At 43.0% G+C, this 288,358-nt stretch overlaps 8 protein-coding genes and 2 pseudogenes across 37 annotated transcripts; 5 read left to right on the top strand and 5 right to left on the bottom strand.

Annotated features, from left to right (window-relative positions):
- The first annotated feature begins 20,082 nt into the window (after positions 1 to 20,082).
- Positions 20,083 to 21,021, top strand: LOC138916900 (olfactory receptor 5AN1-like). The gene has a single exon (XM_070230504.1). It carries the CDS (start codon positions 20,083 to 20,085, stop codon positions 21,019 to 21,021), a length of 939 nt encoding a protein of 312 aa, XP_070086605.1.
- A 31,568-nt stretch (positions 21,022 to 52,589) lies between these two features.
- LOC138916704 (olfactory receptor 5A1-like) lies at positions 52,590 to 53,782 on the top strand (annotated as a pseudogene).
- Positions 53,783 to 58,921: 5,139 nt separating this feature from the next.
- On the top strand, positions 58,922 to 63,696 carry LOC138916705 (src substrate cortactin-like). Its single transcript, XM_070229929.1, has 4 exons — positions 58,922 to 59,195; positions 61,027 to 61,137; positions 62,661 to 62,771; positions 63,305 to 63,696. Exons 1-4 carry the CDS (start codon positions 59,060 to 59,062, stop codon positions 63,559 to 63,561), a joined length of 615 nt encoding a protein of 204 aa, XP_070086030.1. The 5' UTR covers positions 58,922 to 59,059; the 3' UTR covers positions 63,562 to 63,696.
- On the top strand, positions 63,339 to 171,636 carry LOC138916700 (liprin-alpha-1-like). 30 transcript variants are annotated; one of them, XR_011424028.1, is made up of 31 exons: positions 69,319 to 69,597; positions 69,931 to 70,000; positions 110,497 to 110,598; positions 110,940 to 111,104; positions 111,749 to 111,823; positions 112,184 to 112,285; positions 112,511 to 112,735; positions 114,408 to 114,554; positions 115,946 to 116,080; positions 117,250 to 117,324; positions 117,704 to 117,787; positions 119,742 to 119,873; positions 121,181 to 121,243; positions 122,300 to 122,379; positions 126,380 to 126,515; positions 129,646 to 129,869; positions 132,538 to 132,769; positions 137,957 to 138,108; positions 139,096 to 139,268; positions 139,662 to 139,755; positions 145,801 to 145,882; positions 145,990 to 146,190; positions 147,819 to 147,881; positions 148,921 to 149,075; positions 153,288 to 153,463; positions 153,548 to 153,645; positions 164,546 to 164,721; positions 165,688 to 165,756; positions 166,647 to 166,812; positions 169,272 to 169,339; positions 170,255 to 171,636. XR_011424028.1 is itself a non-coding variant. In XM_070229900.1 (29 exons), exons 1-28 carry the CDS (start codon positions 69,431 to 69,433, stop codon positions 169,328 to 169,330), a joined length of 3,660 nt encoding a protein of 1,219 aa, XP_070086001.1. In that variant the 5' UTR covers positions 69,326 to 69,430; the 3' UTR covers positions 169,331 to 169,339; positions 170,255 to 171,636. The 30 variants fall into 30 exon arrangements, 21 of the variants coding, with proteins under 21 accessions (XP_070086007.1, XP_070086008.1, XP_070086018.1 ...); XR_011424027.1 differs by having other exon boundaries at positions 148,382 to 149,075; XR_011424030.1 differs by lacking the exon at positions 147,819 to 147,881 and adding an exon at positions 163,664 to 163,765 and having other exon boundaries at positions 69,320 to 69,597; positions 163,939 to 164,721.
- A 6,018-nt stretch (positions 171,637 to 177,654) lies between these two features.
- Positions 177,655 to 178,590, bottom strand: LOC138916703 (olfactory receptor 4D11-like). The gene has a single exon (XM_070229928.1). The coding sequence runs from the start codon at positions 178,588 to 178,590 to the stop codon at positions 177,655 to 177,657; it is 936 nt and encodes a 311-aa protein (XP_070086029.1).
- Positions 178,591 to 186,387: 7,797 nt separating this feature from the next.
- On the bottom strand, positions 186,388 to 187,785 carry LOC138916533 (olfactory receptor 4D10-like). The gene has a single exon (XM_070229161.1). It carries the CDS (start codon positions 187,321 to 187,323, stop codon positions 186,388 to 186,390), a length of 936 nt encoding a protein of 311 aa, XP_070085262.1. The 5' UTR covers positions 187,324 to 187,785.
- Positions 187,786 to 207,315: 19,530 nt separating this feature from the next.
- Positions 207,316 to 208,251, bottom strand: LOC138916899 (olfactory receptor 4D11-like). Its single transcript, XM_070230503.1, has one exon. The coding sequence runs from the start codon at positions 208,249 to 208,251 to the stop codon at positions 207,316 to 207,318; it is 936 nt and encodes a 311-aa protein (XP_070086604.1).
- A 5,909-nt stretch (positions 208,252 to 214,160) lies between these two features.
- Positions 214,161 to 215,103, bottom strand: LOC138916898 (olfactory receptor 4D6-like; annotated as a pseudogene).
- A 31,779-nt stretch (positions 215,104 to 246,882) lies between these two features.
- Positions 246,883 to 247,839, bottom strand: LOC138916532 (olfactory receptor 5A1-like). Its single transcript, XM_070229160.1, has one exon. It carries the CDS (start codon positions 247,837 to 247,839, stop codon positions 246,883 to 246,885), a length of 957 nt encoding a protein of 318 aa, XP_070085261.1.
- A 20,458-nt stretch (positions 247,840 to 268,297) lies between these two features.
- On the top strand, positions 268,298 to 269,257 carry LOC138916531 (olfactory receptor 5A2-like). Its single transcript, XM_070229159.1, has one exon. The coding sequence runs from the start codon at positions 268,298 to 268,300 to the stop codon at positions 269,255 to 269,257; it is 960 nt and encodes a 319-aa protein (XP_070085260.1).
- The last annotated feature ends 19,101 nt before the right edge of the window (positions 269,258 to 288,358 follow it).

The raw sequence follows: 288,358 nt of genomic DNA, 5'->3' as shown, positions 1-288,358 counted from the left end.
TCAAACAACAAAAGAGGAAGATTGGCAACAGATGTTAGTTCAGGGTGAATCTTCCTTATAAAAAAAACTGTACTGTTTTACTCTCATCTTTTATATTTTTATGTAATTTTTTACCTTTATATTGTATATTCTTGAACAAATTATAGTAGCTATAATTATTTTTAATACTCTTCACTTTTCACTTTTATACTATAGTGAAGTGATTAACACACCATGCTATTACAGAATTAGGGGTTGTTATATGTAACTGTATATTTACCTTTATCACTCTTTTCTATACTTTCGTATGTTTTCATGTCCCTGATTAGTGTCTTTTTCTTTCAGCTTAAATAACTCCTTTTAGTATTTCCTGCCAGGCAGGTCTTGTGGTGATGAACAACCTCAGCTTTTGTGTTTCTAGGAAAGTCTTTATTTCTCTTTCATATTTGAAGTACAACTTTGTGAGAGAGAGTATTCTTGGCTGGCCATTTTATCCTTGAACAATGAACATGTCATTCACTCTCTCCTGGCTTGTAGAATGTCTGCTGAGAAAATTGCTGAAAGCTTAAAGGGGATTCATTTGTAGGATATAATCTTTTGACCTTGATTATTTCTAGTATTCTCATTTTCTTTGTTTTTGACATTTTTAATATAAAGTGTATGGAGAAGGTGGTTTGGCATGATATAATAGGATGATCTGTTAGCTTTATGAAGTTGGATGTTTAAATATCTCCTCAGGTTTTGGAAGTTCTCAGGATTATTCATTAAATACATTTTGCAGGGCTGGACCAGTAGCGCAGCAGTTAAGTGCCCACATTCCACTTCGGCAGCCCGGGGTTGGCCAGTTTGGATCCCAGGTGCGGACATGGCACCACTTGGCAAGCCATGCTGTGGTAGGCGTCCCACATATAAAGTAGAGGAAGATGGGTGTGGATGTTAGCTCAGGGCCAGGCTTCCTCAGCAAAAAGAGGAGGATTGACAGCAGTTAGCTCAGGGCTAATCTTCCTCAAAACAAATACATTTTGTTCCCCCTTCTCCATCTGTTTTCCTTCTGAGCTTCAATTATCCCATAGATAATGTAGGTTATCTTTGTTCTTTTTCATTCTTTTTTCTTTGGTTGGCTCTCACTGGGTTATTTCAAACTTCCTGTCCTCTAGCTCACTCATCTGTCTTCCATTGGCTCTACTCTACTGAGGATGCTCTCTATTGCATTGTTCATTTCATTCATTGAATTGTTTAGCTCTGGAATTTCTATTTGGTTCTTTTCTATAATTTCTATCTCTTTGGTAAATATCTCGTTGTGTTCTTTTTTCCCTGATCTCATTGAATTTTTTTTCTGACTTTTCTTGTAGTTCATTAAGTGTTTTTGAAATGGCTGTTTTAAACTCTTTATCGGCTAGATCTCATAATTCTTTGCCTTTCAACTTGGTTCTTGGAGAATTCTTGTTATTTTTAGGTGGGGAAAGTTTTCTTAATATTTGATGTTTCTTACAGGTTTGTATTGCTGCTTCAGCATTTGAAGAGACAGACATCTCCTTAAACCTTTACTAGTTCCCTTTAGATGGAGTATACTATTGTTAGTAGGGTTATAGCTGGGAATGTCTCTGCCTTTATGTGGGTACACATACTCAACTCTTCTTGCTCTCTCTTCTGGCAGTATTCATAAGCTATTGCATTTTCTCTGGTTCTTACCAGAAACCAGATCTGCTAGCTAAAATGTCTTTTCCTTTTTCCAGAATGTGGCACTACAGCTCATGTTTGTGATTTCTCCCTTGCCCACAGATCCTGGTCTGTTTTGCTCAGAGCACTCAGTTTACCAGATTTACTCTCACTGTGCCCTCAGACAAGTACCAAGGATCCAGCTTCAGAGTGTGGAGAGGTGTGGTTTTAGTACTCCTAGAGGCATATGAGTAAACTTTCTGCTGAAATCCTGAGTGCAGACAGCAGGAACTATGACCCTTCAATACCCCTTGCTGTTCAGCATGTATTACCTGGCTGAGTAGTCTAGATATGATTTTGGGAATTGAACCCTTCTACCTACTTCTCTGGCTATAGCTTTATGCTTCTAAAGGGATTCTCCATTTTTATTCTTTCTTTTGGACCTAGGAGGCTAGAAATGGTTGAGGAAAAGGAAGACACTCTGGAGGGCTAATGCTGACAAATATTTGTAGTTCATAGACACAGTTTATTTCAGTAATGTCACAGCCTTTCTCTGGGAAATCTCCAAGACTTCACTTTTATTCATATAGACAGCTCCTAGACTACATTTGGCATCTAGTTTCTACCTTTCATAGCATTTCATGATTTACTTTCTTATTTGAGTTCATCTGAACAAAATGTTTTTGTGTTGGGAGATCATCTAAAGACCACCTGAAGAGGTGACAGCTTTAGTATCTTACAGATGTCATACAGTGCCAGATGCAAAATATTATTTTGGTTATTTATGATTTGTCCTGAATACTTAGTGTTTTCCTTCCCTAGACTAGCTCCAGTGATAAAAAGAGAAAGAACTTCCAGAAATCTTGCCTCAGCTTTCTAATCTGCATGTGCATTGCCTAAACATCCTACCCCTTACTTGATTTCAAGTCACTCCACTTTATAGGAGAATTCTTTAGCCTAGGAACTATGAATAGAATTGACAGTGATTGAGAATCCAATAAAACCATATAGAAAGGCGGTAAGTGGTTCCAGTTTCCTTGGTAGAAGGTCCAGAGTTTCCAAAAGATTTCTAAAGTATCATTGACACGAATAAGATCAAGGATCATTGTCCTAGAAAATTTAACTCGTAAGAATATCTGATTTGAGGAAATAAGAATCTGCACCTGGGGCCAGCCTGGTTGTGCAGTGGTTAAGTTCACACGTTCTGCTTCTCGGTGGCCTGGGGTTCGCCAGCTCAATCCCGGGTGTGGACATGGCACCACTTGGAAAAAGCCATGCTGTGGTAGGCGTCCCATGTATAGAGGAAGATGGGCATGGGTGTTAGCTCAGGGCCAGTTTTCTTCAGCAAAAAGAGGAGGATTGGCAGTAGTTAGCTCAGGGCTAATCTTCCCCCCCAAAAAAAGAATCTGCACTTTTAACGAAGAGAGCATAATGGTTATTACAACCCTGTCTTTTCTAACTTCTCAGGAGCCTTCCTAGTGTCGTTAACTTGGGTAAGTCATATCCATTTCCAAGCTGCTCTGGGTGTGTAACTCTTCCCATGATCCCATTACATTGCTCCTATATTTATCCAGGGTTTATGAAAGTAGAAAGAGAGTTACAGAATTGTCCACCTTCCCTCATTAGAGATTAATGGAATATTAGTTCCCAAGGAGATTTCAAAGAGTACCTACTTCACCAATCTCATCTTGCATATGAGGTCCAGCATGATTTGGGGACTTCCTCAAGCACTGAATTTATATCAGAGCCAAACCTTAGAAGAATCATTCTTTTTCACCATATTGAGAAATGGCACTATTTTCCTAATGTAGTCTATTTCCAATTCTCATATATGTGTAAACTCTGGAATGGGAAAACAGGAAATTAAGATATTTTAGGGGATAATGTACTAATGATGCCTATTGCTCATTCTGTTCCCACAGAGAATGGCAATATTAATCATAGAGGATTTTTTCAGTTAAGGTTGCTGATTGTACATGAGAAACATTGATTACCCTCTTTCCAGTCTTCTTGGGGATCTACCTTGTGACCCTCGTCTGGAACCTGGGTCTCATCATCCTAATCAGGGTGGACTCCCACCTGCGCACATCTATATACTTTATTCTCAGTTTCCTGTCATTTATAGACATCTGCTATTCTTCTTCCACCAAACCAAGGGTGCTTTGAGACGTCTTAAAGGGTGAAAAAATGATTTCCTTCATTGTTTGTGCCACCCAGTATTTTACTGGGTGCTGGATATGTCTCACTGAGTCCTTCTCCTTAACCATGATGAGCTATGACAGATATGTTGCTATCAGTAGGCCTCTGCAGTACTCAGCTATCATAGATTCTGGCCTTTGTCAGAAGATGGTTCCTGGGGCCTATGGCAGTGCTTTCCCTAGTAGCTTAGTTCAAACAGTCCCTAGCTTTCATATCTACTACTGTGGACTCAATAAAATTCCACATTTCTTCTGTGATATAGCTCAAATTATTTCCTTGCCTCACTCCAATCCTTTCATCATCCAAAAGACTGATATTCTGCTAGTTGTTTTACTGCCCTTGGTTCTTTTCTCTTTATCCTCTTAATCCATGGTTTCCACCCATTGCAGCTTCCATCCTGAAAATATCCTCCATAAAATCTATTGCCAAGGCCTTCAATACCTTTGCCTCCCACCTGGAAGGTGTAACAGTCTTCTATGGCACAGGCTTCTCTGTGTACCTGCATCCTAGCCCTAGACACTCTGAAAAGCAGGACAAGGTACTGTGAGTATTCTATCCTACCCTTATCCCCATGTCAAATCCTCTTATCTATAGTCTGAGTAGCAAGGAGATCAAAGCGGCTGTCAAGAGGATGGTAAAGAGGACAAACAATTTACTTCACTAGGAACAATATTTGTGCAGGTATTATTTCCCCTATAATGAAGACAGGGTTTAGAATATTTAAGTGACCTCTTGTATGTCACAAGAATATCTATGTAAAAAGCAGAAATTAAAATCTGGTTTTCTTGATTCCTGGTGCCATTATGTTTAGCTACTATGACCATGTGATCTGTTTGAGGCAACATCATAAACACTGAATTCAGTTTACAAAGCCTTTTTCCATGATTAGACTCACTTAGATAAAACTCTCTGTTTTGTGAGTACAGGTTTTGATAGATAGTATATGTAGAGAAATGCCAAGAGCATACAAAGACACATAGATGCTTCTTTTCTCTAGGATTTTTAAAATGTCTTTTATTTATTTTCAAATATTAAGCATTCATATATATTTGAATAAAAATAAAATGGTGTGCAAAATTAAATATGTTAAATTGAAAATAATTTACTAATGTATACTTTATCGTCTTATTCATGAATAGAGAAAGTGAGAGAAAGAGAAAGAGTGTGTGACAGGGAGAGACACAAAAAGAGAGAGATAGAAACAAAAGTACAAAGACAGAAAGAGATAATGAGAATGAGAAAGGAAGTAGAGGAAAGGAGATGGGAGGGGAGGAGACAAGAGGCAAGGGGAGGGGAAAGACTGGTGTGGCATATTTAAAAATAACATTGTTATTTCCTCCAGCTTACTCCTCGAGACTCCTTGTGTAGTGAATTGTGAAAAAGAGATGGGAAAACATAATGGTAGAAAGAAGGCACACTTTTGAGGTTAAGATTTGGGGAGATTCTCAGAGGCTGGAAAGAAATCAAAGTCATCAATTTCTGGGCATAGGTGGCCTGGGACATGCTCCATGGTAGCTTCCAAGAGACCTCAGAAATTAAGGCTGGTGTGATGTGTCTTGGGAGGCAGCGTCGGAAGTCCATAGATCTGAAAGTCCCAGGGATTACAAGGCCTTAAGTTTTACCAGGGTGCAGCAGAGCCAGCTAATGTCGGGAGGTACCATGGAAAGCCAGAGCACAACCAGGAGAATTTCAGGAAAATTTGAAAAGAGACATTTTTCAGGCAAGAGTTTATGGACTAATTTACTTACATATTACATTAGTGTTTATACAGCATTTTATACTTCATATAGTTACATTGCATAGGTGTGATTTGGCTCAATTACCATGAAAAGCTAGCAGATGAGAAATTGTCCCCATTTTACAGGTAGAACCTTTAGGCATATTGACGTCTGCTATATTCTTCCCAGCATAGCAACAATCCATCTTGAGTTTCACAAAGCATGATTTGTGGAACACAGATGGGTTATTACTGACCAGAGACATGACTACCATTGCTTGCCAGTGGTATGCAGATTCTATACAGTTTTTAATCAGGGGTAACATATGACTCCAAACCAAATGGAAAGTGTTAAATCAAATTAACTCATTGCCGCATCCATGCCTTTCTCTCTAAAATTAAAATTGCCTGAAGTAGATCAAACTGTGATTGGGACTTTCCTAAAGCATTGCTGTATCCCTAGTAATGGCAGGGTAGATGTTTCCATCTTAAAAAAAATACAAAAAACAAGAAAAAAAGTTTTCAGGAATCAACTTAAGTAGATATTTTTAATAAAGGATTAGTAATGCAGCATAATATGTTGGAAAGAACTCCAATTCAGAACACATAAATTAAATCTACTGTTAATAGAAGGCATTCTCTGTACTTCACACTCTTATAAGAACTTTGTAATCATTATATAATTTGATTCACAGTATGAAAATCTATCTGTGAAACAACTACTACTGTCGACACCACTTTAAAGGTGATAACAAAGAGATTTAAAGAGTTTAATTTGCTCAAGTTCACACAAACAGCATTTGGAAACCTGGAATTCTACCCATACTGGCTAATACCAATGCCCATGGTATTAACTACAATGATACGTGGCTGTGCCATAAATTAGTTTTATTGTGTTCTTATTGCTTCAATTTCCTCACTTATGCACATGGAATCATGCCATGTTGACCTCGTAGGATTGCTGTGATAATTGATTCAGGTCAGGTGGTTGAGGACATGTATGTATCTAAAATAGAAGTGGTTTGTAAACAGGGAAGGGTCCACATATCTAATTTATTGCTATCATGCCATATTAGCACCCAGGTGTGTCATATTGGGCAAATCTCTTAGCTTCACTGGCTTTGGGTAGTCACATGGAAGTTGATGTTATTGGACTAGATGATCTCTAGGTCCATTGCTGTTCAAATGACTCCAAGTTTTATAAAAGAAAAGCTGTAATTACGAGATCATGATTTTTTGAGGAATCTACATACTTTTTTCCATAGTGGCTGCACCAGTTTGCACTCTCACCAGCAATGTTTGAGAGTTTCCTTTTCTCCAAATCCTCTCCAACACTTGCTATTTCCTGTCTTGTTAAATATAGCCATTCTGACAGGTATGAGGTGATATCTTGTTGTAGTTTTGATTTGTATTTCCCTGATAATTAGTGATGTTGAATATCTTTTCATGTGCCTGTTGGCTATCTGTATAACTTATTTGCAGAAATGTCAGATTTTTTGCCCATTTTTTAATTGGGTTGTTGGATTTTTTGTTGTTGAGATGCACGAGTTCTTTATATATTTTGGATATTAACCCCTTATCAGATATATGGTTTGCAAACATACTCTCCCAATTATTAGGTTGTCTTTTCATCTTGTTGATGATTTCTTCTGCTGTGCAGAAGCTTTTTAGTTTGATGTAGTCCCATCTGTTTATTGTTTCCCTTGCCTGGTAAGACACGGTACTTGAAAATATGCTGCTAAGACCAATGTCAAAGAGTGTATTGCCTATCTTTTATTCTAGAAGTTTAATGGTTCCAGATCTTACATTCAAATCTTTAATCCATTTAGAGTTAATTTTTGTGTATGGTGTAAGATAGTGGGCTATTTTCATTCTTTTGCATGTGGCTGTCCAGTTTTCCAAACACCACTTATTGAAGAGACTTTCCTTTCTCCATTGTATGTTTTTGGTCCCCTTGTGAAAAATTAGCTGCTCATAGGGGCCAGCCCGTAGACGTGTGGGTTTATTTCTGAGTTCTCGATTCTGTTGCATTGATGTGTGTGTCTGTTTTTGTGCCAGTACCGTGCTGTTTTGGTTACTATAGCTTTGTAGCATATTTTGAAAACAGAGAGTGTGATACTTCCAGGTTTTTTCCTTTTTCTCAGGATTCCTCTGGCTGTTTGGAGTCTTTTTTGTTCCATATAAATTTCAGGATTCTTTGTTCTTTTTCTGTTTAAAATGTCTTTGGAACTTTGATAGGAATTGCATTGATCTGTATACTGCTTTAGGAAGTATAGACATTTTAACTACATTAATTCTTCCAATCCAAGAGCATGGAATATCTTTCCATTTCTTTGTGTCCTATTTCTTTCAACAATATTTTATAGTTTTCAGTCTACAAGTCTTTCACCTCTTTGGTTAAGTTTATTCCTAGGTATTTTATTCTTTTTGTTGCACTTGTAAATGGGATTGCATTCTTAATTTCTCTTTATGCTACTTGGTTGTTAATGTATAGAAACCCAACTGATTTTTGTATGTTGATTTTGTATTCTGCAACTTTAGTGTATTCATTTATTGTTTCTAAAGTTTTTTGTGCAATTATTTAGGGTTTTCTATATATAAAATAATGTCATGTGAAAATAGTGACAGTTTCACTTCTTTCTTTCCAATTTGCATCCATTTTATTTCTGTTTCTTGCCTGATTGCACTGGCTAGAACTTCCACTGCTATGTTAAATGAAAGTGGCAAAAGTGGGCATCCTTCTCTGGTTCCTGTTCTTAGAGGAATAGTTTTCAGTTTTTCTGCATTGAGAATTATATTAGCTGAGAGATTTTCATATATGGCCTTTATGATGTTGAGATACTTTCCTTCTATACCCATTTTATTTAGAATTTTTATCATAAATAGATACTGTATCTTGTCAAATCCTTTCTCTGTATCTATTGAGATAGTCATATGGTTTTTATTCTTCCTTTTGTCTATATGGTGTATCACATTGATTGATTTGTGGAGGTTGAACCATCCCTGCATCCCTGGAATAAATCCCACTTGGTCTTTTTGATGAATTGTATTCAATTTGCTGGCATTTTATTGAATATTTTTGCATCAATATTCATCAGTGATACTGGCCTGTAATTTTGCTTTTCCGTGTTGTCCTTGTCTTGTTTTGTTATCAGGATAATATTGGCTTCCAGAATGAGTTAGGAAGCTTTCATTCCTCTTGACTTTTTTGGAAGAGTTTGAGAAGACTAGGTATTAAATCTTCATTGAGTGTTTAGTCAAATTCACTAGGGAAGCCATATAGTCTTGGACTTTTGTTTTTGGGGAGGTTTTTGACTACTGTTTTGATCTCCTTACTGGTGATTAGTCTATTCAAATTTCTATTTTTTCTTGATTACATTTTGGAAGGTTGTATGATTCTGAGAATTTGTCCATTTCTTCTAGATTATCCAATTTATTGGCATATAGCTTTTCATAGTATTCTCTTATAATCTTTTGTATTTCTGAGGTGTCCATTGCAATTTCTCCTCTTTCGCTTCTGATTTTTTTTTATTTGAGCCTTCTGTCTTTTTTATCTTGTTGAGTCTTTCTAAAGTTTTGTCCATTTTATTTATCTTTTCAAAGAAACAGCTCTTGGTTACATCAGTTTTTTCTATTGTTTTTGTTGTCTCTATTTGATTTGTTTCTGCTCTGATTTTTATTCTTTCCTTTCTTCTGCTGATTTTGGGCTTGGTTCATTCTTCTTTTTGCAGTTCCTTTAAGTATACTGTTAGATTGTTTATTTGAGATTCTTCTTGTTTGTTGAGGTAGGCCTGTATTGTTGTAAACTTCCCTGTTAGAACCACTTTTGCTGTATCCCATGAATTTTGGCATGTCCTATTTTCATTTTCATTTCTCTCCAGGTATTTTTTGATCTCTCCTTTGATTTCTTCATTGACCTAATCATTGTTCAGTAACCTTTTGTTTAATCTCCACATATTTGTGGCTCTTCCGATTTGCATTCTGTAGTTGATTTCTAGTTTCATACAGTTGTGGCCAGAGAAGATGCTTTGTGTAATTTCCGTCTTCTTAAATTTATTGAGACTTGTTTTGTGGCTTAATATGTGATCTACCCAGGAGAATGTTTCATGTGCATTTGAGAAGAATGTGTATTCTGCAGCTTTTGTTTGGAATGTTCTATATATATCTACTAAGTCCATCTGGTCTAACATGTCATTTAAGGCTAATGTTTCCTTATTGATCTTCTGTTTGGATGATATACCCATTGGTGGAGTGTTAAGTGGAGTGTTACAGTCCCTTGCTATTATTATGTTATTGCCTATTTCTCCTTTTATGTCTGTTAATAATGGCTTTATATATTTAGGTGTTTCGATGTTGGGTGAATAGATAATTAGAAGTGTTATATCATCTTATTGGATTGTTCCTTTTGTGATTATGCAGTGCCCTTCTTTGCCTCTTGTTAACAGTTTTGTTTTACAGTGCATTTTTTTCTGATACAAATATTTCTACGACAGCCTTCTTTTCATTGTCATTGCATGGAGATTCTTTTTCCATCCTTTCACTTTCAGCTTGTGAGTGTCTTTAGGTCTGAAGTGTGTCTCTTGTGTGTAGCATATATATAGATCTTCTTTTTTTTGTTCAGTTGGCCACCTTATGCCTTTTTATTAGAACATTTAGCTTATGAATATTTAATGTATCTATTGATAAGAGTGTACTTATTGCCATTTTCTAACTTTTTTTCTGAATGTTTTAATTGTTTTTCTCTGTTCCTTTCTTCTTCTCTTGAATCTTCCCCTGTGGTTCAATGTCTTTCTTGAGCATTATGTTTCAGTTCCTTTCTCTCTTTTTTGTGTATTTATTATAGGTTTCTGATTTGTGATTATGATGAGGTTCACATACAGTCACCTATGTATATAGCAATCTATATTAAGTTGATGAACCCTTTAGTTTGACCTCTTGCTGAAAATGCTACTCTTTTCTTCCTCTCTTCCCATATTTTATGTTTTTGACATCCTAATCTCTTTTCTTTTTGCATGTGTATCTGTTACCCTCATCATGGAAATAGATAGCTGTAGTACTTTTGTCTTATGTCCTTTTGATTGATCTGCTATCTCTATTGTATATTTGCCATTACAAGTGATTTGACTCCTGTAAAATTTCTGCTGAGAAGAAAGCCAATAGTCTTATGTGGTTTCCTTTGTATGTAACTTGTTGTCTTTCTCTTGCAGCTTTTAGGACTGTCTCTTTATCTTTAATTCTTAACATTTTAATTATAATGTGTCTTGGTGTGGAACTCTTTCAGTTTACCTTGTTTGGTGTTCTCTGTGCTTCCTGTACCTGGATGTCTATTTCTTTCCTTAGGTTAGGAAAGTTTTCAGCTATAATTTTTTCAAATAGATTCTCTCCCACTTTTTCTTTCTCTTCTCCTTCTGGGACAAATATAATATGGATATTAGTGTGCTTGCTGTTGTCCCAGATGTCCCTTAGACTGTCCTAGTTCTTTTTAATTCTTTTTTTCTTTTATGTTCAGCTCGAGTGATTTTCTCTACTCTTTCACCCAGCTCATTGATCTATTCTTATGTATCACCTACTCTGCTATTGAGTCCCTCTAATGAATTTTTCATTTCCAGTATTGTATTCTTCACATCTGATTGATTATTTTTTATATTTTCCAATTCTTTGTTGAAGTTCTCACTGAGTTCATCCCTTCTTCTCCCAAGATCAGTGAGCACCCTTATGACTATTAGTTTGTACTCTTTGTCAGGTAGATTGTTTATGTCTGTTTCATTTAGCTCTTTTTCTGGGTTTTGTCCTTTTCCCTTATTTGGAACATATTCCTTTGTCTCCTCATTTTGCTTCTTTCTCTGTGCTTATATCTATGTATTAGGTAGGTCACCTACATCTCCCAATCTTAGACAGGTGGCTTTATTTAAGAGATGCCTTGAGGTCCATCAGTCTTTTTCCCTCTTGTGACTAGTTCCAAATGTTTCAGGAGTGTCCCCTGTGGGGGCTACATGTGTTCTGTTGTGGCAGGGTTGCTCTTGCTGCAGGTGCCTGGGGAGGCTAGGCTGTCCCCCTGGCTGGCTGGTTGTAAGGTTCAGTTTCATGTTGCTGCTATGGTCACCTTAGTCAGTTTATCAAGTGTGGGGAGCCCCAGAACAGTTGATTGAAAGGTCTCATATCATGTCCCTATTGCACTTTTTCTGTTAAGTGAGTAGTTCCCCTTGTGTGGCTGGTTGCTAGACTGAGGGACTGACAACAGCTATAGGCCTATGACTTGCAAGGCTATTGCCAGCTCTCTCAGGATTGCAGCTGAGTTGGGCCAGCCCCAGGCATGGGAGCATCCAACTTATTCAGGCTTTGGAAGATGGGGCGGATCCCCTATGTGGTTGTTTGATAAGCACAAGTCTGCTGCAGCTGACAAAATCCACCACCCACAGGGCCACATACATCATCAACACAGTCTTGCCATGTGCGCATGCCCCCACCCACTTAAGTGGACACAGTTGCATCACTGCAGAGGCTCCACACACTCTGCCAATGCAGACCTGCTCCACATGCATGCCCTGCCCCACAGAGATAGACCCACTCACCTGGCAGCAGAGGTTCCAAGCACCCCACATCTGTGGAACCACAAGTTGTCCAAGGGTTTGCTGTTAGATGGTGCGAGTCCCAAGGGCACGCTGTCTGTCCTGGCTGAACTGGATTAAATCAGTGCTCTAGTGGGGGGGGGGATGGCGCAGACCCCTGTGCTAACAGGCCAGAGGAAGAATTCCAATGGCATTTGGCAGCTTCTGTGTCAGCTTGCCTGTACTAGATCATAATAATGCCCACTGCCAATGTCTCAGTCCCTGTGGATGTCTCACTTCTCAGCAAGATCCACCCAGAGCCTATCAAGTGATTCTCTTTTCACCAAAGGACTGTACACTTTTCTTTCTGGTGATTTTAGGTTGCTTTCCAAAATGGGTGAATTTGCACATGGGCTCTTTAAGAGTAGGCTTTTGTTCCCCTTATGTCTGATAGCTTTTGGGGGGTATTCCTTATTGTAGTTAATAGCCAGCAAAGCCAAAAATTATGACACCTATCTCATTTGTGTTGAATCTAAAAGTTGCATATGGCAGTAACCTTCCCCTACTCAGACAGCCCAATCCTCCAGAAATGGCTTCGTACCTTAGGATCATTCCCTCCCAGCTGAGAAGTGTCATAGCTTGAAGGTGGCTTTTTTTCTCTCCAGTAAGGAATTTCTACCTCTTCTAGCTCTGCCAGCACTGTCCCTTGTTGCCAGTGTTCTTTTTATTCACTTTTCGGTGATCTCCAAGAGGTAATTGTTCCAAGAGTAGTTGTAAATTTGTTGTGTCCATGGGAGGGGGGGAGTTTAGAGTCCACCTACACCTCAATCTTGATGCCTTCTTTCCAGTAATGCAGCATAATATGTGGAAAAGAACTCCAATTTAGAACACAAAATTAAACCTATTAATAGAAGGCATACTGTGTACTACACAGTCTCAGTGCTTTATAAGCATTTAACTAATTTGATTCTCTGTATGACAAACTACTCTATCAAGGAGCTACTACTATCAGCCTTATTTTATAGGTGAAAATTCTGAGGCTTGAAGAGCTTAATTTGCTGAAGTTCACACAATCAGCTAGTGGAAAACTGGCATTCAAACCAGATTGGCTGATATCAATGCCCATGGTTGTAACCATGATAAGTTATGATTTTGTAATAAATAAGTTCTACTGTATTCCTTATTGACTTGTTTTCCTCACTTGTGCATAGGAAATCAGCCCTATCTGCCTCACATTGCTGCTGTGATGATTGATTTAGGTCAGCTATTTGAGAAAGTGTACTTAAAATGAAAGTACTCTGTAAACAAGTAAGTGTCTACATATCTAATTTATTGTTATCAGGCTGTATCATCAACCAGATGTGTCATCTTGGGGAAATCTCTTAGCTCCACTGGCTTCAGATCCTCACTAGGAAATTCACGGTATTGGAATAGATGATCTCTAGGTGCTTTCCAACTTCAGTGACTCCAACTGTATTAAAAGAAAAGCTATAATCATGAGATCATAATAGGACCATGGGGAAGTGGGGGATTGAATCAGAAGGGACATGAGAAAGTGGGACATGAAATTATCAGGAAAAGAACTCTATGTCTCAAGAGAGCAAGTGCATGGAGAGTTTTCTCCCTGTAATTGTCTTTTCTCCTTTCACCTCTGTCCTAATAACATATTTAAGAGGACTCCAGATATGCGCATCTCTTTGGCTGTGAGTGGACAGCCAATTTCATGGCCAAAATCACACATCTTGGAGTGTAATAGGGTCCAGTTGTAAAATTCCTTTGGAAAAGAAATAAGCAATTTCAACCTTTGGCAAGAAGCTTGTCTTCCTGGAGGATCTGGGTCAAGGTCAGATTTATAGAAAACAGTGAATTCTATGCTATCTCAATTGCTGTGTGATTCTTCTAGTAGGAAGAGGAAGTACATGAGGCATGGGTTATGGTCCTCAATCTCATTCATTCTTCAACTCTCCCCTCTTTCTCACTTCCACACCCTGCACTTATATCTCTTCTTCAGGTTTTCTTTCACCTTACCCAAATTCTATGGTATACAGTGAAAAGAATAATTTCTAAACTAAACTGTCAGGCATGGATGTTGAGTACTGGTTCTCAATTTCCTAAGTGTATGATCTCAAACGCTGTTAATTTCTGTTTTTCACCTGTAAATTGGGGATAATAGAATCACCTATAATATAATGAGACAATATGTATAAAGGCTAACACATTGTAGATATTAATAATTGAGCACTGAATCAAAATAATAACTTGCTGAATTTCAGGATTAACTAAGATAAAATATGCTTGTCTGTGTTTCCCAACTTTATACAGTCCATTGCCTTTTTTAAAATTTTTATTTTATTTTTTTTGAGGAAGATTAGCCCTGAGCTAACATCTGCTGCCAATCCACCTCTTTTTTGCTGAGAAAGACTGGCCCTGAGCTAACATCCGTCCCCATCTTCCTGTACTTTATATGTGGGGCAGCTGCCACAGCATGGCTTGATGAGCGGTCCCATGTCTGCACCTGGGAACCAAACCAGCAAACCCCAGGCCACCAAAGCGGAATGTGCAAAATTAACTGCTTAATATCTACAATGTGTTAACCTTTATAGATATTGTCTCATTATATTATAGATGATTCTATTCTCCCCAATTTACAGTTTATCAATTGTATTTATATAAGTAGGTTTTTCACCCATAGCCAAGTTTAAATTGTTATATCATATTTTTTCTCATAGTTTCTGGCTTCATGTTATAATTTAGAAATTTCTTTCCCATCCTAAGATTATATAAATGCATGTCTATTAATCCCTCTAATGCTTTTTACTGATAGTGAGCTAGGTTTAAGCGATCACTTCGGGCAGAGATTATCCTTTTTCTATCAGTTTAAAATACTACCTATATCATATGTTAAATTCTTACCAATGTTAAAATTTACTTGTTAAATTCTATTTCTTCTTTTGACATGTCTATTTTTACAAGAATAAGGAATTGTTAATGTTTATATTATTTTTTAAAGTCTGAATCTCCAAGTCTTTTTAATTATTAATCTTTTTTCAAAATTTTCTTGGTCATTAATATTGATTTACTCTTTCAACTCAAGGAAGATCACTTTGGATATGGAACATAGCCAGTTGTTGTTATCTGCTATGAATCTATTAGTGAGCTATAATACACTGAATGTATCAACAAACATATGAAATATACTTTTGTTGTATTTGGGAATTGAAACAGTTGCTTTGACTCTTTCTCGACATCAATGCTCATCATAGCTTGATGATGGTTATCTGTTGACTCAAGTGTACATGAACTGAAGCAAACTAAACAGAAGATCACTTCTGTGATTTGTGTCTTTATGACTTCAGGTGGTTTGATTTGTCTGGATGCTAGGTCTGAATCTACACCTGCCCAGAAGTAATGATGCCTAGCTGTCTACAGAGCTGATGATGTCTCAGGAATTTCCCCAAGTTAACCCATAAATTCTAGCACCCCTGGCATTCCTTTTTACAGGTACAGCTGTCATTCATAGTTATCTGTAAGTAATCAATGATAGTAATAGCCAACATCTATTGAACAATTAATGTGTCCTGGATTGTGTGCTGAGCAGTGTCATGAATTCCCTCATAAAACCCTCCCATTAACCTTACAGTTAAGGGGCTCTTGTCCTCACTTTGCTATGAGTAAATCATTTCTAGTGTGTTAAAACCACCAGGGTAAGTTCAGAGCATGAGAGAGTATCAAAACTAAAATTATTTTTTTCCATTTGTATTGATATATGGTTGATATACAACATTGTATAAGTTCAAGGTGTACAACATAATTTACTATATATATATATATATAATAAAATGATTACCACAGTAAGATTAATCTTCATCACCTCACATAATTACAGTATTCTTCCTTGTGATGAGAACTTTGAGATCTAGTCTCTTAGCAACTTTTAAATATATGATACAGTATTGTTAACTATACTCATCATGCTGTACATTATATTCACAGATCTTATTTACCTTATAACTGGAAATGTTTTACTTTCTGACCACCTTCACCCAATTCCCCTACCTTCCACTCCTTGCCTCTGGCAACCGCAAATCTGATCTTTGTTTCTATGAGTTTGTTTCGTTTTAGATTCCACATACAGTGAGACCATAATGTGCTTGCCTTTCTCTGTCTGATTGATCTTACTTAGCATAATATCCTGATGGTCTATCCATATTGTCACAAATTCCAGGATATCCTTCTTTTTTATGCCTGAACAATATTCCTTTATGATACATCCTATTATTTATGTTATTTATACATGTGTTATTTATAAATATATAATTTGACTTTTTATCCACTTATCTGTTGGTGGTTGCTTAGATTGTTTCAATACTCTGGCTATAATAAATAATCCTGCAATGAACATTGGGATACAGGTTTGTTTTAGGGGCAGTGATACCATTTCCTTTGTGTATATATATATATATATCCAAGATATGGAATTGCTGGATCATATGATAGGTCTATTTTTAATTTTTTGAAAAAACTCTATACTGGGGGCTGGCCCCGTGGCCGAGTGGTTAAGTTCGCGCGCTCCGCTACAGGCGGCCCAGTATTTCGTTGGTTCGAATCCTGGGCGCAGACATGGCACTGCTCATCAGACCATGCTGAGGCAGCGTCCCACATGCCACAACTAGAAGAACCCACAACGAAGAATACACACCTATGTACGGGGGGCTTTGGGGAGAAAAAGGAAAAAATAAAATCTTTAAAAAAAAAAAAAGAAAAAACTCTATACTGTTTTCCATAGTCACTATACCAATTTAAATTCTCATAGCAATGCGCGTTTCCCTTTTCTCCACATTCTGGCCAGACGTTGTTGTCTCCTTTTTGATTATAGCCATTCTAACAGTTGTGAGTTGGTATCTTACTGCGATTTTGATTTGCAATTCCCTGATGATTATGATGTTGAGCACATATTTATGTACCTGTTGGCATTTTATATGTCTTCTTTGGAAAAATATCTATTCAGGTCCTATGAAAAATTTGAATTGGATTATTTTCTTGCTACGGAGTTGTATGTGTTCCTATATATTTTAGATATTAACTCCTTATCAGAGATGTGATGTGCTAATATTTTCTGCTATTCTGTTGGTTACCTTTTCATTTTGCTTATCATTTTCTTTGCTGTGCAGAAGCCTGTTAGTTTGATATAATCCATCTTATGTATTTATTTATTTAATTATTTAATTTCGCTTGTGCTTTAGGTGTGATATCCAAAACATCATTTCCAATCCATGTTCAGAAGTTTTTTCCCTACGTTTTCCTCAAGGAGTCTTATGATTACAGGTCTTACACTTAAGTCTTCATTCGTTTTGGGTTTATTTTTGTGAGTGATGTAAGATCAGGGTCTAGTTTCATTCTTTTGCATGTGAATATCCAATTTTCCCATCATCATTTATTGAAGAAACTGTTTTTTTCCATTGAGTATTTTAGGCTCTCTTGTCAAATGTTAGTTGACCATATATACACAGTTTTATTTCTGGGGTCTTGATCCTGTTCCATTGGTCTTTGTGTCTGTTTCTATGCCAGTGGCATACTGTTTTTATTTCTATGGCTTTGTAACATAGTTTGAAACATTTGCCAGCTTTATTCTTCTTTCTCAGGATTGCTTTGTCTATACGAAGTCTTTTGTGGTTCTACAGGGATTTTAGGATTGTTTGTTCTATTTCTGTGAAAAATGCCATTGGAATTTTGATAGAGATTGCATTGAGTCTATTGGCAGATTTGTGTAGCATAGACTTTTTAATAATATTAATTCTTCCAATCCATGTACATGGGATACCTTTCAATTTACTTGTAGCTTTTTCAATTTCTTTGGTCAGTGACTTATAGTATTCAGTGAAGAGATCTTTCACCTTCCTGTTTAATTTTTTTCTACACATCTTATTGTTTTTGATGCTATTGTAAATGGGATTGGTTCTTTATGTCTTTTTCAGACAATTTGTGTTAGTATATAGAATGCTTATTTTGTATCCCAGGACTTTAGTGAATTATTTGATTAGATCTAACAGTTTTTAGTGAAGATTTTAGGATTTTCTATACGTAAAATCATGTCATCTGCAAATAGACACAATTTCAATCTTTTATTTCCATTTATGAGGTTTTAATATTATTATTATTTTGACTTTATTGTGTTGGCTAGGACTTATTGTCGTGTTTTAGGAATGAAGAGAATGGCCATCTTTGTCTTCTTCCTGGTATTAGAAAAAAAATCTTACAACCATTTACCATTGAGTATGATGTTAGATGTCACTTTGTTAAATATGGCCTTTATTAAGTTCAATTTAGTTCCTTTTATACCTAATTTATTGAGAATTTTTATCAGGAATGTATGTTGAATTTTGTCAAATGCTTTTTGCGCATCTATGGAGAATTATATGATTTTTATATTTCATTTTATTAACGTGACTATCACTTTTGTTAATTTTTGTATACTAAACCATCTGTGCATCCTCAGAATGAATCCTACTTGATAGTGGAGTATGATCCTTTTAGTATGCTGCTGAATTCTGTTTGTTAGGATTTTTTTTTTTGAAAATTTAGAATCTGTATTCAACAGGTCAGGGACATTGACCTGCAGTTTTCTTTTCTTCTAATGTCCTTATCTGGCTTTGGTATCAGTGCTGGCAGGGGGAGGGACCATGGAGTCAGAGTGTAGCTGTTCCTCTAACTTTCTAACAGGATTCTTCTCATTCTCTGTGGCCCATGGGGATATTTCAGCCTCATCCCCGTGTTCTAGGATTTTCAAAATGATGTGTTGTTACGAGTAGTTGCTAGTTTTTTCTGGCAAGAGTGACCAAGTGAATGACCTATTTTGCCATCTTGATGACGTCATTCAGAATAAAAACTCTAAAGTCTGAACCCTTAACCACAGTACTATGCTGTTTCCTAAGATGCAAAATATCCTACAATTGATACAGTAGTTGGGGCTAATATTTGTACCAGCCTCCCTTAGGAATAGTTCATATGAAGACTTCCCTAAGAAGACTTACTTCATAACTTTATTGGGCATACATGCTATCCCCCAAGAAAATATCAGGATTATAAATTATGATATAATTTTCCAGGCCATGTTGAAGGTGTTGTATTAAATATATTTGTAAAAAGTTTGAGAAGTTATTATAAACAGGGTAATTTTTCTTATGTGTAAAAGAAGAAAATTTTAAAAATCTACCTGGATGAGATCTTGGAGAGAAGAGCTATTTCAAGTTTATTCTGGAATGATGCCAGTTTTACCTCACTATTATTAAGCAGCAGTTATGTATTGAATTTTCAAAATTCCTATAAAATCTTACAGTTTTACAATGATCTCTCTCATATAATTATAGAGTTTCTATTGCTTTTTAGAAAATTTTAAAAATATTTAATATTTCATCTCCACATACCCATGTACTTCTTCCTCCATAATGTGTCGTTCATTGATATCTGCTACGTGACCTCCACAGCCCCCAAGATACTCTCCAACTTCTTCCAGGAGTAGCAAACTATCACCCTTGTGGGTTGTGCTGTTCAGTACTTCACCCTTCCAAACGTGGGACTGAGTGAGTCTTGTCTCATGACAGCCATGGTTTATGATTGATATGCTGCCATTTGTAACCCACTTCTCTATTCATCCATCATGTCACCCACTCTGTGTGTTCAGATGGTTCTGGGGTCCTATATTAAATATTTAATTTAATAAATATTTAATATTTTTAAAATATGTCTTTTAATTTTTCTGAGACCTCATCAGGTAATTGGGAACCTGAAACACTGAGAAGGTCCTATTTGGCACTTAGATGGAAACTGTAGTCTTTCTTCTAGGACGGTAAAGCGTTTTCCATTTTTCAGTGCTCAGTGAAGGGAAGAAAATGGCAGATGTGAGAATTATAATGTCGTCATTTCACGTGAGTCAGTAATGCATTCTTTTGACTCTTTTCTCATTTTAGGAGCACCAAGCCAATGACTCAAGGAGGAAATATTACAGCTATCACCCATTTCCTCCTCTTGGGATTCTCAGATTTCCCCGGAATCAGAGCAGTGCTCTTCGTTGTATTCCTGTTGGTGTACATTATGACTCTGATTTGGAACCTGTGTCTCATCATCTTAATAAGGATGGATTTCCATCTCCACACACCCATGTACTTCTTCCTCCATAATCTGTCCTTCATTGATATCTGCTACGTGACCTCCACAGTCCCCAAGATGCTCTCCAACTTTTTCCAGGAGCAGCAAACCATCACCCTTGTGGGTTGTGCTGTTCAATACTTCATCTTTTCAACCATGGGACTGAGTGAGTCTTGTCTCATGACAGCCATGGCTTATGATCGATATGCTGCCATTTGTAACCCACTTCTCTATTCATCCATCATGTCACCCACTCTGTGTGTTCAAATGGTGCTTGGGTCCTATATGGCAGGATTCTCTGGTTCTATATCCCAATTGTGTGCCATGCTTCAGCTCCAATTCTGTGGGCCTAATATCATCAACCACTTCTTCTGTGACATGCCCCAACTGTTAGTCCTGTCCTGCACTGACACTTTCTTTGTACAACTCATGACTGCGGTATTAATAGTGATCTTTGGGATAATAAATGTCTCAATTATCATGATATCTTATGGCTGTATTGTCATCTCCATTATGAAGATCACTTCAGCTAAAGGCAGGTCCAAGGCTTTCAGCACCTGTGCTTCTCACCTGACAGCAGTGACCCTCTTCTATTCCTCAAGTATCTTTGTCTACTTGAGTTCCAGCTCTGGCGGTTCCTCCAGCTTTGACAGATTTGCATCAGTCTTCTACACTGTGGTGATTCCCATGTTGAATCCCTTGATTTATAGTCTGAGGAACAAAGAAATCAAAGACGCCTTGAAGAGGTTGCAAAAGAAGGGAAAGTATTGCTGAGGTCACAGATTATGAGATTTTTGACATATTTATCCTATCAGAATCACCTTAACCCACAATAACATGCACAAGAATGCACTATAACAAAATTCATACTGCCTTTGGAAAAAGAAGACTTAATTTGACACAAATAATATGCCAAAATGGACCAATAGGTGACTCAATGCCATGCAAACACAATATCTTTAAGTCCTAGTGGTTCATGAACATCAGCTTACATGAGGAGTAGATTGATCATTTATTTATATATCAATCTTTCCATCATTTATGAAACATCAGGTTTAAAAACTTGTTGCTTCCTTTAGTTTCTGAGATTGAACCCTGCCCAATTGCAGGACTCTGACATGAAAGGAAAGGTAACAGACAGAGGTCCTCTTGGATATAGAAACTTTGTCACTCAAATATTTTGATGCAGCAGCATGACTAAGACACAGAAGTGACCAATGTTTGTTTTGTGTTTCTGAACAGAATAGGAAGGAACAAAGAGAAAGGATGTGACTTTGGACAGAAACAATCCTGTGCAATTGGTCTGGTTGTGCCTACTGCAAAGACCAATCTTACCTAGCTAGTGTTTGTCTAAGGCCTCTTTCAATGCTAATCATCTAATAAATTTTTGATTACATCCTAGTCTATACCACCTATAGTCTAAGGAAGGAGGAGGTGATTTGAATCATAAAAGGAATGGAAGGAAGTATCTTGTCCCTTCAATGCCGTTTATTTATGAATCTGATGAGTTAATTTTTTGCACATAGTGTCCAGTGGGGATTTCTGATGGGAGATGATATTCAAAATCCATGTCACAGCCAATAGCAATTTCTGATATTGTGGGACTCAACTCTCCCTTTTTCTCCCCCATCCAATCTGGAAAATTTACCCTTGGTTCACATAGCCAATGGGATCACACTACCAAATCATTTTTCATATCTCAAACATCTGAAACTATTTGGTGTGAGAATACATGTGACAGCTCATCATAATAACAGAATTACTGAATATTCAGTATTGCAAAGACAAAGAGCAAATATGGAAAATTGATATACTTTCTTTCCTATCATTTTGTTCAACATTTTATGTCTTAGAGATTTATGGTTTTTTGGGGTGATATTATAGATGAAGTAGAATGGTTTGTGTTACTCTAATGCTGATATTTCCAGCAGACTTCAAGGGCCAGGAAAGGAGATAGATGGTGGTACAAGCAAGGTTCTCAACTCTGAACAGTTTTTGCTGTGTGAAGTAGGAGAGAAAGTTGTGGTCAGGTTAAAAAAAAGATGTGTAGCAACACTGAATGTTGACTTTCGAGATTGCTCTGACTTGAACAAACTGGTACAAAACATGTCATTACATTTACATATTATTCTTAGAGTTTCATTGAATTCTTATTTTTGGCTTGTTATTATTTTTTTTTTTTGAGGTAATGCTGATTTAGAACATTATATCAATTTCAGGTATACATCATTACATTTCAAATTATATGTAGACTACATCATGTTCACCCCCCAAAGAATAGTTACCATTTGTCATTGTACTCATGTGCCCTTTTACTCTTTTCACCCCTTGCCCCACAACCCATCCCCTTTGGTAACAGCTGATCTAATCTGTATTTCCCTGTGTTTGTTTATTGTTGTTACTGCTTGTATCTTCCACTTATGAGTGAAATCTTACGATATTTGACTTTCTCTGTCTGACTTTTTGCTTACATAATATAGTCAAGGTCCATCCATCTTGTCGCAAATGGTAAAATTTCATCTTCTTTAATAGCTGAGTAGTGTTCCATTGTGTATATATGCTGCATCTTCTTTATCCATTCATCCACTGATGGGCACTTAGGTTGCTTCTGTCTTGGCTTTTGTGTATAATGCTGCAATGAACATATGGGTGCATATATCTTTTTGAATTAGTGTTCTTATGTTCTTTGGATACATACCCGGGATTGGACTAGTTGGATCATATGGTATTTCTATTTTTAATTATTTGAGAAGTCTCTATACTGTTTTCCATAATGGCTGTACCAGTTTGCATTTCCACTCGCAATGTATGAGGTTCCCTTTTCTCCACATCCTCTCCAACATTTGTTATTTTTGTCTTGGTAATTATAGATAGTGTGACAGGAGTAAGGTGATATCTTACTGTAGTTTTGATTTGCATTTCCCTTATGATTAGTGATATTGAACATCATTTCATATACCTGTTGGTCATCCATATATCCTCTTTGAAAAAAATGTCCGTTCATATCCTCTGCACATTATTTGATTAGCTTGTTTGTATTTTTGTTGTTGAGTTGTATGCATTCTTTTATATATTTTGCATATTACCCTCTTGTCTCATACATGATTTGCAAATATTGTATCCAAGTTGGTGAGTTGTATGTGTTCTTTTGCATATTTTGCAGATTACCCCCTTGTCTCATACATGATTTGCAAATATTTTCTCCCAGTTGGTGAGTTATATTTTCCTTTTGTTGGTAATTTCTTTGCAATGCAGTTTTTCAGTCTGATCAGTCCCATTTGTTTATTCTTGCTTTTGTCTCCTTTGCCCGAGTAGACATGGTATTCAAAAAGGCACTGCTAATACCGATTTCAAAGAGCTTACTGCCTATATTTTCCTCTAGGACTTTTATGGTTTTAGGTCTTGTATTGAAGCCTTTAATCCATTTTGAGTTAATGTTTGGATATGGTGTAATATGATGGCCTGCTTACATTCCTTTGCATTTTGTTGTCCAGCTTTTCCAATGCAATTCATTGAAGAGACTTTATGTTCTCCATTGCGCATTCTTTACTCCTTTGTTGAAGATTAGCTGTCCATAGTTGTGTGGTTTTATTTCTGGGCCCTCAATTCTCTTCCATTGATCTGTGTATCTGTTTTTGTGCCAAAACCATTCTCTTTTGATTACTAGCTTTGCAATACATTTTGAATTCAGTGAGTGTGATACCTCTGACTTTGTTCTTTTTTCTTAGGATTGCATTGGCTATTTAGGGTCCTTTCTTGTTCAATATAGATTTTAGGATTATTTACTCTATTCCCATGAGGAGTGTCATTGGGTTTCTGATTGGAATTGTGATGAATTTGTAGATTGCTTTAGGTAATATGGATATTTTTACTATGTTTACTCTTCCACTCAAAGTACATGGAATATCTTTCCATTTCTTTATATCTTCTTTGATTTCTTTCAATAATGTCTTATAGTTTTCAGCGTATTGGTCTTTTACTTCCTGGGTTAAATTTATTCCTAGATATTTTATTGCTATTGTAGTCTTGATTTTTCTTTCTGACAGTTCACTGTTAGCATATTGAAATGTGACTGATTTTTCTATGTTGATGTTTTGCCCTGCAACTTTATTGTATTTGTTGATTGTTTTTTACAGATTCTTGGTGGATTTGCTAGGATTTTCTATATATTGATTTATGTCATCAGCAAATAATGACAGTTTTGCACCTTGCTCTCCAATTTGCATGTTTTTTATTATTTTTTCTTACCTAATTGCTCTGGCCAAAACTTCCATTAATATGTTGAATGAGTGGCAAGAGTGCGCATCCTTTTCCTGTTACTGTCCTCTGAGAAATAGCTTTGAGTTTTTCACCATTAACTATGGTGATAGCTATGGGTATGTCATATATGGCCTTTAGTATGTTGAGTTATTTTCCTTCTATACCCATTTTATTCATAGTTTTTTTTATTATAAATGTATTTTGAATCTTGTCAAATGCTATCTCTGCATCTACTGAGATGATCATGTGATTCTTGTTCTTCTTTGTTTATATGGTGTATCACATTAATTGATTTTCAGATGTTGACCCATCCCTGTGTCCCTGGAATAAATCTCACTTGACAGTGGTGTATGATCCTTCCAATGTATCGTTGTATTTGATTTGTTAACATTTGTTCAGGAGATTTGCATCTATGTTCATCAGCAATATTGGCCTGTAATGTTCCCTTTTTTGTTTTCCTTGTCTGATTTTGGAATCAGAATAATTTTGGCCTCATAAAATGAGCTAGGATACATCCTGTCTTCTTCAAGCTTTTGGAAGAGTTTGAGGATAGGTATTAAATCTTGTTTCAGTGTTTGGTAGAATTCACCAGTAGAACTTCCCTGTCTTGGACTTTTGTTCCTTGGGAGATTTTTTATTACTGTTTCAATCTCTTTATTTGTGATTGCTCTATTCAGATTCTCTATTTCTTCTTTATTCAGTTTTAGGAGGCTACATGTTTCTAAGAATGTATTCCTTTCTTCTAGATTACCCTGTTTTGTGGGCATACAGCTTTTCATAGTATTCTCTTATAATCTGTATTTCTGTGGTGTCCATTGGAATTTCTCCACTTTTATTTCTGATTTTATTTATTTGAGCCTTCTGTCTATTTTCCTTACTGAGTCTGGATAAGGGTTTATTAATTCTGTTTAACTTTTCAAAGAACCAGATCTTAGTTTCATTGATCCTTTCTATTGATTTTTTAGTCTCTATTTCATTTATTTCTGCTCTGATTTTTATTATTTCCTTCCTTCTACTGACTTTGGGCTTCATTTGTTCTTTTCCTAGTTCTTTTAGGTATAGTTTGAAATTATTTATTTTATATTTTTCATGTTTCTTGAAATAAGCTTGTAGTTATGTAAACTTTCCTCTTAGTATTGCTTTCACAGCATCCCATAAGGTTTGGTACACTGTGTTTTACTGTCATTTCTCCTGAGGTATTTTTTGATTTCTTCATTGATTCAACAGTTATTCAGTAGCATGTTGCTTGTTTCCACATATTTGTGACTTCTGGCCTTTTTTGTAGTTTATTTCTAATTTCATAGCATTGTGGTCAGAAAAGGCTTTTGATACAATTTAATTCTTCTTAAAGTCACTGAGGCTTGCTTTGTTTTCCAACATATGGTCTATCTTTGAGAATATTCCATATGCACTTGAGAAAAATGTGTATTCTGCTGTTTTTGAATGGGATGTTCTATATAAATCTATTAAGTCCATACGACCTAGAGTTTCATTTGAGGCCATTGTTTCCTTGTTGACTTTCTGTCTGGATGACCTATCCAATGAAATAAGTGGAGTGTTAAGATCCTCTACCATTCCTGTGTTGCTGTCAAGTTCTCCCTTTCAGACTGTTAACAGTTGCTTTATGTACTTTGGTGCTCCTTCGTTAAGTGCATTTATGTTAAAAAGGGTTATGTATTCTTGGTGGAATGTCCCTTTTATCATTATATTATCCCAATCTTTGTCTTTTGTTATATTTTTTGTCTTGATGTTTGTTTTGTCTGATATAAGAATGACTCTGTCCACTTTATTTTGCTTGCCATTTGTTTGGCGTATCATCTTCCATCCCTTCACACTGAGTCTATGTTTGTCTTTAGAGCTGAGATGTGTTTCCTGGAGACACCATATTGTTGGGTCTTCTTTTGTAATCCATCCAGCCACTCTGCATTTTTTGATTGGTGAATCAATTCATTTTCATTTAGAGGGGTTATTGCCTTATGAGGGCTTACTGCTGTCATTTTATCTTTTGTTTTTGTTTTCTGGTTGTTTTATGTTTAAGTTGTTTCTTTTTACTTGTATTTCTCTCTGCCGTTTCAGTTTGGTGCTTTTCTGTGATGTTTTTCTCAGTTTCCTCTTTATTTCTGAATTGTGACTCTGATTTTTTGTTTTGTGGTTACCATGAGATTTGTATAAAAGATCTCATAATTGAGATAGTACTTTTTCTGATAGCCTCTTATCTCTATTAGCCTATGCAGGTTCAGCCCTTTTCCTCTTACCTTCCTATGTTTTTTTTTTTGTCATGAGTTATTCTTTTCTGTGTTGTGAGTTTGTGACCAAATTGAAGTATCGATAGTTGTTTTTCGATGCTTTCTTTCCCTTTATTTTTTGTGTTATAATTGTTTATACAAACCTATTCTGATATAGAACTGCAATATTTTGATTCTTTCTCTCTATTTATCTCTTTGCACAAAGCTTTGTATAATTTTTCCTTTTCGTTTCAGGTAGGAGGGTCCCTTTCATCATGTCTTCTACAATAGGCCTAGTGATGATGAACTCCCTCAGATCTTGTTTGGGAAATTTTTATTTTCCTATCATATCTGAAGGATAATTTTGCTGGACAGAGTATTCTTGGCAGATAGTTTTTGTCTTTCAGTATTTTGAATATATCATTCCACTCTTTCCTAGCCTGTAGGATTTCTACTTGTAAATTTGCTGAAAGCCTGATAAATATTCCTTTGTAGGTTATTTTCTTCTGTCTTGTGGCCCTTAATATTTTTTCTTTGTCATTGAATTTTGAAAGCTTTGGTATTATATGCCTTGGGTAAGATCTTTTTGCCTTGATGTAATTAGGAGTTCTATTGGTTTCAAGTAATTGTAAGTCCAGTTACTTCCTCAGGTTTGTGAAGATCTCAGCTACTGTTCTTTTGAATAAGCTCTCTTCTCCTTTTCCCCTCTCTTCTCCTCCTGGGATATCTATTATCCTTATGTTACTTTTCCTAATTGAGTCAGATATTTCTTGAAGAATTTCTTCACTTTTTAAAATCTTCATTCTCTCTCTTCCTCCACCTGAATCAATTCTAAGTTTCTATCTTTGAGGTCACTAATTCTCCCCTCCATATGTTCTGCTCTATCTTTAATGCTTTCTTACTTATTTTTAATCTCATAATTGTGTTCTTCATCTCCAACATTTGTTTGTTTTTTGTTTATTTTTTTAATCCTGAGCTCATTGAACGATATTTCTGAGTTTTCTTGTAACTCATTGATTTACTGTGGAAGAGCTATTGTGAATTCTCTTTCAGTTAGATTATATTCTTCTGTGACTTCAAGTTTGGTTTCTGGAGAGTTTTCCTTCTCATTCTCTTGTACCATGTTACTGTAGTTATTCACGGTATTTGGTGAGTTAAGTCTCTGCTGGGGCACTTGTGATAGTACTACCATTCTTAATTGGGTATAGCTTTGATTACTTTGGTTTTGATCTGCTTCTTATTGTATTTGAGATCCTACACTTTCCATCCTGGGGTCTGTTCCCTGGATTACTGATACCAAGGGAGGAGGAGGGTGTTGCTACTCTGGTTCCATTGCCTCCTGTGGGTCCAGGCCACCTGCCTTCAGTTGTATATAGGTATGGATCTGTTATTTTTCCTGCGATGCTGTGTAGGGGATCTTCTGTTGGTCAATGGTATTCCAATGGTTTGTAACTTAGAAAGGAAAGACAAAGAGAATAGCTTACTCTGCCATGATGATGATGTCATTGCATTTCATTTACTTTTATTTTACAATTACAATTGGGGGCAACTCACCATTAATTTCTTATCCTTTTGTTTTTTGATATTCAGCTTGTGTCTGTTTTCAAAATAAAAACAAAATTTCAATCAAAATATATTTGATATACAAGTGTTAAATTAAATTCTACAACATGTTGATTTGATATGTTTATATATTGTGATATTATTGCATTTGTAGTGATAATTAGCACCTCTATCACGTCACATAATTATCATGTCTAATATGTGTTTGGAATAATTAAGATCTAATCTCTTAAGTTTGAATATTATAAGGCAATATTGTTGTCTATAGTCACTGTACTTTTCATTAGATCTCTAGGACGTATTTACTACTAGTTGCAAATTTGTACCCTTAAACAACTTTTCTCATATTCCCCCACAACCAAGGCCCTGGTATCCACTATTTTCCTCTTTGTTTTTACAAGTTTAGCTTTTTTAGATTCCACATATAAGTGATATCATATAGGGTTTATCTTTCTCTGTGTGTGTTCTCTCTCTTAGTATAATGTACTCAGTCTTTCAATGTTGTCTCAAATGGAAGGATTTCCTTCTTTTTCATAGCAGAATAATAATGCATTGTATGTGTGTGTGTGTGTGTGTGTGTATCACTTCTTCTTTATCCATTCATCCATTGATGGGCGCTTACAGTGATTCCATATTTCAGCTATTGCAAATAATGGTGCAATAAACATGGGAGTGCAAATATATTTATGATATCCTATTTTCCTCTCCTTTGGGTATATATTCAGAAGTAGGATTGATGGATAATCTTTTAGTTCTATTTCTTAATTTTTTGAGGAACCTCTTTATTGTTTTCCTTAGTGAATGAACCAATTGACATTCCTATCAACAGTGTACAAGGGTTCCCTTTTCTCCATATCTTCACCAACAGTTGTTATCTCTTCTCTTCTTGATGATAGCCATTCTAACAGGTGTGGTGATATCTCATTGTGGTTTTGATTTGCATTTCCCTGATGATTAGTGATGACAAACATCTTTTCATGCACCTGTTGACCATTTGAATGTCCTGAGCATGTTTCTTTAAAGTTGTGTTTGACGATATCTTTTCTCCACCCTCAAAGGGTAGCCTGCCTCTTCTAGGAGTTGTTATGAGTTCAGAGTAGGATATGGAGGAGACTTGCTTCAATAAAACTTTCTGTGACATTATCTACCTGTCTGTTTTGGGTTCTTAAGAAAGAGGGGAAGATTAGTTCACAGCACACTCTTAGTTATCTTGGCTTCTATCACTTACACTTACCAGAACCCTCAATATTCCAGTATCTGAATAATTCCTGGTAGATTGTATGCCCCTAATCAATATTTGTCAAATGAATTAACCTTGTGTCTTAGCACAAATCTTAACATTTTGGTTCTTACTAAGTCAGTAAGTACGGTACAATAATTCAAGAACCAACCTTCAACAAAGTTTCTGAAAGTGTTTAACAAAAATAAAATGAATAATTCACATTACAGATAAGTTCTCAGTAGACTTCTTCTGAGAGAAACATGGAGATCATGATTATTTAAATATTAGACTATATTATACTGTGACAATATGCTTTACTTTTTTGTTTTAAAAATAACTGACCTATGAGGTCATCCCGGTGGCACAGCAGTTAAGTGCCCACATTCCACTTTGGTGCCCTGGGGTTCGCTGGTTCAGATCCTGGGTGCTGACGTGGCACCACATGGCTTGCCCTACTGTGGTAGGCATCCCACATATGAAGTAGAGGAAGAGGGGCATGGATGTTAGATCAGGGCCAGTCTTCCTCAGCAAAAAGAGGAGGATTGGCAGCAGTTAGCTCAGGGCTATCTTCCTCAAAAAAAAATAAAAAATAAAAATAACTGACCTTTTATAGTAAAATTAATCAAAATTGTGATTCAACAAAACTGTTTTTCAGATCTATTAAAATATATAAGCAAAATTATTTATTTTTGACTTTATTCATGGGATACAGAATTTCTCAGTTTTTCAGTCAACCCTGACATACTGCAAGTTAAGTTTTAAAACTATGGCCTAATTATAGTTTCTGAATGACAGCAAAATGTGCTTTTATCATATATTAAATAACATACACTTTTATATGTATATATATTTATTACTCAGATATAAGGCCTCAGGAACATTAGAAAATATGATAGTGAATAATCAGTAGGTTATAGACAGTAGTAAGATAATAGCATAAGCTAATTACATTTTTATGAGTAGATAAGATAAATAGAAATTAGGATGAAAATAAATATGATTAAAAATATGTAAACATAAATACAAAAAGTTTCATATCAAAGGTAATAAAGGGAAGTTAAATCAATTTTTCTACCTAATGAAATATCAGTAAAAAATAAATGTTGAAATAATTTAAATATTACAGTATATGAATGCCGGGGACAATACAATGAGCAATAATATGTTGTAACTTATTTCTGGTGGAAATATTAAATGGTTTAAGAAATTTGAAAATGTGGTTGTGATATTTGGTTAAACCTTGTGGGCTGAATCCAAATGTTTGTCTTGCTCATTCTTGGAGGCCACCTAAAATGATAATAAAAGTTTTTTAGAAAAAACCTATAAAGTCATGAAGATATGGATAACAGGAAATGTGACAACAAAGGTTGGAAACTGCGAGGCAGATTTATGAAGAATAACCAACTCAGATTCTAGAAATCAAGAAGCCATGGGTCCTGGGTAGAGTGGAGAGCAAAAAACAACAAGCAGCAAGTTGTTTCCCCTTGTAAGACCTCAATAAGGATCCGTAATTGAAGGCATTATGGACCTGCACAGTGAGTGGGGCTTAAAACTGGATATTTGGTTGAAAAAAATCTGCTAAGAACAATTAGACTACTAGACAAGGCCTTCCCCCGCTTTTGCATCCAAGAAACTCCTGTCCCTCCCTCCTAATCCTTCCCTTGCTCTAACAGAAGACTGAAGGTTTATTCTCTGGAGAATTGAACCAAGAAGTATGGGCTTAGAGTCATCACACATATCTAAGGGGGGATGCTAAAAACAGAGGAATTAAGATAATAAACGCACAGTGAAAAAGGAGATTCTCCCTGCTTGAGCCTCTCCTTCCACCACACACCTACTGCATTCACTCATTCAACTCTCAGAACACTCCCAGCTGGGATGATTTCTCTTTGGCAGGAGACTGGAGAATTCCTTTCTGGAGAAAGACCCGCCCAAGATAAAATATATATCTCCTGATGCTTAAAGCTGGGGCCCATCAAAGCAATTGTGAAGTCCTCCCCAGATTGCCCAGCAGAAACCCCACCAGAGGACAATATCTGGCCAGAAAAACCATGCTTGAAATGTTGCTTTTTAGTGCCTCACTTTGCAATGGGAAAGGACAGCAAAGAACAACCACACAGAGGCTCTGAAATAAACAAAGAGTAATAAAAGGAAAAGAATTCAGAGGACACAAACGTGATGCAGGGAGCATTAGGGTATTTAAAAAACTAAAACTCCAAAATTAAAACACTCAGTTAAAGAAGATATTGTGGAAGAAATTAGACATTTATTTATAATATTGTTTGAGCCACAGGATCAAATTTTCTCTGACGACTTCAATTTTATGAGCTAATAGATTCACTTGATTGTTTTAACCAGTTTCAGTTCTTTTCTTTTGTCATTAAACATGAAAGATTCCTAATTCTGAAAAAAATGTTATAATTTATACCAAGAATCACAAAAATGTGACTCTCCTTGAGTAACTGGTCTCTTCCTGTAGTATATTAGTTATCTATTGATGCACAGCAAATTACTACCAAACTTTGTGGTTTCAAACAAAAATATTCATTTATTACCTCATATATTTTCTGTGGGTCAGAAATTCAGGGGCAACCTGGCTGTGTAATTCTGGCTTAGGGAGCCTCATGTGGTTCCATTCAAGTAGTTGGTCAAAGCTGAAGTCCTTTGAAGCTAGATCAAGGCTGAAAGATCCACTTCCAAAGTAGATCTCTCACATAGCTGTCAAGTTGGAGCTGGCTTATGACAGGAGGCCAATATTCTTGGTTACATGGGATAGCCCTATTAAATATTGTAGGGTTAGACACAAGCCTATGAATACCAGGAAGCTAGGGTCATTGGGAACCATTTTGGAGGGACTCAGATGGTAGAAATGCTTCAGAGTAGATATATTCAAAAATATTCATTGACAACTTGGAAATAACCCATATGCTACATGAAGAAAAAGGTTAAATACATTAGGATATAATGAATTGATCTATTATAATACACATGAAGGAAAATAATACTTATGATGCATGTGACAGGTTTTGAAAATCAATCTACAAAATCAGGAATTCAAGAAATACAATTTTCATTATGTTTCCATCACACTATTCCTACTTTGCACTCCTTCTTATTTCTCCTCTGTGAAAAAAGCTTAGTCAATTAAAGGATCGTTTCTTCTTTTCTCTACATTTGTGTCTAAGTTCTAGAGGGCTGAATGATACCACAGCAACAGGGGAATCGGGTCCTTGACTTCCCTCCATAGCAGCATCTTGTGAAATATGTTACCTCAACAGATCCTCAGCTGTCAAATCACAAATGAATTGCTACTGAATTCCATTTATCCTCATCCTAAAGACTTGTAAGATCTGATGATTCTGCTGCTCACAGCGAGTCTTGGTTAAATGGGAATTGTTCTGTTGCTCCCATCTTTGACTACGGCACAGAAAATTCTGTAGAGTGTAAGCCCTCAGTGCCCAGTTGCTATCTCCCTGGACTCCCATGACCACATTTTCTTAAGTTTTGGCCTGCCAACTCAGGCCCTAAGAATCTTTTGGTTAGGGTCCCTCTGTTTTTGGTGTCTCTAAACTTATTTGATAGTTGTGCTGTCTCTAAGCCATTCTGAGACTTACTTATGTTTTTGGCCACATCATCTCTGCTTCGATTTCTTTTCGCTGCCACATCCCTTCTCTGAAGGTTGAGAACCTAATAACTTACGTACTTGAGAAAAAGGAATGATCAGAGATGTGGGGAAGGAAATGTTAGGTGAAATATTATACATACTTTACCCCATTATCCCTCTTTTCCTCCCTGTCTCTGCCATTCTCCATAAAATAATTTTCTTCTTCTCTCATTCTCACTCTTCTACTCACTTCTTACTTTAAAACAAGCAGTCAAAGCCATGGGAGAGAAGAAGAGAATCATTTATGTTTCTACTTCCATACTCCAAATCTCTGGAAGGTCTTTCTGAATATAACCCTCCCAAGAAGTCCCATCTAAAAGTAAAAACAAAAAATAAGGTCCAAAACAAGAAAGTAGAGAGCTGAGATTCCCTATACCACAGAGAGTCTGACTCAGCATTGCTGGAGGTTCACTACTTCCTGGCATGTTTCCCAGACAGAGGTCTCTGATGATTGTTCCTATGCTTTGGGCGTAGGATGGAAGTGATCTCTAAATGAACTCCATGATTCTTCCAGGGTGAATGGAGGGTTCCTTGACATAAACATGTCTCAAAATTTGAACACCCTGAAGCAAGATCTCGGAGCCTAAAAAAGGAACCCATTAACAGAGTTGGTCTCCCCTCTATCACCCAGGAGGGAGGTTATTTACAGCTTGCATGATTTTAATTGCTCCTTTTTTATTGCAAGCTGTGTTCCCAAGTCCTCTCTTAGATGTGAGAGAAACCTCATAAGCTTTTAAGGTCCTCTTCTCCCACAGCTGGATCATTCTTGAGGGAGGCTGAGTGAGTCAAACCTTACTAACAAAAGACCATGCGCACATCTCAGAGTAGTGATGGAGTAGGATACTCACAGAACCTGGAAGTTGAAATATGTGTTGGCTCTTTCTGAATACCTGGGTACACCACACACAATAAAAAGAAGAGTAAATCTTTACAGCACTCTTACGTAAGTAATTAGGGACTCTGCTCTAAGGAATATGAAGGCCTAGGACCCAGGAAGAATCTCAAAGGTTTGCAAACAACTCAATATCATTGTACTTCAAGTCTTATTTTTATAAGGAGTCTTCTTCTATGGTGGCTCATTTAGCCTGAAAAGACAAATCTGTAGAGGGATGATCTAAATTTATAGGCTGTGTCAATACACTTTGGCATAAAATGGGGAGCTGGAACCCCTCTGAGACTATTGTTCATATTTAAAAGGAGAAAACAAAGAGCCAGAAGAAAAGGTGTGGGTAATTATTGAGAGGCCTATACTTCCTGATTTGTTCCACTAACAAGTCAAATTTGAGCATTCTACAGAAGTCTCCCTAACTGAGTGGACTCAGTTCAACTTTGATGAACAGGTCAGTTCTTGAGGAAGTGAGGGACCACCAGTTGAAAATAAATGCAATGCTTGGTTTTCTGACAGTGATCCTGCCCATATTGTTCCTGATAAACAAAGCTCTTCAGATTTTGTTTCCTGCTCTACAAATATGGTGAACTTTTCCAAAGTCAGCTAACTAAATATTAGGAAGGATTATTGATGAAATATCTTAAAGAAGCAGAGCTTGTCAAATGGGCCACTTTTTAATAGTCTCCTTCCATTTCCTTTGTTTTTTTTTTAATTTACTAAGCAGAGTAAAATGGAGGTCAGTATGTGGAGGGGGACTATCTGATGTCAGAAATGACTTGAGAAAAATTGAAGGAAGAGAATCCACATAAGCTTTATCCCAAGATAAACTTTATCCAAAACAAAAGGTAGAAAGCTTAGGAGTCCTTAATAAAGAAGAGGAAACTAAAAATAAGGTTTAATTAGAAATGGTAGAATCTGGGCTGGTTGAGAAAAGCAATGTGGCAATTAAAAGGTGCTCTGGGATAAAGAATAGCATCACTAGTCTGACATAGTTCTCTGTGTGTGGTACAATTGGCCTCGGTAATTTTATCTTAGACATCTGTGGGTACAAGCTTTGCAGTGTTCACCATCTAAACCTGAGATTTCCCTTTCTGGCAGTTATACCAGCACGTATTGCAAAACATTTTAATATCCCCTTATTTCTTCTTCCTGAAAGAAGATAAATTCTCCTTCAGTTTATCTCACTGACTTGGCAAGCAGTCACCATTACAGCCTTTCTGTTCATTTCCTGAAAGTGCATCTATGTGAAAAGATGTGGTGATCATGTTATTGAAAGCATGCTCAATTACGTTTTCATTGCCCTGTCCATTTTTATAATAATGCATCTGAAATGGTGTCTGTCATTCTAGAGATCTTTTGTGAGAAATTCTTGCAATGACTATGCGGGGGCATTCCCCCATCTCTAATCTCTTGCCCACATCCTGTCAGTGATCACCTACAAGAATTTATCTCTGTCTTTCCCATGCCACACATCATCTCTCGTTTTGTGCGATGTCTCTATGGGTACATTTCTCATCTCTCTTCCTGGGCTATAAGCTCCGTATTGGCTCGTTTACATCATCCAACGCACCAAGTATAGTCCTTTACACTCTCCAGTGTTTAGAAACAAGATTAATGCAGCAATTAACATATTTTAGTGTGCAGTTTTAGTGCAGATATTTAAAACGTGGCTCTGGAGTTAGACTGCCTGGATTTGAATCCCAGTTTGGCCTTTCATGGGTTGTGTGTCCTTTAAGTTCTTTGCTGCTCTGACCCAAGGTCTTCTCATTTGTAAAATGGCAATAACAAGTGCACATATCTCATAAATTTTAGTTGAAAACTAAAATAAGATAAAACATAGAAGTATTCAGAATAGCACCTGGAACATAGTACATACCCAATAAATATTAGCTACCTAAAAATATACTTGATCTTCTGGCAAATTCAATCCTATTAGAAGCAGAAAAAAATGAAGCAAATCAAGTAGCTTTGCGTTTTAGAAAAAAAATGGCCAGGAGTAAGCTGCAGTATTCAACTCTTTCACAGAAATATTATTTGTAAAGGTGTTACTCTTAGTACTGTGGACTATATATTCAAGGAAACTAGTAATGCCAGATAAAATTTAAAAGAATTTTTTAAAGGCTGAGTCAGTGAGAAAGCAAATAAACTTATAAAGATTCAGAAATGAGGAGAAAAAGCACAAACCTCAGAGGCAGTGAGCTGGGGCCAGTATTTTCCCCAGAGGATCTGCTAATCTCTGGTCGCCTCGTTATGGGTTTCAATGAGCAAATATCTAAGAGTTAGGAGAAAAAGACAATGTGTGAGATGGACTTAGAGACAACACCCTTTCCCCTCAATGCCACTGAAAACAGGGACTCTCCAGGAGTGACATTCTCAGACGGCAAACTATTAGAAAAAAGAAAAAACTATGCACAAAATGAGACAGTGATAAGCACACCTCCCTCAGCTTTAGTTTGAAAGAGAAAAAGCAAAAGAGTCTTCCTTGATAATTCTGTTTTTAAAATTTATTTTTATTGAGATAATATTGACATATGACATTGTGTAAGTTTAAGGTGTTTGATGTGTCGATACATTTACATATTGCAATGCACTTACCACTCTAGCATTAGCTAACACCTCTATCATATCACATAATTATATTTATTATTTTGTGGTGGGGACAATTAAGATCTAGCCTATACAGATTTTGAAATATACTGATGTACCTCTGAAATTTATATAATGTTATAAACCAATGTCACCTCAATAAATAAATAAAATATCTAGTGTCTTAGGAACTTTGAAGTTTAAGATAGAATATTGCTGTCTGTAATCACTATACTGTGCATTAGATCTCTAGGATTTATCTGAAAGTTAAAAGTTTGTACCATTAAACAACATATCTCCAATTCCCTTAGCCCCCAGTCTCTAGTAACTTCCATTCCATTTGTTTTTACAAGTTCGGCATTTTTAGAATCCACATGTTACTATCATATAGTTCTGTCTTACTCTGTCTGACTTATCTCACTTAGTGTAATGCCCTCACTGTCCATCCATGTTGCTGCAAATGGCAGAATTTCCTTCTTTCTCTTGTCTGAGTAATATTCCACTGTGTGTGTGTGTGTGTGTGTAACATCTTCTTTATCTATTAATGCATTGACAGACACTTAGGTTGTTTCCATATCATGGCTATTGTGAATAATGTTGCAATAAACATGAGAATGAAGAGATCTTTTTGATATCCTTTTTTCATTTCCTTTGGATATATACCCAGAAGTAGAATTACTGGATCATATGATAGTTATATTCTTAATTTTTTGAGGAATCTCCATACTTTTTTCCTTAGTGGCTGGACCAGTTTACATTCCCAAGGCAACACATGCGAGTTCCCTTATCTCCACATTCTCGCCAACACTTGTTCTCTCTTGTCTTCTTGATGACGACCATTCTAACAGGTGTGACGTCATATCTCATGGTTTTCATTTTCATTTCTCTGATGATTAGTGATATCAACCATCTTTTATGTTCCTTTTGGCAGTTGAATGTCTTCTATAGAAAGAATGTCTATTTATTTTCAATGTCATTTTTAATCAGATTATTTGTTATTAAGTTGTATGAGTTCTTTAAATATAGAATATAATAAGCCCTTATCTGATATATGGATTGCAAATATTTTCTTCCATTCTGTTGGCTGCATTTAATTTTTTTGATTGTTTCTTTTGCTCTGTAGAAGCTTTTTAGTTTGATCTAGTCCCACTTGTTGATTTTTGCATGTGTTTCTTGTGCTTTTGGTGTCATACAGAAAAAAATCATTGCAAGATCAACGTCAAGGAGTTTTCCTCTATTTTTTCTTCTATTTTATGGTTTTAGGTCTTATGTTTAAATCTTTAGTTCATTGCAAGTTAAGTTTTGTGAGTTTTGTGAGTAAGGGATCTAGAGTTTGCTCTGCCGTTCTTTGGGTACTCCTGGTTCACTCTTCTTGTTCCCTCTTGTGGCTGAATTCTTAAGTTATTGTGTCTTTGGTTGTTACCACTCACTAGGCTGGCTACTGGAAACCTCTTTTCTGTTCCAGAAGGTGGTGCTCTAGCTCATGTTTGCAGTTTCTCCCTTGTACAAAGGCCAGTTCTGTTTTTCTGAGAGCAGTCTGTTTGCCAGATTCAGGAATGTGCACAAGGAGCCAGTTGCAGAGTGGAGAGAAGTGTGGGTTTGGCACTGGAGTTTTGGGCATTCCTGTGGATGTGGTGGGGTAATCCTCTGGTGAGGTACTCCTGGGGCCTCATGGGAGGACTTCCTGCTGAAATCATGAGCCCTTGCATTCCTCTAATTCTCTCTGATATTCCTATCTGCCTTTTAACCTGATCTCCCTTCTCCCTCTGCTCATGGTCTATCTGCCTCAGTAGTCTAAGTATCTCTAGAGAGCAAGGAATTCCTAGCTGCATCCATATTTGGGGAAAGGAACCCTTTTACCTTATTTATCAGGCTATACCTTATGCTTCTATAAGGATTTTCTCTTTTCATTCATCTTTGGAACAAGGAGAATGGGAAATGTTGAGGAAGTAGGAAGAAGTTCGGGATGCCTAATGCTGACCAATGATTGCAGCTCATAGACAAAGTTTATTCCATTAAAGACACAGCCCTTTTCCAGGGAAATCTCCATGACTTCTACTATTACCCATATACATGACTGCCAGGCTACATTTGACATCTGTTTTCTACTTTTCATGGCTTCCCATGGTTTGCTTTCTATTTTGAGATTATCTGAATAAAAATGTGTTTTTGATGGGAGATGTTCTGTGACCATCTGGAAAGATGACAGCTATAACATCTTGAAGAAGGCTTACCGTGCCTGATGAAAAATATTCTTTGGTTATTTAGCATTTGGCCTGAAGGCCTAGTGCTTTCCTTCCCTGGACTGGCTCCAAAGAACAAAAAGAGAAAGAACTTCCAGAAACCCTGCCTAAGTTTCCCATCCCTGTGTCCATTGCCTAAGCATCGTAACCTTTTCATGATTCAAGTCACTCTACTTTGTAGGAGAAACCTTGAACATAAGAACAATGAATAGAACCAAGGGTGATTGAGAATCCAATAAAACCATATGCAAAAGTGATAAGAGGTTGCAGTTTGCTGGGTAGAGGGTCCAGAGTTTCCAATAGACTTTTGAAAGTATCATTGACCAAAGAAGATCAAGAATCACTGTCTTAGACAGTTTAATTCATAAGTATCTCTGATTAGAGGAAATAAAAATCTGTACCTGCAAGGATGGGTGGATAACGGCTCTTACAACTTGATCTTTTCTAGCTCTTCAGGAGCCTTCTTGGAGTCATTAAGTTGGGTAAGTCACATCCATTTCTAAGCTGTGTCTTGGCATGTGACTCTTTCTACCATTTCATTATATTTTTCTTATATCTCTCTTGGCTTTGTGAAAGCAGAAAGACAGTTACAGAACTTTCCACCCTCCCTGATTACAAATTAATTGAGTATTAGTTCCCAAGGGGATTTTAAAGAGCACCTACTTCACCATCCTCATTTAATGGTCCAGCATAATTCAGGGGCTTTTTCAAGCACTTAATTAATTTCAGAGCCATGACTGATCAGATTCTTTCTCTTTTACCATATAAAGAGATGAGAGTATTTTCCTTAATTACTTTGTTTCCAATCCTCATACGTTCGTAAACTATGGATTGGGAAAATATGAAATTAAGGCATTTTAGAAGATAATGTACTAATGATGTCCGTTTATTGTCTTTGTCCCCAAAGAGAATTACAGTATTTACGCAAGAGAATTTTTTAAGTTGAGTTTGGTAATTATAAATGGAAGACACTGATTAACTCAAAGTTGATGATTAAGATATATATGTAGCCAGCTGCAGAGTGGAAAGAAATTAAGAGTATTTCTTTTTGTCTTTTGAAAATGAAATAATTTCCTTCTCCCATCTTTTTCCCTCCAGATGGTACCAACCAGGTCCATGGAAGGAGATAGAAATCAACCTCTGCAGTCGTGTTTGTTCTCCTGGGACTCTTAGATGAAGAAAGGTAAAGCTTATCCTCTCTCCACTCTTCCTAGGGATCTACCTTGCGATCCTAATTTGGAAACTGGGTCTCATCATCCTAATCAGGATGGACTCCCATCTGCACACACCCACGTACATTTTTCTCAGTTTCCTGTCCTTTACAGACATCTGTTCTTCTTCTTCCACCAGCCCAAGGATGCTTTCGGACTTCTTAAAAGATACAAAAAATGATTTTGCTCGTTTCCTGTGCCACCCAGTATTTTGCTGAGTCCTAGATTTGTCTGACTGAATGCTGCCTCTTGGCTGCCATGGCCTATGACAGATATGTTGCTATTGGTAGGCCTCTGCAGTACTCAGCCATCATGGCTCCCAGCCTCTGTCAGAAGATGGCTGCTGGGGCCTATGGGAGTGGTTTCCTTGCTGTCATCGCTATTACTATGCCACTTGGTTTCATCTCTGTTACCATGGGCCCAACATCAGTTCAAATTTCTTCCTTGACATAATCCAAATTATTTTCTTGTCTTGTTCTAATCCCTTCATCAGCCATACCATTCTTTTTCTCGTATGTATTTTTGTTGGGTTCAGTTCTTTCTTAGTTATCAGCTTATCCTATGTTTTTGTTTCACCTTCCATTCTGAAAATATCTTCTGTCAAAGGTAGTGCCAAAGCTTGCAATACCTGTGCCTCTCACCTGGTAGTTGTGACAATCTTCTATGGCACAAGCCTCTCTGTGTGCTTACTTCCCAGCTCTAGCCACTCCAACAAGCAGGACAACGTGCTGTTAGTGTTCTATGTTATCTTTATACCCATGTTAAATCCTCTTATCTATAGTTTGAGGAAAAGGGCTTTCAAAGAGGCCCTGAAGAGGGTGGTAAAGAGGCTAATACATTTACCTCAGTGAGAACAATATTTTTGCAGCTGTTATTTCCCCTATGAGGAACACAAGAGTAAGAATACGTGTGACCCTTTGTAGGTCACAAGAATAGCTAGGTAGAGAGATGGAATGAAAACCTGGCTCCTTGATTCCTGGTGCCATTGTGTTTAGCTGTCACCATCAAGTGATCTATTTGAGGCAGTGTCACCACCATTGAATTCAGTTTATAAAGCGTGTATCCATGATTAGACCCAGGTCGATAAAACCCTACACTTTGAGAATAGAAGTTCTGTAATATATTTAATGTAGAGAAATGATGAGAATCTAGGAAGCCACACAGACAGTTCTTTCCTCATTGATTTTTTCTTTTATATATTTTCAATTGTTGAGAATTTATTTGTACTTCAAGAAAATTTTTAAAAAGAATGTATAAAATTGCATATGTGAATGTTAAAAATAATTTAAAAGTGAATACTTTATCTTATTAATTCCAAAGAGAGTGAGAGAAATCTAGTGTGAGAGAGATGGCACAGAATCAGAAAATTGGAAAGAGGGAGAAAAACAGAGAGAGAGAGAGCGCAGAAAAAATGGGTACAGAGGGAAGGGGAGGGGAAGGAGGAGAAAGCAGGAGAGGAAACTAAAGGAAAAGAGAAAAAAATAGTGTTCTGGCTTTATTCCCAAATAACATTGTTCCTTCTATCTTATTCCTTGAAACTCCTTGTGAATTGAATTGTGAAAAACAGATGGGAGAAAGGAATGGTAGAAAGAAGGGGCAATTTTAAGGTCAAGAGTTGGGGAGATTCTCACAGGCTAGAAAGAAGTCAAAGTCATCAATTTCCGGGCATACGTGGCCTGAAGCATGTTCTGTGGTAGCCTCCCAGAGACCATGCCAGACTCAGAAATGAAGGCTGTCATGGTATGTCTAGGAAGGCAGAGTCTGAATCTCAGAGATCTAAGCGCATGGAATTTCAAGGCCTTAAGTTGACCAGAGAGCAGCAGAGCAACCAGATGTGGGGTACCATGGAGACTCAGGGTCCAACTGGTATAATTTAAAGAAAATTTTGAAAAGAGATGTTTTCTCATGCATGAGTTGTGGACTAAGCTTTACATATATTATGTTACTATTTACACAGTATTTTACACTTTACATAGTTACATTGCATAGGTTTGATTTTTTTCTCTTACCATGTTCAGTTGGCAGGGGATAAATTAGACCCATTTACAGATAAAACCTTTGGTCATATTGAGGTCTGCCACATTCTTCCCAGGGTAGCAACAATTCTTCTTGAAGCTCACAAAGTGTCATGTATGGAACAAAATGGTTCTTACTAACCAGAAACATTTCTACTGCTACTTGTCCATGGTGCCAAATTTCTGTACATTTGATGTTATAGCTTTAAAACTATCTTAAGAATCTGTTCCTTTTAAAATATTAATTTTTTACAGTTCTTATCAGAGTGACTATATAACTACTGACCAATTAGCAAGTGTTAAACTGAGTAATTAACTCCTTATCCCATCCATCCTTTTCTCTCTAGAAGTAGGATTAGCAGAAGCAGATCAAATCATGAATGAGAACTTCCTAAATCAGGTGTTTCCCTAGTAATGGCAGGGTAGATGAGCTCCATCTTAAAAAAAAGGAAAAACAAAACCCAAAAAACAAAACCAAAATTTTGTGGGAATCATCTTAAGCAGATATTTTTAATGAAGGATTAGCAATGCAGCATAATATGTTGTAAAGAACTCCAATTCAGAACACATGAATTAAACCTACTTTTAATAGAAGGCATGCCACGTACTTCACACTCTCAGTGCTTTATAAGGATTATCTAATTGATTCTACGAAGAACTACTCTATAAAGTAGCTGATACTATAAGCCCATTTTATGGGTGATATTAATGGAGCTTGAAGAGGTTAACTTGCTCAAGGTCACACAACCAGGAAATGGAAAGCTGGAATTCAAACCAGATTAGCTGATACTAATGTCCATGGTATTAACCATGATGATCTGTGGCTCTGTCAAGAATTAGTTTTACTGTATTCCTTATTACTTCAATATCCTTACTTATGCCTAGGAAACCATGCAATATCTGTCTCATAGGGCTGCTGTGATAATTAGCTCAGGTCACGGAGTGAGAAAAAATATATATCTAAAATGGAAGGCTTTGTAAACAGGGAAGTGTCCACATATCTAATTTATTGTTATCAAGCAGTATTCTCAGTTAGCTGTGTCATCTTTGGCAAATCTCTTAGCTCCTCTGGCTTCTAGCTCCTCGCCTTGAAAATGATGATGGTATTAGACTAGAAGATGTCCAGGTCCTTTCCATGTCAAATGCCTCCAAGGTTGTTAAAAGAAATGTTATAATCACAAGACCATAATAGGACCATGAGGAAGTGGGGAATTGAATCAGAAGGGACATGGCAAAGTGGGGCATGAAATTAGATGGAGTAAAATTCCATGACAACCATGACCCAAGAGAATAAGCACCTGGAGTGTTTTCTCCCTCATTGTCTTTTCTCTTTTCACCTCTGCCCTAATAACACATTTAAGAAATACCCATCCAGTTGTGGGTGTTTCTTTGGCTGTGAATGGACAGCCAATTTCATGGCCTAAAGCACCAATCTTGGAGTGCAGTAGGGCCCACCTGAATAGATCTTTTGAAAGCAAATGAGCAATTTCAAGTTTGGCAAGAGCTCTGTTATCCTGGGGGATGTAGGTCAAGGTGAGAGGGCAAGATTTATAGAAAAGAGTGGATTCCGTGTTATCTCAATATCCAAGTGATTCTTCCAGTAAAACCTATGTGGAGTAAGATTTGTGGTCCTCATACATTTTATGAGGTTTATGCTCTCTTCTCTTCTTTATCTCTTTCCTCTCCCTCACTTCCACACCCTCCACTTAGGGCTTTTCCTGGGGTTCTCTTTCTCCCTACCCAAATTCTCTCACCTTCAGTGAAAAGAATAATCTCTAATCTAAAATGTCAATATTACTATGGAGTGAGGGGTGGATGATGTTGAGTTCTAGTTCTGCAATTTCTTAATGATGTGGTCTTTAACTCAGTTAACTTGTGTTTTTCACTTGTAAAATGAGAGAAATAGAAACATTTAGAATCTAATGAGACAATTTCTATAAAGCCTAGCACACTCTAGAAATTAATAATAAAGCATTGAATGAAAAATAATAATTTGCTGAATTCCAGGGGATTTAACTAATATCAAAACATCTTTGTCTAAGTATGGCCCTCTCATCACTCTTATTCAACACAGTACTGGAAGTTCTAAGCAGAGAGATTAAGCAATAAAAAGAAATAAAAAGTAACAAAATTGGAAGAGAAGGAGTAAAACTGTCACTATCTGCAGTTGACATGATTTTATACTTAGAAAGCCATAAAGAATCCATCAAAAAACTATCAGAAATAATAAGCGAATACAATAAAGTTTCAGGGTACAAAGTCAATATACAAAAATCAGTTGTTTTTTTTTTAAAGGCAAAGATCATACCCATTTCATTTATTTATTTTTTTAAAGATTGACACCTGAGCTAACATCTGTTGCCAATCTTCTTTTCTTCTTCTTGTCCCTAAAGCCCACAGTGTATAGTTGTATATTCTAAGTGTAGGTCGTTTTGGTTGTGCTATGTGGGACACCACCTCAGCATGGTCTGACGAGTGTTGCCACGTATGCATCCAGGATCCAAACCGGAGAAACCCTGGGCCGCTGAAGCAGAGCACGTAAACTTAACCACACAGCCACGGGGCCAGCTCCAGTTGTTTTTCTATATACTAACAATGAACCAGCAGAAAGAGCAATCAAAAATAAAATCCCATTTATAATCACAATAAAAACAACAAAATGCCTAGAAATAAATTTCGCCAAGGAGATGAAAGACCTGCACACTGAAAACAGTTAGGGATTGTTGAAAGAAACTGAAGACAGAAAGAAATGAAATGATATTTCATGCTCATGGATCACAACTGATTTCTGAATGTTGACTTTTTGTTCTGGAACTTTATCAAATTCATTTATTACTTTCAACACAGTTTTGGTTGAATCTTTAGGATTTTCTGTCTACAAGCTCATAACATCTGCAAGTAATACTAATTTTATTTCTTATTTCCCCATTTGTATGTCTTATATCTCTTTATCTAGCCTTTTTGCTCTAGCTAAGATTTTCAGTTGCTATATTGAATAAGAGTGGTGAGAGTGAGAACCCTTGTCTTGTTCCTAATGTTAGAGGGAAAGCTTTGTTTTTCACCGTTGACTATAATATTACCTCTGGGTTTGTTTTATATGTTCTTTGTTATGTTGAGGAACATTCCCTCTAGATCCAATTTTGCAGGGTTTTAATCATGAAAGGATATTGTACTTTGTCAAATGCTTTTTCTGCATCTATTGAGATGATCATGTTTTTCACCTTTCATTCTACTAATGTGGTGTATCACATTTATTGATTTGTTCATTGAACTTTCTTCCTTTCCTAGGATAAATCCCACTTGTTCGTGGTGTATAATCCTTTTACTGTGTTGTTGAATTTGGTTTCCTAATATTTTGTTGAGAATTTTTGCATCTCTTTCAAGATGGATATTGGTCTGTAGTTTTCTTTTCCTGTGTGCTGTTCTTGTTTTCTTTTCTTGTGTGTTTATCTGGCTTTGGTGTCAGAGTAATACTTTCAATTCCAAAATGCAATAGGAAGTATTCCTTCCTGTTCAATTTTTTGAAAATGTTTGAGAAGGATTGTCATTAATACTTTTTTTAACTTTTGGTAGAATTTGCCAAAGAAGCCATCTGGTTCTGGGGATTTCTGTGTTAGGAGGTTTTCAATTACTGATTCAATTTCCTTACTTGATTTTTTTCTATTTAGATTTTCTGATTCTTCCTGATTCAATCTTGACCGTTTGTATATTTCTCGGAAGTTATTCATTTCTTCTAGATTATCCAATTTGCTGGGCTGTAATTGTTCATAGCAGTCTCTTATAATCTTATGTATTTTTTACTATCACTTGTAATGTCTCCCCTTCCATTTCTGATTTTATTTATTGGAGTCTCCTGTCTTTTATTGTTAGTGTAGCTAAAGATTTGTCAATATAGTTTATCTTTTAGAAAACTAGCCCTTAATGTCATTTATTATTTCTATTGTTTTTCTGGTCTCTATTTAGTTTATTTCTAGCCTGGTCTTTGTTATTTCCTTCCTTCTATTCACTTTGGTCTTTGTTCTTCTTTTCTCATTCCTTGAAGTGTAAGGTTAGGTTGTTATTTGAGATCCTTCTGTATTCTTAATGTATGCATTTATTGCTGTAAACTTCCTTCTCAGAACTGCTTTTGTACCATAGTATTGGTTTTGGTGTATTCTATTTCCATTGTTATATGTTTCAAGATGTTTTTTGATTTCTCAGCTGCGCATTGATTTTTCAGTAGTGTGCTGTTTAGTTTTCACATATTTGTTCATTTCTCAGCTTTCTGCTAATGGATTTCTAGTTTCATGCCAATGTGGTCAGAAATGATACTTGGTATGATTTAAATCTTAAATTTTCTAAAACACATTTTGTGTCCTCTCATGTGATCTATCCTGGAAATGTTTTCTGTGCACTTTAGGAGAATGTGTGCTCTGCTGCTATTGGATGGAATGTTCTATAAATGTCTGTTATATCCATTTGGTCTAACGTGATTCAAGTTGAACATTTTTGTGGGAATTTCCTCTCTGGATCATCTATCCATTTCTGAAAAAGGAGTATTAAAGTCCCCTACTATTGTTGTATTGTTGTCTATTTCACCCTTTGTATCTGTTAATATTTGGTTAATATATTTAGGTGCTCTGATTTTGGGTGCATATATATTTACATTTATTATGTCTTCCTGATGAATTGACCCCTTTATTATTATGTAATGACCTTCTTTGTCTCTTGTTTCAATATTTGGCTTAAAGTCTATTTTATCTGATATAAATATAGCTATTCCTGCCTTCTTTTGTTTTCCACTTGCATGAAATATCTTTTTCCATTCTTCCACTTTGAGCCTATGGGTCTCATGAAAGCTTAGTGAGCCTCTTGTAGGCAGCATATAGTTGGGTCTTGATTTTTCATCTATCTAGGACTCTGCCCTTTTTTTTGGTGAATTCAATTCATTTACATCTATTGTAATTATTGATATGTAAGCACTTACTAATGCCATCTTATTCATTGCTATCCAGTTGTTTGTATTTCCATTGTTTCCTTTTTTCTTGTGTGCACCTACCTTTGCACATGTGTTTTTTTCCATGGTGGTAGGCTCTGTTTCCCCTTTCTTATCTTTCGTGAACCTAGTCTAGATTTTCACTAGGTGATTACAATGAGGGTTGTATAGAAATCTCATAAGGAAAACAGTCCATTTTAAGCTCATAGCAGCTTGACTTCCATTTTCTACAAAAACTGGACCCTTCTACTCTTCTGTTTTACATTGTTATGTTATTTTTGCCTCTTTTTATATTCTGTATTCTTTAACAAATTATAGTAGCTATAATTATATAATACTCCTCACTTTTAGTCTTTATACTACAATTTAGTGGTTAGCACACCATCCTATTACAGAATTAGTCTTTTCAGTCTGCCTTTATATTTACCTTTATCACTGTGCTGTATTCTTTTGTATGTTTTCATGTTGCTGATTAGTGTCTTTTCATTTCAGCTCAAAAAACTCCTTTCAGCAGTTTTTAGAAGGAAGATGTAGTGGTGATGAACAATCTCAGCTTTTGTTTTTCTGGGAAACTCTTTACTTTCCCTTCATATATGAAGTATAACTTTGCCTGATAGAGTATTCTTGACTGGCAGTTTATTCTTTCAACACTAAGTATGTCATTTCACTTTGTCCTGGTCTGTGGGATGTGGCTGAGAAAACTCCTGGTAACTTAATGGGGGTTCCTCTGTAGGTTACCATCATTTTTCCGTAGTTGCCTTTGGGATTTTGTGTTTATCTTTGATTTTTAAAAGTTTAATTATAATATGTCTTGGAGAAAGTCTTTTGGCATGAAATAATTGGGTGGTCTATAAGCTTTGTGAGCTTGGCTGTCCAAGTGTCTCCGGGTTTGAGAAGTCTGTAGTATTATTCCCTAAATAAATTTTCATCTGCCTTCTTCCTCTTTTTTCCTTTCAAACTTCAATTCTTTTAATTTTGTTTTGATGAAATCCCATAGATTGTATAGGCTTTCTTTGCTCTATTGTCTTTCTTTTTTTCTTTGCCTCGCTCTGACTGGGTTATTTCAAACTTCTTGTCTTCTAGCTCACTTATTTGCCTTCAGTTTTCTTTACTGCAAATGCTCTTTATTGCATTTTTCATTTCATTCATTGAATTCTTCAGTGCCAGAAATTGTTTCTTTTTTATGGTTTTGGTTTATTTAGTACATATATATATATATGTGTGTGTGTGTGTGTGTATATATCATTTTGTTCATTTTTTTCTCCTAACCTCATTATTGTCTTTTTAGTTACCTTGTAGTTCATTGAGATTCTTCAAAAAGCTATTTTGAATTCTTTATTAGCTTGGTCACAAAATTATGTACCTTTAAACTTCTGAAATTGGAGATTATGGTCATCTTTAGGTGACAACATATTTCCTTGATATTTCATATTTCTTGTAGGTTTTGGTTGCTGCTTTTACATTTGAATTAAAAAAGACCTGCTAAAATCTTTACTAATTGCCTTCCTATGGGGTTTACTGTCACTGGTGGTGTTATATCTGAGATTTTCTCTGACTTTATATGGGTGAATGTGCTCCACTCTGCTTGCTACCATGGTTGGCAGAATTTTTAGGCTATTGTGTCTTCCTCGTTACAATTCACGAGGATGGCTACTGGAAACCTCTTATTTGTTTTCTCAAAGCTAGTGCTATAGCTCATGTTTGTGTGTTCTCTCTTGCCATAGACCCAGGTTTATTTTTCTGAGACCACCCAGTTTACCAGCTTTGTTGTCACTGCTTCCCTTAGAAATATTCACAAGAAGCCAGTTGCAGAGTGGGGAGAGATGTGGGTTTGGCACTGGGGCCTTGTGGTTCCCACTGATCTGGGGGGGAGATTCTTGGGTGAGGTACTCCTGGAGGCTCACGGAGGATTTCAGCTGAAATCCTGAGTGCAGTAGGCAGGAACTATGCTCATTTAATGTCTTTTGATATTGTCATTTGTTTATTTCCTGATCTTCCCCCTCCCTCCATCACCAACTACCTGTCTCAGTGCACTAGGTTCTTTTTAGAGACACAGATTTCTCCAGCTGTGTCCAACACTACTGAAGTGGCTGGGCACTCACTCACTGTTCTTTTCCCCTGTGGCATAGTTCACCACCGTTGAATATTTCAGACTGTGCATTGTTGCCTTGAATGAGTGGTCCTTGGAATGCTCCTCTCACCTTCCCCACTGTGACCAACTCATGCTTCTTTTCTGTTCCAATAGTTCACTGTACTCCACTCTCAAGAAGGCTGGGGTTCCACAAAGTCTCTCTCATTCATGGGTGTCTGCCAAAGACAGCACTCTCCAGACTTTACCTGATCATAACCCAGATGGACTTAGGTAGGTTCACTGACTCCTGCTGGCTCTGCAGCCCATTCTGAGGTCTGTTTGATTATGGGATACACAGGTAGGCAAGATTTTTCCTGGGTCCCTTGGTCTATGGCCCTGGATACCACAACTCCCACAGGGTGTTTTTGCTCAAGAATGGATGTCTAATTCATTCTTACAAAAGTGGGACAAAAAGAAGGACTGTCTTTTACTGCTAAGATGCTAACATTCCTCCTTCCTCTGATAATTTTTAATCTCATACACTTACTCATGTAGATATGCAGCTTATATCTTTGACTATTGTGACACCAAAAGACACCAAGTCAAAATTTTTGTTTAAAGGGATTCTGTGTTGGTGTTGCCCCTAAGGTATCTGACAGAAATAATATAAAGCATGTCTGAAGGAAGACATTTTAAACTCAAGCCTCAGTGATTCCCACAGATAAATTTTTTTTAAATGCTAAATTAAGATTAAAAAAAAATCACTAAGCAGACAAAAATACAAGATACCTTGCTAAGAGTCAGCTATAACATCAAACTATAAAATCAGATTTGCAAAACTATGTAGTTAAATTATTAGATATTAATAAGAAATAAATATGTTTAATATGTTTAAATAATGGATGCTATGGAAAGTATGATGAAAGAATAAGAGACTATCAAAGATGACCACTCAGGAAAAGAACAAAATGAAACCTTTAGAGAGAAAACAAAATATTATCACTGAAATGTGAAATTAAACAGATGCATTAAACAACCAGTTAGCAAAACTTATGATAGAATAAATTATCTGGAAGAGAGATCTGTAAAAATTAAACAGAACACAGGAGAGAAATACAAATAATGGATGTTTGAGTGAAGTGGAGGGTAGAGCAAGAAGATTCAATGACAGACATTTAATTGTGGTTCCAGAGGCATATACTAGAAATATAAAGACAATTTCAGAATATTACCTGTGTTTGATAGATAGCACATCAGGCTTAAGTTTACCTTATTGAATGAATGGACATTAGAGGAAGCTGTGAATACCTCCGTGAGTAGAAGATGAACAGAATATATCGTAGATGTAAAATCAGTCTTTTTGTTGTCATGATTGTTGGTTAAGATGATGACTGCGATGATGATGAAGAATGCAGTTTTCTGCTCTGTTCTCACAAAATTCTCTTTCTATTCAGTCTCACTGTGGACAGAACCACACCTAAGTCTGGCACGATCAATACACTCATGCATCACTTAATTGTGGGGAAACATTGAGCAATGAATCATTAGTCAATTTCGTTTTTGTCTGAACATCATAGACTGTACCTCCACAAACCTACTTGGTATACCTACTACACACCTATGCTATATGGGACTAGTCTTACAGGATCACCATCATTTATGCGGTCTGTTGGTGACTGAAATGTTGTTACGTGGCACATGACTGTACATATTCTGTCTGCTCCCATTTTTCCTTCCACATTGATCTCAAATCTTGCATTTATTTTCTAATTAGTAACTTCCTTCCTTCAGAATACTTTTCAAAAGAGTTCACCATGAAGCAAAGACAGATCTAATTTTGGGAAATGAACCCGTCTGCCTCACTTCTCAGACTACAGCCTTATGCTTCAATGGGGATTTTCTCATATTGTTCATTTTTGGTCCTAGAAGGCTGGGAAATGATTGGCGAAAAGAAAGTCATTCTGGATGGCTAATACTGACAAGTATTTGTAGCTCATAGACATAGTTTATTCCACTAATGTTGCAGTCTTTCTCCAGGGAAATCTCCAAGACTTCTACTTTACGCAAACACAAAACTCTCAGCTACATGTGACATATATTTTCTAGGTTTCATGGCTTCCCATGATTTTCTTTCTAGTTTGAGTTCATCTGAATAAAAATATACTTGTGCTGGAGATGTTCTAATGACCACCTGAAGAGATGACAGCTATTGCATCTTGAAGAGGGCATGCAGTGTCTTATGCAAAAATATTATTTTGGTTATTTACTGTTTGGCCTGAAGACTTAGTGCTTAACTTCTCTGGACTGGCTCCAAGGAGAAAAAGAGAAAGGACTTCCAGAAATCCTGCCTCAGTTTTCTAATCCCCATATCCCTTGCCTAAGCATCCTCATCCTTACATGAGTTCAAATCACTCTACTTCTACAGAAGTCTTGAATCTAGGAACCATGAATAGACTTGAGGGTGACAGAGAATCCAATAAAACCATATGCAGAGGTGATAAGTGGCTGCAGTTTCCTGGGTACAGGGTTCAGACTTTGTAACAGATTTTCAAATGTATCACTGACTCAAAGAAGATCAAGAGTCGCTGTCTTAGATAATTTAACTTATAAGTATCTCTGATTTGAAGAAAGAAAAAGCTGCACCTGCAAAGAAAGGAGCATAATGGCTCTTTCAAACTTATCTTATCTAACTTCTCAGGTGCTTTCCTAGAATCATTAAGTTGTTCAACTCACATCCATTTCCAAACTATATCTTGTCTCTGACTCTTCCCACTATTCTATGGCATTATTTTTAGATCTCAGATGGTTTTATGAAAACAGAAAGGCAGTTACAAGATAGTCCACCCTCCCTGATTACAGTTTAGTGGAATCTTGGTTCCAAAGATTCTATTTATTTATTTATTTATTTTCTGAGGAAGATTTGCCTTGAGCTAACATCCATTTCCAATATTTCCCCTTTTTTTCTTTTTATGTGGGCTGTACCACAGCATGGCCTCTAACAGAAGAATGGTGTAGGTCAGTGTCTAGGATTCAAACCCAGGTACCCTAAGTGAAGGGCACTGAACGTAACCGCTAGGCCTCTAGGGCTTGCCCCCGAAGGAGATTTTAAAAGACATGTACCCCAGCATCCTCATTTGGTGTATGAAGCCTCATGATTCAGGGACTTCTTCAAGCACTGATTAACATCAGAGCCATGTGTGAGGAGAATTTTTGTTTCACCATATCGAGAGATAGCAGTTTTCACCAGTTTTGTCTATTTCTGATTCTCAGATATTTGTGAATTCTAGGAAGTTAAAACATGAAATTAAGACATTTCAGAGGATAATGTACTCATAATGCCAATTTACTGTCTTTTGTCCCCAAAGAGAATGAGAATGTTTATTGAAGGGAATTGTTCATTTAAGTTTAGTAATCATGCGTGGAAGACAGATTAACTCAACATGATGATTTAAGTTGTATATTTAGTCAGCTGCATGACTGGAAAAAGACGAAGAATACTTGTTTTTGTTTTTTGAGAATGAAATAATTTCCATCTGTCATCTTTTTGTCAGTAGATGACACTAACCATGTCCATGGAAAGGAATAGAAATGAGACTTCTGTGTCCACGTTTGTTCTCCTGGGACTTTCAGATGAAAAAGAGGTGCAGCGTGTACTATTCCCAGTCTTTCTAGGGATCTACCTTATGACTCTAATCTGGAACCTGGGTCTTATCATCGTAATCAGGATGAACTCCCACCTGCACACGCCTATGTACTTTTTTCTCAGTTTCCTATCATTTTTAGACATCTGTTATTCTTCTTCAAATAGCCCAAGAATGCTTTCAGACTTCTTAAAAGATGAAAAAAACATTTCCTTCATTGCCTGTGCCACCCAGTATTTTATTGGGTGCTGGATGGGTCAGGCTGAATGCTGCATCTTGGCCACCATGGCCTATGACAGATTTGTTGGTATCGGTAGGCCTCTGCAGTACTCGAGCATCATGGCTCCTGGCCTCTGTCATAAGTTGATTGCTGGGGCCTATGGGAGTGGTTTCCTTGGTAGCTTAGTTCAAACAGTTTCTTGCTTTCGTCTCTACTACTGTGGGCCCAATATCATTCCAAATTTCTACTGTGATGTAACCCAGATTATTTCTTTGTCTTGTTCTGATTCCTACATCAGCCAAATGATTCTGTCTCTCGAATCTATTCTTGTTGGGTTTGGTTCCTTCTTGGTAATCATCTTATCTCATGCAATCACTGTAGCTTCCATCCTGAAACTATCTTCCATCAAAGGTAGTGCCAACGTCTTCAATACCTGTGCCTCCCACCTAGTAGTTGTGACAATCTTCTATAGCACAAGCCTCTTTATGTACCTGCATCCTAACTCTAGCCACTCCAAGAAGCAAAACAAGGTGCTGTCAGTGTTCTATGTTATCCTAATCCCCATGTTAAACCCCGTTATCTATAGTTTCAGGAACAAGGAGATCAAAGAGGCCCTCAAGAGGATGACAAAGAGAGTAACACATTTATCTCCATAAAAACAATATTTGGGCAGGTGTTATTTCCCCTATAAGGAAAATAGAGATAAGAACATGTAAGAACTTTTTGTAGGTCATACAACAGCTAGATAGAGAGAAGTGAAAAACTCACTTCTTGATTCCTGGTGCCATCATATTTAGCTCACACTACCAAGCGATCAGTTTGAGGCAGTGTTATGAACATTGAATCTAGTTTAAAAGGTTTGTTCCCAGGATTATACCCACGTAGGTAAACCCCATATTTTGAGAACAGAGGTTCTGATAGACATTATATGCAGAGATAGACAAGAACCTAGGAATCCACACAGTCTTTCTCCTATGATTTTTAAAATGTCTTTTATTCATTTTCAACTGTTAAGCTTTTATATGTATTTCAATAAAATAAAATAATGTATAAAATCAAGTTGTGAAACTTAAAAATTATTTTAAAATGAGTACTTTTAATCTCCACCTCAAAGAGGGAGAGAGAGTGAGCATGAGAGGGAGGGACACAGAAAGAGAGAGATAGAAAGACTGAAGGAAAGACAGAGAAAGATAAAATATGACAGGAGAGGAGAAGAAGAAAGATTGATCTGGCTTTATTCCCAAATAAGCTTGTTCCTTCCATCTTACTCATTGAGCCTCCTTGTGAAGCGAATTTTGAAAAAGGTATGGGTGAAAGGAATGGTAGAAAGAAGGGGCACAATAAGGTCAAGAGTTAGAGAGATTCTCAGAGGCTAGAAAGAAGTCAAAGTCATCAACTTCTGGTCATAGTTGGCCTGTAGCCTGCTCTATGGTAGCTTACCAGAGACCATGCAAGACCTCAGAAATGCAGGCTGTCATGGTGTGTCTAGGGAGACAGGATCTGAGTCCCAGAGATCTGAGTCTCCCAAATATTCCTGGACCTTAAGTTTGACCAGGGAGCAGCAAAGCCAGTTTACTTGGGGGTACGATGTAGACTCTAGTCCAACTAAGAGAATTTAAAGAACATTTAAATGGACATATACTTATAGAGGAGAATTTTTTTACTTTTTACTTTTTTAAAGATTGGAACCTAAGCTAACAACTGTTGCCAATCTATATTTTATTCTTTCTGCTTTTTTCCCCAAATCCCCCCAGTACATAGTTGTATATTTCAGTTGTGGGTCCTTCCAGTTGTGGCACGTGGGACGCCACCTCAACGTGGCCTGATGAGTGGTGCCACGTCCATGCCCAGGATCCAAACCAGCAAAAGCCTGGGCTGCCACATCGGAGTGCACAAACTTAACCACTCGGCCAGAGGGCTGGCCCCTAGAGGAGAATTTAAATAGTAAGCTTCACATATATTACATTAGTATTTATACAATACTCTACACTTCATATAGTTAAATTGCATGGATGTGATTTTTTTCTATTACCATATGAAGTTGGCAGTTGAGAAATTATCCACATTTTACAGATAGAAGCTTTGAGCATATTGAGGTCTTCCATGTTCTTCCCAGAGTAGCCACAATTCATCTTAAGTCTCACAAAATTTAATTTGTGGAGCATAGATGCTTCTTATTGACCAGAAACATGCTCTCCATGGTTTGAATGGGTGCCCTAATTCTATACTTTTGGTGTTATATTTTTAAAAACATCTTAAGAATCTGTTCAATTTAAAAGATTAATCTATTACAGTTCTTACTTGTGGGAATATCTGACTACTAACCTATTAGGAAGAGTTAAATTAAATAATTAACTCATTGCCCCACCCACCACTCTCTCTCTAGAATTAATATTAACTGAAATAGAGCAAACCAAGAATGAGACCTTCCTAAAACATCTCTGTTTCCCTAGTAATGGCAGGGTAGATGATCTCCACCAAAAAAAAAAAAAAAAGACAAGAAACGTTTGTGAGAATGATCTTAAACAGATATTTTTTAATGAAGGATTAGTAATGCAGCATAATATGTTGTAAAGAACTCCAATTCAGAACACACAAATTAAACCTGCTATTAATGGGAGGCATGCTGTGTACCTCACAGGCTAAGTGCTTTATGAGCATTATCTGATTTGATTCTATGAAAAACTGCTGTATGAAGTAGCTACTATTATTAGCCCCATTTAATAGGTGATATATACTTAGGCTTGGAGAGGTTAATTTGCTCAAGGTCACACAACCAATAAATGGAAAGCTGGAATTCCACCCAGATTGGCTGACACCAATGCCCATGGTATTAACCACAATAAGTCATGGCTCTATCATGAATTAGTTTTATTGTATTCCTTTTTGCTGTGATTTCCTCACTTATGCATAGTAAATCACACCATGTATGCCTCATAGGACTGCTGAGATGATTGATTCAGGTTAGGTATTTGAGAAAGTGCATGTATGTATTTGTCTAAAATGAAAGTGCTTTGTAAAAGTGTCCACATATCTAATTTACTGTTGTCAGGTTATATTACCAGCCAGCTGTGTCATCTTGGGCAAATCTCTTAGATCCACTGGCTTCTAGTCCCCACCTGGAAATTAATGGTATTGAAACAGATGATCACTAGGTCCTTTCCACCACAAATGATTCCAAGTTCATTAAAAGAAAAGCTATAATCATGAGATCATAGTAGGACCATGAGGAAGTGTGGAATTGAATTAGAAGGGACATGGCAAAGTGGGGCATGAAAAATTAGCAGGGGAATAATTCCATGGTAAACATGACTCCAGAGAGCAAGAGCCTGGGGAGTTTTCTCCCTCTAACTCTTTTCCCTTTTAAGTGGGAAGTGTTTCTTAAAATGTTTTTTACTTTATTTTTTTAAAAAAGAATTTTTTTTCCTTTTTCTCCCCAAAGACCGCCCCCAGTGCATATTTGTATATTTTTCATTGTGGGTCCTTCTAGTTGTGGCATGTGGGACACTGCCTCAGCGTGGTTTGATGAGCAGTGCCATGTCCGCACCCAGGATTCGAACCAACGAAACGCTGGGCCGCCTGCAGCGGAGCGTGAGAACTTAACCACTCGGCCACGGGGCCAGCCCCTACTTTATTTTTTTTAATTGCGGCAACATTGGTTTATAACAAGTGGGAAGTGTTTTGTTTTGCTTTTTCTCTTCCTCCCTCGGTGTGGGGCCCTGCCCGTCTTCCTGTTCTGCACTCGCCTCCAAGCTCTCTGTATTGGGGTGGGCCAGACACCTGTAACAAATTGACTGCGCAGATCATGTCTTAAACACAGGATTTCATTTCCATCTCATGCAACAGGCCAGGGTGTATGTTCCCGGTCAGACAGAGGAGGAGGAGGGGATGGTAAGGAAGATCTGTTCCGTTCAGTCTCGCAGGGACCCAGGCTAGTGGGGGCTCTGCCGTCTCCAGCACATGGCTTCCAAGGTCTACCTGTCACCTTAATGTGGCTGGCTGAATAACGGCCCCCGAGAATGTCCATTCGGCAATCGTCAGAACACGTGAATATTACCTTATATGGAAAAAGGGACTCTGGAGATTCTCCTGGATTATCCGGTTGGGTCCTGAGTGTGATCACAAGGTCCCCACAACAGGGAGGCAGTGAGAGATTCCACCACAGAGAGGAAGTAGATGTGACAACACAAGCCTGAGTCTCAGTGACTCGAGCAAGAGGCCCCGAGGCACGGAATGCAGGTACAGGTGGCCTTCAGAAGCTGGAAGGGGCAGCGGGCTCTTCCTTGGGGTCTCTCTTTGGCCTTGACTTTGGCCCAACGAAACTGATTTCAGACTTCCGGCCTCCAGAACTGTAAGTATCTGCATTTTTTCAGCCACAACCTTGGTTGTAATTTGTCTCAGCAGCAACGGGCACGGATCCATCTTTGCCGTCATCCCAACCTATGGTAAGGGGGAAGCCGTGCGGGCGTTTTTACGGGCCAGAAAGCGGTGCATATCCTCCTCTCTGATGTTCCATTGTGAGATCCTGGCTATGTGGCCGCACCCGTCACCTAGAGAAGCTGGGAGATGTGGAGCTGGGCAGCCAGAGGCCCAGTGAGTCCAGAAGGAGGGCAGGGGATCCACTCTCTGCCACACCGAGTTATCCCGCCCTGCGTGGTGGTGTGGATGCCACAGCGGCTGGCCCGCTGGGGTCCTGTGTGGGCTGGGCAGGTTGTCCTCACTGCATTTGCCTTTTCGGCTCCTTGGACCAGGGTGGGCGCCCCGGGCCCAGCAGGCCTACAGCCTCAGCCCCCCGCGTCACATTTCTATTCACTTCCGGTCCACAGAGACATTCAACTTGTTTTTGAGCACGGCTAAACCTTTTCGCTTTCCAAATTTGACGTTGTATCTGTCATGCTACTTGGCCAGCCAGTCTCTGCCACACACTCTCCTGACACGGTGTGTCAAAGGGGAGACGGGCGCCGCCTTTTGCCTTTTCGCCGGATGTGACTCTGAAGCAGTCTGTTCTCCATAGAGAGGCTGGATGGATCTGGGTGTCACAAACGGCTCACGCCACCCTCCCGCTGAAAGCCCCAGTGAGCTCTGGCTGTCCTCATCTGGGAAACGGAAGCAACAATACCCACCTCACAGAGAGAAAGTAATGAGTGGCTGCTTGCGGGGGCGGGGGGGGGGAGCGGGGCACAGGGGTTGACTGCTAACAAGGTGGGCTTCTTTGGGGGGGATGAAAATGTTCTAAAATTAGGTCGTGGTGATGGTTACACCACCCTGTGACTATATTAAAAACCACAGAATTGTACACGAGTGTATTATATTTTATGTAAATTACATCTCAATAAGATGCTCTTAAAAATAATTTTCAACTCATAAAGCTGTTTCCAGGGAAAAATGAACCATCCTGTATTAAAAGGATTACCTTGTATCCACAATCGCTATGTGGCCAGCTGGTCTGGGCCACACACTCTCCTGAGGGGCAGAAGCCACGTGGCCCGCAGGCTGCCTCCCCAGTGTTAGTTCCCCTCCTTCCAGTTCTGACTTCCTCATTAAGCCTACAAACCCCTCATTCTTCCCAGTCACTCAGTCAAGAAACCGCCTTCTGGGGGCCGGCCTGGTGGCGCAGCAAAGTTCGCACGTTCTGCTTCGGAGGCCTGGGGTTTGCTGGTTCGGATCCCGGGTGCGGACATGGCACCGCTTGGCATGCCATGCTGTGGCAAGCATCCCACATATAAAGTAGAGGAAGACGGGCACGGATGTGAGCTCAGGGCCAGTCTTCCTCAGCAAAAAGAGGAGGATTGGTGGCAGATGTTAGCTCAGGGCTAATCTTTCTCAAAAAAGAGAAAAGAAACCTCCTTCTGGAGCCTTCGCTCCGTACATTGACTCTGCGCGTAGGAACAGACTGTTTCCACGCGTGCTTTGCAGGCTCGCACCCCGGCGGAGCTCGGCCCGCGCTGCCCGCGCACGCGCGCGAGGGAGGCGGCCGGGCGAGGGGCGCGACGTGCCGGGGAGGGGCGGGGCCTCGTCGGGACCCGGATGAGGCCCCGCCCCCGCCCGAGGAACCGGAAGTGGAGCAGGGCGCCTGGGAGCGGCGGGCGCGCAGCTGCAGGGGCCGGGGCCGGGGCCGGAGCCGGAGTCGGAGTCGAGTGGGTCCGGACGGAGCCAGGCGGCGGTGAGCGAGCGCGGCTTCCGCCGGGCGGGGGGGGCCGGCCCCTCCGCGGCGCTCCTGGGGCGCCCCCGGGCCCCGAAAAGGGAAGGAAGCGGCGGCCGCAGCGGTCTAGCCGCTCTTCCGCTCGCGGTTTCGGGTCGGCCGCGGGGGGAGCGCGGGCGAGGCTTCCCCAGGCGGGGGAGCCGGGGCCGGGGGCCGAGGGGTGGGGGCCGGGGGGCCGCGGGGTGAGGGGCGGGGCGCCGAGCGGTGGGGAGGGCCTGGTGTCGGGGAGGAAGGGGCAGTTCTGAGGTTTAGGGGTCCGAAGGAGAGGGGCCGGGGCTGCAGGGAGGAAGGGGAGGAGAGGGCCAGACGGGGAGGGGGTCTGGGGTCTGAGAGGGTGCCCGGGACCCGGGGGCTAGGAGAAGAGAGAGTGGAGGGGCCGAGGGTCGGAGGGGGGCGAGGTGCGAGAGAGGCCATGCTGGGAGGGGGTGTGATCCGGGGGGAGGGGCTCAGGGCCCAGGGGTTTAGGGGAGGGGCGTGGAGGGCCGAGGGGAAGGGGCTGGGGTCCAAGCGGGGCGAGGTAGGAGAGGGGCCCTGCGGGGAGGGGTCCGGGATCGGGGGCGACGGGATCAGGGCCCTGGGGTTTAGGGGAAGGGGATGGAGGGCCGACAGGGAGGGGTTTGGGTCCAAGCGGGGCGAGGTAGGAGTGGGGCCCTGCGGGGAAGGACCGAGAGGGGCCGGGGTCTCCCTGGCGCCCGGGCGGGGCCGTCGCAGCCGCGGCTCCTGCGGCCCGGCCCGCACCTACAGGGAGGTTTAGCAATCAGGTCACTGGAAATGCAGCGACACGCGCAGCTGCAGACGGCCGAGAGGCTCTAAATTTGGAGCCATCCCTCTTCTGGCTGTGTTGGAAATCAGCAGAAAGGTGCTTCTGGGTTTTTGGTTCCTCTGTTGGAATCGCCTGAGTGTGGCACCAGGAACTCGATCTCCGCGGGCGGCCTCCCTGGAGCGGGTGCGGGGCTTCCTCCGCCCGCGGTCTGTGGACGTGTCGGGCCTGGGGGCGGGGGTGGGATGGGGGGGGGGTTCCGTTTCCCTCTGATCGCAGCGCTGGCGGCATCCCCACTGAGTGCGCCCTCCCCGGGCGCTCCGCTTGGCGCGGGGCTGCCTGGGCCCGCGGCGCTCTGCCTGGCTAATCCCCCAGGCCCTGACCGCGGGATTCAGCCGGGCGCCGGCTGGCGGCTGGCGAGGGCTGAGATCCCAGGGCTGTGGGTCGGTGGGCCCCCCTGCCCCTGGCTGAGCGCGGCTGAGCCCCTGGCGCAGTCCTGACTCTCCTCTGGTTGGAAAAGTGCTCCCAGATGCTCAGGGAGCCGGGCAGAGTCCTAGAGGCAACTTTCAGACCCGCTGGAAGAAGGAGCCAAAGGGATGCAGAGTTGGTTTTGATCCTCTGCCCCCCAGGAACTGGAAGTTACCCCCACCCCGTTCCCGCCCCACAGCTGACTTGTAGTGGAAGCATCTTGTTAGACTTATTCTTGAAACACTTTTGAGTGTATGTAAGTGGTGATTCAGACCTTTGCTCGCTGCCGTGCAGTCGGTGCTCAGAAAGTGTCTGAACGGTGAACTTCCGAGGTGGGAACGCAGTTCACGTCTGCCATCAGGAACGAAGTGCCCCTAACAGGTGAAAGGGACGCTGTAGACTGAGTCGAGCGTCACGCGTGGGTGATAGTGGGTGGCTCGTGTGTTTTAGAATGTGTGCTTGATCTCTTGCTGAGTCACACCGCGAGTCGTTTCTGTTCTGGTTCAACCAAGCGCCGGGTTAGCTCCTATCTGCTCCCATGCCCACTGCTGCGTGTCTCCACAGACTACTCCAGCGGCTTCGGCGGCAAGTATGGCGTGCAGGCCGACCGGGTGGACAAGAGCGCCGTGGGCTTCGACTACCAGGGCAAGACGGAGAAGCACGAGTCGCAGAAAGGTCCGCCCGGGCGGCGCCCCGCAGCCCGTCCACCGCGCGGCCTGCCCCCTCGCCGCTGCTTCCCACACGCTTACAGACATGCGCACTGGGGCGTTTCCCCTGTGTACGGCGGGTCACGTTATAGTTACACGGTTTTTTAACTCAAACGTTTGGCCGTTGTTGTTCCGTTCAGGTCAGCGTAGGGGTCTGTCGCGTTTTTGGTGACTGCTCAGTCCTTGTGGTGGGAAGATCCCGTAGTCTACGTAACCATTCCTCTGTGGAATGTACAAGTTAGGTTGTTTTCAATTTTCGATGTTAAAAGTCGACTGCATGAGTATTCTTCTCCCTGTGTCTTATGTACCTAAGTGGTTATTCAAGAGTAAATTCCTAGAAATAGAATTGGGTCAGAGAACACTGAATTAAAATTTCGATAGATTGCCAGATTGTCCTCAGAAGCCGTGCTGGCTTCCTTTGCTGTGGCGGCCTCGTGGGTCACTTACTGCCGTCACCCAGCGAGGGCTGTAGGTGGAGGGTGTTAGATTCAGTCCCTCCTGCAGAGGCCACGAACGGTTGGTTCTCCTCATTGTTTTGTTTGGCCTGTACATTTAGATTTTTTAAAACGATTGCCAACATATAAAAACTGAGAGCTCACGTATTTAAAAAAAATCCCAGGTTTCTTTAAAGAACAAAACCAAAACCCAGCACTGGAAACCCCACTGGCTTGGCGTTTCTGCGAGGAGCTGGCCGTGGGCCAGCCCAGTGTCCCTTTGCCGCAGGCGTCACTTCCGTTACAGCAGGTGGCCTGCGGCACGGGGTCGCTGTCACTGCCTTCTCTCCCTCCCTCCTTGGAGCAGACCTGTGCTCCTCTGCCCCACGCGCACCCAGTTCCTCAGGACCTGCTGCTGGATGCCTTGCAGTCTGCACTGACTTTCTCCCCAAGAGGCCTCTGGGGCAGAGGAAATGCCACTCTGGGAGGTCGGGGGCACAGCCCCAAGTGCCTGGGCAGGCAGGCTCCTCGGCAGCCCCAGGCCTTTGCGGAAGGGGTTTGCTCCGCGCGCTCGTGCGTTGACGTGCCCACGATGGAGTCCTCCTTTAGTGCAGAGGGAACCATTCCACTGGCGTTTCTGGAGGGCGTGTGTTTCTGGAGGGCGTTCCAGGTTTATCCTGTCTTTGCAGGCACCCCTGCATGCCTCTCCTTGTGCTGGTCCATGAAGCAGAGGGACCCATTAAAAGCCGGCTGCTCGGCTCGTGCTGATCCAGAAGCTTTGTAATAAACTGTTACTCCATGCTGTCTTTTGGAATGAAGGAAAGATGCTACAGTTATAAATCTGCTGTCTTTATAGGACTCTTCCTAGTCCTGTTATTACATATGAGCAAGACTTTTAGGTATTTTCTGTATCAGTGATCTTATAGTGAGCTTAAAAGATTTTTGGTTTATATTTTTTTTAATTGAGTGTTAAAAGTACTTTCTTGAAGCCTGCTGGAATCCACAGCTTGCTCGCTGGTTGTGTTGCTGGCCTGTAAACTGCTTTCCTTGTTTTTAGATTACTCCGAAGGCTTCGGTAGCAAGTACGGTATCGACAAGGACAAGGTGGATAAAAGTGCCGTCGGCTTTGAGTATCAAGGCAAAACGGAGAAGCACGAGTCCCAGACAGGTGCCTGCATCTTACCAGCTCTCCAGCCGGTGACCGTTAACGGGACGGGTGGTAACCAGAGCAGCAGGCAGAGACGGAGCGTAACCAGCAGCCCTTAATACGGACATCTCTCAGTTAAGCAGCCAGCTTTAAAACAGCAAAGCAGAAACACAGCTGTTACATGAGAGATCGACTCTTGCCAGTTGTTTTGGCTCTGACACCCCAGCAGTGCCGCTTGTGCTAATAGTGTCGCGTGTGTAAGTGGTGGGACTGTGGGGCTCCGGTTGCTGCTTAAGCTGCATCGCTTGGCGCTGCTTCTGTGGGGTCCCGTCTGCGTTTATTCGGAACGCTGGGATTACAGATGGGGTCAGTTTCCAGACGCTGTATGAGGAGGGCCTCTTGATGAGTGTTACCTAAAGTTTTACCGAAGATCTGAGAGAGAAGGGATGAATTGAGCGAATTGTGTGTATTGACGTGCATTGAAAAACATGTTTTCTCTCTGTTGCCCGGGCTATCCGTTAATACCAGTTTGTGTCCTTTTTCTAATCCATTAGACTACGTGAAAGGGTTTGACGGAAAATTTGGTGTGCAGACAGACAGACAAGACAAATGTGCTCTTGGCCGGGATCACCAGGAGAAATTGCAGCTGCACGAATCCCAAAAAGGTACCTTCATTTTGAATCTCCTACTTGGGATCGTTTCCCGAGTTTATTTCCCTTCCCAGGTCCGTCACTGTGCCGTGTTTTTGCCGTGTCTCTGTAGCAGTGGTGTTGTGTCTTCAGTGTGGGAGGTTGTCGTAGCCCTCCCGTGATTTGAGACAGCCCTTCAGCTAGAGGAGTGAGGAACCCCCGTCCCCTCCCACGGGAGGGCTCCCGCGAGAAGGCCCCATGTCACTGGGCTTCTGGAGCGCCGGTCACTGCCTGCAGCAGCTCTGGGAACGCTGTTTTCTGCCCTCAGCGGGCGGCCAGAGGGCCGACAGCGATCCAGTCCATGAATTGGTGCTGATAAAGCGTGCTGTAGGCTGTGGAAGGGGATGCCTCCTCTCTGCCCGGGAGTGTGTGCTTTCCACGACAGAACCATGTCCCTGGGAAAGTAGCACGTGGGGACGGGAGACCTCTGAGTGAGCCCCAGACTCACCCCGTCCTTTCAGCCAGCACAGATGGAGGTGGGGCTGGTACGCGTTGCCGTGCAGTAACCTCGTGTATAACGTGTCTCTTTCTTCACATGCGCAGAGATGCGTTCTCTTGTCTGCAGCGTGGGTAGGACCTAGAAAGAAACCTCAAAGCATGGAGTGGCTTTCCCGAATTACTTGAAATACAGTTCCTAACCCGGTCTCTGATCTTGGCTGGAGTGTTAAGAGTTTGAGTTTGCCCTCTAACCTTTGAGCCCAGTTTTGACTGTTGCTGAGCCTGCGAGCTGGCTCTGCAGCCCCTGAGCCTGGCAGAGCTTTTCCTTTCTCTAAACGATGTACTTGATTCTTGCCCATGCTCCCACGATTCTAACCGAACTGTGTTTCCTCTCTCGGTTTTCTTCACTGTTGCTTGTGGATTTCCAGGTTATAAGACTGGTTTCGGAGGCAGATTTGGTGTTCAGCCCGAGAGGCAGGACTCCTGTGCTGTGGGGTTTGATTACAAGGAGAGGCTGGCCAAGCACGAGTCCCAGCAAGGCACCGTTGCTCACCACCCCCCGCCCCCGCCTCCCCTCCAGTGCGGCCACTTCTAGCACAGACTTCCAGCCTCAGCCTTGCCAGCACCCTCTGTGCCCTCGAGGGGCACTCGGGCGTTGAAACCCAGGTGTATGCTGGAGCCATGGTCGCCTGCACTCCTCCCACCCCCATTCACTTGTTCCCTGGCACCATGGGGTTTGTGCTTGGCAAGACATGGCCGTAGTTTGCAGGGTGTGTTGCCCTAAACCCATAACGTGGCTCCATCCTGGAGCGGGGTGTCCCTGGTCTCCCAGCAGCCTTCTGCTGGAGCTCTTGCTGTTGACCGTGACTTACCTACTGAGTAAGCCACCTGACTGCCTCTGAGACGGGGAGAACCATGTTTAGTTCAGCCAGAGGCGCGGGTCACCGGGGGGCAGGGGCAGGGGCAGCCGTGTTCTGTGTGGTCTCTGTTTCATCGTGGTGGTGTTTTTTTGACCAGGGGTGGGAGGTGTTTTTCGTTTGTTTTGGTTTTTTTGACGACACCACCTACGTATAACTTCCCCACACAGAGCTAAACGGTATGTACAGGAAGCTAAGAAGACACAGGAAATTTCTAGGTGTATCTGTTGGGAGTCCACACGGTGAAAACATTTCTCCTTAGAGCAGTTATTTAATTGCTGTCCAAATTCGGACTTGGCCGTTAGAACCTGGACACACGAGCGGAAGACAAGGACGGTCCTCCTTGCCAGGGCAGAGCGTAGGCTCCGTCCCCTGGTTGGGAACACACGGCCGTGTTCAGGCGAGGGACGGCGGACGCAGCTGATCCGGTGCTGATCCGGCAGCCTGCGCGGAGACGGCCTTGGCTCTGCGTGGCCTTAAGGCCGTGTGACGGTGTGACTGTCACGGAGATCTGTGTTGCTACGTCCTAAGAGTTGGCTGGTAGAATTTCCCCATGGAATTTTTTTTTTTCTTTTAAAAAGCAAGAAAACAGCTGCCTCGAGCCTCTGCCTAGTCCTAGTAGGGAGGGAGCGGTGCCAGGTGGAGGACTGTGCTGTTGGAGTGGCACGCTGCCCCGCGCCTGTGCTGGGCCCTCGGCTCACTGCCTGCCAGCCCACACGGCACCCTCTGTCCCTCAGGAGAGCACGGGACGCATGCGCACACCCCTTTTCTGCTTCTCCCCCGCCTGTGTGCTGAACACCACGGGTAGAAACCAACTCAACTTGCAAGTGAGGACCGCGCGGGGTGCGGTTCTGGTCTCTTTCTGCTCGGGGTGCGTCTTCTTGGGCTGTTTCTGGATCTGTTTGCATGCCTCTGCCCCGGGCACCTCGCTGGTCCTCAGCCTAAGTGTGAGTGTTGTGTTGTGCCACTTTGCAGACTATTCCAAAGGATTCGGCGGAAAGTACGGGGTCCAGAAGGACCGGATGGACAAGGTAAGGATTCCAGATCCAGGCCTGAGTGTCTTCTGCTGCCGTGTTCGGGAATTTAGGAGGTCCGGGAATTCGTGGAGCTCTTGGTGTGTCAGCGCACGGCTCCGTGGATGGTCTGGGGTGGGGTGTGGCTCAGGTTTTCAGAAGCACGAACGTTTAAGTCGGGCACGTGTCATCACTGATGGTGCCGATTGCTGACCTGTATGCCAGGCCTCGTCTACCGGTCACGGACATCCTCTCCGGTACCCCACATGGTCGTGCTGTGGGGGAGAGACTGTCCCTGTCCCCTTTTGCATTTGGGGGTCCCTGGCCAGGCAGGCTCAGTGCTTGGCCACAGCATAGCAGCAAGTGGCGGGGCCACCTTTGGAAGCCAGGCATTAGACTCTGGGGCCAACACGAGACCCTTGAGGACGTGTGGCTGTTTGAATCCAAAGTAGTTAGCGGTAAACCGGCTGGAAATTGAGCTCCTTGGTCACACTGCCCATGTCAGGAGCTCAGTAGGCACGCGTGGCGGCGGCGGCTCTGGGAGCGCGCGGGTCTAGAACATCTGTATCATGGTTCATGGTGGAAGGTCCACGGGACAGGGACCGTGTAGAGGCAGGTCCTGCCCACAGCACCGCCTCCCACGGGTGTCCCGGGGAACACGCTTGTTTCTCACTGGGGACTTTGTCACACGGTGTCGGATCTCTGAGAGTCAGTCTTAAGTGTATCAGACGGCCGTTTTTCTAGCGTACGGTCCAGCCATAGCAGAGTCTACACTTAGAGCAGGTGTGGAGTTGTCCACACGAGGACACGTGTGGCTTGTATCTCCTGAGCAAAGACGGAGGCCGTCCTGCCTGGTCCTGTGCCCGGCCTGTGGTCAAGGAGAGCAGGGCCAGTCCTCACGGAGTTCTGCTGCTGTCAGGCTCACAGCTGACCACACAGAGGCCGTCACCCAGGGGCTCCACCACGTGACCACGCATGGGCCCTGGGAGCATGTGGCAGGCCCAGGGCTCAGGCTGAGGGGCCAGAAGGGTCCTGGGGAAGTGAGAGGCTGGGCTCAGCTTTGACGGGTGGAGCATGCCGGGAAGATGGGCCAGGAGCCTGGAGAGCAGGGGCATAGCGTGTGTGCGGGGGTGGGGGTGACGCCGCAAAGACTGTTAGGGTCTCACTGCAGAGGAGGGCCGAGGGGTGAGGAGCTGGGAGGGACCATCTCGGGGAGCCCTGCAGACTACGTACGTCAGGTTTCGTTCTTCATCAGATGAGTCCTGAGTGGCCCTCGAAGGGTTTGGCAGGCAAGTGACACAAACGGGATCTGTGTTGAGAAGACCCTGGTCACAGTGTGGAAGTGGATTGCGGAGAAGCAGCGAGGCTGTGGCCCTAGTTAGGAGGTGGCTTCAGCGGTGTGAGCAGGGTGCGGTGCTGGCTCGGGCAGGGGCTCTTGGCAGAGGGAGAGCGGCACTGACCTCAGCGAGGCGGGAGGTAAAGCCCCCGGCTTTAAGGGCTGGCAGGGGCAGGCAGGACTGCCCCAGGTGGGCGGTGGGCCTCTGCTGAGCTGGGGCGCCTGGGAGGAGCAGGGGTGGGTAGCTGAGTCGGCTGTGGGTGTGTCCGGGGTGGGCTACCCAGCAGGGCAGGTGGACGAGAGTGCGGCTGGACCAGAGGCAGACGGCCACTGCACAGATGTGGACGGAGCCGGGGTCAAGTCGGAGGCGAGGAGAGCCTGCAGAGTGGTGAGCGGGCCCAGGGACACACCTGGGGATGGCAGCAGTCAGGCTGGTAGAGGAGACTGGGAAGTGCACCCAGCAAGGTGGGGGGAGCCCACAGGGTCTGGTGGTGCTGGTCTGAGGGTAAACAGCTTTGGGGCAGGGGGGTCACCTGTGCCCAGCAGTGCTGCTGGTGGGGGCGACGTCTGGGCGAGCAACGTGGTAGCCCCGGGAGTCCTGGTGAGGGCATTGTTGTGGGTGTTGGGGGGCAGGTTGGGGGAAGCTGGCCTGCAGGGACCCGCACCGTGTGGGGAGGGTCAGTCGTAGAGTCGGCAAGCTTGGGCCCGCTCCGCCCACTGTGGTCCTGTGAGCTGGGCAGCGGTCAGCCGAGGGGATGGTTCTGTTTAAGATGGAAGAGACCAGAACGTGTAGGGGAGCCCAGGCCGTAGACAGGCATGTGGAGGGAGACCGTGAGGTGGTGCTGGTGGAGAATGTGGGGTCACTGAGACGCAGCCGTGGACGGTAGAGGCTGACGAGGGGGCCTGCGACCGAGGCAGCGTGGTGGCTTGGCGCAGAGGTTGGGTGAGCCTGTGTCTGACGGTGACTGTGGTTCCTGTTGGTGGTGTGACGGCGTCCGTGTTGTGCGGTTGGCGGCCTGAGGCTTAGGAAGGTGAGGGAGCTGCGCGGGGTCCCAGTGAGCTGCGTGTGGAGGGATTCGGGTGTGAAGTCCCTATAGGGGATGGAAACGGGTTGAGGGGTGTCCAGCAGGTGGGACCTGGGAGAGGTCGTGACCTTGAGTTGCCAGGCTGGACCGAGGGGAGGGAGGAGCAGGCGCCGCGTAGAGGAGGGCGGTGAGAGGGAGAAGCTTCTAGTCGGCAAGCGGGTCTTGGTGATGGGGGCGTGCTGTGGAGGAGGTCGGGCGCGGTGTGGTGGGGACGCTGCAAAATGAGAGGTTGGGGGCCGTGTTTGCTGGAAGCCCCCAGGTGACGGCAGAGAACTGGCTCTGGGCAGCGTGCTGGAGAACTGGCTGGGCTGGGCAGATGGGGGCGACAGGAGGGTCCCATGGGGAGGGTGCTGACGCCCCTACCCCTGAAGCCACAGGGCAGGCAGGAGCCTGATGGGACATCCGGAGGTGGGGGGCAGGGCAGGGAGTGAGTGTGAGAAGAGATTGTTCTGGAGAGAGGTGGCAGAGGCCCGTTCTGGTGGGCGGGTGGTCTGGGAAGGGAGAGCGCTTGGTCAGGGCAGCTGAGCGGTCGCACTCGGAGAGGGGGGCAGGGGGGCCAGGGTGGCCGGGGTGCCGGGCTCTCAGGCTGGCTGTGGCTGGGCATGGCAGACGGGTGGGCGGACAGCCGTGCTCTGGCCGAGCGGGGTGGCTGTGGAGGGAGAACGGGGCTCTGGGGGAGGGTGGGGGCCTGGCCCGTGAGTGCGGCACTCCGCGCAGGGCTCAGCCTGTGCCTGGACGGGAGGGAGCTGCCACTCACAGTCACCCTCAGACAGTGCCCGCTAACTTCAGGTCCACGTCCTCGGGGCCCTGCTCCCCTGATTTGTGTCAGGAAGGCAGTGACTGTCGCACGCCCCAGGTGTGTCACTGGGAAGTGGTTGCTCACGAAGAAACTGAGGATGGCCCGTGGTTCCCAGAGCCTGTCTGCATCAGTGTCTGCGTCAGCATCAGCCTTGAAGGAGCAGCTGTCGCTCAAAGTGTCGTCTGACAGAAATGGGCCCCCGTACTCACGCTTGTGGGGGATGTGGACGGTCAGGCCAGGCGAGGCTTGTGGCACTGTGTCCCCTCCCGGGGCGAGGGCTAGTGCAGAACCCGCACCTGGTTTCTGATTGCGCAGGTGTAGATATGCTTTTGGGTTTTTTCCTACTCTTTTTTTTTTGGAGCAGTTTTAGCAAATTTGAGAGGATGGTACAGAGATTTCCCATATGCCCCCCACCCCCACCACGCACAACCTCCGCCACCATCAGCATCCTCCGCCAGCTGGGACGTTGGGTACAGTCCGCGAGCCTGCGCTGACAGGTCGTCGTCACCAGAGTCCACGGTTGACTTTAGCGTCCACTCTTGGTGCTGGACGTTCTGTGGCTTTGCACACGTGCGTAAGGACATGTGTCCCTCTTGCACTGCCCTACAGAGTATTTTCACTGCCCTAGAAATCCTCTGTGCTCCGCCTGTCCATCCCTCCTCACGCGTGTACTTTTTCTTCTCACGCTGACCCACGTCGTCACCAGCAAGTGTGTGTCGTAACCCTTTTCATGCCTCAGTTAACTTGCAGAACAGAGAAGGAGATAGGAAAGCTTTGGGCTCCCCGGTGGGCTCTTTGGGAAGGTCGAGGGCAGGCTTTGCCGTCTGGGTGAGGTGGCAGCCGTCACGGGGTGTGAGGAGCAGAGAACAGTGCCTTCCTGATGTTCCTTTCCTGTCTCAGTAGAATGCTTCAACCCTTGAGGATGTCGCCAAGGTGGCCTCCACGTATCAGAAGACTGTCCCTGTCGAAGCAGGTGAGTCCTGGCGGACCCCCTACCGGCACTGTGGTTTTTCCAGGAGGAAATTCCACGCTCTTTGGTTGTCCCAGGAAAATGCTCAGGGCAAAGGGTAGTTGGGGGGCTGGCCCAGTAGCACAGCAGTTGAGTTCGCACGTTCTGCTTCGGCAGCCCGGGGTTTGCTGGTTCAGATCCCGGGTGCAGACATGGCACCACTTGGCAAGCCATGCTGTGGCAGGCGTCCCACATATAAAGTGGAGGAAGATGGGCACGGATGTGCGCTCAGGGCCAGTCTTCCTCAGCAAAACGAGGAGGATTGGTGGCCGATGTTAGCTCAGGGCTAATCTTCCTCAAAAAAAAGGGTAGTTGGCAGAATGTGCACCAGGAGCAGATGGAGCATGAGTGGAGAGATGGAGCTGAATGGGGAGCAGAGTCGTTCCTGTGTATTTTCAGGAAAGAAATTGACTTGCCTTTTGAGGGAAGATCCTCTTTATTCCTGCAGAGGGTCAGAGGCAGCTTTCCCACACTGCGTGTTGTGCTCTCCGGCCGTGGGGATCTGCTTTGGTGGGTGCCTCCCAAAGTAGAGCTGGGTTAACTGCACGTGTGCGAGGGCCCTTCTCGCTGCTGGAACCGCGTTCTGGGAGGGTCCTGTGGCACCTGCTGCTCAGACACGCTCGCTGGTGCCCCTGGACGCGGTCGGCCCTGGCTGTGACCCGAGGGATGTGTTGTAGCGCCTGTGAGTGAGCTGGAGTAGGCACTCTCTCCTTCGCTCCTTCTCCTCCTTGGGCCTGGTCCAGGCTGCCGCAGCCTGTCCTTTCAGGTGATTGCTCGTGTGAGGGCCTCTTCTAGTCCAGGGGTCTGCAGCCTGGGTCTGCTGCCTTTTCCTGTGAGTGTTTGTAGTGTTTCCCACCAGAGAAGGTAGGAGCGGGAGCCTGGGAGGTGAGCCGGAGGGGTGGGCTCCTCCTTCCTCAACCTGTCCTAGGGGGGCTGGTGTCTGAAGGCTCAGGTCCCTACGTTCTCGCCTACCAACTGGGCGACCCGTGACAGATGAGCTCGCTGTTCTGTGCCTCATGTTCTGGTCCATGAAATGGGGGTGGAGACACTCATCATGACTCTTTTTGGGGTAGTGACGAGGTAGAGTCTGAAGTCATGCATGCAACATTGATAAACCGTAAAGGTGTGTTTAACTCTGTGGACGTTCTGCCCGAAATCATGGGGGGGGGAATGTTGAGAACGTGGATAGTCGAGGAAATTAACATGCAATAGACAGAAAATGCCGACACGGAGGACGTGAGTTAAATAAGCCCTGCTGTCTTACCACATGCGGCGAAGTCGGAATAAGAGCAAGTTTTACGGTTACCATTTACTATTCCTTAATTGCTGGAAAACTTTTAGACATGTCTCCTTCAAGTTTTTAGTAAGCTGCTTGTAAGTTAGCTTTCTTTCATTGCAGAACACACGCTCACAGACTACAAGGCATTTTTTCCTGCTATCTTGGTCTTCTTTTCAAATAGTGCCCTCCTCATTTTTTGCCTTAGAAGTTTGACCCCTGCCATCTAAGTCGCCTCAGCATCCACAAGATGCAGAAGGGATGGGCTGCTTGAGAAGAAGAAAACTTTTGATCATCGTCACCTAACCTCTCTCCTTTGGAGGTTCTCCTGCTGTCCCTTCGGGTGTGTTGTCCTTCTCTGTCCCCAGCCCCTGCCACCCGTCTGCTCTCTTCCTCCTCCCCAGTGAGAGCGAGTCTCCGTCGGCACAGTACTGCTCCCAGCAGAACCCCCTGGGCTGTGGAAGGGCGCTGGAGCACTCGGCTCCCCGACAGCACATGTCTTCTGAGTGCTCCCTCCTGGCAGGCGAGGAGAGTTTGACTTGGGTCACGTACGCCTGACTCTCAGATCCTGGAAGCCCGCCTCTGGGAAGGAGTCTGCCTATACCCTGCCACCTTTGAGAGGGGCTGTCCTAGAGCCCGTGGCCTGGAGACATGTTTCTAGAAGTGATTCATAGACGAATCCGTGGCCCTGTGCCTCTGCAGTTCCCGGTCTCTCTGCAAGCCCACCTTCAGCCCGGCCGCGCAGCCCAGGCACAGCCCCTTCGAGGAGGTGCTCTGCTGCCTCAAGTACTTGTGGGTGCGTCCAAGTGACTTGTGGTGCTGGGACTCTCCTGGGGGGTGGGGAGGAGAGGGCTCAGATTCCGCTTCTGCCCGTCGCCGGCATGCGTCCCTGGGTGTGTGACTTACCCTCTCCGGGAGCTCAGTCTCCTCGTCTGAAACCTGGAGAAAAATCCAGCCTTCCAGCTGGCAGAACTCGTTCCTGTAGCTGCTGGATCAAATGACCACAAGTTTAGTGGCTTAAAACAACACTCATTTCCTGTCTATAGTGCTGGAGGGCAGAAGTCCTAACAGGTCAGCAGGGCCGCGTCCGTTCTGGAGGCTGGAGAGGACGACGTTCCCTGGCCTTCTCCAGTTTCTGGGGCCGTCCGCGTTGCACCCTCTGCTTTGCTCTCTCTCTCACATGGCTGTCCCCCTCTTGTAAGACCCCGTGATGACATGGGCCAACCCAGATAATCCCGGATTGTCTCCCATCTCAGATGCCTAACTTCGTCGCATCTGCGGTCCCTTCTGCCCTGTGAGGTCACGTGTTCACAGCATCTGGGGCCTGGGATGTCAGCTTGTTTAGGGGCCGTATTCTGTCCATGACAGTCCTCGCTCTGAGCCCCAAAGATTCATGTCCGTACTACGTGCAGAATACATTCTGTCCATTTTAAAAGTCTGAGTTGGGTTTGGGTGGGCCGGGGGTTGTAGCTCGGTAGTGGTACTGTTGCCTTGCCGACTGCACAGTGAGTAAATCCTGTGCCTTATGTGGTAGCAGCAGGAGTATTACGGGCCACCGAGGTCCTAGTTCTTGAGAATACTTGACTGACTGCGTGACCTTCACTTCAGAGCAAACTTCCCTTAAGACCTGCTGGTGTTCGGTCTCCGTGCTTGGTCCTCTCTGCTCTTTCTGCCGGAGCCGTGTTGCCGCGGAGGCGGCCTGGTGACCCAGAGTGTCCTAGGCGTGTTCTGAGTGCTGCGTGTCTGTCGATCACAGGAGCAGGCCAGAGCCGGGAAGCAGACCCCGCCCGCGTCCCCTGCTCCTCAGCCGGCACAGGAGAGGCCGCCTTCGAGCCCCGTCTATGAGGTGGGTCTTCCGTTGTTTGTGAGTGAGTCTCTGGCTTCTTGAAGCCATCCCTCCTGGGGCAGTGCCGCCACCGCGGACGGCGTGGGCTCCCTCCTCAGCTCTGCCAGGTGCCCATCCACAGAGGGCGGCTTGGCGAGCAGCCTCCTGGTGCTGGGGGACGCTCCCGGGCACACGGCCTGCTTCTCACCGAGAATGGCCGTCCTCACTGGGCTCCTGGACGAGGCCCCCTTGCTCAGCCAGCCCGCAGCCCCCCAGTGGGGTCTCCGAACACCGAGTGGATGGCTTCTGGTCCGGAGCTCACGTGGTCATGCTGCATTTGCGCTGACCCCGCTCTTCTAGAATCCGCATCCTGCGGCACCCAGCTGCCTCTCCCGCGTGGCCTCGCTTCACTGGAGCCCTCTGCAGCTCTCCCCTCCCTCAGCCCCTCTTGAACGTGTCTGCTCCAGAGCCTCTGTCCTTGGCCCTTTCTCCTCAGTTGTGTCGTCAGTGCCTAGTGCCTGCCTGTGTCCCCAGGGCCTGCTAACACGGATCCCCATGCTCTCTCCTGATCTGAGTTACTGAGCTGCCTGCCTCAGCTCTCCTTCGCTCCGTCACGGGGTCTCCGCATCTCCCTCTCTCGGGAGCACCCCTGCCACCACCGTCCATGGCCATACCCGGCTGAGCCCCGAATTCCATCCCTTCTCTGGCCCTGCGGCCACTGTCCTGGTTCCCACACCCGTCTTCTCTCCCTGGACATTAGCCCTCAAAGATCATTGAGTCGCAGGGGATGAGAACTAACTCATATCAGCTGAGGCATAAAGGGACGAGGATGCGGGGAGAGCTGTGGGCCGGGGCAGCAGGCCTGGCCTCAGGTCCACAGTCTCATCACCACCAGGGTCATCTCCTTGTGTTGCTGTTCCCTCTGTGTGGCGGCCGTGTCCTTCTGGACTTCTGGGCGGGTGTGTTGGATGTGGCCTTATAATTCGTAATCCAATGGAAAACGGGGACCTTGAGCCACCCCCCCCATCATGTTCCACTACTGGCCCGTCACTGAGCAGTTGGTTCTTGAGAAGGCCAAGATGGCATGCTGTCCCTGGCAGGGATGGGAGGTGGGTCCTAGATCAGCAGCCCTGCTGGAACCCTGTGCTGGGTGGGGCAGAGGTGGCGTTGCTGGAAGATAGGAGAATAGGGTGCTGCCAGTGTGGGATGCCCGCCGTAGCGCCCACCTGCTCACGGTGCCCCCACATGACTAAGCTGAGGGTGCGGGCAGCCAGCTCGTGCCCCCACACCATGGCCTGGCCTTTAATCCTCCAGTCCGTTCCCTTTGAATCCAGGGGGACCTTGCCAAAAGGAGCCTCTGGCTCTGTCCCTCCCTCTTTAACCCTTGAGTGACTCCTGGTACCTGGCCTGGAGGTGGAGTGCCCTCTCTGTGGCCTTCATAGTACCTCTCCCAGGCAGCATGCACTGTGCTGCTCACCCTCCATCGAGAGCTGGTGCCTGAGCACCGGCCCTTCCTGGAGCTTCTCCCCATGCCCCGCCGCCTCTGGCTCCCGAGGGCGCCTTCAGGAGGACCCTCGTTGGAAACACTGGTGAAAGCCACCGTTGATGATCAGGAGTTCAGGACTTGGGTTCGAGCTTGGAAGTCCCGGTGCTTGTGACCAGGGAGTTGGTGATTTCCTCCTGCACGTGACCTGGTGCTCCCTCCCTCCCGCCCCTCCGCCAGAGGACTTGGTTAGGACAGAACCCGGCCGTCCGCGGCCTTGCCAGCTCTGGCCGTGTGATGGGGTGACATTGTGAAGCTGCTGGGTGGCCGTCGGAGGGCTGGGACCTGAAAAAGAAACAGGCCAGACCTGCCTCAGGCGACAGCCTGAGAAGCGCTCAGCTCGTGACAGCCGTGCGGGTTCCAGTTCCTGCAGGATTTGCGGGCGCTGGGGGGCGGTGAGGATGGGGGTTATTCAGGAAGAAGTGCCACGTGGTCCCTCTGAACACACTTAGCACGGTTAGAATCGAAGCCGTCTGCACACGTCGGCAGGTGTTGCCTCCTCTTCTCCGTGTCCATTTGCTCGGTCTCAGCTGGACCGAGAAGTGGTCCGTGTGTTTCCCTTGGCCGTGGCAGCGACCCGCCTGGCCCATGTGAACTGTCTCCCTGGCTCTTCCCCAGGATGCGGCTTCGTTCAAGGCCGAGCCGAGCTACAGAGGCCCCGTGAGCGAGCCGGAACCCGTGTACAGCACCGAGGCCGCCGACTACCAGGACGCCGATAGCCAGCAGGGTCTGGCCTTCGCCCCAGAGGCCGTCTGTGAAAGCACGGAGGCCCAGGGCCACTATCCTGCAGGTACGGGGGGGGCCCCTGTGGTGTTCCCCGGGCAGAGGGTGCCCCTGTTAAGTTGCCCTGTGAAAGTTGCCTTCTCCGATGACTGATCTGCCCCCCGCTGTGTGGTGCCTTCTGACCTGTCGTCTTAAGCCATTTCTCGCTAAATGTGTATTTCCCATGGGTTTCATCATATATTTCCAATATCCTAATGAAATTTAGTGGACAAATAGGATGGATTTCACAGAGAAAATATTTTTACACACCACCTTTATTAGAACACCTGTGTTTTGTAAATCCAATCTGTTTTAGGGGGTGGAAGACTGGAGGTTGACCCCTTTGGAACTTTGTCCTTGGCGGATGAGAGTTACAAAGCTTAGAGTCACACTGAACTTGTTAGTCCCGGTGTGTTGGCGTTGGGACCAGGGTGTCAGAGCCTTTCCTTCGGGAGCTGAGTGAGGTGTCATGGCAGGTGAAGGAGGAAAGCGGCACCTAGGAAAGTGGAGGGTACGTGGGTTCCGGGGGCCTCTGTGCTGTCTTGGTGCCATTTTACTTGCTCATAACAGGTGCCTCTGTGGTGCTTTCAGGTGGACCGAGTGGGTGCACACTTACACTCTCGTGATGGGTCTGCAGCACTGACTTAGGAGATGAGTAATGACAAGCTTAATGCGCTTCTTGGCTTAGTCAGTCCTTCTGAAAGATTGATTAGCCAAACATTTGGGTTTCCTTTTTTTTTTTTTTTTTTTTAAATATTTTATTTTTTTCTTTTTCTCCCCAAAGCTCCCCGGTACATAGTTGTGTATTCTTTGTTGTGGGTTCTTCTAGTTGTGGCATGTGGGACGCTGCCTCAGCGTGGTCTGATGAGCAGTGCCATGTCCACGCCCAGGATTCGAACTAACGAAACACTGGGCCACCTGCAGCGGAGCCTGCGAACTTAACCACTCGGACACGGGGCCAGGCCCTGGGTTTCCTTTTTAACATCTAATTCGCGCTATGCAGGGCTATAATGCTCCTTCTCTGTTGGGTTAGAGAATCATTAAGTTTTTTGTCCTCTGAATCTTATAAATTACGAAGTTCGTTTAGGTCAAATTTTATTACCACAGCTTAGAAGGATTGGTCAAATTATGTTTTACTGGGATTTTCATGTATTTATCTTTTCAGTAGTTTTGTTTGTTTGGTTTTGTAGCTGTGTTTGTTTTCATGTAATTTGGGGCACTTACACTGAAGTGTGTGTCAGATACCGCGTATTTGATAAGGTGGTTTTTGAGAGAATGGTCTCAGGGGCCCTCGCAGGGAAGGGACAGGAGTGTGTGCAGTCCAGTGTGGAGCGGCGGAGGCCATCGCACCGGCGGAGGAGCCGGTCGCTCAGTGGTTTGTTTCCAGCCACTGCTCAGTGTTGTAGCCTGGAAATGCCTCGCCGGGTGGAGAAGGCGGTGACGTCAGTGGTCCCTGAGCCCAGCGTTTCAGAAACGCAGGAACCACTGAGTGAACACTTTCAGGACCCTTCCGATTCCTGGCGTTTGTCTCATGTTTCGTGGCTAATAGTGTGACCAGAGAGGCATGTGCTTAACTAAATGCATTTGTCTTCCTGGCACTTTATGTTGGCACGTAATGCTGTACTTATAAAAGATTTAGCTGTAGCATACATCAGAGAATTTCCCCAAGCGTAAGTGTGCACCTCAGTGACTTTTTCACTAAGTGAACACACTCTCGTAATATACCGCCTACATTAAGGAGTGAAACATGGCCAAGCTTCCCAGAAGCCCCCTCGTCCCCACTCCCAGGAACTGTCCCCCAAAGCCGGCAGTGGTCTTGGCTTTCCACCATTGATGACTTTCCCGTGTGCTTGACTGTCTAAGTGAAATAAAGTTATACGTACATTTGGTTTCTTGGTTCTTTCATTCAGTAGTACCTTTGTGGGATCCACTCGCGTTGTCTCGTAGCTTTGTTCTTTCTTGTCTGCTGCCCAGGAACCCAGTCTCTGAATTTACCATCATTTATTCTTTCTGCCATTCTTGGGTATTCTGGATGTTCCTAGTTCAGACGAACGCCGCCCTGCATATTCGTGCTTGTTTCTTTGGTGCAGGTATGTATGCGTTTCTGTTGGTGTTCACAGGAGTGGCACTGCAGAGGGCCAGGGTCTGCGTCTGTCCAACCTGAGTAGACACTGCCCAAAGTGGCGGTGCTGCCGCCAGCCGTGTGTGAGCCGTCCGCCGTTCCCCAGCGCTTGGTGTCGTCAGCTCGTTCGTTGCGGCTGTCCGGTGGGCACCGAGTGGAGGAGGCTCAGTGTGCTGTGGGCTGGCCGCTGCCCGGTGGCCGGGGACGCGCAGAAGCAGACTCTTTGTGTGTGTCTGTTGGCGGTTTCGAGATCCTCTCTTGTGAGTGCTTGTCCTTTGCCCGTTTTTCGATTGGGTTTTCTGTGTTGTTTCTTACTGAGTTGAAGGAGTTCTTTTCATATGTTCTGAGTACAAGTTATATATTCTGAGTACATGTGTGTGTGGCAGGTTATTTTACATTCTTGTGTATGTTTGCCCTTTGGCTCTCAGTGGTGTGTTGATAAGCAGAAGTTTTAATTGTAATCTAGCCCGATGGATCAGTCTTTTCAGTAATATTGAATGCTCTTTGTGTTCATTGGAAGATAGTATCACAAAGATCATGAAGATACTATCCTGTAAAAGCTTTATGATTTTATCTTTCACATTTAGACCTGTAATCCATCTGAAAGTGATTTTTGTTTGTGGTGTGAGATAACGGCCAAGGTTCCTTTTTTTTCCTTAAGTGTATGCTATACAGTTGACCGAGAATAATTTATTAAACAGACCCTCCTCTCCCCAGTGCACGACAGTGTCGTCTGTGTCATCAGGCAAGTGACCGTAAATATACGGGCCTGGATCTAGACTCCGCTCTGCCCCGTTGGTCTTTCTGTCGTCTTTGCACAAGCAGCACGCTGTGTAAATTGCTGTAGATTTAGCCTGTCCTGGCATCTGGTAATTTGAGTCCCCCAGCCTCGTTCTTGTGCAAGGCTAGCTGGGCTAATCTTCACCCTTTACATCCTCGGTTAAAATGTAGAGTCTGCGTGGCCGCCTCTCCCCGGAAAACGTGCTCTGATTTTCACTGAGATTGCGTTTCATCTGTAGACTAGCGTGGGGAGAAATGACAGCTTCTTAATATTGGTCTTACAGGGGCCCACGCGGTGTGCGGCGGTTAAGTTTGCGCTCTGCTTTGGCGGCCCAGGGTTTGCAGGTTTGGATCCCGGCTGTGGACCTGCGCACCACTTATCAAGCCGTGCTGTGGCAGGCGTCCCACGTATAAAGTGGAGGAAGATGGGCATGGACGTTAGCTCAGGGCCAGTCTTCCTCAGCCAAAAGAGGAGGATTGGCAGCAGATGTTAGCTCAGGGCTAGTCTTCCTCGGAGGGAAAAAACATGGGTTTTAAAATCCATGAACACAATATAGCCTTCTATTTATTTAGCTCTTCTTTAATTTGTCTTAATACTATACAGTTTTCTGTATATATATCGTCTACATGTTTAATTGCATTTATTCATAGATATTTCACATTTCTTATTTTATTATAAATATATTATGTAATTGTTTATTACTGTTATATAGTGATAGAATTGATTTTTGCGTATTCACTTGCTAAATCCATTTATTTCTAATAGTAATTCTTCTTGTATTTTGTAGGTGTTCACAAGTATGTCTGCAAGAGACAGTTTCTTTTCTTTTTTGTTTCCAAGTGCTGTACTCGTTTTTCTTTTTCTTGCCTCGCTGGCCTGGCTGGGACCTCCAGCACAGTGCTGAGTAGAAGTGGTGAGGGTAGGGATCCTCGTCTCCCTCCCAGTGTCAGAGGGAAGGCTTTCGGTATCTCACTGTTATATCTGATGTTGGCTGTAGCTTTTCCATAAATATTTTTATCGAAATATCCAAATTCTCCTCTATTAGTTTGCTGAATGTTTTTTTAAATCATGAATTAAATTATTAAATTTTCTTAAGTGCATTTTCTGCATCTTTTGAGACAGTCCAGTTTTTTTCCTTTTATGTGGTGATTTACCTTTTAGTTTGCAATTCTAGAAGAATCCCAACCTGACCTTGATGTATTCTGCTTTCCCCGGATTCTGTTTGTTAATATTTTAAGATTGTTGCGTCTGTGTTTGTGAGAGCTTGGTCTGTAACTTTGCTGTCTTGTGTTGTCCTTGTTAGGTTTGGCTCATGCTCGTCTCCTAACACAAGGTGGAAAGCGTTCCTTGTTGATTCCCAGAAGAGCCCCTGTGAGACTGGTGTTTTCTTCCTTGCAGTTTTGGAAGAATTGACCAGCAAAACCAGCTGGTGTAAGGTTTTCTTTGTGAGAAGGCTTTTAGTTTCAGATTCAGTTATTCACGTGGAAATAGGATTTTTCTGATTTTATATTTCTTCTTGTGTCTGTTTGGGTAAGATGCTCTTTTTTCCTAGGAATTTGTTCAGGCCACCCAAACTTTCCGATTATTAAGTGTAATATGGTTCATAATATCCTTATTTTGTGCAAGATCTCTTGTAATATCCCCTTTTAAAAATTTTTGATATTGGTAATTTGTCCTTTTCTCTTTTTCTTCATCGGTCTTGCTAGTCTTATGAATTGTAGTAGCCCTTTCAAAGGACAGCTTTTGGCTTTATTGATTTTTTTCTGTTTAGTATTTGTTCTCTATTTTGTTAATTTATGCTTTTTTCCTTCCATTTGCTTTGTGTTCTGTTTGCTGTTCTTTTTTCTAGTTTCTTGAGATAGATGCTTAACTGATTTTGGCTCTTTCGTCTTTTCCAGTCTATGTATGTGAGGCTCCAGCTGGCCCTGTAAGTGCACCTTTAGCTGCATCCCGCAAGTTTTGAAAGCCAGATTTTCGTTCTCTCTTGTGTGAAAACATGTTCTGATGTTCATCGTGGTATCTTTTTTTACTCATAAAGTTTTTAAAGAATTATGTCACTTGACTTCCCAACGTTTGTGGGGATTCTCTGGTTAGCTTTTTGTTGGTTTCTACCTTCCTTGCATGAAGATCCCTGTCTTGGTCTTTTGGGGCTGCTATAATCAGATGCATAGACTAACTGGTTTATGAACAACAGAAGTTTATTTCGCATCGTTCTGGAGGCTGTGAAGTCCCGGATCAAGGCACCGGCAGATTCCGTGGCTGGTGAGGGGCCGCTTCCTGGTTCGTAGACGGCCAGCCTCTCACTGTCCTCACATGGCGGAGGGGGCGAGCGAGCTCTCTCAACTCCAGACTAATCACCTCCCAGAGTCCCCGCCTCCTGATACCATCACCTTGGGGCTGACGAATTTTAGGGGGACGTAAACTGTCAGTCTGTTGTAATCTCTACGTACACCCTGCATTATTTCAACGTTTTGAGATGAGTCGAGCTTTCCTAATGGCCCAGCGTACATTCATTTTTGTTAAACGTTCCTTGGGCCCTTGAAAATGTTATTTATCGGTGAGAATGCAGTGTTGTATGTATACCAGGTAGATCAAGTTTGTTAATCATATAATTTAGATTCTAGTAGCCACATTACATAAAGTAAAAAGAAATAGGTGAAATTAATTTTGATAATGTATTTTATTTAACCTAAATATCCAAAATATTATAATTTCAATGTGTAATCAACATGAAAAGACTACTGAAATATTTTGCCTTCTTTTTGTTGTGATAAGTCTTTAAAATCGGGTGTGCATTCTTGCAACACGTCTCAATTTGAAGTAGGCACATTTCAGGTACTTAATAGCTGCATGTGACTGTTTAGTGGGCAGCCCAGTTCTACACTCTTACTTTGTTTTTTTTGAGGAAGATTAGCCCTGAGCTAACATCTACCGTCAGTCCTCCTCTTTTTGCTGAAGAAGGCTGGCCCTGAGCTAACACCTGTGCCCGTCTCCCTCTACTTTATACGTGGGGCGCCTGCCACAGCATGGCTTGATGAGCAGTGTGTAGGTCTGCAGCCAGGATCTGAACCGCCGAACCCCGGGCCGCCGAAGTGGGACGTGGGAACTTGACTGCTGCGCCACTGGGCCGACCCCTACACCCGTACTTTTTTTGGGTCTGTTTTTTCTATCAGTTACTGAGAGATGTGTCTTAAAGCCTCCCACTGTGATGTTGGCTTTGGTTGTTTCTCCTTTTCTATTTCTATCAATTTTTCTGTCTTTTGAGATCGTGTTGTGAGGTGCATTCAGATTTAGCGTTTTTATCTTCTTGGTGGATTGCACTTTTATCATTGTGAAATGCTCCTCGTTAGTCAGGCTTCTTGCTGTCGAGGCTGCTTTATTTGATAGTGATCTTTGCCACATCCGTGTTCTCTTAGGTAGCGTTGGCCTGGGGATGTTTTGCTTTCACCTGTCTGTGATCTTGTATTTTTAAGCGTGCCTCTGTGGAGAGTATACAGCTAGTTTGATTTTAATCAATTTGACGATTTTTATCTTTTAATTAGAGCGTTTGCTCCATTTAAATATAATTGCTGGTATTTTGGTTTGTAGGTACCATGTTACTATCTGTTCTCTGTTTGTTCCACCTATGCTGTGCTGTGTTTCTCTCTGGCCTTCTGTTAGACGTATCGTGGTGTTTAGTTCGGTACTTCTCTCTTAGGTTGTTGGCTGTGTACATTCCTAGATACAGGGTGCATTTTACATTTGAGCCTTATTTACTGCTTTTACTACCTCCTGACACTGCTGTTTCCTTTGACACTTGAACTGCACTGAACTCCCTCCCGCCTCCTGTGTCATTATCATACTTTTGAATTTTAGATACATTTTTGGCATTATCCTCGTTTTGCACAGTTAGTGCTTATGAAGGTTTATTCTCGTAGTGACCCTTTCTGTTGCTCTTCACTCTTGTTTTTTCGTATTTCTGTCAGAGACTACTTTTCCCTGAAGAACTGCTTTCATAATCCTTTTAGTTCACGCCTGTGGGCAATGAGTTGTCTCATTCTTGTTTCCTGAAAAGTCTATATTTTGTCTTCACTTTTGAAGTGAAAAGTCTATATTTTGTCTTGACTTTCTATTGGGTATAGGATTCCAGGTTGGTGGTTATTTTCTTTCGGCATTTTATAGATGCCAATCCATTGTCGTCTGGCTTCCTTCCCTGTCCTTAAAAAGTCAGCTCTCAGTGTTCCTGTTGTCCCACTGAAGGTGGTGCCTTTTTTCGTCTGGCTCCTTTTGACACTTTGTTCTTGCCTTAGGCACACTCCGAAGGACTGCTGAAAACCAATGTGTGGTTTTCTTTGTTGAGTCAATGGCTTGATTCCTTCATCACTTTCAGACAAGTTTTGACCATTGTCTGTAGATGTTTCTTACTCCCTGTTCTGTCTTTCCTCACTTTGGGAGTCCCCATTTATATGGACATTAGACCTTTTACCGTGTCCTACATGTCTTTTGGGCTCCTTCTGTATTTTCCAGACTTTTTTCTTGTGACTTCTATCTGGCTGTTTTTTACTGACCTGTCTTCTGGTTCACTGATCCTCTCTTCAGTTGTGTTCAACCTGAGCTTAAACCCATAGATTGGGTTCTTAATTTCACTTACCCTATTTTTCAGTTCTAGAATCTGTTTTGATTCTTTGGTGAAAATTTTCATTTTGTCAAGTCTATTTTTGACCAGTTGAAGTCTGCATCTGATAACTACACTGTATGGGTCACCTCAGGGTCTGTTTCTATTTCTGTTTTCCTTTTTTCTCTTGGTCCTGTTTGTTGTTATTTTTCTAAGTGAACCTTGGGCGTTATGGATGAAAACCTGTGGAGACTCTAGGTGATGCTGTCTTCCCTCAGCGCTTCCTCTGACACACACCCAGAGGACAGACACTCTCCGTTCAGCCAGCTTCTGAGCGACTCTAGGCTGGATTCGGTCTTTGTAAGCCTCAGTCCTTATAAGCTGCCTTCATCTGCCCTCTCACCCAGGGTGTAGCCCCCGGGTCTCCATCTGAAAGCCTGAAGTGTTTCCCGGGGCCCCTCCTCCTTGGCAGGTCCTGAAGCCCAATTTTTGTCACCTGAAGACAGTGAGATTCCTGAAGGCTCAGCCTCTCAGGCAGTTTTTGCACAGTGCTGGGCTCATTTTCTCTGCCTCCCTTTTCTCAGAGATCTTGGCGCCTTAAGTCCCGTCTGATTTGTCAGGCCTGTATTTGAATTTCTGTCTTCCCAGCCCCATGGAACTCTCCAGAGCTCTGTTAGCCAGTACTTTCTGCTTGGCTTTCTGCTGTTTTCTTCCCAGCTTATTGGTGCATTTCCCCAAATCCCTGAGGAACACCTGATCGTCCCATGCCCTGAGGGAGAGAGTGGCTCTCGGAATGTTAGACTGGCCTCAGTGGGCTGCCCTCTTGTTTGGAATCTTTGCCCCTCCAGTTGGCTGCCTCAGTATCTCCTTGATGCCTTCAAACAGTCTTAAAAGTGTATCCAGCTTTTCTAGTTGTTGGTGAGTGGATCTCCTGCAGGCTGTTCGTGTATGTAGCTGGACGTGGGCAAACAAATCGGTGTTCCCTCTCCATCTGAAGCAAGATGTCAGAGTCCTAGTAAGTATAGTGATCGTTATTGTTATGAGAGCAACCTAAACCCACTAGTCCTTGCTTAGTACCCCCTGTTCTTTTTCTATTCAGCATCCCGTTTGCCCTGGCCCAGCCACATACACAGGGAAAGACGGAGCAGGTGGCCCACCCCACCAGGACACACAGGCAGCACCTCCACTCCTGGCTCCTCTCTCAGCTGCTGCGTGGACGCTCCATCCTGGCACTGCTCCCTCCTCTTCCCCTTGCCCTGAGCCAGCCCAGGGCAGGCTCTGTGATGACAGGCTGGCAGTGGCAGAGGAGAAGGCTTAAGAGTTGGAAGGGGTTAAGTGACATTCTGTGAATTGATCACATGTGAGTCTTCACTTTGAGTGTTTAAACAAATTACTGCTTTTAAGCTTCCCTCCGGTTTCATTTTAAAGTTGAAAATGCAGATTTTGTTCTTGAAATCTAGTGCAGTGATTTTACGGTGTTTTTGAAAGCACCGAATGAGATTTTAATAAGACGTCTCACTCAGAGAGCTCCAGTATGTAAGACTGAGAAAAGAGAATCTATTTGGGTTGAATTGTGGGTGGGACCCCAGTTGTGGGTCCCCCAGAGTCCACCAATGCCTGAGACGGGGCGTGTCTGTAGGACTCAGAACGCCCTCGGGAGTAAGGTCTTAAAGCCACGACCTCGTGACGCCTGAGTCGACCTGTGTCGGGTGTGTTGGTTGTCAGAGCACAGGTCGAGGCTAAACTGGTAGCGGTATGAGGTGTGCTGGGGGCTGGAAAGGAAGAAGGTGCAGGTGCAGCCCGGTCGGCAGGAGGAGAAAGGACGAAAGATGATGCGGGGGACAGCTCGGGTGGTTGGGGTGACAGAGGAAGGTGCAGACACTGGGCAGTGTCTGGGGTGTTCTGGTTGTCACAGCTAGGGGCAGGGGTGCTCCTACACATTCTGCAGTGCGGCCCCCACAACGAGGAGTTACTACTATTCAGGAAGCAGGTGCCAAGTGGAGAGGCTCTGGTGGAGGAACCCAGGCTTCTCCCGGGGACTGCTCTAATCTCCAGTGGGGTGCGGCGCGCCCCTGTCGTTTCATCCTGAGTGCTCTTAGCAAGGCTTCCTCAAGCCCTTGCTGGGCTTAAGCTGGTGAGTAAATGAGGGAGAATTGACCTCGTAGTCCGCATGAGGTGAGACTAGCTCAGTGACTGCTGACTGAGGGTCCATTCTAGACGTCCCCTTCAGTTTAGATAGTGCCCCTCTGGTGGCCGTTACTGACTGCTGCTCTTGGAGGAGGAGGTGGCAGACCCCCCAGAAAATCAGGCTTATTTCTGTTGTGTTTGGTTTATGAAACAGTTAAATATATCCCTTCAAAGTAGTATTGGACTATTTGCATCTTCTCTCTTTTCTACACACTCAACTTGCCATCTCTTTGAAAGCAGCCCTGCCTTCTTTTCTTTTTTGAGGAAGATTAGCCCTGAGCTAACTACTGCCAGTCCTCCTGTTTTTGCTGAGGAAGACTGGCCCTGAGCTAACATCCATGCCCATCTTCCTCTACTTTATATGTGGGATGCCTACCACAGCATGGCATGCCAAGCGGTGCCATGTCCGCACCCGGGTTCCGAACTGGCGAACCCTGGGCCGCAGAGAAGCGGAACGTGCAAACCTAAGTGCCGTGCCACGGGGCTGGCCCCGCCTTCTTTTTTTCTTTTTGTGAATCCTCTTCTTTTTGCTGAGGAAGACTGGCCCTGAGCTAACATCCGTGCCCATAATTCCTCTGCTTTATGTGTGGGATGCCTGCCGCAGCCTGGCCTGACAAGTGGTGTGCAGGTCCGCCCTCGGGGTCCGAACCAGCAAACCCCACGCCGCCCAAGTGAAGAGTGTGAACTTAACCACTGTGCCACCGGGCCGGCCCCCAGCTCTGCCTTCTTGTCTTCCTGTTTCTGTCCCTTTAATCGTCTGCAGGAGCCAGCGCCACCCCCAGCCCCTCTGTGACTATATCTGGTTCCGGGTTCCAGGTTCCGTGCTCCTGGGAGACAGTGGTGGAGGCACACAGGATCGCAGTCCTCAGAGAGCTGACAGAGCGGATCCTTTCTCACGATCAGTACAGGTTGTGAGCGCACCCTGACAGGAGGAAGTAGTTAAGAGGAAAGACACGACCCGGTGTGTGGGCAGGCCGCCTGTGTGCACACCGTGGTCCAGCAAAGGCCTTTCGGAGGGCTCACGTTTGAGCCAAGATCTGAAGCTGAGCGGAGCCAGCCTGAGCGCTTTCCCGGTGCTGGGCCTGCTGGGGCCAAGGCCAGGGGCAAGGAACAACTTGGCCGCGTCAGGCCATGAAGCTGTTGCGGAGGTTCCTGGACCGGAGGCGGAGGGAAAAGACGAACAAGGTGAGGGGGACCAGGGAGTTGGGAGTCAGGTGGAGCCTTCCCCAGCAGAGCTGGGATTTTTGTTTTGTTTTTAAGGACTTCTGAGGGCCCCAGGGTATTGTGGCTTCTCAGGAAGGGGTTGAGGTGATTTGGGTGGGTTTTTATGACGCTGGTGCTGTGTGGAGAATGGGTTGAGCTGGAGGCAAGAACGGATGGGGAGTAGGAACCGTTGGTCCAAGAAGGCACTCCTGATGCCTGGGTTGAGCTGTGAAGTTAGTGCTTTGGGCCAGCACTAAAGTCCCCTTCACATCGCCCACCCCACAGAGCGCAGAGCAGTGTGCATGTGTATGATGTTGCAGAGCTAGAGAATGTTTCAGTGGCGGGTGTGTAACGGCTGTGTGTGTACGCCTGTCACGTGCACAGCACTGTGTTCAGATACTTCCCGAGTGCCTGTTACGGGGCAGGCACTGTTCTAGGTGCCGAAGAGTCAGGATGTAGTAAGGGGCGCATAACCCAGGTATGTTTCAGTTGTGCAAGGAGAGCTGGAGGACGGAAGGGCTGTGTGGGTTCAGCTGGAGCAGGTGAAATGTGTGGACGGTGCGGTGGCTGCAGCCGTGGCTGTTTTGTCCTGGGTGTCTGTGCAGGCGGACTTGGGGAGGCCGTGATCCCTGTACTTTCAGCCACGCCCTCTGCTCTGTCTCGCAGAGACCTGCCTCAGCGCCACGCTCTCTACCTCCGTTTGGGCGGTCTTTGGGTTCCTTCAGTTCAACATCGGCCACAACCATCCTTTGCCCTCGTCTGTCCCTCCTCCTGTGAGCAGTGTGGCCTCCCCCCAGCCAGGGGCTCAGAAACCGGGGAGCCCGCTTCGCCTCTTCCTCAGCCTGCAGTCTGCAGGTCCTGAGGCGTGTGCCTGTCCTGTCGGAGCCCGCCTCTGAGGTGCACTGGCGAGAGCTGGACCGTTTTTTCCATCAGGGTGATTCGAGGAGCGGTTGGCTCCCGTGGCCTCTCCCGCCCCGGCCCCCTGTGGTCTGGCACCCGCCGCGCTGAGCTGTGGGCAGTTCCTCACATGCAGATGTGTTGTTTTCTGGAAACTTCTTTGTAAATATGCTGTTCTCAGAGAAGGCGGTCTTTTTTACTCACCCTGTGTTCTGCTTGCTGATTCTTCGTGCTAACGACTGCTAAGTAATTTGATAACTAACTCTTTTGGAGAACCAGTTTCGCCCTGTGAATAAAGATCTTCAAAAGTGCTCGTATTCTGCCCGAGCAGTTTTACTTCTGCTCCAGAAATGGTTGCTTTCTGGAGGGGACTTTCGGCATAAGGATGTTCACCGTAACATCTTAGCGTGTTTACATCCTTTATTCCTGAGCAAGTTAGAAAAGTAATAGATGCCAGCATCTATTTATTTTTAGAAACCATTTAAAGCATAAATAATGTGTAATTCCCACTTCATGGGTTTAACATCTCTCGCTTTTGCCTCCCAGCCTCACCTCCTTCCCCCTGGTTTTGGCATCACCTCGGGAGGGACATGAGTTCCTGTGGGCCCGTTCTTGTGGTTGGAGGTGGGGCAGCGGGCCCTGGCTGTGACTGCAGACCACGCTGGACTCTCCCGGAGCTTCCTCGGGCGTCTGCGGAGGGCCACAGACAGGGAGCCCATTCCCAGCGACCTTCCTGGTCAGCTGGGGCCTTCTAGTAGTCGGAGTGCCCATTGGTGTTCCTGCCCGAACCGGGTCCTGTACTGGAGGTTGCGCAGTGGTGATTTTTCTGACTCAATCCTCCTTCATTTGTTAGCTGCTCCTCTTCAGTAAGGAGCATCCCTTTCTGTTCTCTTTCTCTCTCTCAGTTGCTGTGGCCCCTTGCATTTGTATTTATTCAGTGTATCGCAGTCAGTTATCATCATTATTCCTTTGGATACTCAGATTGTCCCCTCAGCTGGGCTCCTGTGTCCTTTCGCCAGGGCCCTATTAGTCTTTGAATGCTCCGTTGTTTCCTGACACAGAATTTGTCGCAGACCCACTTTGTGTTTCTCCTGCCTCAGATCTGCAGTCGTTCCTCTGAGGAGCCCTGGTTCCTTTTGGTGGGGAAATGCTGTTTAGAAATCAGTATCTGGGGGCTCGGTGTGCTCACTGTCACAGAGGTTCACATCTAGGTTCTTTTCGGGACAGAGCTGGAGAAAAATCTTGACAAAAAGAAAAACCTGGATTTCATATTGGTATTTCCTTTACAAATTAAACCTAGTTTTTTCCCCTTAATTTCTTTCTTTCTTTTTTTCTTTTTTCTTTTTTCTGCTTGATCTCCCCCAACCCCCCGATACATAGTTGTATATCTCAGTTGCAGGTCCTTCTAGTTGTGGCACGTGGGATGCCGCCTCAGCGTGGCCTGACGAGCAGTGCCATGTCTGCTCCCAGGATCCGAACCCGTGAAACCCTGGGCCCCCGAAGCGGAGCGCATGAACTTAACCACTCGACCCCGGGGCCGGCCCTTATTTTGTACTTCTTGTCTTAGACTGACAGTTTTGATTTCTAATGATATTAGCCTTAATTTTTTTATCCTATGATACACATAAAATAGTTTAAACCTTTTAATATCGTATTGTTATAATCATCCTGTTGAGTGAAGTTTTAGAGTTTCTTTGTAGTTCTTTTGGATCTTAGAATAAACCTATCTTAAGAATACATAGCTAGAATAATGGGTTTCAAAGCAATGTGAAGTAACATAACCGCACAACATTTGATAAACAGTTGGAGTGCCCGTTGGTGTTCCTGCCCAAATCGGGCCTTCTGTTGGAAGTTGCAAAGTTCATTTGTTTCTGCTGCTTCTTAAGTTTAGGGTTTACATTGTTCTTCTGGAGTTAATTTTTCTTCAAATACATAAAGCTTTTACGTGATTCAAAAACGAGAAGTATAGAAAAAGGCATAGTCGGAAGTCTTGCTCCTCCCGTCCCTGTCCCACTCACGCCTTCTAGGTGGGGGACCACGGTCCGGTTTGCCTGAGGGTAGGCCTGGGTTTTGCCTCTTATCCTCAGGCAATTAGCAGCCGTGCCCCTTTCACTCTCAGAAATGAAGCATAGGGAAAGCCTTGTCGGCGCTTGCTAATGCTCATGAGAGAGCGGACAAAATGTTTCCACTTGGTAGGTTTTTCCCTGTGGCTGGAAGGAAGCTCTTGGCCGAGCTCTGCTGACTTGGATCGCGGTTCGCTGGGCAGGGAAGGTCCACCGAGGGAGTTCTTTGTGGCTTCCAGAGGCTCGTTCTTATTCTGAGGAGGAAATTTCCTCTTTCTCTGAAAATAATCTGGGAGCTTGAAGCATATCTTGCATTTCCAAGTTTTTCTGCTTTGCAAATGGGTAATTATCCCTCCTGCCTATGTATTTTTAAACCTTTGCCAGTAGTAATATGGAAATTGATTTCGTGTAGCGCCATGCTGAAGAAGACTAATCAATGTCGCTGAGCCCTTAACATCTCTGGAAATCCCGGGGTGCTGCTAAGAAGCTAGGACACACTCTTGCTCCCGCCTTAAAAATAGTTCATGGGGAAAACGTGAGTGACAGGTGAGGTCGCGATAGCCTGCGCGCCCTGCAATAGAAACAGCTGTGGCAGGGCAAGGGTATTTTGAAGAGTCTTGAGTATGAATTCTAGGATAGTCTGATGTGTTATTTTCATGCAAATGAAAATATGAAAGACTTCATTTTTGACTGAGTGTGAAATGCAGTTGATGCACAGAGTTAAAGAAGTCCCGTATAGAATTTTACTTGGCTGTTTTGTGGCTCAGCTCCTGTAGCTCCCGCAGAGATACACACGGAAGGGAGACCGTCAGCCAGCTGGCGTCTCCTTCTTCGTGCTGTTTGAAGGCGCTTTACGCAACGTGCTGAGTGCCTGTCCCTCCTCCGGCGGACAGACTGACTGCAGAGGACAGTGGCAGCAGGTGTGTGGGTGTGTGCCGCCCTGTCTCCTGTGCTGCCGTCCGTCTCTGTAGGTAGACCCCCGGTCTCCCTCGGTCCCGGTGGGCAAGGCTCGGAGGAAGCAGCCTGGTGGGCAGTCGGCGGACTCGCGCCCCATCCTCGCCGAGTTCCCTGCGTCAGTTACCTCGTCTCTGAGCCTTCGGAGTTCTCATCCGTCAGTTAGGGACGGTAACTGTCGGTTTTGCTTCAGCAAATATTGATTGTCTGCCGTGTGTTAGGCACTGTCTGTCCAAGGGCTGGGTAGACAGATGTTTGGGGGATTAAATGAGATAATAGCCAGCATTTATTGCTTCTAAGCCTCTTTCTGTGAGTTATCTCCCTGAGTCTCATAACAGTACTGTAGAGCATTCTTTCTACTATAAATAGTGCTGGAAGGCAGGGGACTGTTCCGCAGCCTGTCTGACAGTGAAGGAATTGAGGCACGGAGAGGTTTGGGAGCCCCTTCAGAGGCCGGTAGCGAATGAGTGTGGAGATTGGTTATGGTGAAGAGTGCTTCCCTCTGACTCCCACAGTTAACCGTGACCAATAGGGAAAAAAGGAGAATGACGAAGAAAAAGTGCAAACGGTATGCAAATGTGTGGTGGACGGAGTGACAGTCTCTCTCTCCACCCTGTATGTCCACAGTGTGGGGTATTTTATCTGAAAGGCGGTGGTGTTTTTACTGTGCGTTCATACTTTTCGTAGAGAAAGATGGGTGAAGTTCTACATTGTGAGAATACAAGTAATGAGTAAAATAAACTTGCTGAGTCAGGGGGCTTAGCGACAAGCTGCCTGGTGATCCGTGCAGAGAAATAAATTGTTCTAAGGCCTTTGGTTCCCTGCGTCGATGGGAGGGTGGGAGAAGAGCTCTGCAGGGCCCCCCGGGTGTGTTGCGGTCCAGTGCTGCCCCCCTCCCGCATCCTCACCAGGCATGCCTTGGTCCAGTGCTGCCCCCCTGCCGCATCCTGAGCTGGCGTACCTCGGTCCAGTGCTGCCCCCCGCCGCATCCTCACCAGGCTTGCCTCGGTCCAGTGCTGCCCCCCCTGCCGCATCCTCACCAGGCGTGCCTCGGTCCAGTGCTGCCCCCCTGCCGCATCCTTGCCCGGCGGGGCCCGCGATTAAAGGATGCCTCTGCACACTGCTCGCTTCTTGTCTCAAGTCTGAGATTGGCAGGCCTGGGGCCGTCCTGTGCTGCCCCAAATGCAGGAGAGGCCGGGAGAGTAAGTGCCTGGGGCTCTCAGCTCCTCTGGCCCGGTGCTGTTCCCAGGCCTGGGGAGGGGCTCAGAGGCCGGGCAGCCAAAACAGGTGACAAATTGTGACAGCGTGCCTGAAATCACTGCAGCTGTGCCTCTGCAGCTGGAGAAGGCAGTTTAGTGTTACTTACATGGCAGCTGGAACGCTCCTCCTGGCTGGGATTATCAGGGCCAACTGCCGCCTCCCCCTCCCCTGCCCTGACTTCCCCGAGAAGGGAAGAGAACACGTGTTAAATAAACCCGGGGATTAGGGATTTGGAGTTATATACCGCCCCCCCCCACCCCCCGTTTGTTACTTTTATTCTCCTTCCTGATGATCTTGACTCCATTTCTGTGAGACAGTTTCACAAACTGGACAGCGTGTCTTTTTGATGTGTGTATGGTGGGTGCCTGACAGTCACCAGAGTGGGAGAAAGTCCCATGCAGGACAAAGTAGTAGGTGGTTAGAATAAAGGGTTTAAGTTGGAGAGAATGTGCATTCCGAGGTTGTTTTCTTGTGCAAACCATAGAAATAGTTGTTCCTAACGAAGTTTGACGATGAACTAAGAGATTGTGTGGAAGCAGATTCCTGATTATAGGTTCTGCGTAGTTTGTACAAACCCTTAACGTCCAGTTCGTTCCCCTTCATGTTCCCCAACTGTGTCCACAGGGCTGGGCGCTGCGGGAAGGGAGCTGTTTCCAGCAGACCTGGAAGCGTTAATACAGTAGCCGCTCTTTCCGCGGCTTCCAGGCTGCGAGCCCGTGCCCCCGCCTGGCCTGGAAACCCACGAGCTGTGGAGGGCAGGGCGTCGCTGCCCACCGTGTCTGGGACTCGGGATGCGGGTTTCTCTGTGCTTTGAAACGCTGCCGGTGTTCCTTCAGTTGTAAATTCGTCTGAAGAGCCTCTGGTGGGAAGTTTTATAGTAATGCCGTGTAAAGAGATAGTGACACACGTAGTGCTAATTTGCAGTAACTTTAAGCATTGCCAGTAATTTAATTTCCAGGGAGCTCCTGAACCGCCTGTGCTCGGGTCTCCGTGGTTCTGTTTGCTGCGCTCGCTGGCGGGCATTAGGTTCGTTCCAGTTGGAAAACCTCTGCGGGAAGGACGGAGGGAAAGGAAGCACTTGCTATCCACACATTCTTGGGTAATTATTTTCATTTGAACGAAAGTTTTGTGCCACTGACTAGGAAATACGTTAAATCCTAGCCCTCTGCTCCCTCTGCTCTAGTCGTCATCTTGGAGATTCCTTCGTCTCTGTGGGGTCACCCGTCCCCTTTTTGAAGATGATCGCCACGTTTCTGTCTGGAGCTCCACATTTGGGATGCTCCTGCATGCCCAGCCCCGAGTTTTGCCATATCCCTTAGACGGCCCGTAGACGTCCTGCTGTGTCTCAGTCCAGGGTCCTGCTCCGCCTTCCTCCTTGGTCAGCCTCGAGTCTCCCCGCCTCCCTCCCCACTTCACGCGCCTCCTCTGCCCTTCCTCGCTCATCCTGCTGGGCCAGTCCGCAGCTCTGTCCCGTGTTTTCTGCTCTCACGTCGTTTCTGTTTTCCTTTGTGCTCTGGTGCGCTAGCTTGGGCCGTTCGTGGGGCCTTGGTGTCTACATGAGGTGGCTTTGCTTGTGCTTTCTTCCTTTCCAGGCCACCTAGCTCCCAGGGTAACCCAGACCTCTGGCATGAGAAGGTTTTGGCAGGGCCTATCCATGGCAGCAGGTGTTTGGCAGTTTGGCATTCATGGCTCCGTGTTCTGGCTTTATTCACCTTTCCCACATCTTTCCCTCTGTAAATGCCCCTTCACTCTGCCCAACCAGTCTGCTCACTCTGCTCCCCTTCCCTGACGCCTCGTCCTGCGCGATTCCCTGCTCGGGTACTGCCTCTCCCTCTCCTCGCTTTCATCAGACCCCAGCTGCCTCTCCAGGCCGAGGTCACCCCTGTGAGGTCTGCTCGGACCAACTCCGATTCCTACTGGGATTCAGAGTCGCTCCCATCTCTAGGAGACGACAGATTTGGTGCTTGGGGCTGGTTTTACTGTGATTCCTTTTATCTTTTCTCCAGTTTTTCAAAATGCCACCAGCTTTAAGAAAAACGCAGATGAAAGAGTAGGATCAAGGTCATTCTTGAGGGGGCAAAAGAAATCACAAAAAGATCTCCTGTGGGGCGTGTGGCCAGCCTCTTTCTCCCCATGGGATGATGGCGGTGGGCTTGCTGGGTGAGCGTGGAACAGTCTGCTTTTTCACTGACTGCTGAGTGGCTTCCTCTTCTTTCCCACCCTCCCCTCCTCCTCTACCTCCCCCTCCACACCCGTGTCAAATCTTGGATCCTCTGCTTACTAACTTTCTGATCTTGGCCAAGATATTTCACTTCTGAGACCGTTTTGTCGTCTGTAAAGTAGAGATACTATTTATTTCCCAATATTATAGGCAGATTTAGTGAGAACTAAAATAAAGCATCCACCGCTGTACCCTGCAGAAGATGGGCCTTCATTAGATGCGAGGTGTCTGTCTGCAGACCCCGTAACCCCGACTCGGGTGACTGGGAGGGCGTACAGCCTGCGGGGGCTTGGTTTGGGTGCTCACCGTGGGATCTCCCCCTGAAGATGACATCGTCTTGAGCTCTGAGTCCCGAGCTGCTTATCAGCCAAGTGACCTTTGTAGGTCACTAACCTGCCCGGGCCTGTCTTCCAGTCTGTGAAGTGAGCTAATTATGTATGCCTTCCTGTCGTATGTGACATCTACTTTTATGTGATAAATACTGGAAAATATTTTGAAAACCAGTCAAGCATTAAGCACGTATAAAGTTATTACAATGAATATTTGTGTCTTAGGAGTACTTAGCATCGTGCCTCCCAACTTTTTTGTTCAGTAAATTGTCCAGATTAATAGGGCTGCTCCTTCTCCAGCTGGTATTGCTGTCTCCTGAGCTTGCTGGAGCCTCGAGAGGAAATCCCTAATAAAGTAGCTTCCGTTCCAGTTTTGTACTTAGACCTTTGGTTCTTTCTGAGACGCCCTTCTTGTTAAGTTAGAGGGTAGGTAAAACTGGTTATAATATAAGGCTCGTGTGAGACTGGTTTGCAAGACGTGAATACACGGAGCCATGACAGTTTAAGAAGGTTACAACGCGGTAATATTCACAGTCAGACGTAGTCGTTGCTGGTTCAGATCCACGGGGACCTGTTGTTTGAACACTACATTGTTCGCCCGGGCTGGGGATTTTGAAACAGTGAGGGGAGCAGTTCTTTCCCTCGAGCAGACTCGTGTGAGTGTGGTGCTGCACGGAAGGGACAGGTGCTGTCTTTCTCAGGGGCCGGCGGAGCCTGTACAGAGCGGCAGGGTTGAGCTCCGGCTGCGACGTCGTGTTGGGCATGCGGGAGGCGCGGGGCTGGGGCGGCATTGGGAAGGAGGAGCTGCCACGGGCCCGCGAGCACGAGCAGAGGGCGCAGTTGTGGGCCGGCTGGGCGGGCCTGCTGCGTGTCGGGTGGTTTGCTGCGGAGGGGTGTGGTGTGCCAGGCACGCCGGGTGGGAGGAGAAGGGTCGACAGAGGAACAGAAAGGCACCGAGGGTGTGAGCTCACGGCAGGGCGGTCCCCGAGGGCTGGAGTCAGTTCTCCGAGAGCGCTCTGGTGGGGCAGCGTGATGGGGGCCCTGCAGGTGCCGAGAGGCCGCCTTTGTTGACGCTGCACCCTTACCTGAGATCCGCCAGCCAGCTGTGTGTGCTCCGGGGGCCGTTGTCACTCCTGCTGTGGACACTGCAGGAGAGGGGGTCGACAGCGTCTTCGGGCTCACCTGTCCTCACTACTGTCAGCCGAGGCTGCGTGGCCTTGCACGCCGCAGCTCCTGTGTTTCTTTGACTTGTTAGCAGGCGGGGAGGAGCTGCTGTCAGTGTAGCCTCAGGTAGCCGTAGGTGCTCCTTCTGAACTTGTGTTTCTGCTGACCCGGCGTGATGGAGCCGCGGGAGGAATCCCGCATGGAGAACTTTCAGGCACGGCTGATGTCGAGACCCCTGCCTCAGCCCGAGATGCCCTTCTGTCCCGTGTGTCCAAAACACTCGTCAGAGACGGAAAGGAGAGCAGGCTGCTCGCTTGTCCTCGGTGTCCTGTGCGCTCAGCTGGAGCTTCGAGGTGTGGTCTCCCCGTATGTGTTGCAGTGCTGGCCCAGCTTCTCCGTGCTCGTTCCCTGCCTGCCTTGGGAATTGCGGGTGGCTCTAGGGCAGTGAGGTGCAGTGTGCGGGGACCCAGTTGCCGTCAGAGTGGGGCTGTTGAATAGTACCCGCGGGGGTCTTGTTTGACATTTCTGTTCCCGTCAGTAGTGGAGTCTCAAAGTGTGACAGAGCAGGTCCTGTCTTAGATCCCTTTCTGTGCCGTTGTGCTCGGTGGTACCTATGAAGGCCTAGGGGGTGGTGTCCAAACGCTCTTCCACATCTCGGACGTCCTCATGTAATAAAGGTCATGAAATAACTTCACAGAGTGCTTCATCACACGCAAAAGAGTGGATTGTGGCTTTCTTTGCAGAATTGAAGTGCTAGTGTGAACTACTGACAAGCCTGAAAAATGCTAAAATAGTAACTGAATCGGGGAAACCTTGCTCACACCCTAGGACTTTTCAGGAGAATTGCTAACCTGTGAACTCTAAAGCTGTTCCTGAGAGGGGCTGGGGAGACCAGTATGACGTCATTTTACTAGAGGAGCGGGGGCCTTAATCAGGTTACTGTCCTCCCCTCTCAGGTTCAGGATGCCTGGAACACTGGCACCCTCCATCACTTCCATGCCTTTATTGGCTCCGTGTTTTGGTGGAGCCATCATTGCCGGGAGGGATACCACCACATGCTAAGGTGGGACCACCAGTGGTTCTGGAACGTGGCGGAGTGTGAGTGACAGAGCAGTGACTCGCAGGTGGAGCGTCCTAACGGAGGGACTCCCTCGTGGTAGATGCTGTCAGATGAGTCTCCAAGGGCTCACTAAAAGATGAGCTGCTGTTGTCAAGCAAGGAAGACTAGGAAACATAGTTTAAGGGTCTCGCGGAGATGTTTTAAAGCCTGGTGATGTAAGTGCAGAGTAAGCATGTTCGATGTGGTAACTTAGCGTGCAGCTGGCACGAACACTTTTGTCTGCCTGTTTACTGTAATAAATTTGTGGGGCTGAGTCGGAGTCAGAGTCGGCTGGTGCTCTACTTTCCTGGAAGGGTGTGTTAACGTGGCCAAGCTTTCGGGCAGCGTCTTCGTAGGGAAATGGGGGGCTGGCCCCTTGAAGTCGCCTTGTGTTTAGGCACACAGACTATGTATGTGATGTTTACATAAGCTTCATAACTGGGGTGTCAAGCTGAATAATCACAGGTTTGTGATTATTTCTACTGTTATGTAATAGCGTAATATTTTAATCTGTCCTTTATTGCCATGGGAGGTTAAAAAAGGCAAAGATTTGGGGCCAGCCCCCTGGTGTGGTTAAGTTCGGTGCACTGCACTTCAGTGGCCTGGGTTTCGGGTTTGGCTCCTGGGCACAGACCTACTCCACTCGTCAGCCATGCTGTGCCAGCAACCCACATGCCAAGTAGAGGAAAATTGGCAACAGATGTTAGCTCGGGGGCAGTCTTCCTGGCCAAAAAGAAAGGGCAAAGATTCTACATAGAGAAATTGCAGTGAAATAAAACATTATTTTTGCAAATAATGTTTTATCTTCTAAAAAGTAGTAAGACAGTCCTCACTTTGCATGGGACTATAAAAATGACCATGCAGCTGGCCCGCTACAAAGCAATCTTAATCATTGATGGAGACGATTGTGTTTGTGATTGTTACGTTTTTTTCAAGACATTGCAAACTCTCTTAAATTATAAATGTATGAGGAAATGACAAAAACAGTAAAACTAATCTTTATTTAGTACACTGCAATTTATAACATTAGAAACGTTGAGAATTCAATTCCATAGGTCTTGGAGCCAGCAGGTCCATTTCTGGGTCTGTCCCTCAGAGCAATCCAGTACCTCCTTTTTGTACATAATTTTAAAAAATCAGTACAATATCCTAATTATAAAATAAAGTAAATTTAAAAAGTTAGTTTACGGTGAAACATTTCATTCTGTAAATGTTTGGGCACGACTGCACCGAAGACGCAAGTCAGATGTTTGTACCTTCTGCTGATGAATGAGTTTAAGAGAAGATGATCAGAAGCCATTCCATAGAAAAATAGAGAAATGTGAAAGAAGAGGTGGCCACTCCATAAAAGTGTGTTAGGATAAGTAAACACAGACCAATCTCAATTGTATTTGATCCGAGAAAAATGAATAACCGTGACTGAAATAAGGACAACGTGCCTTTCGTATCACAGATTGTCAAGTAGAGACCTGGGCAAGTACAACAGTCTCGCATACGAGCTGAGCCTTCTTTGCAGGTGAAATGTCAGAAGAGTTCCCTTGGTCATGAGAGGGCCAGGGGAGTGACGGAGGGTCACGAAGAACATATTGCCTCTGGAACTCTCACCAAATGCCCAGGCATGCGTTCAGTCCCTGTCATATGAGAAGATTTTGGAGACCCCCTATTTGATGGGCGACAGGGAATGGAAGATGGATCCAAAAAAGAAAGTGGGCCCTAAAGTTTAATAACACACCAGGGTGGCAGAGCTACAGGAAACAGGTGTTTCATAAGCTGCTGGCCCAGGAGGAATAATTTAGCAGTAGCTATTAAAATTGCAACTGACCTTTGACTCAGAAGTTCTAAGGTTTTATCCTGCAGATGCACTTGGCACACGTGCAGAATGATACATGTACAAGGTTATTTGTTGCCATGCTGTTTGTCAGAGCTAAAGATCGGAAGCACAGTCGTAAGTGTCCATCGGTAGGAGAAGAATAAATACGTTACGGCTTTTGTGTCAGTGCGGCTGTGAGAGGAGGAGGACGCTGCGAGCCGGCCGGCCCTCCTCAGGCCGTGTCCCTGCTGGAGAGGCACTAGAGGGAATGCGTGTCTCACTGGATTCTCCGCGCGTCGAACCTCGGGATAAACGGGGAGCGTCTGCCTTCAGCTGCCTGCCGAGTTGAAGAGCCACCAGGGCTGGAAGGGAGGCCTCCATGGATACCTTTATTACCATTTGTAAAAAACAAAGTTTTAAAAGTTGGTGTGACAAAGAGCTCTGTCCTGAGCATCCTTCCATTGCTGCTGCTATCCCTGTTTTGTAAAAGTTTGTGATGGCCAAAACATCTCCGTGGAAATGTGGATTTTACGCTGCTCCTAATGATGGCTTTAGGCTGTCAAGGTCAGGCAGGCAGTTTCTGGTCTCATACTTTAAAGACAGTTTCTTTATGATTCAGTGGTTTTTTGGCACGTGCATAGATCTATGAAAGGAAGTATTCGAAAATGAAAACTATTTTATACTCCAGTAAGCACGAGCAGCGCCAAAAATCACATACTTGCTTTACTGGAAAGTTTGAAACATGGTGTGAATATAAACTGGACATTAATATGCTTCATATTGTGTTTTCATTTTATTATTATCTAGTGTTGTTAATTTATCTGAAACTCTTTAAGGTAGTCGTCTTTTGTAAAAAAGTAATGTTTAAAAAAAAAAACCTACCTAGAAGATTCCAGAAGGCACTCATTCCTATTTGAATAAATATTTCTGCCCTTGATTTTTTATTTCATTGGTTTGATTCTCCCCTGCCGCTCAGGCTCCGTTTGAAAAATTTAATCAGAATGTTTTTGCCTGTGAGTATTTCGCTGTTATTATGCACTGAAATGTTATGCTTCTGAAATATACTTTCACACTAATATTTCAGATTGTTTTGAAATATACGTGTGCATTCATATTTCACATTGTCTTGACTAATTGTGAGACATTATTTGTGTTTAAATACAACATGCTTGTAACAACCGAAAACATTTTGGTTTACTATTTAGCAGAAAGGTAAAAATACGTGAAGCAAATCTTATACTCACTGCCCATGAGTAAATCCCCATTTTTGCTTAAAAGCAGATGCCTTCCAAAGAAGAAAGGAGTGATGGCTAACATAGCTAGAAATTTAAATTGGAAATGAGGAACAAAAATGGAACAATTCGGGGCTGGCCCCGTGGCCGAGTGGTTAAGTCTGTGCGCTCTGCTGCAGGCGGCCCAGTGTTTCGTCAGTTCGAATCCTGGGCACGGACATAGCTCTGCTCATCAAACCACGCTGAGGCAGCGTCCCACGTGCTACAACTAGAAGGACCCACAACGAAGAATATACAACTATGTACTGGGGGGCTTTGGGGAGAAAAAGGAAAAAATAAAATCTTTAAAAAAAAAAAAGAAAGGAATAATTCACTCATTGCCATTGTAAAGAAATGTGTCTACCCATGTGTACACCCGAGAGAAAACATAGCATAAATCCACATGAAAACTTGTGCAGGAACGTTCATAGCAGCATTATTCGTGATCGCTAGGAAGTGGAAGCAACCCACATGTTCATCAGCGAATGAAGGGATAAACAAAACATGGTCCATCCATGCGGTCGAATGTTATTCAGCCATAAAAGTGAACAAGGCCCTGACACACGCTACGATGTGGATGAACCTTAAATATGTGATGCTGACTGAAAGACACCAGACACGGAAGGACAGATATTGTGTGATTTCATTTATACGAAACGTCCAGAACAGGCGAGTCCGTGGACTCAGCGGATTTGTGGCTGCCAGGGGCTGGGGGGGAGGTAATGGGGAGTGACTGCTAATGGATCAGCTTTTGGGGCGTGACCAAAATGTTCTGGAATTACTGGTGATGGTAACACAACATTGTGAATATGCTGAAAATCACTGAATTGTACTCTTGAAAATGGTTAAGATGGTGAATTTTATGTTGGTGACTTTTGTCGTAGTAAAAAATCTCAAAAAGAAAAGAAAAGCAGTGTGGTCACATTTTTTATGAATTTGAGTGATGTGGATTGAAAATAGTGTTATAAAATAGTCACATCAGGGGCCGGCCCACGGCCAAGTGGTTAAGTTCCCTGGTTCTGCTGCGGCAGCCTGGGGCTTCACTGGTTCGGATCCTGGGCATGGACATGGCACCACTTGTCAGGCCACACCGAGGCAGTGTCCCACATGCCACAACTAGAAGGACCCACAACTAGGAGATACAACTATGTACTGGGGGGATTTGGGGAGAAAAAGCAGAAAGGAAAAAGGGAAGAAGAAGATTGGCAGCAGTTGTTAGCTCAGGTGCCAGTCTTGGGGGGAAAAGAAATTCACATCAGTGTTTCAATTACTGTGAGGTAATGCAGTTCTCTCAAGAGTAAAAAAAGTTAAGATGTCAAAAATGATCAAATGTCAGAGTGGGCAGACCAAGTTGTGAGTTGTGTTTGTGTTATTGCCGCCTGGCAGTGCCCCTGCAGCCGGTGGACAGACCGCATCCTACAGAGATGCTCAGGTTTGGCTCTAAAGGATGCTCGTTTGGAATTAGACTCCCACACAATGCATCCTCCCTAGTTGCCAAGCCAACAGTTAGGAAAGAGGCACAGGATGGTTTCTTTCAATAAACTTTATTTTTTAGAGCCATTTTGGGCGTACAGCAGAATTGAGGGGGAGATACAGAGGTTTCCCGTATACCTTCTGCCCCCCACTCCCCCAGCCACCCCTACTGTCCACACCCCCCACCAGCGTGGCACATTGGTTACAGTCCTTGAACCTACTGCATCGTCACCACCCAGAGTCCACGGTTGACGTCAGGGTTCGCTCTTGGTGCTGGACCTGCTGTGGGCTGAACACGTGTGTAAGGACCTGTGTCCACCATTATAGGTCATCCGGAGTAGTTTCACTGCCCTGAAATCCCGTGCTCCCCCTGTGCATCCTTCCCTTCCCCCAGCCCTGGCCATCACTGATCTTTCGAGCATCTCCATAGTTTTCCCTTTTCCAGAATGTCATATAGTTGGAATCATACAGTATGTGATTCTTTCACCAAGATTAGCTTCTTTCACCAAGGAATGTGCATTTAAGATTCCTTGGTATCTTTTCACGGCTTAATAGCTCCTTTTTATTAGTGCTGAATAGTACTCCATTGTCTGGGTGGACCATAGTTCATCCACTCACCCACTGAGGGACTTCTTGGTTGCTTCCAGGTTTTGGCCATTATGGGTAAATCTGTAACCATCTGGCACAGTGTATTTTTGACCTGGTCCATACATACATTAAAAAAAAAAACACTAAGGTAGTTTTTTTCTCCTCCAAATGGAAGTCACATTCGGTTTTTGGCAGAACAGGTTTGAGCTGCTGTTGGGAGCAGTGGCTGCTCAGCACTTAGCAGAGACGAGTTTTGGAAGACGAGAGCAGACCCCGGGGCCGACAGCTGGCGAAGGGTCCAGCGCAGGGAGAGCGGAGGGCTGGGTGGCGCTCAGGTTTGCTGATCTTGGAGAGCAGTAGGTCGGTGAGTGGCAGGGAGAGGGGGCGGACAGCGAGAACCTGGGCGGGCATGAGCACGGGTACGCGGGGCAGCGTGCAGACCGCCTCTGAAGTGTGGTGGCGAAGGTAATGGGAGGTGACAGGGCGGGCTGGAAAGCCAGCCAGTGGTCCCTGTTGGAAGAAGGTGAGTGTACGTGTGATCGTTTTCCCCATCATGGGTGGGAATGCTTCTGTTAAGAGCTGAGCTAACGTTTGAAGGTACTTAAGTGACATCCGTTTTAGCAATATTGCAAAAATCAGCCCGTCAGAACCCTGTTAGCCACCTGCTCCTGGTGGAAACGCCCGGAGATGCTGTGGAAGGAGCTCGGCGGGGCCAGGTGGCGGCCGTCGCCTGTGTTTGAGGGCTGACGGTGAGGCCTTTCAGCGGAGTGGCTCATTTCCAGCGTCCTCATTTGATGTCACACTTGTGGCCGTGGTAGAACGTAGATATTGCTCCCCATATTTTTAGATGAGTGGTCAAGATGGAGAACTAAGTGACCAGTCCAAGGTCATAAAGGTCAGTTGTTTCCCAGCATGGCTACTGAATTCCCCTGGGAAGCCTTTAAAAATACATATTCCAGGTTCCACCCCAGAAATGTTGATTCAGTAGGCTGAGGCCTAGGAGTCTGTATTTTCATCAGCTGCACAGGTGGTTTTTAGGCAGCTGGTCTGGACAGCACGGTTCCCTGTGCCGCCTGCAAACCTCTGAGGTGGACGGGTGTTTTGTTCTGCAGCACACGGCCCTTAGGCCGTGAACTGAGCAGGGCGAGTGGTGGCCAGGGGAAGACCGGCTGATTCACAGACCTGAGGCAGAGGGCACAGCCGAGGCACAGACGTGTTCTAGGAACTGTAGATGAGTTGGGACTGACATGCCGTGTAGGAGACACAGAGTGATGAGGGAGGAGGCTGGAGAGAGAGGCAGGGTCAGAGCTGCGGGAGCTGACTTCTGGAACCACCCTCCAGACCAAGGAGACCTGGTGGCCTAGGCAGAGCAGGAGGCAGCGAGGACCCTCCAGAAGATCCAGGTAGGAGGCAGAATTAGTACCCAGCAGCTGGTTAATGTGGGGGGAGAGGAAGTGGGTGATGTGACGTCCGGGAGTCTGGCTTGGACAACTGCATGGGTGGGTCCTCTGCTGAGTTGAGTGAGGGCCTGGGAGGAGTTGGGGGCTGGGTCAGGGAGGAGGGTGATGAACTCCGTTTGGGGAAGGTGGTTTAAGCGTCCAAGTAGAGATGTCTGACGGGCAGTTGGACAGTTGCCGGGGTGGGGGCTTAAAGCCTTGGACACAGGACACAGGTGTGGAGAGTGAACAGGGCACCCAGGAACCTTTTGTTCAGCAGTTACGAGATGAGCAGGGAAAAGGACGAGGGGAAGAGAAGGGGAAGGTGGGATCGCATGCTCCCTGACGGTGGTTGGCGAGGTCAGCGAGCACGAAGCCTGCCTGGGGTTAGCGCAGGCGAGCGGATTGCTGTGTCTGAGCCAGAGCGCTTTCAGGGCAGCAGCGGGGCCTGAGGCCAGGTTGCAGAGAGCAAGAACAGGATTCAGGATTGGGGTGTGGTGGCTGAGGGGCCAGGTATTTCTGAACAAGTTCTGTGTCCACGTGGACAGTCCATATTCTGGTCGCGTCCTGTGCTCTAGCATGGTTTTGGGAGACAAAAAGAGAAGGGAGGATTGGTCTTTTTTTTTGTTTTAAATACAAGGCAAGGACATAGTTAAAAATTTAAAAATGAATATAAATTAAAAACGAAGTCTCGCTTCAGCCCCCTTTCCCAGTCCCAGTGGGTAACCTGCATTAGCTGTTTGCTGGGTGTCCGTCTCTGTGTTACCTTAAAGACGTAAAAAATACGCATGGTGTGTGTTTGCTGTGAACCAGGTTGAGATGACGCTGAAATACTGTGCTGTACTGTCTTTTTTGGTTCGGATTATACAGTCTCTGCTATGAATCCCTAAATGCTGAGCAGCAGCATAGATTGTGTCAGTATCCGTTTCTTAAAGAGAAACCGACAAAAGAAATTAGATGTATTGGGACTTTGTAACTGCTTATGCATTTTACTCTGTTGCTTGCAAATGACGTTCAGTGACTGAAAATCCCGTGCTGTTGCCTTAAAAGTGGCTTTCCACAAGTCCAGTGAGCTGATGGTCAGCTTTTCCAAGGGCGTAAAGTTTGCTGTCTTCTGAGTGTCCCTCTCCTCCCGTCGTTAGATGCGACATCAGCAGACAGTTAGACATAGTCTGTTAACAGGAATAGATAGTTATAATAACCTTTCTAAGCACACTTTTAATCAAGATGCTGGAGTTTTGAAACATATGATTTGCTGACTCGTAAATAAACTTCCAATTTCCCTTATTTCACAATTTGACATGCTTTAAAACCTAAGGCTGAAGCGGGTAGCTTCTGCTGGCACAAGATAATCTGTCAGTTCTGCAAGTCAGCTTTTCAGGGGTTCGTTTGGTGTGCTAACAGTTAGACCCTGTTTCTATTTGTTTATTACCCTCCCTGTCCCCACACCAAGAGGACGGGTACTTTTTGCCGCCACTGAAGCTTCGCTCCTGTTTCAGCAGGTTAGCGAAAATAATGAAGAGTAGCTAAAACATAAAACGAAAGTACTGATGGAGATGCTAGAGAGTGAAAGATGCTGAAGCGCAGCATGGGATGGCCGAGTGAAGAATTTGGGGGAGGGCGGGGGGGGGTCAGGACTCACGTGGGGCTGGGGGAGTGGGCAGGGCGGCTGCTTCCAGCCCAGAGTCCTGCAGTTGCTGGGAGCTACTGGAATGACTGGGAAGAAAGAATGTTCTTTGCTTTCAGAGCTAAATGTTGCATCTGATCCATAGGACGTAACTTAAAATTGGTCTCATGGCGGATTTTGATAAATAATGTCTGGTTTGCATAATCTGGACCTGTTATCCAGATCTGAACCTTTTGTCCAGAAATGCTAAATGTCAGCATTTTTGAGCGTTATGTGAAACCAAGTTCTTGAGCTGGTGTTAATGGCTGTTACCTTCCCTGTTCTCAATCCTAGAAAGTGTCAAACGGAAATGCAAATCTGTATTGCTCAGACTTATACTTTAAATGAAAGTATCCCAGTGATTATTGGATCTGTTCAGTTTCAGAGATACTTTAATTATAGTAAATAGAATGACACTTTAGACTAGTAGTATATGTGGCTTACAGTATTTTTTAGAGCAACGTTTTTTTTCTAAAGAGGAAAAAGGTAGATGCTGACAATTAGATTCCTGTGATGGTAACAGAGGAGGTCATTTACTGCACATATTTGGGGTTTGTTCAGCCTGTGCTAGTTTTTTCTGCAATAATGATACACAGTGCACATATGAACGTGCTTCTGGAATCTTAAACTTTGGAATTTCCTGTCTAATGTTTATCTAAACTCCTAAGTTTAAATTTGCTTTGATGCTTTTTCAGTTGTCGAATTCTTTTGAGCCAAGGGAAAAGGTTTTCCTTTAAGGAGTAAAAATAATTGTCAAGTTCTGTAAATGTGTTTTCTACCATGGCCAAAGCAGTGTGTCACAGATTTCTTTTGAGATATAACCCAGCGATAGGAATGAAGCATATTCTCTTTACAGGTGAACGAAGACAGTCTGGGCTGTTAGGAAGAACTTAGGGGAACTGCATGAAAGAGACAGAGGCTTGCCCGGGGATGGGGGCGGGAGGAGGTCACGGGAAAGCGAGGTGACAGGCATCCAGCATAGGGGCTCGATGGGAGCGCAAGTGGGCTCCGGGGCGGAGCTCCCTCTTTCCAGGCGGTGTGAGTCCGTGTAGGAGCCAGCTCCTCGTCCCGGTGCGCAGGGGAGCTTCGACGCACCCCATGAAGCGTCCAGTGTCCACCTTGTTGTGCTTCGACTAGGCGTTTCATTTAAAGGTGGCGAAATTTGTCCATGACAGCTAGTAAGACTTAAAAATAAAACGCTGATACTCAACCCTCCTGGGACTGCAGGTCCCCTGCCACTTGTCATGGTCCCTCGCCCTTCTCCCCTCTCCCTTCTTCCTCACCCCCCTGAAATCCCATGGTCCGTTATCATCACAGCCTTGCACGCCCTGCCCCTCCCTCGCCTCTTTCACTTCACTGTACTCACCGGCAGAAGCCTGCACCCAGTAAGTGCGTTCTCCGTCCGCTGTCGTGACCAGTGACCGGAAGTGGACCTGCATGCCGCCACAGTCACGTGACTGTCAAACAGCGACTCTTCTCTTCTAGGTGGCTGTTTTCTTCCTTCCCCTTTCCCCTCCCCAGCGCTCCTCACCCACCCTGAAACTTAACGCCAAGTCCTCTGTTTTCTCAGTGAAATTGGAAGAAATCAGAAGAGGTCTTGCGTAAACTCTCACCACATGTCTACCTATTTACCTGGATCTGTGCCCGTGTATTCGGCTGCCCTTCCTCTTACTGTGGGCGAACTGTGTGCACCCAGGAAAGGCCACCTCTGCACTTGGCCGCTTGGCCCGATCTGCTCGCGCTTACTCAGGGGAGTTACTCTGTCAGTCCCACCGCTCCCCTGGCTTCCTGCCAGTCAGCACGCACACTGTCTCGTCCTCCAGAAGGTCTTTCTAAACCCATGTCTTCTGCAGCCCCTGCCCTGTTTCTCTTCCCCCTCTACCGCCCAGTTCCTCAAAGGAGTTTTCGCTTCTCCTCCTGCTCTCTAGTGACCTCAGCCCAGTCAGGCTTTCGGCCCTGCCGCTGCGCCAGAACTGCTGTTCTCACGGTCACCGCTGACCTGCCTTTCAGCAGATCCACCTATCAGTGATCGGTCAGCCAGCATCAGAGATAGGGCTGATTCCTGCTGGGAGCGCTGGATTCCGGCATGTCCTCCTGCCCACTGCCCGCTCCCAGTCTGCTTTGTTGATGCCCCTCATCTCCCAGCCGTCCAATGTTAGGTTGTCACAGGGCTGGAACCTCATCTCTTCTTGTCTGCGCTCAGTGCCTTGTCCATTTGCGTGGAATGCAATTGCTATCCCGTCTTGGCCAACGTTCCCGAGAACTCCAGACAGGGAATTGCAGCTCTGCACTGGGTATCTCACTCCGTGTGAGTGTCTGATGCTATCTCAAATGGAGCAGTCCACACTGGACTTCCGCCCCTCTCTTCAGAACGTGCTCTTCCCATGCTCGTTCCCTTCTCGGAACGTAGTGACTCCGTCCCTCCCTTGCTCCTGCCGGAATCCTTGGCATGGTCTTGGGCCTTTCTTCCTCTCAGATCTGTTGGGTCTGTCAGCACATCCTGTTGGCTCTCCTCCAGGGCATCTTCGGAGCCCTCCGACTTCTCTTACAGTGCGCTCGCTCACCTGGTCTTGCCTGCGTCATTGCAATACCTGCCTGGTCCCTCCACTTCTGGCCTCACCCTCTTACCAGCTCTTCTGAACACAGCATCTCCCTTGAGGGAGTGTGTGTCAGGCTTCAAGGCACATTGAATGACTTCTTTTAGTGTTCCCGGAGTTTCTTTCTGTTTGCAGGCCTGCGGTGGAATACTGAAGTACAGAGTCGTCCGTGTTCTTTAGCCAGTCTTGTGCTCTCAGGAGCAGCCTTTTCTCCAAGGGCACCGTGTGTGTGTAAATTGTGATAAAATATACAGACCATATGGAGTAAAGCGATTCGTTTCAGCAGGGGAAAGGATGACTTGAGTAACTATTGGTGTTGAAACTGTTGTCTATCCATTTGAACTAAAATAAAGTTAAACCTTAATTTTGTACAGTGAAAACGTATATACCTACCATTTTAACCAGTTTATTGAGTAGCTGGATGATTTCAGTGAAGCCTGTGTCTGTGGCCCCCGGCTGTGCTCCTGGGGGGGGCGGGGAGGTGCGGCTCTGGACAGGCCCCCAGTCGCCCTGGGCGGTAGTGGCAGTGGTAGGGGCCCTCTTCCCCTCTGTCCCTGACCCACCCAGCTGTTAACTCCACTAATTGCCAGCCAATTGCTCTAGTTCCAGCAGTGCCCTGGGGCATAAATTCCCCTACACACGAACCCAGTCAAATCCTGCCTCCTTTCTAGGAGTTGTCTCCAGGTCAGAGTTTGGTATTTGCCCTGACCCCAGGAGGGTTCCTCCCAGCTCCCCGAAGCTCCAGTTCCCTCCTGCACACCAGCGGGGTACCATCTGGGCTGTGTCTTGGGAAAGCCGGTCATCTCCTCCCAGCTGCCCAGCTGCCTGTCACCTGACCCCCACTGTTCTTGAGAGCGCCCTTAGGCTTAAACTTCACCCGTGGAGTCAGCTCCTTTTGGACGAGATTAGGAGCTCTCTTACTGCCTCCCCCCGCCCCCCCACCGGAAAATCTCTGAACTAGGGCTCTGGAGCCTGGTGCGGACAATGGCAGGCTCCTCTGAGTGACACCTGTGCTCTAGGAGCTGAGCACTGGCAGGGGTGGGCAGCAGCCTGGGGTCTCTGCAGCCTTGGAACCACTGCCTCAGAGAGCGAGGGCGGGGATGATCAGGGCCAGGATTCTCAGCACGCGCCACCCAAGGTGTGGCGTGAGCCTCTATTCCTTGAGTGGAAGTTGGGCAGAACCTGGGAGCCCGCACATCTCCACCATGCTTCCCTCTGTGCCAGGTAGCTGGGGGCCCAGGTGGGAAATGCTGCTGTCCTGCCCCTCCCAGGAAGAAGTCCTTCTGATGGGGGCGAGGGGACGGGAAGCCTGTGTTCTTGGCTGCAGCCTCTAGATTGGAGTCTCTACCTCCTGGAGCTGGGGTGGGGGAGGGAGCAGTCTTGGTGCAGAAGCCGCAGACTCTTCCCTTTCCACGGAATCTTCATAGATTTTCTTGAATAGATGTTTCTTCATTTGTTATTTGCCCTTAGGACCAGGTCAGAGGCTTTGAATAGTTGTTTTTTTGGTTTTGGGGGAAGATTAGCCCTAGGCTAACTACTGCCAGTCCTCCTCTTTTTCGCTGAGGAAGCCTGGCCCTGAGCTAACATCCATGCCCATCTTCCTCTGCTTTATATGTGGGACACCTACCACAGCATGGCATGCCAGGCGGTGCCATGGCCGCACCCGGGATCTGAACCGGCGAACCCCGGGCTGCTGAAGCGGAACGTGTGAACTTAACTGCTGTGCCACCGGGCCGGCCCCACGAATAGTTGTTTTTATCTATTAATCTCACGAGTTTCACTGGGGAGCAGGTCAGCACAGCTCCTCATGCTGTCAGGCTGGAAGTTGATCACCCACAGTCATAGACTCTTGAAGAAGAAATTAGATAAAATGGGCGTTAGCTGACTATATCCACAAAAATGTTCACGTGTCCTTCAAGATCTCTGTAAACTGTCTCCATCCCCATCCCCTTCTATTTGTTACCCTTGAGATAACAGCATTCGAGAAAAAAATAAATGTTTTCACTTTACTCTTTTCCATTGTGGAATGTAACAATATGGCTTGCTTCCTTTCATCCCCCAGGGGTAAGTATTTCAGTTCTGCATCATGGCTCAAATAGGCTTTTGTGGGCTAGCCTTATAAAGTCAAATTCTAATTGACCACAGATGGTAATGCTGACTTTGAGTTGCAAATGATTAATTTAGGAGTGAGCTTTACACCACCTGTTTGTCAATTGATTTTCTAGAATTACCTCAATCAGCCTCTTTTCGTATTTTGACTGGCAGCTGGATTATTTGTTAGGTGAACCTTTATCCGTTCCTTTGTCCAGTAAAGAGAAAACTCTTAAAATGTTGAGAAACGTTGGCAGTTGGCAGATAATTTTAATTATTTCAGAGGAGTTTTGCTCCATTGAAAAACTGACAGGAGAATGTGAGTGCTTTCCTTTCTCCCCAGCTTAATGACATCGTGTTTGTGTGAGGGTGCTCAGTGTTGCAGTTAGAAGTGACCCACGGTTGACAAGGGGAGCGCCTGGCACCTCTCCTCTCAGTGATGTCGTCAAGGAACTTTTTCCCCTTAGCTAACGAAATGTCTTCTTTTTTTTTTTCTTTCTGCTTTATCTCCCCAAATCCCCCCCGACCCCGTACATAGTTGTATGTCTTAGTTGCAGGTCCTTCTAGTGGTGGCACGTGGGCCGCCGCCTCAGCGTGGCCTGATGAGCGGTACCATGTCCGCGCCCAGGATCCGAACCAGTGAAACCCTGGGCCGCCACAGCGGAGTGCGCGAACTTAACCGCTTGGCCGCGGGGCCGGCCCCAGAAATAAGTCTTCTTAAACTTCCCCTTCCTACCAAAGGCTTACCGGCATTTGTGAAAAGTCCACATTAGGGAGTTGGCTTTGAGTAATTACTTGGCCAATCCGTTAGCGTTGGAGTGCCATCAGCCTTTTCCTGGGGATGCTCTTCCCCAGGGGAGAATCCGCGTAGAGCAGGAGGCTGGGCACAGGGCGGCGGCCTTCGGGGCCTCTTTACTCTCCGGTGGCTCCAGGTCACCGGGGTGCGAGTCGTTTAAAGATGTCTGTGTCCACTTGGTGTCAGGATTCCTGCTCAGGAACGTGTCGAGGGCTTCTCTGGGTCTGAGGAGGTGGGCTTGGAGTCCCTTCTTCCTCCGCTGTGCGTGTGCCCAGGTGCAGGGGTGGAGGGAGGGTGGCGTCTGAGTTACGGCGTCTGCGCGGTCTTGGGCTGGTGGCTCGACCCCCCACGGAGGTCCCTTAGAGCCTCCGGCTGGGGTTGCCTGTGTGAGGACTGGGGTGGCTTGCTGGGAGTCTGTCCTTAAAAGATCTCTTTCCCCCCTTATTTTCTAGGAGTATGCAGCACTCATTAAAGACCTCAGTGCGTGCAGGGAACAGCTCCTTGAGAGGGAGGAAGAAGTTGCCGAAATGAAGGCCGAAAGAAACAACACCAGGGTCAGTAGGTGCCGGAACTTGAGCCTCTGGGCCACTATCAGTCACTCTGGCTGGCTTTAAACTCGAAAGACGTCCACTCTACCTGGTTTCAAACACATTTTCGACATTTTCCCACGACTTAACTGTGATCGATCAGTTCAGCGTTCTCATACTTTTCTTGAAATTCATAGTTAAGAATTAGTATTTTGATCCATTTGAGGAGGAATTTCTCTAACTTTCTACTGGATTGAAGGCATTCACACTGGTTCAGCATGAGATGGAAAGGATTGATTTGCCCCGAATCCCAATGTGCAATTGAAGGTGTTGTTTAAACTTGCGTCTGTGTTGGCCTTTTCTCCCAGCTGCTGTTGGAGCACTTAGAGTACCTCGTCTCCAGGCACGAGCCGTCCCTGAGGATGACGGTGGTGAAGAGGCAGGCGCAGTCCCCCGCCGGCGTGTCCAGTGAGGTGGAAGTGCTGAAGGCGCTGAAATTTTTGTTCGAGCACCACAAAGCTCTGGATGAGAAGGTACCGGCGGCCCCGGGGCCAGCCTTGGGCTGCGCGCTGTGCGCCCGGCGGGCGTTGTGCGTGTGCAGCTTCAGTTTACTCTTAGTAGCTTCTGGAATTCTTCTCAACAAAGTTCTTCTATAAGAAGACAGTTCTATATGGTTAAAAAGTATTAGTTGGCAGAAATGTTTTAGATTTTTGTTTGTTGTTTTTTCCTTTTTCTCCCCAAAGCCCCCGGTACACAGTTGTGTATTCTTCGTTGTGGGTCCTTCTAGTTGTGGCATGTGGGACGCTGCCTCAGCGTGGTCTGATGAGCAGTGCCATGTCCGTGCCCAGGATTCGAACCGACGAAACACTGGGCCGCCTGCAGCGGAGCGCGCGAACTTAACCACTCGGCCACGGGGCCAGCCCCTGACATAAATGTTTTAAAATTTATTATATCCTGTTTATAGATTTGCTGTTAAGAATTGGGTAATGTAATTTATTTAGGGAGAAGATTTTTCTCAAACTTAAAATTTAAAGCTGTTAAAAGCAAGTTTCCATGACGGTAACATCAATGAGAGACGTTCCAGGTGTTCTGTGTTATATTCTGCTAGTGATAGGGTCACTGTCCGCGAAGGCTTGGAGAAGTGTGCACCCACACACTCCACCCCTGCTGTTTTCAGGTGAGAGAGCGGTTACGAGTAGCACTTGAAAGATGTAGTTTGTTGGAAGAAGAATTAGGAGCCACACACGAGGAGGTAAGCTTGCTAAATCATTGTGTGCTTGGAATTGAGGGCTGTTAATTTTTACTTCTTAATTTTGAAAAAAGTATGATGCCTTAGTGGTGGATATCGGATGTTCTTTATCTTTCTGAATCTGGGTCATTTGAATGACTCGTAAACTAGACTTTTATTTCCAAGTTGCAAAAGTCTCTTAAGTACCCGGTTGGCCGGGAGATAATAAACTCTGTTTTGATAACCTGGTTCCCCTCAGGGTGGGTGACACCACCATGTGTTTTCTTTTTGTGTTATGGTTACAGTTTATAGTTCTGTTTTTCCAAAAGAAGTTTGCTATCTTTCCTTATTTCTTTGCTCTTATCCAATTTTTTTTGGTTTTAGCTAATGATTCTTAAGGAACAGAATAATCAGAAAAAAACTCTCAAAGATGGGGTGCTTGACGTAAACCGCAAACAAGAAAATACACGGAGCACTAATGGAAAGGCAAGTCCGTGGGCTTTCTCTTTGTCGTCTCCTAGTTCCATCTGCCCGCAGTGTGCGTGCAGCACTGTTTCACAACTGTTGTCGAGCCCCGCTTCGAGCTTGAGTGTCGTGAGCGCTGTGCCATCCAGCAGGTCTCGTAAATCAGCTTTGGTTTTACCTTCCTCCTGGAAGTCCTTTACTTCCTAGCTCACCAAACAAGCCTATTTAAGGATTTTTTTCCCCCAGCAGCGATCTTCCAATGGTTCCTTAAGCCAGGAGGAGGACCTTGCTAAAGTCATCGAGCTCCAGGAAGTCATAGATAAGCAGTCGAGAGAGCAGAGGCAGATGAAGGAGCGTCTGGCCGCCCTTTCCAGTCACGTCACGGAGCTGGAGGAAGACCTGGACACCGCTAGGAAAGCTCTCATCAAATCTGAGGAAATGAACACCAAGTTGCAGCGGGACGTCCGCGAAGTGAGTGGTGGTGGAGACGGCGCTGCCCTGGAGTCCCAGGGCTGGGCGGTTTGGGTTTGATCCTCGCTCATCTTGTCCCTCACGCTCCCAGCTCCCTCCAGCCTTTGGGTTACTGTATAAGTGACGGCCAAACAGAACAGCACTGTGAGGCTGTGGTAGGCGCCTCCCCATCTCGGTGGTGAGGCCTCCTTTCCCTGAGGTCTTCGGAGCTGGAGGACCCCCGGTCCAGCTGGTCTGTTAGCCTGGTGGCCGCGGCTCCCCGCCGTGCTGCGGTGTGGCTGTAGTGCCCTGGTCTGTGGGTCCCTCACGTCCACGGCTTCCAGGCTGTCTGAATTTATTCTTCGTTATGCTCAGGTTTCCTTCTTGCTTAAGGGGAATGTTGGTTTCGGTTGTCTGCTTGTTCCCTGAAAGTGATGTGAGCGTGATCTGCTGAGCGTTAAGGGCGCGTTCCTGGCAGTCTTCCGGCGCTCTGACCTTCTGCTCTGCGAAGGGATGGGTGACGGTATTGAATGTCAGAGGTCGGACCACAGCGAGAGTGGAATTGGCTCACACTGTGCCGTGAGGAGCGTGCTGGAACAATATGCAGAAATAGACTCGTTTCCGGCACATGTTTCTGCACGTAGAATTATTTACGAGAATCTGTCTAACCATCATTATAAGAGCAAATGAGGGCTGGATACTTTCTCTGGTGCTTCCTCCTGTCACTGCAGCCCGTCCTTTGTAAACAAACAGAACACACGCACGCGCACCCCTGCGAGACCATCTCAGAGAGCCTGTCGGGAAGACCCTTCAGACCTTTTCACGTGGGTGCGGAGCAGCCGCACTGCCCCTTCAGCAACTCGGTGCGAGCAGTTTTCTGTAGGAATTCAAAACAAAGAAAAAGACTACGTTTATTACAGAACTTGTTTAGTTATATTGTTCTTTGGCAGCAGGAGATTATTTATGTGGCGGAGTTTAATATGCAGAGGATTTCGAACTTCTTTAAGACCCGTCACTTTGAATATTAAGACGTGGCTAACGTGAGTTCCTTAGTAAACAAAGAGGGACCTGAAATGGACTTTTAGGTTGGGGGACAGGAATGGCGCTATCAGAAAGTTCTGGTCCTGGTTTCAGTGTTCGATACTGTGTAATAGAATTTTGCTGCTGAATGAGGCATCAGAAGGTTGCATCCAATTAAATTGAACTTTGACTTCTGTTCCCATTTGTTAATGTTATTGCTTTAATTTTGTGGTAATTGCATGAGATTTCATCCAACTTCTAGCCAAGAAAATGAGCCTAGTGTCTCAGCATCGTGTCCTTGAGGGGCTTCGCCCCGTCCTGCAGGAGCGCACTTGCATCGTGAGGCACACAGAGGTCGTGTCTTCATTGTCAAGACCTTCACCTCCTGGGATTCTTGCAAGATTGGGCTATTTTATTGTCCATTTTTCTGGGTAATCTTATGTAGAAAAGGATGAGCTTCGTAAACTGAGTGGCCAAACATAGTAGGTGAATATTTATGAATATTTATGATATTTGAGATAGGTACATTGCCATTCACCTTGAAGGAAACTGGCATCTCTGTCAACTGAATTCTGAGGACACTAATTTTATATTTGATTTCAAAATTAGAGTTTAGTCCAGTTTTTTCTCTCTTTAGCATTCACCTTTTTTCCGTCTGAAACACCTAATGTAGGCCATGGCCCAAAAGGAAGACATGGAAGAGAGAATCACTGCTCTGGAGAAGCGCTATCTCGCGGCGCAGTGGGAGGCCACCTCTGTGCACGACCTCAACGACAAACTCGAAAACGAAATCGCGCACAAAGACTCCGTGCATTGCCAGGTAGGGGATCTTACAGAGCTCTGTCTGGCTTTCGCTGAATAATTACTAAGGCAGTTAAAGGCCTTTTTCCTGTGACTTCCATGTTGGAAACCAAGGCCCAATGTAAAGTTTTTGTAATCTTAGACTACTGTGTTCAAAAGGGTGAATGACTTCAACTGGCCAGTTTTAATTACTTAGGATTTGATTTAACCATTTTATGGAACTGCACTCCTTGCTTCTTTCTCCTGTTTTGTTTTGTTTTAAGTGAATGTTAATCTGTTGCTTGTTAGCGTTTTTACCAAAGGAGCAGAGTGGCAGAGAGCTGCAAGGCAGTGGCTGCTTGTTAACAGCTGGGTCAGTGTAATACATGGCGCGTTTAGAAATGCAGCCAGCAGGGAGAGTCTGCCCCTCCTGCGGTTTGCTGAGCCACGCTTGCTCCTGTTTCTCTGTAGCCCCAGAGAATCGAGTTAACCAGAAAACCCCAATCCAGCTTCTTGAAAATAAAGTGAGTTCATCTGGTGTATCATAAAGTATATCATTAAACCCAAAATAAAAATAAAACATAAAATACTAGGAAGCCATTAACAATTTTATTGTGGAATACTGTTTGAGAGCTTGGGAGTTGTTCACAGGGATGACTTTAAAGGGCAGACCACAAAATACTGTGGACAGTGTGACGCGTTTTCCAAAGGTTTTCAAGCGTAATATATTGTCTGTATGTCTACGGAGATACGTGCACACAGGAAGAGGAGAAAGCTGCTTAGGAGCAAATGTCCGCCTCTCAGGAACCTGAACTTACAGATGATTTTTAAAATTTTCTTTTTTTAAGAAGTTCTTGTCTAAATTTCCCACATTGAAGTTTTTTTTTAGAGTAGGAGGACTTTTTAAAAGAACAATGATACATTTACAAAAATAGCTTGACTAGCTTTTCCTTAGGCCGACTCTTCGAAGGTCTCTGTTTCAAAGGAGAAGGCCATCTTTTGGCTTACCTGCCCCTGGCAGTTGGCTGGAAGTAGTGTTACCTTCAAATCATGGGTCTGGTTATTTTTTAAAAAGGGTTAATGATGACTCTTCTTCCTTAACTTGTCACTAAGAATGAGCAAGCTTCCACAGAAAATGGGTTTTCTTTCATGTATAGGAACTTTGTTTTTTGTTTTTTGTTTTTTTTTTAAGAAAAAAGACTTCTTCAAAGATATTTAGGTAAAGCAAATACTTTGGCAGAGGCGCTTTGCACATTGAAATCAAGCCCAAACAGTGGAAGACGAGGTTCACTCTGAAGTGCCTGCCAGCACAGTGCTGCTTCTGTCAGAGCTGGTTTAGGAGATGTCTGCGTTTAGAGTTTTCCTCAGTTTGTCAATATGGAGAGGGCCAGAAGATTTGGTCCATTTTGATGCTCTGCTCTCGTTTCGTAGACTGAGGATAAGAACCGCCGGTTACAAGAGCGCCTGGAGTTGGCGGAGCAGAAGCTGCAGCAGACCTTGCGGAAAGCGGAGACGCTCCCCGAGGTGGAAGCGGAGCTGGCCCAGAGGGTGGCCGCGCTCTCCAAGGTGCCGCCTTGGGTTCCCTTCTGGGGCCAATGTCGGGATTTTGATCTTGAGATGATTTCCCTGTGTGCCTTGTTTACCTTTTGTTCTTATGTCGGTGCACCTCCGCCCACGAAAGAGCTCAGATTGGTTCTTAGTCTTGCGTTGTCTGAGATTGGACCGCTTTTTAAATGTCCAGTGTGAGCCTCCTCTTTTGTTATCCCTGAACTAATTTCTCTCCAGTTTTGTCAGGTGTGTGCTGTTCATCCCCAGGCTGCTTGATCTAAGAGTCACTGCTGCTTAGAGTTAGTCAGCAACTCAAAGTGTAGGATGGAAGCTTTGTGTAGAAGGATAGACTTGGTCCCAGAAATCGGAAAACACCATTCTCATTTGTTTTACTTTTTCTTTTTTTTTTGCTAAGCAAGAGTCACCCTGAGCTAACGTCTGTTGCCAGTCTTCCCCTTTTTTGTATGTGAGCTGCTGTCACAGCATGGCCACTGGCAGATGAGTGGTATAGGTTTGCTCCTTGGAATTGAACTCGGGCTGCCAAAGCGGAGCACAGCGAACTTAACCACCAGGCCACCAGGGCTAGCCCTGCCATTTTCTTTTAAAGACAATGAAAATAAATTTGTAATAAACAAATTTTTAAGCAATTTATTCATTCATCTGTTCAACAAATGTTGACTAGGCGTATGCAAGACACGCGCCCTGCCCTCTCTATCCACAGGTGACTAGGCACCTTCAGAATGATGTTGTAGGTGCTAGAAGCAGGTGGCCCGTACGGGAGGAGGAAGCACGTGATGACAGAGAGCCCAGCCTCCCTGGGCCTAGGGAAGGCTTAGCCTCCAGTGCCCGTGGGAGTCAGCCAGGCAGAGAAGCGGCCCCGGGCCAGGGGGCCTCCTGGCAGAGGCCTGTGTGGGCGCCTCCGTCAGTGGTTTCATGTCGCCTGGTTCGAGCTTAGTGAGCTGCTGGGGAGGGCACCCGTGGGAAAAGGGCAGGACAGGCACAGGCTGCTGCTGGTGAAAACTCGCCTTGGGTGGGTCAGATGCTGTCGAGTGCGCACAGGCCTCCCTCAGAGCAAGTTCATTGCTAACAGCTGTCGCAGAACCGCTTCTCTTCCTTCGTGATCTGTGTTTAAAGTGTCGGTTTCTTCTCTCCCCTGTCGTCTCTCCTGTCCCTGGTTGACCTTATAGTCTGACCCTTGGTCTTCTGGAATGTCTACTGCTAAGGAAGCTAAACTGTTCGAACTTACTTCCCAGCTCAGGAAGGTAGAACGTGTGCATTGCTCTCACTCGCGCTTGCTGCTTCCTGCTTTCCCTGCTGACTAACCAAACGCGGTGTGAGGGTGGGGAGCATACGATCCACTGAAATTGGGCACGGGGTTGGGGAAGCACATTTCTCTCACCACATTTGTCACCAACACCAGTCCTGCCTCAGCGTCACCAACGTGAGAGGATTAACCGCTTCCCAGATGAGCACGTGAAGCCACGTAGGCTGTGTCGGGAGATGTAAGGAGACGCTTTCCGTCTCACGTGGTTGACAGTGGTGCACGCAGAGCATGTTCCGCTGGCTGCCGCCGCAGTGGCGTACAGCATGCTGCCAGGGAAGCGGAGACCCTGGTTGAACTTACACTGTGTTTGCTGACAGGCCGAGGAGAGACACGGCAACATTGAGGAGAGGCTGCGCCAGATGGAGGCACAGTTGGAGGAGAAGAATCAAGAGCTGCAGCGGGTACGTGTCCAGGCACAAGGCCGAGCGCCGAGCCCGGTGCGGGGGGGACGCGCTCAGGCAGGGGAAAGCGACACCTCGTGATTCCACTTGTCCCGACGCGGACACCGGTCCCTTCTCCATCCTGTCATGTGTGTTTCGTTTGTGGCCTCATGTACGAGTCGTCTGCTGACAGGTGCATCCACCCCGGGGACAGTCATGCCAGCACTGCAGCAGGGGAAGAGCTTGGTGCCCGTAGGCCCTGCAGGGAGGTGGGTCCCCAGCCCGAGGAGGCCGCTTGCTTCTCTGACCAGCCCGTCAGGGGACCTTCTCCAGGCGCCCCTGAAACCTGAGGTGCTGGCCTGGGGTCCCCGTGAAACTTAGAGTGAGGCGTGTTGTCCTAGATGACAGGTCCACTTGCTTAGGATATGGCACTGAAAGCCCAAATTCAGGTCACGGGCCTGACTGTCTCCCAAAGTACCAAAGTATGACTGCAGACACACAGGTGTGTGCAGAGGTGGGTATTGGCGAGGAAGAGGAGACTGTGACTGAGCTGTGAGCTGTGAAGAGAGTGTGCAGTGGAGGCTCGTGTCAGTTGAATCCTGAGAGAGTTTTCCCTGAGGAGTTGGTCAGATGTCAGTGTGGAGCATCCAGGCAATGGAGCGAGTGGCCGTCCTGCGTCCGGCTGGCACCCAACCTTACGACACCAATTCAAGGCCGTCAGATTTTATTTTCACCAGAAGCCCGTATTCTTGGGCGTGGACCGCAGACTTTCAAACATTCTGACTCCCTTCAGAAGATTGTATCTTAGTCCTCTGCCTGCCCCCCATACGCACACGCGTAGCTCTTAGGCAGAGATTTTTATCCGTTTGGGGATGCACTTCCTTACTTTCAGAACTGTTGATAGAATTTGGAAGGACCAGTGTTGAGATAGGGGTGCCATTAATAAGTAAGGCAATTCCAAGTAAACGTTTAAGTTGCTTTGCTTTAAAAATATTTGAACACCGGTGCCTTATTGTGTGGTGTGCTGGGTCTCTCCAGATGGTGGTAGCTGCTGTGTGTTGGGCATGATTCTGAGAGCCTTCTGTTTGATTTGACCGTGACCCATGAGAAAAGGGAGATGCTGGCACCCGTGGTGGTCAGCTGAGGACGCTGAAGCACGGAGGGCTTGACTGTGTTGGCGATTCCCTGTGGGCTGCTCCTCCAGGCAGCGTGGCTTGAGCGCAGGTCTCAGCCCCCGAGCCATGCTGCCCTCTGCCCGGGAGCTGCCCACCGGCCCGGGGGACTCACCCTGACAGGTGCCGCCTGTTAGCCCTTCCTGTCCCCTCCACGTGCCCTTTGTCTTTGTTCAGAATAAGGGGTGAAAGCAAGCTTTTTAAGCCATGAAATTGATGATAGTTTTATAAAACACAGACTTAGCGACTTTATTTTTAAGTTTTAAAATTACTCGTGATTATTTGTAATTTTTCAACATAAACGTTCATTACGAAAAATTCAAGTGATGTAGGAGTATAAAGAACAGGTGAAAGTCTCTGTCTCCACTGTTTTTGCCCCAGATGAATTTCTTTACGTTTTGCTTTGTGAGTTGAGTTCATTTTTTCTCCTGAATCCACACGCAAGCTTCTGTTTACATGGGCAGATTCCTCCACTGGTGTGTGGATAAGCTGATCCCCTTGAAACTCTGCTGTGTCTGGGTGTAAATCTGCTCCTGGAGCCCACCCGACAGTCAGGGATGGGTGACATTGCTGAGGCCCCGTGAGGGCCTCGTTTAAGGAGCAGTGGACGTTCTCATTAACGCTCTCGCCGACTTGGCCCTGCCTTTCTCTGCGCCTGTGAGGCAGTCCTGGTCATCGTGTAGACGTCCACTGATGGCGGAGGGCCGGAACAGCCCAGGGATGGCGGCACGGGTGACTCCACGGTGGGGGAAACGATCCTGCCTTTGCTCGCAGTGGCCAGGTTTTTGTTTCTCCTGTTCCAGGCAAGGCAGAGAGAGAAGATGAACGAGGAGCATAACAAACGCCTGTCCGACACCGTCGACAAGCTTCTGTCAGAGTCTGATGAGAGGCTCCAGCTTCATCCCAAAGAGAGGATGGCTGCCCTGGAAGACAAGGTGGGATGTCACACACCTCGCCGAAGGTTTCCCATCCTTTACAGAGAGATCGCCCATGTTCTGCTCCCCAGGAATGCTGCATAATGGTGGTTAACAGCCATTACAGGAAGTAGAAATGACTCCGTAAGGAGGAAAAAGTGCCAACTGTTAACCGCTCGCTGAATTAACTTCTCGTTTGTTATGTTCTTGCCCAATTTGTGTGTATGGAAGCTTGTTTACCATTCTTATTCTCTAGAGCAGGAGTTGGCAAACTGTTTCTATAAAGGGCCAGATAGTAAAAATTTTAGGCTTTTACGAATTATGAGTGATTGAGCAAAATAATTTCATGCCTACTAATAATGAGCATGAAAGCAGCCGTTGGTGACATGTGAGTGAGTGACTGTGTTCCAGTAGAACTTTGTTGACAGGGACAGGCCCTCGCTTGCCAGCCCCTGCACTGGAATCTTTTGCTGGGCCCAGCCCTCACCCCTTCGTTGCTCCTGCGTCGGAAGTTAATTTCTGTCTCATTTATAAACATAACGGTGTAGGAGAATGGTGTAAAATAAAGGCTTGGATCAACTGAAAGTGTTCCAGCTCCTCCCTCTCTCCCTCCATTCGGTTTGGAAAACGTCTGAGCAGGACTCATGCTCCTCTCATCATGGGGACACTTCAGCCATCCCCAGGGTGAAGGAGAGCCCTAGAATTTGTCAGAGAAGCTCTCATGGGCGACAGTTGCATTGGGCCTTGGCACGACCTGTCCCGACTGCACGGGTGTCCCTAAAGATAATGGCCAGAGCCTGCCCTGAGGTGGGCACCGTGGTCACGCTCATTCGAGAGAGACCAGTGGTCATTACTAATGACGTGATGTTCCTGTTGCACAGAGCCCGTCAGGAAAGGCGTTATCAGAGACCACACAGGGCGCTTCCCCCTTTCCTCCTTGATCAGTGGGCCAACCTTAAGGGCAGAATACTTTTACCTTAGATTTAAACTGTACATTTGAAACTTATGTCAGGTTTCCCAAGTGACCGATGAATTGTAAAATCTAAAAGCTACTATAAACCAGTTTAACGGATGCAGATAGGCCTACACTATGGGCTTGACATGCTTACTTAGAAAAATCCATCACGGAGGTAGTAGGTTCTGTATTTAAAAATTATCATGAGAAGTTGCGATGGTCTCACTGTTGCATTTCACTCTAATACTGCTCATGAGTACGTTCACGTGGCCCCTTTTCCGTGGTACTTTATTGTCTTAGACAGAAATGTAGCCATACTATTATGTGGAACGTTTTCAAGAATCAACACTAAAGGACTCTTCATCTTTTGCAGAATTCTCTATTACGAGAAGTTGAAAATGCAAAAAAGCAGTTAGAAGAAACGCAACATGATAAGGTACTTAAATCTCTAAATCATTGAGAAATCCGTGAATTGAGCGAGTTCACTGTTGCTATAACTACTACAGACGTTGGGTGAAGTGGGGTCAAACTTCCCTGCTGTAAGATTTATGGCACTCCTAGAGTTGTGCGTGAATGCGTTTGTGTTGGCGGTGGATGTTAAGTCTGGCAGCGGGTAGGGATCAGAGTTCTGAGTCCTTTCTGGGTTCATTTGGAAGCTAAAACCTTAGCACAAACCTGTCGTCTAGAACTGTGCTGTGCAACAGAAATGTAATGGGAGCCACATGTATAATCTAAAGTTTTCTAGTAGCCACATTTAAAAGTGTAATATGAAACAGGTGAAATTAGTTTTACTTAACCTGATAGAGTCAAATGTTATTTTATCATGTCATTAATATAAAATCTAATGAGCTGCTTTACATTCATTTTTTCATAGTGGGTCTTTGAAACCCGCTGTGTGCTTTATAGTTACAGGACATCTCAGTTTGGACCAGCCCCATTCAGGTGCTCAATGGCCACGTGTGGCGAGTGGCTGCTGTATGGGACAGCATAGATCTAGAAGGTTATAGGTGACTTAAAAAGTTTTTTGTCAGTTTTCCTTACTGTTTTGACGTGTACAAAAATGAGATTGGACGTACAAATGAACAAATGATTCATGAATGAATGAATGTGTGCTCGATGTGAGACAAAGACAATACAGAAAGGAAAAAGACAACACAGGGAAGTCTGTGCAGTAGAAGGTGAGTATTGTTCGCCTCTCCCACCCCAAATCTCTCTACAGAATTAATAATTGTTAATGACTCGGTGTTTCGCCTCTAAAACCTTCTCTTTGACTAAGACATGACTTTTTATGCATCAGGGTTTATAAAGCTAATTTGGTGGTCTGAGTGTTTATGTTTACTATAGGACTCTCGGAGAAAACGTTCTCAGAACTAAAATACTTGATATTTATAACTGCTAATTTAACCTATTATGGTTATGTTCAACATTTGATGCAAATAATTTTAAATCCTGAAGGAGACAGCTGCAGTATGTGTCATTTGCTGTTTTGTAGGATCAGCTCGTACTGGACATCGAAGCCTTGAGGGCTGAGCTGGACCAAGCGAGGCTGAGAGGGGTGTCCCTTCACCACGGGTACGGCACTCACGCGTTCACAGACACTCTCCAGCACCTGCTGTGTGTGTACGGGGCGCTCACAGACGTGCTCCGGCATCTGCCGTGTGTGTACAGGCCACTCACGTGCTCACAGACGTGCTCTGGCACCTGCCGTGTGTGTACGGGCCACGCATGTGCTCACAGACACTCTCCAGCACCTGCCGTGTGTGTACAGGGTGCTCGCACACTCACAGACGCACTCCAGCACCTGCTGTGTGTGTACAGGGCGCTCACACCCTCACAGACAATCTCCAGCACCTGCTGTGTGTGTCCGGGGCGCTCACAGACATGCTCCGGCATCTGCCATGTGTGTCCAGGGGATTCACGTGCTCACAGACATGCTCCGGCACCTGCCATGTGTGTACAGGGCACTCATGCGCTCACAGACACGCTCCAGCACCTGCCCTGTGTGTACAGGGTGCTCGCACACTCACAGACACATTCCAGCACCTGCTGTGTGTGTACAGGGTGCTCACAGACATGCTCCAGCACCTGCCGTGTGTGTACAGGGCACTCACGTGCTCACAGACATGCTCCGGCACCTGCCATGTATGTACAGGGCGCTCACATGCTCACAGACGCACTCCAGCACCTGCCGTGTGTGTACAGGGCGCTCACATGCTCACAGGCGCACTCTGGCACGTGCCATGTGTGTACAGGGTGCTCACGCGCTCACAGACACACTCCAGCACCTGCCATGTGTGTGCAGGGTGCTCACGTGCTCACAGACGTGCTCTGGCACCTGCTGTCTGTGTACGGGGTGCTCAGACATGTTCAAGCGCCTGTCGTATGTGTATAGGGCGCTCACACCCTCACAGACGCACTCCAGCACCTGCCGTGTGTGTACAGGGCGCTCACATGCTCACAGGCGCACTCTGGCACGTGCCATATGTGTACAGGGTGCTCACGTGCTCACAGACACGCTCCAGCACCTGCTGTGTGTGTACGGGGAGCTCATGCACTCACAGACACGCTCCAGCCCCTGCCGTGTGTGTACAGGAACACATGCAGGCCACAGGGGCAGCCAACTGAACACACTGCCTGGCCTGAGCTCAGGGAGCCTGGAGCTTCGGAGCAGGCCGGAGGGCAGAGGACAGCATCATCTTGAAGGTTAGGTTCTGGTACCTTGGAGGTTCCCGTCACGTCCTTGACTCAACTCAGAACCGCAGGAGGAGGTGGGGCTGGGGACGATTGATTAGTGTCGGGCATATGAGTCTGAGGCACCCGACAGAGTGTGGGCGTGATGGTGTCGGGATCGGAGGACAGAGCCCAGGGTGCCAGAGGAAGCCCCGTCCACCTGGGAGTGACGGTCGCATCCTCGAGGTGAAAGAGAAGGCCGCGGAGAGCCTGCGCTGCTGGAGCGGGAGGATGCCCTGACGTTCGCGTGTCTGGTGCGGCGCTTGGAGTCTGTATGTTTTGAAGAGGCTGAGAGTTAACGGCGTGGCGCTCGCAGATCTTTCGAGGCGTGACCGGGCCGGCTGCTGCGGGAGTGAGCCCCCTGGCTCGGCGTGAATCTACCAAGTTGCCCGGCATCCTGAGTTTTTCTTCCTCATCGTGGTAGAGGCGGTAATTCTCATTTAGGTGATTTACTTCTTTGTAGAAAATGGTCATCAAGTGAGAGTTACGCTTTAGCAAAAGTTATCGAAGCGCTTACCTGGTGGCAGTGACTGAAACACAGGAGATGGGCCCCTGCCTCCAACACGACTCAGGAGGAAGCTCTGAACCTCTGCAGGTGTTCCGGCATTTGCCAAGTTAGGACATCCTGAAGGTTTAGGGTATCTTGCGGCTGTCCCTGCCTAACCCACTCCTAGAAACTAGAGGAGAAATCAGTGAGGACAGAGGGGCAGAGCCAGAAGCTTCCCCTGACGCCGAACCCACTGGAAGGTGGAGTTTCGAGGAGGAGAGTGTGCGCTTCAGAGAGCGAGGTGCAGAGGAGGACCAGTGCAGGGAACAGGCACTTGCTTTCTGCTTCAGGTCCTTGCTGGTGGAAGGCTCGTGTCGTTAGAGCGCTGCAGGCGGACCCGCTGCTCGGGATTGCAGGCGTGTGTGCGAGGAGGCTCTCACAGGCACGTGGGTGAAGAGGAAGTGGACACGCGTGTGTGACTCTTGTGGAAGTCGAGTCCTGAAGGGAAGGGAGCCGGTGTAGGAGCTTGAGGGGGTGGCAGAGCTGGGGGCAGCTTTTCCGATGGAGACGTCTTGACATGTTTGCCGGTCCCAGGTGTGATGTTAGAGGTGAAAGACAAGGAGAGAAAGGAGCTCTTTGCTCTGGTAGTGCAGAGGTGGCAGGAGGGGATGGCCAAGGTCACCTGGGGCGGAGTGGTCTGAAGACAGTGGGCAGGAGAGGCTGCATGCGGAGGGAAGGGCTTTGTTTCAGGGAGGCAAGGCTAGAGGCTGCATGTCAAGTGGCCTAGAAGAGAGGTGGTTGGGAGCTGTAGAAACGGGGGAAGACCAATCACAGTAGGCGTGGAAGGGCCTTGGGTGGACTGAGGAGAAGGGGTCTGGCAGGCAGGGCAGGCTCAGCTCATTTGGTGTGACTCCACGGTGAGATCGGTCATCTTGTTTTTGTGATCTTCTCCATGAGAAAAGGTAGTCTAGCTTGAGGAGTGGAAAAGCACGGTGATGGGTGGCCTTCCATAAACAGATTGGCCATATAGAAGAGAGGCTTCAGCAAGTGATCAGCTGCAGGGTGGTGGCGGGTCGGGAGGCAGGTAAGCCTGGGAAGGGGTGTCAGAATCGGGAAGCATTTGTGCTTCCCGAACCATCCAGAGGTACACGCAGGATTTCAGGTGCATCGCTTTCATCTGCCGTTGAACCGTCTCACGGCCCCAGAGCAGTTGGGCTGGAAGTCACCCTGAGGGAGAGTGAGAGTGTCGTGAGGAGTAAGGGGTAGAGGAAGTAGGGCTGGGTGTGCTCCAAGGGGAATTCCAGACTTGGAGATCTTCGAACAGGCAGTAAATCTCGTGTAACGCTACAAGAAGGTATTTCTTTAAAAAGATGTCGAGAGGTGTGTACCAAAAGTAGATGAGTTGGCATGTCAGCCTGGCCCTGTCCACGATCGGGTGGGGAGGCTCGAGGGGTCCCCTGTCTAACTGGCTTTAATCAGATGAATGGACTCTGTCTTCTCAGATCGTAAGGCCTCCTGAAAATGAAGGCAGCCAGCCTTCTTTCCGGAGAACAGGGAGGCCCTCGGTGGCGGGCCAGGACTGAGGTGTGGCTGGGGTGCCCACGGTCAGGGCTGAGCGCTGGGCTGGGCTGCGCCCTCCTCGCCTCTGCTCACCAGTTCCTCCCCAGGGCCTCTCCTAGTGACTCTCTTGAGCGTCTCCCTCGCGGGTGCTCAGGGCCCCAGTCACTGGTTCAGGGGACTGTTTTAGCCGGGAGTGTTGATTGTCTGTCAGTCTGATTGCACGCAGTCTCTGCTTTTGGTTCGGAATCCTCAAAGCGTCCTGCCCAGCCCGGTTCATACCAGCCCGAGCTGTGGTCAGAAGGGCTTCTGCAGCCGCTCCCTCCGAGGGGCCTGTGGGAGCGCTTCAGACAGTGCCACGCAGAGAGAGGAGTGTCGGTGTCCACCAGCCTCACACTGCGGAGCCTGGTACAAATGGGAGAGTGACCGTAGAAGGCCGCAGGTCGGGGTGCGGGTGCTTCCTGGTGGGTCGAGGAGAAGGTCGAGCAGAGGCAGGGCTGAACACCCCTCTGCGGGCCCTGACATGGGTGACGGATGCCTCTTCCACGGCCCAGACAGCTGGACCCCATCCTCTCATCTCCAGGTCTGCAGTGGCAGCATTGGCTTTCCTAGGTATGGAGTGTCCCCACTGGCGGGGCTGAAAGGCTCAGTGCTGGCGGGAGCGAGGACAGAGGTGCCCTCCTTGGAGTCCTTTTTCTGTGAAATTACGTGTTTTCCAAATTGACAGCTTCTGGCTTGACTAACAAACTTAGTTCGCTTTTCTTATCTAATAATGACCTTTTGTTTTCCATATTTCAGCCGACCCCACTTGGGCAGTGTCTCGGATTTCAGGTTCCCTGTGGCAGACGGTCCCGCAGACGCCTCCAGCAGCAGCGCGGTGTTGCGGCGCCCCCAGAAAGGCCGCGTGGCAGCCCTGCGGGATGAGCCGTCCAAGGCAAGGGCCTCCGTCCTCGCCGCCCGCGAGCTGCCGGCCCTCGGGCGTGTCTCCTGCTCGTCCCGTGACTTTGAGACTTTGGGGATTCCAATGGTCATAGGTCGCCTTCTCTCTTCCCCTCCCCCCATTTTCCTTTTTCTGGCTAAGAGTTTCGTTTTAGGCATGCTTTTTTCTGAAGAACAAGTTCTGATAGAATATGACCTACTCTTAAGTGCAACGTAATGTAATTAGTACGGTTTGGAAGCAGCGATAAAGCGTGAATGAATGCGTGTATCCGTCATCTTTTAGTGAGAAGAATTCACATCGGGAAGTTTAAATACCTTCCTACTTGTGTCTGTTTAACAGCACGTCTTTATCTACTTCTGCGTATTTTTATTTACAGCACCCGTATTCAGTGCACACCTGGTTTGGGCCAGGCGTCATTATAGACTAGGGCTCCAGCAGTGAATACAGGCAGAGAAGATGCCTGCACCACCAGGGCGCACGTTCTAGTGAGGAGCCAGCGTGCGTGAGAAGTACAGTACGGGCCGTGTGTCAGTTTCCTCTCACTGCGGTCACAGGCTGCTGCGAGCTCAGTGGCCTAAAGCAAGGAGCACTTAGAGTTCACAGGTTCCGTGGGCTCGGGGCTGTGAGCAGGACAGTTCGGGCTCAGTTCTCCTGAGGTTGCAGCCGTCCGGATTCTCACCTGGGGCTGAAGAGTGCACTTCCAGGCTCACTCGCCTGGCTCTGCCTGGCCCCTCTCTGGGGGCTGCTTGAGTGTCCTGGAAAGGTGCCCGCCAGCTTTGCTCCGGGCTCATTCTGAGAGAGAGCCAGGAGAAAGCCCCAGAGCCTCTGAGGCCCTGGTCTGGAGGCAGCACGCCTTCACCTGGGCGCGTTAGAGTGAGTTAGCGAGTCCTGCCCTCACTGTGGGCCAAGGGAGGAGTGTTAGAGAAGTGTGGACGTATATTTAAACCACCACAGGGTTTCCGATGGTCATAAGCAGGGAAAGGAAACCCGGGGTACCCTGAGCTGTAGGAGGGGAATGATAGTTTTAAGTAGGGTAGCCAGCGAGGTCTCACAGGGACGGTGACATTTGAGCCAAGGAAGGGAAGGACCCATTTGGAGATATTAGAAGGTCATGCCAACACGATGTGCTGATGGGTTGAATATAGAGTATGAGACAAAGAGGCGAGTGAGGCCCCCGAGGGCCCGTGCTTGAGCAGCTGGAGGCTGGAGGCTGTCTCCTGCGATGAGGAAGACTGCGGGGCAGGGGAGACGAGTGGAGCCTGGCCCTGATCAGGTCGACAGCCCTATCTGCTGTCCAGGTGGACGTGTCAGGTAGGCAGTTGGATATTCTGGCCTGGAACCCAAGAGAGAAGTCTGGACTAGAGATAAAGATGTGGGGGTCATGACCATACAGATGGTGTTTAAAGGTGTAAGATGAGATCAAGTCCAAAGTGGGTGCCTGTTGATAGAGAGGAGCTTCCAGGATAGAGCCGTGGGCCCCTCCAAAATTGAGAGGTTGGGGAGACTGAGAAAGGACCGGCAGGAGACTAAAGAGTGACAAGGAGGTAGGCAGAAACCCTGGACAACGGGGCCTGCAGCCGAGTGAGCGAGATGCTCAGGGAAGAGGGAAGAGCAGCAGGCCTGGGCCTGCCGATGGGCCAGACGAGAGGGCGGTGGAGGTCAGTGGCGGACTTCTTAAGGTGGGCGCTTTGATCCTGGAGCAGCTCTGTGGGAGGGGAGGGGAGCAGGAGGAGAGGAGGTGGAGGCGGAGTCGAGGCGGCTCTGGAGACCTTTTACGCATCGGGACGAAGTGCAGTGGTGGCTGGAAAGAGACGTGGCATCCAGGTTCCGTGGTTCTGGTGTGTTATCTGAAGGAGGGAGAAGGGCGCAAACCTTCTCAGGCTGATGGGTGTGGGCCAGTAGAGAATCGATTACCCCGAGAGAGGGAGGGAGCACAGCAGGCGAGCCTGGAGTCAGCCAGAGGGGGTGCGCCTCGTGCCCAGAGGTGGGGCTGGCCTGGGTGGGGGCCCAGGTACCTGGCCGCGACCTCAGATCTTGGGAGGGGAGGTGGAGTGCATGGGTAAAGGCCCGGGGGACGGGGAGATAAGCCAGCAGGGCATCTCAAGTCTTGTGGTTGCTCTAATGTCGTGTCAGTGAAGTGGGAGGCAGGGCCCTGGGCTCAGTGAGGACGGGAGAGGAAGAGATGGAGGCTTCGAGAGAGGGGCTGAGACAGCCGCACGGGATGGGTCACGTGGCCCCGGCGCGCATGCCTTCTCTGTGCGCGTTCTGATTGCACACGGTACCCCTCCATCACGCGAGACAGGAGTTGGCTCGGCACAGAGGAGCCTTTTCTCCGAGAGCCTCAGTTCTCTAGAGACTGTGGTCCGCCAGCTCGCTCTTCCCTGGGTGTTGAGACGAGTGCGTCCAACGGCTGCCCTGCTGTCTCCTTCTGCCCCTGCCTGCTGCTGTCTGTGCTCGTCCACACCGGGCTCAGAAGAGGGAGGATTGGGGAACTCCAGTGAGGTGTGTTACTCGATAACACTAGTACAGTGGTGTGGCAACTGCAGTGAACACAGCTGCCGTGGATCTAGTGAACTTTTTACTTCCCATTAGCGTGGCTGATCGTGCCATGTTTTTGTGTGTGTGGTTTTTGTTTTTGTTTTTGCTGAGGAAGATTAGCCCTGAGCTAACGTCTGTGCCGGTCTTCCTCTGTTTTATATGTGGTTCGCTGCTACAGCGTGGCCAACTAGCAGTGTAGGTCCAAACCCGTGGATTCAGGCCACCGAGGCAGAGTGCACCGAACTTAACCACTATGCCACAGGGCCGGCCCCCCCATGGTGTATTTTTCTAATTTTCAGTTTTTGTTTGCACTCGGTCTTGTCACCATTGTGAATAACGTCATGGAAATGCCTTGTGTCCACAGTGAGATGTGACTGTTACCAGGCAGTCTAAGTAATCGACTGTCCTGCCCCTGCAATACTGCCTGCTTAATACGTGTCAGCAACTTACAAGCATGGCCTATTTTTCCAAAATCTTTTGGGCTTCTATTTAAAAGATATTTAAGTTTCTGCTAGGTTTACTGTAAGTTGCTGTAACTTGGTTGTTATTTTCCATCTTTGCTGAGATTTGATTTTCTTGTTTCTAGGTACAGACTCTTAATGAACAGGATTGGGAACGTGCCCAACAAGCGAGTGTCCTGGCCAACGTGGCGCAGGCCTTCGAGAGTGATGTGGACGCGTCCGACGGCGAAGACGACAGGGACACCATCTTCAGCCCAGCTGGCCTCTTGTCCCCCAGTGGGCAGGCCGATGCCCAGACGCTGGCCATGATGCTTCAGGAGCAGCTGGACGCCATCAACAAGGAGATCAGGTACGTGGGCTTGTGCATAGCACCACAGACACCATGCATGTCTCTAAAGAATTGTATGCTACCTAGGACAGTCTGGAAGAAATACTGTGGACGTATTCTACACGTCCCATGATAGTAAAACTTAGTTCAATCCTGTTTGAATAGTTTTAAGTTCTGAGGTTGCCCTTGATTGGAAAGTTCAGTTGACCGGGCGTTCTCGCCACAGTTGTGGTGTGGGTACACTTGTGTAAGATCTTGCAGAAGGGTGAAAGGGGTTCGGTCCGTTCCCCCACGAGCCGATGACACAGCTGGAGAGCGTTGCCGGGGAGCTCAGTGTCCACCTGTGCCACTCTGGATCCCAGGCCGGGTTCCAGAGACGGGCGGGGTGCAGAGAGCTGAGCGCACATCGGAGGAGGCCTCCCTGCTCCGAAGTGCAGAGGGGAGCTGTGGTGTGGGGCAGGGCACCATGGAGAGCCAGGAGGAGGTGGACTGGCCTGGCGCCCTTGTGGGTAAGAAGCAGGACTCTTTTCACGGGCAGTGCCAGGTGGCGGGTGACTTACGAGGAGAAACGCCAGAGTTCAGTCCACTGGCAAGCGAAGGTGAAACATGCAGTAGGAAGCGGGAGGGAGAGTTTCCTGCCCCCCTCCAGCCTGAGTGTCCCCCAACTCTGAACCCTGCGGGGGGCAGGGAGCTGGGGCAGCGTCCACCTGCCGCTTGTGCCTCCTCCAGCGCTGAGGAGGGCCCTCTTGTGTGTCTTTCAGAGCCTCACGTTTTCAGGTGTGTCACCCAACCACCTGGAACAGAAAGCCGAGGTTTTCAGATTGGCAAATTCCCACTCCTACTTGCGTTTTCCTCTATTAAACTAATAGAATGTGAAAATTGGTTCATTACAAGACAGTGGTCAGGGGCAGGCCCCATGGCCGAGTGGTTAAGTTCACGCGCTCCGCTTTGGCGGCCCTGGATTTCACCAATTTGGATCCTGGGTGCTGACACAGCACCGCTCTTCAGGCCATGTTGAGGCGGCATCCCACATAGCACAACCAGAGGCACTCACAACTAGAATCCAGCACTATGTACTGGGGGCTTTGGGGAGAAGAAGAAGAAGAAAGAAGGCGACGATTGGCAACAGTTGTTAGCTCAGGCGCCAATCTTTAAAAAAAAAAAAAGACAGTGGTCAAAGAATGGTTTGAATCTTAACCTCGTCAGTGTTTCAGAGGTGTTTTCTTTCGAAAGCCTCTTAGCAGTTATAACAGTAAATTTACACGACAAAGGGCCGACTGTGGGGTGCAATCCAAAGACTTGCCCATCCGAGGGGGGGCTGTCCCCGTGGCCGAGTGGTTAAGTTCCTGAGCTCCGCTGCAGGCGGCCCGGTGTTTCGTTGGTTCGGATCCTGGGCGCAGACATGGCACTGCTCATCAAGCCAAAGACTTGCCCGTCCGAGGGGGGATTAAGAGGCCTTAGGTCTGGGGTGCAGGGTGACAGGGAGCCCAAGATCTGCCCTGTCAGGCCTGAGGCAGCCGTGGTCCGGTCCTGCATGCACACAGAGACCAGCCGTGTGCCGGTGACCCTGCGGGAGGTCCGGGCAGAGTTGCTGCCAACATTTTGTTCTTGTCAAGCTGACACAGATGCCAAGTGCCGGTTCCTGCGCAGAGCCTGCGGGAGGGAAGGAGGGGCAGAACTAACTCCAGGGAGAGCTGTAGGCTCTGCAAGGAAGGGGTGTGCGGCCTGCAGTCTGCCTCCGTAAACCACGGTTCGTGTGCTGTGTTCAACCCCGCAGAGCCCGGAAGACTGCCTTTCCCCATCGCTGTGGGAAACGCGAAAGGATTATAAACGTCAGCTTTTATTTTTCACAGTGTATTGCTAAGTAAAATGGGTTCTTCTTTATGTAGCAAGTTGACCTGATATAAATGGTAAATTCTGTCCACTGCCTTGGTATCAGTAACAGAAAGTACTTTCAGAATATATAAGTAGAACTTTAATTGGACAGGTTACTGCAAGGTTACTACTAATTTAATATTAGAGTAATGATTTGCATAGTCAAATATTAAAACTGCTGTTTAAGCATCCACTATACATTAGGAGAGAAGAGCTTTAATTATGAATTTCCAAATTAATGCAGCATGGTTGACGTGAATTCATTCAGATGAGGCTGGTGGAGAATTCTGTCAAATAATACAAACAAAATACTTTTGTTCGAACTCAACCTTTAAAAAAAAAAAATCAATGTTTTCGTCTAGTCTAGAGACTTAAGTGTTTGGAAACTCCTGATTGCTTTGTAAATTGATTTTTTGATTATATCAGAGTTCCCAGTTTCCAGTCAAAAAAACCGATAGGTAAATGTGCAGCTGTGCCCTGAGAAGTGGGAATGTCGGAGCTGTAAAATTCAAACATCTCGTTGTGTAGTAAGAGAGTTGCCAACTAGCCCCTCCAGACTTGTGGGGTACGTAAATAAAATCAAACGCGAGTGATCAGAGATAGTTGGTAAGACTCAGTGGAAGGTGTACTTTGTGCTGTTCCGAAGCCGAGTGTGTTAAAGAGAGAAAAAGTAGAACGTTTTTGCTGAAGTGTTAATTGTTGGAGCAACCGTCATTGGAGTTTCCTTACAGTAATGCAAGCACCGATTTTTTCATCTGAACCCGTTAATCTGTCTGCTAATGAAGGAAGGATGACTGTTTTGTTTTTACTTTAGGTTGATACAGGAAGAAAAGGAAAACACAGAGCAGCGGGCGGAGGAGATTGAGAGTCGAGTTGGCAGTGGGAGTTTTGGCAATCTTCGTCGTTTTAGATCAGTGAGCTCCATTCCCCTCTACCCTGCCTCCTCGCTCGCCGGCTCCTCTCCTCCGAACAGTGGCCGGTCCACCCCGCGAAGGATTCCGCACAGCCCAGCTCGGGAGGTGGACAGACTAGGTATCATGACTCTGGTAAGGATTTGTCTTTTCTTGTGCTGTCTCCCCTCGCCCCCGACACACCTGATTTAAGTCTTGGACACCACGAATATGCTTTATTTTTAACCCGGAAGAAAATCAGGTGCATTTGTTATGCTCAGAGGTTTGAGATTTTTAAAACCAACTCATATTTAATCATTCAACAATAGCATGGTGACAAATTAATTTTAATATTGGGGTGATGCCTGAACTCCAGAGAAGTTTTCACTTGTTCAGCTCTGAGCGTGGTCAGCTCTGCAGGGTTCGGCAGCTAGGGGGATATTTTTGTTTTCCAGCAATAGACAGTGTAACAAAAGTAAATACAGCAGCCATCGTAACATATAGGAAAATGTGCAGAGAGAGTCAGTGCTGTCTGTCTTTACGTTCGGGATGCCTGACTGGAGGGTACAGAATATGCCGTCAAAAACAAAACTGAAGAAAAAGCTAAATCGGTCCTCTTAATAATGCCCTCGGTGGCATGCTTGGCACCGGTTCTGCAGGTGAATCCAGGGTGGCGTGAGTGAGAGCGCGCTGCCGCTTGGCCTCCCCGGGAAGCGCGGGGCTGCGTTCGTGCGCAGCCTCTGGAAGTGCAGGGACCGCGACAGCGTGCTGCTCTAAAGAATAGTGCCTAGCTTTCTCACGTGTTTAGTCTGGGTTTTGTGAATGCATGAAATCATGTTGACAGCGTTCTGCTTTCTCACTGCGCTTCCGTTCTCATTTCTTCTGCTACCACCCATTTTCGTTTTTAGTTGCGTTGTTAGCCTGCGTGTAATTAAATGAACCGTGAATCGCTTTAGTAGCGTCCGAAGTGGTAACTAGTCCATTTCGCGTGTTTTGACATAGTATTTTTATAATTTACATCGTTAGCTCATTAGCTGATATTTTAAGCTCTTTGACAATTTCATGCTTATTTCCTTTCAGAGAATTTGTAAAAACAGTTCTGTTTTTCTTTTTCCTTGTTTTTGTAGTTGTGTGTGCCGGCTGACGCTGTGTCTGCTTCCGTGTTTAGTTTTGATTTCCTGTGTCATCCTTCTGTTTATTTTGTCACTGTTAGTCCAGGCCTCAGCCCGCGCTGTGACACCCCCTCCACGGGGTGCTCAGGGAACCGCCACAGTGGGGGCCCTGGTGTGTGTGTGGGGGCCACTGGGGCTCATTAGTGGGGTTTCTGCGTTATCTTCGTTTCTCATGAAATAGTGTCTTTTTCCCTCAGTAGTGATACGTTTTTACTGCTGTGTCACTGTACAACAGATGTGGATACAGGCATGATATCGCTGGATCAGAGTGCTTTTATTCAAACTGTGTAGGGTTTGTGTAATTCAGAAATGAAATCTTTTATATATACAGAGATAATCCGCCAAGTATAGAATTAACGGAAACTTGACACAAACAGTATACCTTTTGGTTTTGATGCTTATAGTCAAGACTGTAAATTTCATCAACTTGTTGGACATAAACAATTAATGCCTTTAATAGACTATTTTTTAAATTCACATATCTCATAGGAATCATAGAATGTGAAGATTCCACCTGCTATTCTGCTAGCTTTTATCCTTACGTATTTTCACAGGGTACCCTGCTTTAATCAAAAAATTTATGTTTGAGAAATTTTAAATCAATTTCTAGGTAAGAATTTTATATGAATGACCAATAGGTGATTAATAACTAAAAGTAGGTTTGTTCAGTTTTATAGTAAGTCTTGCAATAACTTCCTCGTCAACTAAATTGATGTTTAGAGACATGTTTTTCATTAGGGCAAACTAAGTTCTAGAGAAGTTTGGCTTAGAATAGACAACTTTTAGGGCCCTTTGTTCTATAAAATGCCGTATTTTAATAAATTGTATATGTTGTAATAGAATTTTATCTCCCTGAGTAACGATTTATAGTGTTTCTCTAGTAAATCTTGAGTAACTTACTGTTTAAATTTCATGGTGAAAAAGATGTTCCATTTCCAGTTACGTTTTCTCTGAATCTCAGCTTGCTTATATCTGTCTTGTCATTCTCTTTTTAATATATTTACCTGTACTGATCCTTGAATTTTTAACTTCAGAGTATGCAGTAAATCTGGTTTCTCTTCATTTCTTTGCATGCGTCCGTCAGCCTAGTGATTTAAGGAAACATCATAGAAAGGTCAAGTGTTTAGTAATTTAACATACCTTTGTTTCTCTGAAGTATTGACGGGCACCTATCATTTGGCATGAATGAGCCCTGTGAATCACTGACATTTAAATGGACATGTTGACACTCACCTGGCATGTCACAAATGACGATTGTCCTGTTGGAGACAGGTCACTGGTGGTTTGCATAGAATGCTGGGACAGGCGTAAGGGTGTGCCTTTCTTCCACTCATTTGCCTTCTCATCGTTGCATGCTTATTTATAATGGCTATAGTATTTTTTCAATGAGAAATTACTGAAGCAGAGCCACAGATTTTAGTTTGGGGAAAAACTAATTTTAATAAGCATAGCTAGAAGGGCCGGCCTGGTGGCGCGGCACTTAAGTTCGCATGTTCTGCTCCTCGGCAGCCCGGGGTTCGCCGGTTCGGATCCCGGGTGTGGACCTGGCACCCCTTTGCGAAAGTCATACTGTGGGAGGTGTCCCACATATAAAGTAGAGCAAGATGGGCACGGATGTGAGCTCAGGGCCAGTCTTCCTCAGCAAAAATAGGAAGATTGGCAGTAGTTAGCTCAGGGCTAATCTTCCTCAAAAAAAAAAAAAAACATAGCTAGCTGTCATGAGCTCTTACTGTATGCCAGGCCCTGTGCTGAGTGCTCTACGAGTCTGCTCTCTCGTCCTCATGGACTTCCCGTGAGATGCAGGTTACTGTCGTTATCCCCATGGACAGATGTGGAACGGAGGCTCAGAGAGGCCACGTGCTGTGCCTAGGGGCACACAGTTAGGGAACGCTGCAGTGTGGACTGGTCTGATTTCAAAACCAGGACACTGAGTCGCTTCCCCCACGGCCTGACTTCTCTGCAGATTCTCTCACCTCCTCACTCGTCCCTGACAGCGGGGGCCAGCGGGCCTCTTCTCCTTATAGATAGTCGTGAATCGGGCCTCCCTGTTCTTGGAGGACGTGCACGCACTGGGGAGCAGATCTGTTGACCAGAATGCCTTCCTCCTAACCTTCACGCCATGTGCCTAGCCTGCACCCCGACCCAGAAGCTGCCTGATCCTGCGCTCGTAGGCCGCCCTTCGGATGCTCGGGCAGCTGTCCTCTGACCGCAGCGCTTAGAGCACATGAGCTGGGCAGCAGCCGTGGGAGCCCTCCGCTGCGCAGAGCACCGTGGCGATTCAGCGAAACGCAGGCTCAAGTCCCCGCTGTCAGTGATGATTTGTGACCCGGGTGTGCTGCTCGCCCTCTCTGCGCCTTGGTTTGCCCTCCTGTTTAAGTGAAGACAACAACAGAAGCGCGCTCCTCGGGGTGGCCGCAGACGGTGCCCGTCCGTGCACGATCTGCAAGGAGCTGAGAGCTTATAACCGGCCCCGCGGCGCACAGCACGCCCTCAGTCCCACCGACTCGCATCCGTGTTTCCCTCGGTGGGAAGGCTTTCTCAGGGAAGGAAGGAGCGTGTTGATTGACGTCCAGGCAGGACAGCCTGACCCTGTTGCTCACGGCACTGTGGGCTGGCTGGCTGGCTCCTTCGAGGGCCTTGCTGTGGGGCTGTGGTGAGGATGAAAGGCAGGAGTGCAGGCATGGTGCAGACACGGGCGGCGTGGGCCACGCACTGTCCTCCTCCTCAGCGTCCCTGGCCTACGCCGCCGTGACCCCCCAGCTGTCGGGGAGCTTCGTTCCAGTCAGCTCTGAAAGAGCGTGCAGGCCCCAGCCTGGCGGGCCCCGGGCTGGGCAGGGCCCCTCACCACGGGGGCGCAACGGGAGCAGCCACCGGCCAGGGCGGGCCGCTCCTCCTGAGCTCTGTCTCCGCTGAGGACAGTGAACTCAGTCCCGTGGACTGCTCCCTGTCCTGTTCTTTTTTGTTTTTTATAGGTGATTGTTTTAACCTCAGTTTGAAATCTCTCCCTGTTTCAGTTTCGTATTGATAGTTTCTAGCCGTCGTAGCCTTTGGTTGTCTGCAGATTGTAATTTGAAATCAGGAGAGCATGTGGAATCTATCCAGCTACGGCTTAAGGTTCTATCTTAAATGAGTTCGACTCCGTTTTGCACTAAGCCCCTTGGTTGTCACTGAGCCGCTGTGGGGCTGCAGTGGAGCGACACTCTACACAGTCGCATTAAAAAAGCCCAAGTTGGCTGCTCAGGTCTTGCTGTTTGTACAAACGCCTGCCACGCACGTTTTGAGGACTCCAGCCCTGCCTTCACCACGGAGCCACATGGATCAGTAAGACCTGCCGGAGTTAACGTTTTCCCCACCGCCTCCTTCCTGTCCTCACGTTCCCCGACACGGGAAAACTGGCAGTCTGAAGGAGAGGATCTTCCAGTGGAAGGCCAGGACTGCTTTGAGCCGGCTTAAACAAATTGCTTTTAAACCGCGTAGAAAGACCTCAGTTTATAGCATCTGTTCTGCACGCTGAGACGTATGAGACAGACAGGCGTGTCTGGGATGCAGGAGTTAGATCCCTTTTTGCTTTTCCACTTGTTACAGAGTCCAGGAAGGTGCATCACTACTCAAAATGATAGTGGATCATGGTACAAGCTATTTCTCTTTTTCTCCCAAAACAAAAAGTTCTGGACAGTTTACCCAAGAGGTTTCTGCCCTCTCTGGTGTTTCTTCTGAATGCATCAGGAGATAAACACGTTCGTCTTCAGCTCCTCATCAGGGACAGTGAGTGCCGTGCGTGCTGTGTGAGGACGAGGTTTTGGGCGTGGTTCAGATCTCGGTGCCCTTCAGTGGCTGTCCTCGTGGTGGCCTAGGATCCTAGGGCGGGCGGGCCCTCGGGCTGCGAGGAGGCTCAGGAGGAGGAGTGCCCGTGTGTCCTGCCCGGGTCTCTGCGCTCGTTCTGGTGCTCGTAGGCCAGGAGTCGGGCTCTGCTCTGTGCTCCTGCTCCTGATAAGTAAGACGGTCCTTTAACGTGGCGTTGGGCTAGAACGAGGCTGGTTGTACTCAGCAGAAAGCATAGCTCGTGGATTTCCACATAAGTTTATGGTTATAATTTAAAGCCTATGTGTTGTGGGGTTTTTTTGGTCACAGTGTGTTGTTCACTAATTTTACACTGGTCTCAACCCCTCAGTTGCCAGCCTCCCTAGAAGAGGTACGAGACGACAAGACGACAATAAAATGTGAAACCTCGCCCCCGCCCTCCCCGCGGTCCCTTCGGCTGGACAGGCTGCACAAAGGGGCACTGCACACGGTCGGCCACGAGGACCTCAGGGACTTACGGAAGTAAGGAGGGCAGCGTCCCACCCTAGCCCGGCTCCAAACAGACCGCCTTCTCATGCTCAGCTTTCAGAAATCCATTGCTCTCTTCTTGGGGAAAAAAGTCAGAATGATGACTTTAAAGAAATACTGGTTAATTGAGTTGAGTTGATTTAGATGATGCCCTCGGGCTGCCCTGGGAGCTCAGGTGAGCCCAGCAGAAGATGCTGTCTGTTTGGGCGACGTGAGTTTAGAAAGAGAGTTCAGTGATAGCAGCAATCTTAGAAAGCCTTCATTTCTTCAGAGTCTGCAAATTGACTCTTGTGAGAACTTTCTCTTCTTGTGGAGCATTTGCTAAGCATGTGGCGTGTTCTGAGCGTTGCTCTGCAGGACCGTCCGTGTCCCGCCGCTCGGATGCGCTCTCTGCCTCTGAGCTGTGGAGAGCCCCACCTCGTCCCCAGCGCTCCAAGCGCCTCCCCACAGGGACCATGAGAGCCAGTGGGTGACTAGTGTGCTCCTATGTCAAACTACCACGGGCTGTGCTTTTGTCCCGCCCTGGCAGCCCTCGGTGGCGGGTGCAGGTGTCCATCCTCGCCGCCTCTGCAGTAGGCCCTGTGGCTCTTGTTTCGCGGCAGGGACGGTGGCACTGGGGAGGTTGCTGGGGCGCTGGGGTCAGGCCTCCAGTTGGGAGAGCATCTTCACAGCCGAGGGGCGGCCCTCAGGTGGGCTCATGGTGCTCTCTGCCTTCCATGGTTCGGACTGGAAGCCTTCTCAGAAGGAGAGCTCCGGCTCAGAGCCTCAGCTCCTCAGAAACGGTTCTCCGTGGTGGGATGGCTGGGAGCCTTCGTTTCTACACGCGATGCATTTTGCGAAGGAGACATGCCTGGAGGAGACTTGGAATGCTCGTGTAGTTGGAAGAGCAAGTATTAAAAGCGTGGAGTGTTCTAGTGCCTGTGAATGGAACGTTGTGTTGGGACGAGGGCGCTCATTAAAGATTGTTTTCTATCCCCAAAGCTCCACAGGCTCACAGGACGGCCCCGTGAGCAACCCCAGCAGTAGTAATAGTAGCCAGGACTCGCTCCACAAAGCCCCCAAGAAGAAGGGCATCAAGTCCTCCATCGGCCGCCTGTTTGGCAAGAAAGAAAAGGGCCGACCTGGACATGCCGGCAAGGAGTCATTAGGACAAGGTGGGTGGCTTCCAGCAAACATTCTTAACCCTTAGGATGGAGGCGGGGGGCCTGCCGTGTGTGTGCCTACTGTGTGCCCCCAGTTGTTCCCACGGGCGGTCTGTCGAAGACGCTGGGCGTTCTCAGGGAGTGAAAGCTCAGGAGGCGTATGTTTTCTCTGGGACACATGCGACCCAGAGAGCCACGGTGGACGTTCTTTGGCCCTGAACAACCTGGCGTCCCAGACAGAAAGGGCTCACTGTCTCTCGAGCATTCTCGTGCCTTGGTTGCCTAGTCAGAAACTTAGCCTTTAGAGGTGTTCTTTGCCTGCAAGTGCTCTTCCACCTGTTTCTGAACTCACCTAATGCGGCCGTGTTGATTTCTCTCGCTGTTTCAACCACTGGGCCCTCACAGCTGGCGTTTCGGAGACCGAAAACTCAGCTCAGGATGCCTTGGGACTCAGCAAACTGGGAGGACAGGCGGAGAAAAACCGGAAACTTCAAAAAAAGTAAGCTTTTCGTTATTCGTCCATCTCACTGAACACTTCTCAGTTGTGCCTGATTTTTAACTAACGTTTATTTAATAAATGTAGTATCTATTTATGTGTCTATATTACCTTCTGAAAGGTTAACCTAAAGCTTTTAAGAGACTGTGCTTCCTGGGGGGCTGAGAGCCTCTGCTCAGGAAGGGGGAGAGGACTCAGGGGAGGCTCCCGTCCCCCGGAGAGCTGTCTGATGAGGAGGGCTCCCCGCCAGGCGTGGGGCCCCGAGTCCGGCTCCGGTGCGTCAGCTCTGGGGGGAGGGGCCGCTTAGCCTTGCTGCACTCCCGGTTTCCTCCTCTAAGATGGGAGTGCAGCGGTACGCGCCTCACACGGCTTTGTGAGTGTTAGACACGCATCTGTCGCTACATAAACACACGTAAAGCACTGGCACCAGTGCCAGCCATCCTAAAATAGGGAGAACTGAGTGTGTAATTGCAGCCACCGCTCCGACTTGATCACCAGCATTCAGAGTTTGCCGTGCGGGCTATGATCTGTCAGGAAATATTCGCTGTGTTGCCCCTTTTTTCCTCCTCCGGTAGATTTTGTATTTTTATCTTCAATAGACTCGTGATTTTGTGGTCTGTTTATTAAATTTTGATTCCGATTTGTCTTGACTCTGAAAATAGGTGATAGCAGGGTGATCATTTTCTGCAAAGGTGCTGAGACGCTGCGATGCCCCGGGGTAGGGGCATGGAGGAATAGTGTGTGCGTGTTTCTCTGGCTTCGTTCTGATCAGGAGCAGGTTGTGTGTTGGTTGACCGTATGTCAACCAGAATTAAGTAGATGAACGAGGTAGGGAGAGACAGTATCCCAGTGAACTGGCGACTGAAAACTGAAACTGAACCACCCTCTACGACAGAAGGGGCAGTTAGCAGTCCCAGAGGGAAGCGCTGACCTTGAGAATGGGCAAGACGGGCAAGAGCCAGTGGTCAGATGGCAAAGCTGGGCGTTGTGACAGGCTGACGATTGGTAGGTTCTGTGGTCAGTCTGACGATAGGAAAGGTCGTCTGGCCACTCAAGTACCCTGAGACAGCCTCATTGGTGTGGCACCTGGGCCTACAGTGCGCCCCGAGGACCACGCTGGGGCCCGGGGACCCTCTCCCCTAGAGGCCACGTGCCTTTAGCTGTAGAGTTGCCGGTTGGGTTCCCTTTTGTGAACCCTGTCTCGTTTTCGTTCTCTTCTCAGAATCGTACTAATCTTCTTGACTGGCCCACTGCTGGTCTTATTTCAGGCGAAGTGCCGTTGTTTCTGTTATTGCTCACCATGCCCTAGGAATACTCAGTCTTTCAGGTCCCCGTGAATGGAAATCCGCAGACACCATTGAACAGCAAAACATGCTTTGAACGTTGCTGTCTTTGAACTGTATAAAAATGTTTTAAAGTAACTTGGGTAATTGCCATTTGCCTTTGTGAAACGTATCCCAGCCAGGCCTTTTGCCTCCTGGAGCCATGCCAGGAAAAATGTGTCCGTTAGATTTTGCTGACGTGTTCTAGTGCACACGCTTGCACATGCTGGAATAAAATCCGTAAGGTTTGTGGCAGTGCGCCTCGGTCCTCGTCCCCGGAAGTTCATGGTTCCTGTAGGGTCACAAACTATTCAAATTGGCCCAAGTTTGGGTCACCCTTGTTTTCTAAATTTATTTTGTAATTCGCAGGAGGTATGCTTGAGCACTTGGCTGTGTGGAGACAGCCTTTATTGTTTGTCCCGGCACGTGACTCCGTTTCCCGCTGCATGGGGAGCGTGTGTGGTGGTGGGTGGTAGGCAGGTTTCTCTGGAGCTCCGGGTTCCCCGTGATGGCATTGGCTCTGCACTTCTGTGTCACCATAGCTGTAACTGTCCAGGGGCAGGCCGTTCTCTGAACTCTGTGGTCGTGCACGGCAAGTTCTAGGATGTACTAGTAAGTTACTAGGGAAAAATTCAAAGTATGGAGGTTATTTGTCTGACTACAGTGGGTAATTTTAGTTCTGTCAGTTAACCAGAAATAAAATTGACTTTAGGAAAAATGCTTTATTTATAATTGTGGGAAAATGTTTGAGTTATCCGGAAAAAGTATTATTGGAATACAGTTTTACGTTTATGGCATTATAGAGGTAAGAATCAAAATACGGTCCTCAGAAATATTTCTTTTTATTACCTCAAAAGTGTGCCTTTAGCTGCCAAAGTCACACAGCCAAACACATCCACTTTTAGAGAGTTTTCAAGAACCTGGTGACTTCGGTGGAGAGCTCACTTTCAGGTTTTGTCAAAGTTACATAAAAGAGAGTGGTGGGCGCGTTCGGTGCTGGACATGCTTAATGAATCCATGGAGGGTACCGCTGGCGTGAAATCAGCATCACTGTGTTCGTCCGCTTGGCGGTGCTCCCACAGCGTTGCCGGGCGTCCCTGGTGCTGTCTGAACTCCGTCGCCTTAAGTAACCTGGTGTTCTAATGCTCTCTTTCCCGTTTCTCCCTGGTTGACTCTAGTGTGGTCACAGGGTAAGTTGAGGCGGAGGGTGTGCTGTGCTGAGCGTGTGTTACAGCCTGTGGCGTTGGCGGTCACCAGCCTCAGGCTCTGAACTGAGGTTCCGGGAGAGTCGTGCTGCTTTGCTGAGAGCTGTGCCGGGTCCCCTCACCCTGGCCGCCCCCCACCCCCAGCCTCTGACAGCGAGCTGCACCCCATGGCGGGAGTAGTGCTTTGCGTGGGCCGTAGAGCCGTGTTTGTGACGTGAGCCCAGCAGGTGTTGGTGCAAGGTGCCATGGTACTGAAAGTGTCAGCCTCAGAGAAACGAGGTGCGTGTGTCGCTTGGATGGTACACCTTATCTGGGGTCTGGTCAGCAAAGCCCACACCGCTTCTCGTTATGAAAGATAACTTCATCATCGTGTCCTGTCCTAGTTATAAAACACACGCCGTCACTCACGGGTTACATGACCTTTGTCTCATCCGTGTGCCTGTTCCCCAGGGGATTTAGCATATTTCTGAATGTCTTTCTCCTCTGACCCTAATGTTAAGGCTGGGAAGCATGGCACATCAGTTTCCTGGTATAGAGGTATTTAAAAAATCGCCCTTGGGGTCTAGAATGATCTTCGAGGGAGGAGGTCAAGTCCCAGCCAAGCAGCCGCGAGTTGCTGGCTGACTATCGCGGGCCCAGCGCTCGTCCCTTTACTCTGCAGGGACGGCAGCCCCGCCCTTGTTTCTCGAGTAGCTCTCTGTAAACGGAGATCGCAGATCCTAAAGGTGGACAAAGCGATGACAGAGATTGCAGTATCTCCAAGCAGAGGAGGGAAATACGTAACAACAGAAAGCAGACGAGTCTTGTGTTTGCTTCTGGGCAGTGGTTTGGGGCCATAGAATCTGGGCACACAGAATACACCTCATTGCCCCAGGATATCAGCTTCTGCCTCAGCCTCTGCAGAACAGAGGTGGGTGCCTCGGGTAGACTTAGGATGCAGAGAAACGCACGGCACTTGAGAGGCCTGCCGCCTTCGATCTCTCGGGTTTCAGGCCTTGGAGCGAAGGGCCTGTAGAAGACGACCTCGTGCCCTGGCGGTTAGCTGTCACGAGGACTCAGCAGCTATCGTGGTGATCTCTGGTTGCGGTGAAGTCGAACCACACGGGTGGTTCTGTTGATTCTTAGAAAGTGCTCTGATGAGTAGTCACAAACGAAGGAGAGCGGCCGTCTGCCTGAGGCCGTTCTCAGTGGCCAGCAGGGAAAGGCAGTTCCTAGACCGAGCAAGAAGGGAGCGTATTTGTTCGAGAAACCGAGCTCCAGAGAGGGCAGGAGTGGCGCTGGCCCCGGCGTCTCCAGTCTGGTCTCCGCATCCTGTGCTCACCCTACCCTGCACAGCTTCCAGGGGCGCTGCCCTCTCCTCTCCCACGGGCAGGGGCCTTCTTCACGTGACAGAACAGTCACCCCCAGAGAAGAAGGGGGTGCTGGTGTTCCTGCCTGGGGTGATAACGCAGGGATCTGGCTCCGTGTGGGGTCTTCAAGGTCACCAACTAGCCTGATAGGGGAGGGAGCTGGAAGCAGACAGAGACCTGGGCCGGCCGCCCAGCTGGGGTCTCCTCTGTCCTCGCGCTCACTTCTCGCGTCTCTCGGCGGCATCTAAGAGATGCATCGTTCTCCCTCCATTGCCTTATCGCCCTTTCAGCAGGGCGCTGGGCCTGCACTGTGAAACCCAGAAGTAATCCATACTAGAGAAAGCTGTTGATAAAAGCCAACGACCATTGCAGGTGAAGTCAGAAGGGTGTGCACCAGTCCCCAGATGATGGAATTACCAGACTATTTTTAACCCTATGTTCCTGTGTACAATGAGTGTCTGTTTCATATGAAAAACGAACTCTCTGCCAAGTGCCCCGGACTCAGTACCTGTTTAGTTCACTTCAGAGTGTGGGGATCGGAAAGCCCTGTTGGCCCGGCACCAGTGCCATCCCCGCCCCTCCGCCGGGCCAGGCGGGCAGGACTTGGGCCTTGACCGTGCTGTCAGGGTTCAGGTCTTTCCCTGCTCTGTCTGCCGAGGAGGTGTTTGTCTTGCTCATATGGCTCCTATGGCTCACAGACATGTTAACATAAGATAGAGCCACTGTCCTTGAGGAGAACTTGTCCCCAGGAAACACAAAGTGGCACTTAATTCAGCACACTGGCGGTCGGTCCCGCCCAGCGAGGCCCTCCTCCCCCCTCCGTCCAGCATTGGCCTCCTGTGTCAGGGGGATGGCAGTTCCAGTGGACTTGGCTGCTTTTTTATTTATGAGTAGCTTTGCTTATTTGAACTAGAGAAGTTTGCCCCTTGTTAACTCTACTTGAGCTATTAAGATATTTGTTGCATCCTCTGGTCGAATTATCCTGGATAGTTACAATATCTGTTATTCCCCAGAAGCCTAAGGGTGACTTAAGGAACACTTACTTGAGATCCTGTGTGAAACGTTTTGAGCTTTAATTGTCCGTAGACTTCATAGTCTTAAGAAAAGTCTAATAGTATTTCAATATGTTGAAGAGCTGTTATGTATCTTTAGAAGTAAAAGATTCGACGACGTGTTCTGTAGAAATGATTATGGAAAATGACTTGGGGTGTCGGGGTGCGTGCGGTGAGCAGCCCCGTCTCCTCTCCGAGGCTCTCCCTGTCAAAGTGATAGGGTGTCTTAGAAAGGCTTGGAGGTAAACAGCACAAAGCAGCAAGATAAGATTCGTGAAGCTTCTTTGTTCTCTCTTACATAGCCATGTTCCCAGTAGACAGAATCATTTGCAAAGATGGTAATGTGGTAAAGTTCCAGTTCGCCTATTTGAAAATCAGGCCTACAGAATATTTCTGATCTCACGAGGGCCCTGGGACTCCTCCCTGCCTCCTGCCCCACGGTAGCTGTCAGCGCAGGGCATCTTAGGCTCACACTCCGTCTGGGGTCCTGGTAGAAACTGTCCGGGTTGAAATTTTCTGGATTTGAAGCCTGTGGGTTAAACCACAGAATGACCCAATGTCTGAATTTAGCAAGTACCTAGTTAGCTAACTAGCAACGTGGAAGAGAAACAGCCAAAATCCAGTCCACTACTTGCTTGCTACAGTAGACCATTCCTAGTGTTAAAAATCCACATTGTTCTCGGTGTTGGTGGTGTGAACGCAGAACGTTTGTGAAGCTCCCACAGAGGCAGGCTTCTCTGTTCAGACCCGGTCTAGTTTCCTCTTTCTCCATATTTTCCCTCATCGTTTAGAAAGAGAAGAGCGAGTATGTTTTCGCTTGAATGTCCTACCTTGGATACAAAGGCTCTGCTGGGTTTTTTTAAAGTGGGTAATAACTCTTTAATTCTGCGAGGAGATGATTCTACAGAGAACCTTGTCGAGTCCGTCAGCATTTCATTGTTCAGGAGTTCTTCCTGACATGTACCAAACTACCGTTAAGTGGATGGTTTAGAAGATTAAAGGAAAATAATGAGATATGTGCTACTATGCTTGTGAAAGTGTATAGAGCGAGTACTCTGCTAACTTGCTTCCTGTATGCGTGTGATCGAGTCTTTCACTGTGACTGTCTGGTTATTTGTAGGCATGAGTTGCTCGAGGAAGCCCGGAGACAAGGTTTACCTTTTGCACAATGGGATGGGCCAACTGTTGGCGTCTGGCTGGAGGTATAGTCGTCTTTCGATCCTGGATCAAGTATGTGACTCATGTGAACGTGTTAATCCATTTCACACACTGTGCATAACCTTCTGGCCTTAACATTTCCTGTCTCTAGCTCTGGGTTGGGTTGCCAGCCTGGTATGTGGCCGCCTGCCGAGCCAACGTGAAAAGTGGGGCTATCATGTCCACCCTGTCAGACACGGAGATCCAGCGCAAGATCGGCATCAGCAACCCTCTGCACAGGCTGAAGCTGAGGCTGGCCATTCAGGCGATCACGTCCCTCACGAGTCCGTCAGCCCCTCCTACGTCAAGAACGGTGCGTCTCCCTGAAAGCAGTTTATCCCCTCCTGACGTTGCTTCTCCAAGTCTTCGTAAACACACCCAGGGCTCCGGTTTAAAATTTCAGCCTGCAGAAACGTCACAGCTTCTAACGGGTGAAAACTGAGTGGTTAAAAATACTTTATTGAATGCTTTTTTTAACAACAGCCTGGCTTCAGTGGCTGCATTGTAACATAGAAGTAGGAGTTTCTGAAAACAACAGTAGCGATCACAAATTTAAACATAAATTCATCAAAAGTGAAGGGAAAAAAGCCTCGATCCCCAGTTGCGCTATAAGCAGTGTTTTACTCTAATGTGACGTTGGGCCCCTCGGTGCTTCCATTTTTGGCACTGAGGGCCCTGGGAGCTCAGGGTTCTGAGCAGTCCATTAGCCTGCGTGTGCTCACGCACCAGGCATTACCTGTGCTCATCCGGTTTGCTCCCCGTGGGGAGACCTCGAACGTCCTTAAAGAGGGTCCTCCTGTTTGAAACGTTAAAAACTAATCTAATGAAAACATTAGCGGTTACTGGGAGATAAGGGCAGGCCAACGCCTCATTTCTAAAGTGCAGACTCTTTTCATTGGCCCAGTGCCCACTCTCTGCTTTTAGCTTTTGGTTTACTCTCGAGAGAAAAACCCTGATTAAGAAACCAAGAGCCTCACAGGCATGCTTCTCTGAGTAGCAGGTCAGGGCCCGATTCAGGCCTCGGTTCCTTTGCACAAAAAGTGTTAAGAGCCTTTTTTGTTTGTTTGTTTGATTTTGTCTCTTAGTAAAGAGTTGTGGTAGCGACAGTCAGCCTGTGTTCTCACCTGTCGCACAGACAGCTCTTCTCCCAGTGGAGTTTTGTCCCAGTATCCGATCTGGTCCCTGTTCCCCCATCATTTCACATGAGCGTGGCCTTTCTGCAAGTGAAGGCGCTGGGGTGGTTTTCCCCAAGTTTTTATCAACTGTCTTGAGAAAGCTCGCGTCCTGCGAGCTGAGGTTAACGGCCAGTGGTGAAGAGCCCGTCCCCCGGGAAGCTCTGCGTTGAGAGCCGCGGGGCCTGGCTGTCCGCGGCTGCAGTGACGGGGACGGGACGTGGGGCCGGTGTTCCTGTACAGTTGCGATTGGGCCTTCTTTTGGACACACTCAGTCCTGCTCCCTGCCTCTTGAGCCCCCTGGCGAGGTTGTGCAGGCCGAGAGGCCCCATCCTGGGAGCGCCTGCCCCGAGCCGTCTCCCCCAGTCCGGAGCTCGGCTGCGTGGGCTTCCTGGGCTGAGGCCCTTTCCCATGGGGCGGGTTGATGGGCACTGGAGAATTACTCACACTTTGAGAGGCGCAAAATGTGTTTTCTTCTCCTTATATTTCACATACCTCAGGGGGTGAGCAGGGCAGATCCAGCTCTAGGAATCATGGGCTCTTCTCGTGTGGCTGACCACACAGCATTAATTAGGTGTGGTCACTCTTTAAGAAGGGCGAGCTGGTCGATGTTCTCTCCTTTTCTACGTGGGCATCTCAAATGAGAAGAGGGGGAGACGGGCCTCGCCTCCCCTGCTCCTCCTGTGTGCCCGTGGCTCACGTGTCTGCCACCTTCCTCTCTGTCACTGCTTCCCTCGCCCTGGATGTGGTGGTCCCTGGGTCACCGTAGACCACAGGAAATGTCTGGTTAACGCATGAGGAGATGGAAACACTCGCGGCCTCGCCACAAACGGTCAGTCCCGCCCCGAGCCTGTCCTCCTCCCAGGGCACCCCACTTACAAGCGGCACCATTCCCGGCCTTTTTGTGGGAAACAGAAAGGTCATTTTACACTCAGTTGTTCCTGATAAGTATTTCCGCTAGGTATTAGTCAAATGTATAAAATAGGATCCGTATTTTGTCTTATTTTCGATTTTTCCAGGAACTTTACATTGGTAGGCCCTCTCTCTTTAGAGTAGGTTGAATTCACACCTCCTTTAGGGAGAGGCCTCGGCCGAACACTCCATTTTGAGGGTCTGGCCCATTTTCTCCCTCACTGAGTGTGCTTGCCGGGGGGGCCTCGGCTCCTGCCTGAGAAGCTGGGATTGTTGTTTTGCATGCGTTTTGCATGATACCTTGATTTCTCGAACTTTCCCCTCCGTCTCGCTGCACCTTCTGAAGTTGATCTGCTTGCCTTACTAAGCTCACCGATACTAACAGCTGTGTTCTTTTCATTCCTAACCACGTAACATCAGGAGGATGAGGAGGGAAGCTGGGCTCAGGTTGGAGACTTTCTATACTATATTCTTCACTATATGTACAGCAACAAAAAGAATTGGCGTATGAAAACTCGTAATTTACTTTTCTTGACATTTTTAACATCTTAACTTTTTCAGAATATTGTTAACAATTTGAAAGCATTAGGCGGAAGCAGAGCGTAGAGTTAAAGAGCACGTCTCATGGACAATTTTGAACCTCTCTTCCGTGGGGCCGTGGTGTCAGTTCTGGTTAGCGTAGACGGCTCTGTGTAGCGGACCGGCTCCTGGACGCGGTCCTGGGGCTTCGGCGGCTCCTGACATTGCGGATTTAAGTACCCGCTTGGGTAACTTAACCGCAAGGTCTGCCGGTGGGAAAACTGAATTCTGAGAACTTTCCAGCACAGGAGTTGCTGTGGAGACGTCACGTCCGGGTCTTCGTGTTGGTGTTTTACTAAGTGCTGATCAAAAGGCTTTCTTACTAATGGAATTCTCAGAAATTAAGCCTCTTCTTGCTTAATGTACTTTTCCGTTTTCAGCTCCCCAGCTCTTCAGCTCACAAAAAGCTGCCACACGTGTCTTGCAGCCTTCCTCTGAGACAGCTCGACTAACACAGCCGTGTCCCTGCCTGTGACCCCACCAGCGTTGCTGTGTGACATGCCGCACTTTAGAGGGACCCGCACAGCCGCGCGGTGTAAGCAGGCGGCGTCTCCCGAGGCTCTTGCTGAGGGCGGAGCGCTCAGGGTCCTCACGGGATCGTTGTATGTCTGAAAAGAATCAGGATAGTTTCAAATCAGAATTTTCCTGAGTAGAAGTTGTTGGTTGAAATGCCAGTTTCCCTCTGTTTGTATTCCCAACATAAAGCCAATTCTCTCTCTCTTTGTAACAAAAGAAGAGAGAAGCTATAATATGATGGTGTGAGCCCTCTGCCCCTGATTTGGGCCTTCTGTGCTGCTACGCCAGATAAATATCCTCATTAATGATTTAACCTGGTCAGCTACCTCTTTACAAGGCCACTGATGACCATCAGTGAATTAAAAAGGGTGCATTTCGTAATTACTTAAATGTCGGTGTATTTCACACTAGGAAGCAGAACTTTGTCAGCACTTGAGTAGGAAATTCCCTGTGTCAGGGGCACGAGGTGTAAATTAAATAAGCGGAATGTTTGCTCTCTGCAGTAGAAATGCAAACACGGGTGAGCTGTGCCCGCGGCAGCAGAGTTAGCCAACACTCAGTGTTCCTAGTAAGCAAGAGCTGCTCTCACTGTCGCCTCCCCTAGATGAGAGGAGTGAAGAGGCTTCCTGGGCTCTGTGAGGCCGCCCGGTCTGCTGAGGGCCGCGGTCACACAGTGTTCCTCTCCTGTGCCCTTACCTCGTGGCCAGCTCTGAAGCCGAGGGGAGGTTCAAGGTTTCCTCGGGCCCTCGGGAAGAAAGCATCAAGGTGTGGTGAGAGCCGTGGGTGCCTTCATTTAGCAAGTGGCACATGTGGGCTGTCTGTGGGAGGCTGTGCTGCTTGCTGCAGACACAGGAGTGAGCGGGACAGCCACAGTCCCTGCCGCCGGCCCTCACAGTTTACAGAGATCACAGAAGTGTGTTTGTGATCATTTCAGTGGTGGATTAGCAGGCCCTGGGCAGTGGCTGCCTCTTCTGGCCCAGGTGTTGTCCGATGATGGAGATCCGTGTCAAGGGCTTTTTCAGAAGGCTCTGATGGCGGCCCGGGAGATGGAGGGCTCCCTGGACTGGGCCTGATCCTCAGTCGCTGACCTACGTTATCTGACGCTGACCACTTAAGAAGTGTGACTAGAGTGTATGATGAGGAAACAAAAAGGAGGAGGGTTCCGCTTCCATGGAATTCTCTTATTTAGAAATCTTTGCGTTGTGTGCCCATTTAAGAATACGTAATCACAGGCAAGGAAATGAGACCAGATGCTCATGCGTAAGTCTCAGGCATATGAGATGAGAGTAAGGTTTGAAAGAGTGAAAAACATGACAGTGTGATGATTTCCCGAAAATGTTTGATGTTTTTCCCACTCATGGTTGCTTAGAGAAAATAGTGAAAATGTTTTTTTCTGTTCGAATTTGAGCATTCTTGTTGGAGTGTGAGTCATTTCTTCCAGCTTGGTTGGTGTAAGTGATAAATTAGACCAGAGGCCGTGTTTTCAAGGCAGAGCACGGTGGTAGTTGAGAGGGACTGTGTCCAGGGATTCCGTGATGGGACTGCAGAAGGCCTGCGGGCGCAGCTGGTCTCGGACAGAGGGGCAGCGAGTGCCTTTTTTGGATATGTCTGTAGATACATATAATGTGTGTGCTTATTTCTCATTGTACAAAGCTTGGCTGTGTTCTGTTAGATTTATCCCTAAGGATTTCATGACTTTGATGACATTGTGAATGGCATTTTGTAAATTTCAGTTTCCAGTTCACTTCTAGTATTTAGAAGCACAGCTCGTGTTTGTGTCCTGGCCTTGTGTCCTGCCGCTTTGCTAAGCTCGCTGTAGTTCTCACAGCCAGTTTGTAGGTGCATTTTCTATGTTGCTAATCAGGTCATCTGCAAATAAAGACAGGTTTTTTTTTTTCCAATTCCTATGCTTTTGATTTCTTTTTCTTGCCTTGTTACCGTGGCTAGGAGTTCCACCGCAGCGCTGAATAAAATTAGTGAGAGCAGACCCTTTGTTCCTGATCTCAGGAAGAATACATTGTCTTTCACCGTTAAGTGTGATGTCAGCCCTGTGTTTGCTGTAGATGCCCCTTATCAGGTTGAGGCCGTTTTCTTCCATTGCTAGATTGCTGAGATTTCCATAAATGAATGATGAATTTTGTCAAATGCCTTTTCTTTTGAGATGATATAGTGGTATTTCTTTTGAATCCATTGATAGGATGAATGTCATTGATTTTTCAAGTGTTGACCCAACCTTATGTTCGTAGGATGAACCTCACTTGTCGTGATAGCTTATTCTTTTAATTTATTATTGATTTAATTTGCTCATATTTTGTCGAGGAATTTTGCATCTGTGTCTATGAGAGATACTGGTCTGTAGTTTTCTTGTAATGTGTTTGTCTGGTTTTGGTATCAGGATAGTGCTGGCTTCATAGGATGAGTTAGGCATTTCTTCTCCATTTTTTTGGAATAATAGTGTAGAATTGTTATTTTTTCCATAAATATTTGGTAAGATTCACCAGTGAAGACATTTAAGGTAAAGATTTTATGTGTATGTGAGAGAAAGTTTATAACTGCAAATTTGAGTCCTGATAAGATACAACTTATCTCTTTCTTATGAGTTGCTCTCATAGATGATGTCTTTTGCCCATTTTATCTAAGTTGCTTACAGTTGTTCACAGTTTTCCCTTTCAGTGTCTATGTCCTATAGTGTGTCCCCTCTTTCATTCTTGATATTGGTAATGTACGTCTTTTCTTTTTTCTTAGTCACTCTGTCTAGGGCTTAGTCAATTTTACTGATCTTTATGAAGAACCAGATTTTAGTTTCATAGTTTTATTTTTCTTGTTTCTGTTTCATTGATTTCTGCTCTTTTATTTTCTTCCTTCTGCTTGCTGTGGATTTCATTTGTTCTTCTTTTTCAAGTTTTTTAAGGTAGAATCTTACACTGTTGTTTTGAGACCTTCCTTCATTTACGACATAAGTGTTTAATACTATAAATTTCCCTCAAGACACTGCTTTAGCCATGTCCTACAATTTTTGAATAGATTGTGTTTCACTTTCATTCAGTTAGAAATATTTTCCCATTTCTCTTGTTTTCTTCTTTGGCACGTGGGTTATTTAGCCGTATGCTAATTTCCAAATACTTGAGAATTTTCTAGATATCTTTTTATTATTGATTTCTAATTTAATTCTGTTGAGGTCAGAGAACATAGTTTGTATGATTTCAGTCCCTTTAGATCTGTTGAGATTTGTCTTGGAGAATCCCATACGCACTTGAAATGAACGTATTCTGCTATTATTGGGTGGGGTGTTCCACGAAACGTCACTTAGGTCAAGCTGGTCAATAGTGTTGTTTAAGGCTTCTGGATCCTTACTGAGGGGGTCTGTCTGCCTGTTTTGGCTTCTTTGTTCAATCAGTGACTGAGTCAGAGGAGGGTTGAGGTCTTGTGACTGTAATTGTGGATTTTTCTGTTTCTCCTTTCAGTTCTGTCAGTTGTTGTCTTGCTTCTCTCTTCTTTTAAAACTATTTTTCGGTTCACTTTTTTTTTAAGATTTTATTTTTCCTTTTTCTCCCCAAAGTCCCCTGGTATGTAATTGTATGCTTTTAGTTGTGGGTCCTTCTAGTTGGGGCATGTGGGACGCCACCTCAACATGGCTTGATGAGCAGTGTCATATCCAGGCCCAGGATGCAAACCGGTGAAACCCTGGGCTGCTGAAGCGGAGTGCGCCAACGTAACCACTCAGCCACGGGGCCGGCCCCTTCAGTTCACTTTTTACACGGATTTTGAAATTAACAGATTTTTTGTTGAGGAAATTTGGAAAACAAAGTGTTAAAATTAAAACCAGCCACAGATATTTTTGTGTACAGTGGATTGATCCTTCAAACTTGTTCATGAGTCATGATCATTCTTTGTTGTTATAGTATTATACACAAAAATTACTTCAGAAAGATCATGTGTTATCAGCTACATTTTTATTGTGGTTGGGGAAATAGGTTAAATTTATAAACACGAATGAGTCATAGGTTTTCAGTGGTATAATACCTTCTGTTAAAATTCTACTGACAAATTTAAAAGGTAGTACATAGGAGATCAAATTATTTTGAAATGATAAAGAACAGTGTTGTCATTCATTTAAGCTTTAAGGATATGTAATAGGTTAAAAATCCAGTTTAAAGATTATTTAAACTGCCCTTGTGACCTCTTGGGTGTTCTTTTTCCTGAACTGATCGTACTTGCTTGTTGAAAGCAGACACTCGCCTACGGGGACATGAACCATGATTGGATCGGGAACGAGTGGCTGCCCAGCCTGGGCCTCCCGCAATACCGCAGCTACTTCATGGAGTGCCTGGTGGACGCGCGCATGCTGGCCTATCTCACCAAGAAGGACCTGCGCGGGCAGCTGAAGATGGCGGACAGCTTCCACAGGTCAGTCGTTGCACACAGTTCCTGCTCGTTGGCTAGGAGGCTTTTGACTGTTTCCATCTGTAATTTTGTTTCTTTTGTAAATAGAAAGAGCTTCCAGTGTGGAATTATGTGCCTGCGAAGGCTGAATTATGACCGGAAAGAACTGGAAAGAAAAAGAGAAGAAAGCCAGAATGAAATAAAAGGCTAGTACATTATGTTTAATTGATTTAGCGTATTTCTGCTTCCCAGTGTATTAGCAGCCTAAGTGATTTCCTAGTTTCTTTAAATTAAAAAAAGTATTTTTTTTATTGTGGTCATAATAGTTTATAGCATTGTGAAATTTCAGTTGTACATTAATATTTGTCAGACACCATGTGAGTGTGCCGCTTCGCCCCTTGTGGCCACCTTCCACACCCCTTGCCCCTTGTAACCACTAAATTGTTCTCTTTGTCCGTAAGTTTGATTATCTTCTACATAGGAGTGAAATCATCCAGTGTTTGTCTTTCTCCATTTGGCTTATTTCGCTTCACAGGATGCCCTCAAGGTCCATCCATGTGGTTGCGAATGGGACGATTACATCTATTTTTTTATGGCTGAGTAGTATTCCATTGTGTATTTATATACCCCATACTCTTTATCCAATCATCCGTCGATGGGCACTTGGGCTGCTTCCACATCTTGGCTATTGTGAATAATGCTGCCATGAACATGGGGTACCTAAGTCTCTTTGAATTGTGGATTTCAGTTTTTTTTTGATAAATACCCAGTAGTGGGTTAGCTGGGTTGTATGGAATTTCTATTTTTAACTTTTTGAGAAATCTCCGTACTGTTTTCTGCAGTGGCTGCACCGGTTTGCATTCCCACCAGCAGTGGATGAGGGTTCCCTTTTCTCTACAACCTCTCCAACGCTTGTTGTTTTTTGTCTTGGTGATTATAGCCATTCTAATGGGTGTAAGATATCTAAGTGTAGTTTTTTGCTCTTTGGGTTTTTTTTTAAAGACGGGCACCTGAGCTAACATCTGTTGCCAATCTTTTTTTTCTTTTTTCCCCTTCTTCTTCTCCCCAAAGCCTGCCAGTACGTAGTTGTATCCTCCAGTTGCACGTCCTTCTGTCTGTGCTATGTGGGGTGCCACCTCAGCATGGCTTGATGAGCGGTGCCATATCTCCACCCAGGATCTGAACCAGCAAAACCCTGGGCCTCTAAAGCGGGGCATGCGAACTTAACCACTCGGCCACGGCCCTGGCCCCTAAATGTAGTTTTGATTTGCATTTCCCTGATGATTAGTGATGTTGAGCATCTTTTCATGTGCCTATTGGCCATCCATCTATCTTCTTTGGAAAAATGTCTGTTCGCATCCTCTGCCTACTTTTTGATTGGGTTGTTTGTTTTTTTTGTTGTTCATTTGTGTGAGTTGTTTCTATATTATGGAGATTAACTCCTTGTCGGATATATGATTTGCAAATATTTTCTCCCATTTGGTGGGTTGTTTTTTCATTTTAATCTTGATTTCCTTTGACTTCCAGAAGCTCTTTAGTCTGATGAAGTCCCACTTGTTTCTTTTTTTCTTTTGTTTTCCTTGTCTGGGTAGACATGGTATTCAGTAAGATCCTTTTAAGTGTGATGTCAAAGAGTGGACTGCCTGTATTTTCTTCCAGAAGTTTTATGGTTTCAGCTCTTACCTTCAAGTCTCTGGTCCATTTTGAGTCTATTTTTGTGTATGGAGAAAGGTAGTGGTCTACTTTTGTTGTTTTGCATGTGGCTGTCCAGTTTTCCCAGCACCATTTATTGAAGAGGCTTTCCTTTCTCCATTGTATATTCTTAGCTCCTTTGCCGAAGATTAGCTGTCTGTAGATGTGTGGTTTTATTTCTGGGCTTTCGGTTCTCTTCCATTGATCTGTGTGCCTGTTTTTGTACCAGTACCATGCTGTTTTGATCACTATGGGTCTGTAGTACGTTTTGAAGTCAGGCACTGTGATGCTCCAGCTTTGTTGTTCTTTCTCAGGATTGCTTTGGCTATTCAGGGTCTTTTGTTGACCCATGTGAATTTTAAGATTCTTTGTTCTATGAAGAATGTCATTGGGATTCTGATTGGGATTCCATTGAATCTATAGATTGCTTTAGGTAGAATGGACTTTTTTTTTTTCTTTTAGGAAGATCAGCCCTGAGCTAACTACTGCCAATCCTCTTCTTTTTGCTGAGAAAGACTGGCCCTGAGCTAACATCCATGCCCATCTTCCTCTACTTTGTATGTGGGACGCCTTCCACAGCATGGCTTTTGCCAAGCAGTGCCCCGTCCGCACCCAGGATCCGAACTGGTGGACCCCGGGCTGCTGAGAAGCAGAACGTGCGCACTTAACCGCTGCACCACCGGGCCGGCCCCTAGAATGGACATTTTAACTATGCTTATTCTTCCAAATCCATGTGCATGGAATATCTTCCCATTTCTTTTGTCATTATTGATTTCTTTCAGTGATGTCTTATAGTTTTCCTTGTATAGATCTTTTTATTTTTTATTTTTTTATCGCAGTAACATTTGATTGTAACATTATATAACTTTCAGATGTACATCATAGCATGTTTCAAATTCTATGTAGATTCCATCATGTTCACCACCCAAAGACTAATTACAAGCCATCACCACACACGTGTGCTTAATCACCCCTTTCACCCTCCCCCTATTAAATTTATTCCTGGGTATTTTTTTTTCATGTTGTGAGATTTTTTACTTTATTTTATTTTTTAAAAAAATTTTTATTGAGTTAATGATAGGTTACAATCTTGTGAAATTTCAGTTATGTATTATCGTCTGTCAGTCGTGTTGTAGGTGCAACCCTTCACCCTTTGTGCCCACCCCCCACCCCCCCTTCCCCTGGTAGCCACTAATCTGTTCTCTTTGCCCACAGGTTTAAATTCCTCATAGGAGTGGAGTCACACAGAGATTGTCTTGTCTATCTGGCTTATTTCACTTAACATAATTCCCTCAAGGTCCATCCATGTTGTTGCAAATGGGACGATTTTGTTCTTTTTTACGGCTGAGTAGTATTCCATTGTATATATGTACCACATCTTCTTTATCCAGTCATCTGTTGATGGGCACTTAGGTCGCTTCCATGTCTTGGCTATTGTAAATAATGCTGCAGTGAACATTGGGGTGCATAGGACTTTTGGAATTGCTGACTTCAAGCTCTTTGGATAGATACCCAGTAGTGGGATGGCTGGATCGTATGGTAGTTCTATTTTTAATTTTTTGAGGAATCTCCATACTGTTTTCCATAGTGGCTGCACCAGTTTGCATTCCCGCCAGCAGTGTATGAGGGTTCCTTTTTCTCCACAACCTCTCCAACATTTATCACTATTTGTTTCAGTTATTTTTGTCACTCTAATGGGTGTAAGGTAATATCTTAGTGTAGTTTTGATTTGCACTTCCCTGATGATCAGCGATGATGAGCGTCTTTTCATGTGCCTATTGGCCATCCGTCTATCTTCTTGGGAGAAATGTCTGTTCCTGTCTCCTGTCCATTTTTTGATCGGGTTGTTTAATTTTTTGTTGTTGAGTTGTGTGAGTTCTTCATCTGTTATGGATATTAAGCCTTTGTCAGATGTATTACTTGGAAATGTTTTTTCCCAGTTAGTGGGTTGTTTTTTTGTTTCACTCCTGTTTTCCCTTGCCTTGAAGAAGCGCTTTCGTCTGATGAAGTCCCATTTGTTTATTCTTTCTATTGTTTCCCTTCTCTGAGAAGACATGGTGTCCGAAAAGATCCCTTTAATACTGATGTCAAAGAGTGTACTTCCTATATTTTCTTTTAGAAGCCTTATGGTTTCAGGTCTTACCTTTAGGTCTTTGATCCATTTTGAGTTCATTTTGGTGAATGGTGAAAAAGAATGGTCCAATTTTCATTCTTTTACATGTGGCTTTCCAGTTTTCCCAGCGCCGTTTGTTGAAGAGACTTTCTTTTCTCCATTGTAGGCCCTCAGCTCCTTTGTCGAAGATTAGCTGTCCATAGATGTGTGGTTTTATTTCTGCGCTTTCAGTTCTGTTCCATGGATCTGTGCACCTGTTTTTGTACCAGTACCACGCTGTTTTGATTACTGTAGCTTTGTGGTATGTTTTGAAGTCAGGGATTGTGATGCCTCCAGCTTTGTTCTTCTTTCTCAGGATTGCTTTAGCAATTCAGGGTCTTTTGTTGTCCCATATGAATTTTAGGATTCTTTGTTCTATTTCTGTAAAGATGTCATTGGGATTCTGATTGGGCTGGCGTTGAATCTGTAGATTGCTTTAGGTAGAACGGACATTTTAACTGTGTTTATTCTTCCAATCCATGTGCATGGAATGTCTTTCCATCTCTTTATGTCGTCATCCATTTCTTTCAGAAAAGCCTTGTAATTTTCATTGTATAGGTCTTTCACTTCCTTAGTTAAATTCACCCTGAGGTATGTTCTTCTTTTTGTTGCGATTATGAATGGTATTGTGTTCTTGAGTTCTTTTTCTGTTAGTTTGTTATTAGAGTATAGAAATGCTACTGATTTATGTAAATTGATTTTATATCCTGCTACTTTGCTGTAGTTGTTGATTACTTCTAAAAGTTTTCCAATGGATTCTTTGGGGTTTTCTATGTATAAGATCACGTCGTCTGCAAATAGCGAGAGTTTCACTTCTTCCGCCCCTATTTGGATTCCTTTTATTCCTTTTTCTTGCCTGATTGCTCTGGCCAGGACCTCCAGTACTATGCTGAATAAGAGTGGTGATAGAGGGCATCCTTGTCTCGTTCCGGTTCTCAGGGGGATGGTGCTCAGTTTTTGCCCATTGAGTACGATGTTGGCTGTGGGTTTGTCATCTATGGCCTTTATTGTGTTGAGGTAGTTCCCGTCTATCCCCATTTTGTTGAGTTTTTGTCATAAATGGCTGTTGGATCTTGTCAAATGCTTTCTCTGCATCTATTGAGATGATCATGTGGTTTTTATTCCTCAGTTTGTTGATGTGGTGTATCACATTGATTGATTTGCGGATGCTGAACCATCCCTGTGTCCCTGGTATGAATCCCACCTGATCATGATGTAGGATCCTTTTGATGAATTACTGTATTCTGGTTGCCAAAATTTTGTTGAGAATTTTTGCATCTGTGTTCATCAGCAGTATTGGCCTGTAGTTCTTTTTCGTGCTGTCCTTGTCAGGCTTTGGTATCAGCATGATGTTGGCCTCGTAGAATGTGTTAGGAAGTGTTCCATCCTCCCTAATTTTTTGGAATAGCTTGAAAAGGATAGGTATTAAATCCTCTCTGAAAGTTTGGTAAAATTCCCCAGGAAAGCCATCTGGTCCTGGGGGTTTATTCTTTGGGTGCTTTTGATGGCTGTTTCAGTCTCTTTGCTTGTGACTGGTCTGTTCAGATTGTCTCCTCCTTCTTGAGTGAGCTTTGGGAGATTGTAGGAGTCCAAGAATTTATCCATTTCCTGTAGGTTATCCATTTTGCTGGCATATAGTTTTTGCGTAGTATTCTCTTATAATCCATTGTATTTCTATGGAGTCTGTTGTTATTTCTCCTCTTTCATTTCTGATTTTGTTTATTTGAGCTTTCTCTCTTTTTTTCTTTGTAAGTCTGGCTAGGAGTTTGTCAATTTTATTTACCTTCTCAAAGAACAAGCTCTTTGTTTCATTAATCCTTTCTACTGCCTTTTTTGTTTCAATACCATTTATTTCTGCTCTGATTTTTATTATTTCTCTCCTTCTGCTGACTTTTGGCTTTGTTTGTTCTTCTTTCTCTAATTCAGTTAGGTGTAGTTTAAGATTGCTGATTTTCTGGTTTGTTAAGATGTCCCTGAATGGCCATGAATTTTCCTCTTAATAGAGCTTTTGCTGCATCCCATATGAGTTGGTATAGCATGCTATCATTTTCATTTGTCTCCAGGTGTTTTTGGATTTCTTCTTTAATTTCTTCCATGATCCATTGCTTGTTCAATAGCGTATTGTTTAGTCTCCACATCCTTGTGCCTTTCTCAGCTTCTTCCTTGTAATTAATTTCTAGCCTTATAACATTATGATCAGAGAAGATGCTCGTTATTATTTCAATTTTTTTAAATTTGTAGAGGCTTGCCTTGTTTCCCAACCTATGGTCTATCCTTGAGAATGTTCCATGCACGCTTGAGAAGAATGTGTATTCTGCTGTTTTTGGATGAAGCATTCTATATGTATCTATGAAGTCCCACTGTTTTAGCTTTTCGTTTAGCTCCACTGTTTCTCTGTTGATTTCCTGTCTGGATGATCTATCCATTGATGTGAGTGTGGTGTTGAGGTCCCCTACTATTTTTGTGTTATTTTTGATATCTTCTTTTAGGTTTGTTAATAGTTACTTTATGAACTTTGGTGCTCCTGTGTTGGGGGCATAGATATTTATAAGCGTTATTTCTTCTTGATGAAGTGTCCCTCTGATCATTATATATTGGCCCTCTATGTCTCTCTTTACCTGCCTTATCTTGAAGTCTGTTTTGTCTGATATAAGCATTGCGACCCCTGCTTTCTTTTGTTTGCTATTGGCTTGGAGTGTTGTCTTCCACCCCTTCACTCTGAGCCTGTGTTTGTCCTTGGAGCTGAGGTGTGTTTCCTGGAGGCAACAAATTGTTGGATCTCGTTCTTTAATCTATTTTGCCACTCTGTGTCTTTTTATTGGCGAGTTCAATCCGTTTACGTTGAGGGTGAGTATTGATGCATGAGGGCTGAATGCTGTCATTCTGTTGCTCGTTTTCCGGTTTTCCTGTGTTTCCTTTGTTTCTTGTCCTGTGTGTTTTAGCCTACCCATTGACTTCTGCAGTTTCTTAGGCTGGGTTTCTTAGATTTTTCCTTATTTATGTTTTATGTTTCTGTTGTGTTTTTCAGTTTAGTGGCTACCCTGAAGTTTGTATTCAGAATCTCGTGTATAACATAGTCCATTTTCTGGTGGTCTCTTACTTCCTTAGCCTAGATTGTTTCAGTCCCTTTCCTCCTCCCCTCCGAAATTATTATTTTCATCTCTTATTCCAACTTGTGTTGTGAGTTTGTGGTTAGAGTGATAAGATTATCTTTGCTTTGGTGATTTCCTTCCCTTTATCCTAATGCTATAGTTGAATATTTGCTATCCTATTTAGCTTCTGTCTATTTGTCTCCCTACTCTGTGTTTTGTGACCCCTTACTCCCTTTTTTTCTTTTTTCAGGTATGAGAGCCTTCTTGAGGATTTCTTGTAGTGAAGGTCCTGTGACTACGAAGTCCCTTAGCTTTTGTTTGTCTGGAAAAGATTTAATTTCTCCCTCCTATCTGAAGGATATTTTTCCTGGATAGAGTATTCTTGGCTGAAGATTTTTATCCTTTAAAGTTTTGAATATGTCACTCCAGTCTCTCCTAGCTTGTAAGGTTTCTGTCGAGAAATCCGCTGAAGGTCTGATAGGGGTTCCTTTGTAGGTTCTTTTCTTCTGCCTTGCTGCCCTGAGTATTCTTTCTCTGTCCTTCATTTTTGCCATTTTTACTACTATGTACCTTGCAGTAGGTCTTTTTACATTGACAAATGTAGGAGATCTGAAAGCTTCCTCCACACACATTTCTCTCTCAATCCCTAGATTTGGGAAGTTCTCTTCTCTGATTTCGTTGAGCACACTTTCTGCTCCATTTTCCTTTTCCACGCCCTCAGGAATTCCGATGATTCTTAAGTTGCATTTTCTCATTGAGTCAGCTATTTCTCTGAGCTTTTCTTCAGTTTTTTTAATTCTTAGTTGTCTTTCTTCCTCTGTCTGGAGCCATTCAGCCTGTCTTTGATTATGCTAGTTTACTCCTCTAGGGTGTCTACACGGGCATTCAGGGAATCTGTATTCTGTTTTATCTGGTCCATTGTGTTTTTCGTCTCTAGTGTTTCTAATTGATTCTTCTTTATAATTTCAATCTCTTTTGTGAAGTAACTCCAGAACTTGTTGACTTGTTTCTCTATATTTCCCTTTACCTCATTGAGTATTTTGAGGATAGCTATTTTGAACTCCTCTTCACTTACTTTACCCATTTCCAAGCCCTCGGGACATAATTCTGTGTTTTTATTGTTTTCCTTTTGGACTGGAACTTTTATAAATTGCTGGATGGTAGAGGAGAGGTTTTTGCGCATGATGCTGTTATTTGGTTGCAGGTACAGCCTGTCGCCACTAGATGGGGGTCGAGAGCCTTGGTTCTGAGCCCTGCGCCTTCAGCCACGATGGTGGCGCCCAGCATGGGTGGAGGGAGGAGGGACGCTTTCTCTCATGCCGACCTGGATTGGCACAGCTCTCGCTCTCTGGTCTCCCAGGGCCCTGGCTTGCTGGGGTTCCCCCACGCGAAAGCTGTCCCCTGTTAGAGGGTTTCTGCTGCTCCAGCGGTGGGAGTCCTGCACGATCTCCCAATGCACGGCCCCTCCCCTGCTCCTTCTCACACCCACGGCAGCGATCCCAGTCTCTAGGGGAGGGAGCGAAGACCCCGTTCCAGCTCCTCCGAGGGCGGCTCCAGCCTCTCCGCCTTCCGTCGTTTGGCTGCTGTGGGTCTGTGAGGATTTCTGTTATTGGGATTTTTTTTTTTTTTGGTTGGAAAGCAGTTGCTCTTTTTAGTTGTAATTTGGAGGGGAGAGAGTCCTGGGTGAGCTCACGCTGCCATGTTGCTGACGTCACCCCTATTTCTAGATATTTTATTCTCTTTGTTGCGATTGTAAATGGTATTCTATTCTTGAGTTCTCGTTCTGTTAGTTTGTTATTAGAGTAGAGAAATGCAACTGATTTTTGTAAGTAGACTTTGTATCCTGCAACTTTGCTGTAGATGTTTATTTCTAATAGTTTTCCCATGGCTTGTTTTTTTCTTTTTTAAAGATTGGCACCTAGGCTAACAGTTGCCAATCTTTTTTTTTTTTTTCTTTCCTGCTTTATTTCCCAAACCCCCCTGGTACATAGTTGCATATCTTAGTTGCATGTCTTTCTAGTTGTGGGATGTGGGACGCCGTCTCAATGTGGCCTGATGAGCGGTGCCATGTCCGTGCCCAGGATCTGAACCCTGGGCTGCCTCAGCGGAGCATGTGAACTTAGCCACTCAGCCACCGAGCCGGCCCCACCATGGCTTCTTTAGGGTTTTCTCTATATAAAATCATGTCGTCTGCAAACAGTGAGAGTTACACTTCTTCACTGCCAATTTGGATTCCTTTTCTTTCTTTTTCTTGCCTAATTGCTCTGGCCCAAACCTGCAGTACTATGTTCAGTAAGAGTGGTGGGAGTGGGCTCCCTTGTCTTGTTCCTGTTCTCAGGGGGATGGCGCTCAGTTTTTCCCCATTGAGTATGATGCTGGCTGTGGGTTAGTGATTTCCCATTTTTAAAAATATTAGGAAATTTGTTAAGTGGAGAAAACTAGTCTGGCATCCTTACAGAGGAGGGAGGGTTGGAGATGAGTGCTTTGAAGACCCTCCTCTCATGGCCTGGTGGTTCAAGTCTGGCCCCCAGCACTCAGCGGCCCAGGTTCGCTCCCTGGCCGCAGCACCACAGCACCTGTGTGTGTGTGGCTGTGCTGTGGGGCAGCTCGTGACTTACCACCAGGGTGCGCCACCACGCCCTGCAGCTCTGGGAGGAAGCACGGTCCTCCTCTGAGGCACAGCACCTGTGCCTGCTTTCTTGTGCTTACGTCAGTCTGCGCGAACCGTCTCAAGGGGAACACTCCTCCTGTGACTTGTTCTGACGTGTGTACTCCTTCACTCAGAAATGCCACCCCGTGCCACACTGCTGGGTAACAGCAGGGCACAGATGGGCAGGGCTCTGCTGTCGGCTCACTGGACTCCAGTGTGGCGATTCTGCTCTAGCCACTTATCAGAGGGCTTCAGGAGCACAGATGGAGCCCTGTGGCTCTGCCTCCAGGGCTCAGGGGGCAGCACAGAGGCGCTGGTTCAGCTGGGCCTTGGAGGTGGAGGAGGAGCTCCTTAGCAGGGGACGATGGCAGAGGCGGCTCAGTGAGAGCGCAGGTGGGGAGATGCAATGGGAGCCTCTCACCCGGCATGCCTCGAAAGCATCGACTACAATAGTCTGCTTTTAAGTAAGACCTTAACGATTAAGCTCAAAGTAAAATCTCCCAGAATTTTCAGAATAAAGAAATCACTAACAACAGTCATAATAATAGGTAAGACTTAAGAACTCGAAGCACTTTCAGAGGTTAATTGTTTAATCCTTCCCACAACCCCGTGCGTGTGAGTGCTGTCTTCTTCCCCAGGTTTTACAAAGAAAGAAACTGAAGACAAAACTGGTTGAGGACACAGCCCGTTTAAAGGATAGTCTGGTCATGATTGAGCTAACGTGAATCACAAGAAAAACCGTAAGCCAGCTTTTATACTATATATATATACACACTTTATACTATATATGTAGTGCATATATTTTATACTATATATATAGTGTTTGTGTGTGTATAGTATAAAAGGGCATTGGAAATAAAATGGGTAAATCAGTTTTGTCTGTTTTCTGTATCTGTTTTAAATCTTTTTATAGTTGACAAAAGTTGTCTTTGGAAGTGATTGGTGAGCATCCGGAGATATTTTCATGGAGTGGCTATTTTTAGATCTCTACTAGAGCGAATTTAATAATGGATCACTTCGTGTGGTGTAAGATCTTCCCCCCAGTCTCTGATATGCTGGAGAGCATCTTTAAGTTTCTCTCTTTTTAAAATGAGACAACAAAAAAGGCTTCAAGGAAACAAGCTTCAAGATTACAAATGAGAGATTTGTGTTGAATCGAGCAGGGCGCCAACTCCTTCTCTGACGAAAAGAAAGTGTTTCAGAAACTCTGAAGGCTGTAGAGGAAGCGCGCTCGTGCCTGGTGGGCATTCAGCTTCTTCTCTGTCCTTCTGGTTTCTGACCCTGGATCCTCCTCATTTTCTGTTCTCTGGAAAATAAATGTCCGTAAGAACTTCATTGCTCTTGGGTTCTTTGGCAGCATGAGTTCTAGTGGGACAGTTTCCCTTCGATGGAGGAGGGCCGAGGCGTGACCTCTAAATGCAGCAGCCGTTGCCTGCCCACCTTCTGTGTGCTGTTACAGGTGTGCATGATGAAGACAGCTTTGTGCAGACGCCGTTCTAATTGTTTCTGTTCACCTGTAGACGTGCTTGTGTGGAGCAACGATCGAGTGATTCGCTGGATCGTCTCAATTGGTCTTAAAGAATATGCAAACAATCTGGTGGAGAGTGGCGTTCACGGTGCACTTGTGGCCTTAGATGAAACCTTCGATTTCAGTGCACTGGCGCTCTTGTTACGGATCCCTAAGCAGAACACACAGGTATGCTGCAGAGCCGGCCCGGCTCCCACTCAGCGTTCAGTCAGGTCTCCTGATGGAGACGTCTAGCTGGTTAACTGAGTGGACACAAAACTTCACAGTACCTCAGACAACTATCCCTAATCCACAAAATACTGGTTCCAAACCAGCAATGCTTAATTCTTCATTAGTTTTGCCTGTCCTTCCATTTTCTGTTGTCAGCATGAGAGTCTTGCGATTAAAAAAAAAGGGGAAACTTCGTTCAAGTCCATATGCTCGTAGGAGTGACGACGTGTATTTAGTTCTTACGTGGAAAGAGAAATGCTCATAGGTACACCGATGGAGATTCTGTTAATTTTGTTTCTATTGCCCTGTGTGATTCTTTTTGACACACGGGCTCACCTGAGAATCAGGAAATTTATTCTTCTTCTACAGAAGATTGTATGTCTTTTGCCGATACCCCCCATCCCCCCACCAGCACCAACCCACAGAGCACACTTTCGTAGATAGTCTGCCAGCGGTCATGGGTCCCTTTCCCTGAAAGCCCATCCATGGGCTCCGCAGGAATCCCCTAATTTAAAATGTGGTTGTGGGGGCCAGCCCGGCGTTGCAGTGGTTAAGTGCGCACGTTCTGCTTCTCGGCAGCCCGGGGTTCGCCGGTTCGGAGCCCGGGTGCAGACGTGGAAGCACTTGGCAAGCCATGCTGTGGCAGCGTCCCACATATAAAATAGAGGAAGATGGGCATGGATTCTAGCTCAGGGCCAGTCTTCCTCAGCAAAAAAGAGGAGGATTGGCAGCTGGTGTTAGCTCAGTGCTAATCTTCCTCAAATAAATTAATTAATTCAATTAAATTAAATGCTGTCATGGCTCAAGGTGTTTATAGCCTGAGCTTTTTAAAAGTCTTGATTTGAAAAACAGTTGTGATATGCTAACGTCCTTCAGATTAGATTGATGAAGCTTTGCGGTATTGTTGTTTTGTTATGATTTCAGGCTCGCGCTGTCTTGGAACGAGAATTTAACAACCTTTTGGTCATGGGGACGGACAGAAGTTTTGATGAAGTGAGTTTTCAGCCTAATGAATTTTATTTAAATTTGCATTCAGTGTGAATTATTTGTTCATATGCACGTGAGCCCCGTCGGCAGTCTCTCTTCTAAGTGTGGAGATGATTTTACCTCCTGAGCTAAGCTTTGCTCTCAAAAATGTGTTAAATGAGATAGTAAGAAACTCGTATTTTCAGTCTGAGGTTTTCTGTTTTTAAAATATTTGCTATTTAAGTTTTGATAGCCCTCAAAAATGTTGTTCCCATCAACATTGGTGGCAGCCGAGGCATGGCGTCCATGGGCTATGTTTGGGGACCGCTGGATGTCTGACCCCAATCCAGAGTCCCTGTGCTTTGGAGAAACCTGTTAGAAGGAGATTAGAGAAACGCAACATGTTAATTTCCCCTCACACAGTCGTGACTCGTTTGTTCCCACACTGTTTTTATTCTTTCCTTCGTTGCCCCTTAAGAAAACGTGAGTTTGCCTGGTGACTAGGAGGACAGCTAAAGGAGTGCTTGCTGGCTCTTCCCCGGCTCTAAGGCAGAACTGCTTACAGCTTGGAAACTATTTTAAGACAAATAGAAATGTATTATCTTATACGGCAAGAAGATGATTTCTCCAAGATAAGAAAGGAAACGGGGTGATGAACAGGAGGCACATGCACCTGGCCGGCCCAGGGCCGTCCTCATCGATGCCCAGTGAGGGCCCCACATAGTGTTACTGGGCCCGTCACTCTCAGAAGTTCCCGGTGGGGACAGTAGATCCTGTGGTTATCAGGAACGGGTTAAATAGGTGTGAACAAACATGCAGTGACGAGTTCAGCAGTCAGGTCAAGGCTGGTAACTTGACTGTCTATTTTTGTCCTTTATTTTAAAATCAGTCTTGTTTTCTGTCCTTTAATTTCCCAGGACCATGATAAAAGCTTTAGGAGAGCACCTTCTTGGAGAAAAAAATTTAGACCAAAGGATGTTCGTGGCTTAGCTGCTGGGTCCGCAGAGACTCTCCCCGCCAACTTCCGGGTCACGTCCTCTCTGTCCTCACCCTCCATGCAGCCGAAGAAGACGCAGCTGGACGGTAGGTGTGCAGGGGCGGCCAGCCGCTGTGGGCGGCATGAGCAGCTTTGTGGCTGGAATGTTAACCGTGATCCAGAATGGCCTCTTGATTGTGTTACAAGGCATTGAGTACTGGTGCATGCCCAGGTTAAGTGTTTTAAAATGAATCCTAACATCTGTGCATAACAGTTTAACAATAATGTAGGTTTTTTAGAGTCTTGTCTGGTTGAATCTTAGCATATCCTTCCAACTAATAAAGCTGAGCGTCGCGTGTGTTCTCGGCGTGCTGAGTGGACGTCCTGTAGCCTGTGTGTGTGGCAGGCAGCCCTGGAAGGCTCCGCCGGAAGGTGGTGCAGCAGCTCTCGGGCCACGCCGGGTGCTCCCGGGACGTCTCTCCACCTGGAGAGGTGACTGAGTCCATCTTAGAGAACACAGTTTCCCCCTCTGTGAGCCTTCCCTTTCCTCTCTCCACCCCTGCTGGCGTTGGTCCCTGTCACTGCGCACCATAAGGACGGAGAGGAGGAAGAAGGTGAGCCTGGGCAGGTCGTCACTGGAGCGCAGTGGGCCGTGGGAGCGCACGAGCCTTGCAGTCAGGGTTCCAGATGGAGCTTGCGGTTTTCCCTTTGACCGCCGCTCCGCTTGGAGGACACGGCTGATGACAAGTTGGTCGCGCTTTACTGACAGACCTCTCAGCTCTGACCGCGGCCCCCACGATGACAGGATCAAGGGCAGATGGCCTCGGTGGACCCTGGCTCTGCCACTGAGGAGGGGCACAGCCTCGAGCACTGTGCCTCAGTCTCCCCGTCTGTAGGGCCGTCGTCGTACAGCCGTGTCCTCTTCAGCGGCTGTGGCAGTGAAACGGCTGCTCCTCGTCAGGCTCGTAGGAGGCGTCTGCGGGTCCTGGTCCCGTGTGGTGCTGGCCGCTGGGGCCATTGTAGCCACACTCCCGTTACGAAGGACTTCGTTCTCCTCTCTGTGGCCCATGGATCGGCTATGGGAAAGGAAGCGCTTTTAAAAATTGTCCTGAGTTGGCTTTTACAAGTTTCCCTGTTCTTAGCCCTTCCCGTATGTAGGTTTGTGAGTTTGGCTCTCACTTGCTTATATCAAAATGAGAGAAAAGCGCGTGTGTGTAAAGCCTTCGCTCAGCCGGACGCTTGGTGAGATGGCCCCCAGGGCAGCACTGCTGCTGGAAGCCTGCATCTCTCTGCAGAGCTCAGTGATCTGGTTAATGGGGCAAGAGTAGCAGTGTCTTCAGTAGCATTCTTATTCTAAGGAGCATGAGGTAATTTGTATAACTCTAACGGTAACTCGGCCCTCCACTTATTGAATAGGCTGACGGAGCGCCTTCTGATTTTCTTCACAGCTTCGTGCCCAGTTTCCTCAGACTCAGTCACACTTCCCGTGTTCAGTATTGACGGCGACATTGAGATTAGAGTTCAGATAAATTAAAAATAAGCCTAGAGAGAGGTGTAGGGAATATATTACATGGAAGACGGCTGTTGACCCTTGTAGGAAAACTGAGGCCCAACCCCGGGAGAGTGGACTGCTCAATGCCTTCTTAAATAAGGGGCATCGGGGAAGCTGCAGCTGGCCTCCTGGGACCTCAGGGTCAGGGTTTGGAAAGATGACCCATGCTCACCGACAGTGCCGGCTGTCGTGCCATCTCTTCTGGAACCACGGCACATTCTTGATAAAACGTGTTCCTGCTGGACCCGTGGGAACACAAACTGTGTAACTGGCAGTCGGGAATATCTGCTCCAGGTGTTTGCACATTTTCTGTCCAGGTTGCAAGGGAGAGGCGGGGCTCACCTCTTTGGCCGTGCCGTGTGTTTCTCGACAGGAACAAGGCCTCAGTGGTACACATCACTTCCGGCAGAAACTGAGACTGGGTTTTAGTGTTCTTAGATGAGTCATTGTCCTCTACCCACCCCCTGCAGCCAGGCCCTGGGGAGGAGTGCCCTGGATGCTCCCTCAGACAGGCGCGGAGGGCAGGTGGCCCGAGGGCGCGTCTCCCGTCAGGCCAGGCCTGCGTTTGACTCCGGTCACCTGCACCCCGTGGTGTCTAGCGCTGCCCCGGGTTATCTACCTCACACCGGCCTTGGGGATATCACGTTTAGGCCCCGAAGAAAAGTCTAGTTGCTCTGCAAATCTAGAGAGTTTCAGGAGAAACAAAGTTACCAGGTGAAGTAGTTGTCACTTACACAGAGGACATCACGAAGTGTGTATCATCTGAGGCGTCCTTGCTGTCGTGAGATTAGCTGCCAGTGGCTCCCAGGGCTGCTGGGGGCTGAAGAGAACCCCCTCCTGGCGACACTTAGGTTCTCTTTCCCTGGCTCGTCCGCTCCCATCTAGCAGTTTCCCTGGGAGCCCTCAGTAGGTGGTGTTGTAGGTGTGCAGATGTGTGTGTACGTGTGCCCCGTGTGACGTCTGAAGACTAACCGCACGCTGTGTTTGCACGCTTCCTCCCCGGTGTCGGAGCAGGCAGCGTGTCGGGAGCGCAGAGGCTGGACGCCGCCACGGTCAGGACTTACTCCTGCTGAAGCCCCGTGGTGAGTAGAGGGCTCCGCGTGCCCGGAGGCCGCAGAGGCGGCCGGGTGACCGCACGGGGGCGCTGCCTGGCCCGGAGAGCCCGTTTCCGTTCCTGCAGGCCTTTAGGAACACGCATGCAAGCCCGGCTGCACCCGTTACGTGGTTCTGGTGTTCTGTATGCTCACAGTTGGTCACAGAGGGGTTCGTGTATCCTCATTTGTTAAGGAAAAAAGTGTATTTGCATTTTTTCCTTAAAACTGAAAGTGCTGGACTCTTTTCAGTATCTGCTAATGTCTTTTGGGGGTGGGGAGGCAGGAGAGCAGCGCGTGGCAGGAGCTCACCGGCTCAGCTCTTGGCTGGCGACCACCCGTGGTTGAGAGCGCCCGGCACGGCGGCTCTCCGCCTTGACCCTGGCATCCGCGCTGGTGTCGCTCCCAGGTCAGCGGCGCCCACTGGCTTTCTTCGAAATACACGGTCTTGAATGAGCCGCACCCCGCACGGCCAGGTTTCCTGGGGCCACGCTGTCGTGCGACCCTGAGGGCCTGGCGGGTGGTTTTAAACACACAGCTGCGTTGCCATCGCAGGGGTGCAGTTACGAGCAGCCCGCTCGCGCTGAAGGGGTGACGTGGGGCTGGGAGCCCAGCCCCTGCTCGTGGCGCCAGGGCCGGGGGCTCTGTTCCGCTCTCCACTTTTCACGTCTCCGCCAGAAGGTTTGATTGGTTTCCTAATCTTTTTAATTGGTAACTTTTAGACATACGCCAAAAGGAAGTCAGCAAGGAATTTTCTCATTGATACGCGTACTCCTTGACGTTTCATCTCAGTTCTCAAGCAGCTACAGCGCAAGGGGCAGGGAGGCAGGGCTGGGCCTCAGGACGCAGGTGCGCGCCGGGCGGCCCGTCCTGAGGCTGATTGTCCTGTTTGTGCTTCCTTTCCAGTTTACCCACACTACTTCTACAGATGACCGTGCAGCGCTCGGGACCCGGCGAAGACGGCCTTTCAGAATTCAGTGGATCTGCAATCTGTTGATACTTGTTACATGGACCCTAAGATATTTTATTACAGAGTTTTTAATTAGTGAAAAATTCACGAATACCATAGAGAAAATATTTTAGAATTTAATGTTTCTTATATTTATGTAAACATGACTTCATTTATATAGTTAGTTACTTTTTCATGTATATCCAGGCTATAAATATCCTTTCAAATCGATTCTGTTCTTCTATCTAATTTTAGTCTTTCAAACGAATGTACTGTAATGCTTGTATGCATAAATCCTATGAAAAGATACAGGGCTTTTGTAAATTATGCATTTATTGTAATTATCATTAATTTTTTAATAATAATCGGCGAGAGAGAAGAGGATTTTACTGCATTTGCATTTGTAAGATCATCATGACATGGTGCGCGTTATCCTGACAAATGTAACCAGCTCTACAACAATCATTTTGAAACAAGCAGACTTAATTTCAAGCAATTGTGTTTTAATGACTGACCTTACTCTACTTTTTCTAGCAAGAAATGCTTTATTCTGCAGCGTGAACAGACTGAAAGTACCTGGTGTTAAATATGAGCTTCTGATAAAATTTGGGCTGAAGGGGCCGTCAGAACTGTGAGCATCTCTGGTGGCTCTCAGTAGCTTGAAGAGCTCGTCCCTGGAGACCCGCACGGCTTGTCCTCAGCGCCCGGCACGAGCCCCAGCCGGGAGCACTTCTCTCGGCCGCAGGAAGGGCTGGGGGGCTCTCTGGGCTCTGCCCCGATGGGCGGACTCGGGCCCCCGCCCCGCTGCTCTTTGAGGACCAAGCAGGAAGCACCGCGCTCCACAGGGACGCCCGTGCCGGAAGAGGAAGGCGCGGGCTCCCTGAAACCAGGAAACCACGCAGTGCGACTCTACTAAAGGCCTTATTTTTTCTTATGTAAATCATCTTTTTACATTTGTTTGTAAACATGTTGAAAGGAGGGACCTATTGGTACATTTTTAGCTTTTGACGATATAGCCGTTTTGGACTGTCTAAGTAGCAGATGTAACTTTTCCTTTTTAAATGGCACATTAAAGAGCCAGCAGGAAATGTGTTCCCACCACGGTGCATTATTTATTATACAGCTCATTTTGTCGGTGGACGGTTTACATTCGGTTTCTGCTTTTAACTTCCTTGTACGATTCATTCGTTGTTACATTCTGTTTTCTGTTAATCTTGTGTGAACCTCCTGATTATGTAACAAAGTATGTACAGTCTCCTTTTGAACTATTTTTATCACAGTATTATTTATTGCTTTCTTTCAATAAAGTACTGAGGCGTTTTCCACTGCCAATAAAGGATACTGAGAATAAGCTGTCATTCTGTGACAAATCGGCCGCAGCTGGCTCATCTCCGGCTCCAGGCTGATTCAGTGGCGGCAGCGTGGTCGAGTGGACTTTCTTGGGTAGAAATCAGTTGACAGAATGAAAAAGCTGGGGGTGGAAGCACAGGATGGGGGCGTCCCCGCCAGGAAGCCCAGGGGCTTCCCGCCTCGGCCCCCGAGGCCCAGACCCTCTCTCGCTGAGACCTGGGGGACCAGGCCCGGGCAGCCTGGCGCTCAGAGGCACCGCAGGCCACAGGGAGGCGCGGAGGCGCGTCAGTCCATGCGCGCACTGGGGCCCTGCTCTCCTGCTGCTCCCGCCCTGGGCTGTGTCCTTCCGGTTCCCAGGGAGCCTGGTCTCGGAGCGCTCAGACGGAGTCCTGAGTCATGAAGCAGTCCGGCGCGAGAGGGGAGGGACGCGCCGACGGGCCCCGGGCAGGCAGGCAGGCAGGACGCGCCCGGCTGCAGGGCGGCAAGGCGCGGCGCTCGTGGCTGGCAGCGCCAGGCCCAGGGCACCCGATGCCTCAGCCCCTACGTGCTGTCGCCCGCCCTCCCCCCACCGCAGTATTGTCATCAGGTCTGGGGGTGCACGATGCCCAGGCCGACCCCATGCCTCGCGCTGTGTTGGGTGGGCGCTGCTGACTGTCGCCTCGGTTTTCCTTTTCCTGTTCTGCTGTCCTTCCAGGGCTGACGGCCGCCTCTCCTGAGTGACGTGTTTTCTTTATTCGGGTGAATACATTCCAGCTGGTGTCCGTCAGGGCACAGCGATCCGGTGGTTTGGTGTTCTCTTGAGAGCCTGTGCTGGCTGGTTTTCCAGTTTTGTTGGGGGCAGCCTTTTCTTGGCATTTCCTCGTTCTTGGGTTCACTTAAGCGTGAGACTCAAAAGCACATAGCGCTTCCCTGCTTTTTCACCCACCAGTCCGTTTGCCTGACCAAAGCCGGGCAAGCCTTGGGTAGCCTGAAGCTTCTGGAAGCAGACCAGGTCATCATTGACTCTTTAAGTTGCAGGTGTTTGATTAAAACTTCATTCGGTGGTTCCGTTTACGCCTTTAACAAAAGGTCAGCTCAGAACGACGCAGAGAGCACAGGCCGGTGTTGCAGTAGCTCTGCTGTGCTAGGCGCACTCTGCTGTGCTAGGCGCACTCTCAGCCACGCCTCCCGGGTCTGCTCGCCCCACACGCAGTGTCCCAGGGCTCGCCCGCAGTCGGCGGGGATGGGAGCCATTCGCAAGCCAGGTGTGGCCACACTGAAGACTCTCTGGACCCTTCCCACCGCTAGAACTCTGTCGAGCCTCCTTTAGCCTCATAATTGCTGCCCTTAAGTTTCTCTTTTCAAGTCTCACATCATGCACTTTAAGGTAATTGTGGGTTTGGGGTTTTCTTTGCTCTTTTGCTGGCTAAGTCCTGTGCTCATGGGGATGGGCTCCCCAGGGTCTGGGGAGGAGCGTGTCTCCCCTGTATCTCCGGCAGGTGGATAGCGAGGTGGCCGTCCGGGTGCTGTGGCTGCTGTCCTAACCACCGACATGTCATCGAGTGCATTCCCAAATAGCTCAGAGGCTTCTGTTTCTGACATTTCCTTAGCTTAACTCCTCGGTGAGGAGTAGTAGCCAGTGGTTTTGCATCCGCGTGTCCTTGACTCAGTGGGGCACCTTTTGGAGTCCTGTTGTTTGAGGCCAGCACTGCGTGCGCCCCCTCCACCTGGCACACGCCGAGGGCACACCCAGTGCAGGGAGGAGCAGGGCTGGCGTGGAGGATCCATCCTTCGCCTCTTCCCGCTTTCAGTGCTTGTTGGCCTCCTGGGCTGTGAGCCGGGTCTCCCGTCTCTGCCTCTGTCTTCACGTGGCCCCACCCTGTGTCTTATCTTCTGTCTCTTACGAGGACACTTGTCACTGGCCCACCTAGGTCATCTGGGATGGTCTCACCTCAAGACGCTTCACTTAGTTACACCTACAAAGACCCCTTTCCCAAATAAACTCACGTTCACAGGATCCTGCGATTTGCACACAGACACATGCTTGTGGGGCCCCCGTTCACCCCATTCCACCTTTCGACATTCTGGAGAAGAGCTGCCCTGCCCGGGAGATACCCGGATGGATAGACCTGGCTCTACCCCAAGGGACCCACCCCCCAGTGGGAACATGGTGAGCCGAGAGAGGGAGCCGTGACGCCCGGGCTCCTACATAACACGTGCTTAATGTGGCCTCTCGATTCCTCCAGTGTGGACTTTGCCTCTTGGCATCTCCTTCTGGGGGATGAGAATTTCAGCTTTCCCGCACCTCCCTTTCTCCTCCCCAGCTCCCAGCAGAGCTGAATCCATGTTCACTGTTGCCGTGAGGAAGGCTGGAGGTGTTATTCATTGCTGGGCCAAGTGGGTTACTATGATTACAACGGAGGGCACGTGTTGTGTGCCCAGTATTTACAGATGAAATGACCGTGTCTGGGATTTGCTTGACAATAATCTTGGCGGAGGGGTAGGTCAGGATATGGGTCAAACCAAATTGACCGTGTGGGTTGATAGTTGTTGAAGGTGGGTGATGGATTCATGAGGGTTTATCATAGTATTCTCTTTTTGCATTTGTGTGACATTTTCTATAATAATATTTTAATAGTTATTTTAGGGAGACCCTCTGTGTTTTAAACCCTCAGTCTTTAGATGTCTGGAAAAATTGCTTCTTGGTCCTCACTTTGGAATGTAAGTTACCCAAGTTTTGAACATTAACTGCAGCCCACCCATTTTACACCACAACTCAGCATGCACGCACTACGTTTCATCCATTCTGTCGTGACTCCTTTGTGACATTTTGGTGTCTTTGAAGTCAGGATGTGTCTTACAAACGATGGCATCTTAGACTTGATGAACTATGGCGTACGACAAAACTTCACGTGGGCTGCAGCTTCTCTGCTGCTCCTCCCACTGACAGGTGGGGTCTCATCCCCTGCAGCCTGGCCAGCCTCAGTGACTTGGTTGACCAAATGAATGTGGCAGATGTGTGTTAAAGAAAGTGTGTTAAACCACACCAAGGACTGTGCTGTCTTCCTTCTAACCAAAATTGCTTTGCTTAGGGGGCTGGGAAATAAAGCTTAAATAAAAGGGTAGTGAGGGAAAAATCAAATCTTTGTGGCTACTGCCAGGGCCGCTGTTAGAGACTGAATGGTGTAGATTTATATGTCCAATTTCTGTTGAATGCAATATATTCATTGAGGCTATACAATTATCTTAATCTACATCTCTAAGATCCACAGCTCCCTTAGAATCTAGGAAGGTAGCACAGTGACAGCTGTTGATATTCATCAGGTTAATTACTTCAGAATAATTTTATGTTATTGGGTTCATGGGTACCCAGAGATGTTGGTCATTGAAATATTCGATTCAGGGAACAATGTAAGAAAGGGTAGTTTGAAAGCTATGTGTGTGTGTCCAGAGCCAGTCAACCTTTCCATGGCTATTAGGAACAGAGCTTAAAAATAATAAAAGCTGATTTAATTGGAACAAATGCAACCCAGCTTTAGATTTTATGTCATCCAGAGTAATGATAATGTTTATGTAATCAGATGTAATTCTTTCTCCTTCTCCTGAAATATTGAATCAGATTGTGTTGTGTGTTTAAACATGGCTTGAGAAAGTCTCAGGGACAGTGATGTGGCAGGAGTTCTTTGGTCCTTGGTCTCCTGGGATTATGCCTCTGAGATACAATCAGTGATTCAGTCCCCATAGATCTTTGGTGCCATCCAATTCTGACATAGTGATAAAACTCTGATTTGAGTGATTCACAAGAGATAGGAAGGACAGAAAAGGACAAATTGGCATGAAATAGACTGCAAGGTGGTTTGTGGCATGCATTTTTCATAGGCAATTTCACATAGAAAAGCTTAGAGACTCGTGACCAGTGCTACCTGAGCAAAGGTAGCAGGACCTTATGAACGGTGACTTGACAAATGTGAATTATTCTTAGAATTTTCATGTTAGGGGAAGTAGGTCAATATGGTAAACATTTAGAATTTATAGACCAGGTGACAAGAAATGGCAATGAACCAGTTAGTTAATCAGTGCTTATGGTGCCATTCCAGATCCAAAGTGGGACATAAGTAAAGTTTGTCCTCAACGCTCAGTATCCTTTGGCTAACTCTACTTGGGCTCTTCTCTGTCCTGGGTGATCTGACTTCTTGTTCTGATCCCTTATCCCTGCCAGAAAAGCCAAGGGTTTATATTTGATCCATTACTTTCTTTTAATATGAAACTATCCAATGCATTATGTCAACAGCTTCAGGATAACTTTTTAAGCTATAAAAATAACCAGCAAAGCTATAGTCATGTTTTAATGACAGAAAGCTAGAAATTTGTTTTTTTCCTAGATTGACACCTGAGCTAAAACTGTTGCCATCTTTTTTTTGTTCTTCTCCCCAAAGCCCCCCAGTACACAGTTGTAGGTTCTAGTTGTGAGTGCCTCTGGTTGTGAAATGTGGGACTCCGCCTCACCGTGGCCTGACGAGTGATGCCACGTCTGCATCCAGGATCTGAACCAGTTAATCCCTGGGCTGCTGAAGCAGAGCACACGAACTTAACCACTTGGCCATGGCGCTGGCCCAAGAAAGCTGGATGAAAAATGCTTTGAATTCAATGTATATTCCTATGTTTTGCTACCCCATCAGTTTTTTCCAATAATGAGGAGTAGTGGCCCTGTAGTAGGAGAGTGTAACAGATCATTGGGGGTTGGGGTTAGGGTTCAGGTCAGAATGTGCATAATGTAGAGCAATTTGGATGGTATTAATAATGATATTTGCCTTTCACTGAGAATTTACTATCTGCCAGGCATTGTATGTTTCACATATACCATCTCATTTTAACCCTGACAACAACTCCATGAGATGGATATTATAAGTACCTTTTTATAAGTGACATATGACCTGTGAAGACATGAAATAATTTGCTCAAGATCACACAGTTGAGGGATGGCAGAGATAGGATTTGGACCCAAGGCCGTATGACTCTGAGGTTAGAGCATTCAGCTATAATGGTTTACTTTTACCATGCTTTCCCAGACAAAAACACTACCTTTTACTTCTTCACAAACACCAACAAATTGAAGACTGGATTGTTTAGAGTTTTATCTTCTTTAACCCTTCCTCTCTCTCTCTCAGGAAGTGGGAAGTGAAAAGAGTGTAAATTCTCAATGGAGAACCCAGTCTGAGATTGGCCCTGGTAAGGCTGGACTAGAAGATCAGTTCTTGAATAATGAGAATGGCTTGCTTGTTGTGTAGGATTTCTGAGGTTCTGCCTTTGTCTAAACTTATCACAAGAATGTGAATCTGGCACGTGCAGTTCTGCATAAGATAAATCCCTGTAGGCCATTATGGGAAGTCTTTCAAAGCTTCTTCGTTCCTTATAGGAATCCAGGAGGACAACAATTGTGTGCCTTTGAGGTTCTCAAGAGGTCACAAGCCCATGTGGTGTTCAACTAAGCAAAAAAAGTCTTAATCTGTGATGGGCCATTTGTCCCCATATACGGGTGCTGCATTTGCAGTGATCATGAAATCTTTCTAGAACAGGATTACAGTTTGGCATAGACAGGTCCAGTAATGTAATACATTACATCCAAATGGTTTAAGAGCAATCAATTGGGTATCTGAAGACTTATCTCTGTGATTAAGTGGATATGAGTTCTTGAGCAAATCACTCTAACTCTAGGCTTCTGTGTACTTACCTCTGGAAAAGGAGTTGGATTTAATCAATCTCTTCACCTGCGATATAGTTGTCCTGACACATTGTTACTTTGTTCTTTGAATGGAAATACATCAATCAGCTCAATCCTGTAGCACTAGTTACTTTATGCTTACCAGAAGCTAGGGTTACCAGCAACCTATTAATTTACTAGAAAAATAAATTGTTACCTAGTACGTGTAGTTGGTTTATTGATAATATATTTGAGTATATAAATAGGACTCTGTGGGAAAAATGATGAAAGGAGTCCTTGGTGATGAAGAGATTGGAAACTCTTATTCTATTCCACCACAGAAGGCATGAGTCTTCTCTTCAGTCTCTTCATGGCTGACTTCATTTCTTGGTTCCTCAGAGTGTAGATCAAGGGGTTCAGCAGAGGGGAGATGACAGTGAAGGTGACAGAGATGGCTTTACCTGTGGGGAGGGCAGTGAAGGGCCGGGCATAGACATAGATGCAGGGCACAAAGTGCAGAGTCACCACCGTGATGTGTGAGGTGCAGGTGGAGATGGCTTTCCTCCTGCCCTCCCCTGCCTGAGACCTCAGCATCATTAGGATGACTGTGTAGGACACAAGCAGGAAGATAAACCACAGGGTACTCACTAAGCCATTGTTGGAAATCATCAGGAGCTCAAGTGCAGAGGTGTCTGTACAGGCGAGTTTGAGGACATGGGGGACATCACAGTAGAAGCTGTCAAGAACATTGGGTCCACAGAAAGGGAGGGGCAGCAATAGGGAAATTTGCATGATGGAGTGGACAAAGCCCCCCACCCAGGAAGCCAAAATGAGGGCAGTGCATCGCCCCCTACTCATGATGGTGACATAATGCAGGGGCTTGGAGATGGCTATGTAGCGATCAAATGCCATCACAGAGAGAGAGAAAATATCTGCTCCACCGAGGAGATGGAAGAAGAACGTTTGTGTCATGCAGCTAGTATAGGATATGGTCTTTATCTTTGACAGAAGGTCTGCCAGGACCTTTGGAGCGGTGATGGAGGAGAAGCAGATGTCAAGGATGGCTAGATTGCGGAGCAGGAAGTACATGGGGGTGTGAAGGCAAGGCTCACAGGTCACAGTGACCATGATGAGGAGGTTTCCCAGCAGAGTTGTCATGTACACAAAACACAGAAAAAGAAATAAGACCAAACTGAGATCTTGGGACTGAGTAAGTCCTAGAAATATAAATTCTTTTACCCTGGTGCCATTTCCCAACTCCATTGAATCATGTTTCTTCTTCTTTGTGTAGCTTGGAAAAAGTTAAAAGTGTTATTTCAGAAAGGGTTTACTCCCCCTTAATAGATTCAGGTTTACAGTTGGGTATTAGGTCGGAAGACTAGTGAGGCATTATCACCACATGAAGACTCTTTCCAAGGTTATTGTTAACACATCCTACATGCCATCTTATTCCGTAAGCATGCAGTTAATTATTGTTTTCTTCTGTAAATTATATGTATTTTAGAAAATGCATAAAAGTAATGTTCTCAGAATAGAAGTTGTAAGTATCCAAGATAAAAAGGTGAATAGTAAATAATCAGAAAGGGAATATTTTGGCACAAGGGATACAAAAATGGATGCAGTTTGGTGTGTAAATAAGACAATGCCTATTTGGTACAACTGGGGTCCTTTGAGGTTTTACACAAATGTGGGGTTTTTTCCAGACTGGGTGCTCCATTTAAATGCTTTAAGAACTCCTATCTGCAAAATGATTGTCTTTGGACTGAATTTCACAGAAGCACTCCTCCCTTTTTTAGGTCACAGATTTAATGCTATGAAAAATCAGATAATTTTAAAGCTGTAAAATTCTTCTTTATCGTTCTATTTTTCCTTAAGGGGATTTATTTGTTTCTTTCTTTAATATACTTTAGGTACCAAAACCCCTGGATGTTGAATAACTCCTCAGCTATGAAAGAAAAGTGGTAACTCAGAGCTTCTCTTCTGTTCACTGGTCAAATTTCTTTCCTAAAAGCTATTTTTTTTTATTGCGCTTTCATTGACATACGATAGACTCATGTGTTTGATGTGTACACTTTGATAAGTTCTGACGTACGCATATACCCATGCAATCATCAATATGTTTAAGATAGTTAATTAATATGTCTTAATATATAGTAAGATATAATAAGATATAAGTTAATTAATATATGTATCACTCCAAAAGTGTCCTTGTGACTCTAATATGTCCCCTCTGCCCCCTTTCTTCAGGCAAGCACTGATCTGCATTCTGTCACTATCCATTAGTTTGCATTCTCTAAAATTTTCTATAAATGGAATCCTAAAAGGTGTACGTTCTCTTTTTGTCTGGCTTGTTTCACTTACAAAATACATCCACGTTTTGTGTGTACCAATATTTTGTTCCCTTTTATTGTACGGATGTGCCACATTTTGTTTATCAATTCACTTGTTGATGAACATTTGGGTTGTTTCTAGTTTTTGGCTATTACACATAAAGCTGCTATGAATATTCTTGTAGAGGTCTTCATGTAGATATATGTTTCCATTTCTCTTAGGTAAGTACCTAGGAATGGAATGGCTGTAACTCTTAAAATTCAATAAGAAAACCAACCACCCAATTAAAAAAAAAGGGACAAATGGTTTGAACAGATACTTCAACGAGAAGATATAGGTTTAGCAATTAAGCATATGAAAAGATGCTCAATGTCATTTATCAGTGGGGAAATGTAAATGAAAGCTATAGTGAGATAACAGTGCACATTTATTAAAATGGCTAAAATAAGAGAGAAGGGGTTAATATCCAAAATATACAAAGAACTCATACATCTCAACAACATAAAATCAACAACCCAATTTAAAAATGGGCAAAAGATCTGAACAGAGATTTCTCCAAAGAAGACATACAGATGGCCAACAGGTGCGTGAAAGGATGTTCAACATCATTAGCTATCAGGGAAATGCAAATTAAAATTACAATGAGATATCACCTCTCTCCCATCAGAATGGCTATAATTAACAAGACAGGAAACAAGTGTTGGAGAGGATGTGGAGAGAAGGGAACCCTCGTACACTGCTGGTGGGAGTGCAAACTGGTGCAGCCACTATGGAAAGCAACATGGAGCATCCTCAGAAAATTAAGAATAGATCTACCGTATGATCCAGCTATCCCACTGCTGGGTATTTATCCAAAGATCTTGAAAACACAAATGCATAAAGATACATGCACCCCTGTGTTCATTGCAGCATTATTCACAATAGCCAAGACTTGCAAGCAACCTAGGTGCCCATCAAGGGAAGAATGGATAAAGAAGATGTGGTATATATTCATAATGGAATACTACTCAGCCATAAGAAATGATGCAATCCAGCCATTTGTGACAACATGGATGAAGCTTGAGGTTATTATGCTGAGTGGAATAAGTCAGAGGGAGAAAGTCAGATACTGTATGATCTCACTCATAAGTAGAAGATAAAAACAACGACAAACAAACACATAGCAACAGAGATTGGATTGGTGGTTACCACAGAGGAAGAGGGGAGAGGGGAGGGTAAAAGGGATGATTTAGGCTCACATGTGTGGTGATGGATTATGATTAGTTTTTGGGTGGTGAACATGATGTAATCTACACAGTCTTCGAAATATGTTACGATGTACGTCTGAAAGCTATATAATGTTGTGATCCAGTGTTACTGCAATAAAAAAAGAAGATTGACATATCAGAGTTGACAAAAATGTAGAGGAACTGTAACTCTGGTGGGAATGCGCAATGATGCAACCACTTTTTATTATTATTATTATTTTTTATTGAGTCATTGATAGGTTACAATCTTGTGAAATTTCAATTGTACATTAATGTTTGTCAGTCATGTTGTAGGTGCACCACTTCACCCTTTGTGCCCACCCCCCACCCCACCTTTCCCCTGGTATCCACTAAACTGTTCTTGGTCCATAGTTTTAAATTCCTCATATGAGTGGAGTCATACACAGATTATCTTTCTCTCGCTGGCTTATTTCACTTAACATAATTCTCTCAAGGTCCATCCATGTTATGATGCAACCACTTTTGAAAACAATTTGTCACTTTCTTAAAATGTTAGGCATGTGCTTACAATATAATCATTTTGCTCTTGAATTCCTTCCTTTTTTTATTTTGCGAATCCTTGAAATGGACTTAATTTCTTTCTTTGCAGTTTATCTCCTTTTTCTTACCATGATCAGAAAGAAAAGAAAGGTGAAAGTCACTTCTCTCACTTTTTTGGGGTGTTTTCCAGTTCAAATGAAGATATTTCTTTTCACCTAGCTCACTTTCCATTCAAGTTGTCTTTCTTCTGTATACAATTTTGTCGAAAGTCTACTTAATATGGAAAGCTAAAAAAGCTACCAAGAGTTATCAGAGCATGCAGGCAGATACCTGGGGGCCTCTGGCATAGCACAGCCTGTTGCAATCCCAGCTGGGTACTTACTGCTTACGCTACAGGAGAAGTTAGTTTACCCCTTTGGCCTCAGGCTCTGCATCAGTATCTGGAAACAATAGCATCTCCCTCATGCGATTTTTGTGAGGATTAAATGAATTAATATATGCAAAAACATCAATACTTAGAGCATTGCCTAAGCAATAATAAGTATGCTCATACGTGTGTTACCTTAAAGTAAAACGCTGGGTTAGTAACTGTCTCAGGCACACAGCTTCTTAAATGTACTGACAATCTTTTAGAAGAGTTGTATGTTTTCCAGAATCTGTATTCTAAAACAGCTTCATCAGAACATACTTTTTTTGGGGAAAATAGGAGGTACTTTTCTTTTACTGTCAATGAGAGTGGCCCAGAGGGTGGTGACAGCGTTTGGTAGTAAGGAGAGCACTTGCTTGGTTTGGTTTCTTATCTGACAACATCTTAGCAGACCAGAGAAGTCAAGTGCTGGTCTCTGCAGTGAGAGCCATCTGGGCTCAAGTCCTGGCTTTGTCCCTGTGTGACTTGGGTAAGTGAGAGACCTCATGGAGTCTCCACTTCATCTGTGGAATGGGGATTATAGTAATACCCACCTCACAGGGAAGTTATCAGGATTAGGTGAATTAACATACATAGAGTCTCAACATACATGACTGGTTATCTCTTATGATTAGTACTATGTTGGGTAACCTTAACATGGGAGGCTCATCAGGAAATGGAGTGTGTTGAACCAAATAGTAGCTGAGCTATCAATTCTGACTAGTTAAAGTGGGGAAATAATCACCAGAAAACACCAACTCAATATAGTTACTAAAGATATTGAGGAGGTCTTACCTACTTATGATATCCTTCCACAGGGACTATGGAATTGTAAATAGTAGACTATGGTCTACACAGAAGGGTAGAAGGTACAGTACCTCAGACCCCGAGTCAGTACTGTTTGTCAGAGAGGAATAGGTCCTACGTTCACAAGATACTTTTGGTAATTCAGACAACATCCTCTGCCTTCTGCTCCATGTTTCTGCTATTTTTACTCCATTTATTTAACAAATATTGATAGAAAGTTGGCAGAGTTCTAGGTTATTTGAGAGAAATGAATATAATCCAAAACCAGTGGAGAAAGAACTGAAATTTAATAATATGACATTGATGGGGACCGTCTAAAGACAGATGAGGTGTGTGTGAGAAAAGGGTGATTTCTCTCCAAGAGGCTCAGAGGAAGCTGCATGGAGGAGGTGACATTTCTGTTTGGGGCACATGGGAGTGGAGAGAATGGGAGATCTGGCTTTAGGGGACCAGTTGAATATATAACAGTTGCTGATGAGTGGGAAGTTTGGCTGGAAAGAAAGGATCCAAATATGTAGGCACGGAAAGACAAGCAAAAGAAAATCGTTGTTACAAAATTTTTATTTTTTGATAAATCTAAGGGAGGGTATGTAGGTGTTCACTGTATTATTCTTTCAACTTTTTTGAAATATTTTATTTTCTTTCTAGTTTTGAATTTAGCATAAGAAAAACCTCTGTAGATTTCAGTTTCAAGAGATCCATCTATAGGATGAGAAAATCTCATTGTTTTTTTCTGAGAAAAATCTCTTGTTTGTGCAATTCAAAGGATCCTGGAAAAAAAGAGCTTCCTCTGCCTACTTCCAAACTAAACTCATTTCTATGACTCTCCTTTCACAATATCTTCTTTGTTCATATTTCTTAGCTGTGCTGTCTGCCACTGACAGTTCACCCTGGAATGCAGCATCTTGTGTATATATTTCATTATTTTTAGTCAAAGTGTATTTATGAATCTTACAATTCCATCTAGATTTCAGTTTTTCTCACTCTTCTCTTCTCACACTTATTCATCGACACCCAGACACCATAGTCATTCACACTCATGTAGAGTTATGTGTCTTACCTAAAATTTCCAACCTCCTTCTCAAACATCTTGAATAATGTTCACACGAACCTTGGGAGTCATTCAGCTTCAGGAAATTTTGTTAAATACGCCTCTGAAGGCCAGTGATTTCAGTGGCTTCCTGTCTATCTTTACGTGGAAAAGGGCAGACTCAGGGAATAATATTTCCTTGGCTCTTCCACACTGATTCACAGTGTTCCATCGTATGTACCAATTTGTCAATCCCAGAACTAGTGTGAGAATTATCAGAGGGCATATAATTGGATGTGGCTGTGGAAAAATTCTACTGATGGAGAGGTGGTTTCAGTGGGAGTAATCAAGATGTGACTCAGGCACATGTCCTTAGGAACACACTTTTTGTGTAGGATCTAAAAGTTTTTAGCAGTGACAAAGATTCTCCCCTTGACCAAACTCTACTCAGACTCCCCTGAACTTTTCAACTAGGCCTCCACTTTGAGACCTCCATGCTTGTCTCTGCATTGTCCAATTTTAGCAAGAATTCTGCTAATTCAGTTTAGCCAAAATCCCCCAACCTCCATGTTGATCACCCTCAGTATCTTATCAGGTTCCTCACCATTCTCCATCCCCCAAGTGATATTTGATCACCGTGGCCTGCCTTCAGCAAGAATCCTGTTAGGTCGGCTTACCAGAATTCTACCTTACCTCTTAGTAGATTTTCTATTGGGACATAAATGCCTATTCTTAGGGATTCTGCACAACTTCCTTAGCAGTTTCACCCACGTAGGGTAATTCCTGAAGTGTGACACACAAGTATTGGAAGGAGCCATTGGACCTGAAAGGATTATGTAGACGAGAGTGAAGGAGCTCTCAATGGGCAGATGAAGAAAGTGGGTGATGGAGTTCTCACAGGACACACATGTCACCAGGAAATCCACGCTGGATCCATCAGCAACTCCTACTTGCTCGACTTTCAGAGTTTTTCACCATTCTCACCACCTCCACTGTTACTACCCTAAGTTATGTCTTCATTATTTCTTTCATGGGACTATTGTTGTAGCCTCTTAATTGGTCTCCCTGTTTTTGTCCTCACCTCTCTTCATTCTATTTGTAACAGGAGCCCCTGCAATTCTGTTAAAACATGCATCACTATTCTGCTCTTCAAAGCCCTTCAGATGCTCTCATGTTATTTAGAGTGAAAGTCATAATCCTCACAATGTCTAAAAGGTCCTAAGGACCTGGTCCCATGGCCTCATTATCTCTCTGACTTCAATCATTACCTGGCTCCTCCTTGCTTCCTCTCATCTTCTTATGAAGGCCTGGGCACAGCCCCACCTGAGGACCTTTGCATGTCTGATTTTTGAACTGACATTTGTACTGTGACATGAACATTTGTCTAATTTCAAAAATTTTAAGATCTAGGATCTACCTGCAGAAATGAAGGGCAAAAAAGAAAAACTCCCAAATGCTGTAAATTGCAGAACAAGAAAACAAATAAAAACCAAGTTCATGTATTGAATAATGTTTTTCCGTTCATGCCAACCTTTTTGAATGTATATGCGTAGTCTGAAGCAGCTTCATAGGTTTCTGTCATTTTTAGGGAGTCATGTTAACAGAAAATAATAACAAATCCATTGTTTTCTTACTCCTATTCTCCAATGATTTGAGAAACAGAAAGGAGTGAGAGGTGATATTCATTCACTGAGTTCTTTAACTCAACCATTTTTTGGACAGTTTTCTATGTTCTACTTGCTGTGCCAGGTGCTGGGGATACAATAAATAAATCATAGCCCTACTGGGGGAATAGGAAGAAGGAGGACAGGGAATTGGAAACAAGGTCCTGAGTGTGGTGCTTGAGCTGAGCCCCGGTCGCTGAGGCAATGTCATGGAAGTGTGGTCAGTAGGTGTGGGGTTCAGAGGAAGGTCAGGGTAAGGACCTACATGAGGTCATAGAACCCATAGTTACTGGGGTCCACATTCTAACTCAAGCTGTGCTGGCTTCAAAGCGCCTGCACTCAACCACTGGAGTGTGGGCTTCAGACGGAAAAATCTTCAGGTAGTAGTTATTTAATTTACTCATATCAGAAAGTCAGAGGAGGAACTTAATTTGAGTGTGCTTACTTCATTAAAATGTGATTACTTCATGAAAGACCTTAGCAATCCAATGCCCAAGCTGCATTATGTTTCTCAGCTCCCTTCCTGGTAACAAGAATATAGTGGGAATGTCTGAGTATATATATATTTGCTTTTTCTTATTGTTAATTTTATTTATACAATCGGAGATTTCCATGTTGTTGTAAGTAATAACCAAGAGAGGTCCCACCTTAATCCATTTTCCCCCAATGATCATTTCACAATCTATATGTATATCAAAACATCAAGTTGTACATCTGAAATAAACAACATTTGTATTTCTCAATTATATGCAATAGAGCTGAACGAAACCCCCACAACAATTCCAATGTGATAAAATTTCTGAGTGCATACATATTCTCTTTTCTTTATTTCTTCCAAGGCTTTATTGCATAAGCATTATGCAATAACTCTTCAGCTAACAGTTTGATTTCTCTGCTTCCTTTTGCAACATGAAACGTATCTTTTTACATTATTATTGCATGCCAAACAGAATCTTTGAAAGTCGTGTGCATCTCAGTAGAAATTCAAATTCAAAATTATTTAGAAATCCTTTAGTCAATGCGGTTTATTTGATGGACATTTTCAAAGGTGGTGAGAAGGAGTGAGCGACCAGTCTATATCCTCTCAGAAGGTACACATCTTCTTCTCAGTTTCCTGATGGCTGACTTCATCTCCTGGTTCCTCAGAGTGTAGATCAAGGGATTCAGCAGAGGGGAGATGACAGTGAAGGTGACGGAGATGGCCTTATCTGTGGGGAGGGCATTGAAGGGCCGGGCATAGACATAGATACAGGGCACACAGTGCAAGGTTACCACAGTGATGTGTGAGGTGCAGATGGAGATGGCTTTCCTCCTGCCCTCCCCTGCCTGAGACCTCAGCATCATTAGGATGACTGTGTAGGACACAAGCAGGAAGATAAACCACAGTGTGGTGAGCAGCCCACTATTGGAAATCATCAGTAGCTCAAGCACAAAAATGTCAGTATGGGCGAGTTTGAGGACCTGGGGGACATCACAGTAGAATGTGTCAAGAACATTGGGTCCACAGAAGGGGAGGGGCAGCAACAGGGAAATCTGCATGATGGAGTGGACAAAGCCCCCCAGCCAGCAGGCTACAATGAGGGCAGTGCATCGCCCTCTGCTCATGATGGTCACGTAGTGCAGGGGCTTGGAGATGGCCACATAGCGATCAAATGCCATCACCGACAAAGAACATACATCCACCCCTCCAACAAGGTGGAAGAAAAACATCTGGGTGGAGCAGCCATTGAAGGAGATGGTCTTTCTCTCTGACAGAAGGTCCACCAGAACCTTGGGAGCTGTGATGGAGGAAAAGCAGATGTCGGCAACAGACAAATTACGGAGCAAAAAATACATGGGGGTGTGAAGGCGAGATTCACAGGTCACCGTGACCGTGATGAGGAGGTTTCCCAGCAGAGTTGTCACATACACCCAAAGCAGGAAAAGGAATAAGACCCAGTTCAGTTCTTGATTCTGGGTTAGGCCAAGGAAAATAAATTCTTTGACCCTCGTGCAGTTTTTTAGCTCCATTGAGTCAACTTCTTTCTCTCTCTCTTGTTTCAAGCTTCTTCATTTGAAAAGACTTGGCTCTTTATTTTGTTTTCTTCTCAAGCACTAAGAATACAATTCAGAATGTTCCTCGCGTGGTTGCACTGTTTGTGATTTGTTGTTTTGTCTAAATTTTTAAGATTGCAGTCAGTTTGGTGATCAAATCAAATTATCCCATGTAAAGTCATTCAATAATTCTGTTCTTATAAAACTATTTTTGAAAAGAACAAACTTTATGTTCAGCAGTGATGTTTACATAACATTTTATTTAATTAATTTATTTTAGTTTTCAAATTTTGTTATTGTTTTCTTCCATCCAAATATATCGAATGTCCAAAATGTCTGAATCATAAACAGAAAGAGAAGTACAATGAGGTTCCAGCCACTGTAGACTCATAGTATGAAAGTTTAATATTCATATTAGCAAACTTTCTGTTGACTTCCACAGGGTCTTGTCTTGCTAAAAAGAAAAAAAGAGTATCATTCTGTTTCTTACTGCAATGTTGCTGTGGCATGAGTCAGTTTCCTTACTGTTGGCTGTTTTATGTTGAATTTCTTAAAATTGTCACCTGTTATTCCATATATGTAGCTTTTCTTTGTCATTACCTTATACGAATCAGATTTTTTATTAATTATTTTAAAATATTCAAAATTTATTTTTAAGAAACGCATTGAAACAATATATAAATACAAATATCAAAGAATATCTTTAGTTTCTTTTATTGTGATAACACTTGAACATGAGAGCTGCCCTCTTAACAAATTTTTGGGTTCCAATACAGTATAGCCACAGTGCTGCACAGCAATTCTCTAGAACTTATTCATCTCACGTAACTGTTGTGATCCTTGCTTGAGTGTGGGGGAGAGAATAAAGATAGTGACCCACTTTTGAAAGGTCATCCATACTCTATCAACCACACTCTCTTCTGCCTCTATCTCTGTGTGGATCAAAGCTAAGAGAGTGGAGGGTTCACACAGGAGGGAGAGATGTAGATATGTTTAGAATAATACCTATTTTTTATAAGCTGTTATTGGCCATTCTTAGGAAATTTTATAATTATTACTTATTCCACCTTATACTTAGCAAGTCAACATTTATTGCAATGTTCAAATGTATATGAACAAATGGGACCACATTGTCAAAGTGTTTGCAGCTTAGCGAAAGTGAATGATTTGTATAAATTGATGAACATAATGCATGATAAAATGTAAAATGTCAAGAGAAAAGTAGAGATTGATTTGGTTGGGATAGGAACTATGCTAAGAGATATAATGATTTCTAGCAGTAATAAAAGCTGCTACTTTTTGAGTGTTTACTGTGTGTGAAGAGTTATGAAATGTTGACATTGAATTTTCACCACTATCCTTTAGAAAGTATTAATGTTATTCCTGTTTTTCAGATGGAATATAGTGTGAATCTATGTTTGAAGTTAAGGAAAAGATAGAAATAGGATGGAAAAAACATTGTTTTGTTTGCCTCTTCAACCTTATGTATATAGGGTCTCATTTTGTATAACAAGAATATTTTGGGGTGCGCCTGATAGCCGTGTGGTTAAGTTTGCATGCACTGCTTTGGTGGCCCCAGGTTCACTGGTTCGGATCCTGGACACGGACCTACGCCCTGCTCATCAAGCTATGCTGTGGCAGGCGTCCCACATAGGAAAAATAGAGAAAGACGGGCACAGATAGTAGCTCAGGGCCAATCTTCCTCAGCATAAGAGAGGAGGATTGGCAGCAGATGTTAGCTCAGTGATAATCTTTCTCAGAGAAACAAAACAAAGAAAAGAAAATTTGGTAAAGTCTGTCTGAAGATAAGAATTTTTCAGAAAGGGGTTCTGGAAACCCAATTTATGTGGAGCTTAGTCTGAGACTATCTCATCAAGAAGCAACTCAAATGATCACAGCAAACGAATGATGCCTTCTCTCACACTGAGTGGACCACATTTCTGAATCCCTCTTAACATATCACCTCTCTTCCAATAGTTAACACCCACCTTTGTTGTTTCTGTCACTGAGAAGATCATCTTGGCTCTGAAGCATTTAGTATACCTGGAAAATATCAAAGTCAAACTATTCATACATAGTTTGTATAATCAATAACAACATCTCAATGTCACTATCGATAACTTTAACCTTAGCTAAATCTTAACATCTTTACCTAATACCTTTGATCCTGAAACTCCAACTACAAATTGTATGTCATCAGGTACAGACCAGAATAGAACACTAGTGACACTAGTGACGTTAATTCTTGAAAATATTGTTTCTGAAGGCAGAGCCTCTTGGAAGACTAAATATCTTAGTGTCTTTATTCTCCTTTCAGGAAAGAAAGGGCAGATTCAAAGAATCACATCTTCAAGAACTTCCTCTGTGTCCCTATCTTACGTGCAAATCCCTCAGCCTCAGGCTTAATGTGAGAATTGCAAAGGGAATAATATTGGACAAGGAAGTGGAATTCAGTGCCTGATTCTGTTGTTGGTGATGAAGTTTCAAAGGGAGTTATTAAGAAGTTACTGAAACATTCACATGTGTAAACACACATTCACGCATACACAGACGGACACATTTTGATTGATATCCAAATTCTTTAGAGGCAGTAGAGGAAATCTATCTGTTTATCCATAGCTCAATAAGAACTTTGTTAAAACATGCCAAATACTGCACCTGAGAGAGAAAAAGGGTCCAGTTTTCATTGCTTGTAAGGCTCAGAGGACAGTATAGACAAATCAGTTTCATTTTGATTGTCAAAAATCTCAAAAAAAACTGCACCTCAAATCCTTTGCTACCAGTCTAGTTTCTAATTATATGCAGAATGATTATAGTCTCATGATGTTGCTCTAAGTCTCTGCATGTAGAGAAACAAGACTTAGATGACGTTTGGGGAATGCACGTTTTTCCTTTTTTCCAACACTCTACTCAAATGGAAACTCTCAATTTGGATACATCTAGATAAGTATGTTAGTAAAGCTGTCTACAAAATCATAATAGTTACTTAAGATTACCTGAATTTATTGAATGATGTGATCTTATATAAAATGAACTTCCACTGTTTGCAGAATGCTGATGGGTTTGGATTTACTTGCTTTTCCATTTTGTTTTAGTACTGTAAACTAGCCTACACAGATTAAAAAGTGCATGATGCAGGTTATGTGTTTGAGATGGGTAATTCCTCCCCCAACCCAGCTTTACTGAGATTTAATTGACATATATCATTGAGTGTGTTTAAGGCATATAATGTGTTGATTTGATACCTTTATAATTGCAAAATGCTTATCATCTTAGTGTTAGCGAACACTTTCATCACCTCACATAATTACTCGTTCTTTTTGGTAGTGAGATCATTTAAGACATACTCTCTTTTAAACTTTCAAGTATTGTTACCATATTGTTAACTATAATCACCATCTTTACATTAGATCCAAAACTTATTCATCTTATAGCTGGGAATTTGTACAGTTTAACCAACATCTCCTTACTTCTCCCCATCCCCAACACCTGGTAACCTACCTTCATTCTACTCTGTTTCTATGAGATCAGATTTTTAGGTTCCATATAAATATGAGATCATAGAATATTTGTCTTTGTTTGACTTAGTTCACTTAGCATAATGCCCTCAAGGTCCATCTGTGTTGTTGCAAATGGCAGGACTTTCTATTTTTTGTGACTGACCACACCTTCTTTATCCATCCATCCGTTGATGGACACTGAGATTGCTTTCATATCTTGAATGTTGTGAATAATGCTGCAATGAACATAGAAGTGCTGATACTTCTTCAAGACCTTAATTTCATTTCCTTTTGGTATATATCCAGAGATGGTATTGCTGGTTCATATGGTAGTCTTATTTTAAATCTTTTGAGGAACCTCTCTACTGTTTTCCACAGTGGTTGTACCAATGTATATTTCCAGCAGCAGTGCACAAGGATTTTCTTTCCTCCACATCCTCACCAACACTTATCTTTTGTCTTTTTGATGATAGCCATTCTAACAGGTGTGAAGTGATATCTCACTGTGGTTTTGAATTGCATTTCTCTCATGCTTAGTGATGTTGAGCACATTTTCATGTACCTATTGGCCATTTGAATGCCTTGTTTAAAAAAATATCTATTCAGTTCCTATGCCCATTTTTAAATCGGATTGTGTGTTTTTGGTATTGAGTTTATCAGTTCTTTATGTGTTTTGGATACTAACAGCTTATCAGATACATAATTTGCAAATAATTTCTCCCATTCTGTAGGTTGTCTTCTCATGTTTTGATTGTCTCTTTTGCTGTGCAGAAGCTTTCAGTTTGATGTAGTTTCATTTATTAAGTTTTTCTTTTGTTGCTTGTCCTTTTGGTGTCATATCCAAAAAATTATTGACAAGGCCAATGTTGAGGAGATTTTCCATGACTTTTTCTCCTAGGAGTTTTATTGTTTCAGGTCTTTAATATTTAAATATTTAAATATTTAATCCATTTCAAATAATTTTTCTGAGCTGTGTAAGACAGGGGTCTGATTTCATTATTATGCATCTAGTTATCTAGTTTTTCCAGTATCATTTATTGAAGAGAGTATCCCTTTCCCATTGTACATTCTTGGCTTCTTTGTTGTAAATTAATTGCCTGTATATGCATGGATTTATTTATTTATTTATTTATGAGCTCTTGATTATGTTCCATTTATCTGTATGTCTGTTTTTATGCCAGACTATACTGTTTTGATTATTAAAGCTTTGTAGTATAAAGGTTGAAATCATAAGTATGATGCCTCCGAATTTATTTTTCTTTCTCTCAATTGCTTTTTCTAATTCTGTGAAAGATGTGATTGGAATTTGGATAGGGATTGCATTGAATCTGTAGATCTCTTTGGGTAGTATGTACATTTTACAATATTAATTCTTACAATCCATGAGCATAGAATATCTTTGTATTTATATATATCTTCTTCAATTTCTTTCATCAATGGCTTATGATTCAGTGAACAGATCTTTCACTTCCTTGGTTAAATTTCTTCCTTAGCGTGTTATCCTTTTGATTCAATTCTAAATGGGATTGTATCTTTGAGTTCTCTTCTGTTAGTTCATTATCAGAATATAGAAATACTACTGATTTTTGTAAGGTGACTTTGCACCCTGCAACTTTGATGTAGTTGTTGATTATTTATCATAATTTTCCAATGGATTCTTTAGGGTTTTCTACATATAAAATCATCTAATCTGCAAATAGTGAGAGTTCCACTTCTTCATTGCCTATTTGGATTCCTTTTATTTCTTTTTCTTGCCTAATTGCTCTGGCCCAAACCTCCAATACTATGTTGAAGAAGAGTGGTGAGAGTGACCACACTTGTCTTGTTCCTGTTTTCAGAGGGATGGCTTTCATTTTTTCTCCATTGAGTATGATGTTGGCTGTGGGTTTGTCATATATGGCCTTTAATATGTTGAGTTACTCTCCTTCTATAAACATTAGCCCTGAGCTAACTGCTGCCAATCCTCCTCTTTTTGCTGAGGAAGGCTGGCCCTGAGCTAACATCCATGCCCATCTTCCTCTACTTGATACATGGGACGCCTACCACAGCATGGCTTGCCAAGCAGTGCCATGTCTGCACCTGGGATCTGAACAGGCAAACCCTGGGCTGCTGAAGCTGAACATGTTTACTTAACCGCTGTGCTATGGGGCCTGCCCCTATATATATTTTATTGAGAGTTTTTATCATGAATGGGTGTTATATCTTGTCTAATGCTTTCTCTGTGTTTGTTGAGATTATTGTGTGGTTTTTATTCCTCATTTCGTTAATGTGGTGTATCACCTTGATTGATTTACAGATGTTGAACCATCCCTGTGTCTCTGGTATGAATCCCACTTGATCATGGTGTGTGATTTTTTTAATGTATTGCTGTTTTCAGTTTGCCAATATTTTGTTGAAGATTTTTGCGTCTATGCTCATCAGTGATATTGGCATGCAATTTTCCTTGTTTGTGTTATCCTTGTCTTCTTTTGGTATCTGGGTGATGTTGGCCTCATAGAATGTGTTAGGAAGTGTTCTGGCTTCCTCAATTTTTTGGAATAGTTTGAGGTTAGTTAATAAATCTTCTCTGAATGTTTGGTAGAATTCTCCATAGAAGCCATCTGTTCCTGTGCTTTTATTTTGGGGGAGGTTTTTGATTACTATTTCAACTTCTCTACTTGTGATTTGTCTATTCAGATTCTCTATTTCTTCTTGATTCAGTTTTGGGAAGTTGTAAGAGTCTAAGAATTTATTCGTTTCTTCTAAACTGTCCAATTTGTAGGCGTATAGGTTTCCAAAGTATTCTTTTATAATCTTTTGTATTTCTGTGGTAGCCATTGTAATTTTTCCTTTTTCATTTCTAATTTTATCTATTTGAGACTTCTCTCTTTTTTTCTTAGTGAGTCTCCCTAAAGGTTTGTCAATTTTGTTTATCCTCCCAAAGAACCAGCTCTTTGATTCATCGATCCTTTCTACTGTCTTTTTTGTTTCAATATCATTTGTTTCTGCTCTACTTTTTCTTTTTTCCCTCCACCCACTGAGTATGGGCTTTATTTGTTCTTCTTTTTCTAATTCTGTTAGGAGAAGTTTAAGGTTGCTTATTGGAGATTTTTATTGTTTGTTAACATGGGCCTGTATTGCTATAAATTTCCATCTTAGGATCACTTTTGCTGCATCCCGTATAAGCTGCTCTGATGCATTTTCATTTTCCTTTGTCTATAGTATTTTTTGATTTCTCCTTTAATTTCTTTAATCATCCATTTGTTGTTCAGTAGCATATTGTTTAGTTTCCACATTTTTGTCCCTTTCCCAGCTTTTTTCTCCTAGTGGATTTCTAGTTTCATAGCATTATGGTCAGAAAAGATGCTAGATATTATTTCAATCTACTTAAATTTATTGAGGCTTGCCTTATTTCCCAATATATGGTCTACCCTTGAGAATGTTACATGCGCACTAGAGAAGAATGTGTATTCTGCTGTTTTGGCATGGAGTGTTCTATATATATCTCTAAAGTCCATCTGGTCTTTTCATTTAATTCCACTATTTCCTTGTTGAATTTTTGTCTGGATGATCTATCCATTGATTTAAAAGGAGTGTTCAGGTCCATACTGTTATTGTGTTGTTGGTAATATCTCCTTTTAAGTTTGTTAACAGTTGCTTTATGTACTTTGGTACTCCTGTGCTGGGTGCATAAATATTTATAAATGTTAATTCTTCTTGGTGGAGTGTCCCTTTAATCATTATATACTGCCCCTCTTTGTGTCTCTTTACCTATTTTATCTTGACATCTACTTTGTCTGATACAAGTATGGCAACATCTGCTGTCATTTATTTGTCATTAGCATGGGATATCTTCTTCCATTGCTTCACTCTGAGACTGTGTTTGTCTTTGGGGCTGAGATGTGTTTCCTGGAGGCAGCATATTGTTGGGTCTTGTTTTTTAATCCATCCTACCACTCTGTCTTTTGATTGGAGAATTCAATCCATTTACATTTAGAGTGATTATTGATATATGAGGGCTTAATGCTCCCCTCTCATTGCTTATTTTCTGCATTTCCCTTTTTTCTCGTCCCATGTATTTTGGATTACCAATTGGGTTAAGTAGTTTTCTATGATGATTTTCTCCTTATGTCTCTGTTTTAATTATTTGTTTACTGATTACCATTAGGTTTATAGAAATATCTTATAGATGAGCTAGTGCATTTTTGATAGCCTTTTATTTCATTAGACTAAACCAATTCCATCTCTTTCCTCCTCCCCTTTTAGGTTATCATTGTCATATCTTTTTCCATCTTGCGTTGTGAGTTTGTGTTAAAGTGACAAGATTATATTTATTTTGGTGTTTTCCTTCCCTTTATCTTTAATGTTATAGTTAAGTGTTTACTAATCTGTTCTAATAGACAGCTGCATTTTCCTGATTATTGCCTACCTATTTATCTCCTGGCTCAGGGCTTTGTAGCCCCTTTCCTTTTATTTTTCCACTATGAGGGCCTTACTGAGGATTTCTTGTAGGAATGTCATGTGGTGATGAACTCCCTTAGCTTTTGTTTATCTGGGAAACTTTTTATTTCTCTGTCATATCTAAAGGATATTTTTGATTGATAGACTATTCTTGGCTTAAAGTTTTTGTTTTTCAAAATTTTGAATATATCATTCCACTTTCTCCTAGCCTGTAAGGTTTCTGCTGAGAAATCCTCTGAAAGCCTGTTAGGGGTTTCTTTGTTAGTTGTTTTCTTTTGCCTTGCTTCCCTTAATATTTTCTCTTTGTCATTGACTTTTGCCAGCTTTACTAATATATGCCTTGGAGAAGGTCTTTTTACATTGATACAGTTAGTAAATATATTGGCTTATTTCACTTGCATTTCCAACTCCTTCCTCATGTTTGGGAAGTTCTCTGCTATTATTTCTTTGAACAAGCTTTCTGCTCCATTCTGCTTCTCTTATCCCTCTGGAATACCTATAATCCTTATGTTGCATTTCCTAATTGAGTCTGATATTTCTCAGATAATTTCTTCATTTCTTTTTAATCTCAGTTCTCTCTCCTCCTCCATCTGAAACATTTCTATATTTCTGTTCTCTAAGTTGGTAATTCAACCCTCCATCATATCAGCTCTATTGTTTAGGGAATCCAGATTTTTCTTCATCTCATTCATTGTGTTTTTCATCTCCACACAGTTCTGATTGGTTCTTTTTATAGTTTCAATCTCTTTTATGAAGAAGTTCCTCAATTCATTGAACTGCCTTTCTGCATTTTCTAGTTACTCGTTGAGTATTTTTTTAATGATAGTTATTTTGAATTCTCTGTCATTTAGGTTGTGAATTTCCATGCTGTTGGGGCTGATTGCTGGGTACTTGTCATTTTCCTTCTGTTCTTGAGATTTAATATCTTCATACAGCTTGATGGCCTGGATTTTTGTCTCCATCTCGTGATATTATCTTTTATTTTTTTTAGGAAGATTAACCCTGAGCTAACTGCTGCCAATCCTCCTCTTTATTCTGAGGAAGACTGGCCCTGAGCTAACATCCGTGCCCAGCTTCCTCCATGTTATATGTGGGACGCTTACCACAGCATGGCATGCCAAGCAATGCCATGTTCACACCCGGTATCCGAACTGGTGAACCCAGGGCTGCCAAAGTGGAACATGCACACTTAACTGCTGTGCCACTGGGCCGGCCCCTCATGCTATTATCTGTTCACAGTTTCCAACTGCCACCACTGAATGGGGTCAGGCACTGTGTATTCTGAGCTTGCCACAATCTGCAGCTCCCTAGCTCAAAACAGACTCCTTTTCTGTTTGTGTGGCACTCTGGCCAGTTGCTGAGCTAGATCACTGGGCAGGGGGAGGGGCACTTTCTTTCACCTGTGTGATCCCCTCAGCTGCTGGCTACTTTTCTCTCTGTGCGGTGGTCTGTCTGATGGCAGAGCTGGAGTGCTGGGCAGGAGGAGGGGCACTTTCTGTTAAGATTTTTCTACTTTCTTTTAGTCCATTTTGGTAACCTATAATTCCCATGAAAATTATATACTTTAGTATATCCTGGAAATTTTAAAAATTGCATTTCAACGCACTGAGTCTTTACTTCTTTCTCTTGAAAGGCTGCAAGTCCATAGAGTGCATTTGTTTATATGTTCAATGAGAAAAGTGTAACTCCTGAATGTGCCTGGATCTTTGGGAGACAAAAGCAGGGTGTCTAGAAGAGAATATCTTATCAGGTTCCCATAAGATAAGTATCTTCATGTCTTCCAAAATGAGGAACTGTAGCTGTAGCATCTTTGGTCCCCTAAAGTGAGCAAGAATAGAAGTTTCACACTTTATTTTAATACCAAGAAAATGATGAACTGCACATAAATAATGTAATGTGTTATTGACGATCAGAATTTGATTATAAAAATCTGCTTTGTACTAGTGAGTTGACGACAGTCTTCTGTGTTCCTAAAATACATGGCTGACAAAATAAAGCTTGTTTACTTTTTACCTGTCTCTCTTTGGAAAAGTCTTTGTGTGTGACTGTGTGTGTTTGCATGTGTATGTGTGTGTGACAGGGACTGATTACCTCATACAGTCATGTGTTGCTTTATGGTGAGGATGCATTCTGAGAAATTCATTTTTAGGTGATTTCGTCATTGTGTGAACATCATAGAGTGTACTCACACAAATCTAGATAATACAGACTTCTATACACCTAGGTTATATGGTATTAATCTTGTAGGATTACAGTCATTAATGTGGTCTGAATTGACCAAAATGCCATTATGTGACACATGACTGTATTTTTAAATATTCAATTTCTTGAGTTCTAAGATGAACTTTTCTTTCATATTTTAACATCCATGAAATTAAGATTTGTCTTACAATCAATGAGTACATGTGATATGCAAATGCTTCATTTTTACTACTTAGCTGTCATTAAAGTGGCAAATACAGTTTACAGTGGATGACATTTTAAATTCTAATATGGTAAGTATAGTCAATATACAAAATGCTTGAGACTCCATCTCTGAGTCTCTTTTCATAAAGTCTAGGGGCACTTCAATTGATATCAAGTCATCTCACTATTAGCCAATTACATGTGGAATTTATGACAGTGTTAAATTAGACCTTTACTTCAGATTTGAAGGTCGATTTCATCCTATACAGAGTTTTAAAGTGGTGACAGCTTGGGACTGGCTTCTCTAGCCCATTGCCCTTGTACTTGAGATTTGCGCATGGTGTGTTGCTCATTCTTAGGCTTTTGGGAGAAATATGTGGGCACCTTCCCTTGATTGAGCCCTGTCCCACCTCTGACCCTTTTTATTCATTTTTCTCTTTCTCTCCCTTTTCAGTCCATACAGCCCCTTCATCTCCAATTGAAGCATTTCTCTTATATTAGTTTCCTACTACTCCTGTTACAAAATTACAAAGAGTTAGATGTTTAAAACAACACAAATTTATTGTCCTAAAATTCTGTAGGTCAGAAATCTGACATGGGCCTCACAAAGCTAAAATCAAGGTGTTGGCAGGATGCATTCTTTTCTGGAGGTTCTAAGGCAGAACCCATTCTTCTCTTTTTCTAGCTTCTAGAGTCTAGCTGCATTCCTTGACTTGTGGATACTTCCGTCTTTAAAGCCAACCATGTCAACTCAAGTACTCCTCACGTTGCTTACTCTGACCTCCTCTTCTGTCTACCTCTTCCACTTTTGAAGGCCCTTGTGATTTTATTGGCCCTCTCCCAGATAATCCAGGGTAATCTCCCTCTTCCAGGTCAGCTCATTAGCAACCTTAATTCCACCTGCAACCTTAATTTCCTTTACTATCTAAATAGCATACTCACAGATTCTGAAGATTAGGATGTGAATATCTTTGTGGGGGGATTACTCTTCCTACTACAACTCCCTCTTACTCAGCTTCTGCATTTTTTGCAAGTCATTCTGAAATCTCAAAACTCTGAATGCTGGAAAATTTTTAGGAATACATTTGGCAGTAAACTCTGATCTGACATGAATTAATTTTGTTGCAAAATTTGATCTGAATTTATGTGACACCATGCACAGTTTTTATTTATTGCGTGTTTGTGGAAATATTCATACATTTGCCTGCAGAAATATTAAAGTGTTTGTGTATCAGATGCTTCCCATGGGAGAAATTACGTAATACATAATACATGCACTGTATTATGTTTCTAAAATATAAGAAATTATAAATTAAAAAATCCAGCTGTTTCCAATAAATGAAAATGAAGGAATGCAGTCTTACATTATCATTATTATTATCATAATAATTAGCCTACTGCTACATTTCAATGAATCTGTTTACTTACTCAATCTTACTAGGATTTGTGCTCCAGAAGAAAGAGAGAGTAAAAAAATTCCATCCTCCCATATATGATTGTCAGGTATTTCAAGTGTCTGTCTGGACATACTCAAAGCACTGGTTTATTGAAACTCCGATTGAATGAATTTGTACATTCATTTTCCATGAATATTGCAAAACACTCATTTTTCCTGGGATGTTTCTATTCTATGGTGTACATGGGTCTCAACAAATGTTATTGAATCTAACATTTGATTTGGTGTTCTCATAAAGACACACACAGATGCCCAGATCTTGAGTATAAGATTGCAGATACTGTGATTCAAATACTTCCATTTCCTTTGACTTCCATGATGAAGTATCTGTTCAAGAAACAGAGACAATTTTAAATACTAAAAACCAAGGAGGATCTCATCAAGATGGCAGCATAGGCAGACTCTGAACTCACCTCCTCCCACAAACACAGCCAGATCACAACTATTCTTGGAAAAATTATCCCAGACAGACAACTGAAATGTGGATTAAAAGAACACCCACAACAAGAAACTGTCCTGACTGAGGCAGAAGAGGGAGAAATTCCTTATGGAGAGAAAATGAAGCCCCCTTTGTGAGTGGTGGAGCTTCACAGCCAGCCAGATGGGAGCCATCCTAAGGTATGCAGCCTCCCTTGGAGAAGTAGAGCCCTTAGTAAGGGCACTGTACCGCTATAAGAATCCTTCAGACTCAGCACAACTGAGATAAGTTTCCTACTATCTGGCTCCACTGGCTATTAACTGCAATGGGGAATAACCCCAGAAAAGCTATCAGAAGAAAGCTGGAAATATCCAGCTCTTAAAAGGCCCATACATAGATTCACCCATCTCAGACAGCAACCTAAAATCACCAAAAAGAAAGCTCCACAGTCCTTTGGTGAAAAGAGACTCACCTGGCAGGCTCTGGGTGCATCTCAGTGAGTGATGAGACCTCTCCAGAGACTGAGACATTAGTGGCAGCCATTGTTGTGACCAAGTACAGGAGAGCTGACATAGATGCTGGCAGATGCCATTGGAGTTCTTCCCCTGGCTTGTTAGTTCAAGGGTCTGCCACACCCCCGCACCCAATAAAGAATGGATTTAATTCAGTTCATCCCAGGCAGGCAGCCCACTCTAGGGACTGGAACCACGTAACAACAAGCCCTCATGCTACTTGTCAGCCTGCGTAGACTGGGTACCTTAATCCTCTACAGACAGGCTGGTGTGTCCACCTCTGTGGAGCAGGGCCTGTGTGAGGACCAGATGAACTGTGGGGAGCATTGGTGGAGGGGTGGGGGCATCTACAGTGGGGTTACAGAGTACCCTTCAGGAGATCAGGAAGTATTCATGAGCCAGGACTGTGTTTATGGTGTGTGTGGACTGGGGGCGGGGGGGGGCTTATCAGTGGCAGAAGACTTGTGCTTCACAAAAACCCACAAACAAGATTTGCCCCACCTTCTGAAGCCTGAAACAGTTGAGTGCTCCCCATGCCTAGGGCCTGCCCCACAGAACTGTGATTCTAAGAGAGCTGACAATAGCCTTGCAAGCCTGAGGCCTACAGCAACTGTTATCCCCTGAGCCTAGCAACCAACTACATTGGGTACCTACTCAAGTAACAGGAAAACTGCAACAAGAGCGTGCTATTAGATCTTGTTGCCAATGCTGCTGGGGCTCCCCAAACCCAATTTACAAACAGCTGGCCAGGGAGTGAAAGACTAGACTCCTTGAGTATCTGCAGTAAGAGCAACCCTGACAGCAGAAGGACATAAATAGCACACACAGGGGTCACTCATGGGTCATTTGGATTGCCGATGAGAGGGAAGCACACTACTGGGCCTCTAAAGGCTTTTCTTACATAAAGCCACTTCTCCAAGATCAGTTGACATGGCTGACTCACCTAAAACATAGAAATAAGTGCAGAGAAAGAGGCATAATCAGTAGGCAAAGGAATACATTCCATGCAAAGGAACAGGACAACCCCCCTCCCAAAAAGAATTAAATGAAACAGAAATAAGCAATCTACCTGACAAAGATTTCAAGCAAAAACTCATAGGGATTCTCATAGATATTGGGAGAAGACTGGATGAACACACTGAGAACATCAACAAAAAATTAGAAAATATAAAAAAGAAGCAGTCAGAAATGAAGAATACAATACTGGAAATGAAAAATTCACTAGAGGGACTTAATAGCCGAGTAGATGATACAGAAAGGATCAGCAAGCTGGATGAAAGACTAGAGGAAATCACCCAAGCTGAACACATAAAAGAAAAAAGAATTTAAAAGAATGAGGACAGTCTAAGAGAACTTTGGGACCATATCAAGCACACTAACATTCGTATTATGTGTGTCCCAGAAGGAGAAGATAGAGACAAAAGGGCAGATAATCTATTTGAAGAAATAATAGATGAAAACTTTCCTAACCTAAGGAAGGAAACAGACACCCAAGTACAGGAAACACAGAGAACACCAAACAAGATAATCCCACAGAGACCCACACCAAGACACATTATAGTTAAAATGTCCGCAATTAAAGATAAAGAGAGAATCTTAAAAGCAGCAAAGAAGGGCCATAAATGACATACAAAGGAAAGCCCATAAGGCTATTGGTGCTCTTCTCAGCCAAAACCCTAAAGGCTAGAAGAGAGTGGCATGACATATTTAAAGTGCTGAAAGGAAAAAATGCTACAGCCAAGAATACTCTCTTCAGCAAGATTATCATTCAGAATGGAAGGAGAGATAAAGAGCTTCCCAGACATGCAAAAATTAAAGGAGTTTACTACTATGAAACAAGTTCTAAAAGAAAGGCTGAAGGGACTTATTTAAGTGGGAAAGAGAAGATCACAAATAGGGATAAGAAAATTATCAAAAAACCAAACAGATAATAAAAATCTCTGGTAAAGGCAAAAATACAGTAAAGACAGCAGATCAACCACCTCTGAAGATAATATGAGGGTTAAAAGACAAAAGTACTAAAATTACCTATTTCAACAATAAGAGGGTAATGAATAGACACACACAAAATAAGAAATTAGATATTATTTCAAAAACATAAAATGTGGGAGGAGGGGAGTAAGAGATTAGAGATTTTACAAGAGCTCAAGCTAAAGAGACTATCAACTCAATATAGATTGCCGTATATGTAGAATAGTATATGGGAAGCTCATGGTAATCACAAATCAGAAACCTATAATAAGTGAACAAATAAGTGAGAGGAAAGAAATCAAACACATTACTAAAGAAGGCCATAAAACCACAAGGGAAGAGAGCAAGAGAAGGAGAATGAACAGAGAACTACTAAAACATCTAGAAAACGAAAAGTAGCAAAATGGCACTAAATACATACTTATCAATACCTACTTTAAATGTCAGTGGACTAAAGGCTCCAATCAAAAGGCATAGGATGGCCAACTGGATAAAAAAAACAAGACTCATATATATGCTGCATATAAAAGACACACTTCAGACCTAAAGGCACTCACAAACTGAAAGTGAAAGGATGGAAAAAGATATTCCATGCAAATGGCAAAGAAAACAAAGCAGGGGTAGCAATACTTATATCAGACAAAATAGATTTTAAAACAAAAACTATAACAAGAGACAAAGAAGGGCACTACATAATGATAAAGGGAACAAAGCAACAAGAAGATACAACACTTGTAAATATCTATGAAGCCAATATAGGAGCCCCTAAATATATAAAGTAATCATTAACAGACATAAAAGGAGAAATATGCAGTAACACAATAATAATAGAGGACTTTAACATTCCACTTACACCAATGGATAGTTTACCCAAACAGAAGATCAATGAGGAAACATTGGCCTTAAATGACACATTAGACCAGATTGACTTAGTAGAGATATATATATATATATATATATAGAACATTCCATCCCCAAACCACAAAATGCATATCGTTTTCAAATGCACATGGGACATTCTCCAGGACTGATCACATATTAGGCTACAAAACAAGTCACAATAAATTTAAGAAAACTGAAATAATACCAAGCATCTTTTCAGACTACAAAGGTAAGAAACTAGAAATCAGCTACAGGAAGAAAATCAGAAAAGCCACAAAAATGTGATGAATAAACAAAATGCTACTGAGCAACGATTGGGTCAGTGAAATCAAAGGAGAAATAAAAAAATACTGGCAGACAAAAGAAAATGAAAATACAACATGATAAAATCTATGAGGTACAGCAAAAGTGCTTCTAAGAGGGAAGTGTATAACAATTCTGGCCTGCCTCAACAAACAAGAAATACCCCAAATAAACTAACAGTGCACCTAAAGGAAGTGGAAAAAGAAGAAGAAGACAAAGCCCCAAATCAGTAGAAGGAAGGAAATAATAAAAATCAGAGCAGAAATAAAGGAAATAGAGACTGAAAAAAATAGAAAAAATTAATGAAAGCAAGAGCTCGTTCTTTGAAAAGATAAACCAAATTAGCAAATCTTTAGCTAGAAGCACCGAGAAAAAAAGAGAGAAGCCTCAAATAAACAAAATCAGAAATGAAAGAGGAGAAATTACAATGGACATCTCAGAATTACAAAAGATTATAAGAGAATATTATGAAAAGCTATATGCCAACAAATTGGATAATCTTGAAGAAATAGATAAATTGTTAGAATCATACAACCTCCCAAAACTGGATCAAGAAGAAATAGAGTATTTGAATAGACCAATCACCAGTATGGAGATCAAAACAGTAATCATTGCCTACCAAAAATCAAAAGCCAGACGGCTTCCCTGGTGAATTCTACAAAACATTCAAAGAATACATAATACCTATCCTTCTCAAACTGTTACACAAATTTATAGAGGAGGCAAGGCTTCCTAAATCTTTCTATGAAGCCAACATTATCCTGATATCTAAACCAGACAAGGACAATACAAAAAATGAAAATTACAGGCCAATATCACTGATGAACATCGATGAAAATAAAACTCAACAAAATACTAGAAAATCTAATACAACAGTACCTTAAAAAGATCATACATCATGATCTAGTGGGTTTCATTCCAGGGACGCAAGGATGGTTCAACATGTGCAAATCTATCAATGTGATATACCACATTAACAAAATGAAGAATAAAAATCACATGATCATCTCAATAGATGCAGAGAAAGCATTTGACAAGATACAGTATCCATTTATGATAAGAACTCTAAATAAAATGGGTATAGAAGGAAAATACCTCAAAATAATAAAGGCCATATATGACAAACCCACAGCTAATATTATTCTCAATGGAGAAAAACGGAAAGCTATCCGTGTAAGAACTGGAACCAGAAAAGGATGCCCACTGTCACCACTCTTATTTTACATAGTATTGGAAGTCTCAGCTAGAGCAATCAGGCAAGAAAAAGAAATAAAAGGGATCCAAATAGGAAAAGAAGTAAAACTGTCACTCTTTGCAGACAACATGATTTTATATGTAGAAAACCATAAGGAATCCACTAAAAAATCTTTTAGAAATAATAAATGAATACAGTCAAGTTGCAGGATGCAACGCCAACATACAAAAATCGGTCCCGTTTCTATACACTAACAACGAAGTAGCAGAAAGAGAAATTAAGAATACAATACCATTTACAGTGCAACAAAAACAATAAAATACCTAGGAATATCCTTAACCAAGGAGGTGAAAGATCTGTATACCAACAACTATAAAACATTGTTGAAAGAAATTGAAGAAGATACAAAGAAATGGAAAGATATTCCATGCTCTTGGATTGGAAGAATTACCATAGTTAAAATATCCATCCTTCCTAAAGCAATCTATAGATTCAATGCAATTCCTATCAAACTTCCAACATCATTCTTTCACAGAAATAGAGCAAAGAATCCTACAATTTATATGGAACAACAAAAGACCCCGAATAGCCAAAGCAATGCTGAGGAAAAAGAATAAAGCTGGAGGTACCACAACCCCAGATTTCAAAATACACTACAAAGCTTTAGTAAAAAAACAAGCGTGGTAATAGCACAAAAAGAGACACACAGATCAATGGAACAGAATCAAGAGCCCAGAAATAAACCCACAGATTTATGGACAACTAATTTTTCACAAGGGAGCCAAGAGCATATAATGGATAGAGGAGAGTCTCTTCAATAAATCATGTGAAAACTGGACAGTCACATGCAAAAGAATGGAAGCAGACTATTATCTTACACCATGCACAAAAATCAACTCAAAATGGATTAAATCCTTGAATGTGAGAACTGAAAACATGAAACTTCTAGAAGAAAATATACTCAGTACCCTCTTTGACATCGGTCTTTCCAGCAGTCTTTCAAATACCATGTCTGACCAGGCAAGATAAACAATAGTAAAACAATAAACCTACAGGATGACATCAAACTAAAAAGCTTCTGCGCAGCAACAGAAACCATCAATAAAATGAAAAGACAACCTAGAAATTGGGAGAAGATATTTGCAAACCATATATCAGATAAGGTGTTAATACCCAAAATATAGAAGGAACTCATATATCTCAACAATAAAAAAACTAACAACCCAATTAAAAAATGGACAAAAGATCTGAACAGAGATTTCTCCAAAGAAAACATATGAATGGCCAACAGGCACAGGCAAAGATGTTCAACATTATTAACTATCAGAGAAAAATAAATCAAATTGCAATGAGATATGACCTCACTCTGGTCAGAATGACTATAATTAACAAGACAAGAAACAGCAAATGTTGGGGAGGATGCGGAGAGAAGGGAACCCTTGTACACTCCTGGTGGAAGTGTAAACTGGTGCAGCTGCCATGGAAAACAGTATGGAGTTTCAGAAAATTATGAAATCAGAAAATTAAGAATGGATCTACCATATGATCCAGCTATTCCACTGCTGAGTCTTTATCCAGAGAACTTGAAAACACAAATTCATAAAGATACATGCACCCCTATGTTCATTGCAGCACGATTCACAACAGCCAAGACTTGGAAGCAACCTAGGTCCTGATCAAGGGACAAATGGATAAAGAAGATGTAGTATATATACACAATGGAATACTACTCAGTCATAAGAAATGTTGAAATCTGGCCATTTGTGACAACATGGATGGACCTTGAAGGTATTACGCTAAGTGAAATAAGTCAGACAGAGAAAGTCAAATACTCTATGATCTCACTCTTAAGTAGAAGATTAAAAGAAAGGACAAACAAAAAGATAACAACAGAGACTGGATTGCTGGTTACCAGAGGGGAAGTGGGAAGGGAGGAGGTCAAAAGGGGTGATTAGGCACACATGTGTGGTGACGGATCGTAATTAGTCTTTGGGTGGTGAACATGATGTAATCTACACAGAATTTGAAATATATTTTAATGTACACCTGAAAGTTTTATAATGTTATAATCCAATGTTACTTCAATAAAAATAAATAAATAAATTCTAAAAACCATGATTAAGTAGAACTGATGTCATACTCTTATATAAATTCCTTTCCTTCCATGCCACAAATTCAATGAACAAACACTAATAGCTTCTTACAGGTCAGGCACTTTTCTAGACACTGCGAATATAATGGAGAATTAGATCTGCTAAGTTCTCTGGAGCTCTTTAATGCACTGTGGTAAGGGAAATGACAAAGAAGTGCACGTAGGAAAAAAATATTTATTGGCTTAGATACAGCTTTTCCTTTTTCAACTAGTCAAACTAACTTATGTCTGAGGCAATAGTATGAACAGTTAGACAGGTAGTTCCAGATTCTTACCCTTGCTGTAGGCATATATTGGAGCTTTAAAAATAAGACTGTATAAGTTCTAGGTCACATCCAACTGTTAGGAAGTCACAGGGAGTGAAAGACAATGAAGATCCTTAAAACTAAGTCTCTACGCATACTGAATGGTTGTGTCCCTGTTGCCTACTGCATGTCTGGACACCACAGTCCTATCTTTCATCCCATTGCCTGGACACCAAGAACTTCTACAGTATTTCACGTTTGTGCCCTGCTTGCTGTCAATTGCTCTTTAAGGACTATGTTCTATCTGCTTAATTTCTTGCTGGTGTTCCTTCTCAATATCGTTGTGCCAGGTAGCTGATCCTTTGTGCCTGTGCCATCTTGCTATACTCGTCTATTTATGGTTGAGGCATGACAATATGTGACAGCTAATATTTTAAGAAAATATCTCAATTATATTCTTGCAGCTTGATCCACAATCTGTAATCAGGCTATCCCCTTTCAGAAAGCATGATTCTTCTCTTCAGTCTTCTCATGGATGACTTCATCTCTTGGTTCCTCAGGGTGTAAATCATGGGGTTCAGAACAGGGATGATGACAGTGAAGGTGATGGAGACAGCTCTGTCCATGGGGAGGGCAGTGAAGGGCCGGGCATAGACATAGATGCAGGGCACAAAGTGCAGTGTCACCACAGTGATGTGGGCTGTGCAGGTAGAGATGGCTTTCTTCCTGCCTTCTCCAGTTTGAGTTCTCAGCATCATCAAGATCACTGTGTATGACACAAGAAGAAGGACAAACCACAGGGTAGTGACCAGGCCATTGTTGGAAATCATTAAAAGCTCAATGACAAAGGTGTCAGTGCAGGCGAGTTTGAGCACCTGCGGGACATCACAATAGAAGCCATCAACAACATTAGGTCCACAGAAGGGGAGGGGTGGCAAAAGGGAGATCTGCACAATGGAGTGGACAAAGCCCCCCATCCAGGAAGCCACAATGAGGGCAGTGCATCTCCCCCTACTCATGATGGTCACATAGTGCAGGGGCTTGGAGATGGCCATGTAGCGATCAAAGGCCATCACAGAGAGAGAAAAAATGTCTGCTCCACCGAGGAGGTGGAAGAAAAACATCTGTGTGATGCAACTGTTGAAGGAGATGGTCTTTCTCCTTGAAAGAAGGTCAGCTAGGACCTTCGGAGCAGTGATGGAGGAGAAGCAGATGTCCAAGACAGAGAGATTGCGGAGCAGGAAGTACATGGGGGTGTGAAGGCGAGGCTCACAGGTCACAGTGACCATGATGGCAACATTTGCTAACACAGTTGTTACATAAATCACAGCTAAAAATAAAAATAAGAGCAAGCTTAACTCTTGAGACTGGGTAAGGCCACAAAAAATGAATTCAGACACCCTGGTATGATTTCTCAGGGCCATTGGATGATATTTCCTCCTCCAAGTACAGCTTGGAAAGAAATAATATTACTTAGGTAATGAAATCAAAGTTTTACCTCATACAGAAAATGAACATACATAAATATATCTTATTCTTCATGAACTAGCTGTGTTACCAGGGAAATCACTCAGTTCTACTTGCTTCAGTTCCCTCATTAGTACAAGTTGAGTTTTGAGCTAGATCATTTGCTTTCCTACCGTACTTGATTGGGGACTTTGTGATCTTTTAAAGTTCACCCCTAGAAGTTGCTGAGGAAGAGATCTAAGGAAGGCTTTATGGAAGGAATTATGGGTTCCCTACATCTTCGTGAATCAGAGCAGCTCTGATTTTATTCAAGTTTCACTTTGTTTCTATGGCTTAAAAGCCATTGGAATAAATCAACCCTCAAATGCCTTTCAGTAACAAGATGATATGGGTCAATTTGAACAGCATATTATTGTTTTAAAAGCTACTGCACACTTAATTACAATAAAATTTCCTAATATCCCTCTGAGTTTAGGGAGAAAGCTGTTATTCCCACTTTAATAATACCAAAACTGAAATCAATAACTATAAGCCAATTTTCCAAAGTAATTCAGAAAACCAGTGGCAGAGAAAAAGTAACACAGTTTTCTTCTGTCTCTTAGTTCTAGGATCTTTCCATTATACCACACTGCCTGCCAGTTTCAAAATATATAAATCCATGAATAATTTGTGTAAGGAACACTCTACAGAACTTTCAGTGGTGAGTTTTATTAGCTCCTCAATTTCCTCTTTCCATCAATGGAATTTTAGACCTTTCAGAAATGACATCTTCTCTTCAATGTTTTATTTCATTTCATAGATACTAAGAGGTCAAGGGTAAATGATGAATTTAACACAAAGAAGTTGACAAAGATGGTGATGGAGATGATTATGTTCACAAAGGTCCAGACATGCATACATAGAGAACGAGCATGAAATTCAAGGTTACCACAGAAATGTAGGCAGTACAGGTAAATGTGAATTTCCTCCTGTGCCCTTCCTATAAAAGATAAACAGTTTCTAGTGAGCTTGGGATTTTCACTTTCTGATGGAGTAAGATAAACACAAGATGGAAGCAATGGTTGTTCCCCATCCCTGAGGGTTGGTATGTTCTCTTACCATAGAGTCGTGGCTGAGGAGGAAGGGGAAGATCCAACTTAGAGGATTTTTATTTCCTTGTATTTTTCCTGTATGAGTCAGGAGTAAGCAACCTTTGGTTGTTTGAAGATCAATTAAGGAAAAATAAAGTTCTTAAGAGGCCCAAGTGACAAGTATAAGATCACGCAGGAAGCTAGTGATGGAGTTAGACTTTGACATTCAGCCCATGTCATTTCAATAATTTATAAGAAGATTTATGATGGTGGCAGTGGTCACAAAGTTAACTCAGAGTTATAGGTAAAAGCCATCCTCAGCCTAAGCATCTGCCTGAATCACCTGGCATTACCTTATTGATAGATGGTCACTGTCCAGATCAGTGCCCAACTGGGAAGCATCATGATTGGTCTGTGTAAAAACAAACTTTGGGAAGGTAAGAGTCTTGAAAAACTATGTGGATAAATAAGCCCAAAACACATGTTGCCTCTCATTTGCTCTGGAGAATTTGATGACTTGTCTTGTTTTCCCAGTTTATTCAGTCTCTGAGGGCACACTTACCTCCACAGCATGTACTGATAGGCAGTATGTTTTATCCAAAAGACTTATATTGAGCCACCCACATGCAAGAGACCTGGGCACTGTTAAAACTCTCCTGAGGGTACTACTTTTTTCACTTCTCTCAATTTGTCCCATTCTCCTCATCCTCACTTAAACCTTTATCGCTTCTCCTCAGATTGTTGCAGGAGTTCTGTAACTGGTCTCCTTTTCTTCGGTGTAGTTTTCTCTAATTCATCCTCTCTGTTGTTTGCAGAAATATCTTCACAAGTCATAAATGGGACCATTTATTCCCTTGCTGGAAAATTTCTAGTAGTTCCCTATTGCTTATAGAATAAAGATTAAACTTTTCTTATAGCATCTAAGACTTCCCTCCATCTTCGATATTATCTAGTGCCCTGTTTCCTTTGATTCTGTTTCAGGTGTTTAAATGTTATACACATTCTTATGCCTTTGGATCTGTGATCCTGTTGCTCCCTCTACCTACTGTATCCTCCCTACTCTCAGAATCTCCCATCTATCCGTCTTCACAAACACTGACCTTTCGACGCTCGGGTCCAGAGACTCCTCTTCTGTGAAAACTTCCCTGACACCCCTTTGTGACTCATTCCCTGCACTGACTTCTCTTCTGGTATTTTTAACAGTTTCTTCTAATTATATGTCTCTTTTCCCTTAGCACGCTATAATTTCCCTATTATACCTCAAGTTCATCCTGTCTGCTCAGTATTTCATCCATCCTAATATCATCAAATCTTCACTTAGTATGGGGCATGCGTTAGGTGCTCAATAAATGTTTTGTTTCTTTTTTAAAGATTGACACCTGAGCTAACATCTGTTGCCAATTTTCTTTTTTTCCCTTCTTTTCCCCAAAGCCCCCAAGTACATAGTTGTATATTTCAGTTGTGAGTGCCTCTGGTTGTGCTGTGTGGGATGCTGCCTCACCGTGGCCTGAGGGGTGCCATGTCCATGCCCTGGCTCTGAACCAGCAAAACCCTGGACTGCCCAAGCAGATTGCATGAACTTAACCACTCGGCCACAGGGCCAGGCCCTCAATAAATGTTTCTTAAATTTATAAATCTAGCTGGTAAGTGCACATCATTACTTATAAGCATTGGCATTGGAATGTGAGTGAGGGAGAAGGATCTTGACGAACACAGGCTAAGAAACTCTTTTGTTAACATCTTTGACATGGCCTGAGGGATGCCAGATAGAGATTTGTTTTCTGATCCAGGCTATAAAACACCTTTGTGACCTTGAGAAAGTCCCATTGCCTCTCTGTTCCTTGGATCCTCAGTTGTAAAATGTGAGGGCAATCTAATGTGATGTGGTGTAGGGCAATGTTAAGAGTTTTCAGGTAGGGCAAATTTGGGTTGGAATTTTGCCTCTTCCTCATTTGTTACATGGAGCAAGTTCTTTATTTTCCTTCAATTTATTCCTCTGCAAACTGGGAAGCATACCACTTACTTCAATGGGTGGCATAAGGAGTAACTATGATCATGTTTGTAAAGTACCAAGATCAGAGTGGACATTCAATTAACTTGATTCATTTCCCTTTTTCCTGAAAACAGAATCCGACCTGCCTATCATGAGGGTTATTTATGAAGACATATGTAGAATATTCTATTGAATAGCAATAAAATGCGATTCAATAGAAGTGCAACTTCTCTTTGAACCAACTTAACTATTTTTGTTTCCATAAACTTGCATGAATTAACCAAGTGGACTTGAGCCTTCAGCTCTGGGTCATTGGGTTCAGGAATAAGACAGGCTCTGGATCAAAGGCTAAAGAGACCCAGTGAGTCATGGGCAGTGTATGGAAATAGGGTTGCCTTTGAAACCTCCACAGTTTTTAAGATAATTTGAGGTTAAGATTATGTTTTTTAAGGAAGCACCAATGTTGTGGAAAGAGGCTCCATGATCCCATGGACAAACCCTAAGCTAGAATAAAATCTGCTCCTTATATGCAACTCAATTGTTCCATCAAATACGAGCTGCTTTCTCTTTTACCATGCTGACTCCATCTCTGTGGCTCCTTCTTCTTAAGGAGACATTCCTCCTTTTCCAGTATTTAAAATCTACTTCTTTGTTTTCCGTTACTAAAATTGTCAGCTATTTTTGCAATATCTTATACACTAGGTACATTTTCATGCACATCCTATCCATGTATAATCCACAATGTCTCACACTCTGACAGTTCAATGTTCTTACCCAAATCCTTCAGTATCCAAGCTGGAATTTATGCCATCTGAGACTGGATAGCTGGGCCTCAGTGTGTATGGTTCTGGGGAAATATCATGTTAGAAGTTGAAGTCCTTCTGCAGGTTAGTTACATTAGACTTCGGTATCTTCTCTTAAAACTTCACATTGGACAGGGCAGACTCAGGGAGTTACATCATCATGGCTCTTCATCTGGTCCCAAAGCATCCCTATCACATACAGTAGTCCCTTAGGCTCAAGCCTAATATGAGAATTAGCAAAGGGAATTTTATTATATCTGAGTGTGGAAATAGAATGGACATTCTTATGACAGTGTTGGAGTTCCAGTGGGAGTTATTAAATATTTTCCAAGTCATTATTGGACACAAATCCACGCATATGTGCACACACATACATATGCATGCACTTACAGACACACACAAACAAAGATGCCCACATTTCTATGCTTTCCAAATTCTTGCAAGGCCCCAGAAGACATATGCTATTTATTCTGTGATTCTTTGAATTTCGGGGAAACATGTTAATAGAAATATCTAATGCCATGTTATCATTCATTCTCAGTGTGGGCAATGTGACCAAGAGGGCAAAAATTGGTTATTGGTAGCCAAAAAATCTTAGATATTGCAATGATGTGTGGTCCTTCAAAGATCTTTGGTGTGTAAAAAGATATACAGTATATCTTTGGTATTACATTTTCTTGTGGGAAAGCAATTAGTAAAAATACCTAATAAAGCTCCTTGGGGGGGGTGGCAATAATTTTAAAAAGTTTGAGAAGCACTGCCATGTGGTTAAGAGTCTTGGCCCAATGTCTCTGTCTTGTAGGACTCAGAGAAAATCACAAATGTATGTCATCTACTAGGACCATTTTGCAAGTATTAATGCATCATAACAATTTCAAAAGAATGGTCTATATGTTGAAATTTCCTGAGATTTCTTATTCCTCTTGGCCAATTTTTTAATGACTTTTGGAGGCTGAAGGGTAGAATTTGAAGCAGGAATAAAGAGAGAAGGGAGATTTATTGTCTCTCTACATAATTACATTTTTAGAATCGTCCTCTTGGGAGACAGGTGGATTACAAAGAAGACCCAGCGGCTATTCTTAAGTGGCCCTGTCTACAATGTGTTTCTTTTCTCTCCTGCTACAAAAAATGGATCTTGAGTGTGTGAAAAGGTATTTTTTTTTTTTTACCAGTGATTTATCTTGAATTGTCTGTGCATATATAGACAAAACTATAGTTTTGCTCCAGCTATAAAAGCCCTGGGAGTGAAGTGGAGAGAAGATAGAGGGAATAAAGAAGTTTAAGTTAACAAAAAATAAATTATCTTTGTGGATTTTGTGCAGATATAGCCCCAATTTGTACAAGTACTTTTGAGATTAATTTGAGTGAGAAAATCAGTAGAATGGATCTGAGAATAGTGAAATATATTGAAATATGTTGAAGATTCTGTACTCAAAATATTAAATCAAGAAGTGATTTTAATAATCAACTGGGAATAATCAGAGAAGGCAGAGAAATCTCAGAGACACTAGAGAAAGCATGTGAGAAAGAAATACATCCATATTCTGTATATATGCACATTTAGGAATATTATAACAGGGAAATCGTTTGTATGCCTGATTAATTCCAGGAGCAATACTAATTTTTGCAGCTATCATCCTCTCAACATTTGTAATTCTTCACTCTCTTGGCAACCTTGTGAGGAGACAATGTTATTTCCATATTACAGGTGGTAAAAGTGAGGTAAAGTATGTTGGCATGAGAGTCACAGATTACAACAAAATAGCATTAGGTTATTGATTTTAGTCTTATACCTCATTCCTCTCCCCAGTCTGCAAGCCCAATATCTCATGTTGTTCAACCTCATCTCTTCTTTTTGTTTCTATATTCCCTCTAATAGAGTTAAGCGTCTATGAGGATGTAGAGAAATGACCATGGAGAAAAGAGATAGCTGTCTCTTACTCCCAGGATAGTGGTTTGAGAAATTAATCAGAGTTAGATTTCCATCTCAATCTGACTGCTCACCCCAGTTTACTGCTCTCAGAAAACCCAATCCTTCTCTGAAGTCTCTTCATGGCTGATTTCATCTCTTGGCTCCTCAGAGTGTAGATGATGGGGTTCACCATGGGGGTGATGACCGTGTTATTGATAGACACAGCTATGTCCATGGGCAGTGTAGTGAAGGGCCGGCAGTAGATGTAAATGCAAGGCACAAAGTGAAGAGTCACCACCAGGATGTGGGAGGTGCAGGTGGTGAGGGCCTTGTGCCGGCCCTCCCCAGAGTGAGATCTCAGCATCACCAGAATAATAGTGTAGGACCCCAGGAGCCCGAGGAACCACAGGAGTGTCACCAGCCCATTGTTAGAGATCATAAGGAGTTCCAGAGCAAAGGTGTCAGTGCAGGCCAGTTTAACCACTTGGGGCACATCACAGTAGAAGGCATCTAGGACATTGGGACCACAGAAGGGGAGTGGAAGTAAGAGAATTATCTGGACAATTGAGTGCAAACCACCACCCATCCAAGAGGTGACCACCAAACCCACCCACATCGATCTCCTCATAATGGTCACATAATGCAGAGGTTTGGCAATTGCAAGGTATCTGTCATAGGCCATCACAGAGAGGAAAAAAATCTGCCCCCCCAGCAAAGTGGAAGAAGAAGATCTGTACCATGCAGCCATGGTAAGAGATGGCTTTCCTCTCTGATAAAAGATCCACCAGGAACTTGGGAACAGTGACAGCTGAAAAAACAATGTCCAGGACTGATTTGTTCCTCAGGAGAAAGTACATGGGAGTGTGGAGGTGGGACTCACAGGTGATGGTCAGCACAATGAGTGCGTTACCCAGCACAGTTGTTACGTACACAGAAAGGAAGACCACAAACAAGCAAAACTCTAGCTCCCGGAAGCGAGTGAGTTCCAGGAAGACAAATTCCTTCACGGTGGTGTGGTTGCTCTGGCCCATGATGGGGACTACCCTCTGCTAGCTCTACCTTAGGAGAAGATATGTCAGGATTAGGAGTATGCAGTCATGAGGCGGCAATATCATTTATCATATATTGTTATAAGGCTCTTGCAAGTATCCAGATCATAACGACTACTCAGAAAAACTGTGCTAGAGTCTCCCTTTTCATTGTGTGGAAACTCTTTATCCTGGTGATTTTCCTTTCTTGTTGTAAAACCCTAGGTTGACAAGAAGAACCATCACACTCCTATGTCCTTACTCTGACTAGAGGGAGATGGAAAGGCTATGGTCATTTGACCATGGCTTATTTTCTATCCTGCAGGAATAACTTCTTTACATGTATGCAAGCTTTATAATTTACTAAAAGCTTTCACCTGCAACATTTCATCTTGATTTTGATTCTTGTGGTGTCTCTGTGGGCTCTGTAGAGTAGTTATGATTATCTGCATTTTACATAGGAGAAACTGGAGCTTAGAGCAGTTAATGACTTTCCCACATTTGCAAAATCACAAAGTTAATAAGTGGCAAATCAAGGATTTGAACCCAAATAATTTTTCTGACTTGACAGAGACTCCCTTCTTGACGAGATTTTAGTTAGGCCCTTCTGAGCCCTCTTCTCAACTAGGTGTCAACCTCGACCTTACACATTTTTCCTGGATAAACTCAGTTTTAGCAAGAATCCTGCTAAATCAGTTTAGCAAGAAGCCCCTACCCTTGATATCTGATCAAATTTCTCAACCCCCACCCTAGACATCTAACTCCTTGTATCAAAGTTCTTGGCTTGTCTTTAGCAAGAATCCTGTTAAGCCAATTTAGCAAGAATCCCCCTATCCTTGCATTCTCCCTTTAGTAATTCTCTATCCACTGACCCTCTCCCTCTGTTCATTGGCTATAAATCCCAACTTCTCCTCATTGTATTTGCAGTTGAGCTTAATCTCTCCCCTCTATTGCAATAGTCTTGACCTCTACTGCAACAGTCTTGAATAAAATCTGTCTTGCCATTTTTAACAAGTGTCTGGTGAATAATTTTTATTTAACAGTCTCCAGAGGTTTTTCCACTGTAGCATTCTGCCAGATCAGAGAGTGTGGGGCTTACTTTGCTATATCAGAATTATAGTGGGTAGGTTAACTTTACAGTTAATTAAGTAGCCTGACTAGTTAATCCTCATCTCCTTTCATACAGGAGAGAAGAATCAGGCCCTCATAAGTACTCCTCCATGCGCTCTGAGACACTTGGATCTCACTTGGTCCACAAGGCTCTTGGTTGAGTGTAGAGCTGCAATCATCATTCAGAGCACATGAAATCATCACAAACAAACTCATCATTAAAACTTCCAGACCTCAGTGGTGACTTAATCTGATCCTCCTTACTTTAGGGGTGAATGGAGAAGGGTATTTATTTTTCTAGAATCAGTCTATGGATTGGTGAAAGATACATAACTTTAATAAAAATTTTCCGAGTCCTCTTTGAATTTTTGCCATGAGAATACTTAATATCTACCCTTTAAACAAATTTCAAGCATACAATAAAGTATTGTTAACTATAGTGCATTACATTTCCAGGACTTATTCACCCTGCATAACTGAAACTTTGTACCGCTCATATCCCTTGACTAGCGTCTTCCCATTTCTCTCTACCCCAAGCCTCTGGTGATCACCATCCTACTCTCTGCTTCTCTGAGTGGAAGACATTATGCTAAGCGAAATAAGCCAGCCACAGAAAGACAAACACTGCATGATCTCACCTATAGGTAGAATCTAAAACAGTTAAACTCTTGCAAAGATAGAGAATTTTAACCTGGGATTAAATATAACCTCAAATTCCAGGGATTTTCTTCTGTTGCTATGTTGGCAAGTAAGGTTTTTTCAAATCAGATATCTGGCCATCAGAGGACAAAACTCTCTTAAATATGAATATTTGTATGTCCAAGGACTCTCATATTGCAGATAATTTTTAAAAATTCAAATAGTTGAGATGACCCAAAGCCAGTTCAACAGTAGAAAGTAAACAGTTTTGGCATTCAAAGCAATGGAAGCATATCTGAAGAAAATAGGATAAAAAAGAGAGTAGACTAGATAAAAAAAGAACAGAGCACAATCCCTGAAATAAAAACATAATAAAGCACCCTGCAAATGACCTGTTTAGTGGCATTTCTTTTTTTCAGTTCTGTTACAGTTGAGGGTATTTTATGGTTTAATTTGAGGAGTTCAGACATGCAGAAAGCTTCTTAAATAAAAATCTTCTCTGTTGATTTTCCTAGATTTCTGATTTCACCATTAGAACCATTTAATTCCTGTGGAAAAGTGAATTTCCTCTCTAAGGGTTCTTTTAATATGATACAATAAGAATCCTACTTTAATATCCCATCATAACACAGTACCTGGAGGTGGTATTCTGGAATTTTTTACTGCCACCTAGCAAACAACAGAAAGCTACTCAAATTATGTTATTTCCCTTTATAAAAGGTGTCTACAAAGAAGAGCCCACCTTAGGATTGTATTGAGGGCAAGATATATTAGCTTCCCAACTTGAAACTCCAAGGGAAACATTTGTCCTAGACCCAAGTGTCAGGGACAGCTCCCCTAGGAGACCAGTAAGATCTTCCTCTTAGACAATGAAGACTACGTACTGGGCCATTTCTCTTTTGTCTTCCATACACTCAAAAACCTATATATGGGTTAATTTCCTACTCCATACTTTCTCAATTGTAATCTCTTAACAGTTTCCTACTTATATTTTGTTGTTCTGTTACGTGTTTTGCTGTTGTTGCTGTAAGATCTCCCTAATCCTTTGTAGATGTGATGGGTAAATACATTGGTTACTAAGGTAGAGACTGATTTTCATAGGTATAAGGCAATCAGCCATGTCCAGAACAAGCATTGGTTATGAAGGCAAGATTGGAATGGGCGCTAGGCAGGAAATCATAGCAGTCTTGGCCGACAGGGGTTGAAAAGGTAATACGGAAACTAAGGATGGGTGTGTAGCATTGGGAGTCAGGCTTGTAGAATCTACAGGAGGTGAGGGGCCACAAAAATCATACATTGCCACCTTCAGTTTGCCTAGTTGGGCCCTCATTACTATTTTCAAATAATGCTGCACTCAGCATTTTGGAAATGCGTTTTTGTGTACATCTGTAAGTCCAGACATGAACTTTACTGGGTCTAGGTCTAGTCAAAAATTACTTTAGTTTTCTAATTTTAACTAATGATTAAGGTATTGTAAAGAAACAGCCTAATTCTAATTGTGGTTGGATGTTTGATTTCTTTTTATAGATGGATGTTATAAGCCAAAATAAATTACAACACATTTTAACTTGAAATGGAAGACTGAAGAGTTTGTCATCTTGATGATACAAATGCCAAAAAAACAAATTTATTATAATATTCGAATAAAATTTAAGTAATTGTTTTTTATAATTTTGGGGTTGAGAAGAACTTTGTAAGCATTACACCAAAGATTACCAAAGACTATTAGATTTGGTTGAATAAAAATATGAAACTTCCATGTTTCAAAAGCATTAAAAATAAGTTAAAAACTAAAAATGAATGAAAAACTTGGGAAAATGTATGTAAAAAATAATACAAAATAAGTTTACTACTTTTGCTATAAATAGAGCTTTTATCATTCAGTGAGAAATGTATACTTTAAAACAAAAGTGGGTCATGATTCACAGAGAAATATAGTTGGTCAGCTCATATATGAATTGATGTTCAATTACACTATTAAGCAAAGAAATGAAAATTAAAATTGCAATGAGATATCAATTTTCACCTGAAGTATTGGTCAATGTTTAAACGACCCATTATTTGCATGGATATGGGGAAGGAGATATATGGTTGGTAGGAGTGTACAGAGGGACAAACTTTCTGGGGTCATTCTTGAAATATGTGCCAAAACTTAAAATGTGCAAGTCCTTTGACTCAGGAATTCTATCTTAGGAATTTATGCTAAACAGTTAATAAATCAAGTGCTTAATGCCATAAGTGCAAAGAAAGTTTGTGACAGTACAGATTATAAGAAATAAGAATTTAGATTAATATCTGATATATAAAACTTGTTCAATAAGTTACTGCACAATAGAATAATTCAGTATTTTCAGCCAACAAAATTGATAATGTAGAACTTTACTCTTAGATGTGGTAAGAGTCCTTTTTAGTGATAGGTTGAAGTGCTGACTGTATCACATACTGTTACTTTTGCAAATAAATCTATTTTTTTTGTGAGGAAGATTAACCCTGAGCTAACATCTGTTACCAATCCTCCTCTTTTTGCTGAGGAAGACTGGCCCTGAGCTAACATCCATGCCCATATTCCTCTACTGTATATGTGGGACACCTACCACAGCATGGCTTAAGAGGTGGTGCCATGTCTGCACCCGGGATCTGAACTGGCGAACCCTGGGCCACTGAAGCAGAACATGTAAACTTAACCTCTACGCTACTGGGCAGGCCCCAAAATCTATATGTTTAAAAGAAGTCTGGAAAGATGTCTACCTCAATAGTAGCAGCTATTATCTGTGGGTATTTGGATTTTGGTAATCTAATTTTTAAAATAGATTTTAAATGGCTTCTGATTTTGAAAATTAGAAAAAGCGTATTAACATACACTTTGAAGTAAAAGCTTTTCCTCATTAATTTGAGCTCTGATGTTATGCCTCTTGTGTTTTTCTTTTCCATTTCCATAAAATTGTCCTAAGAAAGGTAACTTATTAAGGAAAGAGATGTGTGGGGAAAAGAATTCTAATTATTCTCTCAGTGTGTTACGGTTCCATGAGACATTGGCTGGAGGCATCATATAGAGAGCCTCGGACCAGCCAAGTCAGGTCTCTAGAAACTGAGATCGAAGCTACTTACTGCTGGCTTCTCTTTTGAATTAATACAGTTCCACTTGCTCTTCTGGTCAATTACTTTAGAAGGTTCTAGACTATCAGGTGCGATGTCAGGTCAGGATGGAATGGTGGATTGTCTATTTTGTAACCTCAGGGTTGCATTATGAAACTTAGAGGCGGCTTGTTCAAAAGACAATAGTCTTTGAACTGAGATTCAAGTATTTTAAATTTTGGCTGGATGGGCCTGAGCAATTTAACTTTTATGCATCTCAGCATCTTCTTCCATAGAATGGGGAGCATATGCCTTGCTTTGCAGTGGGGTTTACTTGAGATAATCTAGCACTTTTTACTGCCTGTCATTATGTATCTATTTATTTCTGCCTCTTGCTCCAAATGTAAACTCCTTGAAGGCAGGGACTTAGTTTTGTCATCATTGTTTCCCCAGCTCCTACTGGCACATAGCAATTATTCTATAATTCTTTTTGAATAGATGATGAACGAATGGCTGGCCAGTGACTAACATGCAGTAGCTACTTAACAAGTCCTTGTTCTCCTTTATCTCCAGTCTCATCCCACTTCTGTCCCTCATTCACTTTTGTTGCTGTAAATTCAATGAAATGACAATTCACATGAGAGCACGTTGTACACTTCAAAGCATTATACAAACATAGGGTGTTAATATCATCATAATGCTAATGGTATTATATAATTGTGTTTCTCACCCTGTTCCCAGCTATCTTTGAATCTCTTTTTCATAAAGGAACTGGGCCAGTTATTTTCCCATATATTGTAAGTGCTCCATAAATGTTTATGAAATTTGTTTCAATATAAAGGAAATCACCTTCTAATCAGAAGGTGTCTTGAGACGCCTAATATTTTATATGAGAGGCAGGAGATTTTAATCAGCCTAAGGCTTTCAGTTCTAAATGATGTACACTTCAAGAATTGCACATGAATATTTTACCTTTCAGGGACTGAAGACTGAACACTATCAAATAAAAAAATTATATGTGTGCTAAGCTGAGGTTGCCTGCACCTACCTTTGCATTAAAAAGGTGAGCCTGTCAGGTTCCCCATCTTCACTGCTCTGTTCGTCTTTACCCAAACACATGCACAGTCCACATTCTTCCCTTAGACACTGAATTGGAAGTCTAATATAATAATCAGCATAGGGAACAGTGTCAGATATTTGTAAGAAACATAATTTTCAATGGAGAAGCTAGCAGTTGCAGATGCAATGGGAGTTATTAAAAGGTCACTAGGCAACATGTATATATATATTGGGATTTTTCCAACTAACTTTCTGTTATTGATTTCTAGTTTAATTCCATTGTGGTATGAGAGCATACTTTGTGTGATTTGTGACGGTCTGTTTTATAGCCCAGAATGTGGTCTATCTTGGTGAATGTTCCATGTGAGCTCGAGAAGAATGTGTATTCTGCTGTTTTGGGATGAAATATTTTATAAATATCAATTAGATCCAATTGATTAATGTTGCTTTTTAATTCAACTGTATTCTGCATACTGAATTTATGCCTACTGGATCTATAAATTACCGACAGAAGGTATTGAAGTCTCCAAATATAATAGTGGATTGGTCTATTTCTCTTTGTATTTCTATCAGTTTTTACCATATCTATTTTGACACTCTAAGTGCATACACATCAAGGCTTGTTGTGTACTAGGAGAATTAACCCCTTTATCATTTTCATTATAAAAACCCTCTCCTAAGATGGGCATGGATGTTAGCTCAGGGCCAGTCTTCCTCAGCAAAAAGAGGAGGATTGGCAGCAGATGTTAGCTCAGGGTTAAGCTTCGTCAAAAAGAAAAAAACCCTCTCCTTATCACTGATAATTTTCCTTGTTCTAAAGTCTGCCTTATCTCAAATTACTATACAGTCATGCACTGAATGACATTTTGATCAACGATGGATGTGGTGGTCCCACAAGATTAATACCATACAGCCTACATGTGTAGTAGGCTTTACCACCTAGGGTTGTGTAAGTACACTCTATGATGTTTTCACAACGACGAAATCACCTAAAGACTCTTTTCTCAGAACTATCTCCCATTAATTGACACATCACTGTATCTTCTCCAGTTTTCTTCTGGTATATCTTTCTCGACTGAATTATTTTTAATCTGTGTCTCTATATTTAAAGTGAGTTTCTTGTAGAAAACATATAGTTGGGTCTTTTTAAAAAAAATCCACTTTGGGGGCTAGCCCAGTGGTGCAACAATTAAGTTTGCATGTTCCACTTTGCCGGCTCGGGGTTCGCCAGTTCAGATCCCGGGTGCGGACCTATGCACCGCTTGTCAAGCCATGCTGTGGCTGGCGTCCCACAGATATACAGTAGCAGAAGTGGGGCTGGCCCTGTGGCACAATGGTTAAGTTTGCACGTTCTGCTTTGGCGGTATGGGGTTCATGGGTTGGATCCTGAGTGCAGAGATGGCACCGCTTGGCAAACCATGCTGTGATAGGCGTCCCACATAGAAAGTAGAGGAAGATGGGCACGGATGTTAGCTTAGGGCCAGTCTTCCTCAGCAAAAAGAGGAGGATTAGTGGCAGATGTTAGCTCAGGGCTAATCTTCCTCAAAAAAAAATCTACCTTGCACTCTCTGTCATTTAATTGATGTATTCAGACTGTTTGCATCAGCAGGTGGCTTAAGAAAACTTCCTATTGTAAATGACAGCTCACTTTCAGCAAAGTAAAGCACAGCTATAGAACAAACTACGTGTTTGTTCTATAACCATCACCCAGATTGGGAAATGAAACATTGCTAACACTTCAGAAGCCTTAGAATGTTACACCCCGTCCATTTCCTTACCACTAGATCTAATGCCAATCCTGACTTTTATGGTAACCATTTGCTTGTCTTTTATTATTTTAGCCACTTATGCACCCATAAACTATAAAATTAATTTTGTCTGTTTTTGAACTTTATATGCATTAGGTAACATTTTAGGTATTATTTTGTGCCTGGCATCTTCTGCTTAACAGTATGCTTGTGAGGTCAATCCATGTTGTTGCATGTAGCTATAATTTGTTTACACTTATCACTATATGATATTCCATTGGATAATATAGCTCCATTATTCAACCACATCTTTATGGACATTTAGATAGTTGAGTATTTGGAGCTTTTATGAACAATGCATTGTGTTAGTCCAGGTCTTCCAAGAAGCAGAAACCAAGCAGAATTGAACATAGAGGGTTTTAGTAAAGGAAATTCCTGTGAGAGGAAATGTGAAGGGAGCCAGGAAAGACTGGGGTTGATGTCAGACTATGATGTGAGCCTGATCCTAAGTGAAGGAGAGAGGGAAGAAATATTTGGGTGGAAGCCAAGTTTAGTTTTGACCCTTGTGCTGGCAGAAAGGGATGGTAAGAGAGTGTAGTGGTTTAATATTGAGTGGGCTTTAGAGATAAGACAGTACTTGTTTCTAATTCTAACTGTAATTAACAAGTTGTGTGACTTTGGGCTACAATTATGCCAACAGGTTATTTTTGAGGCTCAGTTTCTTTTCTTGATAGGAATGATATTGCCTATCTCATGAGGCTGCTGAGACTCCTGGTTCAGAGGGTGTATATAAAGTTTATGATATAAGATAGGCACAAAGTGAGTGCTTATCTAAAGGGGCATTTTAAGAACAGTGGCTCTTGGGCATGGATGGATTATATATCATGAGACTCCATGTTGACATATGCTAAATACAGAAGAAGTGAGTCCATTCTGAGAGATAATGCAAGTTCAAAGGAAGATGGTGTTAGAGGTGATGTTGGGAGTTTGGTCTTCTTGAGATTGAAAACTCCATCAAGCGGCTCTTTTTAACCATTATTTTATTTTGTCCTTAAAAATTCAGTTTAGGGAGTAGCCTTGAGGAAGATCATTCAAAGTTTAAGGGTAAGATGTCTCAGCACCATAACTTTTATTTTCTATTAGACAAGTTGACATCAGAAGAAGAGGAGTAGGGATATCCTACCCTGAATGTTACTTTAGAAACAAATTAGAATTATTTATGATTGTTAGGGGTTTTTAACATAATTTCGATCCCTGGACTCTTATAGTGAAAGATGTAGAAACACCTTGAACTTGGAAGAGGTGATTCTTTCCTTGAGACAGAGGGGAAAGCCCCTCCTCTCACCATAAAACAGAAAATTCACTCTGCACACAGAACCACATGGAGAGATGGAAACCTAACATAAATTGCACAGATTACATATGTGTATATAATTTAATTCACACACCTATTTTGCAAAATAGATGTGAAAATTAGATGTTAATCAATTTTAAACTAGAATTACTTCCTTGGTAGATTTTAGAGAATAAGGATACGAGAGCATAAGTAACATCTATAAATTGTCAAAGCCGTCAACGTTTGGATCTAGGATTAGAACCTTGATCATCTGAGAAATATCCACCTTGCAGGTTACTGACCTGATCACATCAAACAGAAACTGTGAAGTGTCTGGTACAATGCTCCATGAATAGTAGACACTCAGTAAATATTAATTTCTTTATGTATATGTAGGGAAATGGTGGCAGGCATCTTGGGAGCTGATCCTTCTTCAATTAGATGATAATACTAAAACCAAAAAAACAGATAAGATTTTACTAGTGTGCAAGACCCAGATGTTTTGCATCTAGCTCATTTAATTATCTCTTGCCATTCTCAACTGTCTTAAAATTTGTGACTAAGTTTGAGCTTGAGCATCTGTACTGCAGTTTTGATTTGACAGGTGTCCTGGCTGTGAAAGTGAAATGGCATAAATTGCTATCAGCATTATGTAACCAGAACTGTCAACCTGAGTTTGAAGTTTGTCTGTGAGTGCGCCTTCTTCTGGTCTGAAACTTTTCCTCACTCAGTATTTCTTTTAACTTCTCAGGAAGCTTAGAAAGCTTTTAGCTTTCTCTCTCAGATCCTTACTGGACAAATGACTATGAAACTTAAAGAATAACTTCTTTTAAAAGAGAAAATTTGGCACTTTTAAAAGAGGACAAGCCTTAAACTAACAAATGAGTTTCAGATGGTATAATTCCAGGCATCAGCATGCAAATAAGGGGACGTTTGGAAGTGAGGCACCTCCTTTGTGCTTAAGATATATGTCACTTCCCAATTATTTGGGTAGGGGTCTGGAGCAAGCAACCTCCACAGGAACTTTTTTAAAATTTCTCTTCCTAGGAGCAGAACTTCAAACATGGGTGAGGATGCCCATCAGAAGATGTCATCAGAAGAGCAGAAGAGAAAAGGGAAGAATCTGAGTTGAGTTTATGGGAAGACAGAAAGATTGGAGTAATTTATGGAGAAGAAATACTAAAGAAGTTCTTGTCATTTCACAAAGTCTTACAGTTCCAGGAGACTTGTAAATAAGACTCCATGGTACATACACACAGAAAGAATGCAGACTGGATGTCATCACCTCTCCCTTCCCCTCTCTCCTGCCTCTCCCTCTTGCCAATCTATTCTATAACTACTTTATATTTTGATTTATTCTGCTTTCAATGCAGTCTAATCAGGCGCATCCAGCTCCTTCCCATCTCCAAGTTGCTCTCTAATCAGACTGAGAGAACTTGAAACTGGTGCCAGAAATGTGTGTTTGTGGGAAGATACTTGAAGCAAGAAGATAAAAGGAGATTGGAGAGAGATTGCAACCTCTAAGACATTCTTTTCTAGTGCCTATTATCATCTGTAGCTTTGGACAGTAGAGAAGTGGTTTTCAAAGTTCGTGGTTGGGGTGCATTTGAGGAGATGGCTCTCTCTATCCTTGCAGATGAATCACCACATTTACAACTTGGCTGTCTCTACAAAGGAAGGATTTTCAGAATTCAAAATTCATGGCTGCATAAATTAATCACTCTCTGGGGTGTAAAAAACATATCCTCATTTAAATTTTCTGAAAGCAGAGATAATTAATTTCCATCCCAGTGGTCAGACCCTGAGATTCCCCAGGGTTGATCTAACTCAGAATTTTCCTTTGTGGTCCATGAAGAAAAAACACAGGAAGGTCTGGAAGAGAGAGCAAAGATAAACACTTAAATTCTGCCTTCTATACTTCCAAATAACTTGTTATCATAGAGAATCTCATAATTATTGAGTTTCTATTGTCTACCCAATGTTATGCTGGGAATTTTGCATATATTAACATATTAAATCCATTTACAGATGATTTGATGGGCACTGACACTCATAATTAGAAGGACACTGTGCACCACACCCTCGCATCATGAACTCATACTCTCTTCACCTCAGACGTTGCGACCTTTCCCTCAGGTGAGGGAGGGCAAAATGCACAGACTTTTCCTGGAAAATTTTGGTTTTGTTTTATTAAAAATGTAGCACTATTTAGGGTGGCAGTGGAGAATATCTTTTCTATGGAGGAATCACATGCATATAAAAAATCAATAGAGGGGAAATTGGCAGAACATGGTTAAAAGCATAGACTTCCAGTTATAAGATAAATAAGTCCTGAGGATGCAACATACAACATGGTCACTATAGTTAACACTGCTATATGGTATATTTGAAAGTTGCTAAGAAAGTAGATCTTAAAAGTTCTCATCACAAGGAAAAAACTATTTTTTCTTTCACCTATAGGAGATGATGGATGTTAACCAAACTTATTGTGGTAATCATTCCACAACACACATAAGTCAAGTCATGGTACTGTACACCTTAAATGTGTACAGTGTCATATATCAATATATCTCAATAAAACAGAAAGAAATAACAGCAATAGAAGATGACAGACTCATAAAAAAGCAACTTACCAGTTAAATATAACATTAAAATTTTTATATATAAACATAAAATTAAGTGAAAATATGATTTTATTTTTAATATGTTAAATTAAAATTTTATTATAAATTTTCATCATATTAATAAACTATTTAATTTTAATTTAATATAAATGGTAATTTAACATAAATATAAACATTTTAATTCATTTGCTTCACCACAGAACATAGAATTGGACTTTTAAAATTAAATAGCTAAAACAGTGAAAAGGTAGAGAGAAGTTGCATCTTGACTCATGTTATGGCCAATTAAAGGAAAGAAAGGCATTTGATTTAGAAAACAGGGTATGACTTTCAAGGGCAAAAAGGTTGCTTCAGATCTTGATGACTTCACCAAGATGGCAGAGTGAGTAGTCTTCTTTGTCTCTCCCCCTTCGAATCTACAACTAATTGGACGTTCATCAGTTAACAAAGGATACCCATATAGCATCTCAGGACACCTGAGAGACCCGTGCTGCTATACATCAGAAGGTGGACAGACTTCCCCCAGGAGGAGATGGAGATAGGTGAAAACTCTCCGACCCCCGGCCCCCAGACAGCCTAGTACCTGCAAGCAGCTTTCTTCCAGCGGACTCCCCCATAGCATTGCCATGCACCAAGGGCAGGCATGAGCATGCACCAGGGGAGCCACGGTGGAAACAGGTGACTACAGCCCTACCTAATCCCCCCGTGATTACCCCTAAGCCCAGGGGGAAACTCCATGAACCTGCACCAGCAGGGAAAGCCTCTACTTGCCATTAGTGGAGAGGCCCCTCCCAGCATTCAGAACACCAGGAGGCTCCTGAAGAGGAGGATCCCAGGCAGGGCAGCAGCCCGCCAGCTGCTGCTGACTCACAGACTCTGGCTGTGTCCAAGAGGGGGCAAGGGACAGCCAGAGATCCCATTGGAGTGGCTGGGGGCTAGGTGGAGCTCCAGTGGCCTGGCTCCATGGCCCAAGGGGAAACTCTATGGTCCCACAACAGCAGGCGGGAAAGCCTCTACTGGTGTTAGTGGAGAAGCCCTGCTCAGCATTCAGAACACTGGGAGGCTCTGGGAGAGGAGGATCCCAGGCAGAGCAGCAGCCCGTGAGCTGTCTCTGACTCACGGACTCTGGCTGTGTCCCAGAGGGGGCAAGAGACACCCACTGATCCTGTGGGAGTGTCCAGGGGATGGGTGGAGCTCCAGCTGCCTGACTCCATGGCCCGGGGGAAAACTCACAGTCCCACAGTAGCCACAGTGAAAGCCTCTGCACAGCACTAGTGGAGAGGCCCCAACTGGCAATCACAAGGCTGGAAGGCCCTGGGGCAAAAGTAGCACAGCTAGGTAAGCTAACCACAGACTGCAGAATATACCCATAGCTCTGCCGTGGCCTTTAGTGGACAAGTGAGATCTTGTGGGCCAAGAAAGTGACAGAGCTGCGAATATAGGTGATCCTGCTCCCGGACGCTGGGAAAGCCCATAACACCACTGCAGACCCTAAGGAGGGAGCGCGTCTAGGTGGTCTGCAACAGTAGGCACCAGCAGCCTGAGGCCCCCTTGTGATTGCCCCCACAGATGATGAGAGACCCCACAGGACCACTGTGACTATGAGGAGGGGCCCAGGTCCAGTCACCAACACCTGACAGGGTTCCTGGTTGGTGCAGCCTAAACAGCTGCTCCCCCCTACACCAGTAGAAACAAGTGGAGGCAGTAACTAAACTATATCTCTATGCAGAGGCACAAATCCATGCCATCAAGCAGTATGAAAAAAATATATTAAATCTCCAGCACAGAAGGAAAATGACAAGTACCCAGAAAACAATCCCAAAGACAATGAAATCTATAACCTAAATGATGATGAATTCAAAACAGCCATTATTTAAAAACTCAACAAGTTAAAAGAGAATACAGATAGACAACTCAATGAGTTCAGGAGCTATGTCACAAAAGAGCTTGACACTATAAAGAAGAACCAATCAGAAATACTGGAGATGAAGAACACAATGGAAGAGATTAAGAAAGATCTGGACTCTCTGAACAGTAGGGTCGATAATACAGAGGAGAGAATTAGCAATTTGGAGGATAGGAATATAGAAATGCTGCAGACAGAGGAGGAGAGAGAACTAAGACTAAAACGTGTAGCCACCCCTGATGCAGCAAGTGTTGATAATCATTGGAAAATGCTTGCCAACAAACTGTGACCCAGAGGTGAGAAGGCCAGTTAGCCAATGAGAGGTAAGACCTCCAGGGGGAGGCAACCTAAGCCAGGCATGGTCACCCGGGGGCACAGATGGAGACATGATATAGGGAGCAGGAGGGGCCATTGCCTAGGAGGCCTAGCATGCTCCGAGATAAAAATATACGAGCACAGCAATAACATGATAATATCAAAACAGAGGCCAAGGGAGGGTTCCTTGAGAAATCACAAAGAATTCTTGGCATTTGCTAATTACATTGTCCAGAACACCTGTGTATGTTTAACAGATGTAAGCTATGTATATATTGAAACGCTGGTTATAATAAACTCAGAGTGGCCATCAGCCGTCTCCGCATCTATCTTGATGTGTACATTGGACTGCGACACCGACAAAAAGAAATGAAGAAACTCTCCGAGAATTATTAGACTCAATTAGGAGTCAAAACATAAGGATTATAGGTATACCAGAGGGAGAAGAGAAGGAGAAGGGGGCAGAATGCCTGTTCAAAGAAATAATGGCTGAGAACTTTCCAAACCTGGGGAGAGAGATGGAACTCCATGTGACAGAAGCCAATAGATCTCCAAACTTTATCAATGTAAGAAGACCACCCTAAGGCATATAATAGTGAAGCTAGCAAAAGTCAATGACAAAGAGAAAATACTAAGGGCAGCCAGGCAGAAGAAAATAACCTGCAAAGGAACCCCCATAAGGCTATCAGAAGATTTCTCAGCAGATACCTTACAGGCTAGAAGAGAGTGGAATGTATATTCAAAACTCTGAAAGACAAAAACTTGCAGCCAAGAATACTCTACCCAGCGAAAATATCCTTCAAATACGATGGAGAAATAAAAACTTTTCCAGATAAACAAAAGTTAAGGGAGTTCATTGTCACAAGACCTCCTCTTCAAGAAATGCTCAGGAAGACCCTCATACCTGAAAAATCAAAAAAAGGAAAGGGGTTACAAAACCCAGAGCAGAGGAGATAAGTAGAAGGACAATAACAGAAAGTAGCAACTCTCTATCAGAACAGGTTAGCAAAAGTTAAATAAAACATTAAAGATAAAAGGAAGGGAAACACCAAGAAAAAATATAATCCTGTCATTTTAACCTCAAATCCACAACACAAGAAGGAAGGGAAAAAAATCTGACAATAACAACCTGGAAGGGGAAGAGGAAAGGGATGGAATGTTTTAATTTAAGGAAATTAGAGGCTATCAGAAAATGAACTATCTCATCTATGAGATGTTTTATAAAAACCACCTGGTAACCACTAAATAAATAACAAGAATAAAGACACAAATTGCAAATAAGAAGAAAGCCAATACAGAAATTTACCTACCTGAATTATTAGTCCAAAAATCATGGGGCAAGAAACAAAGGAAATGCAAGAGAACCAGAAAACAAGTGAAAAAATGGCAGCGGTAGGCCCCCACATTTCAATAATCACTCTAAATGTAAATGGATTGAACTCTCCAATCAAAAGACACAGAGTGGCAGGATGGATCAAAGAACAAGACCCAACAATATGCTGCCTTCAGGAAACACACCTCAGCCCCAAAGACAAACACAGACTCAGACTGAAGGGATGGAGACAATACTCCAAGCTAATAATGAACAAAAGAAAGCAGGTGTCACCATGCTTATATCAGACAAAGTAGACTTGAAAGCAAAACAGATAAAGAAAGACAAAGAGGGGCAGTTTATAATGACAAAAAGGGACATGCCACCAAGATGACATAACATTTATAAATATACATGCACCCACACAGGAGCACCAAAATTTGTAAAGCAACTCTTAACAAAACTAAAAGGAGACATCAACAACAATACAATAATAGTAGGGAACCTCAACACCCCATTAACACCAATGGGTAGACCATCCAGACAGAAAATCAACAAGGAAATTAAAGAATTAAATGAAAAATTAGACCAGATGGACTTAATAGATATATATAGAACACTTCATCCCAAAACAGCAGGTTACACATTCTTCTCAAGTGCACATGGAACATTCTCAAGGATAGACCATATCTTGGGAAACAAAGCAAGCATCAATAAATTCAAGAGGGTTGAAATAATATCGAGCATCTTTTTGGATCATAATGCTATGAACCTAGAAATCAACTACAAGAATAAAGCTGGGAAAGGAGCAAAAATGTGGAGACTAGACAGCATACTACTGAACAAACAACGGATTATTGAAGAAATTAAAGAAGAAATCAAATATTATATGGAGACAAATGAAAATGAAAACATGCCATACCAACTCATTTGGGACACAGCAAAAGCACTCCTAAGAGGGAAATTCATTGCAAGACAGGCTCACCTCAAAAAACAAGAAAAATCTCACATAAACAACCTCAAACAACACCTAACACAATTAGAAAAAGAAGAACAAACAAAGCCCAAAGTCAGTAGAAGGAGGGAAATAATAAAAATTAGAGCAGAAATAAATGATATTGAAACAAAAAAGATAGTAGAAAGGATCAATGAAACAAAGAGTTGGTTCTTTGAAAAAATTAACAAAATCGACAAACCCTTAGCCAGACTCACTAAGAGAAAAAGAGAGAAGACTCAAATAAAATTAGAAATGAGAGAGGAGAAATCACAACGGATACCAAAGAAATACAAGGGATCGTAAGAGAATACTATGAAAAACTATATGCCAACAAATTGAACAACCTAGAAGAAATGGGTAAATTCCTAGACTCTTACAACCTCCCCAAACTGAAGCAGGAAGAAATAGAGAATCTGAATAGACCAATCACAAGTAAAGAAATAGAAACAGTAATCAAAAACCTCCCCAAAAATAAAAGTCCAGGCTTCTCTGGAGAGTTCTACCAAACATTCAAAGAAGATTTAATGCCTATTCTTCTCAAACTATTTCAGAAAATTGAGGAAGATGGAGCACTCCCTAACACATTCTATGAAGCCAACATCACCCTGATCCCCAAACCTGACAAGGACAACACAAAGAAGGGAAACAACAGGCCAATATCACTGAGGAACTCAGATGCAGAAATCCTCAACAAAATTTTGGCAAACCGAATACAGCATTACATCAAAAAGATTATACACCATGATCAAGTGGGATTTATACCAGGGACACAGGGATGGTTCAACATCCACAAATCAATCAATGTGATACACTGCATTAACAAAATGAGAAGCAAAAACCACATGATCATCTCAATAGATGCAGGGAAAGCATTCGACAAGATCTAACATCCATTTACTTAAAAACCCTCAATAAAATGGGTATAGAAGGAAAGTACCTCAACATAATCAAGGCCATATATGACAAACCCACAACCAACATCAGACTCAAGGGACAAAAACTGAAAGCCACTCCTCTGAGAACAGGAACAAGACAAGGGTGCCCAGTTTCACCACTCTTATTCAACATAGTACTGGAGGTGTTGGCCAGAGCAATTCGGCAGGAAAAAGAAATAAAAGGAATACAAATAGGCAACGAAGAAGTAAAACTCTCGCTGTTTGCAGACGACATGATCTTATATATAGAAAACCCCAAAGAATCCATTGGGAAACTATTAGAAATAATCAACAGCTACAGCAATATTCCAGGGTATAAAATCAACATACATAAATCCGTAGCATTTTTATATGCTAAAAATGAGCTAACAGAAAAAGAACTCAAGAACTCAATCCCATTCACAATCGCAGGAAAAAGAATAAAATACCTTGGGATAAACTTAACCAAGGAAGTGAAAAATCTATACAACAAAAACTACAAGACTTTCCTGAAAGAAATTGATGACGACATAAAGAGATGGAAAGACATTCCATGCACATGGATTGGAAGAATAAACATAGTTAAAATGTCCATACTACCTAAAGCAATCTACAGATTCAATGCTATCCCAATCAGAATCCCAATGACATTCTTTACAGAAATTAAACAAACAATCCTAAAATTCATGCGGGGCAACAAAAGACCCCAAATTGCTAAAGCAATCCTAAGAAAAAAGAATAAAGCTGGAGGCATCACAATCCCTGACTTCAAAACATACTGCAAAGCTACGGTAATCAAAAGAGCATGGTACTGGTACAAATACAGGTGCACAGATCAATGGAACAGAATCAAAAGCCCAGAAATAAAACCACACATCTATGGACAGCTAATCTTCGACAAAGGAGCTGAGGGCCTACAATGGAGAAAAGAATGTCTCTTCAATAAATGGTGCTGGGAAAAGCGGACAGCCACATGTAAATGAACGAAAATTGACCATTCTTTTTCACCATTCACAAAAATAAACTCAAAATGGATCAAAGAACTAAAGATTAGGCCTGAAACAAGAAGTCTTCTAGAAGAGAATATAGGCAGTACACTCTTTAACATCAGTTTCAAAAGAATCTTTTCTGACACCATAACTCCTTGGGTGAGGGAAACAACAGAAAGAATAAACAAATGGGACTTCATCAGACTAAAGAGCTTCTTCAAGGCAAGGGAAAACAGGATTGAAACAAAAAAACGACCTACTAATTGGGAAAAAATATTTACAAGTTATCTATCCGACAAAAGGTTAATCTCCATAATATATAAAGAGCTCATACAGCTCAACAACAAAAAATCAAACAACCCGATCAAAAAATGGTCAGGGGACATGAACAGAGATTTCTCCAAAGAAGATATAAGGATGGCCAATAGACACATGAAAAGATGCTCATCATCACTAATCATCAGGGAAATGCAAATCAAAACTACACTAATATATCATCTTACACCTGTTAGCATGGCAAAAATATCCAAAACCAAAAGTGACAAATGTTGGAGAGGTTGTGGAGAAAAAGGAACCCTCATACACTGTTGGTGGGAAGGATAGTGGTGCAGCCACTATGGAAGACAGTATGGAGATTTCTCAAAAAATTAAAAATAGAAATACCTTATGACCCAGCCATCCCACTACTGGGTATCTATCCTAAGAACCTGAAATCAGCAATTCCAAAAGTCCCATGCACCCCTATGTTCATCGCAGCATTATTTACAATAGCCAAGACATGGAAGCAACCTAAGTGCCCAGCAACTGATGATTGGATAAAGAAGATATGGTGTATATATATACAATGGAATACTACTCAGCCATAAAAAGGACAAAATTGTCCGATTCACAACAACATGGATGGACCTTGAGGGTATTATGTTAAGTGAAATAAGCCAGATAGAGAAAGACGAACTCTGTATCACTCCACTCATAGGTGGAAGTTAACATATAGACAAAGAGAACTGATTGGTGGTTACCAGGGGAAAGGGGGCATGGGTGGAGGTCATAAAGGGTGAAGTGGTGTACCTACAACATGACTAACATAATGTGCAACTGAAATTTCACAAGGTTGTAATCTATCATAATCTTAATTAAAAAAAAAAGGTTGCTTCAATTTTCACCATTATGTAGCACTGTGATGAGCATCCTTGGACATATATGCACACCTTAGAATACATTCCAAGAAGGACAATAGCTGAGGCAAAAGCATGTACATTGTTTTATCAATTATTTTATTGAGGTTGTAGTAGTTTTTAACATTGTGTAAAAGCATGTACATTTAATTACTTTTGGTACATGTAGTCAAACTGACCTTCAGAAAGATGATGCAATTTATGTTTTACCAATTATATATGAGAGGGCCTATTTTTCTGTAACTTTGTTAGCATTTGGTATTATTGTTACTTTTAACATCTGCCTTTTTAATAGAAAAGAATTCTCACTGTTACATTTTCATTTCTTTGAATATTAGTACTCTAGAGTATTTTCTCATCAAATTATTAACCATTTGTATTTCTTTTTTATGAATTGCTTGCTCATAACTGTGCCCCCCCTTTTTTTTTACTGAGGTAACATTGGTTTTTAACATTATGTAAATTTCAGGTGTACATGATTATATTTTGATTCCTGTGAAGACTGCATCACCTTCACCACCCAGACTAATTACAATCCAACACCACACACATGTGCCTCATCACCCCTTTCTCCCTCCTCCCTCCCCTCTATAAAATAAAAGGCTCTAAAATCACCGGTAAAGGCAAAAATACAGTAAAGGTATCAGATCAAACACCTATGAAGATAACATGAAGGCCAAAAAACAAAAGTACTAAAATTTCCATAATAAGAGGGTAACAATACACACACACAAAAAAAGGTTAGATTTGATATCAAAAACAGAAACTGTGGGAGAAGGAGAGAATAAGAGTAGAACTTTTAGAAAGAGGTCAAACTAAAGAGACCACCAAGTTAATATAGATTGCTATGGACATAGGTTATTATATATGAAGCTCATGGCAATCATAAGTCAGAAATCTATGATAAATACATAAAAACTTAAGAGAAAGAAACCCAAACATAATACTAAGGAAAGTCATCAAACCACAAAGGAAGAGAGCAAGACAAGAAAGTAACAGAGAAGAACTACTAAAACACCAAGAAAGAAGGAACAAAATGGCAATAAGTACATACTTATCAATAGCTACTTTAAATGTCAGTGGACTAAATGCTCCAATCAAAAGGCATAGGGTGGCTAAGTGGATGAATAAACAAGATACATGTCTATGCTGCATACAAGAGACACACTTCTGACCTAAAGACAGAATTGTGCCCATTTTTCTACTGGTTTATCTTGTTCTAATTTTGTTTGTAAGAGAAACTTATATAAACTACTGTCTACCATAAGTAGTGCACATATTTTTCCTCGTTAGACTTCTGTCCTTTGACTTTCTTTATTTTGTTTTTTTGCCATATAGATTTTAACACTATTGTAGTCTAACCTATCCTTTGTTTCTTTATGGTTTTGCTTTTAGCATTAAGTTTAGAAAGATCTTTTCTATTCCAAGATTACATATATATTTATCTATGTTTTTCTAATTGCCATGCAGCATTTTAACTTTTTTTTTATTAATGTTATGATAGATTACAACCTTGTGAGAGTTCAGTTGTACATTTTTGTTAGTCATGTTGTGGGTACACCACCTCCCCCTTTGTGCCCTCCCCCCACCCCCCCTTTTCCCTGGTAACCACCGATCAGATCTCCTTATCAATATACTAACTTCCACCTATGAGTGGAGTCATAGAGAGATCGTCTTTCTCTGACTGCTTATTTCGCTTAACATAATACCCTCGAGGTCCATCCACGTTGTTGTGAATGGGCCAATTTTGTCTTTTTTTATGGCTGAGTAGTATTCCATTGTGTATATATACCACATCTTCTTTATCCAATCATTAGTTTCTGGGCATGTAGGTTGGTTCCACGTCTTGGCTATTGTAAATAATGCTGCGATGAACATAGGGGTGCAACTGACTCTTGAGATTTCTGATTTCAGGTTCTTAGGAGAGATACCCAGTAATGGGATGGCTGGGTCATAGGGTATTTCTATTTTTAACTTTTTGAGAAATCTCCATACTGTTTTCCATAGTGGCTGTACCAGTTTGCATTCCCACCAACAGTGTATGAGGGTTCCTTTTTCTCCACAACCTCTCCAACATTTGTCGCTCTTGGTTTTGGATGTTTTTGCCAATCTAACAGGTGTAAGGTGATATCTTAGTGTAGTTTTGATTTGCATTTCCCTGATGATTAGCGATGATGAACATCTTTTCATGTGTCTATTGGCCATATTCATATCTTCTTTTGAGAAATGTCTGTTCATGTCCTCTGCCCATTTTTTGATCGGGTTGTTTGTTTTTTTGTTGTTAAGCAGTGTGAGTTCTTTGTATATTATGGAGATTAACCCTTTGTCGGATAAGTGTCTTGTAAATATTTTTTCCCAATTAGTAAGCTGTTTTTTGTTTCAATCCTGTTTTCCCTTGCCTTGAAGAAGCTCTTTAGTCTGATGAAGTCCCATTTGTTTATTCTTTCTATTGTTTCCCTCAACTGAGGAGTTAGAGTGTCCAAAAAGATTCTTTTGAAACTCATGTCAAAGAGTGTACTGCCTATATTCTCTTCCAAAAGACTTATTGTCTCAGGCCTAATCTTTAGGCCTTTGATCCATTTTGAGTTTTTTTGGTGTGTGGTGAAAAAGACTGGTCAATTTTCAATCTTTTGCATGTGGCTGTCCAGTTTTCCCAGCACCATTTGTTGAAGAGACATTCTTTTCTCCATTGTAGGCCCTCTGCTCTTTTGTCGAAGATTAGCTGTCCATAGATGTGTGGTTTTATCTCTGGGCTTTCAGTTCTGTTCCATTGATCTGTGCACCTGTATTTGTACCAGTACCATGCTCTTTTGATTACCGTAGCTTTGCAGTATGTTTTGAAATCGGGGATTGTGATTCCGCCGGCTTTGTTTTTCTTGCTCAGGATTGCTTTAGCAATTCGCGGTCTTTTGTTGCCCCATATGAATTTTAGGATTGTTTGTTCAATTTCTGTGAAGAATATTCTTGGGATTCTGATTGGGATAGCATTGAATCTGTAGATTGCTTTAGGTAGTATAGACATTTTAACTATGTTTATTCTTCCAATCCATGTGCATGGAATGTCTTTCCATCTCTTTATGTCATCGTCAATTTCTTTCAAGAAAGTCTTGTAGTTTTCATTGTATAGATCCTTCACTTCCTTGGTTAAGTTTATCCCAAGGTATTTTATTCTTTTCGTTGCGATTGTGAATGGGATTGAGTTCTTGAGTTCTTTTTCTGTTAGTTCATTGTTAGTGTATAGAAATGCTACTGATTTATGCACGTTAATTTTATACCCTGCTACTTTGCTGTAGTTGTTGATTATTTCTAACAGTTTTTCTATGGATTCTTTGGGGTTTTCTATATATGAGATCATGTCGTCTGCAAACAGCGACAGTTTTACTTCTTTGTTACCTATTTGGATTCCTTTTATTTCTTTTTCCTGCCGAATTGCTCTGGCCAGCACCTCCAGTACTATGTTGAATAGGAGTGGTGAAAGTGGGCACCCTTGTCTTGTTCCGGTCCTCAGAAGGATGGCTTTCAGTTTTTGTCCATTGAGTATGATCTTGGCTGTGGGTCTGTCATATATGGCCTTTATTATGTTGAGGTACTTTCCTTCTATACCCATTTTATTGAGGGTTTTTATCATAAATGGGTGTTGGATCTTGTCGAATGCTTTCTCTGCATCTATTGAGATGATCATGTGGTTTTTGTTTTTCATTTTGTTGATGTAGTGTATCACATTGATTGACTTGCGGATGTTGAACCATCCCTGTGTCCCTGGTATAAATCCCACTTGATCATGGTGTATAATCTTTTTGATGTATTGCTGTATTCGGTTTGCCAAAATTTTGTTGAGGATTTTTGCATCTATGTTCATCAGTGATATCGGCCAGTAGTTCTCCTTCTTTGTGTTGTCCTTGTCAGGTTTGGGGATCAGAGTGATGTTGGCTTCACAGAATGTGTTAGGGAGTACTCCATCTTTCTCAATTTTCTGGAACAGTTTAAGAAGAATAGGTATTAAGTCTTCTTTGAATGTTTGGTAGAATTCTCCACAGAAGCCATCTGGTCCTGGACTCTTATTTTTGGGGAGGTTTTTGATTACCGTTTCTATTTCCTTCCTTGTGATTGGCCTGTTCAGATTCTCCATTTCTTCCTGATTCAGTTTGGGGAGATTGTAGGAGTCTAGGAATTTGTCCATTTCTTCCAGGTTGTTCAATTTGTTGGCATATAGTTTTTCATAGTATTCTCTTATGATCTCTTGTATTTCATTGTTATCTGTTGTGATTTCTCCTCTCTCATTCCTAATTTTATTTATTTGCGATTTCTCTCTTCTTTTCTTGGTGAGTCTGGCTAAGGGTTTGTCAATTTTGTTAATTCTTTCGAAGAACCAACTCTTTGTTTCATTGATCCTTTCTATTGTCTTTTTTGTTTCAATATTGTTTATTTCTGCTCTTATTTTTATTTCCCTCCTTCTACTGACTCTGGGCTTTGTTCGTTCTTCTTTTTCTAGTTCTGTTAGGCGTCGTTTGAGGTTGCTTATGTGAGCTTTTTCTTGTTTAGTGAGGTGAGCCTGTATTGCGATGAATTTCCCTCTTAGGACTGCTTTTGCTGCATCCCAAATGGTTTGGTATGTCGTGTTCTCATTTTCATTTGTCTCCAGATAAAATTTGATTTCTTCTTTAATTTCTTCAATGATCCATTGTTTGTTCAGAAGCCTGTTGTTTAGTCTCCACATTTTTGCACCTTTCTCTGCTTTTTTCTTGTAGTTGGTTTCTAGTTTAATAGCATTATGATCAGAAAAGATGCTTGATATTATTTCAACTCTCTTGTATTTATTGATGTTTGCTTTGTTTCCCAAAATATGGTCAATCCTTGAGAATGTTCCATGTGCACTTGAGAAGAATGTGCAACCTGCTGTTTTTGGATGAAGTGTTCTATATATATCTATTAAGTCCATCTGGTCTAATTTTTCATTTACTTCTATTATTTCCTTGTTGATTTTCTGTCTGGATGTTCTGTCCATTGGTGTTAATGGTGTGTTGAGGTCCCCTACTATTATTGTATTGTTGTTGATGTCTTCTTTTAGTTCTATTAAGAGTTGCTTTACAAATTTTGGTGCTCCTGTGTTGGGTGCGTATATATTTATAAGTGTTATGTCTTCTTGGTGGAGAGTCCCTTTCATCATTATATACTGTCCCTCTTTGTCTTTCTTTATCTGTTTTGCTTTGCAATCTACCTTGTCTGATATTAGTATAGCGACATCTGCTTTCTTTTGTTCATTATTAGCTTGGAGTATTGTTCTCCATCCCTTCAGTCTGAGTCTGTGTTTGTCTTTGGGGCTGAGGTGTGTTTCCTGGAGGCAGCATATTGTTGGATCTTGTTCTTTGATCCATCCTGCCACTCTGTGTCTTTGGATTGGGGAGTTCAATCCATTTACATTTAGAGTGATTATTGAGATGTGGGGGCCTACCACTACCATTTTGTGTCTTGTTTTCTGGTTTTCTTCAATTTCCTTTGTTTCTCGTCCCATGGTTTAATCTGCTCTGATGAAGAGCTGCTACTCTCTGTTGTTGTCCTTCTACTTATCTCCTCTGCTCTTGGTTTTGTAGCCCCTTTCCTTTTTTGGATTTTTCAGGAATGAGGGTTTTCCTGAGGATTTCCTGAAGTGGAGGTTTTGTGGCAATGAACTCCCTTAATTTTTGTTTATCTGGGAAAGTTTTTATTTCTCCATTGTATTTGAAGGATATTTTCGCTGGGTAGAGAAATCTCGGCTGTAGATTTTTGTCCTTCAGATTTTTGAATATATCATTCCACTCTCTTCTAGCCTGTAAAGTTTCTGCTGAGAAATCTGCTGATAGCCTGATGGGGGTTCCTTTGTAGGTTAGTTTCTTTTGCCTGGCTGTCCTTAGTATTTTCTCCTTGTCGTTGACTTTTGCTAGCTTCACTACTATATGCCGTGGAGTTGGTCTTCTTGCATTGATAAAGTTTGGAGATCTATTGGCTTCTGTCACCTGAAGATCCATCTCTCTCACCAGATTTGGGAAGTTCTCAGCCATTATTTCTTTGAATAGGCTTTCTGCCCCTTTCTCCTCTTCTCCCTCTGGTATACCTATAATCCTTACGTTGCATCTCCTAATTGTGTCTGATAATTCTCAGAGAGTTTCTTCATTTCTTTTTAGTCTTGGTTCTCTCTCCTCCTCTGCCTGCAGCAATTCTATATTGCCATCTTCCAAATTGCTAATTCTTTCCTCCATATTATCGGCCCTACTGTTCAGAGCATCTAGATTTTTTTTAATCTCCTCTATTGTTTTCTTCATTTCCAATATTACTGTTTGTTTCTTCTTTATCGTATCAAACTCTTTTGTGACATAGCTCCTGAACTCGTTGAGTTGTCGGTCAGAATTCTCTCTTAACTCATTGAGTATTTTAATGACGGCTGTTTTGAAGTCATCATCATTTAGGTTATATATCTCATTTTCTTTGGGATTGTTTTCTGTGTATTTGTTATTTTCTTTCTGTTCTGGAGATTTAATGTATTTTTTCATATTGCTTGATGTTGTTGATTTGTGCCTCCACATAGAGATAGAGTTTAGTTGCTCCTTTCACTTGTTTCAGCTGCTGCAGTGGGGGAGCCGCTGTTTATACTGCACCAACCAGGAACCCTGTCGGCAGTTGCTAGCTGGGCCTGGGCCCCTCCTCGTAGTCACAGTGGTCCTTTGGATTCCCTCCTCTGCCGTGGGGGCTGTCACAGGGGGTCTTCAGGCTGCTGGTGCCTACTGTTGCAGCCCACCTACACGTGCTCCCTCCTTGGGGTCTGCAACGGTGTTATGGGCTTTTCCAGTGGCCAGGGCTGGGATCACTTATATTTCTCACTCTGTCGCTGTCGGCACCCACAAAATCTCACTTGTCCACTGTGGGTCGCAGGAGAGCTATTGGCATCTTCTACAGTCTGTGGTTAGTTCACCTAGCTATGCTACTTTTGTCCTGGGGTCTTCCAGCCTTGTGGCTGCCGGATGGGTGCTTTCTACTAGTGCTGTGCAGAGGCTTTCCCTGAGGCTGCTGTGAGCCTGTAGGGTTTCCCCCTAGGCTACAGAGCTGGGTCGCTGGAACTCCCCCCAGCCCCAGTCCTGTTCCCCAGGAACTCGGGGAGCCCTTTGCCCTGTCTTGGGGGATAGCTGGAGATCCTGATTTCAGTGGTAGCTGGTCAGCTGCTGCCCTGCCTGATATTCTCCTCTTGGGGACCCTCCCGGTATTGTGGATGCTGGGCGTGGCCCCTCCACTAATGGCAGACAGAGAGTTTTGTCTGCTGCCCGGGCAGAACTCTGGAGCTTCCCCTCTGGAGTGCAGAGCGGGCCTCTGGAGCTTCACCTTGTCCCAGTCCTCTCCAAGATCTCTGGCAATCCCTAGCCCCACGGGGCGGGCAATGGCAGCTGGAGGTCGCCCCGCCCTCTGGGATTCTCTCCGGGACTTTCCCAGAGTTGAATGCTGGGCGTGGCCCCTCTGCTAATGTCAGACAGAGAGCCCTGTCTGCTGCCCGGGCGGAACTCCAGAGCTTCCCCTCTGGGGCTCAGATCTGGCCCCTGGAGCTTCACCCAGCCCCAGTCCGCTCTGAGATCTCCGGCAATCCTTAGTCCCACAGGGCGGGCAACAGCAGCTGGGGGTCGCCCCACCCTCTGGGATTCTCTCTGGGACTTTCCCGCAGCCGTGAATGCTGGGCGTGGCCCCTCCGCTAATGGCAGACAGAGAGTTTTCTCTGCTGCCTGGGCAGAACTCTGGAGCTTCCCCTCCGGGGTGCAGAGCCGGCCTCTGGAGCTTCCCCCAGCCCCAGTCTGCTCGGAGATCTCTGGCAATCCCTAGCCCCACCGTGCAGGCAGTGGCAGCTGGGGGACCTCCGTACCCTCAGCGACTCTCTCTGGGACCCTCCGGGTGCCGCAAACACCAGGCGGGATCTCCCCGCCAATGGTGGGGAGAGACTCTCCCCGCGGGCCCAGGTGTGCAGCTCCAAAGTTTCCCTCTGTGTTTAGGAGTAATTGCGGGGGGTTTAGGTAGGGTTCTGGTCACCTGTTTCCACCGTCGCTCCCCTGTTGTGTGCTCGCTCCTGCCCTAGATGTGTGTTGATCTTCTGGGGGTGTCCATTGGAAGAAAGCTGCTTGCGGGTACTAGGCTGTTCGGTCGGGGTCGGAGAGTTTTCACCTATTTCCACATCCTCCCAGAGGAAAGTCCGTCCGCCTTCCAATGTATAGTCACATGGGTCTCTCAGACGTCCTGAGATGCTGTCTGGATATCCTTTGTTAAGCAATAAGTGTCCAAATAATTGTAGACTCGAAGAGGGAGAGACAAAGAGGACTACTCACGGCGCCATCTTGGATTCAGCCTCAGCATTTTAACTTTTTAAAAAGCATATAGCTGTTGACTTATTTGCAACTTGCTTTATTTTGTTCATTGCATGAATATTTCAAGTCATCCTAAAATATTTTGAAACTACAAAGAGCAAAAGTAAATAAGTGGAGACCTTTTATCTCTGCTTAAAAACTTTATTTAAATATATCCCAGAACATGTTTCTGGTAAAATTGAGTTTGTAAATATTTATCAAGTCATTTTGTACTTTAACCAAGTTAAGGTAGCTTCTAATTTCTAAGGGGAAAGAGCTAAATTTGAGAGATGGAAGATTTCTGAAGGAGAGGGAGAAAGCTAATCTTCACAGAGTATTTTGTTCTGGACACAGTGGATTCATGGGTGATAGAATAATGGTCTCTATTTCCCTTTATAGTTAGAAAGGAAGGAAGCAGAAGAGGTTGAAAAAGTCTCAGGGGAGGTTTTCACTTGTCTTCAGGCACAAACTGGGTTAGATTTCTCAGATTAGGGAAATGAGTGCCTTGATTTCTGGTGAAGATGGGAGTCCACTAAAGCCAGAAATATGGTAACATGGCTTTAATTTTAATTAAGTAATTCTGTGTGAGTTTAAATAAATTATGCCTAGAGATGGCAAAGATAGAAAGAAATTAAGTACTGCTGTATGCAGTGTTTTATTTGTGAGGATTCTCTGGTATCTGTTTTTCTTTTTAACTGTCTCTAGTTGTGTATTATATTTACAGTAATCAGTACTGCTAATTTATTTGAATCGTTATGATTAGCAGTTTAATTAAAAGCGCTCCTAAAATTTTATAGAAGGATAATAGATGAGAAAAGTGGTCTAATTTTGTTCAGTCTCTCTTTTGTTGAAATATATCTATAAGAAACCTTGTTAGCCATACCACAAGACAATAATACAATCACTATATGCAGCAAAAGCCAAAGTTACTATAAACAATGAATTGTTCATTTATTAAAGAAATATTTATTACAAGACAATAATACAATCACTATATGCAGCAAAAGCCAAAGTTACTATAAACAATGAATTGTTCATTTATTAAAGAAATATTCATTATATGTCTACTATGTGCCAAACACTGTGTTAGATGGATGAATGAAAGTGAACAAGGGTCTATCTCTATCCTCAAGGAAGTTACAGTTTAGTATAAGGTACGTGCAATAGAACAAATGATTACAAACAGTAATGTTAGTGCAACAACTGGGTAAACCATGATGTTCTGGGTTTGGGAAATGAGTGGGAAGATCTTCATGGAGGAAGTGCTCTGAGTAGAGACCTGAAGGTTGAACAACCATCAGTCAGTTAAAAAGATTATGGAGGAAAGAGGAAACTCCTTGTACAAAGAGCTTGAGGGGAAGAAAAAGAAATAGATGCCTTGGGACAGCATGCTCTCCCCAAAGTACTAGGGGAGATGTAGTAGGGGGTGAAGAGTTGAAGTAAGCAGAGCTGCAGCATGAAGCAAAGAGGACTTTGTAATGCATGTTAAGGGCTTTAACCTGAGGGCAATGGGGAGCTCATGAATGTTCTTGAGAGCTGGCCTCATAAACTCAAATCAGTAAAGTGACATCAAATGTTAAAAGAGCTAAGTAGGGAGAATAGTGGTCCCCAAACGTGACAAAATCTTAATCCTATGAGCCTGTGAATAGATTATCTTTCAGGAAAAAGAGAGTTTTAAGATGTGATTGAATTATAGACATTGAAATGGGGAGATTATCCTGGATTATCTGAGCAGGCCCAACCTACACTCAAGTGTCACATTCTGAGATATGCATTGTTAGGCGATTTTGTCATTGTGCAAACATCACAGAGTGTATCTACACAAATCTAGATGGTGTATACTACAACACATCTATGCTATATGATACTAATCTTATGAGACCACCGTCATATAGGCAGCCTGTTTTTGACTGAACCCTAGTTATGTGGCGCATGACTCTAATCACGAGAGTCTTTAAAAGCAGAGAACCTTTCCCAGTGAGGGTAGATGTGACATTGTGGGCTTTGAAGATGGTGGAAGGGAACCATGAGCCAAGGAATGTGGGTGGTCTCTAAAAGCTGCAAAGGGCAAGGAAATGGATTCTATCATAGAGCCTCCAGAAAGGGACACAGCTCTGCTACTAATTTGATTTCAGCCCAGTGAGACCTCTCTCAAACGTCTAACCTACAGAACTGTGAGATAATAACATTATGCTGTTTTAAGCCACTTACTTTGTGGTAATTAGTTACATTAGTGATAGTAAACCAATACACTCAGATTCCTCAGAGTGAACTGTGTAGAGGCCACATTGTATTTTGCTTATATGTAAAGTTCTCTCAAGAGGCCAGGTGGAGGGTTTATGTTATATGAACTGAGATGAGTTGGAAAATAAAGCAGATGAGGAATGTGTGTGTGTTTTAAAGAAGGAGAAGAAGGTAAAATGATTTGATATTAAATAATTTGTACTTTTCCTTTAAGGTAAACCTTTTCCATATTTTTCATAAATTGAATCACTTCCTTTAGGAAGAAAAAATAATTCTACTTAATCATAGCTATTAATTTGAATGGAAATATATCAGAATTCAAGAATGTCAATTCTAAACTTCAAAGAAATCATCTATTCACATGTATCGAAATCTGCTCCGCTTGGCCTGACTGGCCCCTTCATTAGATCTTACATCTGAAATAATCCTAAAGACTTCCTCACATTGTACTCAGCCTGCTAAGGAAGCAGAAAACTAGAAGTATCCTGGGTATAACATCCATCAATAAAGGTGATTCCCAGAATTTCCAATACAGTGCCATATAAGTCCTAATATTCATAAAGGTAACTGATAAAAAAATTTCAGGAAAAGTTACCCATTGGGTAATATCATTGGATATTATTTGTATGAATCACTTTAAGTTTGCTTGACCTTGAATGGGAATGAATTTAGGAGACTCAAGAATCCAGGAGACCAGGAACAGAGATCTCACCTCCCCTGTGCGTTGTTTATGCTCTTCCAAATATGAAGTAGTTAATCCACTTACATGAACAATGAAATCAAATGAAGACTTTTTGCATATCCAATAGACCTCTATTAATGGAAAAATGAATGTGTTGAGAAGAGGACAGGGCCATAAAGGAATGATGGAGGGATTTACCAGCAGAAATGGTTGTGCTGGACAACTCCACTGTCCATATCCTTTAAGAAGGACTAACGACCTGGAGGTGATGGCCTGAGACATACCTTCCAGAGATAGTGGCAAATAGTACTGAATGTGGGCTAATCCATTCAGGTTAAGAAACAAAGATTTTATGGGAGCAATGGGTTTGGATAGAAGAGAGCAAGAGGAACTCAGAGTGTGGTGATCAAAAGGGAGACTAAGCTGTGAAGTGGAGTCAGGTGCTGAACTGGTAAAGGAATGACATGGTTGAAATCAAGGAAATACAGACCTAGTAGGCACTTTAGGTGACAAAGACTGGGAAGAGAAGAGTATGGATGTGATATCATGGGACACAAATTTTCCAGGCCCCTACACAGCTCAGATAGAAATGGCGGAAAAGGGTAATGTACTTCAGTACATTTTGTTTAGAAAATTATTCAGTAGCCATAATGGGAATCCAACAGGGATATCTTGGAGAGAATGTTTAACGGAGTAAAAAGGCATCTTGTTTTGTAATGTACCTCAACTATACATAGTGTATCTTTTTGGATCCTACCATATGCTAGTAATAAGAGTTATACACATGTACAACTTCAGGGCTGTTTGTTGTTGAACACGGAAGGCAGCATTTGGGCAGAGTATGGGCTCTGGAGTCAGGAAGACCTAGGTCTGAATGGGATTCCTGACCCTTACTTTCTGTATAATGCTGGGCAAGTCATTTTTTCTTCCTAGGACCTCATTTCTTCATTTGTAACATAGGGATAGTACTATTTGCATCATAGCACCGCAATGAATATTTTATTAAATAGCTTTTGTGCCTCATATATGTTAAGTACCCAATAAAATGTGGTTGCTGTAATACTAATTGTGAGAATCCCAGGGAGATTATTTTTGTGCAATAATCATTTCCCCTTTTTGGCTATCCATAGTGGGGTCAGTGGACAGTACACCAGGGGGAACAGTGAGAAAAATTTGGCAGGAGGAGCCTCCATTTCCAAATATGCACACAAAATGTACCTCTTGCCTAAGCCAGAGGTGGAGGTAGATGTCATGTGTCATATAAGTCTCTGTCAGTTTGGAGAAATATGTTTTCAATCATAAACTAGGAAAACACTTTCTTATTCTCCAACAACTTCCACAGGGCATCTTTGATCTCTTTGTTCCTTAAACTGTAGATTAGAGGGTTCAGCATGGGGATCACCAGTGAATAGAACACAGACACCACCTTGTCCCTGCCAAGAGAGTAGCTGGAGCTGGGTCGCAGGTACATGAAAAGGGCTGTCCCAAACAGCAGAGTCACCACCATCAGGTGTGAGGCACATGTGTTAAAGGCTTTCCTTTGGCCTTCCACTGAATGGATCTTCAAGACAGCAGCAACTATGTAACTGTAGGAGATGACGAGGATGAGGAATGATGTTCCCCCAATAGTGACCACTACAAGAAAATTCACCACTTGACTGAGGAACGTGTCAGAGCAAGAAAGCGCTAAGACTGGTGGGAGGTCACAGAAGAAATGGTTGATGATGTTGGGTCCACAGAAGTGGAGCTGAAATATAGAGCAGGCCTGGATCAGGGAGCTCAGGAAGCCACTGAAATATGCCCCAATCACCATGCGTGTACAGAGACCCTGGGACATGATGGCAGTGTAGAGCAGGGGACTGGAGATGGCTGTGTATCGATCGTATGCCATAGCAGTCAGGAGAAAGCACTCAGTTAGACCTATGCCATCAAAAAAAAAGAACTGAGCAGCACAACCCAAGAATGATATGGTCTTCTGCTCCTGGAAGAAGTCAGTGAGCATCTTGGGAGCCACTGTGGAGGAGTAACAGATGTCAATGAAGGACAAGTTGCTGAGGAAGAAATACATGGGTGTTTGCAGACGGGTGTCACTTCTGATTAGAAAGATGAGGGCCAGGTTCCAGGAGAGGGTCACAAGATAGATACCCAGGAAGGTCACAAAGAGCAGGACCTGGAGTTCTGGATGGTCTGCAAATCCCACGAAGATGAATGTGGTCACTGATGAGCTGTTCCAGGCCTTAGTTGTGGACGTGTTTCCCATGGACCACAATGACAAGATGCAGATCTGGGATAATAATGACAATCTGCATTACAGTGGTATCAACAAATAATTAAAAAATATGTGAGAGGGAGGGCAAAGTATTACAGAGGATTACAACTTTATGCAAAGATTCTCTCTCTTTCTCTCAGAAGGCAATTATAGTCATTGTCTTAAATATTTGCTTTTTAATATAGCATGGTTGATATGAGCTTAAACTTTGGATTCAGACTTCCTGTGATCAAGTCCTGCCTCTACCAATTAGCAGCTGTGTTACTTTGGGTGATATGTATATCATCTCTAGGCTTCAATTTCTTTTTCTTTAAGACAGATGACAGCATCAATGTCATACATTTATTTTAAGAATTAAAATAAGGCAAAGTTTGTAAAGTGCCTGATACATAGTAAATCCCCGATGAAAGTTATTATTTGGACAGTTTTTTGTATGTCCCAGATGAGTTACCTCATGCCCTGAAAATAACTATTCATCTAACTTATTTAAGTTTCAGTATTAGAATGGAGAAACCAAGGGAGAGACCAGGTTCAGCTACATAACTGTGAAACAACCAATCAGACATTTAGAATATTTTTTTTAAACTTAAAGTCTCAGCTATGTTCCATTTTGACATTTTATGTAGACTCTAAGTAAAATGAAATTTTTTTTTACTTTTATTAAGATTATGATAGTTTACAACCTTGTGAAATTTCAGTTGTACATTATTGTCAGTCTTGTTGCAGGTGCCCCACTTCACCCTCTGTGCCCACTCCCCCATCCCGCTTTTCCCCTGGTAACCACCAATCAGTTCTCTTTGTCTACATGTTTAACTTCCACCTATGAGTGGAGTCATACAGAGTTCATCTTTCTCTATCTGGCTTATTTCATCAAAAAGATTAGGCCAGATGTGTATAGAAATGCTCTTAGCTGTCAAATATTAGATCTGAATATACTAACATAGTTCCACTTTCAAATTTGTCTTCAGTCTGAGCTCTCTAAGCTATTTAATTGTTAAGAATGTGGATTCTGGCTATAGCCTGCCTGGATTTAATTCCCAGCTTTACCATATAATATATGTGTGATCTTGGGCAGGTTAGTTGAACTCTCTATGACTCTGTAAAATTAGGGATAATAATAGTACTTTGTTATTAGAATTCCTTCTCTCTCTCTCTTTCTTTCTTTCCTTCCTTCTCTTCTTAAATCTCTTTTAAGACATGCATGGCCCATAGTAAGTGCTCTACAAGAGTTTTTTATTGCTATTGTTATTTTAAAATCTAAATTATAATGTAATCTCAATCAAATTCTTATAACTTTCAGTATATGAAGTATCTTTCAAGATCAGGGACTTGATTCCACCCAATCCACATCTATAAGAATTTCCATCACCCCCTCCACATCCACACTAAGTCTCAATCCACATAAATCAGAAAAGAACACTTACCATCAGCGGGTCTTTGAACCTGAGTTCCTAACTCAGCAGAAGGCACTAGGAAAAGTGTGGTCAGAGGGCCTGGTGGCTCATGGTGAATGACCCTTATAGGTGTGGGATATATCTTGATCCTTCTTCAGGTTTTAACCCAAACAATTTAGAAATCATCAAAATTACCTATCTTTTAAACAATATTTTCATTCTGTTCTACCTATCTCTTTAAATATGATGAATCTCACAAATTTCCTTTTGTTTTTCAAAATGGAAATGTTATTTTATGAATTTTAAAGCAATATGTGAGAACTGGAAGATAATTAGATCAATAAACAACGGTGAAATAATAAACCTAAAAATCATGGGTACTTCCCGATCAATGCAAAAAAATTCCTCTTAAAACTGGAAATTATGACAATCTATCTCCTGAAATTAGAGCTCTTAACATTTAGGTGTATGCCTTTCATGTTCAAGTATATGTATATGCATATGGCTGTTTGTATCAAAGACCCTCTACAATTTACATATATTATAGAAATTATTCCAAGTCAATAACTTCACACTTTGGGAAGTAATGCTTTCTCTATTTGCTATAAATTTTTCTGGCTCAGTTTAGGAAAGCCATGCCATTTTATTATCTCCAATTTTTCATAAGTCAATCTACATCTACCTATTGCCAGTCAGTCAAGCTATCATTGATCTTTACTTTCCTCTTGGAAATTGCACAGAGATATGCCCTTGGTATAGACTCCCTCTCTTCTTGCACTCAATAGCTCCTGTTACAGATTTTCCAGTTCTAAACCTTAAAATTTGGGTAATGAGAGAATGTGAAGCTCCTTTTAGCCATCACCATGCCATCATTTGTGCAGAGTTTCAGAGATCTCTTACACTAATCTCAATCTTGTCAAATATGGCTTTAAGATTTGTATTATGTTTAGAGGCTCTGCAACTGTTTGTGAAAGGTGTGTAGAATTTCCAGGATCAGGAGGGGATTCTTTCCTTTTGAAGAAAATAAAAGGGCCTCCAGCAAAGTTTGACATAACCCAGTGCAGATGTAGTGCCACACAGAGAAATTGGGAGCTAAACAAAAACAGCTCTACCGGAACCCTCACCCATTCTGTGTAGGGTCTGCCATTTAGCAAGGTAGAGACCTGAGGTCTGTGATGTTATTAAAGGTCATTTGGGCACCTACTCAGGTTAGCACAAAGGGAAGGGGGATGAGTTGGTGGTGATGATTCTGGGTAGGCTTCAGGATAAGCCTGGTTCTAATCCTGTTTCTACCACTTGCCAGCCGTGGGATGTTGGGCAACTCATTTAGTCTTTCTGATCTTCTATTTCTCCATTTGTAAAATGGGGATAACAGTGGCTACTTAAGAGTTGTTTGAGGGTTGTTTAAGATAATTTGTGAAAGCCTCATGGGTCTTGAGATAGGACGTTTGCTTAATAAATTGGGAATGTTATTGCTATCAGCAGTGAATATTCCATAAAGAATTATTTATGGAAATTAGCCTTATTTTGGAAACGCTTCCTTCTCATGTGGCAGGTTGAAGTGTGCTTATCTTACAGACATAATGAGTTCACTGATAGACCATGTAGCTTTGTAAAAAGTGTTTAGGAGTGAGATTGAAGAATTTAATCATCTGGACTTGATGGGTCAACTGAAAGTCTGTTTAGAGTGTTGCCATTAGGGCAGAGAACTTCCACATTTGAAAGGAACAGAAAGTGAAGCTGGACAAATTGAAACAAAAAGAAAAGAATATCCCAGGTTTTATTCCCACATATAGATTCTCTGAATCTTACTCTAAAACATTAAGTGAAAGGTATATTAAGAGTTGTATGGAGCACTTTATGTCACCAAACTCTACTCATGAAGTAGTGCTTCTTCCCTTGAGAAAGGAAATCTCCTTCACTCTTACTGCAAACTCAGGGAGGCTCAGTTTGGTCTGAGTCTGGACTCCCTTTGATCCTATAATACAGTTATAATCAACACCAGGCCTCTTTTACAGAGCTGAAGAAGGATAGTTTGAGAGGCTCAGGACCTAATTGGATTCATAGATGCTGGAGGTGAATGTTTGTGAATAACACTAGCCTTCAAGACCATAGTGAAGATAAAATAATACAGCAAAATTAAGCATCTAGCACAGTACCTTGCACATAGAAGACACTTAGAGATTGATGAGAACTGGTAGGGTGGATTTACAACTCAGGTCATCTTTTGACAAAAATGGCAAGAAAGTGTTAAGTTTTATAGCCAAATCTTCCTAATCGGATCTTAACAGGTGCAGTTGGTGATGGAAGAGGAAAATGGAATAATGACGCAGAGAACCTGAGCTAAACTGTGGAGGTGATGTGGGTTTTCTATGGTTTCTCCATCATTCATGATCTGGGCTGTGTCCTTCACTTCATGATGCCTCCTCCTCTCACTCCTCCAGGAACCTGGTGTCCACAATGTCTTGCTCTTCTAGCTCTGTCTATCATCTAAATGCACAAATGGTTGATGTAACTGAAAGAGACTCTCTCAATGTGAGGTGAGAATTCAAAAGGCACCAAGAGATTAATTCAAGAATTAAGATTCAGATGGTAAAATTCAAGCCATCAGTCAGAAAAGAGAAACCGGGTTTTAGAGATTAGAGATCTCTTCAGTGTTTGGAAAATCTGCTATGTCAAGTCTGTCCCAATCACACCCCTTCCAAATTACTTTTCAGACTACTTACTAATAATTGGGGCTGTGTTAAAGGACATAGCAATCCCTTCCAAAACTTCATTCCCTCTTAAATCTCTTTCTAGCTGCAAGTGCTCAAACATGGTCCAGGAGGACCATCAAAGGAGCAGAAAGGTAAGATTTGGGCTGAATTTGAGGAAAGACAGATAGAATTGAAAGGTATATGGAGGTAAACTAAAATCCAAAGAACTTCTTAGCCATCTATATGGGCTTGTAGATCTAGGGTGCTTTATAAGTGAGATTAATATGAGCATGAAGACAAAAAGTAAAATATGAATGGCTGCACCCACCTTCTCCCTCTTGTTCTGTCTGACCCTTAGCTGATACTGGTCTTGAGTTCTGCTTTGGAAGGAGTCTAATCAGGCTTTGGTAACTGCTTCCAATCCCCAAAGTGCTAATGAGTTGGAGAGCAAGCTTGAGGCTGATTTATTTAGCAGAGGTCAAAATATCCACTTGGTGAATAGAATGTGTGGGCAGAAAAGTGGAGGGAAAAGATACACAGAAGAGGAAAGATGTAATCTTAAGAAATTCTTCTGCTGTCTGCTAACATCTGCATTTGGGGTCATTTTTGAAGTGTTTCAAAGCTGGGGCTGCAGGGGAATTTGAGAGAGGTTTTTTTTTCTCTCTCCTTGGAGGTGTTTCATTACATTTTCCCTTGAGAGTCTTTTTGAAAAAGAAAGAAATGTATTATCCAAACTTCACAGATTTGTAGTTAATTGATCTCTGGGGTGGTATGCTCATATAAGTGCTCTGAAGAAGATGCTTATTAAACTCCATCCCAATGGCTTTCTCATCCTCCGAGGATTCTCAAGATCTCTTCTGGTAGTACATAAAGAACAAGCTCAAGATAACATTGGGACACATAGGGCAAGATAGACGCCTATTCTGCAGAAGAAAGAAAGATTGTAAACAAACAAACAAACACACAAACAAACAAACTCTTTTCCACTCCTTCATAGAACCTTTTTGGCCTGAAGTATTTTAAGCGGATGGGAATTCAAACTTATTGAGCTTCTACTATGTGCTAAACACTGTACTAGGTGTCTTATGTGTGATAACTCACTAAATCCTCCAAACCCTCCCTTGCAAGGAGGAAACTGAAATTCTGAGAAAGAGTAAGCTGTTCAAAATTTTACAGCTAATAAGGGATTGAGCCACTATTTGAACCAAGGACTATGTGACAAGAAATCCTGCATTTGCATGTATGGTACATGCATTTATTTTGGAACTCAATTGCACATAAATGTGTATATATGGTCAATCGTATCTCTCAACTCATAATCCTTTCTCTTTTCACAGAAACCTACTACCTTCCTCCAGGAGAAAGACATTAGATACAGAAGTTTTCCTCTAAAATTTTTAGAAACTTCCTCTGACTTAGCATGATAGAGTATAAAGATGTAGGATTTTTATTCTATGGAGGGCTACATACAACAAAAAATAATTTGGGTCCAGGCATTCAATAAAAATCAAGGCTTTAATTCATGTATTTGAAGATGAGGGGAGAAAAATAAAAGGTTTGATTCACTTGTTTCTTAATCTGAGAATATTGAACTGTCATCTTTTAAAAATAACGAGAATAAATAGTGGAAAATTGATTCCAGCTCATGGCCAACTAAGAGAGAGAAAGTTTTTCTAACCAGACAAAGAAAGAAATACAGGGGGAGACATCCAGGAGAGACTAAGGAATAGAATTCCAGTGAAAACATGGATAAGAGAGATATTATTTATTCGTCCATTTTATAAGTCTTTATTAATGCCTCTTCTGTGCCAGACCCTGTGTAACTCATCAGAGACACACAGAATGGAAGATGAGATAAGAATTTTGCCTGTATGGTGCTTACATAATAATGGAGCTACTTACGATGAAGTTGTCACTGAAGGCAAGCTTTGGAAAACCAAGCTACTGCTGCCTTGACCATTATGTTTTTCATAACGACTAATATGATGGCTAGATGGGATGATGTTTCTGACTCCACTGAAGAGTTTTCATAAAGAAAGTGACAAGCTTGGGGTTTTAAACTCTCAGCTCACCTCCAAGACAACCAGAAAGCCTCTATAAAGGCTCTAAAATAAATATTTTATTTCTTGTAGATTCAAGGTCGATAAGACTTAAAATCAGATGCAAACTTAATTGTGCAGATCGCAAAGCCTCTTAAATTAAAGTTATGACATGTTTGAAAAAGAGGAAGACCCTGAAATTTGGATTGGGGATACTTCAGTAGGCTCTAAGGAAGTTGATAATCTTGAACTCCTAAATTATCCCGAGCCTTTCTAGCCATGAGAATAGTCCCTTTTAATCTGTCTGAAGAGACTATCCTTCCTTTTTGCAATAAGTATTTATTAGCCTCGTGTGAAGCATTGCCTTGCAAGGGGATGCCTGTCCACATTAAGCCCCACCAAACCAGCCTTCATTGCTGCCAGATCATAATTAGATTCAAATATCAGCATGCTCCAGGAGGACAAGTAAAAAGTATGACTTTTGAGAAGAGATTATTTTTCCCAAGCTTGAAAGGTATTGAGTTATTTTGGAAAAATCCTGGGGGAACTTATGTAGAATGGATTCTAAATATGTTAGCAAGAAAGACAGACTATAGCATTAGGTTGGGTAAAATGTATTCACATACTCTGGACTGTGGCTCAGTACAAAGGAAAGAATCCAATGTTTTAGGGAGATAGAAATTTTAAAGTAGGTTTATCACGTGTGATCTACATGCTAATCCCTCCCCAACCACGTCTATCTAGAGGGTTGAGAGGGAAGTCCCGTCATTCAGGCATGGAGGAGCAACAGAAGGGGGAGAACCAGCATCTGTGAAAATTAGCATGTAGAATGACAGTGAACGATGCTGTCATTGAGAAGATGTCTTGATTTTTTTGTACAAGCAAATGGTGGTGCTGAACCTCCAGAGACAAGGTGGACAAAGTTAATATATTGGGCAGCAGGACTTATACAGTCTGAGTCTGGCTTTTTTCATCTAGCATCTTGCATTCGTGATTCACTCGTATTGTTGTGTGTATCAGTATCCCATTCCTTTTTATTGCTAAGTAGCATTCCATTGTGCGAATGTAAGACAATTTGTTTAATTATTCTGCAGTGGAAGGACATTTGGATGGTTTTCACTTATGGGCCATGGTGAATAAAGCTGCTATTAACATTTTGATACAGATTTTCTTGGGAACACAGGTTTTCATTTCACTTGGGTATATATCTAGAAGTGAAATTGCTGGGTCATATAGTAACTTCATGCTTAATTTGATGAGAAACTACCAAAATGTTTTCCAAAGTGGATGCCTCATTTTTCATTTTTATTAGAAATGCATGAGAGAATCAGTTGTTCTGTATCCTTTCCACCTTTCAGCATTGTCAGAATTATTTATTTATTTATTTATTTATTATTTATCTTTGAGGAAGATTAGCCTTGAGCTAACATCTACTGGCAATCCTCCTCTTATGTGAGGAAGACTGGACCTGAGCTATCATGCATGCCCATCTTCCTCTACTTTATATGTGGGACGCCTACCACAGCATGACTTGCCAAGTGGTGCCATGTCCACACCCGGGATCCGAACCGGCGAACCCCCGGCTGCCGAAGTGGAATGGGCGCACTTAACTGCTGTGCCACTGGCTGTGCCACCGGGCCAGACCCAGAATTTTTTGTTTTTTATTTTGCTGTTCTACTAGGTCTATGTGGGATTTCATTTCAGTTTTTTTTTTTTTTTTTAAAGATTTTATTTTTTCCTTTTTCTCCCCAAAGCCCCCCGGTACATAGTTGTGTATTCTTCGCTGTGGGTTCCTCTAGTTGTGACATGTGGGACGCTGCTTCAGCGTGGTCTGACGAGCAGTGCCATGTCCGCGCCCAGGATTCGAACCAACGAAGCACTGGGCCGCCTGCAGCGGAGGGCGCGAACTTAACCACTCGGCCACGGGGCCAGCCCCTCATTTCAGTTTTAACTTGCATTTTCCTGACAAATCGTGATGTTGAGTATCATATGTTCATTTACACATGTGTTTTGCTGAACTACATGTTCAAATGTTTTGTCCATTTTTTATTTGGTTATTTTTTAAAGGAAATATTGAGTTTTGAGGATTCTTTTTTCTGGACAAGTACTTTACCAAATATATGATTTACAAATATTTTCTTACAGTCCATAGCTTGTCTTTCTTTCTTTTAATAATGCCGTTCAAGAGCAGAAGAAATTACTTTTGATAGCTGATTTGTCACTTTTTTCTTTGATGGGATTGTGCTTTTGGTATTGTATCTTGGAAATTTTTGCCTAACCCAAAGTCATAAAGACTTTCTCCTGTGTTTCTTCTGGAAATTTGTAGTTTAGATTTTACATTTAGTTGTAAGATCCGTTTTGAGTTATGGTGTGAGAAATGGATTGTGTTTCACATTTTGACACATGGATATCCAAATGTCCAGCATTGTGGAAAAGAATATCTTTTCTATATTGAATTGTTTTTTGCATCTTTGTTGGAAACCAATTGATCATAAACATGTGAGTCTATTTCTGTACTCTCTATTCTGTCCCATTGATCTATACTATATTTATCCTTTCTCCAATACAATACTTTCTCGATTGCCTTTGCTTTAGAATAAATCTTAAAAACAGCTAATGTGAGTCATCCAACTTTGCTCTTCTGTATAAACATTATTTTGGCTCTTCTAGTTCCTTTGTCTTTCCATGTAAATTTTGGAATCAGCTTGAAAATGTCTACAGAAAATGCTGCTGAGATTTTGGTTTGAAATGCATTGAGTCTAGAGACCAATTTGCGGGAATTAATATCTTCCTACATTGAGTATTCTAATAAATAAACATGATATATGCCTCAATATACTTAGATATTTGATTTCTTTCATGAGTGTTTTGTAGTCTTTTTTGTACAGATTTTGTTAGATTTATACCTAAGTATTTCATGTCGTTTTTTGGTGAGAATGTAAATGATACATTTAAAAGTTTCAATTACCAATTGTTCGTTATGAGTATGCAGAAATACATTTACTTTTTAGATATTAATCTTTTGTTTTGTGGCATTGCTTAACTTATTCTTTTTTCAACTTTATTGAGGTATAATGGACAAATAGAAATTTTACATATTTAAGGTATACAATGCAATATTTTGATATACATTGTGAAATGATCACAATCAAGCTAATTAACATATCCATTACCTCACATAGTTAGTTTCCTTCCTTCTTTCCTTCCTTTCCTCCTTCCTCTCTTCCTTTCTTCTTTGTTATAAGAATGCTTAAGGGCTACCCTCCTACCAAATGTCAAGTATACAATACAGTATTGTTAACTGTAGTCACTATGTTGTGCATTAGATCTTTAGAACTTATTCATCTTGTGTGACTGAAACTTTCTACCCTTTGACTGGTATCTCCCCATTTTCACTCCACCTCGCATCTAGTAACCACCATTCTACTCTCAACTTCCATGAATCTGACTATCTTGGATTCCACATTTGAATGAGGCCATGGAATATTTGTCTTTCTGTGTCTGACTTATTTCACTTAGCATAACCTCCTCCAGGTTCATCTACGTTCTTGCAAATGAAAAGATTTTTTTCTTTTTAAGACTGAATAATATTTCTTTATATCTCTATATACCATATTTTCTTATCTGTCCATCTGTCAATGGATGTTTAGGTTGTTTTCACATCTTGGCTATTGTGAACAATGCTGAAATGAACTTGGAAGTACAGATACCTCTTGAACACACTGATTTCATTTTCCTTGGATATATAACAAGAAGTGAGATTGCTAGATCATACGGAAGTTCTATTTTTAATTTTTGAGAAACCTCCATAATGTTTTCCATGTTGGCTGCACTAATTTACATTCACAGCAACAGTACACAGGGGTCTCTTTTTTCTACATTCTCGCCAACGCTTTTCATCTTTTGTCTTTTTAGTAATAGCCATCCTTAGAGATGTGAAGTGATATCTTAGTGTGGTTTTGATTTGCCCATGCACACTCGTGTGTGTGTGTGTGTGTGTTTGTGTGTGTTGGGGGAACAGAATGAACGCAAAGAATGACAAGGTAATTGTTTTCTTCAAGGATTTTTCCTTCCCCACACTCTCACTGGTCCTCTGTTTTTCACCCTCTACACATTTTGTTTATGCCATTTCCACTTCTCTCAGAGTTTAAATCAATAATGCTATACAAAACCAGTGCTCCTGCTAAAATCAGCTGGGGGATTAAAACATGATCAGAAAACAATGAACAAACAAATTTTCCAGAGTTTCTTCTCATCTAGATTCATTCACATTCCTATGCCTGTGACTCTTCAGCAGAGAGTCTCACATGCGTTTGTACAACAATCTATCATTGTGTTACCTACTATTTTCTTTCCTTCCTGGTCTGTATCATGGTGGTGTTTCCTGCGGATACCTGCCACACCACTAACTATGATGTAAACCAACATTAGCGTCAAAGCTGAAATGCTGGCGTTGAAGACACAGATATCTGCTCTGAGAGGATCATCACCTGATGCCACCCAAACTACTTTCACTTTCAATGCCCCATTAAGTATTAGTCAACACTCTTTTTCCATTTCTTTTTCTTTCCACTATTCTTTTTCGAGGCCTCTTGTGCCAGAACTCAGGAATGAATTTTGGGCTGGGCTGAAGGATGATTTGAGTGATAGAAAAATGGCTCTTTCCAGAATCACCTCTCTCTTCTGAGACGGCATCATTGTTCTGAAACCAGACGAGTACAATTTGATTCTTTTCCTTTGAGATTCTCCCTTTGAGAGTTCCCAAGAGACATTCAGATGAATGGACATGTAGTCAGAGCAACATTCAAAGGCTTCTTGGAAAATTCATACTCAAGATGGTGTTGATTCATATGTATCTTCAAATACCTTGATAAGCAGGGAAAATTTTGTGCTTTTTTTGCATAAACAATTATTTGAAAAATTTCCTGCAATTTTCACTATATCAATGGTTAAGGATATTTTCATTTTATTTAGGAATCAGTACTTATAATTTCCTAATTATTCTTTTTTAACAGTTTTGCTTGTATTTCGAAACTCTGCTATTGAGTGCATACAAATTTGAGATTATAGCTTCCTGTTTGAGATAACCTTTTTATTTCTAGTAATGTTTCTTATCTTAAAGTTTGCTCTGTAACATTGGGAAAGCTACAGCAGATTTTTTGGGTTAATTGTGTGATACCTCTGTCCTTTTGTTTTCAATCTTTCTGTGTTCTTATATTTAAATCATGTTCCATTAGTAACGTATAGTTGGGTTTGTTGTTTTTAACTAGTCTGACGATCTTATCTTTCACTTTGAGTACTTGGAGTAATTATTGAAAAACTACGTATTTCAATTTAATCAGCCGGAATTGACTCTTTGAAATAAAAAATGAATTAGTACTTTCTCCCACTTCTCCTCTTAACTGCTTCCCAGTTATTACTGTTATTTTTCATTTATTTATTTTTTTCATTCTATTGACGTCATACTGGTTTATTACATTGTATAATTTCAGAAGTACATTATTTTATATAAATTTCTGTATAGACTGCATCATGCTCACCACCAATAGTCTAGTTTTTACTTCACCACATATGTGCCCCTCTACCCCTTTCACCCACCTCCGACCCCCTTCCCCTCTGTGTAACCACTAACCTGTTCTCTTCATCCATGTGTTTGTTTATCTTCCATATATGAGTGAAATCATACAGTATTTGTCTCACTCTGTCTGGTTTATTTTGCTTAACATAATAGCCTCAAGATCCATACTTGTTCTTGAAAATGGGACAATTTTATCTTTTTTATGGCTGAGTAGTATTCAATGTGATGTATACATCACATGTTCTTTATTCATTCATAAGTCAATGGGCACTTGGGTTGCTTCTAAATCTTGGCTATTGTGAATAATGCTGCAATGAACATAGGGGTGCATAAATCTCTTTGGACTGTTTATTTCATATTATTTGGATAAATACCCAGTAGTGGGACAACTTGATCACATGGTATTTCTATTTTTAATTTTTTGAGAAATCTCCTTACTGTTTTCCATAGTGCCTGCAGGAGTTTGCATTCCCAATAGCAGTATATGAGGGTTCACTTTTCCCTACATCCTCTCCAAACTTTGTTATTTTTTGTCTTGGTAATTATAGCCATTGTGATTGGTATAAGGTGATATCTCACTGTAATTTTTATTTGTATTTCCCTATTAACTAGTGATGTTGAATATATTATCATGTGCCTGCTGCCCATCTGTATATCTTCTTTGGAAAAATATCTGTTCATATCTTCTGCCCATTTCTTGGGCCGGCCCAGTGGCGCAGCGGTTAGGTTCGCACCTTCTGCTTCTCGGTGGCCCGGGGTTCCCTGGTTTGGATCCCGGGTGCAGACATGGCACCGCTTGGCACCCCATGCTGTGGTAGGTGTCCCACATATAAAGTAGAGGAAGATGGGCACGATGTTAGCTCAGGGCCAGGCTTCCTCAGCAAAAAAGAGGAGGACTGGTAGTAATTAACTCAGGGCTAATCTACCTCAAAAAAAAAAATCTTCTGCCCATTTCTTGATCAGGTTGTTTGTGTTTTTGTTGTTGAGTTGTATCAGTTCTTTATATATTTTGGGAATTAACCCGTTGTCAGATATATGATTTGCAAATATTTTCTTCCAGTTGGTGGGTTGTCTTTTCATTTCATTAATGGTTTCCTTTGCCTTGCAGAAGCTTTTTAGTCTGATATAATGACGTTTGTTTATTTTTCCTTTTGTTTCCCTTGCCTGAGTAGACATGATATTTGAAAACATGCTGCTAAGACCAATGTTGAAGAGTGTACTACCTACATTTTCTTCTAGGAGTTTTATGGTTTCAAGTGTTACATTAGAATTTTTAGTCCATGTAAAGTTAATTTTTGTGGATGGTGTAAGATAATGGTTTAGTTTCATACTTTTGAAAGTGGCTGTCCAGTTTCCCCAACACCATTTTTTGAAGATACATTCCTTTCTCCATTGTATGTTCTTGCTTCCTTTGCTGAAGATTTGCTGTCTGTTGATGTGTGGTTTTATTTCTGTGCTCTCAATTCAGTTCCATTCATCTGTGTGTGTGTGTGTGTTTCTGTATCAGTACCATGCTGTTTTGAGTACTATAGCTCTGTAGTATATTTTGAAGTCAGGGATTGTGATGCCTTCAGTTTGATTCTTTTTTCTCAGAATTGCTATGGTTGTTTGTGGTCTTTTGTTGTTCCATATAAATTTTAGGATTCTTTGTTCTACTTTCATGAAGTGTGTCATTGAGATTCTGATTGGGATTTCATTGAATGTGTAGATTGCTTTAGGTAATATGGACATTTTAACTATGTTTATTCTTCCAATCCATGAGCATGGAATATCTTTCCATTTCTTTATCTCTCTCCAGTTTCTTTCACTAATGTCTTATAGTTTTCAGCTTATAGGTCTTTCATCTCCTTGAGTAAATTTATTCTTAGAGGTTTTATTCTTCTGGTGCAATTGTAAATGTGATTGTATTCTTGAGTTCTATTTCTGCTAGTTCACTATTAGTGTATAGACATGCAACTGATTTTTTTTTTTTAAGATTTTATTTTTTCCTTTTTCTCCCCAAAGCCCCCCGGTACATAGTTGTATATTCTTCGTTGTGGGTCCTTCTAGTTGTGGCATGTGGGACGCTGCCTCAGCGTGGTTTGATGAGCAGTGCCACGTCTGCACCCAGGATTCGAACCAATGAAACACTGGGCCGCCTGCAGTGGAGCGCGCGAACTTAACCACTCGGCCATGGGGCCAGCCCCCATGCAACTGATTTTTATAAGTTGATTTTGTACCTGCAACTTTGCTGTAGCTTTGGATTATGTCTAATACCTTTCTGGTAGATTTTTTAGGGTTTTCTATATATAGAATCACATTGATCACAAACACCTAGAATTTGGCTTCTTCCTTTTTAATTTTACTCCATTTTATTTATTTTTCTTGCCTAATTGCTCTGGCAAAAACCTCCAGTACTATGTTGAATAGGAGTGGTAAGAGTGGGCACCCGTGTCTTGTTCCTGTTCTCAGAGGAATGGCTTTCAGTTTTTCACCATTAAGTTTGATGTTGGCTGTGGGTTTGTCCTATATGGCCTTTATTATGTTGAGGGAGTTTCTTTTTAAACCCATTTTACTGAGTTTTTATGGCAAATGGATGTTGGATCTTACCAAATGCTTTCTCAGCATCTATGTAGATGATCATGTGATTTTTCTTCCCCATTTTATTAATGTGGTATATCACATTGATTGATTTGCAGATGTTGAACCATCCTTGCATCCCTGGTATAAATCCCACTTGATCATGGTGTATGCTCCTTTTAATATATTGCTCTATTTTATTTCCAATATTTTGTTGAGGAATGTTACATGTGCGTTCATCGGTGATATTGGCCTGTAATTTTCCTTCTTTGTGTTGTCCTTATCTGGTTTTTGGTATCAGGGTAATGTTAGCCTCATAGAATGAATCAGAAAGTGCTGCATCTTCTTCAGTTTTTTGGAATAGTTTGAGAAGGATATGTATTAAATCTTCTTTGAATGTTTGGTAGAATTCTTCAGAGATGCCATCTGATCATGGCCTTAGTTTTTTAAGAAGTGTTTGATTCCTATTTTGATGTTTTTCCTTGTGATTGGTCTATTCAGATTCTCTATTTATTTTTGATTCAGTTTTGGGAGGTTGTATGAGTCTAAGTATGCATCCATTACTTCTAGGTTTTCCAATCTTTTGGCATATAGTTTTTTTATAGTGTTCTTTTATAGTCCTTTGTATTTCTGTGGTTTTCACTAAAATATCTCCTCATTCAATTTTAATTTTATTTATTTAAGACTTCTCTCTTTTTCTTAGTGAGTCTGGCTAAGAGTTTGTCAATTTTATTTATCTACTCAAAGATCCACTCTTAGTTTCGTTGATCTTTTTTCTTTTAGTCTTTATTTCATTTATTTCTAGTCTAATTTTTATTATTGCCATCATTCTGCTGACTTTTGGCTTTGTATGTTCTTGTTTTCCAAGTTCTGTTAGATGTAGTTTAAGATTACTTGTTTGAGATTTTTCTCATTTGTTGGGATAGGCTTGTATTGCTATCTCCTAGGATGCTCTTAGGACCCCTTTTACTGCATCTCATAAGAGCTTGTATGTTGTGTTTTCATTTTCCAGGTACTTTTTAAAAAATTTGTCCTTCGATTTCTTCGTTGATGCAATGGTTGTTCAGTAGCATGTTGCTTAGACTCCACATAATGTGAATTTCCCAGTCTGTTTCTTGTACTTGATTTCTCATTTCATAGCATTGTGATCAGCATGCTATGATTTCAATATTCTTAAATTTATTGAAGTTTCCCCTGTTTCCCAACATATGGTCTATCCTTGAGAATATTCCATGTGCACTTGAGAAGAATATGTATTCTGCTGTTTTTCAATGTCATTTTCTTTATATATCTATTAAGGCCATCTGGTCTAGTGTCTCATTTAAGGCCACTGTTTCATTGTTGACTTTCTGCCTTGATGATTTATCCATTCACGTAAGTGAGGTTTGAGGTCCCCTACTATTATTGTGTTATAGCCCATTTCTCCCTTTATGTCTATTAATAGTAGCTTTATTTACTTTGGTGCTCCTGTGTTAAGTGCATACATATTCATAAGTGTTATGTCCTCTTGATGGAATGTTTCTTTTATCATTATATACTGCTCCTCTTTGTCTCTCACTGTCTTTTTTATCTTGAAGTTTGATTTGTCTGATATAAGTATGGCAACATCTACTTTCTTTTGTTTGCCATTTGCTTGGAGTATCATATTCCATCCCTTCTCTCTGAGGCTGTGTTTGTCTTTAGAGCTGAGATGTGTTTCCTGGAGGCAGTGTAATGTTGGGTCTTCTATTTTAATCCATCCAGCCACTTTGTGTCTTTTGAATGGTGAACTCAATCCATTTACTCTTAGAGTGATTATCGATATATGAGGGCTTAATTTTGCCATTTTGATGCTTGTTTTCTGGTTGTTCTATATTTCCATTGTTTCTTTTTCCTTGTATTTCTGACTGCCATTTCAGTTTTATGGTTTCCTGTGAAGGTTTTCACTTTATTTATGATGTGGGTCTGCTCTGATTTTTGTTTAGGGGTTACCATGAGGATTAAAGATCTCATAGATGTGATAGTCTATTTTCTGATAGCCTTTTGTTTCCATTAGCCTAAGTAGGTTACATCCCTTTCCTCTTCCCCTCTGGTCATTGTTGTCACAAATTATTCTTTTTTGTGCTGTGGATTTGTGACTAAATTGAAGTGTTTATAGATATTTTTGATGCTTTCCTTACCTTTATCTTTTATGTTTTAATTAAGTTTTTACTAACCTATCTTGATATTGAGCTGCAGTTTTCTGATTCTACTTGTCTATTTTTCTCCTTGCTCAACATTTTGTAAACCTTTGCTTTTTAGTTTTAGATGAGAGGTCTCCTTTCAACATTTCTTGTAAGGAAGGCCTAGTGGCAATGAACTCCCTTAGCTTTTGTTTATTTAGGAAAGCTTTTATTTCTCCATTGTATCTGAGGGATAGTTTCACTGGATAGAGTATTCTTGCCTGAAAATTTTTGTCTTTCAGTGTTTTGAATATATCATTCTATTCTCTCCTAGCCTGCAATGTTTCTGTTGAGAAATCTGCTGAAAGCCTGATAGGGATTCCTTTGTAGGTTATTTTCCTCTGCCTTGCTGCTCTTAATATTTTTTCTTTGTTATTGACTTTTTCCAGTTTTAATATTATATGCCTTGGAAAAGGTCTTTTTGAATTGATGAAATTAGGGGTTCTATAGGATTCATTTATTTGTAATTCCAGTTTCTTACCCAGATTTGGGAAGTTCTCAGATATTATTTCTTTGAACAAGCTCTCTGCTCAGTTTTTCAGGTGAAGAAATTGACATTTGAGAGATTTTAAAACTTCATACATGTTTATGTAGATAAAAGGACAAAGCTAGAATTTGAACTCAACCCTTTCAGTTGGAAATTTGTGTTTTTAAACACTATACGTCAGTACAAGGCTTGATCTATTTGTGTGCAGTTTACTTCCAATGAAGGGTAAGCTGTCCATCAAAGCAAAAGGAAATCTTCCCGGACCCAGATCAGGGAAAGCTCAGAGGAGAATAAGACAGGGGACTGTAAATAAGACTCTGGTGATGGGTGGTTGGCCTCTTTCCTTGTCACCTCAGAGAACAATTATCAACCAGAAATGTTTAGCTCTAATGATCACTGGGCTTTTACTTTGGATGCTGCAGGAGTGAATGACAGGCAGCCACATGGTGAAAGAGTGTGGCTACACCTGCCCATTAAAATAATGAGCTCCCAAAGGCCATGTTGAAGACTTCATAATAAAGGAGCAGGAATTCAAGAAACAGATATTACTACTTGAATGAAGTCAAAGTATAAAAAAATGACTGAATCAGAAACCACGCATAGAGCAGTGGAAATGCAGATGAACTGAAGTTTGCAAAAGATGTTATTGGATCAAAGCAATCAATAATTCTTCTCTTGTAGCATGAGATCTCAGGACACTTCTTCCTAAAGTAATTCAGTAAGTCCAGCTCCTTCCCTCCTATCTCATTCATCCAACACATGACAGTTATAAATTTACAGCCTATTCCACATTTTATCTGTAAAAGGGCAGAGTAACTCTACCCACCTTCAGAAATGAATAAATGAGTTAATATAAATCAAGTCCCTAGAACAGTACTTGGTACTCAATAAGCCCTCAATAAGTACTTGGTACTCAATAAGCCTTATATATATAATATAATTATATTATATTATTATAATTGAGTACTCACTATAAGCCACTCTGCTAAGCTCTCAGGATAAGCAGTGAAAAAAATTCATTTTTTTATATAAATATTTTTTGTACCTGGGTCCTATACACTGTTCTAGGGACTCAGGATAGATACAACAGAGAAAATTCTCTGCCTGTCTTTGAGTAGCTTACATTCTGGTAGGGAAGATTTTATTAAGATAAGAAACACCAAACTCATCATTTCCTCTTCCGTAGGATTACCAGATTGATGTCATAGTGAAGAGTGGTCTTGGTTTTGGGTGCTCAATCAGTGACTGATTATGAGAAGATTTAAAATTTTAGAAAACACAAAGCTAGAAGCACTATTTATTTATTTTAACAGTTTTATTGAGATCCCTTTAACATATAGAAATTGTTTATATTTAAGGTGTATAACTTGATGATTTTGTATATATGCACACATTGTGAAAAGATCACTGCAGTCAAGCTAAATGACTTACCCATCACCTCTAGATAGTTACCCTTGTGTGTGTGGTGATAAAATTTAATTTAAGATCTGTCCTCTTAGGAAACTTCAAGTATACAATGCAGTAATGTTAACTATTGTCACTATGCTGTTCATTAGATCCCCAGAACTTAATTATCTTGAATAACTGGAACTTTGTATTCTTTGACCAACATCTCCTCATTGTCTTCTCCCCACACCTGCCCCTACTGATCTCTTCCCCTGGAAACTACCATTCTACTCTCTACTTTTATGAATTTTGATTTTTTTTAGATCGTGGAGAATTTGTCTTTCTGTGTCTGGCACATTTTACTAGAATGATGTCCTCCAGGTTTATCTACATTGTTGTAAATGACAAGACAGTCTTATTTTTTAGGGTGGAACAATATTTCATTATCTATCTATCTATCTACCTATCATGTATCATCATCTATGTATCTCATATTTTGTTTATCCATTTACCCATCGATGGACATTTAGGTTGTTTCCATATCTTGGCTATTGTGAATAATGTTGCAATGAACATGGAAGTGCAGATAGCTCTTTGAGATACTGATTTCATTTCCTTTGGATATATACCCAGGAGTGGAGTTGCTGGATGATATGGTAGTTCTATTTTTAATTTTCTGAAGAACCTCCATACTGTTTTCCATAGCGCCTGTACCAATTTGCAATCCCACCAACATGCAAGCGCTCCATTTTCTCTACATCCTTGCCAACACTTGCTATCTTTTGTCTTTTTAACAGCCATTCTAAAGGATGTGAGGTGGTATCTCATTGTGGTTTTGATTAGCATTCCCCTGATGATTAGTGATGTTGAACACCTCTTCATGTAGAACAGTGTTTAATATGATGAATGAATAACACAATCAGATAATTGCAATTTGATGTAAATGTGCTGTGTAATCAAATTCTATAAAATGATAAAATATCAGCAACTTTAATTTTACCATCGGGTCTTCTCTAGGGCACTTCTACCTTTTTACACCCATTTATATTTCCTCATTTGATCTTACACTAGTGAGGTCTTTATTAATGCAATGACCTGTCTTTCTTAATGCAAAATGTTCATGGGCTTACTTCATGTCTTCAGAATGATAATCTGGTTGGCCTGATGACATCAAAGTTGTCCTTTGCTTATACTGAAATTATTATCCTTAAATATCTAATGAACCATGTTCAGCTTTTCTTCTTCAGGAGATACTGGTTTTTGCTTGTTTTTGACCACATGGCTCACCCAATTTCAGTCAACTTTGGTGTTGCTTCCCCTCTCCCCCCATGGAGATATGTCCATAGCACTTCTATCTCATAATGGTACTGATGAGTTAGTCCAACTTTTGATCTTTTCATGCATTTTATTGAGTGACTTGTATAAAAAAATTATATAATTAGAAAAAAATTCTAGTTCTAAACATGCATGTATATGTGTATATATATATATATACACACATTTCTCTTAGATTTACTTTAAAAGAATAGAATGTTTTGTTATGGGTTGAATTGCTTCCCTCAAAATGGAATATGTGAAATCTTATAGCCTGTTGTGTTTAGTGCCTTTTGGGACTCTTATACTAAAGATTTATAAAATATAAGAAATTCCTAACTTTATTGTTAATTTGGGTTTATATTTTGAAGTCAGAATTCTAAAAAGCCATATGAAACCCAAGTCCAGAGGAACATTGAGACTCATTAGATTCAATCTTCCCATTTTCAGTTGAGACAATGAGGATCTGCAGAGAGGAAGTGAATTTTCCACAGTTTCCAAGGAGTTAGGAATGGAGCTCCAGACAAAACTCAAATTACTGACTCCCAGTTGCTCTCTGCTCTATTAGATGGATTCTTTTCTGGTCAACGAAGTATATAACATACAGATTTTAAATAGTGCCAAGAGATTACCATAGGCTGACTTCCTCCGAGAAGACTTTGCCCAGCAGGTGGCTAGGACGTTATTGGTATTAACTGTTTATATGACCTTCTAGAAAACATCCATTCAAATAATGACAAACAAAATCTAACTGATCACAAGATTGCTTCTTTCCTTTATGAAGGATGCAGTTCTATGGCTGTAGGAAGGAACAACACAATTGTGACAAAATTCATCCTCCTGGGATTTTCAGACCATCCTCAAATGAAAATTTTCTATTTTGTGTTGTTCCTGGGGATTTACCTCCTGACCCTAGCCTGGAACATGAGCCTCATCATCCTTATCAGGATGGACTCCCACCTGCACACACCCATGTACTTCTTTCTCAGTAACCTGTCCTTCTTAGATATCTGCTATGTATCCTCCACAACTCCCAAGATGCTCTCTGGCATCATCACAGAGAAGAAAACCATTTCTTTCATTGGGTGTGCCACGCAGTACTTTGTCTTCTGTGGAATGGGGCTGACTGAATGCTTTCTTTCGGCAGCCATGGCATATGATCGGTATGCTGCAATCTGCAACCCGTTGCTCTACACAGCTGTCATATCCCATACACTTTGTTTAAAGATGGTGGCTGGGGCCTATGTGGGTGGATTCCTTAGTTCTTTGATTGAAACATACTCTGTCTATCAGCATGATTTCTGTGGGCCCAACCTAATCAACCACTTCTTTTGTGACCTTCCTCCAGTCCTGGTTCTGTCATGCTCTGATACCTTCACCAGCCAAGTGGTGAACTTCATTGTGGGTGTTGTTGTTGGAATGGTATCTGTCCTTGTGATCCTCATCTCTTATGGTTACATCGTTACTGCTGTCGTGAAGATCAGTTCAGCAAGAGGTAGGACCAAGGCCTTCAGCACCTGTGGCTCTCACCTGACTGCTGTGACCCTCTTCTATGGTTCTGGTCTCTTCATGTACATGAGACCTAGTTCCAGCTACTCCTTAAACCGGGACAAGGTGGTGTCAGTGTTCTATGCTCTGGTGATCCCTATGGTGAATCCCATCATCTACAGTCTTAGAAATAAGGAGATTAAAAGTGCTGTAAGGAAATCTATGGAAAGGAAACATGTTCTTTCTCATGAGCACTCATTTTTCTGACCCCGAGGTAATGTTTACAATAAAGCTGTGAGTTGGGTCAATTGTGCTGACTTTCATGTAGTTCTGGACTAGATGATTGACACAATGATTTTTGTTTACCAGGATTTATGTAGATTCAGCTTATAAACGCTCAATTTAGGAAAAAGCTTCACCATGACAAAGACTGAGCAATCTGAAACATCAAAATAGAGTTGTTGTCTGTAGGAGGAAAACTAAAAAAATGTTAGTCCAGCATTCAGGGTGACGATTCTAAAGGTAGGATAGGAATATATAGCATAATAACCTGAGGACAGGGACATTTTTTCTAAAAACAATTGCCTTTCCATCTTACGAGGTTCTAACATGTTTCCTTTAGGGCAGATGAGCACTGCAAGTCAGACACCCTTCCCTATTGAGAATCATGACTATCGTGAGCCACTGTGACTGGTGGGGGTATAGTCCTGACTCTTTAGATGTAGTAAGGCAGGAAAGAGATTGAAAACTTTTGTTTAGGGCCTTAATGACTGAACAAATGGGCTGACCTCATGGCTAATTCAATCAATGATACAAAAATTGGTCACTGAAATGATTTGAAGAAAACCAGGGAATTGTCACTTCAGTCTAAAGTAACACCTTTCTAAGCAACACTCAAAGTTTCTTAGGAATCTACAGAAGAGGAGCACACTTTCATTTGGTGAGAAAGGTTCTCTGTTTTCATCAATTTTGTGATAAATTTGTGAAGAATTTAGCCAAGGAATTGAAGAGAGTGATTTTTCTCCTCCACATTTTCTAAGAACTTGTTAAGTGTCCTTTAACCAGCCGTAAAAACTAGAATAAATTTATTCAGCTGTGGCCTCTCTTGGTCAGGCCATAAATAAGTGAGTAAATGAGTATCTACCTGTATATCCTTGGATAAGATACTTGGGCCGTGTGTGCCGTAGTTCTTCATCTGTAAAATAGGAATATTAATAGTAATTATCTCATAGGCTTATTGTGAGGAATTAGATGGATCAGTATATGCAAACACTTAGAATAGTGCCTGGTGTATAGAAAATGCTCATGAAGTGATATTGTTATTACTATTATACTATAATGATTTATCACCATCTGAGCTAAAGAAGTAGAAGATGTTTCCTTAGTTTGGTAGGAAATGTGATCTTTGTAATGGCTTTGATGTGTTAGAAAGTGGGTCTACAGAGACTAAAGGGTGTTTGTTAAGTATTCTTAAATCATCAAACCTGTGATTATTAATCTCATCTCTGCCATTTTGCAGATATGTGGCCTTATGCAAGTTACTTACAAACCCTATCTTCTTCATCTGTAAAATGAGAAGAATAATTGCATCTACCACATAGAGCAGATATAACAATTAAATGAGAATATGCATGAAAGGGCTTAGCCTATTGTTTGATATATGGCAATACTTCATAACTGTTAGCTCATAGTACTAGTTAATTAGTCAATTTTATATAAATCAGGAGAAATCCAGGTTAATGTGCTAAAAAGAGACTAATTAAGTAGCTTTGAAATGTCTACTCAAATTGGGACATAATTGTCTCAGTAAAAGGCAAGCCCATACCTCTCACCTCTGGTACCTCTTTTGCATATAGGAAGCAGTCCTTAGGGAAGTAGAAAGAACTCAAGTTCATATAGGTGATGACATATGGAAATGTTACCATTGTACCGACTCTCTCAGCTTCCTGGGCACCCTGCTCTTATCCTTATGACCAGTTTTTCATCTACGTTTATCTGTATTCCACTTCACTGAGCTCCTATCCCTCAATTTGCCTTTGGTAGCTAAGCTTAAATTCTCCTAATACCAAATTCAGTGGAACAATAAATAAGTAAATAAATAAACAAAGGAAAAAATACCTCATGCTTTGGATTTACATGGAGCTGTCACTGATCTGTTGTATCTAATTTTCTTTTGCTGAACAAAGACTCTGGATATTAAGGTATTATAAAAATCTTTCTTGTTTGGCCACATATATGTTCGCCAGTAATGGAAACTTTTTATTTGCATTGAGAAGATATAAAGTACTTTTGCATTTTGTCCAACTACCAAGGAGAAAGTAATGCTCATTCATTAATAATTATTAAATCCAGTGCATAAGATGGGGATTGGTCACAAGGCTTGAATAAACCAAAAATTATCTGCATTTTACAATAAGCTGCATGTTAAATAATACTTCCCAAATAAGAGCATTTATTATGTGACTACAAACAGACATACATTAAACAGAATATATTTGGCACTGAAAGAATCCAGCATTTTATAACTGTTTGAAGCAGGACAAGGTACATCTGTCTCCAAGGGAGCTAGCCAGCTGCAGATGAAATCAGTTTAGTAAAATTACCACAATCCAGGGTGTGGCACTCATCTTTGCAACCTCCAAAAATCTTTTCCAAGTGGATTGAAGTTAATCAAACTCACAATTCTGCATAAGCCCCAATACTATTTTTAGTTTTCAGTGAAGAAAAAAGCAGCCATGCTTGTACTTGTGCCCATAGCACAATTCTCTGTGCTTTTGAGGAAACCACATGGAAGAACAAATTACAATCAAAAGTCTATTTGGAGAGAAAGGAATCAAAGCAAAGTGGATAATGTGTATCAGTGCCTGATGTGTCCAGCTATAGGGTCCTGACTGGCTGAGGTGCTACCAATGTTTCTCCCCAACCATTCATTTTTTTCTCTTCTAAGTGACTATCTTCATTTCTAATCAATATATTATTTACAGATTGATTAATTAACAGGTCTTACTTCTTTTGGTCTAAGAAATATTTTGTCCCTGAAATGCCTTTTTTACATATTTGTTTATTATGATCTGATTTTGTTGTTTAATTTTTAGAGTTTTCAGAAACCTGGTTATTGGCCATATCTAATACATACATTCCCCTAATTTTTTTGCTAGATATGTATGATTAGAAACACACACACTCACTCATTCACTCAAATACTCATAAATTAGTGACTGATGTATTAAGTGGGCTCTGATGAGATTTTAAACTTTTTTCTAAAGATTAATCATCTCATGTTTCTAGTCTTAAACCCCGACAAACCTAGAGATTGCCTATTCTGTGAACATCCACACAAATAAGGAAACACTTGCATTACACTTCCCTGTGTCCAGACAACTGACCTGGATCTTGCTGACCTACAGTTGAGTGGGGAGAGCCTGACTGACTTGCAAATAAGCAGATACACCATGTATACCAGCATTCTCCCATAAGCTTGATCCATGACTACCTTCCCTGAATTCTTGTGTGTCTCATTGTCTATAACATCTCTTAAACAACTGGGGAACATAAACCAACTGCTTATATCTTGCCTTTGTGGCTTTTATTCCATCCTCACTCTTCTCATGTTTTCCTTTCCTCTTCTAATGCTGGTCAAGCCCTCCTAGGTGCAATGCTGACCATGGATCTGGTCAGGGATAAGGTTCCTCTCTCTCCTACAAGTAAAGAGATGGCCATAGCAGGCTGTTGCAGTCATGGCTTGGAACTGTTATAAACTGGATATGGTAGCAACTCCCTTTAGTGTTGCCAGACTAGATGGCTGGCACCATATAGTTGCAAGACTGACAATCACACACTTTGGTGGGACAAGACTATAAATAAATAGGCAACTGGGACCCAAGTAGATCTCATAGAAGAAGAGCAATTTCATGTCTTTCTCAAAACAAAGTTCTTCTGAAACAGAACTATGATATCAAATTGGACTTAAATGTCAACATAAATAGAAAAACTAGCATGAGTAAAGTATCATGTTGATTTTGTATGTTATATTCTTGTTGTTCTAATAAAACCTCTTGCTTATGCAAAGAGAGACGGGGTTGTTTTCATCTTAAGAAATCCTTAAGGAGCAAAATTGATCCACATGGATCAGATGGAGGAAGTCCCTATATAAGACATACACTGAAGCTCACAGTTCATTTTCTAGCAGCTATAAGCTAAGGAAGTAGCCTAGCATGGATTGTCTCACCCCTCAACTTGAGCCTCAGTCTAGGACACAATTGGAAATAAGACTCTATCTGGGGCTGAGATACAGAGGGGAGGTGTCCTTGAGCCTAAAGAGGAAGTAGTGGGTTCTGAGAAGTCCTGCATCTCAACACACCTACCAGTCCAGTATCCTGACTATCCAGATGCTATTTACAATTTGCTGTATTGTCTGTATTAGTTTCTAGATGTCCCTTTTTCTCTTGAGGTCCCTATTTTTACCAAAAGGCAAGCAGGTATACCTTCTCTAACAATTTTGGTATCTGTGGCTTTCAGATCTCTGAAGGCTCTGGAATTACTTTTCATCACACATGTCATCCCTGGGGGTAGCTTTTCAATGGAAGACCATGCATGAGATGTTCCTGTTTTAACAAGTTAAACACCTTTAATGAAGGCTCTAGCCTCCTTTATTAATTTGATTTACTTTTACTTTAAAATTATAATTAGGTGTAATTCATCATTAATTTCTCATTGTTTTTTTTCCTTTTGGTGTTCAGCATGTGTCCTTTAAAAAAATTTGAAAATATTTTTAAGTGAAATATGTTTGATGTATAACATTGTGTTAATGTGTACAACATATTGATTTGATACCTTTATATATTGTGACATGATTGCCTTTTTAGCAATAGTTAACACCTCTATCACATCACATAATTATCATTTCTTATTTGTGGTGGGAATAATTAAGATCTATCTTTCAGCAAGTTTGAATATTATAATATAATATCGTTGTCTACAGTCATTATAATTTACTTTAGATCTCTAGGACTTATTTACTTCTAGTTGCAAGTTTGTACCCTTAAACATCTCCCTTATTCCTCCACCCTCATGCTGTGGCAATCATCATTTTACTCTCTGTTTTTATGAGTTTGGGTTTTTCAGATTCCACATATAATTGATATTATACAGTATTTGCCTTTCTCTACCTGTCTTATCTCACTTATCAGAATGCCCTCAAGATTCACTCATGTTGTCTCAAATAGCATGATTTCCCTCTTTCTCATGGCAGAATAATATTCCATCGTATACATACATATGTATATACATATATATATCCATTGTGTATATATATATACCACTTCTTCTTTATTCATTCATGCATTGATGAACACTTAGATTGTTTCTATATCTTGGCTATTGTGAATAATGCTGCAGTGAACATGGGTATGCAGATATCTCTTTGATGTCCTGCTTGAATTTCCTTTTAGTGTATACCCAGAATTGGGATTGATGGATCATATTGTAGATCTATTTTTAATTTTTGAGGAACCTCCATATTGTTTTCCTTAGTGGCTGAACCAATTTACAATCCCATCAACAGTATGTAAGGATACCTTTTTCTCCACATCCATGCCAACACTTGTTATCTCTTCTTGTCTTGATGATAGCCATTCTAATAGGTGTGGTGATATCTCATTGTGGTTTTGATTTGCATTTCTCTGATGATTAGTGATGTTTAACATCTCTTCATGTACCTGTTGACCAGTTGGATGTCTTCAGCCTGTTTCCATAAAGCTGAGTTTGATAGTATCTTTCCTCCACCCTCAGAGGGTAACCTGCCTCTTATAAGAGTTTTAGCAGGATTCAGAGTAGGATGGGGAGGAGTCTCAATTCAGTAAATCTTTCTGTGACATTATCTGCCTGTCTATTTTGGGTTCCACAGAGAGAGGGGAAGATTGTTTTACAGCATACTCTTAGTTATCTTGATTTCTATCACTTACGTTAACAGGACCTTCAATGATCTACTATCTGAATAACGCCTGGCACATTGTATGTGCTTAATCAATATTTGTGGAATGAATTAACTTTTGTATTTTAGTAAAAATCTTCATATTTGGTTCTTACTAAGTCAAAATTATTATTCATGGGGCCAGCCAAGTGGTGCAGCAGTTAAGTGTGCACGTTCTACTTCGGCAGCCTGGGGTTCACTGGTTTGGATCCCGGGTGCGGACATGGCACCACTTGTCAAGCCATGCTGTGGTTGATGTTGCACATATAAAGTAGAGGAAGATGGGCATGGATGTTAGCTCAGGGCCAGCCTTCCTCAGCAAAAAGAGGAGGATTGACAGCAGTTAGCTCAGGGCTAATCTTCCTCAAAAAAAAAAACCACTAAAAAAATTATTATTCAGCACTGTAATTCAGGAACTTAGCTTCAGGAAAGTTCCTGAAAGTGTTTAACAAAAAATTATATAATTCATGGGACAGGTAAGTTCTCAGTAGAGTTCTTCTGAGGTAAATATGGTCATCATGAATATTTAACTTCTGGGCTCTATTACGTTGTAATAATATACATTACTTTTTTTGTTTTAAAAAGAATTGGCCTTTTAGGGTAAAATTAATCAAATTGTGTTTCAACAAAATTGTTTTTCAGATCAATTAAAATGTATAATTAAAATTATTTTGGATTTTGTTCATGGGATACAGAATTTCTCAGCTTTTCAGTCAACTCCGATATACTGCAATTTAAATTTTTAAACTATAGGCTAATTATAGTTTTGGAACAAAAGAAAAATGTGGTTTTATTCTGTCTTAACTATATGTACATTTATGTATGTGTATGTATTTGTTACTCAGATATAAGACTTTGGGAACATTAAAAAATGTGGTTGTGAGTAATCAGTAGGTTATAGATATTAGTAAGATAACAGTGTAAGCTAATTACATTTTTATGAGTAGAGGTGAAACATTTGGATGAAATTGATTGAAAATATATAAACATACAAACAAAACATTTCATTTGAACGGTAATAAAGGAAAATTCAAACAATTTCTCTACCTAAGGAAATATCAGTAAAAAAAGAAATGATGGGCCAGCCGGGTAGTGTAATGATTAAGTCTGTGTGCTGTGCTTCAGTGGCCCAGGGTTTGTGGGTTTGGATCCCTGGAACAGACCCACACATCACTTATTAAGCCATGCTGTGGCAGCATCCCACATACAAAAAGTAGAGGAAGATTGGCACAGATATTAGCTCAGGGCAATCTTCCTTACCAAAAACTTAAAAAGTTAAAATAATTAAAACATTATATTTTCATGGGCCGGCCTGGTGATGCAGCAGTTAAGTTCGCACGTTCCGCTTCTTGGCGGCCGGGGGCTCGCCAGTTCAGATCCCGGGTGCGGACATGGCACCTCTTGGCACCCCATGCTGTGGTAGGCGTCCCACATATAAAGTAGAGGAAGATGGGCATGATGTTAGCTCAGGACCAGGCGTCCTCAGCAAAAAGAGGAGGACTGGTAGTAGTTAGCTTAGGGCTAATCTTCCTCAAAAAAAATTATATTTTCTCAATGTTGGGGAAAATACAATGAACAATGTTATATAATTGCTTATTTCTGGTGAAGATATAAAACGGTTTAAGGAATTTGAAAATATAGTTATGATATTTTGTTAGACATCATGGGCTGAATCCACACATTTGTCTTTATTCCTTCCTGAAGCCCAACTAAAATGACAATAACAATTTAAAAAAAAACCAAACAAATTATAAAATCACCAAGATATGGATAACAAAAGAAATGACAACAATAGTTGCACCCTGGACAGCAGAGGTTTGAAGAATAATCAACAGACTCAAGAAATCAGGAAGTTATGGGTCCTGAGTAAAGCGATGAAGAAAAACCAAGAGAAAGCAAGTTGATTCCCATTGCAAGACCCCAAAAAGGATCAGAATTGAAGGCACAAGGCACTTGTATAGTGGGTGGGCTTAAAACTTTAGATTTTGTTGAAAAATATATTAAGAACAACTGGACTCCTAGACCAGCCCCTCCCCTCCTCTAGCATCGTGGAAACTCCTCCTCTTCCCCCATTATCCCTTCCTCACTCTAATAGAAGACTGGAGGTTTATTCTCTGGAGAACTGGCCCAAGAAGTATCGGCTCAGTCTCATCAGACATATCTAAGGGGAAATGCTAAACATAGAGGAATTAAGATAATATCAACATAGTGAAAAGGGAGATTCTCCCTCCACCACACACCTACTCCATTCATTCATTCAACTCTCAGAACACTCCCAGCTGGGTTGGCATCTCCTGGGCAGGAGACTGGAGAATTCCTGTGTGGAGAAAAACCTGCTCAAGAGAAAACACCTTCTGATGCTTTCAGAAAGGGTTCATCAGAACAACTGTGAAGTCCTCCCCAGATGACCTAGCAGAAAGCCCACAAGGAGACAATATCTGGCCATAAACACCAAGCTTCAAATCTTGCTTTTCAGTGCCTCACTTTGCAAAAGGAAAAGACAGCCAAAAATCACCAGACAGAGGCTCTAAAATAAACAAAGAGGAAAAAGAAAAGACAACAATAAGGTGATAAAAAGATAAGGCAGGAAGCATTAGAATATGTAAAATAAATAAAAACCCAAACTTCCAAAATTAATACCCTCAGTTAAAGAAGATATTGTGGAAGAAACTAGACATTTATAACATTATTTGAGCCACTGGATCAAATTTTCTCTGACTACTTCAGTTTTATGAGCTAGTAAATTCACTTGATTGTTTCAGCCAGTTTCAGTTCTTTTCTTCTGTCATTAAAGATGAAAGATCCCTAATTCTGAAAATAATTTTGTAATATATACCAAGAATCACAAAAATTTGACTCTTCTTGAGTAAGTGGTATCTATTCATAGTATATTAATTAGCTATTGTTGAGCAAGAAATTACTACAAAACTTTGTGGCTTCAAACAAAAATAGACATTTATTACCTTGTACAGCTTCTGTGGGTCAGTTATTCAGGAGTAACTTGGCTGCGTGGTTCTGGCTCAGGGGGTTCTCATGAGGTTGCACTCAAGTAGTTGGTCAATGCTTGAGTCCTCTGAAGCTAGACCAAGACTAAAGGGTCCACTTCCAAAATAGATCTCTCATGCAGCTGTCACGGTGGTGCTGGCTGAGAGCAGGAGGCCAATATCCTTGGTTACATGGGTTAGCCATATTAAACATAGGAGAGTTCTACACAAGCCCATGGATACCAGGAAGCCAGGGTCATTAGAGACCATCTTGGAGGCTGCCTATCACACTCAAATGTAAAAAATGCTTCAGAGTAAATATATTCAAAACATTCATCAAAAATTTGGAAACAACCTATATGCTACATGGAGAAAATGGTTAAACACATTAAGATGTAGCCAATTGGTCTATTATAATACACTTGAAGGAAAATAGTACTTATAATGCACACATGAGGTTTTGACAATCAATCTACAAATTCAGGTATTCAAGAAACACAATTTTCACTATCTTTCCATAATGCTGTTTCTACTTTGTACTCTCCTTATTTCTCCACTGAGGAAAATACTTAGTCAATTCAAGAGTCCTTTCCTCTTTTCCCTAGGTTTGTGTCTAAGTTCTAGAGGGCTGAATAATGCCATGACAATGGGGGCATCTGGTGCTTGTCCTCTCTCTATAGCAGCATCTCCTGAAATATCTATTGCCTCAACAGATCCCCATCTGTCAGATGGCAAATGAATTGCTGCTGAATTTCATTTATCCCCATGCTCAAGACCTGCTAGGTCTGATGACTCTGCTATTGACAGCCATTCTTGGTTAAATGGGAATTGGTCTGTTGCTCTCAAACTCGACTACGGCACAGGAAATTCTCTAGAGCTCAAGCTTTCAGTGCCCAGTGGCTGTCTCCCTGGACCCCTATGACCACGTTTTCTTAAGTTTCTGCCTACCAATCCAGGCCCTAACTATCTTTTGGTTAGGGCCCCTCTGTTCTTGGTGTCTCTAAACTTATTTGATAGTTGTGCTGTCTCTGAGACATTCTGAAGACTCACTTATGTTTTTGGCCACATCACCTCTGTTTCAACTTCTTTTAGCTGTTATATCCCTTCTTTGAGGCTTGAGAACCTAGCAACTTACCTGCTTGAAAGAAGAGAATGGTCAGAGATGAGAGGAAGGAAATATTATGTAAAAGGCTGGATAACATTTTGAAATATTTTCTATTAGCTGTTCCATACAGCTAAGTGAAAAATTTAAAAGGAGGGTTGGATGGGGATAAAAGAAGACATTAAAGACATGTTAGAAGAATGAGCAGACTTTACTTTCTAATATATGGTAACTGTCTGTTTGGCCTTCTGCATAACCTGGCCTCTTCTTTCCCGTCTAAGATGTCCTTCTCATGTAGTGTTTAGAGAAAGAAAAGCCAGACCTTGAGGACCAAACACAAGGACTTAGTGTCTGGGACTGCAAAACAAGAATTGCTTCTATCAACATATGAATGGATAAAGAAGAAGTGATACACACACACACACATATATATAATACAATACTACTCAACCATAAAAAAGACAAAATTGTGTCATATGCAACAACATGGATGGACCTTGAGGGAATTACGCTCAGCAAAATGGAGAAAGACAATTACTGATTGACTTCACTCATATGTGGAAGATGAACAAACAAACACACACACAGATATGGAGGATAGATTGGCGGTTACCAGAGGGGAAGATCGAAAGTGGAAAAAAGGCACATATGTCTGGTGAGCTAGACTTCTGGTGGTGAATGTGATGCAGTCTATACAGAAGTTGAAATGCAGTGATGTATACTTGAAATTTATATAATGTTATAAACCAAAGTGATCTCAACAAAATAAATTTAAAAACAAAGAATTGCTTCTCTTTTTGTACACTTGGAGAGAGAGGATAGCAAACTGGAGTGGAGGGAGGGGAAAGGGTTCCATCTTGGTGTATGTTTTGGGAAGACTGAACATTATTTATCTTTTCAAAGTTTCTTACACACTGTGCCCAGTTGTCCCTCTTTTCCTCCCTGTCTCTGCCCTTCTTCAAACAGTTCTTCTCTCCTACTCTCATTCTTTCTCTTCTACCTATTTTTTCCTTTAATCCAAGAAGCTGGAGCCATGGGGCATAAGCAGAGAGCTATTTATGTTTCTTCTTCTCGACTTCAAATCTCTATAAGGTCTTTATGAACATGACCCATCCATTCAGTCCGATATAAAAGCAAAAAAACAAAAACAAAAACAAAAAACTAGACAAAAATAAGAAGATAGAGAGTTGAGATTCCCTATACCACAGAGAACCTGACTCAGCATTGCTGGAGGTTCACTATTTCCTGGTGTGTTTCCCAGATGGAGATCTCTGATGATTGTTGCTATGCTTTTGTGCCATAATTTATTTTTTGGATAATAATGATGGAAGTGATCTCTAAATCAGCCCCATGATTCTTCCAGGGTGAATGAAAGGACCTTCATATAAAAATATCTCAAAAGATGAACACCCTGAAGGGAGAATCGGGAGTCTAAACAAAGGACCAATTAACAGAGTTGGTCTCCCTTCTATGACCCAGGAGGGAGGTTATTTACATTTTGCAGTGTTTTAATTGCTCCTTCTTTGTTGGGAGTTGTGCTCCCAAGTTCTCTCTAGATGTGAGAGAAGGCTCATAAGCTTTCAAGGTCCTTTTCTCCCACAGGTGGATCATTTCTGAGGGAGGCTGAGTGAACCAAACATTACTAACAAAAGACCATGAGCTCATCTCAGAGTGCTGATGGAGTAGGATACTCTCAGAAGCTGGAAATTGAAATATCTGTTGGCTATCATTGAATACCTGGGTACACCATGAAGAAAAAAGAGTTAGAGCATAGCAGAGTAAAGCTTTACAAAACTCTTGGGTGAATCCTTAGGAGCTCTGCTCTAAGGAATATAAGGGCCTAGGACCCAGGAAGAATTTTAAAGATTTGAAAATAGCTCAATATCATTGTACTTGAGGTCTAAGTTTTATAGAGGGTCATCTTCCATGGCAGCTCATTTAGTGTGAAAAACAAATCTGTAGAGGGATGATCTAAATATATAGGCTGTGTCAATACACTTTGGCATAAAATGGGGATCTGGAAAACCTCTGAGACCTTTGATTAGTGTTAAAAAGGAGAAAACACAGGCCCAGAGGAAAAGTTGTGAGTGAATTTTGAGGAGCCTATACTACTTGATTTGTTGTGTTTAAAAAGTCAAATGTCAGCATTCTATGGAAGACTCCAAAATGGAGTGGATATAATGCAACTTTGATGAACATGACAGTTCTCGAGGAAGTGAGGGACCACTAGTTGAGAATAAAGGTAACACCTGATCTTCTGAGAGTGATCCTGTCCACATTGTTTCTGATAAACAAAGCTCTTCAGATTTTGTTTCCTGCCCTACAAATATGCTGAACTTTTCCAAGGTCAACTAAGTAAACATTAGGAAGGATAATTGATAAAATATCTTTTAAAAAAGAGGCGTGTCCAAGGGGCCGCTTTTTCATGTTCTCTTTCCATTTCCTTCTTTTTTTCATTTGCTAAGCAGGGTCAAATGGAGGTAAGTATGGGGATGGGGAATATCTGATGCCAAGAATGGTGTGAGAGAAACTGAAGGCAGGGAGCCCATATAAACCTTATTTCAAGATAAACTTTATCCAAAAGAAAAAAATAAAGCTTAGGAGTCCTTGATAAATAAGAGTCAAGTAAAAATAAAGTTGAATTAGAAATGATAGAATCTGGGCGGGGGAGAAAAATAACGTGGGAATTAGACAGTGCTCTGGGATTAAGAATAACATCAGTGGCCTAACAGTTCTCTGTGTACAGTAGGGTTTGCTGTGCATTAGGGTTAATTTTGTCTCTTAGGCACCTATGGGTAAAAGCTTTGCAGTGGTTCCCATCTAAAGGCTGAGATTTCCCTTTCCCTGAGTTACATCAGCATGTATTGCAAAACATTTTAATATATCCTTGTTTCTTACTCCTGAAAGAAGATAAATTCTCCGCGAGTTAGTCTCACTTACTTAGCAAGCAGTCAGCATTACAGCTTTTCTGTTCATTTCCTGAAAGAGCATCTATGTGAAAAGATGTGGTGATCATGTTATTGACAGCATCTTCAATTATGCTGTCATTGCCCTTTTCAGTTGTACAATAATGCATTGAGATGATCTCTGCCATTCTAGAGATCTTCTATGAGAAATTCTTGCAAAGAATATGCAGAGGCCTTCCCCAATCTCTAACTTCTTGCCCACATCCAGCTGGTGATCACCCACTAGAATTTATCTCTCTTTCCCATGCCACACATCATCTCTTGCTTTGTATTATGTCTCTATGGGCACATTATTCATCTCCCTTTCTGAGCTATAGGCCTTTATTGGATCATTTACATCATCCAAACACCAGGTATAATGCTTTGCACTCTATAGTGTTCAGAAACAAGACTAATGCAGAAATTAACATATTTTAGTGAACGATTCAATTCAGATATTTAAGATGTGACTCTGGAACTAGACTACCTGGATTCAAATATCAGTAGGTCCTTCTGACCTACTTGTGCAACCTTGAGCTGTTTACTGCTCTGACACACAGTCTCCTCATTTGTAAAATAGGCATAATAAGAGTACATATCTCATAAAACTGCTGAAAATGAAAATAAGGTAAAACATAAAAGTACTCAGAATAGCACCTGGAACATAGCACACACTCAATAAATATTAGCTACTTAATACCATGCCTTGAGTTTTCAGGAAAATTTAGTCATATTAGAAGCAAAAATAAATAAATAAGCAGATCCAGTAGCTAGGCATTTTAGAGAAAAAATGGCCAGCGATAAGCTGGAGTAACCAAGACCTTCATGGAAATATTATTTATAAAGGTGTTTATAGTACTATGGTGGCTGTTATATACCAAGAAACCAAGAATGCTAGATAAAACCTAAAACACATTTTTTTCATGGCTGAGCCAGTGAGAAAGCAAATAAGTTTATCAAGGTTCAGAAATGACAAGAAAAAGCACAAACCTCAGAGGGTAGTGGGCTGCGGCCAGCATTTTCCCAGGAGGATCTACTAATCTCTGGTAGCCTCACCCTGGGTTTTAGTGGGCAAATGTATGAGGGGCAGGAGAAAAAGACAATGTGTGAGATTGCCTTACAGATAACACCCCTTCCGCCCAATGCCACTGAAAATGGTGACTCTCAAGGAGTGACATTCTTAGAAGACAAACTAGAAAAAAACCTTCTTCACAAAATGAGACAGTGATATGCACACCTCTCTGAGTTTTAGTTTGAGAGAAAGAGAGAAAGCAAAAATGCCTTCCCTGATAACACTTTTTCTGAAGTTTAATTTTATTGAGGTAAAATTAACATATAACACTGTGTAAGTTTAAGGTGTTTGATGTGTTGATTTGATACATTTACATATTGCAATACGCTTACTGTCCTAGCATTAGCTAACACCTCTATCATGTCACATAAGCAGATTTCTTTTTTTGTGGTGGGAAAGATTGAGATCTAGCTTATATAGAATTTGAAATATAATGGTGTACATCTGAAATTTATATAATGTTATAAACCAATGTTACCTCAATAAAAAAATTAAAAGATCTAGTCTCTTAGGAACTTTGAAGTTTATAATGCAGCATTGTTGTCTATAATCACTATGCTGCACATTAGATGTCTAGGATTTATCTGGTAGTTACAAGTTTGTACCTTTTAACAACATATTTTCAATTCCCCCACCCTGCAGCATCTGGTAACTACCATTCTGTTTGCTGTTTTTACATTTGGCTTCTTTAGAATCCACATATAAGTGATGTAACACAGTTTTGTCTTACTGTGTCTGATTTATCCCACGTAGTGTAATTCCCTCAACGTCCATCCATGTTGCTGCAAATGGCAGGATTTCCTTCTTTCTCTTGACTAATACTCTGCTGTGTGTGTGTGCACGCGCGTGTGTGTGTGTGTATAAATATGTATACCACCTTCTTTATCCATTCATGCATTGATGGACACTTAGGTTATTTCCATATCTTGGTTATTGTGAATAATGCTGCAATAAACATGGGAGTACAGATTTCTTTTTGATATCCTTTTTTCATTTCATTTGGATATATACCCAGAGATGGAATTGCTAGATCATATGGTAGTTCTATTCCTAATTTTTTTCAGGAAACTCCATACTTTTTTCCACAGTAGCTAAACCAGTTTACATTCCCATGACAATGTATGAGGATTCCCTTATCTCTACATCCTCTCCAACCACTTGTTGTCTTATGTCTTCTTGATGACAGCAATTCTAACAGGTGTGAGATGATACCTCATTGTGGTTTTGATTTTCATTCCCCTAATGATTAGTGCTATTGAGCATCTTTTTATGTACCTGTTGGCCATTGAATGCCTTCTTTGGAAAATGTCTATTTAGTTCCATTGCTCATTTTTAAAGATTTTATTTTTTTCCTTTTTCTCCCCAAAGCCCCCCAGTACATAGTTATATATTCTTCGTTGTGGGTTCTTCTAGTTGTGGTATGTGGGACACTGCCTCAGCGTGGTTTGATGAGCAGTGCCATGTCCGCGCCCAGGATTCGAACCAACAAAACACTGGGCCACCTGCAGCAGAGCACTCGAACTTAACCACTCGGCCACGGGGCCAGCACCCCATTGCTCATTTTTAAATCAGATAGTTTTATATTCATCATTGTATGAGTTGTATGAGTTCTTTAACTATATTGGATAATAACCCCTCATCCGATATACAGATGACAAATATTTTTTTCATTCTGCAGGTTGCCTTTCATTCTTTTGATCATTTCTTTTGCTGTGTAGAGGCTTTTTAGTTTGATGTAGTCTCACTTGTTGAGTTTTGCTCATCCTGCTTGTGCTTTTGGTGTCATGTCCAAAAAAATCATTCCCAAGATCAAAGTCAAGGAGCTTTTCCTATAATTTTCTTCTAAGAGTTCCACAGTTTTAGGTCTGATGTTTAAATCTTTAAGTCATTTCAAGTTAAGTTTTGTGAGTAGTGTAAGTAAGGGATCTGGAGTTTTCTTTGCTTTTGTCGGTACACCTGCTCCACTTTTTTTTCGGTGCTTTTTTTTAAAAAAAAATTTATTGAGATTATGATAGTTTACAACCTTGTGAAATTTCAGTTGTACATTATTGTTTGTCAGTCATGTTGTAGGTGACCACTTCACCCTTTGTGCCCACCCCCACCGCCCCCTTTGCCCTGATAGCCGCTAATCTGTTCTCTTTGTCTACATGTTTAACTTCCACATGTAAGTGGAGTCATACAGAGATTCTCTTTGTCTATCTGGCTTATTTCACTTAACATAATTCCCTGAAGATCCAGACATTTCTCCAAAGAAGATATACAGATGCCCAATAGGCACACAAAACGATGCTCATCATCACTGATCATCAGGGAAGTGCAAATCAAAACTACACTGAGATATCACCTTACATCCATTAGAATGGCAAAAATAACTAAAACAAACAGTAAAAAATGTTGGAGAGGTTGTGGAGAAAAAGAAACCCTCATACACTGCTGGTGGGAATGCAAACTGGTACAGCCACTATGGAAAACAGTATGGAGATTTCTCAAAAAATTAAAAATAGAGATACCATATGACCCAGACATCCCACTGTTGGGAATCTCTCCAAAGATTTTGAAGTCAGCAATTCCAAAAGTCCCATGCACCCCTATGTTCATTGCAGCATTATTTACAATAGCCAAGACATGGAAGCAACCTAAGTGCCCATCACCTGATAATTGCATAAAGAAGATAGGGTATAAATATATATATATATATATATGCAATGGAATACTACTCAGCCACCTGCTCCCCTCTTATTACTCCCTCTTCTGGCTGAATTCTTAAGCTACTGTTTCTTCTCTAGTTGTTACCTCTCACCAGGCTGGCTACTGGAAATCTCTTTTTTGTTTTCCAGAAGGTGACATTCCAGTGTGGTTTGTGGTTTCTCCCGTGTCCACAGACTGGTCCTGTTTTTCTGAGAGCAGTCCGTTTACTGGAGTTGCTCTCACTGCTACACTCAGGAATGTGCACAAAGAGCCAATTGCAGAGTGAGGAGAAGTGTGGGTTTAGCACTGGGAGGTTGAGATTTCCTGTGGATCTTGAGGGGAGATCCTCTGATGAGGTACTCCTAGAGCCTCACAGGTGGACTTCCTGTGAAATCCCGAGCCCCTGTCCTCCTTTAACTCCCCTTGATATTCCTGTCTGTCTTTTACTTGATTTCCCTTCACCCTCCACTTGCAATCTATTCACCTCAGTAGTCTACATATCTCTTTAGAGAAAGGAGCTCCCCAACTGAGTCCAGCACTGCTGCGGTAGCTGGGAGCTTGCTCACTGCTCTTTTTCCTTCACAGGAGGGTTAGCCACTACTGAGTGGTTCCACCTGTGCAGTGTTGTCTTCAAATGGGTGGTAATGGGGAAGCTCCTTTCACTGTTTCCACTGCAACCAAATCACACCTTTTTTTCTGCTTCAGTTGTGCACTGGAATCAACTCTCAGGAACCTGGGCTTCCACAAAGTCTGTCTCATTCACTATTTTCTGCTCTAGTTAGCACTCTCCAGGCTTTACCTGACCATGGCCGAGATAGATTGAGGCAAGTACTTAGCTCCTGTTGGTTCTGCAGCCCATACCAAAAGTCTGTCTGCCTATTACTGGATGCACAGGTGGGTGAGATTCCTCCTGGGTCCCTTGGAAGTTAGTGCTGTATACTGCAACTCCCACAAAGGCTCTTATGTTCATGGATGTCACTTCATTGTTACGAAAGTGGAAGAAAAAGGAGAACGCCTTTTCGCATTATGATGCTGATGTCACTCCTTCCTCCTATAAGTTTTAGTCTCATCCATCTACTTATGTGGATATGCAGCCTAAATATTATCACTATTGTGACACCAAAACACAGCAAGTCATATATTTTTTTAAAAGAGATTCTGGTTTGGTGTTATCCACAAGATATCTGACAGAATACCTTGAAGAAACAAATTTTAAATACAAGCATCAATGATTTCCACAAATTTTAAAGAAACATGAACTTAAGATTAAAAAAAACCTAAGCACATAAATAAAGAGGGCACTTTGAATAAGAGTCAGCCATATCATTAAACTATGAAATCAGACTTACAAACCGTGTATTGAAATTATTAGATAGCAGTAATTTCAGTAAGTATGTTTAATATGTTAAATAAGGATACTATTGAAAATATGATGAAACAATAAGAGACTGTCAAAGCTGACCATTTGATCAAAAAACCAAGTGAAACTTAAAGAGAGAAAACAAAATATTATGATTGAAATTTGAAATTAATGGATGAGTTAAACAGCGAATTAGCACAACATGGTAGAATGAATTTACTGGGAGAGAGATCTGTAAAAGTTAAACAGAACACAGTAGAGAGAAAGAAATAATTAATGCTTCAGTGGTGTAGAAGGTAAAACAAGAAGATTCAACATATGCCTAATTCTAATTGGGGTTCCAGAGGCGTATAATAGAAATATAGAGGCAATTTTCAGAGGAGTATCTCTATTTGTGGTCATCGCTTTCCCACTTAAATAAGCCCCTTCAGCATTTCTTCTAGAACTGGTTTCTTGGTGATAAACTCTTTTAATTTTTGCTTTTCTGGGAAGCTCTTCATCTCTCCTTTCATTCTGAATGAAAACCTTGATGGATAGAGTATTCTTGGCTATAGGTTTTTTCCTTCTAGCACGTTATAAATACGTTGTGCCATTCTCTTCTTGCCTGTAGGGTTGTGGCTGAGAAGTCCCCTGACAGCCTTATGGGCTTTCCTTTGTATGTCACTTGTGGCCTTTCTCTTGCTGCTTTTAGGATCTTCTCTTTAATTTTGGACATTTTAATTATAATATGTCTTGGTGTGGACCTCTTTGGGCTTCTCTTGTTTGGATCTCTCTGTGCTTCCTGTACTTGGATGTCTGTTTCCTTCCTTAGGTTAGGAAAATTTTCCTCTATTATTTCTTCAAATAAAATTTCTGCCCCTTTGTCTCTCTCTTCTCCTTCTGGGACACCTATAATCCGAATGTTGGCATGCTTGATATTGTCCCAGAGTTCCCTTAGACTGTTCTCATTCTGTCTAATTCTTTTTTCTTTTTTCTGTTTAGCTTGGGTGATTTCCTCTAGTCTTCCACCTAGCTCTCTGATCCATTCTTCTGCATCCTCTATTCTGCTACTGAGTCCCTCTAGTGAATTTTTCATTTCCAGTATTGTATTCTTCATTTCTGATTGGTTCTTTTTTATAGTTTCCAGTTCTTTGCTGATGAGCTCACTGTGTTCATCCAGTCTTCTCCCAACATCTGTGAGCATCATTATGAGATTTTGTTTGAACTCTTTGTCAAGTAGGTCACTTGTTTCTGTTTCATTTAGTCC

The sequence above is a fragment of the Equus caballus genome, chromosome 12, assembly GCF_041296265.1.
Source record: "Equus caballus isolate H_3958 breed thoroughbred chromosome 12, TB-T2T, whole genome shotgun sequence".
Classification (NCBI taxonomy): Eukaryota; Metazoa; Chordata; class Mammalia; order Perissodactyla; family Equidae; genus Equus; species Equus caballus.
This window is presented reverse-complemented; position numbering and strand designations above follow the sequence as displayed.

Excerpts from the sequence above, each read along its gene's own strand:
- LOC138916900 (XM_070230504.1), top strand. The coding sequence starts at position 20,083 with ATGACTCAAGGAGGAAATATTACAGCTATCACCCATTTCCTCCTCTTG.
- LOC138916705 (XM_070229929.1), top strand. The coding sequence starts at position 59,060 with ATGAGGCCCCGCCCCCGCCCGAGGAACCGGAAGTGGAGCAGGGCGCCT. Across the intron at positions 61,138-62,660 it reads GAAGCACGAGTCGCAGAAAG|ATTACTCCGAAGGCTTCGGT; the intron begins GTCCGCCCGGGC and ends CCTTGTTTTTAG. Across the intron at positions 62,772-63,304 it reads GAAGCACGAGTCCCAGACAG|ACTACGTGAAAGGGTTTGAC; the intron begins GTGCCTGCATCT and ends CTAATCCATTAG.
- LOC138916700 (XM_070229898.1), top strand. The coding sequence starts at position 69,431 with ATGCCCCCCACCCCCACCACGCACAACCTCCGCCACCATCAGCATCCT. Across the intron at positions 112,286-112,510 it reads CACGGAGCACTAATGGAAAG|CAGCGATCTTCCAATGGTTC; the intron begins GCAAGTCCGTGG and ends TTTTTCCCCCAG. Across the intron at positions 139,269-139,661 it reads CAAGGAGTCATTAGGACAAG|CTGGCGTTTCGGAGACCGAA; the intron begins GTGGGTGGCTTC and ends GGGCCCTCACAG.
- LOC138916703 (XM_070229928.1), bottom strand. The coding sequence starts at position 178,590 with ATGGAGTTGGGAAATGGCACCAGGGTAAAAGAATTTATATTTCTAGGA.
- LOC138916533 (XM_070229161.1), bottom strand. The coding sequence starts at position 187,323 with ATGGAGCTAAAAAACTGCACGAGGGTCAAAGAATTTATTTTCCTTGGC.
- LOC138916899 (XM_070230503.1), bottom strand. The coding sequence starts at position 208,251 with ATGGCCCTGAGAAATCATACCAGGGTGTCTGAATTCATTTTTTGTGGC.
- LOC138916532 (XM_070229160.1), bottom strand. The coding sequence starts at position 247,839 with ATGGGAAACACGTCCACAACTAAGGCCTGGAACAGCTCATCAGTGACC.
- LOC138916531 (XM_070229159.1), top strand. The coding sequence starts at position 268,298 with ATGGCTGTAGGAAGGAACAACACAATTGTGACAAAATTCATCCTCCTG.